General features: G+C 37.4%; 9 protein-coding genes, 1 long non-coding RNA gene, 3 other non-coding genes and 2 pseudogenes across 26 annotated transcripts; 7 read left to right on the top strand and 8 right to left on the bottom strand.

Annotated features, from left to right (window-relative positions):
- Positions 1-5763: 5763 nt before the first annotated feature.
- On the bottom strand, positions 5764-5837 carry Trnam-cau (transfer RNA methionine (anticodon CAU)). Its single transcript has one exon. It is a non-coding gene; the product is annotated as a tRNA-Met (tRNA).
- A 60480-nt stretch (positions 5838-66317) lies between these two features.
- Arf6 (ADP ribosylation factor 6) lies at positions 66318-67733 on the bottom strand. The gene is made up of 2 exons (XM_047540929.1): positions 67589-67733; positions 66318-67488 (listed from the first exon to the last, which is right to left on the bottom strand). The coding sequence occupies exon 2, from the start codon at positions 66990-66992 to the stop codon at positions 66465-66467; it is 528 nt and encodes a 175-aa protein (XP_047396885.1). The 5' UTR covers positions 66993-67488; positions 67589-67733; the 3' UTR covers positions 66318-66464.
- A 3277-nt stretch (positions 67734-71010) lies between these two features.
- On the top strand, positions 71011-71164 carry LOC124978427 (uncharacterized; annotated as a pseudogene).
- Positions 71165-91778: 20614 nt separating this feature from the next.
- Positions 91779-139103, top strand: Nemf (nuclear export mediator factor). Of its 4 annotated transcripts, XM_047540203.1 has the most exons (33): positions 91779-91906; positions 92686-92754; positions 92888-92990; positions 96546-96671; positions 100559-100707; positions 101644-101711; positions 102432-102518; positions 104085-104158; positions 104889-104959; positions 105040-105115; positions 105583-105645; positions 108665-108742; positions 108825-109033; positions 109266-109457; positions 109817-109880; positions 112276-112364; positions 113245-113348; positions 113896-113958; positions 120252-120364; positions 121729-121786; positions 122266-122324; positions 122410-122530; positions 124187-124466; positions 125122-125164; positions 125315-125364; positions 127384-127531; positions 128916-128993; positions 129353-129550; positions 131078-131110; positions 132517-132617; positions 132806-132849; positions 132926-133005; positions 133241-139103. In XM_047540203.1, exons 1-33 carry the CDS (start codon positions 91848-91850, stop codon positions 133316-133318), a joined length of 3228 nt encoding a protein of 1075 aa, XP_047396159.1. In that variant the 5' UTR covers positions 91779-91847; the 3' UTR covers positions 133319-139103. The 4 variants fall into 4 exon arrangements, with proteins under 4 accessions (XP_047396159.1, XP_047396161.1, XP_047396160.1 ...); XM_047540205.1 differs by lacking the exon at positions 96546-96671; XM_047540204.1 differs by lacking the exon at positions 102432-102518.
- On the top strand, positions 100067-100139 carry Trnaa-agc (transfer RNA alanine (anticodon AGC)). Its single transcript has one exon. It is a non-coding gene; the product is annotated as a tRNA-Ala (tRNA).
- Trnaa-agc (transfer RNA alanine (anticodon AGC)) lies at positions 102793-102865 on the bottom strand. Its single transcript has one exon. It is a non-coding gene; the product is annotated as a tRNA-Ala (tRNA).
- Positions 134593-147392, bottom strand: Klhdc2 (kelch domain containing 2). The gene is made up of 13 exons (XM_047540207.1): positions 146888-147392; positions 143675-143754; positions 141181-141298; positions 138885-139000; positions 138272-138353; positions 138054-138137; positions 137430-137510; positions 137294-137352; positions 136776-136885; positions 136352-136424; positions 135239-135326; positions 135106-135158; positions 134593-134902 (listed from the first exon to the last, which is right to left on the bottom strand). The coding sequence occupies exons 1-13, from the start codon at positions 147038-147040 to the stop codon at positions 134779-134781; spliced, it is 1221 nt and encodes a 406-aa protein (XP_047396163.1). The 5' UTR covers positions 147041-147392; the 3' UTR covers positions 134593-134778.
- Positions 146794-154756, top strand: LOC124977035 (uncharacterized). Its single transcript, XR_007107100.1, has 3 exons — positions 146794-147702; positions 149607-149667; positions 154503-154756. It is a non-coding gene; the product is annotated as an uncharacterized LOC124977035 (long non-coding RNA).
- A 5949-nt stretch (positions 154757-160705) lies between these two features.
- Positions 160706-206114, bottom strand: Klhdc1 (kelch domain containing 1). The gene is given in 14 exon segments (XM_047542182.1): positions 160706-162545; positions 166685-166737; positions 167919-168003; positions 172993-173065; positions 174525-174614; positions 174617-174639; positions 176822-176880; positions 177556-177639; positions 180500-180583; positions 183132-183210; positions 191229-191347; positions 193808-193925; positions 194381-194451; positions 205872-206114. Coding segments are annotated over 14 exon segments (1221 nt in total). The 5' UTR covers positions 205968-206114; the 3' UTR covers positions 160706-162358.
- Positions 206115-220916: 14802 nt separating this feature from the next.
- Positions 220917-255220, top strand: Pole2 (DNA polymerase epsilon 2, accessory subunit). Of its 2 annotated transcripts, XM_047533831.1 has the most exons (19): positions 220917-221014; positions 223897-223997; positions 225855-225930; positions 228736-228813; positions 228963-229056; positions 234997-235071; positions 238007-238090; positions 238834-238890; positions 239931-239979; positions 240996-241068; positions 243190-243362; positions 245045-245134; positions 245534-245588; positions 246156-246215; positions 246307-246384; positions 248067-248175; positions 249224-249400; positions 251249-251316; positions 255100-255220. In XM_047533831.1, the coding sequence occupies exons 1-19, from the start codon at positions 220947-220949 to the stop codon at positions 255116-255118; spliced, it is 1584 nt and encodes a 527-aa protein (XP_047389787.1). In that variant the 5' UTR covers positions 220917-220946; the 3' UTR covers positions 255119-255220. The 2 variants fall into 2 exon arrangements, with proteins under 2 accessions (XP_047389787.1, XP_047389793.1); XM_047533837.1 differs by lacking the exon at positions 228736-228813.
- Positions 255221-256168: 948 nt separating this feature from the next.
- Positions 256169-258161, bottom strand: LOC124977715 (28S ribosomal protein S17, mitochondrial-like; annotated as a pseudogene).
- Positions 258162-259816: 1655 nt separating this feature from the next.
- Dnaaf2 (dynein axonemal assembly factor 2) lies at positions 259817-269146 on the top strand. Its single transcript, XM_047539192.1, is given in 6 exon segments — positions 259817-260714; positions 260717-261534; positions 261536-261890; positions 261893-262008; positions 265508-265651; positions 267078-269146. Coding segments are annotated over 6 exon segments (2505 nt in total). The 5' UTR covers positions 259817-260146; the 3' UTR covers positions 267582-269146.
- A 348-nt stretch (positions 269147-269494) lies between these two features.
- Positions 269495-272120, bottom strand: Mgat2 (alpha-1,6-mannosyl-glycoprotein 2-beta-N-acetylglucosaminyltransferase). The gene has a single exon (XM_047539193.1). It carries the CDS (start codon positions 271623-271625, stop codon positions 270282-270284), a length of 1344 nt encoding a protein of 447 aa, XP_047395149.1. The 5' UTR covers positions 271626-272120; the 3' UTR covers positions 269495-270281.
- A 30-nt stretch (positions 272121-272150) lies between these two features.
- Rpl36al (ribosomal protein L36a like) lies at positions 272151-273553 on the top strand. 4 transcript variants are annotated; one of them, XM_047539195.1, is made up of 2 exons: positions 272151-272307; positions 273108-273553. In XM_047539195.1, exon 2 carries the CDS (start codon positions 273139-273141, stop codon positions 273457-273459), a length of 321 nt encoding a protein of 106 aa, XP_047395151.1. In that variant the 5' UTR covers positions 272151-272307; positions 273108-273138; the 3' UTR covers positions 273460-273553. The 4 variants fall into 4 exon arrangements, with proteins under 4 accessions (XP_047395151.1, XP_047395152.1, XP_047395150.1 ...); XM_047539196.1 differs by having other exon boundaries at positions 272240-272391; XM_047539194.1 differs by having other exon boundaries at positions 272258-272415.
- Positions 273554-276767: 3214 nt separating this feature from the next.
- Positions 276768-287337, bottom strand: Lrr1 (leucine rich repeat protein 1). 7 transcript variants are annotated; one of them, XM_047542498.1, is made up of 5 exons: positions 286720-287337; positions 282687-282788; positions 280597-281318; positions 279428-279476; positions 278078-278213 (listed from the first exon to the last, which is right to left on the bottom strand). In XM_047542498.1, the coding sequence occupies exons 1-4, from the start codon at positions 286930-286932 to the stop codon at positions 279464-279466; spliced, it is 1050 nt and encodes a 349-aa protein (XP_047398454.1). In that variant the 5' UTR covers positions 286933-287337; the 3' UTR covers positions 278078-278213; positions 279428-279463. The 7 variants fall into 7 exon arrangements, with proteins under 7 accessions (XP_047398450.1, XP_047398452.1, XP_047398451.1 ...); XM_047542494.1 differs by lacking the exon at positions 279428-279476 and having other exon boundaries at positions 276768-278213; XM_047542496.1 differs by lacking the exon at positions 279428-279476 and having other exon boundaries at positions 276768-278213; positions 280597-281120.
- Between the last annotated feature and the right edge of the window lie 1021 nt (positions 287338-288358).

Raw genomic sequence — 288358 nt, 5'->3', positions numbered from 1 at the left:
GGAAGCTTGCTGGGTGCAGTGGTTCACGCCTGTAATCCCATCGGCTCTGGAGGCTGAAGCAGGAGGATCCCAAGTTCTAAGCCAGCCTCAGCAACTTAGTGAGGCCCTAAGCAACCCAGTGAGACCCTGTCTCTAAATAAAATATAAAAATATACCAAACCCTGATATAAAAAAAAAAAAGATGGAAGCTCGGTACATTCATTACAATGAACCAGGAATTCCTGTGTGTTGCTTTTAGTGGTTGTTAGAGTACAATGCCCTCATTTTGAGCTTGAAAATAATCAAAGCCTCCCCCAAACCCTTCATCCCCCCCGCCCCCCCGCCCCCCCCCCCACACACACACCAGGCTGCTCAGATTGGGAAGTATCTTGGGAAAGGCAGCAAAAAATCAAGTCACAGTCTATCAACCAACAGGAAGTGAGCCATTTTATCTACAAGGCAGACAGAAGGAGGAGCTTAGAAGCACCCTTTCTTCTATGATAGAGCCCAGATACAATTACCAGAAATCTGAGCCTCACCAGAAGTTCTTAGTGCAGTAAATACTTAGCAAGACAAAACACACACTGCTCAAAACTCATTCTGTGACTGTGGTAGAATGAAAGGCTTTGGCTTTGAGTGCTCATCACTCAAATAAAAATAACTGCCTCTGATGGCTTCAGACTTGTCTTCCTCAAAGCTTTGGTCTTCACTTCCTCCCATGCAGGGTCATATACACCTGTTCCTCAAAAAAACAGCACCCTGACTTGTAAGTAAATTATCTTCAGATAATTTACTCTGAGGCAGAGTCCTGAAATAAGGCAAAATCACTACACCCAACAGATTGCTGCACTTTTATGTAAAATTCTCCATTACACTTCTCCAAAGACAGTAAACCACAAATTCAAATATGTAATTCTTGAATTGAAAGAAAATCTGCCATACACTGTGATCTCTTATCACAGTCCCCCTGCAGGTATAAACAGTTCAGCTGTATGACATGTCTATGCAGACAATCCTGTGTGCTGCGCATGCGCACACATGGGGGGGGGGGAGAGAGAGAGAGAGAGAGAGAGAGAGAGACACTCACACACGCATGAATGCACTCCATATCATGTGTAATAAACAATAGAGAATTTCATGCTTTCAGAACAAGCAGCAGCAACCAAATTTTTAAAATTTGAAGCTAAGAATGCAAGAAGCAAAACTTGTGATTTCAGGCCATTTTGATTCTATTTCTGGAGCTCAGCCAACAGAGAAATTTCCAAGAAAAGCAGTCAGACAGTTGTACATTCAGCTAACCAGCCTTAGCCACGTTGTTTGTCAAGCTAGGGGAACTTTTTTTTCTCCTCCTCTGCGTAAGCTGTAGTCCTACAACCTGTTAACTAAAATAACAAGAAATCAGCCTTCACCAAAAGTGTGCACAGAAGGGGACCACCTCCCACCGTGAGCAACCAGAGTACAAGCATGACCAAACACTGACAGGCTGAGCGCTGCCCATTAAACAGTTCCCTGTTCAAAACTAGATTTTTTATTATTGTTTATTATACATGATATGGACTGGATTCAAACACGCTTCTTCATTTTGTGACCCAGACATCAGTCACCTAGGCTGCCAAGAAAATAGTTCTCCTCCAGTGGGCAACCTGCCTGAGGAAGTTATGTCTATGAGCAATGTGGACCCAGAGGATTTGTAAGTTCATACTGGACTTTTACCTGTCCTGGAAATGGGGTCAGAGCTCATTTTGGGACCTTCTGCTTAGATTGGGAGCAGCTGGAGCCTTGAGAGGGAAAAAGTCACTGTAGTTCACTGAAGAGAGATCCTTGTGAGTCAGGTTAGCTTGAGATTCTCAAAATGGAGTATTTCTTCCTATTGGACACACAAGTCCATGAGAACTGCAATTCAAATTCTACAAGTACATAGTAAATAATAAGTACCACTTAGCATTTAAATGTGCAGCATTTGGGTTAGCAACCACCAACATAGAACATTGCCTCACTTAGAATTGAGCTCAAGCTTAACTTAGGGGATACTATTCTGAAATTAAAAAAAAAAAAAAAAAAAAAAAAACTTTTAAATGTTTTGATGGTTTCTTAACTCTTTGTTGTTATTGTCTGCTTTGAGATTTTTTTTTAGACAAATATTAAAAGATCTAGGCAGTGTTGGATGCAGGAGTGCATGCCTATAATCCCAGCAACTCAGGAGGCTAACTAAAGCAGGAGAACTGCAAGTTCGAGGTCAGCCTCAGCAATTTAGTGAGGACCTAAGCAACTTGGGAAGATCCTGTCTCAAAAAAAAAAAAAAAAAAGAGCTGGGGATGTAGCTCAGTTGTAAAATGCCCCTGAGTTCAATCCAAAAAAAAAAAAAAAAAGATCTACCATAAAATGGTTTAATTTTATTCATCTCCTGGCTATTAGATAATTAGCCTCTACCTCTCATTCTTACAAATGAAGTTCAGACTGATTAGAATGTGAAAATGAAAATAAAATGCATCTTAGAAGAAAACATAGAGAATATTTTACAATGTGCAATAGGGAAAGATTGTCTAAGCAAGCTATAAAACCCAGGAACCCTAAAGAAAAAGAATTACAGATTTAACTATATAAAAATTTTAAACTGCAAAATACAAGGTACTATAAACAAAAATGAGCAGTAAATATTTATAACAGATATAACAGAAAATTAACATCCAGAATAAATAGAACACATGCAAATCAATAGTAAAACACAAACCACCTAAAAATAAACATGCAAAGAATACTCATAGGAAATTCAGAAATACAATTGATCTGTTTAGGGGATGGGGATACAGCTCAGTGGTAGAGCACTTGCCTAGTATGCAAAAGGCCTTAAGTTCTATTCCCAATACCAAAACAAACAAACAAACAAAAACATTGGTCAAGTTAAGCAGAGCATTGCTCCTGACCCTGAAATTTCATTTCTAGATACATACCCAGTAGAACTGTATGCATGTGTGTGCTAAAAAAACATGCACAAGAATGCTCATAGCAACATTATCTGTCAATTTCTAAAAGTTGGAAAAAACCCAGATGTTCATCAATCAATAAATTGTTGTATAGTCACATAATAGCATATAATAAGTAATGTAAGTGAACATATTACAACTGCACACAAGTATGTGAATGACTCATAAATACAATGTCAGGTGAAGGAAGCCAGATGCAAAAGAGTGCATGCATGTTTATACGATTCCACTTGTATGAAGGTCAAAACCAGACATGACTAATCTATAGGAGTTAGAGGTCAGGATAGTGATTAATTCAGAGAAGGTGGGAGAAGGTCTGATAATATTCTATTTCTTGGCTTGTGGTTATAAGGAGGAATTTAGCTAGTGTTAATTCATTGAGCAGTACCTTTAATGATTTGTATATTTTTTTCTGTATTTTCTTCAAGAAAAATGTTCCAAAAGATCCAAATGACCAATAGGCATGCACAGCCCCACTGGTTAGTCAGAACAATACAATTTAAAATGACATTTTTTCCTGTGCATAATACTGGGATATATATTATACACATTATATATATATATATACATATACATACACACATTTATATATTATATATATATATATATATATATTTTTTTTTGGAACCAGGGATTGAATCCAAGGTCACTTAATCACTGAGCCACATCCCCAGTTCTTTTTATCATTTTTTTTTTTTTTTGGGTGCTGGGGATCGAACCCAGGGCCTTGTGCTTGCAAGGCAAGCACTCTACCGACTGAGCTATCTCCCCAGCCCCAACATTTTATTTAGAGATCGGATCTTGCTTAGTTGCTTAGGGCCTTGCTAAGTTGCTGAGGCTGGCTTTGAACTTGCCATCCTCCTGCTTCAGGTTCCCAAGCCACTGGAATTACAGGCATGAACTACTGCACCTGGCTAATGTATATTTTTTTTAAATGATAATGTCCAGTGTTGGTAAGAATAATGGTGGCTGTATAAATCAGAACAGAATTTTCAGAGAGAAACTAGACACTGTTATCTATCAAAAATTTAAATGTGCGTAGGGCATGGTGGTGTACATCTGTAATCCCAGCTACTGTGGAGGTTGAGGTAGGAGAATCACAAGTTGGAAGACAGACTGGGGTAACGTAGACTATTTCTCAAAATAAAAAATAAAAAGGAATGGGGATGAAACTCAGTAGTAGTGTGCTCTTGGATTCAATCCCCAGGACCAAAAAAATAAACTAATTAAGTGAGCATGCCCTTTGATGTATAAATTCCCCTTCTAGAAACATCCCTCAGAAACACCCAGACCTATGCACACAAATTTGCATATAAGCATGATTGCGCTGTAGCATTATCTGTAATGGTGAAAAATGGGAAACTATTTGTGTCCTTTGCTAGAATAGTAGATAAAGAAACCACAATACATCCACACTAACTGGAATGTGTTCCTTAAAGGAAATGGGAGAAGCCTACCCCTATGGACAAAGAAAGAGATCCCAAGTGCATTAAGTTTAAAAAATGTCAGTTTGAGAACAGAACATGTTGTGTGATCTTGTTTATGTATAAATGACCTAACTGTAAACATTAAAACCTACAAAAAAAATTAACACAGGAGAACAAAAATAAAATCTGTTGCAGGTCATTTATCTAAAGACCTTACAAATCTGATTACAAAATAAATTTTCCTTCTCTCTTGAGACGTTACATGCACTATAGAGGAACCCCTGAAACTGTCTACCTACCCTACAGGACTGCACCACATCAGGAGGGTGCTGTTTCTTGTCCTGCAGCCTCTTTTTTGTGTGTGCCTCCTTGGAAATGCCAGCTCCCACACTGGCCGGAGAGAGAGCATGTGGTCTCTCCTGACCTTTGTGCTTCTGAAGCACTTTTCAATAATTAACTAATCCGCCTCAGGGTGGGGCAGGCTGTGACTCCCACAGACTCAGCACTCCCTTCTGCCAGCTGCTCTCCTCTGGAATGCAAAGGCATCCCCTAGAAATGGCTGCTGGTCAGCGCCTGCCCTTTCACAGCCTCCAAGCTCCAGAGTCTGAGAAGCCCGGGACAAGAGAGCAGCTTCCCGTCTCAGGATGTTCTCCAGGAAGTTATCCTAGTCTCCACCCCACTCCCGGCCTCCACCTGTCTCCTCTTTTATCTCCCTTCCCCAGTCTGAGCAAAATCTTTGCAACAAGCAGTAGGAGAAATCACATCTCCATGTCAGCTTCAACTTGGCCACTTTTTCCTTTTGGATTCTATGAACCATAGCAAAATGGATAGGTCCTTTCTATTATTTACGGTACAAACAAAAAGCAGGAACAGCTTCTTTTCTCCATATTTTTAAATGGCTGGCATCTGGCACAGTGGTTCACAGACTTTTGAATTTAAGAAACCACTAAAATATCAAGAACTTTTTGAGACCAACGTAAGATTGCTAATTTTCACTTTGCCAAGCACAGATGTTTAAAATGCAACCTGAACTGTTACTGCTATCATAAATGAGTAAGCACCAAAGCAATGCAATCATAACAATCTCAGATTTTGAAACAGCACTTCAAGTTTAATACACTTAGATCTGTGAATAGTACACATGTATTTCATGTGGCCTGGTGAACATTTCCTCACAGACAGGCACCATCTCTATGGAAAGACTGGCAGAGACTAAATCATAAATTTCCAAACCTGGCTAGGCCTGAGAAAGGTAGGAAAGCTTTTTTTTTTTTGCAATTACAGATTCCAGGTTCCCGCTCCGTATTTATTGCATCAACTTCTCAGATTTTCTAAGGGTGGGGCCCCAGAAGAATTTTTTTTTTTTTTTTTTTTTGCGGTGCTGGGGATTGAACCCAGGGCCTTGTGCTTATGAGGCAAGCACTCTACCAACTGAGCTATATCCCCAGCCCAGAATGAATGTTTTTTGAAAAATTTTATTGTTGTACAATATACATCATTTAAAATTTACCACTGTAACCAGTTTTAAGTGTGTAATTCAGTGGCAGTTAAATATATTCCCACTGTTTTGCATTTATCACCATTATTCCATTTCCAGAACTTTTCCATCGCCCCAAACAGAAAAACTGTACCTGTTATTCTAGAACTCCCCATTCCACCTCCCCCCAGGTCTTGGTAATCTCTATTCTGCTTTTTGTTTCTATGAATTAATTTGAGGTACCTCACAGAAGTGAAATCATGCCCTATTTATCCTTCGACTGACTTATTTCACCAATGGAAAGCTGAAAACACTTAGCACAATGTTTTCAACATTCATTGCATTTCCTCTTATGACTGAGTAATACTCCATTGTATGTATATGCCACATTTTTTAAAAACCATTTGCCTGTTGGCAGTCAAGTGCATTGTTTCTACTTTTTGACTATTGTGAAGAATGCTGCTATGAACAAATATCTATTTAAGTCCTTATTTTCAACTTCTTTTCTTTTTATATATATACCTAGGAGTAGAATGGCTGAATTATACAGTAATTCTATGTTTAACTTTTTGAAAAAATACCAAACTCTTTTTCATAGCAGCTGCATTTTTACATTACTACCAGCAAGATACAACTTCTCCACATCCTTATTTTCTGTTTTTGTTTTTATAAGCCATTCTAATGACTTTGTAGTGAGTTTTCAAATCAAAAGTGTGGTTTGAACTTTATTCTTTTTCAAGATTATCTTAGCTATTTAGGCTAAGAGATTCTATCTGAATTTTGGAATGTGTTTTTCTGCTTCTGTGATAAAAAAGAAAACCTTTGGGATTTTGATAGGGATTATATTGAATATACAGATTGATTTGGGTAGTATTTTCATTGTAGCAGTGTTAAATATTCCAATCCACAGAGAATGACTTCCATTTATTTATATCCCCTTTCATTTCTTTTGGCAATGTTTTGCAGTTTTTAGAATAGAAGTCTTTAGTCATTTTGGTTAAATTTATTCTTGGATATTTTACACCTTATGATGGCATTGTAAATGGAACTATTTTCTTAATTCTCCTTTCAGAGTTTTCATTGAAAAATGTATTTTGTGTGTCTATTTTATAATTTGCGAGTTGGCTGAACTTATGTAGCTCCAGCTATTTTTTTAGAACTTTCTAGAGTTTTCTACAGATAAGATCATGTCATCTGCAAACAAAGATAATTCTTATTTTTCCAATTTGAATATCTTTTATTTCTTTTCATTACCCACTTGTGATACATCCAATACTTATGTTGAATAACAATGGTGAAAGCAGTCACCTTTGTCTTATTTCTGATGATAGGAGAAAAAGTTTTCAGTTTTTTACTGCTGAGTAATATTGACTTTTTTATTTTAGTGACCTTTATCATATTTAGAATGTTTCTTTCTATTCCTAGTTTACTGGGTGGTTTGCATCATGAATGGGTGTTGAATTTTGCTGAATGCTTTTTCTGTATCAATTGAGATGGTCACATGATTTTTTCCTTCATTTGATTAATGTGGTATTTTACATTAATTCATCTTCATATGTTGAACCCACATGCCCTCCAGGCAACAAATCCCACTTGGTCATGGTTTATAATCCTTTTAACATGCTGCTGAGTTCGATTCGCTGGTATTGTGTTGAAAAGTTTTACATCTATATTCCCAAAAGATATTGGTCTATAGTTTGCTTTTCTTGTAACACCTTTTTTTTTTTTTTTAAATTTCAGGTGTTGATAGCCCTTTATTTTATTGGTGTATTTACATGTGGTGCTGAGTCTCAAACCCAGGGTCCCACACATGCCAGGCAAGTACTCTATCGCTGAGCCACCACCCCAGTCCCTCTTGTAACATCTTTTTGTGGCTTTAGTAACAGGAAGGTTGGCCTCATAGAATGAGTTAGGAAGTATCCCTCTTCTTCAGTGAAGTCATCTGGTCCTACAATGTGTTTTTTTAAGCAATTCCCTGCTCCCTATGTGGTTCTCATATACAACTGACTTTGGAAGCAACTACCCAAAATGCCTGACTTAGGTATAACCTTTGGGGCTGGGGATATAGCTCAGTTGGTAGAGTGCTTGCCTTGTGAGTACAAGGCCCTGGGTTCAATCCCCAGCACTGCAAAAAAAAAAAAAAAAAAAAAAAGGTATAACCTTTGATAGACTAGTTTAAAAAAAAAAAAAAAAAAAGACCAAGGTGAGTAAATGAGAGAATCAGCAGCCTCAGGAGCAAAAGTGGTTCCCTGGTGTTTGACCTCCACCTGTCATCTGACTGCAGCCGCCTATTCAGCCAGATCCCTCCACCCCCTCAGTACTTAGTCTACACACCTGAGTGCTGGGCGGGTCCTTAGTCTGTAGGAGGGAGAGGGCAGGCGGTGTTCTGTGCAGAACATGATTCACAGGAGTTGGATAGCCTGGGTCAAAAGCTCTCTGAGTTTTAATAGGCCAAGCAGACCCAGCCACAGCAGTAAAAAAAAAAAAAAAAAAAAAAAAAAACTTCTTCCTGGCACAAATAGATTAATTCAAGGTTATTCTCATTAAAATTTTTTCTTGTTCTATTCATGCACAAAGGCACAAAGATCATGGACAATGGAAAAGTATCAGGAAACTCATACTTGGACAGAAAAACTCTTTCCCACAGTTTCCTTTCAAACTTAGTCTCTCTTCTCCCCACCCCAACTTTTCCTCAGGCACCAACGTATGTTTCTAGTAAAAACTTGTTTGGTTGCTTATGCAGAAAGAGGAATTAATTTAATATTTGAATACTCAACGGACTGGTTCTCCTTGGGAACGAGTAGCCAAGTAAATATCCAAAAGAGAACAAGAAAGGAAGAAAATGGCACTTAGCCCGAATGAAGAAGTCCTCAGTCATCCTGCAACACCCTGGATATGCACACAGGATAATATCCTCTCTCCGGGTGAGTCACTACCACCCACACCCAGCGGGGTGTAGAAACATTTGACTGAAACCTGAATAAAATAGTAAGAACTAGTCAAGCAGGTAAAACATTCCCCTGCTGTTGACTTGATAAAATGTTCAATCCTGCATCAGCATGGAAGGAACACAGAAAGGGAGTTTTCAGCAATACACATAGCATGACATAACCTGTGGAAGTGAGGGATCTGCAGTAGGGCCTAAAGATTTTTAGTCCCACAGATTATTTCCATCTGTGAACATGAAATACCATGAAAACTCTGCAGTCAAGCAGTTTATGTTTTGTCTTGAGAAGATGGGCATTTCTCCAGAGCTCAAGACCTTGGGTAGGTGAAGTTTGGAAAAGCTATTTAATCTTCAAAATCAAAGATACAGATAAATACATAAATATTCATACTATTCTAATTTCTACTTTTTCCCCTTCGGCCCCACACCCACAGAATGGAAGGGAGGAAAGTGATAGCATCATTGCAAGTCAGAACTGGCTCAGAGACCAAAGGCCTAAAAGAGATCGCACCATCAGCAAGAAAGTCTATGACTAAAAATCCCAAATTTAAAGCAACTATACATAGACCCGATGCTCAAATATTCTAAGCCACTGTTACATCAGAAACATTTTTTTATCAAGACTGAGAAGAGCCAGTAAAATACCTTTTAGGGTTGCAGAGGTGCAATAACCCTAGCTCCGATCCTGAAGAACACTGGGGTTTCTCTGCCTCTTTATATAAATAGAAAATGTCTCAGATAAACTTGAGCTATGTCATTATCATTGCCAATATACACTTATTAGGCACCTGCCTGGCCTGCACTAACCCTACCAGGCCTATTTCAACTTCTCTGAACCACCACCTGGACAGTAAAGCACATCTAAAAGTATTGCTTCATCACATTAGAAATTATACCCTTTTACATTTTTCTATAGGTATGTGCTGCTTTTGACACAAGTGTTCATTGTAAGGAGGCACTAAAATAGAGGCTTATAATTAGCTCTCTGGGGAGGCAAATGTGTGGTAGAGCAGAGCTCAGCAAGAGAAAAGTCGAGGCTGGTACTGGGGGAACACTCCATGACAGCTGTGTTATTCAAGGGCGTTTTGAATTATGGGCCCTACCACTAAAGTAGGGGGAGAAAAGGGAGTCACTACAGACCTTCCTAGTTAAAACACCTGTACATATTAGCATGTCATTCTGGAAACGTACTTCCAATTTATCTAACCCCTTCAATCTTGGAAACCTGTAGTGGCCTTGAGTGTAAGATACCTGATCCCAGACAGATTCATCACTACCTGAGAACAGCACTGTGTCTGCTCACGTCCAGATCTCCAGACCCACGGTCAGCACCTGGCCCCATGGTGGGCTCTCAATTTGTGTTTTGAATCATATTTCTTTGGTTGTTACTGTCTTAATCTTTTGACATCTAAGTCTAAGACCTGAAGTCAACTTTAACCCCTCATGTCTCTAACTTTCAAACTCCCTGCTGTTGTGTTTAGATCTAGCCTGGACATAGAAAGGATGATCATTGACTGCTGCAATCTCCTCTGAGTGGCTAAACTCCATGAAGTTCTGGCTGCTTTGTTTTCAAAGTATCACTACCTTCCTTGAGAATTTACAGAGGTAACATACAGCACCAGGGCTGAAGCCCTGGGTCCACACCTGTCCACTCTTCCAGATCTCTTTTCTCACTTTGTACCAATTCTTCTTGCTATTTTCCTTCACATATTTGGAGACTATTTTTTTTTGCCAGTTTACACTAAGCCCAGATGACCTACTGAACTATTTTCTTTGCCCAGATTATTACAATTAGAAATTACAGTGGACTTGAGTCTTTGTTCAACGTTAAGGGTTTTGCCCCCTCCTTTCTAAGAGTCTGACCTGCACTGTGGCCTAGAGGGTGAACATAGATGTGCCCTTGGAGTACCTAATGACTGCCCTGAGAAATAATACACTTTCCAGGACCATTCTTCCTCCCAAGGGCACAAGGCTGTGTTTTTGCAAGTCTCGAGTAGGGTTTTCAGGGTACAGATCAAAAGGAAGAACGATGCTCAGCAAAACCATTTTCAGAGTAAAGTAACAATTTCTAGGTGGTTCTCTTTACATCCCATTGAGAAAAATTCAAGGCAAACTTTAGTAGCTGCAGGTTTTCAGCAATTACACAATGTTTTATACTGCAATGTGTGTCATGATATTATTTCTGAATTAAATTGAAAAATGTTTTATTCCCCACAGAACCTGGGAGCATCCACAGCACTCCCAGACTTCAAGCAGGCTCTACTCTGAAAAGGGATTTTTTTTTTTTTTTTTTTTTTTTTTTTGTAAAATGTGTAAATAAACTACTAGGTATAGAATACTCAGGAATAAAATAGAAGAGAAACTAAGCCTGTTCCAAGGATTTTAACATACAGCCCACCTTTTCGAAGCAACATAGATTTAGCAATCCAGTCCACCAGTGAATTGTCCAGGGCCTAATCCAATGGCAATGCTCAGTAGGAGGAGCCTTCCAGAAGTCACCTGAGGTGGTGGGGGACAGCGGGGGGTGTTCAGTGGGAGAGCACTTCCTATCATGCTGGGTTCAATCCTCAACACTGAAGGAAAAAAAAAGTCACCTGGTACAAAAAGAAAAAAAGAAGTTTCCTGGTGGTGCTGTGCATTTTCTTTATTTTGACTTCAAGATCCCTACCCCAAGAAGAGTTCTCAAAGGGTTTTATATAATGTACCCTGAAGCAATTGCTGCCCTCATCATTAATCCAATCTGAAAAAAAAAAATATATATATATATATATACATACATATATATATATATATTTATGTTTCCGGTAATTCAGTGTCAGGAAAGAAAATACTCATCCTCCCCTGTCATTCCCGGAAGGAGTGCTAGAGAAAACATAATCAGTCAGGCGTGAAGTTACTACACTGGGTACACTCACAGGTGAAGAGGATTTTGCAGCAGGGCGTAGGAGGTGCCAGCAAAGCCCCAGGTTTGCAGGGAACCGTAAATCACGAACTGTTGTACTTTAGAACTACCATATTGTTACCAAAGAGCTTGTAATTATGTCAATGAACATTCTGCCTTCTTTCAACGACAACGATCTGTTCACTTACAAAACTAAAACTTCTGGGTTTTCTCCCCAAAGGCCACATCTTTCTGAAAACTGTGAAAAGTTTCAATAAAAAGAAAACACTGGGTTGAAGAAAGCATTTGGTTTTCATGATTTTTAAATTAGTAGATGTTCATTCATCATCTTAGCATGAGGCAGATTATTCAGTTATTTTTGTGAAATTAAAAAGAAATATTTGAGAGAAATTGTCACAAAGAAAGCAAAAACTACAGATTTGAGAAAAATAGCTGGTGATGATGGTAAATTTCTGCACACTAGAAAAATCTCAGTTGAGTCCATTTCAGCCAGTCTTTATGGAGCAACCATATCTGCCAAATAAACACCATGCTAAAGGCTTTAAAGAATCCAGAAAGGCAGTGTGATGGTGTTTGCCCTCAAAGCATTTGTTTTAATTGGAAAGAGTAGTGATAAGTAGATAAAGACATAGGTATGAAAATCCAATCATACTAGGTCTTGAGTATTGCAATGCGCATGGTCTGGTGGCGCGCTCCTGCAATCCATGGGGCTTGGGATGAGGCAGGAGGATCACAAATTCGAGGCCAGTCTAGGCAATTTAGGAGAGAGTTTGTCTCTCCAAATAAAGGGCTACAGATGTAGCTCAGTATTAGAGCACCCGTAGGTTCAATCACTAATACCACAAAAAAACAAAAAAGATCTGGAGCCAGATTGCCTGGGTTTGAACCTGGCTCCACCTCTCAAAGCCAGGATTAGAATGAGGCCTCTATCTCAGACACAAAATTTAAAGGGGTAACAAAAAAAATTGAGGGGCTGGAGTTGTAACTCAGTGGTAGAGCACTTTCCTAGCACATGTGAGGCCCTGGGTTTGATCCAGGCACCACATATAAATAAGTAAAATAAAGGTCCATTGACAACTAAAAAGATACTTTAAAAAATCTGAGTAATCAAGATAAATAATATTTTAATGCAATGTGTTATAAAAATAGATTAAATCCAAGCCAGGTGTGCAATAGTACATACTTGTCACAGCAACTCAAGAGGTTGAGGCAGGAAGATCTCAAGTTTGAGGCCAGCCTCTGCAGGTTAGGTACACCCTGTCTCAGAATAAAAAAGTAAATAGAGCTGTACATGTAGCTTAGTGGTAGAGCAACCCTGGGTTCAATCCCTAGTACCTTACAAGGAAAAAAAAAAAAGGATGAAATCTATCACGCACAAAATAGCAAAAGTTTAAATAAAGATAATGCCAAACCATATGCCAAACCATATGAGAATCAGAGGTGGAAGGGGAAATATGTGTCCTTCTGTAAATGTTTTAGTGCAATTTTAATTTTTAATTATTTTATTTATTTATTTGTTTTGTGGTACTGGGGATTGAAGGGCTTTCTACCACTGAGCTATATTCCCAACACTTTTTGATTTGGGGCTTTTTTTAAAAAATATTTTTAGTTGCAGATGGACACAATACCTTTAAATTATTTAGTTTTATGTGGTGCTGGGGAACAAACCCAGTGCCTCACATGTGCTAGGCAAACACTACCACTGAGCCACAACCCCAGCCTCCACTTTTTGTTTTTTGAGACAAGGTTAAGTTGCTCAGGTTGGCCTTGAACTTGTGATTCTCTTGCCTCAGCCCCTGAGAATCCTAGTAGCTGGGATTATAGGCATGAACCATTGTGCCTGGCCTGTTTTTGTGTATTTTTTAATCATTAATATTTTTCTGGGTCATTATTGTTGTTGGGAAAATTTCAACATTGAGAAGTAGGTGTATTAAAACTCATGACACCACTTTAAACTTAAATTATTTATGTTTACACTATCAGAATTTGGTTTGGAGTTTTGTTTTGTTTTGTTTTGTTTTGTTTTGTTTTGGTACTGGGGATTGATATCAGTGAGTGCTGAACCATACCCCAACTCTTCTTTTTACTCTTTATCTATTTATTTTTGTGGTGCCGGGGGTTAAACCCAGGGCCTGTGCATATGAGGCAAGCACTCTACCAACTGAGCTATATCCCCAGTCCTTATGCTTTATTTTGAGACAGGATCTTGCTAAGTTGCTTAGGACCTCCCTAAATTGCTGGGGCTCTTCTGGAACTTGTGATCCTCCTGTCTTAGTCTTCAGTGCTTGGGATAACAGGTGTGCACCACTGTGTCTGGCTCACAATTTCTAATGTTTTTACATCCCTGGCTTTAATGAAAGTAAACTTACCAATTTCTAGTTATGTAACCCCAGGTGAGTTTTTGGTTTTGTTTTTAAGAATCTGAACTCTCAATCCTCCTGCCTCAGCCTCCAGAGTAGTTGGGATTACAGGTATGGGCCACGTGCCTGACCAAATTATTTAACCCCTGTGGGTCTTGGTTTCCTCTTCTTAAAAAGTTTGGTTGGGGGAGGAGTGCTACCTCACAGGGTGGGTATAAAGATGAAGCTATTGTGTTAAGCACTTAGAATAGCAGCAGCCATAGCAAATTCGCTTCAAGATTAGCTACTGGACTGTGACTCTTTATTATATAGGCAATTAAGTTCCAGGATTTCAGAGATGCAAGAGGTTGGATTCAGCCAATCTGAGTTCCTCCCTAGCACTTGTCACTCAACACCTGGCATTTCACTCCTCAGGAATGTATGTGTGTTGGGAGAGGAGACAAGGTTTCCTGCTGGTCACTGTGCATTCTGGCCTGTAATAGGTCAAGTCTCATAACAGGCATTCAGTAAATATCAAGAGATAGGATTTGAGGGGGCCTTGAATAAATATTAAGAACAAAGTGGGAAGGAAGAAAGGGGACAATGAGGGAGGGTTTGATGAGGGATTGAGTTATTAGCACTATGTCCAGTTGGAAATAGCCATCCATCATGCGGAAATGTGAGATTAGCACTTGGAAGAGAGACAGGAGAAATTGTAAATTTGGGCATAACTTGCATGGTTGTGATAGAAACATCGCATAAGCTGAGCCTCTCTGGAGAGAGTGGATATGCTCAGAGAAGTAAAGATCAAAGGTCAAACAATGGAGCCAATGAAGGGAGCTAGAGAAGATATCTGGGAATGCAGGCTCCAAGTGATCCGTTAGCTCCTGACTCCTACAACAGCTCTAAAAAAAGTGACAATAATCTTGAGGAAAAGAGACCCATCAGGGAGTTCTTCCATAAATATTTTGTCTCTTTTGGAATTTAATAAAAGTTTAAATGAAACATTCAGCAGTTTTGATATGTTTATTCTAACTCAACCCCACAAGATATTTCTAATAATACCAAAGTATTTACTAATACTTTGAAAAGCAAAACAATCCAGAACCTAACCACGTCTTCCTTTTAATATGGAGCACTTTATTATATTACTCCTAATTCACAAATTGATTATTCTTCAAAAATTCATTTATTAAGCCAGCTATTTGGAAACGTCAGAAATATGTCTTGGGTCTAGTGTGGTTACCCTTGCCTATAATCCTAGCTACTGGAGAGGCTGAGGGAGGAGGATTTCAAGTTTGAGGTCAGTCTGTGCAATTTAGCAAAACTCTGTCTCAAAATAAAATTTTAAAAAGGGGCTAGGGATGTGACTCTGTGGTAGAGACTTGCCTAGCATGTGTGCGCTTCTTAATTCAATCTCCCATTCTAACAACGAAAAAAAAAAAAAAGCAAAACAAATGTGCTTCAGTTCCCAATCTTGCAAAAGCTTGTTTTCCCCAGTGTCCCTAGTCTGAATCACCCATAGTTCTCTAATCCCCAACTATATAACAGCCATCACACTGGTTTCCTCTATAAGCTCCTTGAGGACAGAAGCTGTGCCTTAATTTCTTTTGTATCTGCAGCACCCTGCCAAGTTGGCAGATAGCAGATACTGAATAAATGTCTATTAGGTGAATGAATGAATGGAGTTCTAAGCTCTCTTTCAGTCTTGTGGGGAGAAGGGAGTCTCTCCACATCCTTCCATAGGAGGCTACTGGGACATGCAGTGGGAGGTGGGAGGCATCTGATGGGGTATGGGTTGGAGAGAGAAGATACCTAAGGCTGTTAGAGTGGGGATGGTGGCTGTTGAGGAACATCTGGAGTCCAAGGAATGTGGAGAAGAGCTCAAGACGCAAGAATAAAAATGTATAAAGCACATTTACAGGCTATTTATAAGCTCATGGAGGAGATAAGCTGGCAGTATATACATTGCTGGTTGTCTGCCTAAGTCTGTCCCTTTCCTCTTTGGGAAAGCCTGGATTTGGTCTTCAAGGGCCATGTGCTCTGGTAAGGCCACCCAAGCAAGGTCACGTCCTGAGGGAGTGGTCTCAATTCAATTCTGGCCAATGAGACATGAGAGGAAATCTGCTGGAGTGGAGGCACAGCTCCGGGAGAAATTTTCTTGCTACTAAGAGACAGGCAAGAAGAAACCATTCCTTTCTTCTGACTTGTGGAAATCTGCTGTGATTTGATTCCTGCAAATGCCTCAACCATAAGGAGTCACCTAAGATGGTGGCAGAGAGGAAAGTTGAACAGGATTTGGGTCTTCCGTGATATCACTAAGCCCTGAATCAGCCTACCTCTGCCCTGTTAATGGGAAAATGAGTCCCTCTCTTCTTTAAGCCCATTTGAATCAGTCTCTGAGTGGAGGGAAGTTGTGGAGTTGTGAAGACCTCTTGCCCCTGCCTTGTCTAGTGACACACCAACCATAACAGGATCAGTCCTTCACATGTATGGAATGAATGAGGGTTGTAAATTCTCCAAATGTGAATTCTTTGCTCCTGAGAATCAGCATTTATAATAAATTTTAAAATGTTAGCATATGCTTATTTTAAACGTGGCTGTGAATTAATCATTATGCTCACCTGCCAGCACAGACATCTCACCTAAGCGACTCTGCTGTCTCCAATCATAGAAAGTGGATTCTGTTCAAAGAACCAGCTGGACATGGGACTCATGTAGCAAGCAGGACTGTGGATTATATGCGATTTCATTTGTTAACACAAATATTTGTTTTCAGTTAGACTGGAAGTTCCATATTAATTAGAGATAGAACTGCTGACCTGACTTATGGAATGTCGACAAGAAACACTCCTCATTCCTGACTCCAAAAAGTTAGGGAGAGAAAGGAGGGAGTGACATTCATACCAGAGCAGTTTAGAGATCAGATGGCATCTCTGATGAAACTTCAAGAAATCACAGAAGATGGTGACATCAAATATAAATCCAATTAACCCTTCTATTTGGCAGCTTGTAACATCTCAGAACTTCTATTTTATTTTTTCCTTCTTTAATTTTAGATGTTGTTGACAAGACTTTAAAAATCTATTAATTTTTAAATTTCCCTCCCACCCCACGGAATGACCCACCTCCCTCTGTGCTTCCTCAAAGGAGGTTGTGGAAAGGTAGAAAACACAAGTGCCTATAGGGACATCTTCCTCCAAAACTTAAGCCAAAGCCAGGCATGGTGGTGCACACCTGCAATCCCAGCAACTCAGGAGGCTGAGGCAGGAGAAACATAAGTTCAAGACCAGTCTCAGCAACTTCGTGAGACCCTATCTCAAAATAAAAAGGGCTGGGGATGTGGCTCAGTGGTAAAGCACCTCTGAGTTCAATCCCCAGTACCCCAGTACAAACAAACAAACAAACAAAAAAACCCTTAAGCTATTGATTAATTTATTAGATGCAGGTAGGGAACCCTTTAAGGGAAATACGGAGAAAGTGGAATATTCATCAGGAGATGATTCATCCTGGAGATGGGAAGGAAGGTCAGAGGTCCATGGATTCCTCAAACAACAGGGGCTGAAGTTCTCCCCATAGTAAGTGATCAAATCTTCAAATCTTAGCTTTGTGGTACATGCCTGGACATCTAGGACATCTAGGTAGTAGCCTTGCTAAAGATCCCCATGCTTCAGACGCTGCAGGGAGAAAACAGAGTCACCAGGTTTGAAGGGACTGCTGAGGCCAAAACATTGGGTGTCTCAGCAGTCACCAATGCAGCTCAGTGACCGATGACCAGGGGACGTCCCCTTGTATTGGCACTGTGAGAAGCTGGGCTTCCAAATGACCCTTGGGAGAGGTGGCTCTGAAGGAAATCTAGCATGCCTGAGATACATTTCCTTCCTGCTAGGTAGGAAAGGATAAACTTGAAGTTAAGTTGATTTAAATACATGAAAAACAACATTTCTTGCCACATAGGCTTAAGGCTCAGGATTCATACCTATAAACATTGGCTATTTACAGCCCATTCCCAATGGAATTCCTCTCTACATTTTGTTAGTTGTATTCACTTGTTTGGAAGCTGTAGTGGGGAGTGCAGCTATTCACATGCCCTTGACCAAAGAACAGTCCTCTTCTATTGGGAAAAGTCATCCTCTTCAATGTGCAGCTTCAGTTGGGACACACACAGAGCAGTGTGGGAGGAACAGGACAACCCACCTAGCCAGTCAGATCAGCTGTATCAACCCTGGCAATCAATGGGTGACAGATGCTGCAGCCAGATTGTCCTTACATCCAGTTGTGTCCACTTGAAACAAATCAGAACTCCTTGACCCTAGATTGACCTTAAAATATCTCAGTACAGCTACTCTCTCATGGAGGGTACACCATGCCTGCTGCAATCTGTGCTAAAATAGCACCCAAGTAGCAGCACTAGAAACACCTCTTTAGATTTGACGACAGGAACATCAGACCACCCAATACAATTCTTGTTGCAAGCAACTGAATCTGCCCTGACTAATTTTATCTAAGCTGAAGTTTAGATAGTGAATGGTTCACAGAAAGGATGGGAGGGCTAGAGAATGAGGCTTAGGAAATGGGCTGGAAACCAAGTTGAGCAGCAAGGCCCTGGTCATCCCACTGGACTTTTCCTTGCTAGTGCCCCACTGCTGCCACAGGATGGCATCAATACCTGATAGTATTGATAGTGGTTTCTGAGCCATCCTTGAACCTCCTGCCTCCCTGTTATTCAAAGTCCCAGAGAAGGGACTGACTGACTGAATCTGTCTCCTGCACCATACCCTGGACTTCTGGGGTAGGGAGAGGCAGATCACCCCTGAATAGAGTGCAGAACACTGCACTGTACTACCCCAAAACTATGTCCACTGAGGTATCCCCTCCAGAATGGAAGAGGGGATGCTGAGCAGAGAATAAACCCAAGGGCTGGGGTATAGCTCAGTAGTAGGACACTTGCCTAGCACTTGCAAGGTCCTGGGTGCAATCCCCAACACAAAGAAAAGAGTCAGGGGAGAAGAAAAGAAAAACTTGACAAATGTCCACTACATCCCCAACCACCGAGGAAGAATAGAAGAGTGTCACAGCTTTGAAATCCACAGCTTTCATTTCACTGCCTTGGAAATGTACACACCCTCTTTCCCATAATCAAGGTTCTGTAAAAGCTTTATGCAGGCCCATAATTTCACTCTCCTATCAGTTTGTAACCTGTGACCCTGATTCCTGCCTTGTACTTGGCCCTGTGCATTGGCCCCGTGCTGCTTCCTGTTGAGTTTACACTCCTGCAGGAATTCCCTGGCCCAGGGACTGAAAGGCTTGACAGGCACCTAAGTTCAAACAATCTTTTGTACTTCATCTCTCACCTCCCACCTCCACCTGATGCACATGTGTCCTGTTGGCTTCCTGATGAAGCTAGGAGGGAGGATAAACTTCAGAACCACAGATACAGAGAGCTATTTTCATTTCTCTACTTACAGATGGAACTCTAATCTCAGAAAAACAGGAATATGACCTATTTTTAAGCTCTTCAAATGCAAGAAAATACTATTCTTGATACGTCCAACAGTAAATAAGACATAAGCTGTGTTTGATTATTCAGTAGAAAACAAAGAAAACTTGACAAAAAAAATGGGGCCAGGGGAGATGTCCATAGACTTATCTTCAAATCTGTTCAAGCACACAAGAGGAAGAGGCTGATCATAGGGTCCCGATGGTGACTGGGGACACATCTTCCCCACCACCGTGACTGCTTCTTGCTGTTTCTCCAGCATAGTGAGGAGACAGAGCCTGTGGCATAGGTTCAGGCAGGAAAGGGGTCCTCTCTTAGATCTGGATACCCCAGAAAGAAACAGCCTCAGGATCCATGTTTAACAAAGAATCTTCCTTTTACAGAGGTTTATAGGATCCAGGTCACAACAGAGGAGAGGAATGCTCTGGAAATGATAAAACCAGAGGAGGTCTGAGGCACATCCAAACCTACCTCTTGAGTGGCAGGGAGTCACAATGTCTTAGAAAAGACTTTGAAGCTATAAGCAGCCAATAAATGCTTAATAAATGCTTATTAGTTAATTTTCTTTAAAAGGAAAAAGTTGGAAAATTTCAAGTAAAGCCAAGATCTTTTCAATGCTTGTTGTTTTAACTTTCCCTAACTTTTTGCTCAGTTCATTCTATATTCAAGGGTCTTATATTGTTAGTTCGGCCAAAGGAAGAGCCAAGTCCCTCTGACTGTTCTACCCTCCACCATCCCCAGCCCATGTGTGACTGAACATGCCAATTAGCAGAATCTTGAGTCACAGCATCAGTGGCCTCAAAGTTGGCCATTGACCAATAATAAACAAGTTCTAGCTGGTCATACCTGAGGTTTGGAAATCTGCTTTGTGCCCAACCCTGTAGTGGGGTGAGGAGCCTGGACAAGAATGGGCAAGCTTCCGCTGAGCTCTGTAGATGTGTGAATGAGCCTGCTCTGGGCTCCAATTTATGCTCTGAAATGGAGACCTCAGCAAAGGTACAAAGTCCCAGGAGAAAAATAGAGCAAATTTTAAGATTCTGAGAGCTCTCTTGAGAGACAGAAACATATATGCTGACTGGGGATATAGCTCAGTTGGTTGAGTGCTTGCCCAGCATGCACTGGGTTCAATCCCCAGTACCACCCAAAAAAAATAAATAAAAGAAGTTTATATCCCATCCATTGTCCCTCCCCTCATCACTGTTCACTCTGCCAAAGAAGTTTCTGCCTCATGTAGCAGCAGGTACGTTAAAACAGAGAAGGAAACTGCAACTACACCTATGTCATATTTTTCAAACAGAGGTGAACCCAAAGTACTCAGCATTTATAAATACTATATAAAATATAAAGTATATCGTATTTTCCATTCAAGATTATCCTGAATATGATTGACAATGGCTGAAGGACATGGAATGAAGATTTTGTATGATTCATTTTTATTTCTTTCCATTTCTTAGCTGTCACCCTCGCCCCATAATAAAAGGCTTTCTAACCTGTTATTACATCAGGAACACTACCATTTCTCAAGGGACCTCCCTACCCCCAGGAGCTTTTACTTTCTCTCTGAAGAAGACATAGCATTCTTGAAGAACGAGTTGATTTATTAGGTTAGTTAAGGCATAAATTACTCAGTCATCCATCTTTATATCAGTTAGTTCTGCATAGGCTTATACTGTATCAGACCAAATCGCACATTTGAAGACAAGTCATCAACTGATCAGAAACTCCCAGGTTTTGTTGTTTGCATTAGCTCTCATTAAATTGCTGAGATTGGACTTGAACTTGAGATCCTCCTGCCTCGGCCTCCCAACTCACTGGGATTATAGATGTGCACTACTGCACCAGGCTTCCAGAATGAGTTCTGTAAGCAGGGTTGAGACCTTAGCTCTCCTGTGGCTTTCAGTATAAACTTTTGGCTCTTAAATGATGTTTTTGGGTTCAGAAGAAAATTAAAAAGAACTTAGACTCCAAAATTGAAATGAATTTTTTTTATATATGAGGTCCACAAAAGCTAGATGCACCATATATTTTAATTTATAATTCCTCCTGCACTCAGCAGATGACCTAGCCTCCTGTTTCAACAGAAGGAAGAGAACATCAGGATTGATAAGTCCCTTTCTTCTTTCTTTTCTACTCCCTCAATTACATTTGCATTTCCTTCCTTCCAGCTGAAGGATGGGTACCTTCCTCCACCACTCACCACTGGGCTCCTGAGGCTGCCCCTCCCCCCCCCCGAAATCTCAAGATACCAGGGAGGTAGCTTGAGGTCCCACTCCCTTCTTTCTGCACTCTCTCCCTTGCTACTGTGCCCCCCTCCTACTGTTCTTCCAAAGAAGCATGGTTCACACTTCACCCTGGAAAACCTCTCAGTTCTACTCACCTTCTCACTGTCCATCCCTGTGAATAGACAGACCAGCCTCCTGTCTCACCAGTCATTCATGCCTGAACCCGTGAGTTTCTTTCTTTCAGTTGCTCCACTCCACAAACATGCTGTTTAAGACCAGAGACTGACCAGTGGCCATACTCATACCGTGGCCTTAACTTCCAAAAACAGGACTCTCCCAAACCCCAGTACTAAACTTTAAAATTCATGCATACTCCTTTGAATATTTACATCTACTCTGATGGTTTCACTTAATACTTAAAAACTGATAATTTCTAATATCCATCTCTAACCTTGAACTCTCTTCTGAGTTTCAGACCATTTCCAAGTGCATTTTGGCAATATACACCTGGGGGTCCCAGAGGTCTTTAAATGAACAAGTCTGAAGCCAATTTATAATTAGCATTACAAAGCATAAATTGGCTTTATAATGATGCTCATTATAAATTCTCTCATCTCTTCTCTAATCCTCCCCACCTGAAGAAAAATGCCTAGATTTTAATCCACTTAAGTGTTATCTTTAAATATCAGAAATTTTATTATCAAGAAACTACTATAAACTTGATGTAGTGGTAGTACACACCTGTAATCTCAGTGACTCGGGAGGCTGAGGCAGGAGGATTGCAAATTCGATGCCAGCCTCAGCAAGTTAGTAAGACCCTGTCTCAAAATAAAAAATAAAAAGTAAAGCATGTTCAATCCTCAATACTGTAGAAAAAAGGATGAAGGAGGAGGAGGAGAAGAAGAGGAGAAGGAGGAGGAGGAGGAAAAGAAGGAGGAGGAAAAAAAAGAAAAAAAACTGCAGTTACAGTAAATTATCCCAAAGATATAGAGTAATACCAGGGGCATCTGTCACACCCATGAAAACAATGAAAAACACTGAAGAATGGCATGAAAGATTATTGAATAGAGAAACTCCAAAACAGTATAGAAAAACATGTTAAAATAGTAAATTTAAGTGGTGTCTTGGAGACAACTGGTGAAGACCAGACATGTCTGGCAATTAAGAAATAATTGACTGATGGTACTTGCTCGGACTTAATTTGCTCAGGTCTACTATTTCCCATTGAAAAGATCAAAGTACATCATTACCTGGAATATAGTATTTATCATTGGCTAAGTGGAGTTGCCTGTTGAATCTGCCCAACATAGCCAGAAAAGGTGCTTCCAGAAGAGTATTCCTGATCCACAGTTTTCCATGCTTGCTTTGGTAAGGGCCCTAGCAAGGGCAGACACCACAGTGAACCAAAAGGGAAAACCAGGAGAAGAGGGGTATTAAGAAGCTTCACTTTTCTCCATGTGCTAAATAAATTACATCACAAATAATAGTTGTTTTTTCCAAGTGACTCCAAGGAATGAAAGAACTGGATTCTAATCAATATTCTTCCATTTCTAGCCCTAGTGTGCATATTATTCATTGGTCTTTGGCAAAAGACTGATGTTTTCTGAGACCATTTCCAGATCTAAAAATGGACCGTCTCACGGTTAAAAATCACTTGACAAAAATCAAGCTCAAGAGAGATGGCTAAGCGTTCAAAATTCCCAGTCTTGCCAACTGACTTGTGGAATGTTCCGATCTGATTTTCCAGTTGCCAAAAAAGTGGAATAATGTTAGCTTACATTTCTAGGAAATGTCAGATGAAGCAATTTGGAAAATCCACCTGCTGTGCCTAAGCCTGAATCTAAAACAAGATATGGTCCATTTTTCTCTGGAATTTGAGTTGCCTGAATTAATCTTTTTACAAGACAAAAGCTTGAAAGTAAACATGATGAGTCACGGCTCCTGGCACACCTGCTCATCCTGGTGCTAGCAGTGGCCCCTGCTTTCTCCCCAACACTGCTCTAGTAAAGAGCTGGCAGCTGAAGCAGTGTGATCCACAGATGCTCATTCCATTCCTGGCACTTCTCCAGTTGCCGACCCCAAATTTAATTATTCACTTATCTGAAGCATAAAAGGATTTCTGAAGCATTCTAGTAATCCATGCTAGTTGGCCCCACTGGCTCATGCTCCTGTCCCATGGGCCTGCTTACTCAGAAGTCTTTGAAGGTCGTATGTTCCAGCACAGGCTGTGTGTCTCTTCTTACTATAAACAAACCATTCTCTAAAAATGCTCCTGAGTATTCTACTAGGGATAAAGCCCAGCACTCCACTAAACTACCCACGATTCAGGAGAGAAAGGCTGCAAATCAAGCTGCACACGTAGCTAGATACTAGCCAGAGAGTCTTTGGGCTGGGGCAACTCACAACTCTTCTACCATCACCTCCCCCAGATTGAGGTAATCTTCAACCAGCAACTGGATCTGAAGAGGTCCAGGGGCCACATTCATTTAATACTGCCCATGCAATACCCTTACCCAGTCTTCACTCTGCTGAGCCTATATTCAGTGAATTCTGCCTCAGCTTCAGACCCCTTGGAACAAAGGGACTGCCTGGGCTTGGTCCTCTGGACTGCTATACAATGGGGTTTCCAGGAACTGGTCTGATCACATGACCCTGTAGCCACCTCAGGGGTCCTGTTGGCTCAGGGGCTGGTGTCAGGCTGAAGCAGAAGGTATATTTGTCCATGGGTTTGGGGGAGGGGGTGGCAGATGGTGTGGGGAGGTTCAGCAGAGTGCTCACTACCTGCTGCAGGTCTGTTCCTTGCATCGGCTGGCATCCTTTGCACTGTCTTCCGGAGCAGAACTCCTCTTGTGGATGATGAGCCAGTTCCATGTGGTTTAGTTGGTGGGCTCTTCCCAGGGTACTCCAGTCCCAGCAAGGCCACAGTGTCTGGGAGAAGGTCATACTTGTGACTCAGGATAGGTCAGAGACCTCCAAAATTGACAGGGGTCTTCAGAAACCCAGGTTCTCTGGTCACTGTGCAGAAAGATGTGTGTCTTGCTCACAACTTGGAGACAGCCCATCTATCCGGTTGTGGGGTGGGGGATAGAAAGGGGCCCTTTCCACCACCTAAGTCCTGCACCCAGCCCTGCCTGAAGCCAAATTTAGCGTGGGTTTCATTTTTGTGAGTTCATCAAGTCTCATTTTGCTTAAACGACACGGGTTGTGTGTTCTTTCCCTGAAATCTTCCCCACAAATGGACACCTAACTTCATCCTCTCCCAGTTTCTGCCTAACTTATTTAGATGAGTATCTTCCTTCTTTTTGTGGTCTTTGCCTAAAATCTCCTGTCATTCCAGACCCTCCATTCCTGAACTTTAAACTCAGATCAACTCTCACTCTTAAAGGGATATGTCCTGGATGAACCCACACATTCCAAAGCCTCAGAGTCGTCAAGGTATGAACACATTAATGCATTACATCCTGTGACCACATCCTAAGTGCTATTTCACAGCGCTAATCTCATTCTTGCTGTAACATGGTTCTTCAACCATAAGGCTTTTAACATCTTGCTGAAAAAAGTGAAAATTCTCATTTAACATCCCTTAATGATTTAAAAAGAAAAAAGAGGAGGCATCCAATGTGACATACAGTGAAGATCCAACTCATGCATACGAGTTTTTATTTTTAATTTATTTTATTTGCTGTTGTTGTTGTTACAGGGAATTAAACCCAGAGGTACTTAACCACTGAGCCACATTCCCAGCCCTTTTTAACTTTATTTAGAGACAGGGTCTCACTAAGTTGCTGAGGCTGGCTTTGAACTCATGATCCTCTTGCCTCAGCCTCCCAGGCCACTGTAATTATAGGCATGCACCAATGCGTCCGGCCATGCACACATGTTTTTAAACAAATGCTAATATTTGAATGCTTATTGTGTGCCAGTCAGTGGGTTGAGCAACTTATACACATTCTTCATTAATTCTTAGTACAACCTTGTGTGCTGGGTACTGTTATCTCCTATCTTATTTTAGATTGCTTATTTTGGTACCAGGGATTAAGCCCAGGAGCACTTCAGCACTGAGCCACATCCCAAGCCCTTTTTATTTTATTTTATTTTTTATTTTAAGACAGGGTCTTGCTAGTTTTCTGAGGCTGGCCTCAAATTTATCATCCTACTAACTCAGCCTCCCAGTCACTGGGATTACAGGCATGCACCACCACAGCTGACTTGTTATCTCCTGTTTGACACACGATGTATTAAGACTTTGAAAGGTGAGATAATCCACTCAAGGTCACACAGCTGGTGAAATGCAGAAACTGCACTTTCTGAGTCCTGGGGCCACTCTTATCACCTCCCACTCTGCCCCCACGCTGGGAGCAGGCGGCTGCCTTCTTAGAATGCCCAGTGCAGCTTCCCTTAGAGTTACTCTGCACCTGTAACTCGGTACTAACAGGTCATTGTTTTAGCAAGTGGGCTCACAGCTCTTCTATCGTCACCAACCTGTCATGGGACTCCCTTCAGTTGGATCCCAGATGGCTTCAGTGACTGTGTCTATCTAACACTTCTACAGCAACATTATTCACTTTATTAATACATCAGCATCTATTTTAGACCTATAGAAAATATGCTCCATTATTTTGTTTCTTGGTTCATAGCTATTTTAAATAAATAAAACTTAGGAGGCAGAGCTGGATATATCCCTCAGTGGTAGAGCCCTTGCTTAGCATGCACAAGGCTCTGGGTTCAACTCCTAACACCACCAAAACCAATTTTAAATTAAAATAAATAAAAACAGCTTAAGAGTGACTGTGAGGTGAGGGCTAACCCTAGAAAACAATCACAAAGGGCTGATAGAACTGAAGGGAGCTAATCTGTTAAAAGAAGACATGGGAACGTGAGACATGGCCAGAGTCCACCCATTCTATGCCTCTTCACTACCAGATTCGCAGACAGCCCTCAGAGCAAGGCCCTCCCTAGTTCTCAAGGATAGCATTATCACAAGAGGTGTGACCTCCCGGGCACAGGGCAGAGAGGCAGCATACTGCTCTGTACGTAGGGTTGGCAAACATTTCAGTAGCAGGTTTACATAGAGTTTTAGTAGGTTTTTTTTTTTTTATGACTATTCAATCATCAAACTGTCTTTACAAATATCTACATTCATTCTGTCTCTTCTGTAATTGGTGGCTAATAAATTTGACTAATAAATCATATCCAATAAATCTGACTTCATAGTGTTTCACATAGCACTTGAGGCCCACATGTCTTTATTACATAGATAATAAATTCTAGTTCTTTCTGTGATAAACCAATTGGACGGCATTACTTTGAACACTTTCCAGTTTTGTAAATGTTTTGTTTTGGCTATCACTACAGAGGAATCCATTCCTGAAACTAAAGTCTTTGATTCATAGAAAGGAATCAAGTCCCTTCATTAGCACCCATTACTCTTATTGACACACAAACTCAATAAATCCAATCATATTAGAATGCGAATAAGAAGAATAGGGAAAGAATTTTTAGGAAGAAGCACACTAGAACAATAAGTGAGAAAGATTAAAGGAGAGAGAAAAATGTCTATCAAAAATGGATATACCAAGTCAGGCACAGTGGCACACGACTGTAATCCCTGCAGTTCAGGAGGCTGAGACAGGAGGATTGTGAGTTCAGCCTCAGCAACCTAGTGAGGCCCTAAGCAACTCAGTGAGACCCTGTCTCTAAATAAAATACAAAATAGAGCTGGGGATGTGGCTCAGGAGTTGAATACCCCTGGGTTCAGTCCCCCATACCAAAAAAAAAAGGGGGGGCATACTCAAAGAATCAGCTAAAGTTGAAATGATGATCTCAGAAGAGAAAGGAATCTCCCCCAAGGGACCTTCAACACACACATATGTATCTCTACTCTACTGGTGTGAAAGAGTGATGATTTTGTATCAAACTTTGGAGGACTCCTGCAGTCTCCCAGGTGGCCCCTCAGATGATTCTTGCCTGTGGCATTCACACTCTTGGTAGGCCTATCCCACAATGAATAGGCCTGACTTGTGTGACCAGTCAAATGCTGTGGAAATGATGGAGGGCAAATTCTGAAGCTGGGTCATAAAGCACATTGCTGCTCTGCCCTCAGATGGGAAGGAAGCCAGTTGCCATGCTCTGAAGACCCAAGGGAGAGGCCCACATAAGAGGAACCATACCTCCTGTTGACATCCCCGACTTGCCAGCCATAAGAGTGAGCCACTATGGAAGTGGATCCTGCAGCCCAGCCAAGCCTTCGGGTATTAGCAGTTCTGGTCAATATTTTGACCACAATCTCATGAAAGACATTGAGAGACCCCAGAACCACCCAGATAAACTTATTTCAAATTCTTGACCCATAGACTATGAAATAACAAATGCTTATCACTTTTTGAAGCCACTGAATTTTTAGGGTAACTTGTTATGCATCAGAGATAATCAATACAAAGACCATTTGACTCTATACTGTATGCTTATGTAACTTTTGATTTTTAAAATCCCAAATCTGTTTCATACTAATATTTTCACACGCTTTCTGGGATCTTTAACAAATATCGAAGTTAAAGACTATGGACACAGTAGGTTCCATGGTCAGTTTGTATATCCATAGGATACAAGAACCACACCTCTTCAGGCCTTTTTCTAACACATAACCACTCGAGTCTCAAGAGGACCTTCTCGTTCAGTCCATTTGTTCCACGTTCACTGTTTTAGTTTAATCTCAGCCTTGTAAAGAGTAAGAGTTTGTGTGTGCGTGTGCACATGTGTGCATGTCCATACATTACAGACCTTAGGAAAGAAATTAGGGTTTAAAGTATAAAAGTAATGTGTTTTTTAAGGAAAATTAGGAGATAACTAGGAAAAAATAAAAACATAAAAAACAAAGCATATGTTGGGGAAAAAAACAACAGAACCACAGTTCACATTGTTATTTACTTCCTTCCCATCTCTGTGCCTACCCAGGCGTTCTTGTTTTGCAAGCATAATGAAGAATGAAGCAATGTTCAAAACTAACCTTGACAATTAGAGCAAAAGCTTTGCTTGACCACACTGTTTTCTTTTAAGATTCATTCTCAAAGATACAGAAATGACAATCATAAAAATGTATGACTGTATAAATATGCACTAAGTGAGCTTTAGTAAAACACTTAACAAGCATTTTCAGCATTTCCTGTGCACACGAGACCAGAGCAGCTGTTTCCGGGAGTCCTAAAGAAAAGAGTTTCCACCATTAGATCATACTTTGTACTACTTATTCAGATAACATCAAAATGCATTTGTTTTGTTGTGAGCAAAATATTCTAATCATTTGATATTATTGATGATTCCCTAAAAATTTAGATCCTTCATTCTTTTATGATCCATGGAATATACATACACACACACATATATATATGCATTGCTATATACATATATATGTGTATACATACACACACACACATATATATGTTCTTAAAATTTTATATATATATACATATATATATATATATATATATATATATATATATATATATTCTTAATAATTTTAGTTTTCGCCTCACTGGAGACAGGAAATACCAAGCTAGCTAAAATAGAATCAGGTCAGGTAATAATGAGAAAAGCTATTAAAAGCTGAGGGTCTACTTTGTACTTAGCATTTTACTTAGACCATATCTGATCCTTACAACAGTTCCAAAAGGTAATGTTAGCCCATTGTACAAAGGAGGAAAATGAGGTATGAAGGGAATAAGCCACTTGCCTAATATCACCCAGCTCAGAAATTCGGTCTGTAACTCCAGAGCACTTTTTCTTTTCATAGAACCATCTTACCTATTAAATAGGGCTCTTATTTTACACCTGATCCCCAGACCTCCTGTTACCCACATCAAAATGGCTTTACAGGTCATTTTCCTTCTACAAGAAAATGGCAGCATCCTCCTCATATGAACAGTTGAGGTCCACGGGAAGGGGTTGGGGATACCGAGGATTGATCAAACACCACCACTAAACCTCAGCCTTGCAACACAGAGGTGGAAGTCAAACACCTCTTGTTAAAAATTCACTTGCAACTCTTCCTAGGGAAAACTTCTTGCTCACAAGAGTTAAAATATTTGCAGAACTCAACACATGCAGTAACGTCATCCTATTATTTAATCTAGTTCATTTTTCTCTGAAAACTTATTTTCTGGGTCATCAATTTTTATTTACTTGCACAGACACAAGTCGATTTCTTTCTATCAGAAACTATCCACTCCTTTATGTGTAGTACCTCACTCTTGCTTCTCCATAGTTGGAATGAGAGGTTTAAACATGCCCACTCTGAAATGGTGTCATTAGCTATTCACGTTCAACCGACAACCATGGAGCAACCATGTGCCAGACTCAGTACTTAGAGGACTGGGTGCACTGTTTCTTGAATGAAATTTCTTGTCTGATAAATGCTGAAGTTCAAGCTTGGACTCCCTTCTTCACACAAGTTCTCCAGTCACTGACTCATTTCAACAGTGGTTTCTGAACACCAACTAATGACTAAGTTAGTAATTCTCAGTGTGGTCGGTCAACAGTCACCCTGCTGGTTTTGCTGTAGGTCCAGGAAGTAAAAGAAAAAAATAAAGTTGTTGTGATGGTTAGTGCTCACACAGTGCTTACTGTGAACCAGGCACAGGTCAAAGTGCTATACATACAGTAACCCATTTAATCCAGCACCAATTCCTTTCTCCTCTTCCTCCTTGTTTTTCTGTTTTGTTTTGTTTTGTTTGTTTGTTTTTGTTTTGTTTTGTTTTTGCATTGTTGTTTTTTCTTGAAGTACTGGGGATTGAATGCAGGGCCTCATACATACTTGGCAAGCACTTTATTCTGAGCTACATCTCCAGCTTTTTTATTTTATTTTGAGACAAAGTCTTACTAAATAGCTCAGGTTGGCCTCAAACTCATGATCCTCCTATCTCTGCTGATTATATCCCAAGTTGCTGATTATAGATGTGCACCACTGTGCTCTTCATTTTCCAGATGAAGGAACTGGATCACAGAGGTTAAGAACTTACCTAAGCTCATGCAGCTTTTAGAGCCAACATTTGAACCCAGGCAGTTGGACTCCAAAGTCCACATTCTTAAACACTGCAAAATTGGCTCTCACATGTTGAAGTTAATGGTAGTGCAGGGATGTTCAAAAAGTAGACAACTGCTTTTCCCCAAATGCCAGGCCCAGAAAAAATCATGTATATAGTTACATTTTCCTCATGTAATCCTGAGCAAAGATATGGTTACACAGAGACATTCCCAAGTGTCCTCTGATTCTGAGCAGTTCTGTGTGTGAAGTGCATTCACTAATCAGCATAATGTAACCACTGATTCTGCAGTTCCAAAGAAGCACACTAAGGCTGAAGTGGTAGTAGTCCAAAACTGACAAGTTTTGCGAGACTTAAAAAGTCAGACCTGTTATTGGCACTTAATGGAATCAAATATTTAGTACACTATAGTAGAAAGTACAAGAATAAATCTCAATAAATGTGCAGATTCCAGGAAACTTTGGGGACTAAGAATTTTTAAAGTGTTCTATATCAGTAATAGCTATTCTTGGAAATGAGTTCCTTAAGCTGATGGAATAGATTTAGATTTTTTTTTAAATGTCTATTTTTAGAAATATCCAACTAGAGTTATTAAGTGACCTAAGCAAAACAAAACAAAAAATTAACTATCAAAAACCTTTTTGATTACACACAGTGGTACAACTACAACACAGATTGTTATATATGGAGAAAAATAAATAGCAGTTTTTGAATTATCATAAGTTACAACAATGTGATAATAATTATTACCTGAAAGTAATAATTATTACCTGAAAGTAATAATAAGGGCATACCTCACACCCATTGAGATGACATTTATCAAATAAAATGGTGCAGTTGTTATGGGAAACAATGTAGAGTTTCCTCAAATAATTAACAGAATTACCATATGATCAAGCAATTCCAATTTGGATATATATATAAAAAAATGAAAGCAGATTCTCAGAGAGATATTTGCACATCTTTTAGGATGGATAATTTTACATGCCAAATGACAGGGTTAAAGACAAATTCTAATCAGACCAACTATAGGGAAGAAATTGAGAAAGTTCTCCACTGGAAAATATGGGACCTAGATGATTTCACCAGGGAGTATACTAAACCAATGGCTCCCTGCTTTGGCTGCGTATGGCAATCACCTGCAACCTCTTTAAAATTCTAAGAGCCCAGCCAGTGCGGTGACACTCACCTGTAATCCCAGTGGCTCAGGAGGCTGAGGCAGGAGGATCTCGAGTTCAAAGCCAGCCTCAGCAAAAGTGAGGCACTAAGCAACTCAGTGAGACCCTGTCTCTAAATAAAATACAAAACAGGGCTGAGGATGTGGCTCAGTGATCAAGTGCCACTGAGTTCAATCCCCCGTACCTACACCCTGAAAAAAAAAAAAAAAAAAAAAAAAAATTCTACAAGCCCAGCTTGTGCCTCAGACCAATTAAATCAACATCTCTGAGAGTTATCAGTAGTTTTAAAACTTCCTAGATGATTTCAGTATGTAACCAAGGCTGAGAACTACAATTCCAAACTGCTAAAGACATTTATGATGGTGATTAAAATTCTCCCTGGCATGAGGAAGTAAAGGAAAATTTCCAAATTATTAATGATTTGCAAAGTAAGTTCTTACTTTGTGCTATGATCTGAATGTTTATGACCCTTCAAATTCATATGTTGAAAACAAATTCCCAAAGCAATAGTAGTAAGAGATGAGGGCTTTAAGCATTGATTAGGTCATGAGGTGGAGCCCTCCTGAATGGGAGTAGGGTCCTTATAGACCTGAGAGGCTGGGGTTGTGGCTCAGTGGTAGAGTGCTTGCCTAGCGTGTGTGAGACACTGACTTTGGTTCTCAGCACCACAAAAATGAATAAAATAAAGGTCTATCAACATCTAAAAAAATTAAAAAAAAAAAAACAACCTGAGATACTAGCCAGTTCCTCCCACCATGCTAAAAAATATAGACATCTTAGAGGAACATATGCTCACCAGACGTCAGATGTGCCAGTGCCTTGATGTTGGACTTCCCAGACTTCAAAACTGTGGGCAATAAATTTTTGTTGTTTAAAAATTACCCAGGCTATACTGAGCGTGGTGGCCCATGCATGTAATCCCAGTGACTCAGGAGGTTGAAACAGGAGGATTGTGAGTTCAAAGTCAGCCTCAACAATTTAGCGAAGCCCTAAGAAATTTAGTGAGACTCTGGGTCAAAATAAAAAAGCACCGAGGATGTGGTTAAGTGGTTAAGCACCCTTGGGTTCAATCCCCAGTATCAAAAAAAAAAAAAAAAAAAAAGTATTACCCAGGATAGGATCAGGGATGTAGGGATGTAGCTCAGTGATACAGAACTTGCCTGGCATGCGCAAGGCCCTGGGTTCCATCCTAGGTACTGCAAATCATTATCAGCACTACCATCACCAGCACCACCACCATCCAGTCTAAGCAGTAAGAACGGACTAAGATACTTTGTAATATTACTATTAATAGTATTACTTTGTATTAATTTATAATATTACTATTAATAGTATTACTTTGTAATAATATCAAGGAATGTAACCCTAATTCTAAAACTTAAGAAACAGCACAGGCACAAACCCAGCAACCTGGGAGGCTGAGGCATGAGGATGGCAAGTTCAAGTCCAGTCTCAGCAATTTAGTGAGGCCCTAGATAATTTAGTGAGAACCTGTCTCAAAATAAAAAATAAAAAAAGACTGTGGATATAGCTCAGAGGTAAAGCATCCCTGGGTTCAATTCCCATTACCAAAAAAAGGAAGAAGAAACTACAGACAAATGTCACTAATAATTATCAGTGCAAAAAAAAGCCTAAAATTAGAGTCATCAGAATTCAGCAAGACTTTAAAAGAATAATACACCAGTGTGTTTCATTCTAGGAATACAAATATTAGAAAAACCTACTAATATAAAACACCATATTAATCAATTTGGGAGAAAAATCATCTATATGATCTCTAATTGCTACGAAGAATTTGATAAAAATTCAGTGTTATAGGCAGCATATGGTGATACACATCTGTAGTCTCAGCTACTCAGGAGGCTGAAGCGAGAGAATTGCTTGAGTTTATGAATTTGAGACTCTTCTTAAAATTTAAAAAAAAAAAAATCAATATCACTTCTTGACTAAAAACTCTCACTAAAATAGTAATTGATGGTGGTAGAGAGAAATGATCTCTCTCCCAATCCCAAACCTAGAATACTGCATGAGAACACGCTATCTCTTCTCCCTACTCAGAGTCCTTCTATGTGTGCCCTCATTAAGCTTTTTGTTCCCAGACATCCCCAAAACCAGTTTCCCAATGTTTGGTCTCAGCTTACATGTCACCTTCTCTGAGAGGCCTCCTGTGACCAATCAATGGAAACATCTCACTCTCTCAAATTCTCTGGTTTGTTCATTTCCTTATTCACTGCTTTCCCATCTGTTGGATGATAAACTCCAGATAAGCAAGTTCTGATCTGTTTGAGCCACTACATTCCTGCACCTGACTTTATAGTAGGTACTCAATAAATGAGTGTGGGGTGAGGTGAGAGAGAGAGAGGGAAGAAGAGAAAAGAGGAGAGATAGTGTCTCACTAAATTGCCCAGGTTGAACTTGCTATCCTACTGCCTCAGCCTCCCCAAGTAGTGGGCATTACAGGTGTGTGCCGCAAGACCCAGCTGCCTGGTTTTTATAATTTAAAATCCAACAATGCAGTGCCTGCAACTTCAGTATCCCTTTATGCTGTATTATATCTCCACTTGAGGAGTGTGTGGTGTGTGTGTGTGTGTGTGTGCACACGCATGTGTATCTCTTGGCCTAGCCATCTGCATATGATTTTCATCATCTACTTTTCTTCTTGGAAGTAGCCATAACAACAGTTCAAATTTGATCTAGGAAAGAGTCCGCCTTACACAGGCCTCAGCTGGTTTCCCTTCCCCACCCTCCACTTCCTTCCAGATCTAGTCAATAGGCCCCTCAGCAACCCCAAACCCAACCCCAGAGACGCATCTTTGTCTTCAGACCTTGGTGGACAGTTTATGTGCAAGATTAACACAAAGCCTTGGACAAGGAAAAGACTAGAATGGTCCTAGCATAACTTAGTTGTTTTTGGGAAAAAAAGATATCCCACAACCACACTCTTGGTCTGCTAGGCTGTTGAATATGAAACTACTAAAGTGCAAAGAGGACAAACCTAATGACGAAATGTGTGTCCACACCAGTATTATCGATGCACCGCATCTTCTGCTAGCATAACCAAAACTTTCCTCAAACCTTTTACTTTGCGTGTGGTGGGGGTTGGGGATTGAACACAGGACCTAGCTCACATATGCTAGGCAAGCACTCTGCCTCTGAGCTACATCCCCAGCCCCTGATCTATATTTTTAAAAGTGAGTTGGAGGGTTGGAATCGTGGCTCAGTGTTGGAACGCTTTCCTCACATGAGGGCAACACTGGGTTCAATCCTCAGCACCACATAAAATGAATAAATAAAATAAAGGTATTGTGTGTCCCTCTACAACTAAAAAAAAAAAAAAATTTAATGTGAATTGGATTTTACTCTAGATTCAGAATGAAGGCTGTCAATTCATTACACCTTAGATTCGGAATGAAGTCCATCAATTCATTAACTGGGAAATAGCCCAAGTTAGACATCATATAAATTCTAAAAGTGTAACACAAATTCCTCCTGAGAGGAAAAGATTGAACATATATGTGAGATATTACCAGAAAAATATACAGTTAACCAGAACAGATGAAAAAAAATGTCTGCCTGGAGTGGTGGCACACACCTATAATCCCAGCGGCTCTGGAGGCTGAGGCAGGAAAATCTCAAGTTCAAAGCCAGCCTCAGCAATTTAGAGAGGCCCTAAGCAACTTAGCAAGATCCTGTTTCAAAATAAAAACTAAAATAAAAAAGGGCTGGGGACATGGTTCAGTGGTTAAGTGTCCCTGGATTAAATCCCCGGTAATAAATAAATAAATGATCTGGAATTAAGCTGAGTAGCAGAGTACCCCTGGGTTCAATCCGAAGGAAGGAAGGAAGGAAGGAAGGAAGGAAGGAAGGAAAAATAAAAAACAAAAGAAAAGAAGAGGAGGAGGAGGAGAAGGAGAAAGAGAAGAAGAAATATAAGGGCATATTCCCCCAATATTGTACTATGAAATTTTTGAAATAGAAATTAAAAGAATTTTAGAGTGAACACCTGTGTATTTGCTGCCTACATTCAACCATTACCATTCTGCTTTGCTTGCTATGTCATTCCATCCAACCCTGTACCAATCATTAATCCATTTTCATTCTTGATACAGTTTAGAGAAAATTAGACTTCAGTGTACTTTCCCTAAATACTTTAGGATGCATATTATTGACTAGAATTCAATATTTGCCTACAGTGTTATGTCAAATTTACATACAATGAAATACATACTTTGAGTGTATATTTGCTGAGTCTTAACAAATGTACACAGATAACTTGAGCCCCTCTCAAAATATAGAACATAACAATTACCCCAAAAGTTCCCTCATGCCTCTTACCAGTTATCGCGTCCCCTGCCCGCAGAGAAACACGAAACCGGATCAGGGCAAGTTCTTTATTTTCCGCAGTCTGCTTCTTCTGGCTGGCCAGCAGCGGCGGGCCGCTCTTGCAAGCGCCTTACATTACATACAACAACCAATCAGCTTATAGATCACAAGGGGAAAGCATGGACAGTAATGGAGCACAATAGTGTGGATATAGCAATCATGCAGTGTCCACGAGGACCCATGGCCAATCACATTAACTTCCTCAAAATACGCCACTTGTTGGCAGAGAGTATTAGTCTGCTGGAGGTACCTGGTTTTGTTCTCAGCACTTCCTTGGCACCTTGCCAGGCGCCATCTTGGCCACGCCAAAGGGCTGGGGGTCTGCAGTACCCCAACAGCTCCCCCTTTTTTATTTATTAAAAGAATGCTGGCTTGGGATCGTGCCTGTCTTAGGCGGAGTGGTCAACCATCGTCCTTACCCGTCATCGGATAACTGCAGAGCATGCTACAGCTCCTGTCTTAGGTCGGTACGCGGTTACCTCCTTCCTTACCCGTCGTTGACTACCGATCCAGCATGCTCAGCCAGACTTGAGGAGAGCTGCCAGCCCCTAAGGCCATCATGGCTTGATGGAAAATGATGCGATCTCTGGCATGAACTTGGCGTATACGCATGATAAAGCGTGTGAGGAAGATAATTGTAATAATCATTAACACACACAATGCTCCCATTCCTGCCCATTGCTTTACAAAACTGAAGGAAGAAGATAACCAATTTTGCATTTCAGATATAGGGGCTACATTAACTCTAGTAGAATTAAGGCTAACAATTTGTGATCTAAGAATGGCAGTAAGATTATCAAATTTATAAGACCAATTGGCACGTAGCTGAGTAGATATGATTTTAGACAAATTTGCTGCATAACTAAGATTATGATAAGCTACAGGTGTAATGCACAGTCCCGGCAGATGATAAATACACCCCACGCTTAACAGTTCTTGTAAAAGGTCCATTTGTTCTTGAAGTAAGTCCACACGCTGGTTCACCAAAAGTAGTCCTGCTTTTAGGTGTTGATGCACTGTTTGTTGAGTAGACAGAGCAGTAGCTGTCTGCTGGACCACTTCATTAAGCTTAGTTGCTGACTGTACTGATGTCGTCAAGGCTACAGCTGCTGCGGCGACTGCTGCTGCTGATGCAACTATGGTGGTAATGACTGCTACGGTGATTCCAAAGTCCCTCTTATATCTGGAAAGCAATACTGGCAATTCATCATCTGTAACAGAGACTGGGACTGGTAGGAAGGTAGGAACACACATTAAGTCTGCCAGCAGGAACCTAGAAGCATTTTAACATTGAGAGATAGCACAAATCTGAAGTACAATTGAGAGAAGCAGTTGTTTTGTTACATAGTTGAACTGTTCCTCCTAAGAGACTAAAAAGAGGTTGTAAGTTAGTTTATTCCGTGGAAACACACAAACTGAGCCGCAGCTCCAGTAAAGCACCGGTTACCCTTATTACCCAGAGTTAAAAAAAAAAAAACCCAAACAAAGAGACAAAGAGAAAGTTTATCTTTAGGGGACCTGAAGGTCTCCTCTATTCCCCCTTTTTGTTTATCATGGATAGAATCTTATATCCATTTGTCCATCCTGTCTCGGTTATCAGTTTGCTTAATCATTTGGTACTGTTGAGTAAGGACCATAGTTTGGATTGTTTAAAGGGAATAATACAGACTTCTCCCGGCTGATATTTTGAAAGTCCCGAGAAGTGAGCGCACCCTACATCCCCTATAGGCAGGTAAATTTGGTAATCAATGGGCTCCGGAGATCCTTGACATTTGCAAAGGCAGATGGCTTCATGGCTTCATTTCCTCGAATTGACCCGATTCCCTATTTCTACACTAACTACCTGTCCTTAATTCTGGCTTCATTCTCCGCTTTAGCTATAGGAACTCCCAACTGCTTTAAGGAAAAGGGGGCGTCGGTCGTTCTGGCTGCTTCGAAGCTGAAAGGGGGCAGTGAGGGGCAAGCAGTTTGGAGTTCCTTTTTTAAAAATCGGGTCAATCGAGGGGTCCAAGGTAGAAGTCTGGTTGGGGAGGAGCAGGTTGTAAAGTCATCTGGGGGTGGGTGCTTCTATGATAGAAGAACAAAAAGACATGAGTACTGAAATGAAATTAGTACAAAGTAAATGTTGCAGCATCTGGACACTGAGTATCATGAAAATGACAGAAGTCAATCTTTCACCAGGAGGTGGAAGAACTGAGAAATTGTTCCCATAACTAGACCTAGCAAAGGCTGGAAAGGACAAGGCCTTTATTTGGGAACTTTAACATAGTCCAGGTTATCAGGAATGTAAACACAACATTTAACTCTTAATGTCATAGATATCCCAAAAAATATAGTTAAGCTACTTAAGTCATCTGATTGTGTAAAATATCCTTTTATTGGTATAACCTGTGTTTAGTAGAGAGCTCTATATTTCTGTTACTTAGGGCTAGGTAATCATACGAGCAAACATAGATTAAGTCTACCTGTGTAGCTTAGGAAGATCTGCAGGCCTTAAACTGACTAAAAACTTCTGACTCTGGCAGTTTCTCTTGATTGTTATCAGGCACATTTGCTGAAGAATCTTTTTTTTATTTGTAGCTTCCAGTCTTTATTCTAGTGGACTAACATAAGTGTACATCTTAAGTTACATTTAATTATTATTTCTCTTAAATGCCCAAGAATGGCTATATTTTGGTTTTTACTGTTTTGCTGGGTGTCCAGGATCCTCTAATCTCAACAATCTCCTTGATCAGGAGGTTGTGTGACCCAGAGTTGTAGCACTCCTTAGAGAAGTCCTCTTATTCCCTGGGTTCAGGCTGACTGAGGGCAAAAGATCCAAATACTGGCCTATCTTGCCTTCTGTATTTAATTCCAATCTCTAAGTTTGATCTTAATCATCCAGCAAGCCAGTTTTACCAGTCATAGAGTGAGAGTACTGGGCTTTAACTTTAATGTTCATAACTTTACAGTTATTTACCCTTTTATCTAACTGGAGTCTGTATTAGTTCTGGAAGTTACCACTATCTGTTCTATAGGTGATGGCTTATTATCATAAGTTACCTAGGTTGCGTGTTTTTGAAGCAGCTACTTTTGTAAAACATTAACAGGTAACAGTTTTACAAAATGAAATTAGCAAGAGTAAAAATATATTCTGCTTGTATAATAGCTATCTTGAATTTTGACTGAGAACCACATTATATTTCCTATTTGAGATCATAGTAATTTTACAACAAGAACCAATCTTTTGATTATAACTTTAAATAGGCTGAAGTCTGACTTATTTTGGAGTCACTCTAACATGTAGTAAGGTGAGAGGGAGAGCCTTATCTCAGGTAAGGCGTGACTCTTTATAGATCTTAAGTGTTCTAATTCTGATGTTGATCTTTGCTTCTTCCTTAAATATCATTAAGTAGTTTACATATACTGTTTCCTGAGTCTATACAAACTTTATAATTAACACAATTTAACATTGTATCTAAAACATGAATCAAAGAAAGGCTGAGAGAGCTTTTAACTTTCCTTTTGTGTGTCAAAGTGTCAAAATATTTTCATGTTTCACAAAATTAACCTTTAAACAAGTCAGGCTCTAATGTTTAGAAATACATTTACATTTGAAATTTTTTATCTCAATGTAAAATATAACCAATTTTACATATACCCTATTGATAACAGGTCCTCTAGTAGAACACTAAATGATAGAAATTAATCCCCAATGAAATTTACTCTTTATAAGCTTAAAATTACCATTACAGACAAGTTTATCTGGAGAATAGCAGCTTGATAAATTTCCTGCTTTAAAACTTGTATACCTGAAAAATATGAACACATTTAATATACAACTAGAAACCATTTCACAATTACCTTGACACCTTTTTTTCTTACCAAATTTAGTTTTTAAAGAAAAATTTAGACTCTGTAACACAGTACAATACTTTAACAGTTGTTTAACCATAATTGTATACACCCCAATTTTTAAGACTAATTGTTCTAAAGAATAAAACTTAAGAGACTTGTTGAAACTTGTCCTTTACTTACACACAGACTTTCTTACTCAGAAACATTTCCTTTTTCTTTTTATTTACCAACCTATGAAAACACCAAGAATGTTTAAGTATGATACCCCATGTAATTTAAGAAGTTAAAAGTACTTGATGTTATTTAACAATTAGCATTTTAACTTTGTAAATTAACCAGACGTCTCTACAAACACATTTGAGTAATCCCATACATGTTAACTCCAATTTATTTATTTTATAAAACCAAGATATCAGACAAGTGTCCTGAACAGGATCCGTTGCCTCTTTCCTGCTGAAGAAAAGTCCTAGAAGCAATTGATATTAGACATTGTTTAACAATAACATTTCATTAGTTTGACCACCTGGAGACTTGTAAGTTATTTTCAAAGATATTTTACTTTTATTAGTTTACCCAATATAAATTGAACCTTTTTAAATCACGTGAATAAAAGTATTTGGATCCATTTTTAAATTTTAATTTTAAGAGCACTCAGTTTTGACAAAACATGACATTAGACAGCACGACATACAGATAACATAAAATTAAAGGCCTTGTAACTTTATAGGTAAATGTTCATTGCAATGAAACAGATGTTTAAAAACTTCAGTTGAATAAAAAATAGAACTGATCAAAAAGAAAAAAATCATTAACCTAGGTATGTAGGATCAAAATTATGAGCTCAAAAATACAGCATTAAAGAAAAACAAAACAAACAAAGAATCCTAGAAAATAAGTTAGTTAAGTTTAAAACGGACACCCCTTTTTTTTTTTTTTTTCTTTTCTTTAGGTTACCCCTCCTCCTTCCCGCTGAGACTGCTGTAATTTATAATCCATTGTAGGCTTTGACAAGGCCAGGCAGTGGGGAGGGAGGATCACCCAGGACTTTTTAACCCTTTTTTTACCTGGTTGAGAAATCAGATTAGGTTTGAATGTAGAAAATCATGAAACAATTATCTCCCAATACTTGTGGGGACTATGGCTACTATATTATGTTCCCATTCTTTCTGAAGTCTGAGAACATGATCGTTCCTCTTTAATTTTTTCTAAGATCTGACTTCCTTCTTCTAAAGGCCCCTTTAAATCCCTAAAAGGGTTTTTTGATTTACCTTGCTGTATCAAACAAGATTTAACAAGTGACCATATTGCCAGAGTTCCCATTGGCAAAGGCTCGCGTCTCTCCGCGTCGCGCAAATCCTCTCCTAGCTGTTCCCACTGAGGAAGATTTAATAATCCCTCGTCTAAAAACCACGGAGAGACTTTCTCTACAGTATCTAGGAACTTGAAGGCCGTGTTTGCCTTCAATGGTGTTCCGTGATTTTTTTAAAAGTTCTCTAAGAGGCCGCTGCATTCTAATCTTAGACAGATCCGTTCCCATGACTACGAGGTAGTTTACTAGTTTAAACACACAAACAAAAGACAGGCGCGCGCACGCACACACGCTCACTCACACACGCACACAGTTTGGTACCACTTGAATCGTCCCTCCCACGGGGAACCTTTATGATGAATCGTCCCTCCTCTGGGGAACCTCTTATGATGAATTGTCCCTCCGCTGGGGAACCTCCTGTGATGAATTGTCCCTCTGCTGGGGAACCTCCTGTAATGAATTGTCCCTCTGCTGGGGAACCTCCTGTAATGAATTGTCCCTCTGCTGGGGAACCTCCTGTAATGAATTGTCCCTCTGCTGGGGAACCTCCTGTAATGAATTGTCGCTGCTTCCGCGAACCTCGAGACGTCTCACCTTTTGAACTCTCAAACTAATTTTTCTTGATTTGAAAACTTATGTGAACTTACCCTTATATTTTTTCTCGTTCCGGGTGTTTCGGCACCATCTATCGCGTCCCCTGCCCGCAGAGAAACACGAAACCGGATCAGGGCAAGTTCTTTATTTTCCGCAGTCTGCTTCTTCTGGCTGGCCAGCAGCGGCGGGCCGCTCTTGCAAGCGCCTTACATTACATACAACAACCAATCAGCTTATAGATCACAAGGGGAAAGCATGGACAGTAATGGAGCACAATAGTGTGGATATAGCAATCATGCAGTGTCCACGAGGACCCATGGCCAATCACATTAACTTCCTCAAAATACGCCACTTGTTGGCAGAGAGTATTAGTCTGCTGGAGGTACCTGGTTTTGTTCTCAGCACTTCCTTGGCACCTTGCCAGGAGCCATCTTGGCCACGCCAAAGGGCTGGGGGTCTGCAGTACCCCGACAACCAGTTAGTCCTCACTTCCATGCCCTTCAGCTATTACTGTTGCTCTAATTGTTTCATCATAGATTAGTTTTGCTTCTTCTGGAATTTCATATAAATGAGATTATAAAATATGCATTCCTTTGTGTAAGGTTTCTTTTGTTCAGACGTTTTTTGAGATTTGCTCATATCATTTTATGTGTCAGTAGTTGTTAGTTTTTATTGGTGAGTATGGTCTACTGTGTAAAATATATCACAGTGTATTTATCTGCTCTCATATCTATGGACACAGGTTATTTCTAGTTTTGGGCTTATTATGAATAAAGCTGTTGTGAACATTTTGTATAAGTGTTTTCATTAATGTGTTTTCATTAGCATGTATTCATTTTTCAGACAAGTAGGTATGCTTAATTTTATAAGAAACTGCCAGACTTTACCCAACAGAGGTAGCACATTTAATGGTTCTACCCTACAATATTTAAAGGTTCCAATTGTTCCATATCATCACCATGTAGGTATTTTCAGTCTTTTTAGTGTTAGCCATTTTGGTGAGCATGTAAGCAGTTTTATTTTTGAACTAAAATATTTTTCCTGGCTCTCTCTCCCTCTGGAGATGGCCTACATTCTCCTTTAAATGACATTCCTTGCTTTACCCACCCCACACAAAGCTTCTCACTCTCAAGATGGCTGGTATTCCCCCTTACATTTGTATTTCTTACTTTACCTTTCAAAAAAGTCTTTTTCCTGAGATAGACCACATTCTCCCTTGAATATGTATCTGTTTTCCAAAATAAATCTGTCTCTTAAACACACACACACACACACACACACACACACACAAATCTTCCTTATTTGAAAAAAAGTGTTTGCAGAAGACTACAAAAATTCATGTAGCATGAAAACCAAACACAAAAATCAGAGTGAAGAAAAAACAAAGGTGCCTATGTATGATGAACCCAGGAAGTTTTTTGTTTTTTGTTTTTTGTTTTTAATGTAGAGGAATAAATGCATGAAGTGTTTCAGAATGATTAAAGTTAGTTCATTTAACTAGACTCTGAACTTTCAGTGGCCTAGACAAAAAGGAAACATGAACAGTTGCAGGACATATGCTGTCCTTAAGGTAAAAACAGTTCTTACCTTCCTGGGTCTTGAGGGATCTCCCTTGCTGGTTCTCAGATAGAAGATTCTGAGTGATACAGCGGCCCATACTTTAAACAGTTCTATGGTATTAGAACACTAAGAATCAAATTGCCTCTTCAATATAACATCCCTCCATGCAATCCAGAGCTATGTGAGAATTTGCCATTCCAGAATAATAGCATGGGATAAAGTACAACAGAAAATACAAGCCTCCCCTTTTATATTGGAGGAAAGGTCATGCAAATCACCTTTTTTAGTTCTTCTGTGCCTCATAATCTCTGCCTTATCTGACTTGATTCCTTTAATTCAAACTGATTTGAATTGTTAATTTCAAATTGTTCACATTTCTGTGTTGAAGTTTACTATCCTTTTTTAAATTTTTTTTTAGTTATAGGTGGACACAATACCTTTATTTATTTATTTATATGTGGTTCTGAGGATTGAACCTAGTACCCCACACGTGCTAGGCAAGCTCTCTACCACATAGCTACAACCCCAGTCTCCATTCTCTACTTTGTTCCAAAAAAAATTATGTGTGACATTTCTTTTGCTTATGTATTTTTACAAGTGACCTTAAACTTTCTGTGAATCTAAATATTACCTCTCCAACTAGATTATAAATTCCTTAAGGGCAATGATGACTCCTATGTTTCAGTCAATAGTAAATGTTGACTAAGAAATTGCTGGTAGAAGCCAGGCATGGAGGCGCAGGCCTATAATCCCAGCAACTTGGAAGGCTGAGGCATGAGGATTGCAATTACTGAGACCCCATCTCAAAATAAAAATAAAAAGGACTGGGGTAAAGTGCTCCTGGATTCAACCTCCAGTTCTAAAAAAAAAGAAAGAGAAGAAAACAAGTCATAAATTTAAGTAAGGTGCCATATTTATAATGCTTATTTACATTTAACTAGGAATGGTAGAATGGCAAGATTAGAGAAAATCCAGGTCCATGATAACATACCTAAGTCTCCATGTCAGCTGTGGATTCCCTATGGTTGTGGCCAGCATCTAAGTTGGTCCCCAGGGATCCTCAACTGCTTTGAGTAGTCCCCTTCCTTAGTGAATCAGGGCTGGGCTGTGTGATGAGTAGAACAGAGCAGGAGTGAGGGTGTGTGTCCTCTGATGTTGGATTATTAAAGGCATTGCAACTGCTGCTTTGCTCTCTTGACTTGCTCCCTCTGGGGAAAGCTAGCTGCATCCAGAGAGGACAGTATGGAAAGAAACCCAGGCTTCCTGCCAACACCCAATGCCTCCTTGCCAATCATGAAAGTGAGGCCTCCTGGAAGTGTTGCTTCCAGCCCCTTTCAAGCCTTCAAATGTCTATAGCCCTGACAGCTGACAGCAACCTTGCCAGAGACCCTGAGACAAGAATCACCTAGCTGAACCACTGCTGAATTCTTGAACTACACAAAACATGAGAGAGAATGAATTATTATTGTTGTTTATTCCATTCAGTTTTGGGGGTGATTTGTTATGCAACATTCAAGATACATGAATTCTTATTATATAAAATAAGCTTATGCCAGTGTTATTTGGGTAATATTTTATTTACAGCCAGACATTCCTAACTGATAAACTACTCTTGGATTTTTTTTTTTTTTTTAAGTATAGAATTCATGTGTTTGGCAATTTACCCTAAAAACTGTACCTAAATTAGCGGTAGAGTATGCATGTAGCACACACAAGACTCCAGGTTCAATCCCCAACCTGATAAAAGCAAAAACAAAAACAAAACAATAGTTAAGGTAATATACAACATGAGGTTTAATTTCAATACTAATTTAAGAAACAAAAATGGAAAAATGAACCTCATCTCATGAAACCTAAGCTCCAGCCCCACCTCTACCACTTGCTTCTAACACTGGGCAAATCAACTTGTGGGCAATCTTTTTTTTTTTTCATTTGAATGAAGAGAGAATTAGACTAGACAAATGTTATAACTTCCTTTTACTCCTAAATTCTGACCTTATGTGCTGTCTGAGTTCTTTGATATGTTTTTTAGGGATATTGATGATCTTTAAGAAGAAAACACTACTTATACAATTTACCATAGTACTGGATTTCTGATACTGGAAAAATGCCAGGAGATTGGCACTCACCACTGCTGTTGGCTGCATATATTGGTTTAATTTTCTTAGAAAGAAAATTGGTATTATAGCAATTATATCAATAGTCTTCATTTTTAAATGTCAATATTCTAATAGAAAATAATAGCATCATAATCTTAAAGGTAAAATATATACTATCATTACAAATTATGTTTATAAAGAATTCATAGCGAAATATATTTTCACGCTAAGAGAAAATTGAAGAATAGAAATATCTATGATAATCATTTTCTTTTGGGTGGCAGATGTAGAGATTATTTTTCTTCCCCATCCCATTTGTCTTCGTATCTTCCCAATTTTTCATAAAAATCATGATTCTCTTTCATAATTTTAAAGCCCTACCTAAAACAAAGTTAGAGAAGGTAAAATTCAAAGAGGAAAATTCAAGAGAATGGAAAAAATTAAGAAAGTATTCAAGAGGTTGACTTTGGGTAGGCTAGGTAAGCCCAAAGATCTATTGCATCTTGGGGGTTGGGCAAAAGAAGATGCTGGCAGTACAATTATCGAAAGAGGAGGCAGTTGGTGAAGCTATGACTCAGAAAATTGGATTAGGAAATCATCAAACGTGTATGGCACAAATCCAAGTGGGACAGAGTTTATAGAGTCTGAGGAGTCAAGGCCAATGAGAAGTTAAAAAAAAAATGAAACATTCAACAGAATATAGGAACAGAATAATCACCTAAATAATAGGTAGAATGAGAAGACTAAATGCTATTGTGTTGTGTAGTCAGTAGATAAAGTCACAAAATCACACAAGAAAATCAAGGATTTATTTTCTTTTTACTCGGAGTGTCAGCATTAGGTTATACACAATTAGATAATAATATTTAGAGCATAATATTGTTAGCTTTTGGCTTATAATTAGAATTACTATTATAATGTCACTTCCGGGGCTGGGATTGTGGCTCAGTGGTAGAGCACTTGCCTAGCACGCATGAGACATTGGATTCAATCCTCAGCACCACATAAAAAATTAATAAGTAAAATAAAGGTATTGTGTTCATTATTAAAAAATTTTTTTCATAATGTCACTTCTGTGTTTGGGAAGTGTAAGAAAGGACTGAACACTATGTCTAGTACTTGGTTTCTCTCTCTGGAAACTATTTATAGGCAGGAGACCAAGAGTGAGTATGGACACCCCCTATCAGGAAGTGTCTATGATTTCTACACAAAATGAAAGGACCATGTGAACTGGTAAGTATCTAAGAGGAAATGCTCCTGGGTATTCTAGATTTAGGCATTTTTTTTCTTTGTGTAGCTTCTTATCAAATTGAAATTAATTTATACTTTACTACAAAAACCTACAGATTGGGCTGGGATTGTGGCTCAGTGGTAGAGCATTCACCTACCATGTGTGAGGCACTGAGTTTGATCCGCAGCACCACATAAAAATAAATAAATAAAATAAAGGCATCGTGTCCATCTACAACTAAAATAATAATAATAATAATAAAACCTACAGATTGAGAACCTTTAAGAAATCTGACAGCCAGACATGGAGGTACACACACCTGTAATCCCAGTGACTTGGGAAGCTGATGCAGGAGAATTGTAAGTTTTAAGCCAGGTTTGGCAATTTAGTGAGACACCATTTCTAAATAAACAAATAGCTCAGTGGTAAGGCACCTCTGGGTTTCATCCTCAGCACTGAAAAAGAAAAAGAAAAGAAACGTGACAGTACTTAGAATAATGGTTTTGAAAAGTTCTACTTTAGATATCTGTGCTGGTTATAAGTTGGAGACAAGCTAAACCAACACAAACATATTGGACTGGGGCTGTAGTTAGTTGTAGAGTGCTTGCCTGGCATGTGTGAGGCACTGGGTCCAATTCTCAACACCACATGTAAATCAAGGTCCATCAACAACTAAAAAAACAATTTTTTTTAAAAAAACATATTAGCATACTACTTTATACCCAGTAAAGTGATCCATGACATGGAATGATTCTTGTCCAAACTCACTGGTTGTGGTTTCTTTCCTCTGTCTTCTAATTATAAGCATTCTTTGGGTCACTCTTTGCCCCCACCCCTTGTCCATCATCCTTTTGGGGGATGACTTACAACTTATCACATTCATGGCAATATACCAAGCAAATATATATTGAGCATGACCATGTTCTCCTTTTTTGGCTTTTTGGTACTGTGGTACTGAGCACCGAACCCAGGGATGCTCTACTGCATCCCTAGCCTCTTCCCCTCTGCCCCCCCGCTTTTTTTTAACACAGGGTCTCAGTTGCCCAGGCTAGCCTTGAACTTGGTATCTACCTACCTCATCCTCCCAAGTGGCAAGTGCCGCCACACCCAGCCACATGCCAGCTATGAACCAAACACTGTTCTAAACACCAGAATACACCAAGAACACATTTTCCATGATTCAAAGGAAAATACTTGAGTAACAACAATATATTGTGGTCAGTTCTCTAGAAAAGGTTCATTTGAATTATTATGGGAACAGAAGAAATGGAATGACAAATTCGAGAAGGTTTCACAAAAGGAGACACGGCTAACGGACCAAAATGTTCAAAGGTAGAAATGATCATTTCAGGCAAAGGGAATGATAGGCACAAAGCCTAGAATCATGACACAGCATAATATGTCTAGAAGTTTGGGGTGGAGGAAATGAGGGGACTCATATTTGAACTCTTTAATGATCCCTACAGAGCAGTTTGGTTTAAGACTTAAGCAGGTAAATGAAATTTCAATAAATCAGTGAACCTGGTTCCTGGAAACCATTTGTCCAACCAGGTAGGTGATGAAAGAAAAAAAAAAAAAAAAAAAAAAAAACCAGAGAAAGGAGTTGGGGTCCACTTCAAGAATCAAGACCATCAGAAAATCTGAATAGGATAGAGGCAAAGAAAGGGGTAGAGACAATCAAGATCATGAGGGCAACATCTTGGACTCTGAAAGAGAAAGGGACAGAGAGAGATGGAGACGGTGAGGATTGCTTCAGAAGACCTAGGGATGTAGGTGCCTGGAGAAGAGGACCAGTCAAGGAATATTTTAGTGGGAGATATCCAAGTTACTATGATGACAGGGACACAAAGACCATCATTGGGTGAGAGATTATCAAAGTGATCTAAGAGAAAGGTGAGATCTGAGAGATGACAGAGGATGACTGGAGAGGACCTCCTCTCAGATTGGAATGTGAAGAAGCAAGTTCTGGGAGACATACTGATGATAAGAAAGATGACCAGGCAGAAGAACGGGATTCTCCTCATGTTCCTTCCCGCCGCCCCCCTTTCAAGAGATGGAGAAAGAGACAGACCAAGCAATGGAAGGTGAAAAAGAGAAGCCCTCATGGAGAGTTGAGCTGAGAAAGGTAGGGAATCTCTCCATGTACTAAAAATGAGACTGACCACAGTATGATGATAAATCCCTAGATAATGGATTCAAATTGTTTTATTTAGGATTTTTTCACATGAAGTATCATTATACTTGTGCTTCAACCAATCTAAGTCAAATTCCTTAGTGTTGTTTCAGCATAACACAAAAAACAACTTGCATCAATCCTGTGTGATAGTGATAGATTGGTTGTGTACCATATCCACAGAAGAGTAGAAAAACATGTGCTTTTCTGGAATTTAAGGTAGTGCATTATCTCATCAATTATTTGTTTACCAAAAAAAGAAAAACTAAAAAATTAATTTAAAAGGTGAACTCTTCACATATTAAATAACACACGTATCTTGATATAAAACTGATTTTTCCCTTTGGATTTTAAAATATCTGATATTAATTTGGAATGAGATATGGTTCTATAGAAGGAAATGTTTTGGAGGACCTTTTAAACCAGTGGATTTGAAACAATTTTCACACCATTAGTGTTGAAACATGCTTCTTTAGGTATTTTATTTACTAGTAAATAAATTTAGGAAGTTTTTAGATTTACTACAAGCATAGTAAATATTACAAGTGTTGGGTACTGTAGGATTTTGTATACTTTTGACTTCAGAGTAGGTGAGTTTAAAGTAATTTGCAGTCATTATTGTAATGACAATTGTGCTCAAGTGTGAATCCAAAACAGCACAGCTTTTAAATCTTAAAGCATTTTAAACTATTGCTGAGCTTTTTTCTGAAAGATAGCAAACTGTTTTTCCATTAAATGGAGAATTTGTGCCTCTCGTGCATTTTAAATATGACATTTATAAATGTGTGGTTTGGAGAAATTGTTTAAATTCTTTTTCCTAACTGTCTTTCTCTTCAGGGCAGATTCTTTCAACAAATAATTTATAGTAATGACTGTTGATTTCAGTTTTGGAGTAGTAGCTATGTTAAAGATTAACTCTTGGGCTGGGTTTGTGGCTCAGTGGTAATGCACCTACCTAGCACGCATGAGGCCCTGGGTTCAATCCTCAGCACCACATAAAAATAAAATAAAGGTAATGTGTCCACCCACAACTAAAATATATATATATATATTATATATAAATATATATAATATATATATATGTAAAATATGTCTGGTTCATGGAGACCATATCTTATATATATAGATTTTTATATATAGATAGATAGATAGATAGATAGATATAGATATAGATATAGATATATATAAATAAAAGATTAAATCTTTGGAGTTGGGTGCAATTACACACACCTATAATCCCAGTGACTCAGGAGGTTGGGGCAGGAGAATCATAAGTTTGAGACCAGCCTCAGCACCTTAGCGAGGCTCTAAGAAACTTAGTAAGACCCTGTCTCAAAATAAAAATTTAAAAAAGAGCTGGGTATATGACTCAGTGGCAAAGGGTCCCTGGGTTCAATCGCCAGTACCAAAACAAAGCAAAACAAAAAAATTAACTATTTGTTCATGTTGAAACCAACAGAGAACTTGCTATGTTTTTTCTTCGGGGATAAATAAAATATTGACAGAAAAAAATAATACAGGTGAGAAGTGCTGGGAGCCTAAATTAAGAAAGTTGCAGTGGGAGATGGAGGATGGAGTATAGAGGCAGCATTGATCAAATCCATGAGCAAAAGCATGTATCAATATGAGGCAAGAAAGAGAGGTATGAGGCAAGGGAAAGGAAGAAAATGCGACCTATTTTAGATATGCAGAATTAGAAGAATGCATTGAACTGTTCCTGGGCAGATGCCCCATGAACACACTTGAATACAAAAACACAGAACTTAGAAATAAATATGGGGGCTAAAACCATCAACAGGAAAGTTTGAGCGCTGAAAGGAAATGAAATCATCCAGGGAATATAGGATAGAAAGCAAATAATTTTATCTAAAAATTCAAAATGTTCTCAATATTCAACTCTCAAAAACTCTTGTTTTCTCTTTCTTCATCTACTTACCAATCTTCCACTTGGACATCCTACCATAACTTCAAATATGAATGAATCTAATGACATTGTAGGTCAAAATGGCTGAATGTTGGAATATCTACATTTTAACCTTAATAATTGGCATTTCACAAGTGCATCATCAGAGCAGTATCCTGATTTCCTTGCCCCCCAGTCCATCTCATAATTCACATTGCCAAATGAAGTATTTCTCAAACACTTCTTACAGTATTGCCTTATTAAAAGCCCTTTAGAAATGTCCTGTTAATTACTACAGCCAAACTATGTCCTGCCCTCATTTTCCTACACTTCTCAACATTATTCTGCACCTAATAGGACTGGGCCTCTCAATGTCCAGTAAACCAACCTACAGGGTTCATTCCATCCTTGGTTCATGTTGTATTTCTTACCTGGAACTTTTCTTGACTTGTTCAAATTCTGATTCAAAAAGAAAAAAAAAAGACAAACCTTTAAAGTAATGTCTCTCACCTCCTTGATCATGATTCCATTTGATAAAGCAAAATCAAAAGCCATCCTCAGTTGGTTGTGGTGGCATATGCCTACAGGTACTCAGGAGGCTGAGGCAGGTGGATTGCTCCAGTTCAAGTTTGAGACCAGTCTGGGCAACACAGTGAGACTCCCATCTCAAAATAAAACAAAGTAGATCTTTAACTTTCTGCAATAATCAATTGTGCCTTTAAATAATCACTAAAACACAGGAAAGTCATACAATATTTTCTTCTACATCTCAATGTTGAATAGCCACTTCCCTACAAGTAAGTGGCCCACATTGGTTTACACTGTGGAGTTTTTCCAATTGTTTGTAACTCAATATACATTTTTAGGAAATCAATATGGTGTAGAAGAGGAAACGCTGTACTTGTTCATGATTATTCCTGAGATAATGGAAACTGGTTCCAATGTCAGTATATTTGTTTTGGTTAAAGCAGTTTCTTGACCCAACTGCTCTCTTTCTCTGGTTGAAAATTATGTTGGCAGGAGCCATGCCACAGAAACTCCACCCTGAGGAGTGACTCAGATAATTAGGCAAAAGCATTTGAACCTCTTCAGGGTATTTTCAGGCTTCTCTCTTGGCACTCCTTCCTTCTTCTTAGTTCAAGCATTGGTGACTACACATTGTGTAGTTGAAGGAAAAGCACTATCACCATTCTTGAATCAATATTACCTGATTTCAACTATGATCGTTTTCATTTTTATTATCATTATTTTATTTCTTTATGGTACCAGAGATTGAACCCAGGGACACTCTATCACTGAGCTACATCCCCAAAACTTTTTTGGGTTTTTTTTGTTTTTTTATTTTTTTGGTATCAGGGATTGAACCCAGGGGTGCTTAACCACTGAGCTACATCCCCAATCTTTTTTTGTATTTTATTTAGAGACAGAGTCTCACAGGCTTTGAACTTGAGGTCCTTCTACCTCCTCTCCCTGGCCACTGGGATTTCAGGGATGTGCCATTACACCCAACTCCATCCCCAGGACTTTTTATGCTTTATTTTGAGACAGGGTCTCACTAAGTTGCTGAAGCTATCCTCAAACTTGATTTCCTCCTGCCTCAGCCTCATGAGTCACTGGAATTATAGGCCACCACACCCAACTATCATCTTTCAAAAAGTACAACAAATAGTTGGTTTCTTATCATTTTGACATCTTTATTCACTTAATATTTTAAAGTATAGCCTAATTTTAAAAATTTTTATGGACAATTTTAAACATACAAATAATGAACACCCATGCACCCTTTTGCTTAGCTTCAATAATTACCAGCTCATGGTCAATACTGTTTCACCTATAATCTACTCCCCAACCCCAGATTATTTTATTACAAATCCTATACATAAAATTTCACCTTTAAATATTTCAATAAGAACTAGCATAAATATTGAATTTATTTCTTCTTTAATATTTTAATATTAAACTAGAAGAAAGAATTTTAATTTTGATTGATGGTTTACCATGCCAAATGCTATGCTAGGAACATTCTCATAAATTACCACTTTAAGTGATAAAACCTTGCTGAGTGAATATTATCATTCCCACTTTTTTTTCTTTTGGTGCTGGAACTCAAACTCAGAGCCTCACACAGCCTAAACACGTGCTCTACTACTGAGTTACATCCCTAACCCCTTACCATTCACATTTTCAGATGAGAAAACTGAAACAAAGACAAACTTTCTAATGTCACTTGGCTATTGAATGTCAGGGTTGGGATTCAACCCTAAATCTAACTCAAAACTCGGGCAGGAAATGAAAAATTTCTGAGAAAGGGTAGGAAATGTCTTATATGACCTATCTGAGGAAAACAGGTTTTTCAATCATCTTCCCATCCTCTGAGTACTCTTCATAGCATCATACATGAATGTTTCCAGATCCTAATTTCTCTAGTATTTGATACTATAATCCATAATCCAGAAGTAATACAGTTTAAATCACCGTCACCTTTTTTTTTTTTTTTATATATCTTTTTTGGTACCAGGGATTGAACCCAGGGCACTTAACCACTCACTGAGCCACATTCCAAGCGTTTTTTGTATCTTTTGAGATGGGGTCTTGCTAAATTACTTAGGGCCTTGCTAAATTGCTGAGGCTGGCTTTGAATTCATGATCCTCCAGTTTCAGCACCCCCCCCCCACCCCTAGACAGTCACTGGGATTATAGACCCGCGCCACCGTGATCAGCCTCAAATCATTTTTCTGATGCTTAGCAAAGCAACATGGACCCTGAGGTTTACCGATAGGACACATACTTTAGGTTTTTAAGATAGGACATGCAGCCAGGAAAACCACCTAGAAATTATGAGAGGCTTGAAAGGAGAAAAGTTAACTTGTGTAAGCGTGGAACCAATAGCTCTGCCAACCATACTAATATGAAGATTAGTTGCCCAGGATGCAATTTAGAAATCTTTTCATGCTAGTTTAAAATCCATACTCTTTCAACAAGATGCTCAACAAATAAGAGTATCTATTAGTGTTTTTAAAGCATTTTCTCTAAGATACAATTATCATATTGCTACACTAAGTAAAAAAAATAAAAATAAAAAGAATCAAATTTAATATTTCATTCCCTAATTCAAGTTTTTTTAGGCCTGGTAATAGGAAATATTTAGCGCACTTAACCCAAGATTTTGTTTCTTTTTCCTCTTTGTGGTACTTTGAACCCAGGGGCACTCTACCACTGAGCTATATCACCATCCCCTTTTATGTTTTATTTTATTATTTATTTATTTTGCAGCACTGGAGGTTGAATCCAGGGGTTCATGCATGTTAGGCAAGCACTCTACCACTGAGCTACATCCCCAGCCCTATGTTACATTTTGAGACAGTCTAAGTTGCTGAGAGTAGTCTCCAACATGCAGCTTTCCTGCTTCAAGCTCCCAAGTAGCTGGAATTGGAGACATGTGTCACCACACCTGGCTTTCAAGTTTTCTTGATAACAAAAGTAGGATTTAAGACATCTCAAGCCAGGTGCAGTGGTGCATGCCTGCAATCCTAGCAGCTCCCCAGACTGAGGCAAGAGGCCAATTTATATTGTTATATTGTGTGCATGTATGAGTATGTAACAAGAAATCCCACCAATACATATAACTGTAATGCACCAATAAAAAATGTGGAAAAGGGGCTGGGGCTGTAGCTCAGTGGCAGAGTGCTTACCTAGCATGTGTGACACTGTTCCTCTACAATTACAAAAAAGCTTTTTTTTTTTTTAATGTGGAAAAATAAGTTTAAAAGGATAATGAACAACAACAACAAAAATATCTTTAGGTTTCTAAAGCCTAGGTTCTTAAATTAAGCATTCATGAACTGGAGAAAAAAAAATGTGAAAGCTAGTCTTATAAAGAGTCAAAATAATAAAGAGTTTTTGTAAGGAATCAACCATAAAAGGCTGAGAATTTTTTATATATTACCAGTGTTACTTGAGCTACCTATCTATCCATAGACCTGATCTTTAGTTGCATTTCAGATTTTTAAAATTTCAAAATTAAGCATAATTTAATGTGTTCTTTTAGTTATGAGCTCCAGGTTTCTAAGAAATAATTCATGTCTCATGAAAAAACTCCAGTGTATCAAATAGAAATATGATGTGTCAATAGCTATCAATGTTCCAGATTTATCCTGTTAAGTTCATAAGCGAGTCATCAGTTATTAACCTCAAAACTTGTTTTCAAAGCTGATTAAGAATCACTATTGGTTACCCAAAGCTAAATATATATACGAACATACTGATATGATATTCCTGTATTTTAATTACTATTTTTTTTTTTAGTTTGAAGAATATATCTACTACTCTTGGTACCGTTGTATTTCTACTAAATATTTGAAAGAATGAATGAATGAATCCAAGTAGTAAAAGATTTCTAAAAACAAAACAAAATAAAAAGTTCCACTTTTATATTCTTAATAGCAAGGAAGATTTTTTCAGTCACTCAAGGTTAAGCTCTCAAAGTCAAAGCTCAGAAAAAGGAAAGTTATGGTTCATAGTCAATGACTCATTTCCTTAGATGATTCAACCTTGTGGCCTTAACATTGACTTGTCTTCCCCTCCCCCTTCCGATTTTAATTCAGAATGGTGGGGGGAGGGGGGACATTTGATACTTTAGAGCTGGTTTTCCTGTGCTACAATATCACGGTCTTTTAAATAAACCAAGTCTTTCTACAAGTCTTTGTACACTTTTGAAACTGAAACCCTATTACACAATTCACTCAACAGTGGATCAAACTCAGAACATGCTACACAGATTTCTCTAAAAGTGACTTTTAAAATTCAGGGACTTTTTCCCTACCTCTTTAAAATGAATAGTCAAATTGTCACTGGCACAAAGATGATTTCATTAAAATATGTATTTTTCTGCTACCCTGCATAAACCCTTCAAAGTAAATTTGTGCTTCATCTTGTTTTTTGCATGTATTCTTTAAATATTTATACACCTTAAATGTTGAGTTCCTTATGAATAAGTTCATGATTTTAACCAAACATAAAATCCAATCCACTAAGAAAAATGAAGAAAATCAAACACCACCACACCAGAGGCATGTCTAGACATGCAGATGACTTCTGGCCAAGTGCACAACAGAAACAATACATCTGGTTCCTCTCTAAGGGCAACACAAGTTATTAAGGGTTCACAATTTGTGTAGAGATGCTGTTGTTGAAAAAAGTGCACCTTGCAGAACATTCTTCACAGAGGACATATTGAGGAATAGTATAAAGGAGTATGTCACTTTTTCTCACAACACAGGATAGAAAAGAGCAACGAAGTTTGCTCACCACCAGTGCCCCATTCCCTACCCCAAAGCCATTTTCTATAACCATGCCATCAGGTGCTTAATGAGTAGATAAAGAAGGATATCTAGGAGTTTCTTAAAATTGCCAACTCCCTCACCCATTGGAAGGAAATACTTCCTTTATTTACTTCAAATAAATGCCTGACCCTTCAAAATGTCCCTTTGTCTTCAGGAGCACACATAAACCACCTGATAAATTGAATTGATGATAGAGCTACTGGATTACAGCCACCACATCACACTGGATTCCATATTTAAACACAAACACACGCACACAGTATTTTGTTAGAAGTCTCCTTTAAGTTTATTTGCTTTGAAGTCAACATGACTTAGATTTGAGTATAGGCTCTGCCACTTAATAGCTGTGGTGTCATGAACAAATTACTTAATTTTCTTGCATTTTCTCTTATCTATAAAATGGGAGAAAACATCCCCTAGTATGCTGGTATGTTGTAAAGGTTACATTTAAAGTCCATAGCATACTGACAGGTACACAATTATCATTCAATAGCAAGTATTATTTAAGTCTATACTCCATTTTCTCCTTCTGCATATTTCTTCCTCTAACTCCTAACTCATTATGGAAGAAAATATCCTATAATTCAGAACTAATGCTGACAATGAAGTATTAAATACCAGTTTGCTGGATACACATATGCCTGTAATCCCAGCAGCTAGGGAGGCTGAGGCAGGAGGATCACAAATTCAAAGTCGGCCTCAGGGATTTAGCAAGGCCTTAAGCAACTTAAAAGGAAAAATAAAAAAAGCGCTAGGAATATGGCCCAGGGATTAAGGGTCTCTGGGTTCAAGCCCTGTAACTAAAAAATAAAATTAAAAAATAAAAATAAGGAATTGGGGTTGTGGCTCAGCAGTAAAGCACTCACCTAGTACATGTGAGGCACTGAGTTCAATCCTCAACACCACATAAAAATAAATAAATAAAATAAAGGTATTGTGACCACCTACAACTAAAAAAAATATTAAATAAAAAAATAAACCCCAGTTTGCAAATCTTAAATTTCGTAGTAAATTGGTAACTCTATATTTTAGAGATTAAGTTAATCATCATGATGCGCATAAATTAGAAATTCTTTTTAAAAAATTCTTTTAAATTTTACTCCATGACTATTTGAGTGATTGACACAAAGATATTTCAGGTTCAGTTTCAACCATATTACTAACTGCTAGGATTTACTGGACTAGTCTCCAGTCACCACTCCAGTAGCTTACTTTCTACTCTGAAGTGAGTCTACCAGCATCTGCATTTTTAATTACAGGGAAACTAGAATCACTTAGGCATAATCATCACAGCATTTCCAGAAGAACTTTATGCAAAATAAATAAATAAAGCTTAAGGAATTAACATTTTTTTGAACGGATTCATCCAATTTTCCTTAACTCTAGTAAACTGGTGGTAGGAAGCACATGTTCTTCTCCCACTCCACCCCTGGCCACCAATACCTACAATACTTCTAAAAATATTTCGAAAATTAAATGGCCCTGTATTCACACACAACTCCTCTGGCTATCACATCCTTAACATCTATCATTGCCCCTTCATCACCAGTCTTTTGGAACATTTCCATCAGCTTCTCTGCTGCCTTCTATCTCTTTCACTGCAAAATCCAAACTTATCAAAGGAATCTCCTGGTGACTGGAGCATCAATTGTAAAGAACTCTTTTTGAACTTCAACCTTCTTTTTTTTTAATAGTAGATGGACACAATACCTTTATTTTATATATGTACTTTTATGTGGTGCTGAGGATCAAACCCAGTGCCTCACACGTGCTAACCAAGCACTCTACCACTAAGCCACAACCCCAGTCCCTGAACTTCAACCTTCTTGATCTCTCTATAGAAATATCACTGATGTTCTCTCTAAATTTTCCCATTTCTTCTCAGATTTTTTGTTAACATTCACTCCTTCTTATCACCCTTTCCACCCATATTTTTATTGATGCATTATAATTTTACATAATGAAATTTCTATTACATATTTTTACATGCACACACTATAACAATATAATTTGGCCAACATCATTCCCCAATATTTTCCCTTTTCCTCCCATCCTCCCTCCCTCTGGTCCATTTCCTCTACTTTACTGATCTCCCTTATATTTTCATGAGACCCTCACCACCCACTTCCTTTCTTTTCCTTTTCCTCTCTAGCTTAACATGAGAAAACATACAACCCTTGACCTGATTTGGTGCATTTTGCTTAACATAATGGTCTCAAGTTCCATCAATTTTCCTGCAAATGACATTTTATTTTTCTTTATGGTTGAATAAAACTCCATTGTGTATATACACCACCTTTTCTTTATCCATTCAGCTGTTCATGGACACCTAGACTGGTTCCATAGTTTATTGTGAACTGTGCTACTATAAACTACTCACCCTTTAAACATCATATTCCCTCAGGCTTCCAGCCTCTGCCCTTTTGCTTTTCTCGATCCTAAGGAATCTCATTATTATCTACTATTTCATGTTAACTCCATTTGCAAGCTAACTCCTCACCTCTGTCTATAGCCTAGATGTCTTTGGAACCCCTGGCCTATCTACTAGATTACCTCTATCTAGATATCTATGCCATAGACACTTAAAATATGCTGTCAATACTAGCAGATAAATCAGGCATGGTGGTACATACCCAAAATACCAGCAACTGAGGAGGCTGAAGTGAGAGGATGGCAAGTTCAATGATAGCCTGGGCACTTGTGAGGCCCTGCCTCAAAATAAAAAGGGTTGGGGATGTAACTACATAGTAGAGTGCTTACCTAACATGTGTGAGGCCCTGGGTTCAATCCCCAGTACTTGGGGTGAAAAAAGTTCAGTGGCTCCATTACACATAAAACAATATCCAAATTACTTGGGCTAAGCTCTCCAAACCTTGTAAAACTCTTTTTTATGGAGGGGGGTGTAGTTTGGTCATGGAACCCAAGGGCCTCATGCAATACATACCAGGCATGCAAAAAATGATAACACAGTAATTCTCTTCGAGTACAATTCAATTCCCACTGGCATTCTGTAGCCCACTCCAGCCTGCAATATGACCTCTCTGCTCTGTCTAGTATTTGGTATAACACTTAACCTCTTTGAACATTTCATGTGTCTTACATAGCCTTAAATGTCTACTTCCTATAGAAATAACTGACAAATAGGAGCTGAGGGTATACTCAGCTCTCAGTGGTAGAGAGCATGGACCACTGGGTTCAACGCCCAACACTACACACACACACACACAAAGAATTCTTAAATAAAGTTTTTTTAAAAACCAAAGTTAATGATGTTTATTATAAGCCCTGCTCATGCTCCCAAGTATATGATTAAGGCAGTCTTGCTGACCCTAGAGTCCAGGTTATAGCTGTCATGAAGACATAGTGGTTGTTTTCTGACACAGTGTTCAGTAAATCTCACAAAAAGTGAACTCTAATGGTATCTGTAAAAAGAAATACATTTATTAAACAATACCTGAAATGTCAGTCATTGTAAAATTTTTGGGTATAAATGATACAAATTGCATACTATAAATTTTATTAAATTTTTTTCTTAAAAGGAGTTTATGTAAGCATGCAAATAAGCTCAGTGAAAATCAACTTTTCCTATGTTTTACAATAATCTGTAAAATTTATAATCAAGAAGTCATATTTAGCTGGGTGAAGTGGTACACACTTGCAATCCCTGCAACTCGAGAGGCTGAGGCAGGAGTGTCACAAGTTCAAAGCCAGTCTGGGCAACTTAACAAAACACTGTCTGAAAAAATTTTTTTCAAAAGGAGGGTGTAGCTCAGTGGCAGAGAGTCCCTGGGTTCAATCCCCAGTGCCTCCCAAAGTAGTAATATTTGATTTTACAGTGGTTTTTACAATATTTGATTTTTACATCATTTTACAGAAGATTCAAAATATAGATACTCAAAACCTGCTGATGGTCTGGGGTGATAGCCCCATGGTAGAGTCCTTGCCTAGCATGCAGGAGGCACTGGCTCAATCTCCAATACTGCAAAAATAAAAACCTACGGATGATCAAATAAGAACATGGTGGTAAATTACTATTTGTAAGAAAACACATTAGAGCAAGGCAATGCTCTCCTTCAGTCTCAGTGATGCAGGGACTTGAGGCAGGAAGATTGCAAGTTTGAGGCCAGTCTTAAAATTTAGTATGATCCTCAGCAAGTGAAACCCTGTGTCAAAATAAAAAATACAAAAAGAACTGGGGATGTACTTCAGTGGTGAAAGGCTCATAGATTCAATTCCCAGTACCACAAACCACACACCAAAAAAAAAAAAAAAAAAAAAAAAAAATTAAGTTCACCGCAGTCACATTCACAGTACAGATTACTTGAATTCATATTCTGACTTTACTACTCATTAACATGAAACTCCCTGTGCCTCAGTTTCCTCAACTATAATACTGAAGTCCCAAAGGGGGTTGTGAGGATTTAGAGAATTAAGATGCATGAATACTTAGAACTATGCCTGACACATGGCCAACATTCAATAAATATTAACTCTTTTTATTCTTAATATATTTCTAAATTGATCTCTTTAGGCCTAACTGCAATGTAGGACTTTTTCATAAAACTTTTTAAAATAAAGGGAGGAGAAAGCATTTTGTCATATTATAACAAACTTAAAAAGATTCAAATCCCCATTTCTATAACTCTTAACAATTTTTTGTTTGTTTTCCTCTCATATTTTATGAACTTCTCAGGCCAGTCGACTCTGTAATGGAAAACAGCTTTTATGGTCATGAATAACTAGTTTCACATTGCTTTTTCTATGAATGGCAAGTGTTTTCATTGTTTCAAAGCTCATTTTGTCAATGTCTCTCATAAACTACTTTCCTGCTAACTTGGTTTCTCTTTTTAAATGGTTAAAATGTCCTACAACATTAGTATAGAACAACTCTCCAGTCAAAAAAATTCATGTTTGGTAAAGTATTTTTCCCCAGTTTATACTGGTTACAGGAATAATATTGAAAGAACCAAATATCAAGCAACATATTAGTTTTCAAGTCAATAAAACACTTCCTCTTGCAAAGTTTAATAATATAAAATACCACTCAGGACTTGATTACAGTAATACCAAAAGCCACAATTGAATGTTATCTGACCCTATTCCCAACTAATCTAGGTTATCTGGAGGAAAGAGCCTATTAACAGAGAAGTACATTTAACTTAAATCTAAACACCAGTAAAACCACTAAAAGAAGGGAAACATTTAAAATGAAATTGTTCGCAAAATTTTAAAGAATTATGTTAAAAATCAAAACTGAGAAACTACTGATTTAAAATCAAAACTGAGAAACTACTGATTTCACACGAACTTAAGAAAAAAAAATTCAGGCTATTCACCAAAAGTCTCAGGGATCACTAAGGGTGAAATTGTGGTAAATAATATAAACTACCATTTCCTAAAAGATTGATTCAACTCATTTAACAGTGGTCTTTTGCTCTAAATTATTGAACTTTCTATATATTTTGATTGTTTGAAAAATTTGATTTTAGTCAACAATTTCCATAAAGGGCCATACTTTGCTTTTCAGGCCACATACTGTTACTGTCACATATACAATGTTTTCTTATAATCTTTAAAACCCTAAAAATATAAAAACATTCTTAGCACAGTTCCTATAAAAACAGGCCACAACCAGATTCGCCCTTGACTAAATTGTTTTCCCAGCCTGGCTTTACACTATACATATTATCTTTTTGTTACTATGTCAATTACACCAATCTTATTTTCTTCTTTCAAATATTTGCTCAAATGTCACCTTCTCAATGAAGGCTTCTCTGAGCATTTTCTTACCTGTTCCCCTGTACGTATCATCCTAAATATAGTGTTAGCTAACACACTTTCACTTGTCTTCTGATCTTTGTTCTCCCCCATTCACCCATCTAAGTTCCATAAAAGCAAATATTTTATTTTTTCCCACTGATATATCTCCTGCACCTGAACAGTTCCAGGAACATTAGTAGACTCTCCATAAATCTACCCTCACACTTAAAAAACAAATACTATGGAGGAAATGTATAATCTATGTGAAATAATTTAACAAGTGAGATGTTCAAAAACAAGTTAAAGTTCAAGTAATCATAAAACATTTTTAATAAAGGGGAAAAAGAAAGCATTTTCTTACCCCTACAGAGTGAGGTTTGTTCTTAGTCTAATTCTCTTGTAGCTGACCATTACTTTAGCTAATTTGATAACAAAATTCAATTATAATTCCTAAGTCCCACTATAGACCAGTTCTGCCTTCTTTGATCTCATCTAGTTCAACTAGTCTGGCAACTTAAAAGTTTGGCAAAGCAGGAAAGTTTCTTTGGTTTTTCAATGGCTCCATCTCCCAATATTCCATTTTTATAAATTTCTAAACACTGTAATCTCTCCTACTTAGTCTCTGCCATTTGATTAAACAGGCAAAATGCTGACTCTATTGAATATTCCAAATACATAATGCTCAGTGATTAGTCAGATTTGAAAGTTGTAATTGCTATTGTAGTTTTACATTTTTTAACCTGAGACAAGACTTGTCTAATTATTAGAGTCCTTTTGAATGAAGTATACTTAAAACTTTGGGAATTTAGTAAACTCCATCACCATTCAGATTATGGCTACTGTTCCCAAGCTTACATTAAAGGATAGCAAAACATTCAAGAGGAAAGTATTTCCTATTGCTATCAATGACAAATTGATCCTAGATATCCCCCTGAAAAAAATCACATTAACAAATATTAATGTGGGGTTTAAATCAAACAAGGTATCACATTAAGACCTATAAAATCAAATTACAAAAAGTTGCTGAGGGGAATGCTTACAAAAATGTGTATTAAAGAAGTTATTCCCTATAGTTGTACTAAGCAGCTTCATTTCTGCCCTTATCAGACAAGCAACTTTGATCCCTAAGAGAAACTTTAAAATCCAAGTCTTTTTTCAAAGGTTAAGTTAACTCTGAAGGCCAATTCTTTACAAACACAATTCCATACTTTTAAAAATGATTATAAATTTAAAACAGTAGAATAAAGACTGCTGTAGGATGTTAATTTTTTTAAAAAAAAATTTATTTTCAACTGTTCTTGTGTCCTAAGTTATCATAAAATAAGATTAGGTTAGGTGAAATTAGCACAGGGCAAACCCTCCTTAAACAACCAGCATTTACAAGGACTAAACTGATGCTCTTGTTGCTGTTCTTAAGTCAAGTGACTCCCAAATTAAATCACTTTTTACCACATATCCTTGGAAAACAACATGGCCCGACACACCAACACATCCCACTTATCTAGTTCGAGTAACGTAACGTGAGAAACTGCACTGTGTAATTCCTTTATTTTCTGCATATTAGTGCTTTATCAACACTACAACCATGAAGAACACAATTCCAAGTACTGTACTTTTTAGTTTGGGGAGATCACAGTCTACAGACTCATTTACTTATATTAGACAAGATTAACCTCATTCAAAACTTACTGCAGTTTATAAATTCACATAAATACAGAAAGTGATGCAATTAAACAAAAACTTGAGGATATTTTTAAAAATCTTAAAATTCTTAGATTATTACTTTTTTCTGCGGGCTGTAATTACCTGCTCCGTTAATAACCAATGGTTATGGTTCCATTTAACTTCATCAATTATAAACTTTTTAAACCCTCAAAGAAAACGTTAAGATTACAATTTTTCCGAGATTAAGGGTTTTCAAAATTTCAAATATTTGCTTCCCTCCCCCCACCTTTCAGACATTTCAAATAAACTAAAAATAAACCACATCTCACCTGCAACATTCAATAATAGTAATCACTTATATAAAATTTTAACTATGCCCCCAGTTATTTTAAGACACAAAAAAATGGCTGCCTACCAATCTGTCACAAGTTAGAAATACTACATTTAAGAATTAACATGAGGGTTTCAAGTTTCCTCCAGTTTAGGCATTTATATTTTTGTGCTTGTTTTGTTTCAGGATGTTACTATAGCATTGATATTTGTATAACCCATGTTTATGTACCTTAAAATGTAATCATTTTAAAACACTAAGATTTACATTTATGGTGGAGCTTTGGGAATTTTAAAAAGCAACCAAAATGTCCTTAGATGTGTTTTTCAGTCTCATTTCTAGAGATACTTCTACTAAAGTGAAACTGAAAACCTTATACTTTAGTTGCATCTTGAATTCAAAAATCCCTCTGCACCAGGAGCCTATAATATAGCACCTTTTCTCATCTGCTTTAAGTAGAATGTTTTGAGATTTACTTGATAGTTGATTTTTTTTTTTTATAGTCTTATCCTTTTCATATCTTTGGTAAAAGCTCCATTATATAATATGGCCAAAACATGAAGGACCAATACTGTCCAACTATACCATGATATCCCGCTCAATTTTAGTTTTCAGACACCCTCATAAACAAAACCCACTCTACCTTTTCCTGTATACTGCCTTTGCAGTCTACATTTCTGAAATTCCCTAAGTTTAATTCCTTGAGGATCACTAAAATTAATCCTTAAGGCTATGTAAGAACCAGATGCTGCTTCACAATTCTGAATCAAGCATTAACACTGGTTCAAAATATTACCATAGTGGTCTTAATCTAGTTACTGGTCCTAACCAGCTAATCTTGTTATGCTCTGGATATCACCAGAGAGCACACTGCTTACCCTAGAAGAAAAATGTTTACATTCATTGTCATCTGTAGGTTCTTTCTCTTATCCTACTTCCCCTTTAATTGTCCTCAGGCCTATACATCATTCATTCATCCATCACATTTCCTTCCTTAAAGGAGATGATGTACTACTGAACCAACAGGATAACTATTTGCATGAGTTAATCCTACAATCAAGCAAAATTAAATACCTCTTTTAATAAAAATTTTTTTCCAGTGTTCTAATTAATGGAGATGTGGATCACTCATCTATAAAAATGACTTACATCTTCAGCTTAATCAGTTGCTGTAATATGAAAACAGGAAGATGTATTTTTCCAGCTAGGTAAAAGGTGCATGTAATTTGAATTGTTAAATGCTTTATTATTGAACAAAGTCAACGTTTTAGTAATTTTAAAACTACTGGTCTTAAAGACATTTGAAACAAGATAAAAGCATATATTCCAGTTTTGCCCAAGAGTCACTTAAAATATCTACAAATATCTCATCTGTGTGTGGCATACACCATTATTGCTCCATTTTCTGGAAAGAGTCTATTTTTAAAATAAAGAGGGAAAACAGCAAAGTTGCTGACTTTGCAGTGAAAAAAATCTGCATCCTTGACAGGTTACACTTTCATACTTTTGTAGCATAAGTTAGTTATATTAGGGGAAACTTGGGTTTTATTCCTACTCATGCATGATGTATGTTTCAGAACTTAATAGCTGACATTTCAAAGAACTTCTTACATTACCTGTTTAACATACTGATGTGCAACTGGAACATATTACAATAATATTACTCATTTTGCCCCTGTGGGCTGTTTACCATACTGGTCTCAGATATAAAAGGTCACATTTGAAATTACTAAGTTAAAGTTAGAACTAATGGGGGGGGCTTAAATATAAAAGACAAAACGGCAGTTTGATTAAGCAATAATTTTCAGTTTACTAGATGAAACAGACTTGCAACATAGTCTGCATGAATGCAAAATAAGCCATCTACAGCAAGTGATGAGGAAATTGGGCAAAAAGGAAAAAAGCATACATTGGGGAAAAAAGATTCTCTCGAAATAAAAAAATCAAACCATTATTATAAAGGACTTTACCAAGAACTGCTATATTTCCCCCACCCCATTTGCTGGAAGTCAACAAGAGCATCTAGCATTATATTCATGTCAAATGTCGGATCAGAGCATCCTAACGCAAGGCAAAAAGAGGAGAAAAAAAAAAAAAAAGGAAAAAAAGAAAATCCCCAAACCGCCTCCCGCCCCCCCGCCCCGCAAAACCGTAGAACAGTAACTCCAGAGTTCAAATTCAAAAGAAGAGAAAGTGGCAATTGAAGGAGGTGAAGATGGTGGCGATAATCCTATGAATGGGTTTTTGATTTCTCTCCTTCCGGGGGATGGGTGGAGAATGCTCATTAGGATTTGTAGTTAGAGGTTAACCATGTGAGCCCCTCATAGAGTCCGTCCCCTGAGGTGGCACAGGAGGGCTGCACATACCAGTTCCTGTCCCGAATCCGGGTCAGGCCCAGTTTCTCCTGGATCTCGTGGGGTTTCATGGCATCAGGCAGGTCCTGCTTGTTGGCGAAGATGAGGATTATGGCGTCCCTCATCTCCCGGTCATTGATAATGCGGTGCAGCTCCTGGCGGGCCTCGTCGATGCGGTCTCGGTCGGCGCAGTCCACCACGAAGATCAGACCCTGGGTCCCGGTGTAGTAATGCCGCCAGAGCGGCCGGATCTTGTCCTGGCCGCCTACATCCCACACGTTGAACTTGACATTTTTGTAAGTCACCGTCTCCACGTTGAAACCCACGGTGGGAATGGTGGTCACCGACTGGCCCAGCTTCAACTTGTACAGGATTGTTGTCTTGCCCGCCGCGTCCAGGCCCAACATGAGGATCCGCATTTCCTTGTTCCCGAAGATTTTGGATAGCACCTTCCCCATCGCGTCGGAAGAGCCGGGGCCGGGGGCATTCAGGTGTCCCGGGTCCCTTCTGCCAACAACGCCAACGCCGCCGCCGCCGCCGCCGCGAAACCGAAAGGAAGACTCCCCGCCGCGAGGGCGCTCGAGCGGCCTGCGTGGAAGTTGCCTCCTAGGGGCAGGGCCCGGGCCTGCGGCTCACTCGGGCATCGCCGGCCGCACAACTTGAAGCCTCCAGTCACCGCCGCTGCCGGGGCCCTGAGTCTGCGTCGGGAGAGCCGCCGCCCTGCTGAGGCGCGGCCCAGCCCGGAACTGCCCTTCCCCCCGCAGGCGCCGCGCGAGCGCCGCCGCGGTTCCCGCTTCTCCGCCTTCTTCTCACCCGCCGCGGGAGACTGCGGCCCCCCGGCCCGCCCGCCGGTCCGCGAGCACCGGGCTCACCACCGGCCCAAGACACCCAACAGGGAGCGCGGCTCCGGCGCCCCGTCAGGTCATTGATCCTCGCGGGAACTCGGTGCACAGCCTGCAGAAACACAGAGAGGAAAAAGGGATTTACCGCCAGAGGTCCAAAGGGGAGCGGAGGCCAAGGCGAGCCGCCTTTCCACCTTGGCCCGGGAGTTTACCTCCAGCCGCCGCCCCGAGCGCGGGCTCCCTCCAACCTCCACCTCCTCCTCCCAGCTCTGCCGCCGCCGCTGCCGGAAAAGGCGCCGAGGAAACCGCCTCACTTCCCCTCCCGACCACGCAGGCGCAGCAGAGGCCGACCGTTCGGACAAGAGCGACCTCTGTAAGGAAAGCAGCTCGCGCGCCTAGCGTCACCGGCGCCACGCGCCGGAGTGGGCGGAGCTACGGCGTCTCGGAAGGCTTGCAGGTGCGGCCCTCGTGGAGCCTGGTATCTGGGACTCCGAGTCTGGGTCCGCGCTCACCTGTCGCTTTTCTGGCGTCTCTTTTTCTTTCTGTCTCCGGACTTCCTGACTCGACCCGGACCACAGTTGTAAATCCATTATGTTGAGGGCTCTACAGCGTGGGTCCCCAGGGAAGCCTGCTGCCACGAGAATGTCCCATCCGAGCTGCTTCCAGACTCATACCAGACCTCTGTGCGCGCCAGAAGCTGCGCCATTCCCTCCTAGTCTCCCCAGACTTCGCGCGCCCTATTTCCCATCGAAGCCCCGTTCTCTTCTTTTTCCTTTTCCCCAACCCCTCCTTGGTTTTCTTTATTCCTTGAGTTCTGGGTGTTTCCTGAAAGACACGTGGGAGACCAGTGTTCCGTGTGGAATCTGCGAAAGCAGCCAGCGCTTTTACTGGGCTTGGGTTTGCCTGAAGCTTCACTTCAGTGAACCCTGATGTCTCCCAAGAACGAGCTCACGTTCCTTAAAAATTAGGATATTCTCAAGAGTTCCCTTGATACAATACCTTACTATTTTCAACTTTGGGAAAAAAACGCGAGTACTTTTCATATTTAAATATCGCATTCTCTTAGAGTGGTCAGTAGTAGCTTCTCACACATCCACTCAATCTTAAGCCTTGACAGTATTGGTACACCATACAGAATCAGAATGACTACTTCTGCAGCCTGGATCTGGTCATTTAACCTTGCTGAGTTTATATCCTGTGTAAACTGACCTTAGTTACTCCACTCCACTTAAGGATTAACTAATGAAATGTTTGTGGAAGACTAGGAAAACTTTTAGTATTAAGTGGTTAGTGATAAAGTTAAAATAAGGTGAAAGCTTAAATATCAGAAGGAGAAAAAACAGGAAATAGGGCGTGTTTTGTTTTTTTTTTAAGAAATCTAGTTTTTTTTAACAGCATATGATAGCATACTATTTTTATTTCACAATTTAAGGAAACTTGATAATAGCAGATAATGTGAAATGGTACATAAGTTAGGCTTGTAAACTTCACCTTGAAATAAACATTAAATTTATTACCAATATTCTAATAACAACATGATTTACTTTCCATTGGCCCTAAAATGCACTGTCATAAAACTAAAAGAATGGAATTTAAGATTAAGGTTTAAGTGTTACTCCTTTATTTTCTAGATGTGAATCCTTATGTCTTCATCTTTGTATACTTCCATTTCTTGATTGTAAAATCAGATGAAGAATATCATCACTAATGATAGTCACCATTTATTTTGAGCATTACGACAAATACTGAACTAAATTGTTTTAAGTATTGTAATCTTTACAGCAACCATATGAAGTAGCTTCAAGTATTAACATTTACACGTGAGAAAACTGAGGGTTAGCCAATTTAAGTAACCTGAAGGTCATGGAGCTGGAATAAATCATCAGTCTATGATTTTAACCACAAAATATGCCATCTCCCATTTACCTCACAGTTGTTTTGAGGTTCATTTACAGTATTTCCTAAAATGTTTATAACTGTAAAGTGCCATTAGCAATTATTGTTATATTTGGGGGAATATTTTTTGGATAAATAGCAATAATAGTTTAATCAAGTTTTCATATGTGGCATATCTCGGGGGAGCCTGGAGACTAAAGTGACTCATCATATAATACATTAACACATTATTTTTAAGTACTAATCATAACACAAAACCAATACTAATGACCAGAAAATGGAGTAAAAATTTTAAACTTTCTGTACATAATCATACCAGTAAAAAAAGAAAGACAATTTTAATAAAATCGAAACACCTGAAAAAGATAACACATTAGGCAATTACTGACTAATACCACAGATGAAGCATTTTGTTTTCTTTATTCCTCCTTGAAACAATTTTTTAAAAAGTAGCTTTAGGGCTGTGGGTATGGTTCAGTGGTAGAGCAATTGCCTACCATGCGTGAGGGCCTGTGTTTGATCCCTAGCACCACAAAATAAAATAAAAATAAATTTCAACTTTAAAAATATTACCATTCAATGAAATATGTTACAGGTAAACTAAAATTGTGTTTGTGAAACAAAACGTATTTCTCAGTTGGCACCCTGTTTAACTGATTTTTTTTTTTAAACAAACGAAAGTTCCAAAAACCAACTATAGAAAAATTAGTTTCCGCTTTTTAACTAAAGCCTATAAATGAAGGAATTTCTCCAACTTGAAATCAAGATTCCCAAGAAAACACCATGTCATAATTTCTGCTCTGTTTAGTAACCACATATAAAATGCTTATGATATACATAGCTAAAATAATAGACAAGGTATTTTAAAAATGTTAGATTTTGTTTTTAAAATAAAATGAATGTCTTCCTTAACAGCAATGCCTACACTGTTTACCCCTATTTCTGCATTCTTTTGACTATTAGCAGCCACTCATTCTGTATGACCCTGTCATATATTTCTTTTTATCCTACCTAGTGACAAGAGCAAGCCTCAGTACATGGCAAGGGTGGTCTGCCCACATACTTGTTTGATGATGATTTTATTCCACTTATTATTTTGGGCCCCAAGGCCAGACTTACCCAGAATTGAACTCATCTAATTAAAGAAGGCATACCACCTCAGGAAATCCATTAGCAGTAGATATAAAGAATAAGTAAGAAGCAATAATAAAGTATACCTTTAGAAAATTTCCTGAAACTACTAATTGAGGCAGTTAGACCTGTTTTGGAGTTTAACCTATGTGTTTATAAGCTAAGGGAGGCTTCATGTCTTTTTCATTTTGAATTCTTAGTGTCTACCATAATTCCTGGTATATTTTATAATACACATTAAAGAGTGAAAGCCACACAAAATTGAACAATGAATTATTATAACAATTTATATTTGTAAGCATTCTTGATAACTTTAATGGATGTGATTTTTTTTTTTTTTTTTCTTCTCAGTACTGGAGTTTCAGGGCCTAGCACATGCTAGGCAAGTGCTCTATTACTGAACTACATTCCCAGCCCTTTTTATTTTATTTTGAATTAGGCTGGCCTCGAACTTGCAATCTTCTGCCTCTCAAATAGCTGGGATTAGGGGCATGTGCCACCATGCCTATACAGATATTTTAAAGGGACATGCTGTGAGAACCAAAATGTTAGTTCACTAACATCCTGTCCCTGTGTCACCAGAGGAGGCACTTTTTGTTCAGCCATTAAAAAAGAGGCTGATCATAAATGTGGTTTGCCCAGGGTGAGGCTTATCCATTCCTTGAACTCCATATGTGCTGACCCCCTGTGACTTCCCCAAATATGGGAAACTCAACTCCATAATTTGTGGTAGTAGGGGACTGTGTAAGTGCTCTCCCCTCTCTGTCTCTCTCAAAAAAAAAAGGTATCCTATTGAAAACCCTGATAATTACTTTCATTATGCCTCAGTATGAAGACTTTCATTTTTAGCAATTAAAATTGATGACAGAATTAAAAACAAAAGTTTGAATTAGAGTTGATACTTCACAAATTGTTTACTAGTTACAGCTTTAGACAGAAACATTGAGGCACATGGTCAAGAGAGTGGAAAAGGCTAAGTTATATCTTTACATTAACCTTCCAACACTTTCTGACTTACCGGAATAAAACTTGGGTAAACCATTGATCATCGATTTCTCTATTCCTGTAGGGGAACATCTATCTTCATTGATTAGGGCAGTACCTATTATTATTTCTCCTTATACTTGAAAGAGCTGAGGTACTGAAAAGGTCAGCAACTTTCCTTTAGGGTCAATAAATAGTACTGAGCAGATTCAAGTCAAGAATTTTTGATCCAAGTCTGGTGTTCGTCTCTCTTCCATACTGAATTATTGTGTTTATGTGTGAACTCAGAAAACTTTACTAGATCAGTGATTTTTATCCCTGGCTGCACATCAGAATTAGCTGGGGAGATTTTAAGCCACAAAAATGCTTGGGCCACATCCTACATCAATTAAGTCAAAAAAACTGGGATGGAGGGCCTATCCACCAGTTTTGTTTTAAGTTATCCAAGTCATCCTGTTGTGCAGCTAAGATTGAGAACAACGAACTAATTGCTAAATTCCTTTCACATTCGAAATTGTATGTATTCTGAATGCTTATTTATTATCCCTTATCTCCAAGATATGTATCCCCCCAAATATTGTTTACATAGTGTGGTGCAGTAATACTTTAACCACTGGTTTAAACTACCAAGACATTAGACTTGTCAGACCAAAGCATAAATCTTTGAGATTCTTGCAATAAGATATTTTGAAAACAAACCATAATTATAGTTAAAATTATTAAATTATTAGAACTAGTATTAAGTAGTCAATGGCATTAAATCAAGAGAGAGTAAAACAGAATTCTTGGCAACCATGAAAAGATGGAGCTCATAAGTGCTAAATTAAAACTTGCCCATGAAGATATGTCCATTTTGGCTACCCAGAATGCAAACACTGGGCTTAATTAGCAATTAGGGAGAAGGAAAAATGAAGGGGGAGTGGCAAACATATTCCCTTTCTTACTTCTTGATAGCTAGGATTTCCGTAAGTGAACTATGCTCATCTATTTACTATCAATGTCCTTTTCAGGTTTTGAATGTTGACAGACTCAAAATTCCAGAGTTGCTGGGTCAAGAATCCTGAGTGGTGAACTCGGCATCATGGTGGCAGTTATCCAGTGACAAAAAATGCCAATATCAACAAGTGTCATAGTGAGAGCAGTCGGGTATATCCAAAGCAAACTTTCTGTGGCATAGTCCTCCCACTACCCTTTCCCCCCTGTCTGTACAGCCTTCCTGACAATTCTGGAGTCCTCCCGATACACTTCAATAAAATTATTTTCAGTTAAAATTAACCAGAGTCAGTTTTTATTGATTGTAACTAAGATACCTGAATGGTACACATTTTAAAGACTACAAAATAAAATCATTTACCAGCATTATGCAAGTTGGATATCTAATTGTATTGATTTTTCCCGTTAGACAGACATTGGAAAATAGAGTCAGACAAGTAGAATTTGAGAATCACAATTTCCAATTTGATAAAATTATGTTTTCTCAAGCCTGCTGCAGTGATGCACTCCTGCAATCCCAGCAACTCAGGAGGCTAAGCAGGAGGATTGGAAGATTGAGGTAACAGCCTGGGCAATTTAGTGAGACTGTCTCAAAATAAAAAGGGTTGGGAATATAACTCAGTGATAGAGCACCCCTGGATTCAGTCCCCAGTACCATTATTTTTCTTCTCCTTTTAGTTAGTGAGTATATTTTTTTTTATAGCAACCATTTAAGTCACTAAAATTATTCAGAGGAAAAAACATAATTTCCTATCCTGGAGATGTCCATAACATCCCCAGTTAAGAAGCACATAAGCTCAGTAATTTGACTTACAATATCAGAAGAGTATTTTTAAGATAAATCAAGAATATTGTTTTGGGACTGGGGTTGTTGCTCAGTAGTAGAACACTTGCCTAGCATGTGTGAGGCACTGGGTTCAATCCTCAGCACTGCATGTAAATAAAGTAATAAAAATAAAGGTCTATCAACATCTAAAAAAAATTTTTTTTTAAATATTGTTTTATTATTTCAGGCTAAACTGACAAGAGTTTACAATACCAATGCTTTGGATTTTGGTGTTTTTTGGCTTTTTTTTCCCCTTTGGATTGAACCCAGGGGTGCTTTACCACCGAACTATGTCCCCAGCCCTTTTTATTTTTTACCTTGAGATATGGTCTTGCAAAGTTGCTTAGGGCCCTGCCTAAATTGCTGAGGCTGGCCTTGAACTTGTGATCCTCCTGTCTCAGTCTCCTCCTGAGTTGCTGATATTAAAGGCTTGTCCCACCATACCCCACTATTTATTTATTTATTTTTTAAAATTTTTATTTATTTAAAGACAGTGTCTCCTTTGGCTATGCTGCCCAGGTTGAACTCTTGATCCTCCTGCCTCAGTGTCCTGAGTTGCTGGGATTACTCCAAGTTTTGTCTTTTGAGAACAGAAAGGCTAAATCATTTAGACTGCTTAATTTACTGAATAGTCCAAACCTTATAATTAAGTAATAAAACAACAGAGCACGTGGTGTTTGCGATTGCAGTTGTTGGGTCTGTGCCAGCAGTTAGTTGTGCTGTTGTATACAGTAACGTACTGTCTAGCTGTGTCTTGGTGCAGATGGTATCCTGTTCAGGAAGAAAATCAAGGGATGCCAAAACTCTGAGGGTTAAAATCCTTGTTCTGCTTTTATAGAGATTCCAGCTTAAATTTTTCTAATTTATACATTTTGTCTTTGTTTTTACTTATTTTCCTCTGTAGATATTCAAAGAATGAAATGGCATATGAGCAAAACACTGACTTCTAGTTGGTACTTGGGGTCACAATGGCCCTAAACAAAGAAAATTAGTAATTTAAGTAATATTAGCTCTCTGTATTATCTTGTTTGTGTGTGTGTGTGTGTGTGTGTGTGTGTGTGTGTGTGTGCCTCTAGCCTAGTATTTTGCACTTTATCTAACTTGCTAGTTAGGGTCAGTTTTTCAAGGGAAAAAACTAGATTATAGGACTCAGACAAAAGGAATAATCTTTCAAATTAAAAAAAAAAGTAAACCAATAAATTCACTGTTCAACAAATTAGAAGCTATGTAATAAAATAAATGCTATATAGTGCTGTGTCAAAAATAATAGGTAAACAAACAAAAAAAAAACAAGTGGGAAAGAGGAAGAAAAGAAGAAAGGAAGGAAAGAAAAGCAGAGCTTGGTAATGTTGTAAATTGATTTGTTAACATAATCCAAAACCCAAGTTTGTGTTGGAGAGGAAAACTTCCTTAGAAAATCATTCTTAGGTAGACTCATCAGATTTCCTTCTCCATAACCTTTTTAAACTTTGTTTTATAAATACACATAGTGTATGTATCAAGAACAATGGAGCAGCTTTTATGTTGTTCAGAAACTTTGAACCATCAGTGTATAATTATCTGTAGTAACTCCTACTCTAAGATACAATTTTGAGCACAGTGACCAAGATTTATGAGTGTGGAAATGGTTATAAAAGCCTAGTTAAATGTTACACTATAACCAATTTAACAACAGCTTAGCTGGGACAATTTATGGGTTCGTTTCCATTTCAAGTAAGAAAGATTTATATTCCAATAGGCTTAGAAAGACACCTACTGGATCATATGTCCACAAATAATAGTCAAATCACATAAACCTGTAAGCTAAAGACTAGCTTCAGGGATATCATTACAATTTCTTAAACCAATTTCTTAAATCAATGGTGTTGTGACTCTGGTGATTTAGGGCACCAGTTTCCGGGCTCTCTTCACTATAGGAAAGAAGGCAACTACCATGTGTGTTGACATTCCAAATTAACTAGATTAATGCTAGAAAAGGAAAGTCCTAGAGTCTTTGAAGTGATTTCTAAGGTTTGACTTTATTTCCAAATGTAAAAAGTGATCTTTTTGCTGTGAATTATCTGTTTAACATTATAGAAAAAAAAATCTCATGAGTTCAATGTGCTTACAAGTAGTAACCTTGGATATGTAAGATCGATCTAGAACTTTATAACAATTTTGATATAAACAAATCTTTACCAGTGTATCAAAGATTCTAGGAGAACAAGTTCCTCAATGTATTTGACACCCTTGGATGTTTTAGGCAATTGCCATCCCCATCCACAGAACATAGGAATACACTCCTGATTTTACATGCAATCCCTTACACACATATCCATGGCCATACCATTTGTACATTCATTATCATAATTGGCTGACTTACTCATGAGAATTTAGAATTAGATCTGAAGACTATATCAGTCTGTCTCTTCTCAGTGTATCTACATCTTTCTAGTGACTGTGTCACAGACTATTTGAATACTGGGAGGCAACAGAAGTTAGTTTTCTGGGAAAAAGAAAGAAGCAGATGTGTGGGAAAGAGCAGAGACTATTCCCCCAGCTCCAGGTTCTTCTTTGGGTCTGTCTGCATGCCAATACTTGAGTTCATGAGACACACTATATTTTTATAGTATTACCTTTCTTTGTGATAAAGGAAGCTCTAGTAGGTTTCTGTTATATAAAAACAGAAGTTAAAAGTTTACAAAATGTATCAAGGAAAAGAAATGTGCAGGCAAAACAAATTTTAGCAATCAAAGTAAATGCATTAAAGTCATAGACTAATACCTCAAGAGAATTATAATGTATACAATATAATAAGACCTAATATATATAATCATATACTACCATTACTATTATATCATAAAATCACCACTAGAATCAGAAGGAAAGGAGTGGACTATTGACAAGTCTGTGACCTAGTCTCCCTGAATTGCTTTGTAGTGCTCTTAGAATAATTTAATTGCATTCCTTCATGCTACAGAAGTGGGTTCTCTTCCCACAAATCCCTGGAATTGAACCCAGGAGTGCTTTACCACTGAGCTATATCCCCAGTATTTTCAAAACAGGATTTTGCTAAATTGTTGAGGATCTCACTAAATTGCTCAGGCTGGTCTCTACCTTGCTTGCATCCCCCTTACATCAGACTCCGGAGTCATTGAGATTACAGGAATGCACCACTGCACCCAGCTCAAGTAGTTTTCTTTCTTTCTTTTATATCAGGGATTGAACCAAGGGGTGTTTAACCACTGAGCCACATCTCCAGTCTTTTTTTATATATTTTATTTTGAGACAGGGTCTAAGTTGCCCAGGCTGGCCTCCAATTTGCTATCCTCCTGCTTCAGCCTCTCCTGTTACTGGGATTGCAGACCTGTGCCACCATGCCTAGCTGGAGTTTTTCATAAAAATGAATACAGTAGATGTCTGCTTCCAGGAAGATGGAGAAGATATATGTATACCTAAAGATATAGATGTATTTTAATGTAATATATGTGTATATGTACACACACAACCTATAGATGTATTATATACATATATATCTTATATATCATGTATATATATTTCCCCCCCAATTCTTCCTTCTAGAGACAACTGAAAATTAAGCATTACGTACAAGACAAGTATATGACTCTGAAGGTAAAGAGAAGGAGGCTTAACTATTAGTGACTTAGAGACTCAAGGAATGGCAGAGTAGTGAATTCCCTGGGTTTCCCTCTTTCCTTTTATCGCCCAGACTTAGAGTTTAAGAAGCTGATAACCTGGAAATGCCCAAAATCAAAACCAAAACCAAAAAAAGAAAAGGAAAAAAGAAATGCCCCAAGGGAATTCTGCTTTTTTGAGCCAAAGGACAGGACAGGGACAAACTAGGAAAATAGAAAACCTCTAGAAAATAAAACTACTTTACTCCAGCCAACAACTAATAAAAATCTGTGGCCACACCTCTATCCGTGGTAGCAAAGGCCAGGTGGGTAGCCTAGGTTTTCATACTTGCAGGCTCTTAATGAGGTGTCTAACCTGCTTCACCCTCACCAGATGGAAGAGGGAAGAGAGAACTTCATCACTGCTAGGTGGTGATGAGCCCCACCAAATTCTGAGCGTCAATAGAAGCCAAGTGGGAACCTGGACTTCTACCTCCGACTGGCAGAGAGGGCACCCCTCCCCTTCCCTGCTGGGGTTGTGTCAGAGGAGGCCTAGTGGGGAGTCAGGACTTTTCCCATAAGGAGGCCAGCTTCCTTTGCCACCACTACATCCGTCAATATTATAAAATAATAATAAATATACATTTGGGTTTTGTCCCTGGTTCCTGACACAAAACTTCTAAAACCCCTGAAATTTGCAGTGAGAAGGATGACAGGAACATCTTTAGTTATTCATAAGAAGCCCCTTCTGACCACACAGGAATTTATGCTAATGAAGTGACTCTTGGAGGAGGGGTTTGGTTGCCAGAGGAATCAACCTTGTGATTAGAGGGTTGAAATTGTCAGCTTCACCTTCAGACCTCACAGAAAGGGAGAGGGTCTGGGGATTGAGAGAGTCATCAATGATGAATAGTTTAATCAATTATACCTTCATAATGGAAACTCCATAAAAACTATAAGTGTTTGGAGAGCTTGTGGGTTGGTGAACCTATGGAGGACATGAAAGGCTGGTAACCCTGGAAAGGGCATGGAAGCTCTGTGTATCCCATATTCTCATACCACACCCTCTTCCATTTAACTCTAGCTAAATTGTGTCTTTTATAATATAATAATGTATTAATAGTAAGTAAAGTTCTTTCTTAAACTGTGAGCCGTTTCAGCAAAATATAAAACCCAAGGAGGGATTTACAGGAGGTCCTATTGGTAGAAGTATAAGTTACCACCTGTGGCTTGAGACTGGTGTCTGAAGTGGAGACTGAATGCCAAATCTGAGAGGGCTGCACTAAGTCTGGTTACTTACTGTAATGAATTTCAGGACACCCAGCTGGGGTCCAGAAAGTTGCAGAATTGATTAACACGAGGGGGAAAATCCATACATTTGGGATCAGAAATGTTGGGAATATATAGGGAGACAGTTTCCTTTTACCCCTTCACCCCCAAAACCACCAGACTATGTGGTGTGGTATCAGTAAAACCACATGGGGAGTGGTAACAAGGCATAACTACCCTTTCCAGCTAGGGAGGTATCACTAGAGGTTTTGGGGAGCTAGTACTTTCACTCCTTCCTATCACTAAGGAGTCACACATTTATTGCTCAATAGAGACCAATTGGATCTGGACTTCTGTCCCCACCTAGTAGTAACAAGGTGGTATTCCCCTTTCCTATTGGAGAGGTGTCAGAGGAAGCCAGCTAAATACGGGATAAAAAAGATGCAGTCTTATAATGCCCCAACTATTCAGATCTGAGCAAAAATCACTCATAATAGCAAAATCTCAAACTGAATGAAACAACAAAAATACAATTAAGAAATGCTAGCATATATCATATATCTTGGAGAAAATAAGGTAATAAATTAAAACAGGATAAACAAGAGCACATAAGTTTAATTTGCTAATATTTAGAGATAGATTTATAATTTAATATAAAAGTGAATATAGTATTATATCAAAATTAATAATCTGATCTTCACAATTTCCTGTACAAACATTTTGTAGACTTTGTTGTTTCATGAAGAACAATATTTTGGTATAAAGAAAAAGAAATAAAAATACCAGAAGTAAAAAAAAAAAAAAGAAATGCTAGCACCAAGATGAAAAAGATGTTAGACTGACAAAGATCTTACAGTAGCCAGCATAAAGATGTTTTAATGAGCAATTATTAACACAACTGAAACAAGTGAATATAAAGTCTTAGCAAATAAATAGGAAGTCCTAGCAGAGATAGAGAAGATGTAATAAGCAGGGTACAGTGGCACATTCCTGTAATCCCAGCACCTTGGAAAGCTGAGGCAGAGGATCACAAGTTTAAAGTCAGCCTCAGCAATTTAGCAAGGCCCTAAGTAATGTAATGACTTAAAATAAAAACTTAAAAGGGCTGGGGATGTAACTTAGTGGTTAAGTACACCTGGGTTCAATGCCCAGTACAAAACAAAATTTAAAATTAAAATTAAAAGAAGATATAAAGAAGAACCAAATGGAAACATTAAATGATTAAGTCAAAGGATATCTAAATATATAGTAAGATAGATAACCATGCTCACGGATTAGAAGATTCAACATGGTAAATATGCCCATTTTCTCCAGGTTTAATGCAATTCCCATCAAAATCCCAGCAAGAGTCTTTGTAGATGTTGACAAGATTATATAATTTATATGCAAAGACAAAAGAAGAATAACTAAAATGATTTTTCAAAAAGAAAAGTGGCAGGATCAGTCTTGCCCAATGTGAAGACTTATTACCCTCACCAGATAGCTATTGTAATCAAGACCATGTGATGTTGATGGAGGGACAGATGCATAGATCAGAGGAACACAATGGAGAACTCAGAAATAGAACCCACAAATATTATATATAATACACACATTTTTAATATATATGTACATGTATATAATTTGGCTTTTCAGTTATTTTCAAGTGTGCAAATCGGGAGCATTAGTTACTCATAAGTGTTGTGCATTCATTCCTACTATTTCCAAAACTTTTTATCACCCCAAATAGAAATTCTGTAGAAGTTAAGCAATAACTCTCCATTTCCCACTTTTCCCAACTTCTATTTTCTATCTCTATATATTTGCATATTCTAGATATTGCACATAAATGAAATTATACAATGGCTTTTTTTCTTATATCTGGCTTATATCACTTTACATGTTTTCAAGGTTCTTCCATGTTGCAGCATGTGTCAGTACTTCATTTTCTTTTATGATTGGATAATATTCTATAACATTAAATTTTGTTTACCCATTCATTTGTTGGTGGACACATGGGTTGCTTCCACCTGCTGACTTTATGAACAAGACTGCAACAAATATTGGTACAAATATCTGTTTGTCATTCCCCCCCTTTTTATTAATTTTTGGGTCTATATCTAAGATTGGATTTTATGGATCTTATGGTTATTGTATGTTTAATTTTTAAGGAACTACTGGAATTTTTTCACAGAAATTGCACCATTTTACATACCCACCAGTAATGTATGAGAATTTCAGTTTTTCCACAAATTTTTCAAATTTTGCCAAAACTCGTTATCTACTGTTTTGTTATTGTTGTTGCTATGATGATTCTAGTAGGCATGAAGTTACATCTCATTGTGGGTTTTTGTTTATTTGTTGTTGGGCTTGTTTGTTTTGGTAATGGGGATTGAACCTAACCGCACTTTACCACTGAGCTACATCCCCAGTACTCTTTATTTTATTTTGATACAGAGTCTCACTAAGTTGCTAAGGCTGGCCTTGAACTTTCCATCCTCCTGCCTCAGCCTCCTAAATATCTGGGATTACAGGTAGGTGCCACCATGCTTGGCTCATTGTGGTTTTGATTGTATTTCTCTAATGACTAATGATATAGAGCAAATGAATGAATGCACAAAGGGACTCACTATTTTAATAAATCTTACAATCAAAAGAACATAATTCTTATTATCTAGTTTATTTTATTATCCTACTAATATACAAGAGCAATATTAATTTTGAAAATGAGAATAAACCAGGATTTATATTTACTTTTTTGATTATACAAGTTCTCTTCTATAATATGTAACATTGTTTATTAATATATCATGGTGACTATAGATGGTCTTCTTTAACAGAATATTGTAACTTATACATAATGGTTTTCTCCTGATTTCTTTTCCCACCCAGGATGTTCCCCCTTAGGAAATGAGCTGACTTACAAAATATATTAGAGCTTTGTCATTGGGAGGGGGTTGTCAGTTAAGCAGAAACAGCAGCTTGTACTTTCAGTATTCTCTGTATAAATAGGGCTACTTTCAGGGTGCATTAGCCCTCAAAGCAACCCCTGAGGAAAGTTGTTATCCCATCAGTCATAAAATGTGATACACAGAAACCACAGTGTAACACAATATATTCTTAATTATTAACAATGTGAATTGTGATAACATATGGTATTTATAAAGCATCCCCTAGCAAGCAACATGACGTTGTATACTCAAGCATCACATCATACCATTGACACTAAATAATATTAAAAGTTGCCTAAACCACACACACAAAATTTAAAATTTCCTCCTCCAAAATAAAAGTGAAAGAAGGTTGTTGTCTGAACCATAAAAGGTTATTTACAGTATCAATATTCTTCCACCAATTAATGATGAGGGGAGATCATGGGAAACATATTAGTCTCCTCACCACCTCCACATAGGGAGAGCCTTAGAATTTTTGTATTTGCCACATCAGGACCAAAAGTCATGCAATAGTACACACGTTTCCAGTCATTCTTCTCCTCTCCTCAGGGTCCAGGGTGAATAGACATGAGCCTATGCAAATTGTTTCCTTCTTTACACTTTTATTCTCAAAATGTAAAACATCGCCAAAGTTAACACTTTTGGACACCTAGCACAAAGCAGATGCTCAATGTTTGTCAGATGAGTAAATGAATGGTTTGGGCAAGGATTACCCTGATTTTCTTATACCTTAGTTAGCAAAAGTTATATGCAATTTATTTCTTTTTCTTTTTTCCTTTTATTTATTTTTTTTTGGCATATGCAATTTAAATATTTTTTCCCTAACAAAATCTAGGATGTTCAAATATATTAACCATGGCAAATAATTATCCTTGGGAATAAAAATTCAGGAAAAAGAAACTTGCCAGTTATCCTGGCTGGGGGTGACATTAGCTCATCAACAGAGTCTTAGAAACATTCTTCAGACAAAGGAAGTATCCTTTGAGTGTTAGCTGAAGAAAAAGATACATTCCAATGGTTTTCAAAATAAATGTAATAGAGAACTTCTGCCACACTGGTGTGAAGAGATAGGATCATTTCTTTTGATAAAATATGCTAAATATTTGGATTTGAATATATGAAGTTTTGGTTTGGGAACATGATTTCTTACATTTCAGATCAGAATCAATGTAATAAATAGCCTCCTAAAATGAGTTCTACTAAATGAGTTCTAAAACGCCAAAACATTTCCTAAGAATTGTTAGACGGAAGTCAAAATATATATAAACAGGAGAAAGCAGTTAAATGTGCATATATATGTGTGTATATATATATATATTTATATATGCCTAAATGTATGTGTGTGCATGTCCGTATACATGTGTGTGTATATATATATATACACACTATTAAATATATAATATATATATTATATATATATATATATACCAAGTATGACATTGGATAAGTAACTTTGTCCAGTGTTAGGATTTACTGAGAGTTAAAAACCTGTCACAAGAAAATCAGTTTATGAATCGATAAGATATGTGTATTAATCACATTAAAGGCTCTTCCTTGAAGCAGTGTTGTCAGAAAGAAAACGTATGTGTGTGTCAAAGTGTAGTTCTAGTTAACTCATACCTCATTAAATGTAGAGGAATCTGGGTCAGCCCACAAGGGCATGGCCCTGAAATGCAAATAACTTGTCCTAATGAGAACCCTGTCGGCAGTAGCAGGTGATCCCACTGCGATGAACAGCAGAGAACAGGCTGTCTGTTCAGGGTGGGGAAAGGAAGGCTGTCTTAGGAGGGCACAAACCAGGGTGTAATCGCTAGACAGGAGAACTCGGGTCACGCACGGTAATTTGCCGGCTTCAATCTCCGACCCGGCCCCCGCCCCGCCCTCCCTCCGCCTCCGGCCCCGCCTCTCCCCGCCCCGCCCCTTCCTGTGCCTAAGGTCCCGCCTACTTTTTCAGGCGGTTCCACCTTCCCGGCTCCACGCTCTGCCTCGCCTCTTCTCTCGGGCCCCAGCGCATAGTGGTCCCAGGTCCTGGCTTATCTTCTGCTCTGCCCCGACTGCGATACCGGCCGGCAACTTCCCCGGGTTGCGCCCCTTTCACTTGTTTTTCCGGGACCGCTGCCCGGGTTCCCTCCTAGGGTGTTCTCTCAGGGCCCAGCAATCCCGGCCTTTGTCCAACTTCTGCCTTGCCCTGTGCCCCTCCCCTGGTGGCTGCTGAGGCCTCAAGTCCCAGGTCCTGCGTGGCCACAGGCCATCTCCCCCGACCAGGGGAGAAAGCCTTTTCGTCTGCCTTTGCTCTTGTTTCATGCTCCCAGAGAAATAATATGTAAAGGTCTTGGGTCTCATTTTTAGAGAGATTGAGACATTCCATCCCAGATGAAGGCATTATCCTAATATCTATTCTATTCTATTCTGTTTGGAGGCACAGAATTGACCGTCATACAGTTTACGTTTTGAAAGCGCAAACCCCTGCTACAGACCTACATTGCCTAGTTTTCTGCAGTGTTAAAAAGTCAAACTGCTGCTGCTCTCTACAGCGGTGACGCTGAAGCTTCAGCGTCTCGGAAGGCTACAGAAGGAGGGCGGCTTCAGTCCAGAAGTTTGGGGTTAGTCTGGGCAACATACCAAGACACTTAATCTCTTTTAAAACAAAACAGCCATACAAAATAAAAATCAAAAACTCAAATTTAAAAAAGCAAACAACTGATTGGAGCTTAGGCATAATTGACTTAGCACTGAATATTATATCTACCACTATTCATAAAGCAATGCAGGTGAAATTAATAGAATGGTGAAGTGGGGGGTGGTAGTGCAATTCATGGTGGTTCAACCTAAACCATCATGTCGATTCATAGAACAGGCGAATTAATGCCACTAAAAGAACAGTGACAACTGAGAAGGGAAGAAAATTTCATTTACAACATAAGAAAATGAGCAAAACTATAGAAAATGTAGGTAAATACAGGACTCTAAAAAAATCTTACAAAAGGTTAAGGATTATCCACCCACGAGAATGCCATGTAGATGCTGCAGATCTTTTGGTTCTCGCCCTTTAGAAATTCTAGTTATCAAGAATTTTTTTCTGTAAACTTCTCTAAATAGGTTAGAGTATGCTATCATAATAAACTGGCCCCAATATATACGGACTTAAAGGAGACAGAGGCTTATTACTCATGTAACAGTGCAGAGATAGAAATGGTCCTGACTGGCAGGGTGGTTCACTCTTCATTTATGCATCCTAATTTCCTTCCTCTGGATGTTTTTCCATCCTCTAGGTGGGGTATCTTTCCTTATTTGAGTGGTTAAAGTTGGAGCACCACAGCGGGTGTGCACTGGCGCCACCTAGCGCTGGAGTAGGGCAAAAGCAGAAGGGTGAGCAACGGTTTATTTTTAAGCAAGCGTGGCAGATCACCTGTAACTGTTCTTGTTCCACTGTTCTCATTCTTGTTCCACTGGCGAAAACTTAACTACATCTGGTTGTAAGGGCAACTGGGAAATGTGGTCTCTAACTGGAACTTCATGTGTCCAACTATAAATTTATCAGGGTAATAAAAGGTTGAAACAGACTTTGGGGAAAACTATCATTCTGCCACATTCCCATTTTCTTCCAATTTCTCAAGAAAGGTTAATTTATTTCGGTTTACATTGAGTTCTTTTTGCTTGCAATCAAAGTGCTTTAACGTATGCCTCATTCTTCAGCCCTCCCCCCTTTTTTTCCACTTGGAAAAAGGCAGAGTCAAAGGAGGATTGGAAAGGTTGTTTTTTAAGGTGAAAACTCAAGCTCTGAGAGAGAGAGACATACAGAGCCACAGGCAAAAATTCTGAACCATTGGGTTTAAGAAGGGACAACTGGGGGGTTGTTATTCCTTGACTCTGTAAAGATAAATTTAGAGGAGGGGGGAGTAGCAAGGAGTTGAAAGGAAAGAGTTCTAAGTTTTTTTCTGATGGTCTTTAAGTTAACTGCCACAAGGACCGAGTTGGTAGAAAAGCTCAGACCTTAAGGGAAAAGAAGGGAAGGGAAAATACTGCCCACAAAGACAAATGAAATGTCTGCCACAGCAGAACTACAACGGTCGTGTTTTTTTGTTTTTTTGTTTTTTTTCCTTTTTTCTTTCTTCCCTCCCTCCCGCTAAGCTTGTTCCAAAAAAGCTTCCAAGCTGTCAAATCCAAATTCTTCGCCCCAATCTACCCAGCTACCCAGCTACAGCTTTTTCTCCAACGTTAGGGGCAACGAACATGAGAAGGTGAAAGCTAACGACAGTTCCAGGTTTCCTTCGTTCCAATAATGAAGACTGAGTTGGCCTCTGACATTTTTGCGGACCCCCAACCTCGGCTACTATAATCTATTCCCCTGCGTACAGCGCAAATATCTCCTACATTCTTATTGGGGATAATGAAAGATTTAGATAAATGGTTCCCTCTTAAAATAACAGCTCCCAAAATAAGTCCTGCTGAAACAAGATAATGCTAGGGACCAGGCATTATGCACTTCCTTTACCCCCTCACGGCGTGTCTGCATACAACTAGGATCACTTAAGGGTGTACTGACCCGACCAGCTCCCGGTAAATACAGACACAGCGTTTGGAACAAAACTTAGCGAGCCCACGCCACAGAGGCACACTCTGGATTCCTCGCCGAATCTATTAAAGTAGAACTGTAACCCCGCCCGGGTGACGTCATATGGTCCCAGCCTCCAGACCGCCCCGCGCAGGGCGTGTTCAAGCTCTGGGCCGCCCAGGTTCGCCACTCCTCTAATGACGTCACCACACCTCAGCCTTTAGTAGCATTCTGCCGCGGCTCTGATCGCCGGGCGCGGTGGCGCGCGCCTGTAGTCCCAGCTACTCGGGAGGCTGAGGTGGGAGGATCGCTTGAGTCCAGGAGTTCTGGGCTGTAGTGCGCTATGCCGATCGGGTGTCCGCACTAAGTTCGGCATCAATATGGTGACCTCCCGGGAGCGGGGAGCCACCAGGTTGCCTAAGGAGGGGTGAACCGGCCCAGGTCGGAAACGGAGCAGGTCAAAACTCCCGTGCTGATCAGTAGTGGGATCGCGCCTGTGAATAGCCACTGCACTCCAGCCTGGGCAACATAGCGAGACCCCGTCTCTTTTGGACTATCCTACTGGGGGAACGTCGCCGGGGAAATCTCCAAACTCAAGAAAAGTTTTTTTTTTTTTTTGCTGTTTCAAAGCTTACAAATATGAAGAAATTTACTAATATGTGCATTGAGACCATATAATTCTAGGCCTGTAAGATTATTATCACCTCCCTCTTCCTGTTATTCTATGTTTATCTTCAGCTTTATGTGCCTTTAGGTTTAGAGCCCACCGTTGATTTGGCACCCTGGAAGACTAGTCGTTGCCTCATCGCTGACCCCTACTGGAGCATGGTCAAAACGTCTCAGCAAAAATCTGTTATTACCCTCGGAGCCAACAGGGGTTGCTCGTTTACTCACAATCCAACGGAGAAGATAGCAACCTAACAACATAGAAGAAATTCACTTCAAGAAGTTTTGGAATTGTGGGGTATGACTTAGTTATTCCTAATTATGCCCCAGGCTCAGGATTCAGGCCCCAACAACGAAAGAAGGGGAAAACTCTTCCTTGAATGAAGAAGAGTCTTCTCCACAGTCACTCCTTTTGAACAATCTTTAAAGAACTTGAAAAGCAACGGTAGTAAAGTATTGCCTATTTATATGCAAGGTCCTGGATTAGGTCCCTAGTACTGCAAAAAAACAAAAAACAAACACCCAAGCACACAACAGCAAACTACAAGTTTAAAAATTGCTTCCAAGTGAACGTGCTTTTACTAAGTGGAAACAGTGGAGAAACTATTTAAAAATATCTTTACCCTCTCTCCATCCCCACAATAGGAGGCAAAATAATTTTGGCATATCTCATTGGTTTTTCATTAAATTGATTCCTGAATTTGGCCCAGAATAAGTTACAGATATAAGGACTGCATTTGATTAGCTACCACTGTTAACCCTGGGTTTTTTACCCACCTCAATCTGTTCCAAGACCCATGTGAGAATTTTTCAGCCTTGTGTGATAGGCAGCATAATGACCCCCCTCCCAAAGATGTTTCTGTACTAACATCTGGAACCTGTAATGTGCTAACCTTACATGATAAAAGTACTTTACAGATGTGGTTAAATTAAGGAATTTGAGGTGGAGAGATTATGTATATGGGCCCCAAGGGTTGGTATAAGAGCAAGGCAGGTAAGTCAGAGTCAGAGAAAGGGATATGGCCTGCAAGCAGAGGTTGGAGTCATAAAGAATCACCAATCAAGGAATATGGACAGCCCTTAGAAGCTGGGAAAGGCCAGCAGAGGGAATACAGCTCTGTTGGCCCATTTGATACTCTGACCTCCAGAACTCTTAAGATAACCAATTTGTGTTGCTTAAGCCTCTACAGTTGTTACAACAGCAATAGGAAAGTAATTTGCAGAGGGAGTCTAACTTAACCTGTACCAGACAAAACTCTGTGAGAGAGGAAAGGAATCATTTTAGTAACTGTCTCCTATAACATTCTTGTACTTAAAAAAAAAAATTAAAATACATTTTTACATCAATTCCTTTATGTGTGTGTGTATATATTGGTCATGCTTTTATTTGAAACTTATAATTGTGTTTACATTGGAATGTTTTTGGTGTTTTTGTGTGTGTGTGTTGTTGTTGTTGTTGTTTGGTGTTTTTGTTGTTGTTTGTTTGTTTTGGTACCAGGAATTGAACCCAGGAGCACTAACCACCAAGTGACATCCCCAGCCCATTTTATTTTTTGTTTTGAGACAGTGTCTCACTAAGTTGCTCAGGGCCTCACTAAATTGCTGAGCTGACTTTGAACTTTCAATCCTCCTGCCTCAGCCTCCCAAGCTGCTGAGATTATAGGAGTATGCCACTGTGCCTGCCCTTTCTTTTTAAAATTTCTTCTCTTCTCTTTCTTTATTCTTTTATTCCTTTGTGTGTGTATGTGTTACGAGGGATCAACAAATACAGGTTCTTGTACATGCTAAGCTATATTAGGGTAGAATGTTTTTGAAATTTACTGCAGAATGCTATGGTTTGGGTGTGCTTTGAATGTGCTCCCCAAATGTTCATGTGTGGGAAGCTTGGTGCCCAATGTGGCAGCCTTAAAGTAGTAGTACTTTTAACAGGTGGGACCTAGTAGAAGTGTTGAGGTCATTGATGGTACCACCTCTTAGAAGGGACTAATATAGTTTTTGCAGGACCCAGTTACTTTAGCTTCTATGAAAGAAAGTTGTTATGAAATGAGCAAGCCCTGAATCTCTGTTGCTTCCTGTCTTGCCATATAACTGCCCTCTCCCTATCCAATGTTCCCCTTCTGTGAGTCTATCTACTATGTTGTGATACAGCCAGAAGACTCTCATCAGCAAACAGATCTTGGACTTTCAACCTCCAAAACTTTGAGGTAAATAAACTTACTTTCTTTATACATTATCTACCCTTTCTGTTGGTATTTTTTAATATCAACAGGAAACAAAGACATTCACCTACTTCAAAGTTTTATGTATTCAGATCTGTTAATCTGATCCTTTTCCTGTTTTTAGTGTTTTGTTTTGAAGGGTCTCACCCATGCCAAGAGCACATAAATATTCACATGAATGTATATGACTCATTTATCTTTTTGAGTCCACAGTTCACTGGTTTTAAAATAACACTTGTTCAAAATCTTACTTTTTGTTCTTCAGTCTAAATTTGTATATTAATATTAGCATTGTTAAAAGAAAAACATTAGACTAATTAAATTTATCATAGAGTAGTTAAGCAAAGAATGATTCATGAATTATGTAGCACTCAGAACTAGAAGAAGTTCAGAGAACTCTGGGATGTGAACAGGGAATATTCACAGACAGAAAAGGAGAGTGAGGTACAGATACAGCTGTGTTTTCCTTATTTGGACATGGACTAATGAGATAGTAGCTGCTAAAGGACTGGAGCTCAGCTACTAGGATTGGCTGAGACAGCTATTTGTTATAAAAATATATTCTTGAACTTTCAGTTTGTTCACATACTAAGTTAGGTTGCATTTGGCTACACAGGGACGCCAAGCTCTGGGCAGACTTCATGGCACTCATCTCTGCAGTCCTTTCTGGAATAAATTATTGCTTTTGGTTTATACCAAAAGGTGTATTCTTTGGATTCTCCCAGGGGAAAAAAAACTCCCTCAATTTTATGGATAATGGAGGCAGTTTCACAACACTGTGGATATTTCAGTAGTTACTGAATTGTACCCTTTAAAATGTGTAAGATCATGAATTATATGTTATGGAACTCACTTCAATTATAAAACATCTGAGATTAGGCAGTGAGTAGAAAGTGAGAATAATAAATGTCTTGTTTTTCATGAAACTGTGTTGGTCTCCAGTGGTCTCTAGTTGATTCTCTAGAGATTAGTGAGCCTCCAAGTGTGGGCCACAGGTTCCTTTCATCTTGGCAGTTAAAAATGCAGATACTCTGAGCCAAAGTTAAGAAATCAGAATCTCTGGGTATAATACCAGGAATTTTTGAATGAACACTTAAGTGTGAGAATCACAGTTTTAGGTGACTATAGCTGATCTATTAATAAGTCCTCCAGATTTTTTGTTGGGTCAAATAGGTAGTCGTTTGAAAATTAGAAGATGTTTGTCTTCTATTAGCTTTTTATCCCCCCACATGTCCTCAAGCATCCTTGGTTCAGAATTTTCTGAGGAAAAGGAAAAAAAAAAAAAAAAAAAGTAGAAAGAATGCAATTTGGCACTAAATAATGAAGTTTTCTTGTGATCTTTACATTTATCTTGATCTACCCTTATAAACAGTCTTGCATATACGTTTCAGTGCCAATTTTTCTCCACAGACATGGAAGTGATAAACAATGAATTGGTCAATTGTCCCATGTAAAATGTAAACAGATATCCTGCATCTGCCTTACTGTCTTGGGTCCTAAGGTGAGAGTTTTGTAATTAGGGCTTCAGTTTTGGGAGGCTTTTTTGGGTAGGGGGATTAAACCCAGGACTTTGTGCTGTGTTAGGCAAGCACTATACCACTGAGCTACATCCCAACCCCAGTTTTTGTTTTTAAAGAAGCACTTGAATGTGCAAATGTTGTCTCTTTTAATACTCTTTCATGGGTACTTTTATTCAAAAAAAACAAAAAACAAAAAAACAAAAAACATTCTTTTGGGAAGGACTTCCGACCAACAAACTTAGTAGTATCTTTTATGTATAATTAGACCCCTCACTTTAACACTTTGGACTGGGGTCATCTCCGTTTTGTCTTTCTTAAATACTCCAAGTGGTTTATTAAAACATTTGAGCTATTCTGTATGGTTCACTGTGCCAAGTGACAAAATAATCTTGTGCCATGTGTACTATTGCCCTTTTGCATCTATAATTCCCTGGTTATTCTGAATCCATACCGCGACCTTTCTGCTTAGAGTCACTTTCCACCGGTAGGGAGTCTAGTTGCTCAGACGCGTGGCCTTGAGGGTCAAGAATCCCTCCAGGTCCGGCCGGTAGTGCAGGCCTGGTCCCAGCTACTCCGGAGGCTGAGGCAGGAGAATCTCATGACCCCAGGAGTTGTGTGCTATGCCAATCAGTGTCGGTACTGAGCTCGACATCAATATGGTGACCGCCTGGGAGCTGGGGGCCTTCAAGTTGCCTAAGGAGGAGAACCAGCGCGGGTCCGAGGTAGAGCAGGTCAAAACACGGTGCTGCTGGGCTCGGTGGCCCACGCCTGTAACCTTGGAACCTCAGACAGTAGGATCCCAAGTTCAAAGTCAGCCTCAGCAACTCGGCGAGGCCCTAAGCAATTAAGGGACACCCTCTCTCAAAATAAAAAAATGCAACGGACTGGGAATGTGTCTCAGTGGTTAAATACCCCTGGGTTCAATAACAAGATAAACAAAAACTCCAGTGCTGATCAGTAGTGGTATTGCGACTGTGAACAGCTACTGCACCCCAACCTAGGCAACATAACGAGACCCGTCTCTTTTGAGTTCTAAATTAAAGTGACCTTTCTTCCCATGTATTTGCCTTAAGACAACCCAAACTTGCCTATTTACATTTTTGCATGACTATTAATTTCACCACAGTCATCCCATTCTCCGCTTTTCCCCCCTGCTAAGTGAGAAATCTTATTTTCATTTTTATCTTACTTCACAACTATCTAGTGAAACACTTGACTATTCAGGGTACCGAAAATTCATGAAACCCCAGCCGTATGCCAGATATTACACCGAGTTTCGGGGATAACGAGACCGGGGTTGGATGGTAATCCTATAGTAATGTGGCAAAATGCTCTTTCGGAAAATAGTAGCCATGAAAATAGGAGCTTCTTTTTGAGGGTTCTCCTCGATCGTGGCGGGCAATCTTAGGACCAATGAAACAGTTCTGCTTCGTTACATTTACAAATTCTACGCGTCCAAGAAATTCAGTGGACAGGGCCATTGCTCTTCCATACTGAGCCCTATCGCCCACCTGGGGAAATTCTCCCGATATGACCAACAGGAGTCACTAAGGAGGTTGGCTTGAGTACCAAAACACAAGGGGACAAGGTAACCAGAGTGGTCCGTTGATGTTCGAGGAAGGGATGCAGATTTATGAGAACAGTTTGGCTCTATTTATTTCCAATTGTTCTGGTGTAACGAAAATCGAGTGGACAGTAATTCAATAGTTAAATTCTTCAGACATACGCAAATGGGTTCGCTTCAATGAATATTGGGTCTTCAGGGCGACCGTAGAGCTCCTTCAAGTGCGCCTGCGCGGAAGAGTAGCGGCGTCGAGTCAGGCTGGCAGTGGAGGAAACTGCGGTAGCGACACTTACACCTCACCATGAAGACGCGCTTTAGCACCATTGACCTCCGCGCCGTATTGGCGGAGCTGAATGCTAGGTACGGTCCTGTAGGTGGCTAGGCTTCTACTAGAACTGCAGGAAGCAGATTAGGGGCCCCACGTTGAAAACGAGACCAGCCTGAGGTGTCCCCTTATTTCCTCCCAGTCTTCTGTGGACCTGGTTAGGCCTGGGTGGGCTAGCGCGTGGCGTCTTCGCTGCCGCCGGCAGAATACCCGGGAGGCCCCAGGGACCGCGGGCCTCTTCCCCCGCCCTCTGTGCCCTGGTTTGTCTCGCCGGGTCTCTTGTCCCGCTGTCGCGGCGCTCTTGTCGGCCTGAGCCACCTGGGTTTGGCAGCAAATGTTTGGTCAAACAGTAGACGCCGGATCGGCCCTGTTCCCTGGTTTCCAGACTGGAGGCCTGGTTTCCTCAACAGCTCTCACGCCAGAGAGAGGTAACATTGCTGTTTCAACCGGCTTTAGCAGATGGGGACTGAGACCTGGATTCCGGTTTTATTATTCAGCCGTGTGACCTTTCTCATACTTCCGGGGGCCTCGTTTGTCTTTTAGCTCTTCTTGTCATAAATTAATTGATTACATTTTACTGTATTTCCCTCCCAAAAGGAGTGAGTTATTTCAAAGACGAAAGGTGTTCCCAAGGCTGATAGACCACTTTGTGCTTAAGTGGTCACGCTTAAGTTTCGGACAGAATGCCTAATGGTCTCCGAACTTGCCTCCCACTTTTTTAGAGCTGTAGACTTCCCCTTTTTCAGCTTTAAACTGTGTGTAGTTTTATGTTTCAAACAGTAGATTTTGTTACATGTTTCTTTTGTCTTTGCAGCCTGCTAGGAATGAGAGTAAACAATGTTTATGATGTGGATAATAAGACATACCTTATTCGTCTTCAAAAGTAAGAACATTTTATAGATTTGTTTTCTCTTTGTTAATTATGAGATTATTGATTTTCTTATCCATGTTTAAAATCTTTTATAGAGTAAACTTTGGCAAATTCCCTTAAAAAATGACTTTTTTTCCTTCTATAGACCAGACTTTAAAGCAACACTTTTACTTGAATCTGGCATACGGATTCACACAACAGAATTTGAGTGGCCAAAGAATATGATGCCATCTAGTTTTGCCATGAAGGTAAATTTTAAGTTATACTGGAAGCTAAATTTTAAGCCCTTGATCACTGAAAATTGAGTTTTTAAGCTGTTTGGGTTTTCTATGTTGTTATGAATAAAACGCAGATAAGGGTAGAAGGAATAGTTGATAGGTGGTGGGATGAACAAAGTAGGTGTTTATTGACTTCTCCCGTTGTCTTCCAGGTCTTTTTTCGGTTCCCACACTCAAGTTGCAGTTCAGCCTTTATCCCAACCTTAACTGTAGTCCACTTCCCTCCCTCAAAACAATTCTCTATTAGACAAACATTAATTTTTTAAAGCATCATTTTCATTAGTCATCTCAACTGATATGATTCTCTAATTTCTGAATTCATATTCTGTAACCTAGCATTGTTGACTTTCCATGATTTGCCCCTCCTCCCCATTTTTCCCCCAGTCTTATCACCTAGAGTTCAACTTTGTGAACTGTATTCTTCTCCCTGTTCTGTATTTTGCTAGAATATTTAATGATGTTAATAACGTTACCAAGTCATTTTATCTTGTTATTTTTCACCTCTCTCTTTGCTTTTGTTTTTAATATTAAATTGAGATTTTTACATCTGTGGGCATGTGACCTTTTTGTATATGTGGGGAGAAGATGGGGAGCATTTTGGTTGAACCCTTGCACATGCTATGCAAGCACTGAGCTACATGCTTGCCCTTTTATTTTATTTTGGAACAGGGAGGGTCTTAACAAGTTGCCCAGACAGACCTGGAACTTGTGATCCTCCTGCCTAAGTTTCCTGAGTAACTGGGATTACAAGCATGCACCACCATGCCTGACATGTTATTGATACAACTATATGTTAAAAATTCATGTGATACTGAAAACTGACTTTTGAGTTAGATATACCTAACTTTTGAATTAATGAATTTGCCACTAAATAATTTTGTAACCAGGAAAACTTATTTAACCTTTTAGAACTTAGTTTCTTTAATGTAAAATGTGGTTAGTAACTCCCTCATAGAGTTATTGAGGAGAACTAATTAAAGTAACATGTAAAGTATCTAACACAATGCTTGACACATATTAAGAGTTCTATATGTTTAGAGTTCTATGTATGTTAATTTCCTTCTCCCCTGTTCTTTAGAAATTTGTTATGGCATTGTAGTATTTCAGTAGAGACTTTTTAGAGAAGAACTTTATCTCAGCAACTTAGAATCTGTTTTTGATTCAAACTTAGGTTTTTCCCATTTCATAAGAGCTGTTGCGAAGTTATTAAATTATTGAAGTTTATTTATTTTTTGGGAGGAGTACTGCTGGGGATGGAACCCCAGGACCAGCTACATCCTCAGCCCTTTTTATTTTATATTTTATTTTCGAGACAGTGTTTCACTAAGTTGCTGGCCTATAACTTTTAATCCTCCTGACAGCCTCCAAGTCTCCAGAATTAAAGGCATGTGTCAGCAGGCCCAATTATTGACATTTAGTTTACTTAATACTAACCCGAAGTAGTTCTTTCTTGGGTTGTCCTTGATAAATGACACTTTGAATTTTTTTTTTTTTCCCTGAGCACCAGGAAGAAAATTGAATCCAGAAGCACTCTACTTTTTTTTTTTTAATAATTTTTTTAGTTGTCAATGGATCTTTTATTTATTTATTTTTTATTTATACGGGTTGCTGAGTATTGAACCCATACTTTCCACATACCAGGCAAGCACTCTACCACTGAGCTACAACTCCAGTCCCAGAAGCACTCTACTTCTGAGCTACATCCCCAGCCCTTTGTATTTTTCATTTTGAAACAGAATCTCACTAAGTTGCCTCAGACTGGCCTCAAACTTGAGATCCTTCTTCCTCAGCCTCCCAGGTCCAAGTTGCTGGGATGCTGGGATTGTAGGCATGTACCAACCTCAACTGACACTTTGAATTTATATAGTACTTTTTTTTTTGATACCTGGGATTGAACTCAGGGGCACTCAACCACTGAGCCGCATCCCCAGCCCTATTTTGTATTTTATTTGGAGACAGGGTCTCACTCTGTGCTTAGTGAGCCTTGCTTTGCTGTGACTGGCTTTGAACTCATGATACTCCTGTCTCAGCCTCCTGAATTGCTGGGATTACAGGTGCATGCCTTGCCTGGCTTGTATAGTACTTTTAAAAATAGAAACATTTATATATATTTAAGTTGGTTAACAAGTCAGTGGAATATCAAGAACTAACATTATGATTTCAGTTTTACAGATGAGTTAATAGGATAGCTATTAGAGAGGTGATAGTAGATCATATGAACATTTCCAGATCAGGCCACATCCATAAGACCCAGTCACTCTGAAAAGAACAACAAAACTTTCTTAGAATTCTGAATCTGGTGTGTTTGTCATTAAATGTGTAGAAAGATTCCCTCCAATGGAGCAGACAGCGTTAAGCACTTTATAAATAAATAGCTGTTAACTGTTGTTTGGCATAGGCAGAGTCAGGGCTAGTATGTGATAAATCACAGTGATTGTTCCTGGTTTTTAAATTTGGAGTTGCCAACTACTGTGAGAAAATTGTTCTCACTGTGCTGTTGTAGGAAGAGAAAACAAGCTTTGTGCCTGCCTGTAATTCCAGCAGTTTGGAAGACTGAGACAATTTAGTGAGATCCCATCTCAAAACAAAGAATAAAAAGGCCAGGGATGTGACTCAGTGGTAAATTGCCCTTGGGTTCAATCCCCAGTACTACAAAAAAAAAAAAAAAAAATAGACCAAGCTGTATGGATGTATTATATATCAGTCTGTGCTTACCATGATCAAAAATATCTTTTTCTTTCCATGGTTTGAATTGCTGTCCTTTCTAGGATGACTTTTTATTTTAACCTTGTCTGTCTTTTTCTTTCTTTTCTTTTGACTATATCTTGCTAATTTTATTTCAGATGTTAATAAGAAAAAAAAGCTATGACTAGGAATATAAGAAATGGCATTTGATAAAGAATAGGAATTATTACATTTAGATATGAAATAGAGTAATCAAAAGTTGAATAGAAGGTAAATGGATGTAAGTAGGGGGATTAAATTTTGGCATACCATAAACTCATCAGCTAGAGTTTATATTTGAAGTGGAAGATCAGTGGAAAAAATTTGGAAAACAGTGAAGCACACAAAAGGAAATTTGGATTCTTACAGATTGGCATAGGAAAAGACTTTAAAAAAAATGAAGAGGTTGGGAATCTAGCTCAGTGGTAGAGTAATCTGCTTAGAGTCAGAGGCCCTGGGTTTGATGCGCAGCACCACACACACACAGTTATGTCTTTGAGTGAAATCATCAAGGTATCTATTAAGCAGTGGTATAAAGGAACAAAGAATGTTTTGCTATAGGTCTGTCATTTTTTAAAAACTGAATATGACATGCTATTTCAGAATTAGCAATCAGTTGTCTAGAATTTTTTCCTTTAATTATCATCAACAAGCTTTTGTTTTACAACTACACTGTTTTACTACCATTTAAATATTATTCCTAATGGTAATGAAAAGAAAAAGGTTTTTAATAAACCAGTACCAAATGATTAGGAATTTACTTTTACTACATGAATGCCTTTTTTTCCTCTTTCTTGCTAGTGCCGAAAACATTTGAAAAGTCGGAGGTTAGTCAGTGCAAAACAGCTTGGTGTGGATAGAATTGTAGATTTTCAGTTTGGAAGTGATGAAGCTGCTTATCATTTAATCATTGAACTTTATGATAGGGTAAGTAAAATATGAGGGATGGGGTAAAAGAATAGAATCAATATTCTGTTCATTTTGGGGGGGGTCTACCTTTTATTCAATGTTTGAGGTATTCATTATGTTCTACCCAATATTATTTTCACTGATGGTTTTGAGTTTTCTTAGCTCCATATTGTTTCCAACACTTGGCATTCTCTGTCTCTTAATTCAACAAAACTCTTTAAAAGGGCATTTTATGATGGTTACATGATGAAAAAATTAATTGTCCTTGGAAAAAATACCCATCATATAATCATCATAAGGTGCCCATCATAATTATATGTAAGTATTCTTTCCATAGCACACATTTGTGTAGTCATTATTAGTAGTAGTATTTAAAATCTAAATAATCTTTTTTATTAGAAATAGTTTTAGAGAAAAGTTGTAAACACAAAAAGTTCCTGTTATCCTTCGCCTAGTTTCTGTGAATGTTAACATCTTACAGAACATTTGTCACAACTAAAAACTTAACATTGGTACATAATTTTGTTTCTTCATTCTCATAGTTTTTCTGTTCTAGGATACCCAGTTGTATTTAGGGCTTTTCCATTTGAAGGCTCTGAGCAGTAGGCATGCATACTATCTAGGTTCCAAAAGTCAAATTAGTGATGGGTTTGGAGTAGATATTAAGGGTTTATATGAAAGAATGTGCTTGGGATTTTTCCATAGTCACTGTGCTACCTGTGAGAGATATGTTCGTCTGATGCTTAGAATAGATCATGATGGCTGGGGTTGTTGCTCAGTGGTAGAGTGCTTGCCTGACTTGTGTATGAGGCACTGGGTTCCATCCTCAGAACCACATAAAAATAAATAAATAAAATAAAGGTATTGTAACCATCTACAACTAAAAAAATTTTTTTAGAAAAAGAATAGATCAGTAAGATTGTTCTTTACTTTCTGTATATAAGCATTTGATCTTTGAGATTTTGTGCCTAGAGTTTTTCTTTTCTTTCTTTCTTTTTTTTGGTACCAGGAATTGAACCCAGGGACACTTAACCATTGAACCACATCCCTAGTCCTTTTTATTTTGAAACAGGGTCTCCCTAAATTGCTTAGGGTCTTGCTGAATTGCTGAGACTGACCTTGAACTTGCAATCCTCCTGCATCAGCCTCAATCCCCAGAGTTGCTGGAATTACAGGTGTATACTACCATGCCTGAAATGCCTGGAGTTTTGATGTGTGGTACATCTAGAGTTGGTCAGACTTTGAGGAAAGCTTATTGCTACTCACATGCATTTACGAAAGCAGATTTAGGCCAGGTGCAGTGGCACATGCCTGTAGTCCTAGCAGTTTGGGAGGCCGAGACCGGAGGATTCCAAGTTTAAAGCTAACCTCAGCAACTTAGTAAGACCCTGTCTCAAAATGAAAAATCAAAAGAACTGGGAGTAGCTCAGTGGTTAAGCACCTGGGGTTCAATTCACAGTGTCAAAAAAATTTAAAAAGTAGGTTTATTAAGTTAGCAGCAGGAAAGACTCTGGGAAACGTAAGATCAGAAAGTGACTTATTAAGTACATTAGAATCAAGTGCAGTATTTTCCAAACTATGTTTCTCAGATATTATATCCCATAAGATAATAGGTACGTCTAGAAAAATGGGTTCCATAGTCGTGAAAGTTTGAGGAACCCTGAGAATAAAGTAAGATTAATTTTTTTTCACTCTAGTGCTTATTAGTTAGTCCCTTTAATATGGTAATGTGATAGGTTACATTTCTTACAGAAGGAAATGTTAAGTAGATTCCAAAACTTACTTGATCACAGAATTGTTTTTAACAGAAGGTAAGAAACCCATTTTATAAAGTACTTTTAGGAAACTTTGGATTAAGGAAAACCCTTTCAGGGAAGTAATCTTCCTTATTGGAATCTTCTAGATGTTCCTGATAACTGTACAATTTGATCAGCAAAATCAAATTTTGACTACCTTTTATGTTCCAGGCTCTGTGGCCTTTTATTCTTTAAATCATGTCTTAACCAGACACCATCTGAATTTCTTTTTTTTTTTTTTTTTTTTTTTGTGGTGCTGGGGATATTGTACCCAGGGCCTTGTGCTTGCACTGAATTTCTTTATAAGCCCTTAACTTTCCTTTTCCAGTTAACTTTTTCTTTTTTTGGTACTGTGAATTGAACCCAGGGGTGCCTAACCACTGAGCAACATCTCCACCCCTTTTTTCTATTTTATTTAGAGACAGGGTCTCTCTAAGTTGCTTAGAGTCTCACCAAGTTGTTAAGGCTGGCTTTGAACTTGCAATCCTCCTGCCTCAGCCTCCCTAGCCACTGGGCTTACAGGCATGTGGCACTGCCCCCAGTTGCAGTTAATTTTATATTCTTTAATTTAAAATTAATGTTTAAAAATTTAAATGTATCTTCACTCTCTAATAAATTTGTAAGGTTGTATTTTGGGGGCAGTTTTCTTTTTAGGTCCCCCCCTTTTAATTGAAAAGATTATATTGTAATATTCATTCTAATATAGTAATTTTCATTCTAAATCTTCATTAGTTTGTTTGGTTTTTGTTTTCGTCTGTGCTAGGGATTGAACCCAGGGCCTCGTGCATGCTAGGATGCTGGTAGGCAAGTGTTCTACCACTGTCCCCAGCCCTAATAATTTCATGTTTTCCTCCCGGGGTGCTCTACCACTGAGCCACATCTCAGGCCCTTTTTCATTTTTTATTTTGAGACAGGTTTTCACTAAATTGCTCAGGGTGTCAGCCTCCTGAGTTGCTAGGATTCCAGGTGTGTACTACCATGTCCCACTATGATTTCATTTTTGAAATTAAGTCTTTAATTGTAAATCTTTAGTAAATAATTTCATTTTACCAACATGTACCTTCTCCTTCCACAGAATTTTTTTTGGTGTCTTGCTGACTTTTTCTTTTGGTGGTGCTAGGGACTGAATTCTGGGCCTTGTACAGACTAGGCAAGTGTTGTGTCACTGAACTATGTTTCCAGCCCATGTCTTGCTTTTTTTCTTTCCATATTTAAATGTTTTCCTTTTTTTTAACATAGCCTTCATAAGGTAATAACATTTTACTATTGTTATATTGATCTATCATAATGGATTTAACAATTTCCCAGATTTTTTACATTTAGACGGGTTCTTCTTCATTGTTGTCTTTTTTTTTTTTTTTTTTTTTTTTTTGGTTTTGTTTTGTTTGAGTTTGTTGAGTTAATTCATTAGGCCACATAACGATTTTTTAAAAATATTTTTAGTTGCAGATGGACATAATATCTTTATTTTATTTATTTTTATGTGGTGCTGAGGATCAAACCCAGTGCCTTATGTGTGTGAGGCAAGCACTCCACAGTTGAGCCACAGTCACAGTCCATTACGATTGTTATTAAAAGACAAATTGCAGGCAAAAGTATAGTAGAAGCCCTGGGACTGGGGATATAGCTCAGTTGGTAGAGCGCTTGCCTAGCATGCACAAGGCCCTGGGTTCAATCCCCAGCACCACCAAAAAAAAAAAAAAAAAAAAAAAAGCATAGTAGCCCTTTGCTTGGCTTCTAAAATAATATGTTTTGCTTTTTTTAATAAGCCAGTGTTTATATTCTGGCTCATGCAAATATAAACAAGAGCTCAGCTAGTATAGTTATCAAGGTGTTAATAAATGACTGTGCTTGTGTTAGCAATTTCTGTGGTAGCATCAGACAATGGATTTGATGTTGCTCTAGATATTGTTTCAAACTTGAGTCTTTAGAATTTGTTTCACAGTCTGCTGGGCAGGTTCAAGGAGGATTGTTGAGATGTGACTTTGGTGCATTTTGTTTTGTAACTTCTATAACCTCAGGTTGTTAAGAGACTACCTCCTTTTCAATTTTTAAGAAGTTTCATGACTATTTTGAAAAATCATTAAGTCGTATTTTACTCTGTTGCAGGGGAACATTGTTCTTACAGATTATGAGTACCTAATTTTAAATATTCTAAGGTTTCGAACTGATGAGGCAGATGATGTTAAATTTGCTGTTCGTGAACGCTATCCAGTTGATCATGCTAGAGCTGCTGAACCTTTGCTTACTTTGGAAAGGTAACATCTTTTGTTTTAAACTCATTTTGTATTGTATTAAGAGGTAAAAATAGGTTATATATAAGAATATGAAAAACTGTCAAAATTTTATTTTGTTTACTTTCTTAACTAAATTCAGGCTACTTGAACTACATAAATGTGTATATAAGCAATTAAACCTTATTTGGCGTAACAAATACATGTCTGTTTAAACTAAGTTTTGGGTTACTTCAGATGTTTATGATTTCTTGGTAGAGAGAGGGGACAACTTAGTTGTTCTGTGAGAAGAGAGACAGATATCCTGGGCAGAATGCAAAAAGAGATAGAAATTTTGGATTACTTAGGAAAAAGGGAAATATGGTAGTATAAAGTGATTATAGTTGTACTTTTCTGGCCTGAAGGCTTTTACTGACAAATAGTCTACAGTAGTGGTTCTAAAAGTTTAGCAAGCATCAGAGTCACCTGCAAGGCTTGTTATAACATAGATTGTCCTGTTTTGCTAATTCATACTAAGGCCCAGGAATCTGCATTTCTAACAGGTTCTCAGGTAATGCTGATACTGCTGATCTGGGAACCACATTGAACCACAGGATCCTTAAAAGTTCTTATTAAATGCTTAATTAGATAAAGCCATTTTAGACATTAAGATACGGTGTGATGATTTACAAAAAACATTTAACATATAAAAATGTCTCTTTCATGACGCTTATGAATGGGCAAATTGATGATAAGAAATGTGACTTAGTTGATTTCTCTTAGAAATGTCTCAGGCTGCTGATCATTTTAAAACACTTTTATGACCCATTTCTTCACCTATAAGAGAACTAATTTCTATTGTTTGCAGAGTATTATAAAGATTAGGTCAGTTGAATAAGACGAAAGTAGTATGAATGTGAACACGACTAGAAGATTTTTTAAATGTAAGATAGTAAGAGGTGTATCAATTTTGTTTCACAGATTGACTGAAGTAATAGCCAGTGCACCTAAAGGAGAACTACTGAAGAGAATTCTTAACCCATTACTTCGTGAGTAATGGAATGTTTGTAAGATAATGTGGTTTTCAGGACTCTATAATCTTTTATGGTTCTGGTTGAAAGTTTGAACAAGGAGTTTAAAATGATATTTTAAAAAATTATCTTTTAGTAATGATCTGTTTTATTGTTAGAGATTTTATTTTTTCTTTCCAGTATTGGGAGTTGAACCCAGGGGTGCTTTATCACTGAGCTACATCCCCAGTCCTTTCTTTTTTTCTTTTTTTTTTCTCTTTCTTTTTTTTGAGATAGGGTGTTGCTAAGTTGCTGAGGGTATCACTAAGTTGCTGAGGCTGGCATTGAACTTGCAACTCTCCTGCCTCAGCTTCCTGAGTCACTGGAATTACAATTGTGTGCCACCATTCCCAACTGTTGCCCAATTTTTAAAGGGGACTTTAAACCAGATTTAGATGCTAAACCAACCTTGCATTCTAGTGATAATCCCTCTGGTCATAGTTTGTAACCTTTTTTATATGTGGTTGAATACTATTTTTATTTCTATAACTTAACCTGATTTCTCTAAGCTTATTATAATTTTAAATTTAAGTACTTTAATTGTTATTTTGAATCATACTTCAAAAATAAGTAAACTTACTATTATTTTCACTGGCTGCTTTAATTGCATAGATCATTCTTATTTGGATATAAATTTGTGCTACGTTTTTATTTAATTTTATAGGAAAATAGTAAAAATAGTTCTATCTGCTTTTATAGCCTATGGGCCAGCTCTCATTGAGCACTGTCTTATAGAAAATGGATTCTCTGGCAATGTCAAAGTAGATGAAAAACTTGAAAGTAAAGGTATGTCTGCATGGTATAAGTTTTGAAGTTTTGTACATTTTCATTTGTTTCCTTTTTTTTCCCTCCTCCCCCAGTACTGGGAATTGAACCCAGGGTCTTGCACATACTAGGCAAGCACCTTACCACTTAGCTACACCCCTAAACCCCATTTGTTTCCTTTTTAAAAACTGAAAATTGGGGCTGAGGGTATAGCTGATTGGTAGAGCACTTGCCTAGCATGTCAGTCCTCAGCACTGCAAAAAAAGAAAACTGAAGATTATTTCTTTTCTTTTTTTGGTGGTGCTGGGGATTGAACCCAGGGCTTTGTGCTTGCTAGGCAAGCGCTCTACCAACTGAGCTATATCCCCAGCCCCTTGGAGATTATTTCTGATAAAGTAATAAATGAATAGGTAATTCTAGACTTAAAAACTTTGACTTATGAATATCATATGCATGTGGGGATTCCTGTCCTACTCCACTATGCAGCTTTATCCATAGTAATATGCAGTTCAATCTCATGCTCTTTTTTTTTTCCCTGATACTGGGGTTTGAGCCCAGAAATCTTTACTAATGAGTTACATCCCCATCCCTTTATTTTTTATTTTGAGACATTTTAGCCAAGTTGCCTGGGCCGACCTTGAGCATGATGTCCTTCTGCCTCAGTCTTCCGGGTAATTTGGATTATAAGTGTGCATTGCTCCTGGCCAGTTCAATCTTTTGACCTGCCTTGAAAACTTTTCACTTTAGAATATTTTCTCTTTATATCCCTTAAGTTTTGGGATTGGCTCAGCTTAGGACAGTTAGAGTCTGAAGGAGATGAATTTATTAGCCTTCTAACCTAGAACATACAATGCTTCTAGAAATAGCATTATTCAAATATTTGGATTTATGTAGTTCTATGCTGTGACTGTGTGATCAAACTAGGCTTTTGTAACTACTTAGGGAACCTAATTTAACTGCCATATTAGGAAAATAAAATAGAGGAAATATAAGGAAAATGGAAGATTTTGCATTTAACAAAATTTAACCTGTAGCTTATCTTATGTAATATTTTTTTCTTGTGCAATATTTAAAAAATTATTCTTGGTGTTTATATTATGGGGTTGTATATCATTTCTTAAGGTTTAGGAATAATTTGTGTTTAAAAAAATGCAAATTGATTATTTAAGTTTCTGAAATACACTAAATCAGCATATTCCCCCCCTCCAAAATGATAATAGGAGGTATTTTTGTTTTGTTTTGTTTTTTTAATAAAATGAATCTGATACTCATCTGGAACAGAAGCATGTGAAAACATAGGAAAGCTCTAAAATAGTGATTTATTACTCTTAATATCTGTATAACCTTTTCACAACTTAAAGTATATTATGAAGCCTTAGTAATTTAAACAGTAACTTTTTGGAGGAGGCATAGCCAGAATAAAGAATCTAGATACAGGCTCAAATATATATAGGAATTTAGTTTGAATAAAATGCCTTTCAGATCATGAAGGGAAAGATGAATTAAATATTTTTCTGCTTTTCTACATAGTTGTTAAAAATGGTTGACACTTGATTGGCACTCCTTTTTCTTTTTTTATCCTATTAGATGTTGAAAAAGTACTCATTTGTCTGCAAAAGGCAGAAGAATATATGAAAACAACATCCAATTTCAATGGAAAGGTAACACCATGTACTCTAATTGTATATTGGAGTGGTTACATTTATTTTGATTTTCCAGAAATTAAATGTTCATTAAAGGATCAATATATGTACATTTTATTGTTCTAGTATTTAAAAAATGATATTTGTGATATACTTATTCCAGGGTAAGATTTTTCTCCCCCCTGGTTGTTGTTTGTTTTGGGTGCTGGGAATTGAACAACCCAAGACCCTCACATGTGCTAAGTACATGCTATATCGCCGTTCCACTGAGCTATACTTCCAGTCCCAGGGTAGTTTTTAAAATTGGTTTGGGTTTGTAATTTTCGTTCTGCTCCTTTTTTAGAAAGTACTATGTCAAGTCAGTATTAGCACTCCAGAAAAGTTGAATTTGTAAACAGTTGGGGTTTTGTTTTGTTTTTTTGTTTTGTGGTGCTGGGAATTGAACCCAGAGCCTTACTCATGCCACATAAGCACTCTACCACTGAGCCACATCTCCAGCTCCTATAAATAGTTTTGAATTGATTTTCAATAGAGAAGCACATTTTAATTTGCTAAACTTTTTAAAAATTTGATGATTAACATCCCTGTAATAGTTAAACAGGTTTAAAATTACCTCATACCTTATAAGTATTTTTCTTCTCTAATCAAAGTGTATCTTTGCTTACAAAAATCAATAAAAATGTTAGTCATGGAAAGAAAATCTTTACTAATGATGAATAGAAATAACTTTACTATTGGATTTTTGTAGGGATATATCATTCAGAAAAGAGAAATAAAACCAAGCCTGGAAGTAGATAAACCAGTTGAAGACATACTCACGTAAGCATGTAGGCATGGGTCAATTTGCTTTGGATTTTCATTCATGTTCTTGAATGTGATATAATAAATATGTTTTACAGGTATGAGGAATTTCATCCTTTCTTGTTTTCTCAACATTCACAATGTCCATATATAGAATTTGAATCATTTGACAAGGTGGGTTTTCTAGTTCTGTTTTTTGACCAGAAAAAAACTTATCACTTTACATTATTTCACAAATACTTTTCTGAAAAAGTATTCCTCAGAAATACTGAAATGATATGAAGTGTTAATATCAGCTTGCTTTGACTGAGAATTGAATATGTTCTTGTCATTATGAAATGCTGAAATGATATGAGATCTTAATATCAGTTTGCTTTGGTTGAGAATTGAATATATTCTTTTGCTATGAATCTGGGTATTAAAGATCAATGGAGTCACATATACAGCTACTGAAAACAATTGTTGCCACTTTATTTAAAGGGGAAGGACCAAAGACTTGAATTTCATTTGATTCTTGATACTATTAAGCTCTTTAATACATTAACTGGAAATGTGGTCAAGTTCTTTGAGAAGTTCTGTGTATGCATTTGAAGTAGAGACCATGCTGTTTTTACAGCTAGTGTGTTTGTTTCTTTACTAAGGCCGTGGATGAATTTTATTCGAAGATAGAAGGTCAAAAAATTGATTTAAAAGCTTTACAACAGGTATGGTATTATTAAAAATATTCATATTAAATCAGTAGTCTCTGAGTGATTTGATGGGTAGGTGATACTTTCATTTAGCAACGAATAGCCTTTCAGAAGTAGTGTGTGAAATAGTATAGAAATTTCCTGATCTCTTGGTTTCTGATTAAGGACCAGGAGAGGTCTCATTGTTGAAAAGTATATTCCCATGATTTCATCCATTTGTCAGATACTCTCTTTAAAGGGAAATAAAGTGGGAAGGTAAGACTGTCACTTATGCCCTCATATGATTTCTTGTATTAAGGTAACCTAAAACTTCTCAAATTTTGCATTTATGAGAATACCATTCTAGGGAGATTTTAAATGGGCCAGAGAGGTGAAGATTGTTCTCTGTACAAATACGTTTATTTGTTTATCATATTTTTTTGTTTTGTTTTGGTGCTGGGGATTGAACCCAGGGCCTCCTGCATGCTGAGCACATAATCTACGACTAAGCTACAACCATCCCCTCCTATTTATCATAGACTCTGCCCCCCCTTTTTTTTTTTTTAAACTAGGCTTTAATAAAACGAGGTCTTTTTTTTCTTTCCTTTCTGTACTGGGTGCTCTACCATTAAGCTATATCCCCATCCCTTTTTATTTTATTTTTTTAATTTTGAGACAGGGTCTTGCTAAGTTGCTAAGGCTGACCACAAACTTAGGATCCTTTTGCCTCAGCTTCTGACGTAGCTGGGATTATAGGTGTGTGCCATCAAACCCAGCTAAAGCTAAATTTTTAGTTTTCTGTGTGTTGTGACTCCATGAGGAGGATTTAATATGCAGTATTTTTCCAACACATTTTACCATGTTTTTTATTTTTAAATTTTTAGTTGTAGATGGACACAATACCTTTATTTTACGTATTTTTATGTAGTGCTGATGATTGAACCCAGTGCCTTACATGTGCCAGGCAAGCCCTCTACCACTGAGCTACAACCCCATCCCCATTTGACCATATTTTTAGAATATGTGCTGCAGAACGTTTCATAAATTGGTAATAGTCATTCTTGATTTAGAAGAGACTTGATTTTTTTAAAAAATGCAAGTCTTAAAATGTATGTGCAAAAATTTCAGGTTATGCCAATCCTGTACCCTCTTCCCTTTTAATTTCAAAAAATTAGTTAATAGTACAATTTCAAAGCAGGTGGTAAAATGAATTACACAGTTACTACATGGTTATAGTACTTTGGCTAATGAACAGATGCATAACAGTAACACTGATACCCATGTTTTTGTGTGTGTCAAAATTCAGAATGAAAAAAAAATTTTTTTGTACTGGGAATTGAACCCGGGGATGCTTTACCACTGAGCTACATCCACAGCCCTTTTTATTTTTCATTTTGAGAAAGTGTCTTAAGTTACTTAGGGCCTTGTTGAGTTGCTGAGAATGGCCTCAAACTTGTGATCTTCCTGCCTCAGCCTTCAAGTGAGTGGATTATAGACAGGTGCCACTGTGCCTGGATTCAGATTAAAAATTAAAAGTACAGATTGAGCATCCCTAATCTGAAAACCTGAAATGCTCTAAAATCTGAAACTTTTTGAGCATCTTTGGTTCTCAGAAGTTTCAGATTTTCAGATTTTCAGGTTAAGGCTATACAGCTGATGAAATCTATGCAAATATTCAAAAATCCAGAAAACTCATCTGAAATACTTCTGGTCCCAAGCATTAATTTATTTTGGCAATCTTTGTGTGTTCTTTTAATAGTATTCTTGTAAATCTTTTTACTATTTCATCCCACATTTTAGTATTCATTAATTTTTGGTGCTGTTACTATTGTTAGAAAATTTTACCCCAAATCAACCTTGAAATGTAAATTAGATGTGATAAAATGCTATATAAAAGATCAAATAACCACCATAAAACTTTGTATTACTTATTTAGGATGAAAGTGCTTCGTAAAATATTGGCAATAATGTTGAGAAAATGTAAAGTATCAATAAAATAAAAAGGTGTTTGGTAATTTCTGCTCTTTAAGAATTTATTCTTAGCAACAATAGGTGTTGGCGAGGATGTGGGGAAAAGGTTCACTCATATATTGCTAGTGGGGCTGCAAATTAGTGCAGCCACTCTGGAAAGCAGTGTGGAGATTCCTTGGAACACTTGGAATGGAACCACCATTTGACCCAGCTATCCCACTCCTTGGCCTATACCCAAAGGACTTAAAATTAGCACACTACAGAGATACAGCCACAACAATGTTCATAACTACTCCATTCACAATAGCCAGACTGTGGAACCAACCTAGATGCCCTTCAATGGATGAATGGATAAAGAAACTGTGGTGTGTGTGTGTGTGTGTGTGTGTGTGTGTGTGTGTATACATGGATGGATGAAATGGATGAAATTGGAGAATATCATGCTAAGTGAGATAAGCCAATCTCAAAAAAACTAAAGGACGAACGATCTTGCTAAGAAGATGATGACATTATGATGACACATAATGGGGGGTTGGAGGGGGCAAGAATGGAGGAAGGAGGGACTGTATAGAGGGAAAAGAGGGGTGGGAGGGGTGGGGGGAAGAAAAAAAAAACAGAATGAATCAAAAACTATTACCCTAGGTAAATGTATGATTACACAAATGGTATGCCTCTACTTCATGTACAGAGAAACAAGATGTATCCCATTTGTTTACAGTAAAAATGAATTTTTTAAAAAAAGGAATTTATTCTGTCAGACTTTATTTTTATGCTATAGGAAAAGAATGTTTTGAATGCTTTTTGAATAATGCCAAGGGAAGTAGGGGCATATCTTACAATTTAATATGATCTTTATTCAGAACACCTTCCTTGTTTAGGGCAAGAGGTAGATGAGGAGAAGGAGAGAAGTAATTTGGGAGCATGGAACATTTTCTGGTGGGAGAATGATCAGGGGCAGGGGGAACTTGAGCTAGCATTAAGGGTGCAGAGGTGGGGCAAGAAATGTGAATTTTAGGAGTTGAGAGAAACAGCGATAAAGTAGAAGAAATCTAATTTTTTAAGAAGTGTGTTTTGTCACCAAAAGGAAAAGCAAGCACTGAAGAAATTAGATAATGTCCGAAAGGATCACGAAAACAGATTAGAAGCTCTTCAACAGGCTCAGGTATGTTTAGCTTTTTCATGTTTTTTCACAAATGATAACCTCAACTGGCATTATAGTACATGCGTTTGGTTTGTTTTTTAAGGAAATAGACAAACTGAAAGGAGAACTCATAGAAATGAACCTACAGATAGTTGACAGAGCCATTCAGGTAGTTCGAAGTGCTTTAGCCAACCAGATAGATTGGACAGAAATCGGGGTAATTGTGAAAGAAGCCCAAGCTCAAGGAGACCCTGTTGCAAGTGCAATCAAAGAATTAAAACTACAAACAAATCATGTTACAATGCTGCTAAGGTAAGTTTGATTCTTAATTAAGTGATCAGTGCTTATCTTTATTTTGTTATTTTAAATGTTCATTGTATTTGTTTAAATTTTTTCCTTTATATTTAGAAATTTATTCTCAGAGAAAATTAATTTACACTAAGTGATGAAACTTAAGCCATTTATGATTTCATTGAGGAAAAAACTGAAAATAAAAAAGTGATGTCATTGACATTAGTGAAATACTATTGAATATTTTTAATAGAAATCCATACTTATTATCAGAGGAGGAAGATGACGATGTTGATGGTGATGTCAGTGTTGAGAAAAATGAAACTGAACCACCCAAAGGAAAAAAGAAAAAGCAAAAGAACAAACAGCTACAGAAGCCTCAGAAAAATAAGCCATTGCTTGTTGATGTTGATCTCAGCTTGTCAGCATACGCCAATGCCAAAAAGTAAGTCATTTGAACACAAGTTTTAGGTAACATATTATCTCTAATAAGTCAGATAAGGGTATTAAGAATGTTAAGAACATTTGTTTTGGTGAAAATACTCTCCACCCTCCACCCCCCAGTATTAATACTTTATTTTAGTATAAAGATGGGAAACTGGAAGATACACTGTACTAAAATTTTCTTGATTCCCCTTCACATTGTGGGAACCCTCTCCCCCCTGAAAATGCCTTTTAAAAAATTTAATGTGGCGCATTATACAGCTTTGTTCTGTATGATTAGATAACCTGTAAAATTTTAGAAATAAGTAGAAAACTAAAGAATAAAGATTTTACTTAAAATTTAGAGGTATGTTTTTCTAGGTACTATGATCACAAGAGATATGCTGCCAAGAAAACACAAAAGACTGTTGAAGCTGCTGAGAAGGTACTTAATATTAGAGTGAATGTGAACTTTTTTGTCTGCTTTAATGGTCTTAATTATTTCTTCTATATAAATGAGTTTTGGTTTTGTTCGTTTGTATATTTGTTTTTGTTTTTGGTACTGGGGATTGAACTCAGGAACACTTAACCACTGAACCACATCCCCAACCCTTTTTAATTTTATTTAGAGACAGGGTCTTGCTGAATTACTTAGGGCCTTGCTAAGTTGCTGAGGCTGGCTTTGAACTCACAAACCTCCTGCCTCAGCCTCTCAAGCCACCGGGATTATAGGTGTGTGCCCCCACATCCAGTTAAATGAGATTTTAAAAAGATTTTTTTTTGTAGTTGTAGATGGACAGAATGGCTTTATTTTATTTGTTATTTTTATGTGGTACTAAGGATTGAACGCAGTGCTTCACACATGCTAGGCAACCCCTCTGCCACTGAGCTATAACCCCAGCCCTAAATGAGATTTTTTAATTCAGAAATATCTTTTAAATTTAATTGTGTATTTCCAGTATTTATTTTTTTCCCAAACCTCTTCCTCTCCCATTCTTCTCCACTTCAGCAAATAGCACTTTCATTCTTCTCTGCTCAGATGTTGGAGAGGTCCTGAACTTTTTGCTCATAAATCATACCCAATCTATCAGCAGATCTTTTTGGTTTTTACTTTGAAGTATTAACCAGAACATAGTCACTTATTATTTTCATGGGCCATCCCTTTATTATCTGTGTTCATATGGACTATTAACAGTAGTCTCTTAACTGGACCTGTCTCTCCTACCTTTTCCCCACTACAGCCTTTTTCTACATAGCAGTCATGGTGATGCTTTTAAATCACAAGTGAAGTCCATTCTCTCCTTTGCTTAAATCTTCTAGTTCTTAACCATTTTTATACAACTCAGAACCCTTCTCCTGGCCTCAGGGGCCTGTGTGATCTGCTTTCTTCTGACCTCTTCACCTGCATGCTTCCTCTTAAACATTCATTCTGGCTATATTGTAATCTTAGCTATTCCTAAAACCATGGTGAATTGCTGACCTCCCAGGGCCTTTGCATTTGCTACTCTACCTGGAATGCTCTTTTTTTTTTTCATGGTTTAATCACTTCATTCATTCACTTACCTCCTTAAATTGAGACTTTACCAGAGAAGACTTTGTTGACCATTAAAATTAGTACAACCCTGAACTCTCCTTTGTTAATTTTCTTCTTAAAAAACATCTTCCCAACTGATATGTGTCTGTTGGAATATTTATGTTTTTCCTCTAGAATATAGGTTGCATAAAAGTAGAATTCCCCGCCCCCCACCCCAGTACTGGATATTGAACCCAGGAGCACTCTGCATCCACCCTCACCCTCTTTTTTTTTTTTTTTTTTTAAGACAGGTCTCACTAAGTTGTGCAGGCTGCCCTTGAACTGCACCCTGTGTAAAATAGACTCTTTGTGTCTTTTATTGATTGCTGCATCCTAATCCCTGGAATACTGCCCGGAACAGAACAGTCATTTTAATGTATGTTATCTACTGCTCTGACCTCATTTCTTGATATTTTGTCCTGTGATCACTACTTGCCAATCTTTTCTTTCTCTTGATAGATCTCCTCTTCCTATTCTTAGTATGATAAATTCATTGATCCTTTAAATGCCATTTCCTCAGAGATACCTTCTTTGATCAAAATCTAGTTTAAATTGTGTTCCCTTGTTATACTTTGATAGCATTCTTAAAAGCACTTACCTTATGTTTATTGGAATGAGTACTGGTTTTATAGTTGCCTTTTTTCCTAGATCCCAGGGGGTGCGGGAGTAGGCTTTGTCCCCATCTTGTTCACTATTGTATCCACTTAGAACCAATGTGATAGGCACTTGGAATCTAGTAAGTGAACAAGGTAGTTCTTTATTTGTATGTCTTGAGCTAATATTTACATGTTAAAGCTTGGACTTAAATTATTTTAATATTTAAGGCAAAAATTGTTTGTTCTTCATTACTTTTGAATATGTTTATGTTAGTGTGTAAAAATTTTTCAGTCATTGGTAGGTAAAATGTGTGAATTACTATAATCATATTGCATTTTTTTGATACTTAATAAAAATGTGCATGTTTATGAAAAAAAAAAAACTATTTCGTGGCTGATGTGGGGCATGCTTGTAATCACAATAACTCAGGCTGTGGTAGGAGGCTGAGGCAGAAGGATTGTAAGTTCAAGACCAGCCTGGGCAACTTAGAGAGACCCTGTCTCAAAAAAAAAAGTGGCTGAGGATGTAGCTCAGTGGTAGAGTGTCCTTGGGCTTGGGTTCAGTCCTCAGTACTACAAAAACAAATCTATTTCTGGTCCCATTGTTACCTTGGTGTATTTAAATACATTCTAAATAAATTATTTTAAAAGTTTTTTTCCCCTATAAATAGGCATTCAAATCAGCAGAAAAGAAAACAAAGCAAACATTAAAGGAAGTTCAAACAGTCACCTCTATTCAGAAAGCAAGAAAAGTATATTGGTAAGTGTTCTCCCTTTTTAAAACTTAGTTTGTTTTATCAGCATTATACATGTACACTGTTTAGAAGATCCAGCAGTTCTATAAAGTTTATTACAAAACCAGTAGCTCTGCAATTCTTCACCTTATTCCCATTGCCTTCTCTTTTCTTTCATTTCTCTTTGTAATGTGCTTATATTAATGCTTACTTTTTTCTGTTTTACAGTCTTATTATTGACTTCTAACTGTGGAAGACAAGAATATCATTTATTTCTTACTCGTGCTCTGTTACATTCACACAGTTGTAGCATAATTTTGTTAAGACTGATATTCAGCTTTAACATTTGACTACTTAAACTGTAGTACTGGGAAGGGCTGGGGTTGTGACTCAGTGGTAGTTGGCCTGGCATGTGTGGGGCACTGGGTTCAATTCTTAGCACTGCACATAAATAAATAAAATAAAGGTCCATCAATAACTAAAATATATATTGAGGATAGAGCAGGAATATAATTTGCATTTTTACCAGTGGTCCAAGCCTATTCAGTGCCCCACTGAAAGAAAACTAAACCTAAGGACCATTTGATATCTAATACTTTGGGTTTGTGTAATTCATTGTTAAAAGTTATCCTTGACTTTTTAAGAAGGCTATCTTTAAAGAGTAAGGAGATAACTTTTTTTAAACATAGAATTTCTTCTAAGAATGCCTTAAGAATATCTTATGTTTCAAAAATTTAGTGAAATTCAACTTGATACTTTAAAAATAATTAAATCATCATGATGTCTTAACCTACATAGTCAGAATTGTTTTGTTTTTTGTTTTTGTTTGTTTTGTGAAAAGGGTGTGAATATAGGCAGCTATGAAGAAAAAAATACTAACTTTATTTTTTTTTTTCCATTTGGTAGGTTTGAGAAATTTTTGTGGTTCATTAGCTCAGAAAACTATCTAATTATAGGTGGACGAGATCAGCAACAGAATGAAATAATTGTGAAAAGATACTTAACACCAGGTAGGTAAGATTAAAATTCTAAAAAAATTCTCTCTTAAATGACTGGATCAGGCACTTGTACTCTTTTATTTGACAGAATTAATAAGTAGAAAGATTTGATACTTTATAGTTCTTTTTTGAAGATGTGCTTTGCCACTTAATTCTCATTTTAAGTGGATATTCCTGAAGTACTGCTGAGCTAATCTGTGGTGTTGGATTTTTGATCTATGACTATGTAAAATAATTTTTAATCCTCCAATGTCAGTGTAGTAGTTTTTTTGAAAGTTTAATTTTTAATTGTTAAATTTTGTAACCATTTTTCACATTTAGAAACAGGAGTTAAAGCCAGGTGCAATATCATATACCTATAGTTGTAATTACTTGGGAGGCTGAGGCAGGAAGATTGCTTGAACTCAGTTATTTGAGACCAGGATAGGCAACATATACCCTGTTTCACCAAAAAAAAAAAAAAAAAAAAAAAAAAGAAGAAGAAGAAGAAGAAGAAGAAGAAGAAAGGAAAAAAGAAATAGGACTTAAAGTATCATTTCTTATTTGTCTTTTTTTTAAGGGGACATCTATGTCCATGCTGATCTTCATGGAGCTACTAGCTGTGTAATTAAGAATCCAACAGGTAATAATATATTTGTTATTCAGAATTTAATTCTATTTCTTAAAATATATTTTGTATAAGGTTTAATAAAGAAGAATATAGTGATAAAAGGGTATCCCAGTGAAGAAGATAAAACAATTATAAACATATATGCATCTAACAATAGAACCCTATAAATTACATGAAGCAAAACCAGACAATATTAAAGGAAGAAATAGACAGATATATAATCATGTTTGGAGACTTCAACACCCAGGTTTTAGTCAGATATTAGAATAATTAGACACAAGATTAACAAGGAACTAGGAGTCGTAAATAGCACTATCAACTAATTAAATTCAACAGGCATCTCTAGACCATTCCATCTAATAGTAGAATATTCATTTTTCTCAAGTGCACATGGAAAGTACTTTGGGATAAACCATCGATAGTCTGTAAAATAATTCTCAATAAGTTTAAGATAATTGAAATCATACATAATAATTTTTCTAGGATGAAATTAGAAACCAGTTGTAGAAAATGTGGAAAATTCACAAATATATGGAAATTAAACAACATACTCAAATAAATAGTGGTTCAAGAGGAATTCACAGAGGATAGCAGAAAACACTTTAAGATGAATGAAATAAAAACCCAGTATATCAAAACTTATGAGATTGTTTAGAGGAAAATTTATACCTATAAAGGCTTATGCTAAAAAAGAGGAAAGAACTCAGATCAATAACTTCATACTTTGTCAGAAAAAGAAAAACTCAAAGCTAGAGAAGGAAGGAAATAATAAAGATTAGAGTAGAAATAATTGAAAATAATAGGAAAACTAAAAAATCAATTAAACCTTTTTTTTTTTTTTTTTTTCGGTGCTGGGGAGTGAACCCAGGGCCTTGTGCTTTTGAGGCAAGCACTGTACCAACTGAGCTATATCCCCAGCCCAAAAATTTGGTTTTTTTGAAAATAACAATAGCATTAATGAACCTTCAATTAAACCAACCAAGAAAATAAGATATAAAACTCAAATTCTTTAAAAATTAGGAATGAAAGAAGGGATAGACCAATGAATTTACAGAAATCAAAAGGATTATAAGGGAATATTAAGAACAATTGTATGTTAACAAGTTAGATAACCTAGATGAAATGGAGAAATTTCTCAGAACTATACAAACTACCATACTTTAGAACACTAACTCAAGAACTAGAAAATTTGGAAAAAACCCTTAACAAGTAAAGATATTGAGTTAATAATAAAGTGGTGGGATGGAGGAATCCCAGGCCCAAATGTCTTAATTATACTAAACTTTTATTATTGTTGAAGTATAAACTTCAATTATACTAAACTTTTAAAAAAAGTTTAAATACCAATCCTTCATAAACTCTCCCAAAAGAACAGAAGAGATGGGAACATTTTCTAATCAATTCTGTCAGGTCAGCATTATTATCCTGATAAAACCAGAAAAAGCCATCACTGTAGAACATTATCATTTAGGAATATAGATGCATATCTTTGACAGAATATTAGCAAACATGATCTAGCAGCATATTAAAAGGATTGTGTACTATGTGCTTATCCCAAGAAAGAATTGATGTTGAAAAACCACTTGACAAAATTCAGCACCCTTTTGTAATAAACACACTCAAAAAACTAGGACTAGAACAGAACCTCCTCAACTTGGTAAAAAACATTTATGCAAAACCCCCAACTGACAGTCATAATAGTGAAAGACTGAATGCTTTCCCTCTGAGATCAGGAAAAAGGTGAGCATATCTGTTCTTTCCACTTCTATTCAACATTGTAATAAAAGTTCTGTATAGGTCCTTAGGGCAGTAAAAAGAAATTTAAAATAAATTGGTGAAGAAGAGGTAAAATTTCTTTTTTACAGATGATAGGATCTTATTTATTTATTTATTTATTTTGGTGGTGCTGGGGATTGAACCCAGGACCTTGTATTTATTTAAAAAAAAAAAACCCTAAGAAGCCCACCAAAAATTATCAGAACTAATTAAGTTCAGCACCGTCCACACCTAATAAGTATACAAATATCAGTTGTATTTCTGTTCTATATTACTAACATTGAATAATCTGAAAAGGAAATTAAATATTTATAATAGCATTAAAGAGAATAAAATACTTAGGAATGAAATTTAACCAAATATATATGCATATATGTATACATATATGAATTATAGATCAAAAACTATAAAACATTATTGAAAGAAAGTAATAGACTTCAATATAGTAGTCTCCCTTTATCCATGGTTTTGCTTCCCATGGTTTTAGTTACTCATAATCAACTGCAACTTGAAAATAGTAAATGGAAAATCCCAGAAATAACCATGTTTTAAGTAACACTTATTACAGTATATTGTTAGCTATAATTGTTCTATTTTACTATTGTTATTAATCTTTGTGCTTAATTTATAAATCAGATTTTATGATATATGTGCATGAGGGGGAAAAAAACAGTATATAAAAGTTTGAGTACTATTAGGGATTTCAGACTTCTGAGTGATGTTTTGGAACATATACCCCCACCCATGTAAGAGAAAACTGGTAAATGGAAAATGTCCCATGTGTGTGGATTGGAAATCCTGACATCATTACTACCCATAGTAATTCATAGGCTCAATATAATCTCTCTCAAAATTCCAGCTGCCGTTTTCTTTTGTAACAAAGCCATACCTAAAATTCATATGGAAATGCAAGGAACCCAATTTAACCAAAGTATTCTTGAAAATATGGAGGTCTCACACTTCAGTCATCAGGGCAGTGTGGTGTTGGCATAAGGGCACACACATAGATTAACAAATAGAATTGAGTTTTCAGAAGTAAACCCTATAGTTTATGTTCAGTTGATTTTCATCAAGGGTGTCATGACCAATCTTTGGAGATAAAATATCATTTCTGTCTCCTTTTAAAATTTTAGTAGAGTTGATTTTAGAAGAGTTTTAGGTTTATAGCAAAATTGAGCAGCAGGTACAGAGCTTTAGTGTGTAACCTCTTCACACACATGCATAACCTGTTATCAGTATCCCTCACCAGAGTAATACAGTTGTTAAAATTGACAAGCCTATATTGATGCATTATTCTGACCCAGAGTTCATAGTTTATAGTAAGATTCAGTTTAGGTGTACATTTTATGGGTTGGAATACATATAATGGCATGTATCTACCATTATAGTATCATAACAGAGTCTTTATTGCTTTAAGTGCTCTGTGCTTCACTTGTTCATCCCTAACCCATGGCAACCACTGAATTTTTTTTTTTTTTTTTTTTTTTGGTACTGGCAATTGAACCCAGAGGTGCTTTACCACTGAGCTACATCCCTAGCCCTTTTTTTTTTTTTTCCCCATTTATTACTTTAAGACAGGGTCTTGCTAAATTGCTGAGGTTAGCCTTGAACTTGTGATCCTCCTGCCTCAGCCTCCCAAGTTGCTGGGATAATAGGCCTGCACCACTGTGCCTAGTACAACCACTGATCTTTATGTTCTCTTCATAATTTGCATTTTCCAGAATGTTGTATCTTGATTATAAGCTTGATAGTACATAGTTTTTTCAAATTGACTTCTTCCTTAGTAGCATTCATTAAAGTTTCCTCCATCTTGCTTCATGACTTGATAACTCATTTCTTTTTAGCACTGAATGATATTCCATTGTTGGAATTTATCAGAGTTTATTTATCTATTCACCTACCAAAGGTCAAGTTTGGCAGTTATGAATAATGCTACTGTAAACATCCAGATGCAGGTTTTCAGATAGATATACATTTTCATTTGGGAAAATACCAAGAAGCAGAATTGCTGAGTCATATGTTAAGAGTATATTTAGTTTTATGAGAAACCACCAAACTGTCTTTTCAAGTGACTGTACCCTTTTGGATTTCCAGTGATAATGAATGAGAGTTCTTGGCACTCTTACATCCCTGATAGCTTTTGATGTTGTCAGTGTTCTGGATTTGGCCATTCAAATAGATATATTTGGTATCTCATTTTAATTTGCATTCTCCTGATGACATATGACATGGAGCATCTTTCCACATGTATATCTATATATTTTCTTTTGTTAAGGTCTTTGAACTTTATTGTAGTACTGGAGAATGAGCCCATGAGTGCTTTACCATTGAACTACATCCCCAACCCTTGTTTCTTTTTTTCTTTTCTTTTCTTTTCTTTCTTTTTTTTTTCTTTTTTTTTTTTTTTTTAATTTTTGAGACAGTCTCCCTAAGTTGCCAACACTGGGCTTAAATTTGAGATCCTCTTACCTCAGTTTACAAGTTGTTGGGATTAAAGGCACCTCCATGCCTTACTTCTGGAGTGCATTCTTATTGTTAAGGTCTAAGCATTCTTTGTCTACAAACTTTGGGTAATAGTTTTTCATCTGCTATATATCTTTTGCAAATGTTTTCTCCCAATCTGTGGCCTGTCTTTTCATGTAATAATCTTTTTAACAGTGGTGCTGGGTAAACTAGATAGCCACATATAAAAGAATGAAGTTGGACCTTTTTCTTCACACCATTTACAAAAATTAACTCAAAGTGCATTCAAGACCTAAACTTAAGAGCTGAAACTATGAGACTGTTAAATAAAAACAAGGTATAAATCTCCATAATCTTGGATCATATATTAATTTCTTAGATATGATACCAAAATCATAAGGAACCAAAGAAAAACAAGTAAGTTGGACTTCATCAAAATTAAAAACCTTGGACTATGGTTGTAGCTCCTTGATAGAGTATTCCCCTAGCATGTGTGAGGCACTGGGTTTGATCCTCAGCACCACATAAAAATAATAAATAAATAAAGATATAAAAATTTTTTAAAAAATTAAAACCTTAATTCAAAAGATGCTATTAATAAAATCAGATACCCACAGAATAGCAGAAATATTTACAGATCATTTAATATGAGATGAATATTCAAAGAACATGTAAAACTCATCAGTAAAAGAACTGGAGATGTGCCGTAGTGGTTAAGTGCCCATGGGTTCAATCCCTGCTACAAGAAAAAAAAAAAGATTTAAACAGACATTTCTTCAGAGATAGACAAATGGCCAAGAAAAGATGGAGAAATGCAAATCAAAAGCACAATGGGGTGCCAATTCACACTAACTAGAATTGTCATGAAAAAATGGACAAATATTGGTTAGAATGTGAAGAGATTAGAACCCTTATATATATACTACTAGTACGACTAGAAAATGATGCAGCTTCTGTGGAAATGATTTGGCGGTTCTTCAGAAAGTTAAACAGTTGTGACCCAGTAATTCCTAGGTATATATATACCCAAGATAATTGAAGACTTGTATCCATTCAAAACTTACTTACAAATATTCATAATAGCATTATTTATAATAACCAAGAAATAGAAGCAACTCATGTTCATTAATTGATAGAAAAAATATGATGTATCCATACAGTGGAATATTGTAAATATATGTGCTCTAACATGGATGAACGTTTATTTTTTGTTTTTGCTACTGGGGAATAAACCTGCATCCCCTGCCCTTTTTATTTTGAGATATCTTGCTAAGTTGCTCAGGCTGGCCTGGAACATGTGATCCTTCTGCTTCACAGCCTCCCAAGTTGTTGGGATTATAAGCATGTGCCACTGTGCTGGGCTAACATGGATGAACCTTGAAAAAAACTAAACACAAAAGGGTACATATACTTTGATTTATATGAAATGCTCAAAATAAGCAAATCTATAGGGACAGAAAGTTAGTGATTGCCAGGGATTGCATATAGGAGGGAAAATGGCTGCTAATGGATGCAGGATTTCTTTTGGGGAAGGATGAAAGTGTTCTGGAGTTACATAATGGTAATGGTCACATTGCTTTATAAATAAAATCATCAAATTGCACACTATGAAAGGTGAATTTTGTGATAAATGAATTACATCCCAGTTAAAGAATATTTGAAATCTAAGGGATATTAATTCTAGAAGTCTTCAAACTTGAGATTTTTCTAAATTATACTTTCTGGAATGAAGTTAAAATGATTGATTTAGGTACATAGGTCTTTTAAAAGCCTTCCGTGGGGGCTAGGTTTGTGGCTCAGTGGTAGAGCACTCGCAGGCATGTGTGAGGTACTAGGTTCCATTCTCAGCACCACACATAAATAAATGAATAAAATAAAGGTCCATCAACATCTAAAAATTATTTTTAAAAAAAGCTTTCTGGGTAAATATATTTTAATAAAAATAGTAGTTTTTTAAAATCTTGAAATAAAGCATGGTATTAGTATTTAAGACAATTAAACCAGTTATGCTGCATCTTTGTAGAAAGTTTGTACTTGAGTATTGAAATGTGGCATCATTTTTATAGGAGAACCCATCCCTCCACGGACACTGACTGAAGCTGGCACAATGGCACTTTGCTACAGTGCTGCTTGGGATGCACGAGTTATCACTAGTGCTTGGTGGGTGTACCATCATCAGGTAATAAGGGCCATAGTCCTTTTTTCTTTATGAAGAGCTATACTGTGTGCCAAATTTGAGGGTATAAAAGTAAATAAGGAAGACAAACTACTTAATTTGCTTCTGCCTTGATAGTAGATGGTGGAGAAAAATACCTATCAGGTAAAAAGTACTATTAAGAAAAAAATTTGTAAAGCATATAATGGGATAGAGTGTGATAGTGGCTACCTATCATTATAAAGTACTGGGAGGCCTTTGTGGGAAGGTAAGATTTAACAAAGATCTAAATGGAAAGTGATCCATGCAGTCATAGGGATATATATTATCCCATATATAACATATAGTGGGAAATCAGTTATGACTAGTATACTGACCTAGAAGGTCTTTTCTCTTGTTCATCTTTATTGAAATTTTCTTTTGCCCTTTGAGAAAAGCAGCTATCCTGTCTTTTTTTTTTTTTTCTTTTATGGTTAATGCTGTTATTGGATGATACTTCATTCCATGTTTGACTTTACATTGCTATTGATTTCATTTTCAAGAATTGAGATTGGGGTCTGGGGATGTAGCTCAGTTGATAGAGTGCTTGCCTCTCAAGCACAAGGCCCTGGTTTCAATCCCCAGCACCACACACACACACACACACACACACACAAAGAATTGATGGATAATGATGTACTTTTACAAGATCTTAAAGCTGTATGGTAGGATAGAATTCATTTGTTATCTGCTATGTTATAATATTGTGTTTTTAGAAAATTAAAAATACTTGAGGGATTATATTTTCTGTCACAATACTGTTATAAAAGTAGTTTGGATTCTTTTACAAGGAGATATGTTCAGGTTTGGGTTTTTTTGTTTTTGGTTTTGTTTGTTTGTTTTTTGTAACTAAGGATTGAACCCAGGGCCCTCTACCACTGAGCTACACCCCCAACCCTTCCTATTTTTCTTATTTTGAGACAAGATCTTGGTGAGTTGCTCAAGCTGGTCTTGAACTTGGTGATCCTCCTGCCTCACCTTCCTATGTGTTTGTGATCACATGTGTATGCCACCATGACCACCCTCAGGAAAGGATTTTACTTATAAATATAGCTTTATTTTAGTATTTTGGAATAAGCTTATTAAACTGTACTTTTCTCATTACATCTCATGCTAGAAGAAAGGAGTGGGTGTTTTCCAGAGCATTTGAAAATATGGAATGTAATAGATCTTGGTTGTTGCCATAGGTGTATCTATCATTGAAGGGAAGTCTATCCCCTTCAGTGTTGAGAATTTTGCTAAATTAAGAATTTTATACTGTTGCTTATTTGAATATGACTACTTTCACTTCTTGACTAGAAAAACAAACAGTATTTCTTAAGGATGTGACATATTATTGTGTTTCTTAGGTGTCTAAAACAGCACCAACTGGGGAATATTTGACAACTGGAAGCTTTATGATAAGAGGTAATGACTTGACATGAAAAATGTCCCTAACTTGCCAGTGGATTATGGAGACAGGTTTGAGGATCATCTGTATTATTCTCAGAACAGAAATTGATAACTCATGTCACATATGATGTCTGTTATGAATAAGCAAATTTTTGCCTTGTCATGGCAAATTTAGCATCTGTCATGTCATTTCTTATGTTTTTATTGATGAGAATGTACTTTCACATAGTTTAGTTATAAGGATGAGAAAGTAAAACCTGACCTTTTTTATAAAAATACATTATTTAGGGTCTGACCCAAAACATAAAAACAAGCATGCATATTTTTTCTTAATTATTGTTACTATGCCTAATGCTAGATTCCATAAATGGGAAATGTTCTCCATGTTAGAGTAAGAGACAAAATGGATATGATCACTGGTATCAGATATTTTGCAGACAAAAAATGGAGAAAATTGATTTTTTTAAAACATCAATGTATATTGTCTTTTGTAGGAAAAAAGAATTTCCTTCCTCCCTCATATCTAATGATGGGGTTTAGCTTCCTCTTTAAGGTACTCTTCAACTTCTTCCTTTTTTTTTTTTTTTCCCATAAACCTTACCTAAAGTTCTATAAGTGAAAAAGAACTATTTCTATAGGTAGATGAGTCTTGTGTTTGGAGACATCGGGGTGAACGAAAAGTAAGAGTGCAAGATGAAGACATGGAGACACTGGCAAGTTGCACAAGTGAACTCATCTCAGAAGAAATGGAACAACTAGGTAGTTCACACATTTTAGTAAATTAACTTGTGATTTTTTTTTTATTTTCTAGTTTTATTTTGAAATCTTTAATTAAATGATTTTCTCTTTGGGGATAATTAAAATTTCAAAGAATCATAAAAATCTAGCTATCAGTTTTAATTACTTATGGTTTGGGACATGTTAAATATAGTTATTTTAGTGTGTTAAAAAGTATTTAATTGGATCCATAATTTACATAATTTAGTCTATGTTTGTATAATAAAACTTCAGTGTTTAATGGGTAATGTATAAATTTATTTAACTAAAATAGACTCAGGTATTTATGAATTATCACTTTTATTGGGGTCTAGGAATTAGAAATGATAGAAAAAGTACTTTGGCATGATGGCAGCTTATCTATAATCCTAGCAACTAGAAAGGCTGAGGCAGGAGGATAACAAATTCAAGGCCGGCCTTGGCAATTTAGCAAGATGCTGTCTCAAAATAAAAAATTAAAAGGACCAGGAGTATAACTCAGTGGTAGAGCACCCCTGGGTTCAATTTCCAGTATTACAGAAAAAAGAAAAGAAGTAATAGAAAGATGAGTTTATAACAATTTCTCATAAGAATTGATTTTATGTTTCTTTTTTTAAATTTTTTTTAGATGTTGTTAGACCATTATTTTATTCATTGATTTATATATAGTGCTGAGAATCAAACCCAGTTCCTCACACATGCTAGGCAAGTGCTTTACCACTGAGGCACAACCCCAACCCCTATAATATATGTTTCAAGCAGAAAGCAACTCTAGTTGCTGAAATAAATTTATCTAAGCGATCTAGGGAGAGTTGTTCTCTAAACTACTTTTGCAGCTATACTTTTTCCTAGAGTTGTTCATTTATAGGGGTAATACTGTACTGTTCATTTTTAACTGTCGTGTTATCAGATTCTGTTGACTGATGGTCACCATTTCCCTGGCACTGAATAAAGTGCTTCATATTTATTTAATTTTCTTTTTTTGTGGGGGCTAGACTAGGTATTGAACCCAGGGGTGTTTAACCACTGAGCCAAATCTCCAGCCTTTTTTTGTATTGTATTTAAGAGACAGGGTCCCATGGAGTTGCTTAGTGCCTTGCCAAGTTGCTGAGGCTGGCTTTGGACTCTTGATCCTCTTGCCTCAGCCTCTGAAGCCACTGGGATTACAGGTGTGCCACCACTCTGCCTGGCTTATTTAATTTTTATGTAATTTTCATGACCATCCATGACAGATATGTGGTGGCTTCTCATTTTATAGGTGGGACAGCTGGATCCTACTGTTAGCTGTGTGCCAGTTATATAACATATACGATTAATTCAGTTATATAACATGTATTATTAATTCAGTATTCAAATTATTAAAGCTTCAGAATTTATGCAACTGATTTTATTATCTTACTTTTTGGAAATACCCAAGAAAGACAGGTTATAGTTTTTTCATTGTAGAAATGGTAACAATGTCCATGAAATCCACTGTAGTAAAAGGTTTCTGGATTATACTTTTGTCTAAGAGTAGTGCCCTATGGGAATGATCAGGCATTTTTCTGGTGATCTTTTAAGAAAACAGGGAGTGAGTAGAAATATTCTTACGAAGTTTTTAAGAAAATTACATAAACTTGTCGGTAGTCCACATTGACTTTCCTTACGGTTATTTTATAGATGAAGGTGACACTAGCAGTGAAGAAGATAAAGAGGAATTACATGAACCTCCTGTAGAAGTAGAACTTGTAACTCAGGTTGATCAAGAGGATATTACTGTTCAGAGTGGTGCTGGTGAACTAAATGAGGAACTAATTCAAGAAGAAAGCTCTGAAGATGAAGGAGAATCTGAAGTGGTTAAAAAAGATCAGGAACCTATTGGTGAAATGAAGGATGAAGGGGAAGAGACATTAGAGTATCCTGATACTACCATCGACTTGTCCCACCTTCAGTCACAAAGGTAATTAAAAAGATAGCATTTTAAGTTTTATTTTGTTAGCTGGGAATGATGACAACTTAATTCTTTCAAAGAATGACTTCAGTACTTTTACCCTTCATTGTTCTGTTATTCAGTGCTACTTTTCTTTCCTTTTTTTTCACATTTAATTTCTCTAAAGAAATTCCCAGGACCAGGGTAAAGAAAAACATTAATATAAGAGTAACCAAAGTAGGTCAGAATAGAAACAAATATTCTAAAGGCTAATTAACATAATAAAGGCAAATCCATCCAAAAAAAGAGGTGCTTTAGTCATTAATATCTTATTGATCACCAACGGAACAACTATAGTTTAAAAAAAGTGTTTATATTGGGATAATACATAATGCCTTAGGAGTCAGACAGATCAAAATTGAGTCTTAGGATGTGCCTTTTGGCAAGATACTTATGTGTAAGTTTCACTTTCCTCCTTGGTGAAAAAATGTGGAGACAGGAATGATTCGACTGTACTTGTAGGATTTTAAGTAATCAGGAGCAAAATGAACTCCACTTATGTATAGTTAGAAAGCACTAAAAAATATATATATATATATATAAATATTTAGAGAATGATACAGGAATGTTTTCAGGCTTTGTAAACCAGTGTCGTCTTTGTTTATACTCTTCTTTGTTTTCATAGGTCCCTTCAGAAATTGGCTTCAAAAGAAGAATCTTCTAATTCAGTAAGCTATTTTAAGGTTTTATTTAAAAAAAAAAAACTTTTTTTCAATGAATAATTTTTAATTTTTCCTTTTGAAAAAGTCAGTGATATTTTTGTGGAATTTTCTTTCTTTCTTTCTTATTTTTTTTTTCTTTCATTCTCATTTTAATAGAATGACGGTAAATTACAGAGCCGGAGACATTTATCAGCCAAGGAAAGAAGGTAAATATATTTGTATTATGTAACTGAAAGGCATTATTTATTTAGCAAGTAAGAGTAAGTTTAAATACAGGTCTCGCACACACTGGGCAAGCGATCTGAGCTATCACTATAGCCTTTTTTAAAAAAATTTAATTTTGAGACAGGGTTTTGCTAAATTGCCCAGGCTACCCTGAAAGTTGTGATCCTGTTGCCTTAGTCTCCTTAGTAGCGGGGATTGCAGGGGTGCCCCCACTCTGTCTGACTTTCTGTATTTTTTTAAATGACAGCTGAGCTACCACAGAATACTTGACTATTTATTCTAAAGACTTTATTAAAATTACCAAGATAAGCACAAATCTTTAGTTTTAGATATTCAACTTGAATATGTTTTTCAGGTTTAGGCCCCTTATCTATCATCATGAGATTAAGTAATAAGACTAGCCTTTTGGGATGGGTGTGTAACTCAGTGGTAGAGCACTTGCTTAGCATGTGCTAAGCCCTGGGTTTAATATCTAGTATTGAAAAAAGAAAAACAAAGGACCTTTTATTATATGAACATGTATAATGATAATTGTTGTGTATTAAGTAGACAGGATGTTTATAGGGTAATATTGACAGGAATAAACAGGAATACTTGAAATTAATTAGGAAAAAATTTAAGCCTCTTTTTTTTTTTTTCCAACAGCAGGTCTTTGGAGGCACATAGAAAGAGAAAGGGAACAACTCCTACAGAATGAGAAAGACATAAAGAACTCTAGGAAGAATGGAATAGAAAATAAAGCCCTTTTGTTTTAGAAAGAAAATCATTAAAAACAATTACAGAGAACCCTCAGTACATCTCAGTACACAGCACTGTGCTTACACTGAATATACAAAAGATTTGAATATCAAATTCATGCTTTTGAGAAACTTTTGAGTCCTGGGTTCAGGAAATACTCATTAATACATTATATCGTCTGAAAGTGATAACAGTAGGAGTGAGAGATTGTTTTTGAGTTTAGATGTTTTAGGAAATACCATCAGAAGTATACTTTGAAGATATAGTAGCCATTAAGTATATGAAGATAAGATAGAAACTTCAAGGAAAATTAGCATTAACAAAGGGGAGAGGGATTTAGAAATAATACATATGATGCTTTCGAAAAATAATAAACTGAGGCAAAAGGAAGACAAAGTTTGTGTTAGTGAACTGATAATGGTAAGGTTGAAGGTTCAGTGGTAGCGTGCTTGCCTAGCATGTGTGAGACCCTGGGTTCCATCCTCAACACCACATAAAAATAAAATAAAGGTATCATGTTCATCTACAACTAAAATATATGTGTTTGAAAAAAAAAAAAAAAAGATTAAAGTGGTGAATTTAGACCAAAAGTGGAGAACTTGGAATGATAAGCTAAGTATTTGGGACTTTTTATCCTGAAAGTGATATGAAAATAACCTTTGTAAGATTTTGAATGGGAATGTGAGATAGGTAAACAAAGATTAATATAGAAGTTCAGGTAGATTACAGGGAACACATTGGAAGAAGTTTGGGAATTGGTGAGGCCCTAGACTGGGAATATGAAGAAAGATATCATAGTAATAGAATGTTTGCTTCTTCCTTAATCTGCTTATTTTTGGTATCCATTTATTCAACAACTAATCAGCAAATTTTTATTGAATGCTTAAGAACTGCCAAGGCCATTTTGATTCAAAGACTACAAATCCCAGTACCTAGCCAGCAAGGTTTTCAGTTAAGTGAGTGTGCCTACATGAAGGATACGTCATGGGTGACAGAATCTTGAGCCTGAATGACAGAAAGAATGATTAATTAATCCATTACAGATGAAAAATGTTCAGTTCTTTCTTATGTGATTCTTTCAAAAATAAAATTATATTTATTATTTATATAATAAATATATATATATTATAGTTTGGTGATTATCAGGTTAAGTAGAAATCATGATCTTTTATATATTGTACATGTTCTCCTTTGAATTTTTTTTAGGACACTAAGAATTTGAAGTTTTAAGAATTTGCTGTTTCCACTTCATTTGTATTTAGGGAAATGAAGAAGAAAAAACTTCTAAGTGACTCAGGGGATTTAGAAGCAATGGAGGGAAAGGACAAAGAAAGTTCTGTACATATTGAAACTCAACAGAACACAAACAGAAATGTTGCAGCTGCACAACCAATGAAACGAGGACAAAAGGTAATAAACTTTTTCTAGCGATCTGTTTGGTACAATATGGTTCACAAATGAAGTTGTGAGATTCCTCCCTCTTAATTTTTTTAAAGTTTAAATGAAATAGAAGATGAAGGGGAAAAAATAATTCTTGTTTGACTTCCTTTGATGGTTAGCTGAGGAGACATTGTTTAGGGAATATAGAAAATGTGATCATCTCCTCAGAAGCTCCCAGTTTATATAGAAGAGGAGTTGTCCTAGGGATTAGACCCAAGGTCTCATGCATACTAGGCAAGTGCTCAACCCCTGAGCTGTACTCCCAGCCCCAGAGCTGATCTTTATTGAGAACTTAGCTTCCTTTTCATTATCAATGTGATTTTGGTTAGAGTTTTTATGTATTTTATTAAATGGAAATGATGAATAAAAAATAATCTATAGAATATACTTTTAAAAATGCTATAGCAGTATTAAAAAGATTATGTATTAATATATTATTGTATCTTTTTAAAAATTAACTCAGGGCTGGGGATGTTGTAGCTCGGTGGTAAGAGCATTTGCTTACCATGCCCAAGGCCCTGGATTCAGTCCCCATTGCCTTAAAAAAAAAAAAAAAAAAAAAAAAAAAAAATTCACTGGTAAGTGCCTAGCCTACATTAGCTGATTTCCTATTTTTCCACTATGTGTACCATGATTCTAACTAAATATTATGATTGCTGTTACTACTCTCTGCTCTTCTTTTTATTCTTGCTTTTCCTTTATTCCCAGATACTATAAAATTTACTTCTTTTAAAAAAAACCTTTCAGGGGCTGGGATGTAGCTCAGTTGGTAGAGTGCTTGCCTTGCATGCACAAGGCCCTGGGTTCAATCTCCAGCACCACAAAAAAAAAAAAATCAGATTTTGCTTTATTTCTTTCCCATAATTTTTGCTGAAACTGAAAGTGTCTCCTTTCTAAAAATTATCTTAGAAAAATTTGTTTATACTTTTCCTAAAATTTTTAGATTTTAATTCTTATTTCTATATGTATCTTCCCTCCACCATATGGCAAATTCCTTGAATATGAGAACTATGGCTTTATCCTTCTTTGTATCTGCTACATTGTTTATAATGGTGCTTTGTTCCATAAGTTCTTTGTGTGTGTGTGTGTGTGTGTGTGTGTGTGTGTGTGTGTCTTGCCATGCTGGGGATTGAACCCAGGACCTTGTACTTGACAGGCAAGCACTCTGTGAACTGAGCTATATCCCCAGTCCTTTTGGTGGTACTAGGGATTGAACCCAGGGACTCACACATGCTAGGCAAATACTCTACTACTTAGCTATACCACAGCTCAGTAAGCATTTTGACAAGAGATTTAAAGAGGCACCTTTTCTTTACAAATATTTGTTGACCATTTTACTGCTGAATTTTTGTAGAGTAAAATGAAAAAAATGAAGGAAAAATACAAAGACCAGGATGAAGAAGATCGTGAACTTATTATGAAATTACTGGGGGTAAGTAACATTAAGAACATTTCTTTTGCTTTTCAGTGGACACCCAGCCCATGCTTAACCTGTGATAAACATTCAGTACATCTTTTTTTTTTTTTTTTTTTTTTTGTGATAGTGGGTATTTTGAACTCAGGGGTATTCTACCTCTGAGCTACATCTCCAACCCTGTTTATTTATTTTTGTTTTGAGACAGGGTGTTGCTAAGATGGCCATGCTGACCTTGAACTTGTGACTCTCCTGTCTCAGACTCCCATGTCATTGGAATTACAGGCGTGTGCCACCATACCCTGCTATCTTTGGGAAAATCTTGACAAATTAATAATATTGACAACATTAACTGAATTCTCCTCTATAAATTAAAGTCTGCAGGTTCAAACAAAGAAGAAAAAGGGAAGAAGGGGAAGAAAGGAAAAACAAAGGATGAACCTGTGAAGAAACAGCCCCAGAAACCTAGAGGTGGACCAAGAGTTTCAGAGAGCATTAAGAAAGATACTCCATCCCTTGAGGTTTTAACTCATGAGTTACAAGACTTAGCTGTAGATGACCCACATGATGACAAGGTAAGGCTTCCACACATGTGGGCTTTTGCTTTTCACTTAAGGTGGCCAACTAGTACAAGTGGCACCCCTCTTACTAATGGAAAGGCATCTTAGAAATACAATGTGAAAGACTAAAATCACAGTGTCTAGGTGCAAAAATGGTAAGTGTTCATTGCTAATAAAAAAATTTATCATAAACTATTACAGAATAATCAGTTTTGTGAAAAGGATTTGATTCTGAAAGTTACCTAATTCTTTTATCAACTGGATACAATAAGTCCAAATGTGTATAATCTCTTTCTTGAATATATACATCTTGATATTCTGAGCACTTGTTATTATAAATTTGTGTAAAATACAGGATGAATCAAATTCTTTTACTTTCCTGATCAGAATTGTTTTTATTTAAAGCTTGAGTATAAGTGTATGCTTAGTGTAGGTGATAGGGATTTTGTATTAAAATATTTTCTTTTTTTCCTCTGCTGAACAATGTTGTTTAGTAATTCTAAAATTCACTTTGAGTCTCAAATATTTTTTTAAAAATTTTTTTAGTTGTAAATGGACACAATATCTTTTTATGTATTTATTTTTATTTGATGCTGAGGATCGAACCCAGCACCCCACACGTATGAAGCAAGTGCTCTACCACTGAGTCCCAGCCCCAGCTCCTTTGGTCTCAAATTTTATACCATTACTGTATTCAGCAATTTATTCTATAAATCCTAAACTCAAATATATTCATGTTCTTTCATGGGTAGGTACTATGGTCTGAATGTCAGTAACCCCCCAAAATTTCTGTATTATAAACTAAATACCCAATTTAATAATATTAAGAGGTGAGGACTCTAGGAATGGGATTAGTGCCTTATTTAAAAAAAAAAAAAAAAAAAGGTTGAAGGGAGCACCTCCTTCTGCCATGTGAGCCAGCAACAAGGTGCCATTTTGAGTCATGCCCTTACTGGACACTGAATATGCTGGTGTCCTGATCTTGAACTTCCTAGAACTGTGAGAAGTGAATTGTTTTTGTTTTTGTTTTTGTTTTTGTTTTCTCCAGTCTAAGGTATTTCATTATAGCATCCTGGAATGACTGAGACAGGTTATCTCCAAATAGATTTTTCATATCAAAAGTATACAAAATTAAGTATATCTTAGTATTTGAAAAGCTTATCTTAAAACTATTCAGTAGAGATGTAAAAACAAAAGTTCTGTTCTCTAGAATTTTCCATTTTCTTTTCCCCTAACATACCAAACTTAGTTGTCATTTTAAATTGTCCCTATAATTTTCACAGCTGTAATGTGTACTTTATGTGAAAGTTTTTTTCTCTCCACTTTAAAGAACTGTCCTTTTTAAATAGTGTTGCTTTCTGAAATATTAAACACACACACCAATCCACTTCAGAGTATTGGTACACTGAAGAATACAACCTTGGTGACTCTACCCTGTGGGTTAGGTGTGATAGTCTTATTATTTCACTGTTTCTTTCTCCCAGTGGTTTTAATGGTTTTGAATTTCATTGATGACTTTTAACTTTCATATATTTGGAACAGGAAGAGCAGGATTTGGATCAACAGGGAACTGAGGTAGGTATGAGTTTTATATTGGTTCCTATTACAACACTTTTATTATAGTCCTATCCCAGATATCTGATGCAAAACTTCTGCATAATTAAAACTTAAGACTACATGATCTTGATTCAAACTTTCTGGGTTTGGATCCCAAATTTGCTAGATATAACTATGTAAACTTGGAAATACACTTTGTCCCTGAACTTCCTCAACCTTTGTGCCTTATTGGTGTGGTTAGTAATTGTCCCTACTAGGAGACTTGTTTTGAGAATATATGTAATGCATTTAGAAAAGTATATGACATAAAGCCAACACTCAAATATGGATTACAGTTCACCATCTTGTCCTAAATCTAAGTTTATTCATGTTGTTAAATACATAGGATCAGTCTCATAGGCAGCCCACCCACCAAATGAGAACTCTAAGAAGCCCTGGAATTTCTCCTGAAGAACAGGTGAAAAGGCTGTTCTAGCCCAGGGTTTCTCAACTTTGGTACTGTTTACAGTTTGGAATGGATAATTCTTTGTCATCAAGGTCTATTTTATTTATTATAAAATGGTAAGCAACATCCCTGGCCTCTTAAGTACTACAGTGCCAGTAGCACTCTCCTCCTTTCTCCCTTCCCCCATTGTAAAAACCAAAACTGTCTCCTGACATTGCCCAGTGTTCCCTGGGGCACAAAAATTATTGGTCAAGAATCACTGGTCTAGCTGAAGTCCCATTTCTCTGCAACAGACTTAAATCTATTTGTAGTTGAATGTGGTGGCACACACCTGTGGTCCCAGCTGCTTAGGAGAGTGAAGCAGGACAATTGCAAGGTAGAGGCTAGACTGCACAACTTAGCAAGACCCTGCTTCAAAATAAGGGTTGGGGGTAGTGTCACTCAGTGGTCAAACATCCCTGGATTCAATCCCCAGTACCAGAAAGGGGGAAAACAATCTAGCTGTGTTCATTACCATGCATCATCATACTCCACAGTATTGTTTTCTATCTCAGGTAACATCTGATAAAATTTTTCCCCCTTTCTCAAATAATGGATATGTGCGATATTTTGGAAATCCCAGTTCTCATTACTGAGATTACTGAGAATTTTTACTAAGCAAAATTATAAGTCATAAAACATATTTAAACATTATTCAACTCTAGAACTATAAAGCAGAGTTGAGATGATACTGTCATTATTTAGATTGTATCAGAAAAAGCTAAAAATATGTTAACAATTTCAATTTGACATTGACTTAGAATTTTCCCCATTCTTTGTTTATGTGGTGCTGGGGATGGAACCCAGGGCCTCACAAGTACTAAGCAAGTGCTCTCTACCCCCGAACTGTACCCCAGCCCCTAGTTTTCTCTTTTCTAGTTTTCTCTTTTTAAGGCTGGTGTAAATTACTTTTATAATTGTTTTTATTTTCCTCTTTTAGGAAAATCTCTTTGATTCTTTGACAGGCCAGCCACATCCTGAAGATGTAATACTATTTGCCATTCCAATATGTGCCCCTTACACCACCATGACAAACTATAAGTAAGTTACCATTAGTTTACTCAGTGACTTTTTTTTTTTTTTTTGTGGTGCTGGGGATTGTGGTGCAGGGCCTTGTGCTTGAGAGGCAAGCACTCTGCCAACTGAACTATATCCCCAGCCTGACTCAGTGACTTTTATGAGCTGTTTTGTAATCTCCATTTAGTAACTCATGCAATTTCTTTTTAAAGATACAAAGTGAAACTTACTCCGGGAGTTCAGAAAAAGGGAAAAGGTAAATTTTTTTTTTAATTATGATTTTAAACAGTTCAGTGACTGAACAGAGCCAGATTCTTGTTTTCTGTTTACAGCTGCAAAAACAGCCTTGAATAGTTTTATGCATTCCAAAGAAGCAACAGCAAGAGAAAAAGACTTATTCCGCAGTGTGAAGGTAAAGTTTTCCTTCAAAACTCTGTGGAGATTGGTGGTATAATTAAAAATGTTAGTTATTTTCTATTGTTCTATAGAAAATGCTGTCTTAACTTGAAACTTGAAGCAGTAAAATCATATCCATTAAAATTTTTGGATATGCCTTTCTTTTGAGAGCAGAGGATTCATAATTGTCATAAAAGAAACATGATTTACCATATAGAATGCGAAAATATTCAGCAATTTTCTTTTTTTAGGACACAGATTTATCAAGAAACATTCCTGGCAAAGTGAAAGTGTCTGCACCCAATCTTCTGAATGTAAAAAGGAAATAGCTGAAATGAAATCCTAAAATATTTGAGAAGAGTCAATTTTATAGCCTTTTGGAAGTTCAGAGACGAAAACACCATGTAACAGGACTTCCACATTTAAAAATGAACTAAACATTGCCTTGCTATATTCGCCAAACGGACTTAATTCTTGTTTTTTTTTGTTTTTTTTTTTTCCAGTTTTATATAGAGGAAACGCTGTCTGATAGGATTTCCTAAAATATTTGTGAAAAGTTAAATGCTAATTATATACATCTGTAGTTATTCTCCTACATTAATCTTGAAATTTGGGAGGTTAATGTTAAGTATTCATTTCATGATGTAAAGAAATTGAACAGTGACGTGGCTCAGTTGCTTAAACTACTGACTTGGTAGTCTACTGTATATAACATCTAACATATATATTTATATATATATACACGTATATATATATATACATATGTATTTGTGTGTATATATCTAGAAACAGCCCAATCATAAGGGTTTTTTGTTGTGGGAATGGGGGTGGTTTAATATTTAGGATTGTGTCTTGAAAACCTTATCAAAAAATATAGTAGAGCAGAGGTAAAAAATATTAATTCTCATGACTCAGAGCTTGAGAAATAACACCTAAAAGGAACTGGTGTTGATCATTTCTATGCATTTATACATCTTTGTTTTTCATCTTAATTTCTTCCTTTTAATCTCATTCAGTTCTGTACCATTTTCTTTTCCATGTCTACTAGTTATCAATAGCATGTTATAGAGTATCAACCTATAATATCAGAAGTGCACTTTAGGCTTACCACTAAAGACTCCTGACCCAGCTTTCTTCTTCTGTCTCCTATCAGAATGGAGAATAAAGTCATACATTATTTCCATTCATTTATGAGCTATAAAACGTACTTTTTAATTGATTGGACAACATTTGCCTATTGTCAACATGACCACTTGCCCCAGCCCTTTTACCAAAGTGTTACGGTCAAAGTATTGAATAGCTTTTGGTCCCTCTAACAATTCTTAGTCCCACTAAGAATAGTTTTCCATTTGAAATTAATGTTAAAAAAATCACTTTATTATATTTATGATGCTAGACTATGTAATTATGGCCTATTCTTGCTATTTAAAGAAAAACTAAAATTTCAGTGTTTTTTAAAAAGCTACCATTTTGATAATGGTAAGATTATTTAGTATGTTTATATAGATGTATATGCTGAAGTTACCAAAAAGAAATAGAATAACTATTCCTTGGGGTAAAAAGCCTAAGCATTACTATTTTTGCTTTAACAGAGGAAAGTTACTGGTGTTAAATACATTTATTGTAAACTTTAGACACAAAAATAGGTTCTCTAGGCCATTCACATGCACATTAAAATCAAAAAGCTGCAAACTACAACAATGCATATAATTATACAAATGATGCCACTCTGTGATGATTACAGGATTGTTGTCCATGCAAGGAGATCTGAGGCATTATCTATGAAGCCTTAAGATCCAGAAGTGTTGTTACTACCAAACCTCTGATTAACACTGTGAAGTAAGTGTTTTGGAAGACAGTTCCACGAGTTGGCTAACATTTCTTTAAAGCAAATGACTGCTTCTAAGCTTAGCCTGAAAGTGGACAAGAGAAAAATAAATTCACTTTGCTGTTTAAAGAACAATAACTTGAATTTAAAAAAAACAAACAAACAAGTCTTTCTTTAAAGATTTTCATAGGGACTGTTTACATCAATGATGATTCATTACTCTTAAACCATAAGCCTGTTTTTTGTAAGAACACGAAAGTGTCAAGTGCCAAGGAAAAGGTTACTTACCGTACAAGAGATTTTGGTTGAACTGAAAATATAAGTATTTCATTACTGTGTGCCTGAAAAATAGAGATGAACACATTAAAATGCAAGTGCATCACAGATAAGTTTCAATAGTAATACGAAGTAGTATACTTACAGCTCTGTGATGAACCAGCAGGTTGTTGGCACACCCACCAAAAACAATCACTTCTCCTTCATCGCTAGCACAAGCTGTATGCCATAGCCTGAATTTAAAACAAAAACTCGAATTTGAAGTCACCCAGAAGACCAAATTGATCATTCTCACCCAGAGCAAAACTGGTGAAATAAAGATTAGAGATCTTAAGATAGTTAAGTCCAAACCTCACCATGAGAAATAAAACCTTAAGGAAAAGTAGCAGAAGCTAGAAAAATCAATGTTGATTTTATATGGATATTGTTTGTCTCTATTTCATTTATGGAGTGAAGAGATTTGAACTGAATGATGTGTTTTGTACGTCTTTGTTGGCAATAAGTTAGCCTTACCCAGAATATCTGAGGGGTACTGAAGTTCTGCCCAGTAAGCTGAAAGTCTTAAAGCTTGATAGTTCTATGGACAGTTCACTTGAACCAAATGAAAATCTTAGTGGCATGACTGTACTTGGATTAGAGGATTGGGGGAAAAATGCAGGTAATATATCTAAATGTGCTTTGAACTCCTTTGCTCAGTATGTCATTGTCCTTAACAATTCATTTTGAGATTAACAAGAACTATCAATGTTCAATAGACTTTTTTTGACAATGATAATTTGATTTATCCTGTTGTACAGTGCTACTGTAAATCTAATCAGCAGTTGTTTCACCTTCCCATACAGTAAGATTTTAAAATTCTCTCCTTCCAAGTTCCTTTTGTTTTGTTTTAATGACAAACTTAGGTGCAGTTCAACTCAGGTAAATAACGTGCTTATAAATTTTAATTGTGTCAATACAAATCCAGCCCTATTCATATACACATGATCAAAAAGCATTTGATATTCAAATTAATATGGCTTTCCTGGGCTGGGAATATAACTCAGTGAGATAAAGTACTTGCCTAGCATGTGCATGGCTGGAAGTCCAATTTCCTGAATTACAAAAGAAAAATATTGGTCCTCTGAGACGTGTGATGTTAAACCTTAGTAAATACCAAGATTTTTTAATAAGAATGATGGGTAAAATATAGCCAGAACATCCTCAATTCTTACCAGTCTTGCAAATTCGGAATAAGAATTACCTTTTAAATAGTTCATACCTTGGTTTTTCAGTATAGGGATGATTAAACTGTATCCATTCATTTTTACTGATGCAGTAAGTCCAGGCATCACCTGATTGAAGCAAATTTTTAAAAAGCTATGAAATGTATTTATCTTGTCATTAAGACATTGATGTTTAAAGGGCACAACTTTTTCAAGAAAAGTAATTTCCTTTTTTTCCCTCTCAGTAATTAACCACCCTTCAAAGCTTTTAAATGTTCCAGGTCATTTCTTTACTGTAAGAATGGATTTATGTCATAATATGTACGATGGAGCACAATTTCAGTATTTATAGGATCAAAATTTACAAACCACCCAGCCAACCCTATACACTTCTGGTACATCCTAAAATAGAATGATTTTCAGGTATTTATTTATTATATGTGGGTGATATATAAATATTTATGTTTTTAAAAGACTCACTTAGTGGCTGTTTTTCAGTGGTAAATCCTCCAAAGAGAAAAAGATGATCTGAAGAAACTGGTGTTAGCGAGTGCCAGGATCGGCCAACAGGGCATATGCCTTGTGGAATTCTGAAAATAAGTTACATCATCAGTTCCAAAGCAGCTCTATTCTGAAAATAATAAGTTACAACATCAGTTTCAAAGCAGCTACTATATTTAATACACAGAAATATTTAAGTTTTCTTATTAAAATTTTTATGGGATTGTTAGGAAAAGAGACTTAAGAATTTTCTTAGTACTAACAACTACATGCTTTATACTTTTTGTTTGTTTTTTAAAAGATAAGGCATACATTGAGCACATACGTGCCATGCCAGGCACATAGTTATTGAAACTGGAAATAAAATTACATCCTTAAGGACCCTACTGATCATGTTTATTAAATTCACAAAGATAATTTAAGCAAGTTTATTATATACTAATAATAGGGTATAAGGAGAAAAGGGTTTTTTTTGAATTATCTAAAGTGATACTTGCAATTCATTCCACTCCCATGTATCCAGATTCAGATAGTGAAGATCATTCATTCTAGCATCCTAAAAAAGAATAATTTTAAGTAGTTACCATTTTGAAGAATTCAAAAGCAGGTTATTTAAACGGTTTATATACTTACTCGATATCTCCCTCCAAAAACAAAACCTTTGTTTCCAACAGTTGCACAGGCATGGGCAGCACGAGGTGAAGGTGCTTTACCCTATTAAAAAGTCATAAAAGCAGTTTAATAAATAAGTAAACTATTTAGAAGTGGAAAAATCCAGAGTCTTCTCTTGATATAGAATAAGAATATGCAAGATACTTGAGCTTTTAAAAGCCAAACACAGACTTCTAGACAATAGCAGTACTAAAACTGACTACTACAACCGGGAATTTTTATATTTTTGAGATGTGTTATTGAATGGACTGGTTAATAAAACTAATTATTTTTTAATCCTTTAAAATAAAGACTGATGGATTATTTAATGTGTCAGAGGGAAAAGAAACTTAATGTAAGTTCCCATTCAGAAGTAGATTATGTATTACCAGTAACAACTGCTATAGGTAATAAATGTTGGATAAGTCTCTTTATACATTTATTAAACTACTGTAGTTCTAAATTCCTTTGAGAATAATGAAAGCTACGGATCTTCTCTCCTGAAAACAAGAATGAACTGTCAGTTTCACATCATCTCCCAACTCTGGCATGTTCCCCTCTCTAATTAGCCTTGCTTTCATGATATAGTATTCCTTCTTAACTCACAGTAGTTAGAGGCTGGCTCCAGGTAAATGTTTCAGTGTCTAAAATATGTACATGATCATTCCATCCTCTTGGATGACTTGAATTCTACAGAAAAGAAAGAACCTCTTTGAGTTACTTTACAAATAATGTTTATAAAATTACACAGCCCCTGTCCAATATAAAATGTATTATGTCAACATAACTAAGTAGGCCATATGCAAATATGAAATGTTACTTACCCAAAAGGATGTTTCATCAAATTCAAAAGTTCCCAATACTTTATCTTCAGGTAAATACCCATACCCTCCAAAAAATATTAGCCTGTTTGATTAAAAAAAAAAAAAAAAAAAAAAAAAAAAAGATACTAAAAATTCAAACATTCACAGGATAGGACCCAAGGAATTTTTCTCCTTATTTTTTTATTATCTTGCAGTACTGTGGATTGAACCCAGAGCCTCGTGCATGCTAGGCAAGTGCTTCATCACTGAGCTGTATACCCAGCCCTTTTTATCTTATTTTAAAAAATTCTGAGACAGGGTTTCACTAAGTTGCCCAGACCTGCCTTGAACTTTTAATTCTCTTCCTCAGGCTCCTAAGTGATTTTTCTTAATTTGACATATAGTACAAATTGAAAAGGTACACTTAAGTATATGAATATACTTACTCAAATAGTAATGGCTAACACTTAACTATATCTTAAGTACTGTGTTATATACTTTTATGTGTTAATATAGTTAATGTTAATACTGGTCCTATGAGTTATGTTGTGTACTTACACTCTTTATTGGCTAGGATATTTGAATGGTAAACTACTTTCTGCATAAAAAATCCAAACCTACAGTACTAACTCACTTGTTTTTATATACCCAGACACCAAGTTTGTCCTTTGATGATGGAGGAATTCCTTGGCAATCAATTCTTTCCCACTGTAACACTCTGTCTGTAGACCTTGAATCCAGCATGTAGAACTGTCAGAAGCAAGAAATTCAGTTAGATTTCATTATGTGGAAAAAAATCAACTTTAGCAATTAATTTTACTGTTTATAATAATAAAGGTGCCATCTAATTCAGTGTTACTGAAATTGTGACTACAGACTGGTTGCCAGGTGGGTCTGAGTCAAGAATACTAAGAACTTGTGACAGAATGTAAATTTCTAAATCACTAAAAACACTGTTATTTCAACTAATTTTTTTCATAGCCACCCTTTTATGATGAAGGACTCAACAACGTGTTCATTTACCTTTTGGCATAAACTCCTTATCGTGCTGTAGATAGGCACTTTGAGTCGAACTGATTTAATTTATGCATATTAGGATGGTATTACCAAAAAACAAAATCAGGTCTGTCAATTTTACCTTCAAATTCAATTTAACATATCTTAAGTGCCTACCTGGAAGCTCCTACTTCTGGGAGCTAAAAATCAATCAGTACTTAAAAGGTTAAATGTTGTCTACCCTTCAGAGGGTTCACATCCAGGTAACTGGATATACTGACATATTATCAGTCACTTCTCTGAAATGCTTCAGCTTCCTTTTGATCAAACTTAGAACATTGAATCCTAGCCATCTGACATACTACCTACTGTTTCTGTGATCACTCTCTAAAAATCACAGCTTCTCTCCAAGCTTCTTCAGATTGTGTCAAAGTTATTTTTCTCCCCATGGGCTCTGAGAAATTCTTGGCCCAATTACAGCTCAGATCTCATAGGCATAGAACCATTTCTTCAAACTAAATCTTGAAAACCCAATATGTAAAAACAAAAGTGGAGTTACACTTGTTAAAATGGGGGAGGAAAGGGCAGTGTGGAGTCCACCTAACATCATATATCCATTCCTCCCATAGGTATCCCAGGGTATCTCAGAGAAATCCCTAGTTTCTAGAAGCACAGTTTGAAACCCATCTTAACCATATATCACACCTAAAAAAACCACATGGCAATTCCTTGAAGAAGACATACTTGATTATGTCTGTGTACCACTGACTACCCCTATTACTCAGTTTAAATATCACCTCTTGATTGACCAACTCTGGTTTCCTACCAGACCCAATATCAAGGACTCAGAGTTAATAATATTCACTGCATTATTACTGTGTGTCAAGCTCTGCATATAATCACTTCAGTCATTCACTTATGTGTGTCCCTTTCAGATTGTGAGCTCCTTGAGGTGGAGACTGTTATCATTCATCTCTGTCTGCCGTGTCTAACTCAGCATATAAGGTGCTTACTAAGTTGCCAAATAAATGAATTGATAGGAGTCTGCCAATATCATATGTGCCTTTCTGAACCTTCATCTGTCTCTTACTGGTCTGAAGAGAACAAATGACAATTTGGAAAAAAAATACATGAACAAAATCTGAGCAGCAGGGTCCTGGGGTATCATTATAGAAATGTTACTATCTAAATTTTTTTCAGGATTTTTTTTTTTTTTTTCCAGTGCTGGGGATTGAACCAGGGCCTTGTGCTTGTGAGGTACTTTACCAACTGAACTGTATCCCCAGCTCTCAGTATCAATTTTTAAACAGCTTTCTGAGTGGTGTTCTATTCATTTTTACCCTTCCTTCCATGATTATATCTTGTCTCCAATTTGTAAATTTTATTTACTAATTTTCATCTAACTCAGAGGTTCTAAGAGAACAAGTAGCTGCAAAGGACACAGAAAAACAATCTGGGAAGTTATTTGTGCACAGGTTATCAAAAGTTGATTTTACAAAAGGCCTAGGTAAATATAGACTGGTAGAAAAAATGCTAAAATGTACACTTGTACCCTAGTCAAAGTACATAATATTTTTTAAACTGGAACAAATATAAATATAGCCTGACTTGGGTAATTTGAGGTTGTCTAAAAGAAAAAAATGACTTTGAACCATAATTCTTTTTTTTCCCCCCTGTGGAAACTCTTTAATAAATACCAAAGACATTAATTAGACTAATCAACACAAGAAACCTATATCTGGCCACCATCATCTTATTATCTGCAAACCCAGACAGTTTATTTCCTAGCCAAAGCCCTGATCTTTCCAAATTCCTGTTTGTTATTTGTTGCTTTGCCTCTATAAAATGACTCATTTACCTAATGACTGGTATGGTAATCAAGTTTTTTTTTTTAAATTATTTTTTAATTTTTTACAGACATTTTGAACACTAACCTTATTTGTATTGCCTCTTGAATGGTGTCCTCCGAACAAGTACAGGACCCTGTCTACACATACAGCACAGCTTCCTGACATAGAAGGAGGAACATCACCTTCAGTATTAATTTTTTTCCTGAGGGGGGAAAATTGAATGTATATAAGTTTACCAAAAATTAAGAAATGCAAAACTATTCATTTTTCTTCTATTTATAGTCCCACAATAAAGGAGGAAAAATAAGAGGGCTGATGATGTCTAGGGTCTCTTCTAGATCAGAAATCAATTCAAGGGATGAACATTTCTTCTCTACCTACTTCATGAACAATGTCAGCTACATGGAGGCAAAATGAAAGATTCTGAAAACCTAAATGTTAAGTTTTATTCTGGGTACCTTTTATATTTCTAAAACTAAGCTCTGCTTTTTATTTGCATGGCCATAAGCAGCTGTTTTATTTTTGAGTCAGGACCACAAAAGGAAAACTTCAATATTCCCGTTCTTGACAGACTAATTCAGTGTTACTTATTCAGTCACCTTTTAGTCATTTGAATGAATCTGATTCAGATCCTTATGTAATACCACAAACACCTAGGTGGTGTTTCTTATTTACTTTGTGACAGACTCTTGTGAGTGTTTTTGTATGTATAGACTCATTCTGAATCTAAAAATGAATCTGAATCAAAAACCCTTAAAAAAGTCAAAGATTCACAATATTAATAGTACATTCAAGGTCTTCTGCTCACACAGATATATTTATCAATTTATCTTCGTTAACCTGGAAGTTTGGTAGGCTTATTTTTAATATGCTTTTTTGGTGGAGGGGTAACAGGGATTGAACTCAGAGGTACTCAACCACTGAGCCCTATTTTGCATTTTATTTAGAGACAGGGTCTCACTGAGTTGCTTAGCTAAGCCTCACTGTTGCTGAGGCTGGCTTTGAACTTGGAATCCTGACTCAGCCTACCCAGCCTCTGGGATTACAGGCATATAGCCCTGCTCCTGGCCTGGTAGGCTTATTTTTTTAGAAATTTTTGTGTATATGTGTGTGTACCACTGGGGATGGAACCCAGGGTAAATGAGCTACATTCCCAGCCTTTAAAATCTTGAGACAGGGTTGCTGTTGCCCAGGGTGGCCTTGAACTTGTAATCCTGCCCCAGCCTACTAAACTGGGAATTATAGGTGTGTGTGACTAGCCTTTAAAATTCTTAAATATGTAGAAGTTCCCTATTAGGGAATACTGTACTACTATAAGGTATCAGTTCTCTAGAAAAAATTTGCAAACAGCTCATATTAATGCTGATTTGCTGTATACAGAAATAATCCTGACTTTTAAATCAAGTGGAACTTTTTTTCCCCCCTTTGTCAGTGCTGGGACTTGAACCCACTGCCTCATGCTTACCAGGCAAGTGCTCTATCATTGAGCTATAGCCCCAGGCCTCAAGTGAGTCTACTATTGTAATATTCTTTTTTTTTTTTTATTTTTTTTTTGTTTGTTTGTTTGTTTGTTTTTTTGTAATATTCTTGTTCTTAGATTTAGAATAGGTAAAATATCCAAGTGCAAAGTTCTTATAAACCAAACCATGGGATAACCCTTTTATAAATCCCCAGGCATGGTTCACCCGTATTTTGAGAAACATTTTAATTCGAATGACATTTTCTTGACTTAACACTGTAATGGGATTGGCAAAAGATTCAGATTATTCCAGTTTTTATATAAAAGACAAATCTAAGTTCATTTTGTTTTTTAGAGAGGGCATACTTTTAAGTGCATGGAATCAAATCCAGGGTGATCTAACCACAGAGCTACATCACAGGGACAGAACATACTTTTTTTTTTTCCCTAAGTTGATGAACTTTTATTTTTTATACATTTCTTTATATGTGGTGCTGAAAATCAAACCCAGTGCCTTATACTTGTGAGGCAAGCACTTTACCATTGAGCCATAACCCCAGCCCAACATACTCATTTTTAAGAGATTTGTGTAGATCTTTTTTCTTAGCAGATAAAATTCTAAACCATCTAAAATAACAATTCAAACAAATTGCAGGCCATATAGCCCATCTCGTAGAATGCCTGCCTTTCATGCTGGAGGCCCAGGTTCGAGACCCCAGCACTCTGCGATTATGGAAATAACAAACAAATGAAACCAACCTTCCATCAAACAAATTAAAATCTTATTTAAGATGCCACATAACAGAAGACATCTCATATTAAGATGTCATATCTAAAAAAAAAAAAAGAGTATGTGGAACTTTTGTGATCTTTTCATTCCAGGATCTGAAGCTGCTACCTCTTGTTACTTTACGGAGCCCTGAATAGAAATTTAAGGTCATAGCTAGTAATTACTGAACTACTTCTGAAGAGACTATCATAAACAAAAATGAAAACATCTAAACTAGAACATTGTCTTCAGAATAGATAGGATCTTTAAAATATTTTTATTCATTGAAATTGTTTTAACCTTTTTGCTTTGCAATGTTCTTTTTTTAGTCCCCCATAATACCCAGTTACCATCTTCCAGTCTCCATGTTGTAGATCCATAGTTCTTCTCTAGGCAGATAAAAGTCGTATAATCCTCTGACTTGATTACTCTAAGAAGAACCAAAACAATAGCAAATAATAGTAATTGATATTTTAAGGAATCATTTTTATATCTATTTTAGATGCTAATTGTGAAATTAGTAATGAAAAATAAGCCTTAAACTTAGATTGAATGCACAATCCTCCTGGACTCCTGCCACATACTCAGGGTAAAGCTTAATGTAGATAGTCCTTAATGCACATTTTTGATATAGCATTGCAGTAGTGCAAAGAGTTGAAAGAACGCTGGGAACTTGCTAAGGCTGCTCTATCCTAAACAGACCATACACTGAATTTCAGTTGCATGACTTCAGGTGAGATTACCTGTGCTGTGACCAGCAGACTATACAAAGTGCCCAACCCATGCCAACATATGTGTTGTATACTAACCAAATTTTCCTTTCACCCACTCATTCTCTGATAAGAAATAGAGGGCAGAACTGCAAATATGTGAATATTGAGTCTTTATGCAAAAGTGTAAGTTCCTTGTTTTGCTCGATTTCCCTTCAGGTATTAACTCCTAACAAATAGCTTATCATATGCCAGAACCAAATGCTGTCCACAAATCACTTTATTTAATCCTCACAACAAAAAGTAGTTGATAATACAACAGGTTTTTTTGGAGAGGTTAACTAATTTGCCCACAGTTACTTAGGAAGTTATGGTGGAACCAGGAATCCTCATTTCCTGAACTTTGATGACTGCCTCACATTTTAAGCCTTTGATCTTCCCTGGCCACTTTTTCTTTTTCCTTTTCCTTTTTATTCACTTATTTATTTATTTGCACTTCTTAAATTATTCTTTTTACTTTGAGATAATTATTGATTCATATGCATTTGTAAGAAATAATACAAAGAAATCTTTTGTACCTTTTACCCACTTTTTCCCACTGGCAAAGTCTTACAAATCTAGAGTACAAGATTTGAACAGAATATTGCAATATTAATACAATTCACCAATCTTATTTAGATTTCCCATTTTATGTGTTCAAGGTACTCCCTGGCCACTTAAAACAGTGTCAACACAATAAACAGTAAGCTGAAAATGAGTGTCCAATAAATTTGGGTAGTAAACTACAGCAATAGGGCAGTTAACCCTGTAAATGTTTCTTTTTCTACTCTACCACTTAAGTGGTAGAGAAAAGAATGGGAAAGGTTTGGAAGTTAACTGGCTAACCTCAAGGAGACCAGCCTGGCCTGGGGAGGAAAACCCACTACTGTGAAGGAAGCCAAAGTTTACTACCTTTAAAACAATCCCTATGGGTTTCCTGTACCTGCTGTCAAGAGTTCCAGTTAAAAAAAAAAAAGAATGATGGCGTTTGGGAATCACCCAATTCAGTGACTCTGCTCTGATAGTCCTCTTCCTACCCACACCTGAAAGTTCCTTTCCCTCAATACTGATTTTTACAAATAAGAATTATAAAGTAGTTTAGGCTGAAGTGTGACGAATGATAGATTTTCCTCCAAAAGTATTTACATTTTAATAATCATCACTACATACTTGATCCCTCCCTCTTTATGATTCCATACGCCAACCCCGACCTCAAGGAGACCAGTCTGAGGTAGGGAGAAAAACACACTACTATGAAGGAAGTCAAAGTTTACTACCTTTCAAACAATCTCCAAGGGTTTCCTGTGCCTACTGTCTCCCTCTTCACAGTTGCATTCCCCAGCCTCCTACACACCTATTCATGGGAAGCTGGGGAAAACATGGCAGGTTAATTAAGATTGACAAAAGTACTTTTGCGGTTGAACCAAATGAAGGTATCAGGACAGCTGTCTTCGAGAGCTACCTCAAAATTGGTCAACTGTGATCAGATCAATTGTACCATGAGCTAAACTGTTACCAGAGTCACAAAGCAAGTCATTTAAGGCACATATGTAGTAAACTAGATTTCGAGTCTTCGGGAAGGGAAAAACCCCCCCCTTTTACTTGGGGGGGGGGTCTTCTCATGAGTCCCCCAACCCGTCTCAAGGCTCCACCGCGGTTGTCACGTCAACCTTAGCTTACAAAGCCAAGGAATCCAGAGTGCGAGACTAGGTTAGAGGTCTACCCCTGAAGTCATGCCCCCAGCCCCAGTCAAATGAACCCTTTGGGTAGGATTCCCCCCATCTCTGTGGTCCACGTGGTTGAACTTGGGGTCTCGGACATGTTAGTCAATGCTCCCTGTGACCACTTATAAGCTCAAAATGGAATAAAGGATTTTGTGGTTGAAATAGATCACAACCACCCCAGCAAATAAGAGAATTCTAGAATGTAGAGTGTAATTGGGAAACTAAAACCAATAAAAGAACAGAACGAAGGAGCGAGGTTTTACGCTGAGGACACGTGGGTAGGATTCCCCCGTGGGCGGGGCTGGAGAAGTGGTGCAACTGGCTCTAATCTGAATCGAGCACATTTATGATTAGGGTGTCGAAGAGCTGCGATCTAATGACATGTTGCTAGGGATTTATTGGTTGGTTGATTGGTTAGTGGTGGAAATTTTACATTAATTTTCTTAATGGATGTTTCTTCTCAAAGATTTCAACCCTTTCTCTGCTGAAACCAGAGAGGAAAATGGTTGTGTTCAAACAATAGTATGGTGTAGCTGGTGCAGCTTGCTGCACAGGCGGCGAGGTTAAAGAAGGCGATTCTGTGGCCTTGCAGAATTCCAGGGTGTTCCTACACCTGGGCCAAAGTGGGCAAGGGTACCTATGGCACAACTGGCCCCAGCTCCAGAAGCTAAAGTTCTCCTGGGGAGTCCGGACAAGGTCTGGGTGACCTCGTAGGCCGTCTCCTTACACACCCCAAACCCTTTTAAATAAAACATGTTCCGTCCTCGCCCACCACCCAACCCACATTAACAGTGACCTCTCCGGAATAACGCTCCAATGGCAACAATGCGGGGGGCGCGGCAAGCGGGCTTTGTAAGCTAAGATTGACGTGACAACCGCGGCGGAGCCTTGAGACCGGTTGGGGGACTCATGAGAAGACCCCCCCCCCCCCCAAGTAAAAGAACCAGCGGGTAGAGTCGCACGGCGAGAGGTGCATGGAGCGCCCTGGACAGCCCGCTCGGGCTACCCGCCTGACCACTGACCAGATTCCCGCCTCGCCGCTGACCGGCTCGCGCACCAGCCAAGCGACGCCCGCCGGCCCCCCACTGACCTTGTAGCCGCCCCAGACGAACATGTGGCGCCCGTCGCTGACGGCTACGTGGCCGCTGCGCTCGGCTGGGCAGGCGAGCTCCATGGATTCATAGCTCTCAAAAGCTGGCCCTGGCAAGTCATCCGCCCGCAGATCCTCGTTGCCATCAGCCATCTTGAGGCTGCACTTTCGTGCACCAAGAATGTCCACACTTGTGAGCGGTGAGGAGACAAAGAAAAAGGAAAGAAATGCACAGCGGCGCGTAGCCAGGAGAAGGCGGCGGCGATGACAGGCGCGGCGCGCGGGCCTGCTGGCCGCCAGTGCTGTGCCTCCCGCCCAGCTCTGCCGAGCTCAGCGCTCCACGGACGCGGCGCCCCTGCGGGCAGTGGGTCGGGGGCGAGGGACGGCGGCGGGGCCCAGGACCCGAGCAGCGCGGGGAGGGCTGCCCACTCGGCCGGCTAGCTCTCGCAGCCTTGCGCCCCGCCTCCAGCAGCCCAGGGCCCTTGTTTACGCCGCGGCCGGAAGCCGCCCGTTCCGCTGACGCGGCTCGCCGGGCTCCAGAATTGCGGCCGCGCTCAGCGCCCCCAGCGCCGAGTCCTCCCGCCGCCGCGATTGCCGCAGCCCGCCTTGCTGCCCCAGGCCTGGGCCTGGACGCCCGCGTGGCCCGGCGAGGTCCAGGCACGCTCCGAGTCCCCTACTTTGAAGCAACTGCAAAGATATGCTGAGGTTTAATCAGATTGGAGCATTCCTTTTTCTTTGGGGAAGTTTCTCCTTTCTGACTGAGGGATGTTTTCTAAGGGTTCACAGCCTGGACAAGGCACCGAAATTGCTCAACAGTAAGTTTCCAATCTTAGCTTCTCGGGTAGAGTAAATGCCCGCTCTCCTGCGGGCAAGAGAGTGGCGCCTGGGCCGGGTGACCCCAACACCAGTGACCCGCTGCTTCACTGAGTGATGCCCCCTGGGCTCCCTGCAGGCTCCGCGGGCGTTCTGATTTTTATTGCTGCAGCTGCCACCCAGTTTGAAGAATTGTATTAAAAGGCGCGTCTGAAACTGTAACCGCACAGGCCTCCAGAAGGAAAACATTTTTTATTTCTTATATGATACATTGAAGTTAGACCCAAAGGAAGTTACAAATTATCTATACTACCTAACGCACCTGTAAAGTAATAAGGGGTTGGAATAGAATACATCTTAAATTCCTAATCTAATGGTGCCTCTAGAATTTGCGCGGTGAAAGCGGAGTGCTTAATTGTCCCCTCTTTTCCCCATTTTTTAAAAATATTTTTTAGTTGTTGATGGACCTTTATTTTATTCATTCACTTATATGTAATGCTGGGAATCGAACCCAGTGTCTCACACATGCTAGGCAAATGCTCCACCACTGGGTCACAAAACTAGCCCTCCTTCCCCCATTTTAACCCTGGAACTCCTATGCAGAAGAGCAATACGTTGAACAACAAAACAATTTTTTCCCACTTAAATTTTCATAGTCTGAAACTTTCTCTGCTGCCCTTATGCTCACATGAACTCACAGAAGAGAGTTACTTAATGCGACTAATTTAAGCCTCCAACAAAGAAATCCCTTGGTAGCTGTTAAAACTTTCTTTGCTATATCCTCCTCGGTTTGTGCAAGGCTCACCAAGTGTGACTCACCAGGATTTCTAGGAGCAAAGTCCCTTTGCCGGTGTGATGGATTTGTGCTCAGTACATTTGGGGGTTAGAAAAGTTCGCCCTGAGTTCGATCCCCAGTACCGCCAAAAAAAAAAAAAAAGAAAAAAGAAAAGTTCCTTGTGAAGCAGCTGTGCAAATCTATATCAGTTCATTTTGACACGAGAGGAGTCTCTGAAGCAGAGTCCGAAGAGTTCCCGGAGAGAAAGGGGAACTCGACTCAGTACCAGCCGGGTTCTTTGCATAAGAGGAAAAGTAATTTCAATATGTGCCAGTCGGGGACTTAGGTCATTTAGGAAAGTAGGTACACATTCAAGGGAGAATGCAGACCATCTCTGAGAGTGAGAGACGGGTTTGAGTGGTTCCCTTGCACTTATTTTAAAGGAAACTTTTTGCGTGGTGGCGGTGGCGCACGTAATTCCAGCGACTTCGGAGGCTGAGGCAGGAGGATCTCAGGTTTGAAGCCAGCCTCCATAAGTTAGGCCCTAGGCAACTTAGTGAGACTTTCTCAAGATAAAAAGTACTGTGGATGTAGTACAGAGGTTCCTTTGGGGTCAATCCCCAGTGAGTATGTACATACATTCCTACGTAAAGGAAACTTGTGAGGGGTGACTGTGGAAAGGCATGCAGGAATGACACCAGTCTGGCGATCTCAAGATGGTTTATGGTGGTCTGGTCAGTCTCACGATCTTCAGGTTGGCATGGTCTTCCTTATCTAATCAGAGCGCTGGAAAAGTATCTTAAATTATCGTTTCCTCAAGACATCGTATTTGCTCTTGCTTAATCTGTTTATTGGGGGAGTTTAATTAACAATTCACAAGTAAACTCTCAGATTTCCCAGGAATTGGAGAGTAACAGGCTGGCAAGGGAGAATGACTTAGGGAGCAAAGGGCCTGGAAAAGTTTGAAGTACTTTTGAATTAAAATCATTAAAATCTCTTCATTCCTTCCTCCCTCCCTCCCTCCCTCCCTCCTTCCTTTCTTCCTTTCTGGTTTGGTATTGGGGATTGAACCCAGGGAGCTTAACCATTGAGCAAAATCCCCAGCCCCTTTTATTTTTTCTTTTGAAACAGGGTCTCATTAAATTGCTGAGGGATCCTTCTGCCACAGCTTCCTGAACTTCTGGGATTGCAGGTGTGCACCACCCCACCCTTTATGTCTCCTGTCTACCTATTTCTCAGTCCTTCTATCCAACCTCAACTTTACTAACAACTTTTGAGTTGGTTCTCACTGTTTTTGGTATAGAGTTCAAAATTCTTATCTTGGTGAGTACAGGACCCAGCATGGCCTGGCCCCAGATTATCTTCCAGTTCCAATTCACAGCTGTTCTTTGCTCCTTCCAGTTTAGATTAGCATTCTCTTGACTCTTGAAACACATTTAGCTCTTTGTAGCTCAGGGCCTTCACATTCGCTCTTCGCTATTCCTAGAAGTCTAAATCATCTGTCACCTCTCAAACTTAGTTTGAACTTTCTCAGGGAAACCCAGATTCTCCCAGGCAACTTTTAGTTTCCCTTTCAGAAACTGTTAGCTTCCTCTACTTCTCCATAGCACTAAATCACTAAGACCATCATATAATTATTGTTGGTTCCCCTTATTAGATTGTAAACTTGAAGTAGGAGCCTGCACTCCAAGTTATAAAACTACCTCCTATCACAAAAATATGAGAAGTTTGTTTTTCCTTTGAATAAAGTTAATTAACAGTTACCTTCAATACCAGGTGAATCTAGGATGAACTATGTGTGACAAATGGTACTGTTAAGTCTTATTTGAGAACTAGTTATTGTTTACCTTGACAGCATGTATATATTGAACTGTTTCTGCATGACTGTATAAAAAGGTGAGGTTTTTTTGACTTTGTGATCTCTTAGTAGATTGCCTGTGATAGATACCACATTTTGGTTTAATGTTTATTCAACAACCAAAACTGCATTACCTGCTTTTGTGGAGAGGTGTTCTGGGTTGAGAGATTTTCTTTTAAATTCTATTTCCCCAGCTTAAGCACTCAGAAAATATTTGTTACCATCTGTGTTACCATAGCAATGAGAGAGATGCGAAATCAGGAATCTACTGAAGAATACTTTCTAATAGCATACTTAACAAAATCCTTATGAAAGTATCCCTCTTTGAACTAGGTCATTGTTTGATTCCTATGGAATTGTAAGTTTCTACACTACATTCTATCCTCAGAATCTTAAGGGGTCACAGCATCTAGGAGATGGAATCCAGAACAATAAATAACATTTCTGAATGCATGAATTAATACATGTTTTACCTAGAGTCAAATATGTACAGATGCTCCTCAGTTTTGGATAGGGTTATATCCCAGTAAACCCACTGCAAGTTGAAATTGTCATAAATTAAAAATGCATTTAATGCATCTAATTACTGAATATCATAGCTTCAGCAGCAATAGTGCACCACAGAACATCAATTGTTTACCCTGGTGGTTACATGACTGACTAGTAGCAGATGCTCACTGCCACTGGTCAGCATTGCAAGAAAGTGTGAATCACATATCTAGAGCCCAGAAAAGTAAAATTAAGAATTTAAAGTATGATTTCTACTGAATGCAGATCACTTCTGTACCACTATAAAACAAAAATATCACTAGGTGGAACATTGTAAGTTGTGGACTGACAGTGTGCGTTTACCTTTTATAAAACACTATAATAACCACTTTTAATTTCTATACATGTATCAAGCCATACTCTTATTATACTTATGAGAATGAAAACAAAGTCAGTAAAACACATTAACTAGTTGTATTATGAGCAGAATATCTCAAAGTGGAAGCATAAACCCAGGCTCTACAGATATCCCAAAGATCTTTTCAGGAGTTGCTCAAAAAACTGTATATAGGGGTTGGGGCTTTGGCTCAGTGGTGGAGCATTTGCCTGGCACGTGTGAGGCACTGGGTTCAATCCTCAGCACCACATAAAAATAAATAAATAAAATATATTGTGTCAATGTACAACTAATTTTTTTAAAAAAAACTATATACACAGAGATGCAAGTTTGGTTCAACATACAGAAATCAATAAACATAATGTCACATCAATAGACTTAAAGATAAGAATCATATGATTATCTCAATAGATGCAGAAAAGGCATTTGACAAAAAACCGCACCTTTTCTTGTTCAAAACACTAGAAAAACTAGGGATAGCAGGAGCATACCTCAACTTTGTAAAAGCTATCTATGATAAGCCCAAGGCCAAAATCATTCTAAATGGGGAAAAATTGAAAGCATTCCCTCTAAAAACTAGAACAAGACAGGGATGCCCTCTTTTACCACTTCTGTTCTACATTGTCCTTGAAACTCTAGTCAGATCAATCAGACAGATGAAATAAATTAAAGGTATATGAATAGGAAAAGAACTCATTATCACCATTTGTCGTGGACATGGTTCTATATTTAGAAGATCCAGAAAATTCCACCAGGAAACTTCTAGAATTCATAAATGAATTCAGCAAAGTAGCAGGGTATAAAATCAATACCCATTCGTGCCCACCTAGAGATGCAAAAAAAAAAAAATCAATACCCATAAATCAAATGCATTCCTATACACAAGCAATGAATCTACTGCAAGAAAAATTAGGGAAACTACCCCATTCACAACAGTCTCCAAAAAAAAATTACTTGGAAATCAATCTAACAAAAGAAGTAGAAAACCTCTACAATGAAAATTACAGGACACTAAAGAAAGAAATTGAAGAAGACCTTAGAAGATGGAAAGATCTCCTATGCTCCTGGATAGACAGAATTAATATTGTCAAAATGGGCATACTGCCAAAAGTGTTATACTGATTTAATGCAATTCCTATTAACATTCAATGACATTCTTCCTAGAACTAGAAAAAGTAATCATGAAATTCATTTGGAAAAATAAGAGACCCAGAATAGCCAAAGCAATCCTTAGAAAGAAGAGTGAAGCAGGAGGCATCACAATACCAGACCTTAAACTATACTACAGAGCAATAATAACAAAAACAGCATGGTATTGACATCAAAATAGAGATGTAGACTAATGGTACAAAATAAAAGACACAGAGACAAACTCACATAAATACAGTTATCTGGGACTGGAGTTGTGGCTCAGTGGTAGAACACTTGCCTGGCACGCTTGAGGCCCTGGGTTTGATGCTCAGCACCACATGTAAATAAATAAAAGATTCACTGATAACTAAAAAATAATTTTAAAAAAATATAGTTATCTCTTACTAGACAAAGGCTCCAAAAGCATACATTGGAGAAAAGATAGCCTCTTCAACAATTGGTGCTGGGAAAACAGAAAATCCATATGTAACAAAATGAAATTAAACCTCTGTCTCTTACCCTGCACAAAAATCAACTCAAAGTAGACCAAAGACTTAGGCACTAGAATAGAGACCTTGCCCATAATAGAAGAAAAAGTAGGCTCAAATCTTCATCATGTCAGCTTAGGACGTGACTTCCTTAACAAGACCCTAAAGCACAAGAAGTAAAATTAAGAATCAATAAATGGGATGGATTCAAACTAAAAAGCTTCTCCTCAGCAAAGGAAACAATCAAGAACATGAAGAGAGAGCCCACAGAATGGGAGGAAATCTTTACCACATGCACCTCAGATAGAGCATTAATCTCCAGGATATATAAAGAACTCAAAAAACTTAACACCAAAAAAACAAATAACCCAGTCAATAAATGGTCTAAGAAACTGAACAGACACTTCACAGAAGAAATACAATTAATCAACAAACATACGAAAAAATGTTCATCATCTCTAGCAGTTAGAGAAATGCAAATCAAAGTTTATCAGATTTCATCTCACTCTAATCAGAATGCAATTATCAAGAATACAAGCAACAATAAGTGTTGGTGAGGATGTGGGGGAAAAGGTACACTCATACTATTGTTGGTGGGATTGTTGCAACCACTTTGGAAAGCAGTATGGAGATTGCCCAGAAAACTTGGAATGGAACCACCATTTGACCTAGCTACCCCACTCCTCAGTTTATACCCAGAGGACTTAAAATCAGCATACTATAGTGATATAGTCACATCAATGTTTATAGCAACTCAATTCACAATAGCTAAACATGGAACCAACCTCAATGCCCTTCAAAAGCTGAATGGATAAAGAAAATGTGGTACATATACACAATGGCACATTACTCAGCCTTACAGAAGAATGAAATTATGGCATTTGCAGGTAAATGAATGGAACTGGAGAATATCATGCTAAGTGAAATAAGCCAATCCCCCCAAAACAAAGGCAGAATATTTTCTCTGATAAGCAGATGTTGATCCATAGTAGGGGTGTGGGGGTAGGGAAAAACAAAGGAACTCTGCATTATGCAGAGGGGAGTGAGGGGAAGGGTGGGTTGGTGGGGATGGGAGGGACTATAGAATGAGACAGACATTATTACCCTGTGTACATGAATAATTACACTACTGGTGTGACTCAGCACCAAGAACAGAAAGAGTGAGAAGTTATGCTCCATTTGTATACAATGTGTAAAAATGCATTCTGTTGTCATGTATAACCAATTAGAACTAATAAAAAAAGAAAAAAATGTAAAAAAACTATATACAGACAAGTGTCATTTAACACTAAGGATATGCTCTGAAAAGTGTGTTGTCAAGTGACTCCGTGGTTGTACAAACATCACAGGGTATACTTACACAAACAAACACAGTCACACCAGTAGGTAATATAAACTTATGAGGCCACTGTCATATGCACAGTCCATTACCTATTGAAACATTGGTTTAAAATGTGCCTAATATGGTATCCCCCAACGCCAGGTGAGAGGAGGTGTCTCTGGAGAAGGGTCCAAGGAGTTCTCAGAGAGAAAGGGGAACTCAGACTCAGGACCAGCAGGGTTCTCAGTTTATGTGATGGAAAAGAATTTCAGCATGCATTAGTCATAGGCATGGACAGCGGGTTTTTATTTCGTTTTTTGTTTGTTTGTTTGTTTCATTTTAGGTACACAATCAAGGGACAAAGAGGATGATCTCAATAGAGACATGCTTTTGGAGAAAAGCATGGAAACTTCAAGGAAGAATGTGGGCCATCTCAAGAGTGAGAGATGTCTTTTTATAAAGATTCCCAGCCCTTAAGCGAAATAAGCCAATCCCAAAGAACCAAAGGCCAAATGTTTTCTCTGATATGTGGATGCTAATTCACAATAAAGCAGTTGTGTGGGTGTGTGCATGCATGTGTGAGTGTGTGTGTGGAAATAGAGGTATTTTGGATAAGACAGGGGAGTGAAGGGAGGGGAGGGGGTATAGGGGTAGGAATGGTAGTATGAATCAGACATTATTACCCTGTGTGCATTTATGATTACCTGACCTGTGTAAATCTACATCATGTACAACCAGAATAATGAGAAATTATAACTCCATTTATGTATAATGTGTCAAAATGCATTCTACTGTCATGTATAACTAATTAGAACAAATTAAAAAAAATATATATATATATATAAAATATTCCCAACTTTTCTTTTAAAGGAAACTTGTTTAAGTGTGGGCATTAAAAGGTATGTAAGTAGGAATTATAACAGTTGGTGATCTCAAGATGATTTGTGGTTGTCTGGTCAATCTCGGAATCCTCTTCCAACAGTTGTTGACTTAAATTTTAACCCTGTGCTCCTGCCTCAGTTAAAGAATATGTTTCTTGCTGGGTGTAGTGGTACACATCTATAATCCCAGTGACTTGGGAGGCCGAGGTACGAGGATCACAAGTTTGAGGCAGCCTTGGCAACTTAGCATGACCCTCAGCTACTTAATGAGACCCTGTCTTAGAAGAGAAAAACAAATGAGATGAAGCTCAGAGATCAAGTGCCCCTGGGTTCAATCCCCAGTACCAAAAATAGAAAAAAACAAACACAAAACAAACAAATATATACAGAAGCTGCCACTCCATCCTAACAATAAGTAAAAGCTAAACAACCTGAAAAATCAGCAGCTGCTCTTAGATCTATCAGAGAAGTGAAGTCACAGAGCGAATCACTGCTCTCCAAACTGAAGAGACAGGCAGATTCAGTGAATCACAATTTACCAAGGCAGACACCCTGGAGCAGAAACCGGCTCAGAAACCAGTGCTAGGACAGGAAAGCCTACATAGGAACTGAGGTACTGGAGGCTCAGCACGGACAAGACTGAAAATTAAAGACTCCAGGGGGTTTAGTCATAGAATGGTCCCACACTTCTGCAAGTTTTTTCTTCTAGAGTTCTACTAGTAAACATCATAGAAAAATAGGACCTAGTAAACATCATAGAAAAATCCCCTCATGCATTCAGCAGGGAGAGGGAAAAGGAACCATTCTGAAATAAACCACAGCAGTCTTCTTAACAAGGCCCACACCAGGAGAAACTTTTCTATCAGAGCTTAACCTACCTGGCAAAAGGAAAATAACTAATTCCAGCCCCCTCCAATCATCTTGTCCCACCTGACGGGAAAAAATGAGAAGCATTGTGCATGCACATTTCAATGGCAAAGGCTTATGACTAGAGGCTCCCCATTTCCCACTCCTTACTAACGGCCATTTACCACCCACTAATGGCCTGTTTAGCAGTTTCCTTCAGTCAACTCATCATGTCCAAAGTTCAATTTTAAAAATTACAAGACATACTGAGATGGAAATTTGGGGACACAGAGGGGAAAACAGCATATCAAGCCTCAAGAGAAAAGAACCCATAAACCACTGAAATGCAGGAAATGCCCAAGAACCACCGGAATGCAAAATGAGCCACTCCTGAACAATCCAGCCCAAAACCTTGGCCCACGGCATTGGCCCATGGCCTTGGCCCCAAAAGTAACAAGATGTGAGGGCAATGTGCAATTGCAGGGAAAACTGGCAGGAAATTGTGTACCTCTGTCCTAACTCTGCCTCTAGTACAGCCCTTATATCCCTCTATAAAGAGGGATAGCTGTTTCCACCAAGGGGTGGCTGCTTCTCACTCTGGAGATGATCTGCATTCTCCCTCGAATGTGTCCCTGCTTCCTAAATAAATCTCTGTACCTCTGACACATCCTTAAATTCATTTCTGCAATGTTTGTCAAGAACCCCACGCATGACAGTCATGGTGGCGTGGGACTGTAATCCCAGGGGTTCAGGAGGCTGAGGGAGGAGGATTGTGAATTCAAAGTCAGCCTCAGTAACTTAGCAAGGCCCTAAGCAACTCAGTGAGACATTGTCTCTAAATAAAATATTAAAAGGGACTGGGGATGTGGCTCAGTGATTAAGTACCCCTGGGTTCAATCCTCAGTAAAAAAAAAAAAAAAAAAAAAAAAGAACCGCACTCATCTTGAATTGAGAACCCTGCTCATCTCCAGGAACTCAGACCCTCCTGCAGTGCAAATACTAAAAGTAAAAAACCCAGTTTGAAGAAACAGCAGTCATTGAAAGTAGACTCAGATATGGCAAAGATGTTGGAGTAATCAGACTAGGAATTTAAAATAACTATGATTAATATGCTAAGTCCTCTAATGTACAAAGTAAACAACATGCAAAACCAGATGAGTAATGTAAGCAGAGAGTAAGAGAGAGAAATTTTAGGAAGCAACAAAAATAAATGTTAGTGAACAAAAATGAAGGAAGTCTTTGATAAACTAATTGCAGACTGGACATAGCTGAGGAAAGACTTTCTGGGCTTGAGAAGATGTCAATAAAACTTTCTAAACTGAAAAAACAAACAAAAAACAACAAACAAAATGAAGCAAAACAAAACACTCTACACCAAAACCTCCAGAATATCCAGTACCTTTGGCACAATTACAAAAGTGCAATGCATGTGGAATGGGAAGAACAGAAAGAAAAGAAAGAGATAAAGGAACAGAAGAAATGCTTGAAGCAATAAATACTAAGAAAGTCCCCAAATTAATGTTAGACACCAAATCACAGATCCAGGCAGCTTAGAGAATACCAAGGAAGATAAATGCAAACAAAACAAAATTACACCTAGGTATATTATATCCAAATTTCAGAAGGTCAAAAATCTTGAAAGCCAGAGAAGCAAAGGTAAGAAATCTGGGGCTGGAGGTATAGCTTAGTGGTTGAGTGCCTACCATGTACCATCATGCCCTGGGGTGTTCAATCCCCAGCATTAAAAAGAAAGAGAGAGAGAGGAGAGGAGAGGAGGGAAGGGGAGAGGAGGGAAGAAAGAGGAAGTAGCAGCAAGAGCCCCAGAAGCAGAAACAGCATTACATCATTACATTCAACTTCTCCTCAGAAACCAGGCAAACCTGAGGAGAATGGAGTGAAATATTTACAATATTGAAAGAACCAAAAATCCAAGTAGAGTTGTCTTGCACAAAATTATCCTTCAAAGGTAAAGGAGAAATAAAAATTTTCTCACAAACGAAAACTAAGGGTATTCATTGCCAGTAGACCTGCCTTGCAGGAAATGTTAGAAGTTCTCACAGTCTCAGGGACAGGAGTCCCCTGTGTTTCTCCTTTGCTAGCAAAGCAATAAAACAAATTTTTCCTTTTTCTCAAAACGATGTACTCATTATTAAATTGGCGTTAATTGGCATTGGGGGCAAGGACAGAGCTTTCGGAAACAGGAGAAATCAGGTAATTTTGGTTTGCAAAGTACTAGTATTTCTTAAAAGTGGTCTTAAGTTAGTTGTAAATATATAAGGACTAGGGCAACAAGGAAAAAAGCTGAAAAAACAAAGTGTAATTAATAGGCTAAGAAAGGAAAGAAAGCAGAATGAAGTGCTCAATTAAAACTACAAAATGCAGGAAAAGCATGGCAGACAAAAACAGAAACAACAAGGGCAACAGATAGAAAACAGTAACAAATAGTTGGGTGTGGTAGATTGCCCATGGCTGTAATCCCAGTGATTCAGGAAGTGGAGGCAGGAGGATTACAAATTTGAGGCCAGCCTCAGTAAATTAGCAAAACCCTGAGTCAGAAGAAGAAGAAAGAAGAAAGGAAGGAAGACAGTGACAAATATGGTAGTCAACTAACTAGATCAATAGTTGCTATAAATATCAATGGTCTAAAGGTACCCTTTAAAAGAGATTGTCAGAAAGGATCAAAAACAAGACAACTATATGTTATTAACAAGAAACTCACTTTAAATTTAAAGACACATATAGATTACAAGTAAAGGATGAAGACAGATATACCACACTAACAGAGAGTAGGGATAGCTTTATTATTTTCAGACAGAGCAGACTTCAAAGCAAAGAAAAGGGGATAAGGAAGGGTATTACATAATGATAAAGGATCAATCCAAGAAGATGTAACAATCCTTAATGTGCCTAATGACAAGACTGTTAAAATATGTGAGAAAAAAACTGAAAGAACCACAAAAAGAAATAGATAAATCCACTATTGTAGGTGGGGACTTTAATACCTCACTATCAGAACTAGATCTAGCAGACAGAAAACTCAGTGAGGACAGTTGAATTCAACAGCACCATCACTCAAATGGATGTAACAAATATCTATAGATCATTTCATCTAACAGCAGCAGAAAACATACTCTTCTCAGGTTCACTGGAACACTCGTGAAGATAAACACAGCTGGGCTATAAAACACGCCTTAACAAATTTAGAATAAGAGAATTCATATATTGTGATCATCTCAGATCACAATAGAATTAAACTAAAAATCAATAAAAGAAAGATAGCTGGAAAATACCAAAATATCTGAACATTAAACATGTTTGTAGGGCTGGCAGTTTAGCCCAGTAGAGAGTGCCTTGCCTAGCATGCATGAAACCCTGGGTCCTATCCCCACAGCACAACAATATAAAACAAAATGATTCTGCTCCCTCTGAAAGCATTCATTTTGCTAGAATTATTAGAACATTGAAATATGCTGTATTGAAAGAGGAGTATAGTTTAAAAATCCTTTGAACAAAGTGTGTGCATAACCAGTCATGAGATGAAACACCACAATGCATGTTGCCTTTTTAATGTAAATACCCTCAGATATAATTTAATAGTTGAAAAATATTGTGGTTTAGTAAAGTTGCTACTTGTTTATAAATATTATGCCTTTATTTTTGGCTAAAAGAAGAATTATTTTTAGCCTATATCTAACCATTTTTATACTCAACTGACTGAAACAGATTCAAAGAAATATCAAGTGCTATCCATTGAAACTTTTTAAAAAATGTTAATTGGCACTGTTATGACTTGGATGTGAGGTGTCCCCCCAAAAGCTCACATGTGAGACAATGCAAGGTTTAGAGGAGAAATGATTGAGTCAACCTAATCAGTGGATTAATCCCTGATGGGATTAACTGAATGGTAACTGGAAGGAGGAAGGGTGTGGCTGGAGGGAGTGGCTCACTGGGGGTGTGCTATGAGGTATATATTTTCTATCTGGAGAGTGGAGTCTCTCTCTCTCTGCTTCTTGATGATGCCAGCTGCTTCCCTGTGTCCCACTCTTCCACCATGATGTTCTGTCACCTAGAGCCCGAGGAATGGAGCCGCGGACTATGACCTCTGAAACTGTGAGCCCTCAAATAAACCTTTCTGCCTCGGGTCAGATCATTTAGTCGCAGCAGTGGAAAAAGCTGACTAAAACAGGCACTATGTATATTAATGTAAAACAATGTTAATTTACTCAAACTTTCAAATTTTGTACTACCTGGTATGTCTGTGTAAGAAACCAATTTTTGTGTTTTGTTACAATATCAGGTGATGTTTTGTAAAACTCAAATAATGAATATACTCTTCTTATGGACCAAATAAATGGCATCTGCAACTTGTTTTAAAAAAAAAAAAGTGAGGAATGAAATACCATTCAGTCTATGGAAATTCAAAACTTTCTAATAGCAGGGAAGCCCTGATTTAATCCAAAGTTCAGATTAAATTCTAGTCATTCCTACTTTGGATTACCTCAGGACACATAACTTTTTGAAGTGGCACAATATATCAAGTCAAATAAAAATAGTACTAGTTTGATATGCTATAGGTAATATATAGGTTTCATTCTCTTTAAAGCCCAAAAAAAAGTGCATTTTGAGGGGATTAATCCAACTTTTTATGTTCTTTTTTTTTTTTTTTTCACATAAGGGAATTTATTAAGCAGAGTGTCTCCCTGCAGGGTAAGAAAGAAAATGAGAGGAAAATAGAAAGGAAAAGAAAGGGTGCACGCTAGAGAGAGTGGAAAGCCAGGAGGATAGAAAAAAGTGAGTAGGACAGACAGAAGGAAGGGACAAAAGATCAACTTTTTATGTTCTGAATAAATCATTAAAAACAGAAGTGTTCTTATAAGGGACTGGAGAAAGCATTCATATAACCCAGAAGTCATTTTAAAAGGTTTTTGTTCCATTCAATGTCATCCATCACTATCCAATTAGGTTTTGGTATATTTTTGCCTTAAATATAAAATGCTGATACAGAAGGTCAAAGTAACAAGATAATTTCTCTTAGTATGTGCGTAACTTGTGAGATTCATTTTCTAAATCTGATATACTGACTAAACACAGTAAGAAAAAATTAAAACTCACACTAAATTTTTTTGCACAATCACCTCTAATAACTGGTTCATGTTGACAAAAATTATGAAACAGTAACTCCATAGTCTTTGTACAATAAATAAAAATGTAAACATAAAACATTTCAATACATAAATAGAAGCTTTATACATCCAAAATACAGTACATATATATAAAATATACTTTAAATTTAATGATACTACAAACTACAATTTTCACTATAAATTACATATTTCAATGTAGAAATATATTTTCCTAACATTTTAAACTTCAAAAACAACTTGTGAGGTGATAGTGTAGAGAATAGTTTTATATACAAAGCTTCTTAGTAATTAACTGGAAACTAATAAGCCAATGGAAGGGCATGACTATGATAAAATGAAGAAAAATGTTTCAATTATGGCAAAAGTACCATTTGAGGAATATAAAGATACAGGGTTCCATTTCTGGATAGATGGAAGTACTTTTATTTAAAAAGGGTTAACATTAGATTTTAAACCTCCTGGTGTTTTGAACATCAACTCTACAGAGCAGACTGAGTCAAACTGGGGGTTTTTTCACAAATTGCTAAATTACCACCCCATTTCATTACTTACAAAAATTACTTTTCCAAGGCAAAATGTATTTTAACATGTCTCAAAGTTAATAATATACCACATCTCAATATTCCAAAGCCTGTATGATAAAATAAACCTTCACTTTATATACATTAAAACTTGGTCTTACATATATAAAACTGAACAAACTAAATAACTTAGCTGGAGTCAGAATTGAAGACATGTATTTCCCCACACAAAGGTGAGGAAAAGTTACAGTGTTGCCTAAGAACACTTTACTGTGTAAGTGCTAAAAGGGCTGAAGTTCAATACTTAATAACCTACCGGTACCTGCCTGTTTTATAATTTTTGACCAGCTGAATTAGTTATTTAAGGGGAAGTTTTTAAATAACTAAGTTATTATACGACACAGGTAATTTTAAAGTGACTTGAGAAAATTTATCTTTCTGAAAGTTGATATGTAATGTTTTATATACACATTTACAGTTAGGTTGGGGGATTTCTGAAGTCCTTAGGGTAATTTCTTATTCTCAAATTTGCATAATCTTTCCAGTAAAGAGTACACATTGATTTAATATCTGTTATAACTGTACTTACTTTCAGAAAGCATATTTTCTGTAGATTATAAGGAAACTGGTTTACAAATATAATCTGAATTCACATCTCATTTCTGTGTATTCCATGCTATATAATCACTTTAACAGAGCATTTTTGTTTCATATTTTATCCTTTAAATAAAGCCTATTATTGGGGGGGAATGTATACTCTGATTAAAATGTTTAAGTGTATTAGGTATACATAGAGTATATAGCAATTCAATTGCTACTGATCCACTGATACTTATTTTCTGTTTCTTCTTTCTGGGCTCTTTGTTCTTCTCGGTGATTGGTTGCAGTCCAAAATGTTATTTTTTTGAGTACTTGTTGCAGAAGTTTAGGAGGTAATAGAGATATTTGACTTTTTAAGATGATAGCATTTTTACCAATGCAGTCTAGGCATGACCTGTAAATAAAACATAACAAAATCATTCGTTTTTAAACTTGAAATTATAGAATAAAAATATTTATAGTTAAGTTTTTTTTTTTTTTGGTGTGTGTGTGTGGGGTGGGGAGGCAAGCACTCTATCACTGAACTAAACCCCTAGCCTTATAGTTAAATATTCTTAAAAATAAAAATCAGGCTGGGGAGATAGCTCAGTTGGTAGAGTGCTTGCCTCAACAAGCACAAGGTCCTGGGTTCAATCCCCAGCACTGCAAAATAAAAATAAAAAAAATAAAATCATTATAAAAATTTTATGTGATGCTCTAATTCTTTTGTATTTTCTGGAATATGAGAGAATTTTTTTTCATAAAACATTATAATAGTCATGTATTTTATTGCAGAGATTGTATTTGATCCAAATCCAATGGAAACAGAAAATATATATATGTGTGTATGTGTTTTTTTTGGTACTGGGGATTGAACCCAGAGGTGCTAGACCACTTAGCTACATCCCCAGCCCTGTTTTAAATATAAATATATAAATATAAATAATGGGCTGATCCCATAGTCCATTAGATCATATGAGGTGAGAATAATTGTGTCTGTCCTACTATGTCTCAATATAGTAAGTGCTAAATGTCTCTTGACTTAAAATTTAAAATAAAATGATCACAGAAGCTGGGGCTGTAGCTCAGTGGCAGAGTGCTTGCCTAGCACGTGTGAGGCACTGGGTTCGATTCTCAGCACAGCATATAAATAAATGAATAAAATAAAGGCACTGTGTCCATCTACCACTAAAAATATTTTTTAAAAATAAAATAAAATGATCATGTTGACTGCACTGTGGACAAGCAGCTATAACAAGACAATTGGTTTCAAATAATAACTACAACTAAATTTTTGCTATATTTGAGTTTTGATGTATCCAACTATGTTCAGCAACAAAAGGGCATGTACCCATTCACAGACAGCACTGCACTCAGTACCATGGATGACATAAAGAAATCAAAGAACTGGTGGTCACCTTTAGTTCAGCCTTGATGCAAGCCCATCCAGTTGTCTGCCATTTTACTTTCTCTCATTTCTATACTGGTTCATCTATGTTACACCACCCTGGCCAAACTCAAGTCAGGGATAAATTGAGTAACTCATCTCCTTTCTGTACCTGTGATATGGCTGCTGAAGAAAACTATGTTTCTGCAGATATGGTACCTCTACATATTGGTTACAGTCTACCTCAGCTGAGCATTACTGTGTTAAATATCCTTGTTCAGCATCTTCTTAGTCATCTCAGTACCTTTTCAAATATCCCCTATCCTTCTTAAGTTCATATCCTCACCTCTCTTTTTTCTTATCAAATGACCTCACTTTAATAACTAAAACTTTCTCAGTACCCTGTCCCCAATCAATAAATTTTTCTGTCTTTATACCCATACCTTCTTATTTCTCCTCTATTTTAAAAGAAAAGTATCATTCCTCCAGTCAAGGACTAAATTGTTTGCTAAAATCTACTTTCTTAAGATGATGCCAATTTTTCTTTCATTGTCTTGTGTTTCCAATAACTTAGTTCCTACTGGTTTCTTCCCATCACTATATAAACAAACTCCTCCTCTCTCAGTCATGCCTTTTCATTTCATAGTACAGTTCCTTTCCAGATGGGCACTTAAATATTTCTTAATTTTTGTATATGAAGAACTTGCTGGGCTGGGGTTGTAGCTCAGTAGTAAAGCACTTGCGTGGCTTGTGTGAGGCACTGGGATCAATCCTCAGCACCACATAAAAATAAATAAATAAAGTAAAGGTATTGTGTCTAACTATAGCTAAAATATATTTAAAAAAAAAGAACTTGCAGTGTACAACCATAGAAACAAAAAGCCGTACCCCATTTGTGTACAATAAATCAAAATGCAGTCTATAAAAATAAAAATAAATGAAATTTTTTTAAAAATCTGGTAAAATTTGAGGAGAAAATTATGTAAACCACTTGAAATGAAGCTTGCCAGAAAGTAAAAAAAAAAAAAAAGAAAAAGAAAGAAAAACTTGCAAACTAGTTAGGGAGAGTAAAGGTCACAGTAAAAGTTGAGTAATAGTAATAGTATAAGCCATCTAGAAGTGGTTTGACACTTGTCTGCATATCAGAATTACCCTAAGATCTTTCAAAGTCTCTAAAGTATAGGCCACACGATAGACCAATTAAATCAAAATGCCTGGGGGTAGAAAGCAGGTACTAATAGTTTTTGAAGCTCCCCATGAGATTCTAATATGTAGACAAGTTTGAGAACTATCACACTAAAACAAGGAACAGTCAAGAAAGACTTCAGAAATTTTCAGTTTGAGCTAGTCCAGTGTTTTCTGAGTGGTTCAAGTTGAAGAACATTTGGAAGTTACAGTATACTCCTTGAAATACAGCATGTCATCTTTCTTCCTCTTTCTCCCCCTCATATGCCTTCACCCAAGGTGTTCTCACTGCATGAAATATCCACATCTATTCACTGGGCAACTTTAACTTCTTTGACTTCTTTCAAATCCTTCCTCCCAACTGTCAAAGGCCAAAAAAAAAAAAAAAAAAAACAAAAAACTTCCCAGTAAATTCTGTACATATATTTCGTGTGTGTGTGCTCTACCATTGAGCTAATATCCCCAGCCCTGTTTTGAGATTTTATTTTGAGATAGGATCTCACTAAATTACCTGGGCTGACCTTGAATTTTTAATCCTCCTGCCTCAGCCTTCCAAATAGCTGGATTACAACCTTGCATGTTGTTGTGCTTTAGATAGTAGGTGTCTTCCATAAGCTCATGTTGTGAGCTAATGCAAGAAGTTTAGAGGTGAAATGACTGGGATACGAGAGCCTTAACTTTATCAGTGCATTAATGCCCTGATAGGAATTAACTGTGTGGTAACTGTAAGCAGGTAGGATGTGGCTGGAGGAGGTGGGTCATTGGGGGATATCCCTTTGGGGTACATATTTTGTCCCTGGAGAGCAGAGCTGTTTCTATCTACTTCCTGGTGACCATGTCCTGAGCTGCTTTCCTCTACCACATTCTTCTGCCATGATGTTCTCCCTAAGCAGTGAAGCCAGCTATTTGTGGACAGAGACCTCTGAAACTGTGAGCCCCAAATAAAGCATTCCTCCTCTAAAATTGTTCTTGTCAGTTCTTTTGGTCATAACAGCAAAAAAGCTAACCAAAACATACATTATTTATTTATTTTTCTTTTTGAGCTACTAGTGCTTTACCCCTGAGTTACATTTCCAGACCTATTAACTAATAAACTAGTTAATTGTGACACAAGGTCTCAAGTTACCTAGACTGATTTTGAACTTAATTCTCCTGCCTCAGCCTCCTAAGCAGCTGAGATTTTAGGGCTGTGCCACCTTGCCTGCTGAATACTCCTTTTAGAGCAAGAGCGTAGGAGTCAAGAAAGTATAAGTCATACTACCAACTTAAAAATGGCTTTGAGGTTCAAAAAAGTTCTGCTATGTTAAATGTATGAATGTATATATGTGTGTGTGGTATTTAGAAATAGATCAATATGGCACATTCTGATTTTCAGAAGTTAAAATATTTTTAAAAGATTCAGAATTGAGGAAATACAGTAAGCTTAATATTACCATATGAAGTAAAAGCAATTTCATAAACAAAACAAAAATGTGACTGTTCTGTATATTTTAATTTTTTTCTTTTTCTTTCTTCTTTCTTTTTATTTTTCTTCTCTTCTTTTCTCTTCTTTTTCTTTTCTTTTCTTTTCTTTTTTTGGTACTGGAGATTTAACCCAGGGATGCTTTACTACTGAATTACATCCCCAGTCCTTTTTTTTATTTATTTATTTTTATTTTGAGACAGGGTTTCATTAAGTTGCTTAGGGCCTCATTAAATTGCTAAGGCTGTCCTTGAACTTATGATTCTCCTGTCTTCGGCTCCTGAGCTTCTGGGATTACAGGTCTGCACCATGACACCTGGCTGTGTGTTTTAATTTAAAAAACTCATGCTGGTATATGATTCACCAATATAAATTTGATTATACTACAAAAAGATATAACTATTTTCTTAAGTTCAAGTCATATAAACTACCTGAAAAATATAGCTCCTCCAAAAGAGAAGGAAGAAAAATGATATATTCATAGCATATATATATATATAAAAATACTGGATTTGCTTACCTTAGTAGTGAATAAGGCTGTGTCTGAAAGATCAATAAATCATTACAGTGACCCTAATAATAAAAGAGAAGTCTTATCAGGTATTTTTATAAAAATAACATTGAGATAATAATAGAATGATTTATTTTATTTTACACATGTAAAAGACATAAATCTCTCTGGTTAGTAACACACATACATATATATGCATGTACACAGACAAGGAGATATATATAATACACACACACACACACATACACAAATAAACATAAAAAAAGCAAAACTCTTCTTTATCCTATCTCCCTTTTCAAGGTAGCTCCTTTTGTGGTGCTAGAGATCAAAAACAGGGCCCTTGCATATGCTAGACAAGTGCTGTACCACTGAGTTACACCCCTTAGTTCCCTGGGAATTACTAATTTAAAAATTAGTAATCTAAAAATTAATATGGTACAAGGGTCTAACAGAAAATTTCTACAATCCTTTCAAATAGGTCTTTAGAATTTCATAACTTGTGATCAAGATTTTAGTTATTTTTTTAAATATAATTTTTAGTTGTAGGTGGACATAATACCTTTATTTTATTTTTTATGTGGTGCTGAGGATCGAACCCAGGGCCTCACTCTTGCTAGGCGAGCACACACCACTGAGGCACAGTATCCCAGCCCAAGATTTTAGTCATAATTTAAACTTTGTCATCTAAAAAAGATTTCTAGTGACAAAAAAGAGAAGACAAAACATAAATTTGCCACCACCCCCAACACCCCTGCTTTCTTATGTAGCCATGGGACTTTGTACAAAGTAGGCAAAAATTTTACTGTCTAAGTGCCAAATTGTGGTTTTTAATATTTTAATTAATTAATTTCTGGGGATTATATCTAAGGGTGTCCTACTCTGCTGACCTACATCCCCAGTCCTTTCTTTTATTTTTTATTTTGAGACAAGGTCTTGCTCAAAGAATAAAAAGAAAAGGATCAAGGGAAAACTTTTTGTAGTAACTTAACTAATGAAATAATAGCCCTATTTGGATTTGTAAATCCCAAAACTCCTGAAATGTTTTACAAAAGCCACTCCTTCTGAGGATTCATCATTCGACAGAGAAACATTTCATATTTTGCAGTATTAAAAAAGCAATATTCTTGTTGGGTAACATAATGTTTAGTTTGAGTAACTAAGTTGTTTAATTTGAGTAACTAAGTTGTTTAGTTTGAGTAACATAATTACCCAGAAAAAAACATTTAGATATAAGATTTCTTACTGTATCCAAGGAAAGTAAATCATCTTTGCTCCCACCAAATACCATTATTTCATTTTCTTTTCCCAAACAGGCTGTGTGCCACAACCTAAAATTGAAAATTATAAATCGAGTGAAATACTATCAAGGAAGAAACTGTACATTACATAAAGTCAGTTCTAAACTACATACTCTGAAGTTCAATCTATTTTAAAAGAGGCATGACTGAAGTGGAACCTTTGGCATATCTTCAAAGGGGTTAGATTTTAAAGATTCTTCTAGAATTCTTTAAATTGTATCATTTTGATTAAGGAGATGATTCCCAATAACTTTCTATTATAGCCCCCGACCTTTTTCTAACCCTTTTATCTCATACATATTATCTTTGAAATACAGTAAATTAAGAAGGAACTGATCCCCTTACTGCTGACAGAGGCATCTTTCCCAGTTCTCTTATATATCTGCCATGTTTCTGTTCTCATTACTTTTGCCTCTTTCTTTTCTGCTGTTTCACATCACCTGACAAATCCAACGTGGTACTCTCTTTGCATTTCTTTTTTTGGTACTGGGTATTGAACTCAGGGGCATTTGACCACTGAGCCACATCTCTAGCCATGTTTTGTGTTTTATTTAGAGACAGGGTCTCACTGAGTTGCTTAGCACCTTGCTGTTGCTGAAGCTGGCTTTGAACCCTTGATCCTCCTGCCTCAGGCTCCTGAGCTGCTGGGATTATAGGTGTTTGCCATGGCGACCAGCTTCTCTTCACATTTCTATTGTCAAAACACTCATCACTCTGGGTACAGAATAACATATATTCCTTATTTTTTAATCTCTAATCTCCCCAACTATATATAGCTAAAAAATAATACTTTTCAAATACTTTTTACTATCTGATCATTAAGAATTTTTAATTGACTCATTTGTATGTATTTATGAGGTACAGTACAATAATTCAATGTATGTACATAATATGTAATGATCAAATCAGGATAATTAATTTCAGGATAATTAATTTCTGTCTCCCAAACATTTATTATTTTTATGTGTTGGGAACCTTCAGACTCTTCTAGTTATTTTGAAATATCTTGTAAATTGTTATAAACTACATTTATTATGGGAATTTTCTGATCGGGAAGAATGTGCAATGCCAACTCTGTTTTTTCCTAGCCTAATATTTTATGAACTGTCATTATTTCTTTTTTTAAATTTTAGTAGATTTTTAAAAATTTGTTCTAATTGGTCAGTCATTATTTCTTTTTCCCCCAAATCTTAATTCCTGTCTCTTTCCAATGAGTCTTCTATTTAAACCAACTCTGTTTCCTTGCTTACCCTAAGGAAAAAGCTTACATCTACCTGTAGGTTTTTGTTTGCCCACCCCCCCCCTTTTTTTTAGGCCTAGAATAAGTTAATTCTCTCCAGGCCTTAAAAAAACAGGCTCAACAGAGAAACAACATGTATCCCATTTGTTTACAATAAAAAATAAATTTAAAAAAAAAAAAAAAAAAAAAAAAACAGGCTCAACACCAAGGAAGTGTTTCAAATAATCCATCTAACTGGTTTTGCTGCCATTTCTGTTCAGCACCTTTTGACATTTACTTGTTCCTTTTGTGCTCTACTAACTCACATTTGAAGATTAATTGCTCTATATACTACTTTAATTGTCTTCCAGCTACCTAAAAAGACCATGAGGTCTGTGAGGTCAGAAATTGTCACTGTAGTGTACTGGAACAGGCTCACTGGCTAGGTGAAACCAATTATGTGAATCTTCATTCAGCTCAAGTTTAGCGACACTGCATCATCTTAATAGCTTGAAATCAGTTATAAAGGGAGTATATTTATACCTGGGCAATCAGCAAAGGCTACATATTAAGTGCCTTAACCTCCAGAGTAGTTGTAACTGTATCCAGCAAACCACTGGAACTTGGGTGTCTAATTTTTTGCTTCTTAAAAACATCCAATATGGTATTCTGTACCCAGTTGGTGCTTAAAAAACCTCTTAATTAGCAAAAGCAAACACAAGATACTGATATAATTTATTCAATGATTAAATATGAAAATTATTTCATAACGGAATAGAGTGATTAATGTTCTTTTTGTAAATGGTATGATAGCTCATATCTATCTCCAATTTTATATTATTTATCAAGAAAAGTTTTATAAAGTTTAGAATTTCCAAAAGTTCTATCTCTCAAAGTACATGCAGAATTCTCAATTTCATATGAGAAACTAAGGATTTTACAAAGTCATTGCTTTGACTCTGAGAACACTCTAATTATTTTTCTTAACAGACCAAATTGCAAGAGTAAGAGATACCCCAATTATACATTGTCATTTCTTTTATTACCATATCACTTATGTTTAACACATTAATTCCTTTTACTTAAATTCTGCAAGTGCAAACAGTGGGAGTATGCACAAATTGTTAAACCACATATTTTCCTCAATCGAGCCACATCTAATGACAAATGCACTTGTGACCCAGGATAGAATCAAGTTATTAGATACATTGTTTGGGAAATGTTCATTTCTCCAAATCATGTTAGAATGTAAATTGGCATAAATTTTCAGCAAGAACCCAAATTATGTTGTGGGTTTGGATATGGGGATTAGAGGAGGGATTAGCTAAAAGAAATAAGAATATAATGAATGTCATCATATATGGGAAGGAATAGATTAATTTCCTGGAGAGAAGGTCATGTGTAGGTAACCTTGGCAATACTCATGGGATCTAATCGAACTTTTGGCTCTATATGCCAACACTTTATCTCAGATCTTTTACAGACACGTAAAAAAGTTTCCTTGCTGACAAACCTATATAGGTTATCAGATATGGATTTACAGATAGTGTCTGAACCAGGCATAGTTTTATCTAAGGTGAGGCCTGGAGAAGATAGTGTTATGCTATAGAACAGTGGTTCTCAACCAGGGGTAATCTGTCCCCCGAGGAGACTTTTGACAACATCTATAGATATTTTTAGTTGTCACCACCTGGGGAGAGGGAAGGCAGTCCTACTCACATCTTGTGGGAAAAGGCTAAGGATGCTGTTAAACATCTTGCAATGTACAGGACACCCCTAAGAACAAATAATTATTTGGTTTAAAATGTCAATAGTCTTAAGGTTGAGAAACCCAGCCTCAGAGTTCTAAGAGGAAAATTGGGCAGCTTACATTTCAAATTATATCTCGGAAAATTTTTCACAAAATGCATTTAGATGTTAATCGTCACTTTCATAAAAATTAGTAAACACACACACACACAAATATACACACACACACATATATATATATATGTTCTCCTTACACTCAACTGTATCCCACCTGTTCTCCTCCTCACCTCATACCTGAAGATAGATTTGCCTCTGTCTTATCTGCCTTATGGAAACTCTGGCCTGGATTTCATCATCGAAGAACACTGGAAAGCCTTTCCTGCCTTGATTTTGGTGACATCTAGCTTGGAACCTGATGTTTTTTCTATAGACTGATAGTTTATGTCCTCTCACAGCTGCTCTAAACTTATCACCTAAACATTCTAATAAAGCATATTATTTACATGACACATCAACTGAATCAAAAGAAATCTCTTTACATAGCTCTAGTTCTAACTAATATATTATTGATAATACTTGTGTTGCTCTAATTATTCATTAAGGATTGAAATATAAAATAGGAGCAAATTAAAAAATTAATTATATTTTTACTACCACTTTGGTCTATAATTAACGTATTCATATAATCAAAAACTAGAAGAAACTTAAGAGATTTTCTAGTCCAACCCCCTTATTTCACAGATGAAGAAACTGATGCTTGGCCTTTTTTTTTTTTTTTGAACTGGGGATTGAACCCCAGGGGAAACTCAAATACTGGGCCATATCCCCAGCCCTTTTTATATTTTTTATTTAGAGACAGGGTCTCACTAAGTTGCTTAGGGCCTCGCTAAGTTGCTGAGGCTAACTGAACTTGAGATCCTCCTGCCTCAGCCTCCCCAGCCGCTGGGATTACAGGCATGCGCCACCTTGCCCGGCTGATGCTCAGCTTCTTTAAGTGACTTTTTAAAGCCAAAAAACTAAGCAGTAGCTGAGTAAGGACTAGAAATCTAGGTCCCCATATCTTAATATAAAACTTTTTAAATTAAACATATTTCAAAAGAGCCACAACTGTTAAAATAATACATTCCAATGAATTTTATACACAAAAATAAAACAGATATGTAAATATATGTGATAGATTATAAATATATAGATTATGATAGATTATTATATAGAGACATATTAATATAGATATACATGCCAAAGTATATGTAAATATTTTACATCTTTTTCTCAGAAAGGTTACTTAATTATCATTTATTTATTAAATAACAAAAATACATATCCTTAAATTTGACTTCACACTAGTATAAATAATCTATAGTAAAAATCTGAAATACATGGCATAAAACTTGTTAGTGACTATAATGACGATTATGTGCTGAATCTGAATTTCCTATGAAGAATTTCCAATGGTATTTATTATACTATTCAACCAAATTTGAAAAAATAAAAAATATAACACTACTGTGGTTTTCTTTGTTATCTAATAATAATATAGTTTCTGTAATTTTTTATTATAATATACTGCAAATAGCTAATATTTTCTTTTTCAAAAAAAGTAATGTTAATGAATATATTAAACCAGTAATAAAAATAATAATTGCCATCTACTAGATCAATATGAAATAAAATTTCTTCATTAAATTGCTTTAAACTTCTAAAAACAAATTACTATTAAAGCCAACCCTATTCCTGTCTGATTAAAATATTAACATTAAAAAATTAAAATTATGAGATATTTTAAATCATCCTTTTCATATTTATCAGGTAAGATTATGCATTTACCTAAAAGAATAACATTTTCAAATATGCAAATATGGGTAAAAACTAGATAAATTATTTTTACCAATCAGATATAATGAAAATGATAAATTATATAACAAAGCTCCTGTGAAAGATATCTTTCCTAATGTTTTATGATTTCAATGGTAAACAGTATAAATTCAGGGCTTTACCTTAATACTTTAAAATTCTTAATTATTTTACTATTTGTCAAATACTAGACTTACCTGGGTCTTGTGTTAGGTAAATGTATAAGTTGTTTCCAACAATTTGTTATGATATTATGAATCCAACCATCACCTGCAATATTATGGCAGTTTAATTAGGTCCTTTGAATACAATTTTAATTTTTTTCCAAATTTATGTTATAATTATATGATTATCTTTTGTGTGTATGCATATCTTTTTCATAAACATTTCAAACATACACAAAAATAGAGTGATCCACCATCTAGATTCAATAACTATGAAGGTTTTGAGGTGATGGTGTAACTCAGTAGCAGTATATGCACTTTTTAGCACCTGCAAGACCCTGGGTTCAATCCCCCATACTAATCAATCAAAAATAATTTTGCCAAATGCGTTCCATTTATCTCTGTGTTATTGTTGAATTCATAAAAAACCAAAAGCCTCTATCTCCTATCATTTCCCCAGAATTTAACTAGACTATAAGTTAGGATATTTAATTTCCCATAGTCAATGACCAAAAATAGCAAACAGAAATTAAAAACTTAGATCTCATAAGGCTATGATGTTAAACAACCTCTAGCAAAATGTATATGTTAATTTTTATTAGATTCCAAATTTCTTTTAATTAAAAATCTCACAAATTGGAGAAGTAAAATAATCTGCAAGAATAATACCATCCCCTACCAGGAACTCGTATTTCTCCAACTAGGCTCTGGAATTTGGTGGTCAGTAGTCCTCCAAATACAACACTGATATGCGAAAAACTTGTTGAAAAATAGTCCTTTCCAGATTCTATTTAAATTATAAAATCATTTTAGTGTTATATAGGTTTCTTTTTGATATATTTTTGTAGTTGTAAGTGGACAGAATGCTTTTGTTTTATTTGCTTTTTTTTATGTAGTGCTAAGGATTGAACCCAGTGCCTCACACATGCAAGGCAGGCACACTGCCACTGAGCTACAGCCCCAGTCTATATAGGTTTCTTAATTAAAACATCTTTAGCCACAGGAAACTTCTGAGTTAAGAAAATACAATACATCCAACATGTCAAACCAAGAGGTGAATATTCCTGGTCTCTCATCTACCCTGATACCACAGTTTTACTGCTGAAAAGAAAAACTTCATTACAACCCATAGCTATTAGGATCAACAGTGACATGAGTTAACAAAATTCTGTTAAGTACTTTCCTTTACAGTTCTATAACAAACAGAAGCAACTGGTTTTCCACCTTATATTTCCAGAGCCTTCTAGGAAGGCTGATCTTCTAATCTTCATTCCAGCCTACAGTATAAGCATCTGGATCAAAACTCAGGAGGAAAGAACCACAGAATACTAAAGAGGTAAGGGGCTTTAATTCAGTTAGGTTCACCCGCTTCTTCTCTTCTATACCTAGGAAACTGAAAGACATGAAGATCCAAGGATACTGAAGCAGAGAATATCTTTCCAGTTCTTAATGCAAGCATATAGTTAAGAGGAGAAAAACAGGAAAAAAAGGGAAGACTTCATTTTAAGCACAAAATAAAAAAAAAAAAAGATTAAGAGGATATTATGTGCTTAACTTTAACTGACTTACTTATGGAATATTATCTGCACTTAGTCCTCCAAATAGGAAAAGCTTATCATCAGCTATTGGTGTTAAAGTGTGCCATGACCGATGTTTGGACTTTCTCCATTAATAGAAATCCTGTGGCAAGGGAAAATAATTAAAATTTAATTATTTCAATTAAAATCTAATTATTTTAATTAAATTTATTTTATTTTGACTGTATTCATCAAAGGTTTTGATCATCTCAGAATGTTTATAAAACATTCTTAAATTCTTAGATGAATTTGAACAATTTATTTCCACTTAATGTCCATTTCACTTGATCATAGAACAGAGTGAAAATAAATTTCAATTTCCAGTTAATTCATATGCATATTTAACATCCCTTTTGTTGATTAATAACATTGTTCCCCACTTTTTTTTTTTGTGGTACTGGGGATCGAACTCAGGGCCTTGTGCTTGTGAGGCAAGCACTTTACCAGCTGAGCTATCTCCCCAGCCCTGTTCCCCACTTTTTGACATGATTATTTTCACTTTTCTAAATTTTTTTTTTTACTATTGTTTCATGTTTAATTTTGTGTTTTTAGTGGTTTCCACAGGGTTATTATAAGTTTTGTTGTTATTGTTTTCACTTTGGTCTACCTGTTGAATAAGTTTCCAAAGCATTATCTTACCTTGAAAATGCTAGCTACTCTAACTTCAAAATCAAAGCACACATGCCATTGCAGATGCAGGATAAACCTCTAAAGTTGTCTAATCAATAAACTCTTCTTTAAAAAAAGAGAAACATAAATAAAAAACTTGTACAAAAATTAGAAGCAAAAAGTTAAATCCAGGAGATAAGGAGACACCATTCTTCAGCATTCTGTAATACCTCATAGTAACAGGGGCCAGTTTTGGAGGATGTAATTTATTTTTTCCAAAACAGAAATATTTTTATTGTTTTCATTATTATTAGAAACACTTTGGTTATAAACATTTAACAACCATAAAAATGCTTTTTAAAGAGGAGAATTCTCTTATAATCTTGTCTCCCACCATTAAGAAATAATACTAATTTGGTATATCTCTTTAAGGCTTTAATGCATATATATTTATTAAAAATACACACATGGGAGCATATACTCTGTTCTGTAACTTTTTTCACTCAAATAATATGCTGTAGAGTATTTCTGTAAAATATGGTTTCCTTTGGTAATGAAGCAAAACAGCCCACTTGGAAAATGTATCATGATTTAAACAATCTCCACTTACAGACATGAAGATTAATTTTAATTTTGGCTTTTATTAACAATGTTGCAACACCATTTAGCTATGTAGACACATTCACACACATGTACATACCCTTGCCATTGTTTTTGGAGAAATCCTGAATCAAAGAAATTATATACACACGTACACACATTTCCACATATATGTGTGTGTATGTATGTATATAAATGTATACACATTCACACATGTATGTATTTATATATGTGCAATTACGTGTGTATGTGTGTATTTTTTTTTCTGGTCCTGGGGATTGAACCTAGCACCTTGCACATGCTAGGAAAGCAATCTCTGAACACATCCCCAGCCTTTTTTATTTTGAGACAGAGTTTCACTATTGTCCACAGTAGCCTCAAATTTATGATTCTCCTGCCTCAGCCTCCCAAGCAGTTGAGATTTCCATTTTATATTTTAAACATATTGTGAGACTGCTGTCTGAAGAAATGTGCCAATTTGTACTACCAATTGTATTGTTACATTCTACCACACATTGGTCATTATAATTATTTTTATCTGGTAAGTAAGTGAAAACTTCTTTTTACTTCCATTTCTTTGATTATCTGTGAGGATTGAAGAATACTTAGTATAAAACCAGTACTTTCACAAAATTTATTTTCATCTGCTAGTTTTTTCTTTCTTTCTTTCTTTTTTTTTTTTTGTTGATACCAGAGATTGAACCCAGGGGCACTTAACCAATGAGCCACATCCCCAGGCCTTTTTAATTTTTCCTTTGAGACAGGGTCTCTGTTATGTTGTTTAGGGCCTCACTAAGTTTCTGAGGCTGGCTTTAAACTTGTGATCCTCCTGCCTCAGCCTCCCCAGCTGCTGGGATGATAGGCATGTGCTACTGTGCCCAGCTAAACTGTTAGTATTTTCATGTTTTAAATAGTCTGGTTAAAGAACAATTTCTGTTTACATCTGTATATTCCTTGCTTAGATATATATTCTGAAAAAACGTACCAGTTCAATTTTAGGGACACAAATTTGGATAACAGTCAGCCACATATACACACACCCTACAGATTAAAGTATACTTAAATTTCAAACTTACCTTCCAGACCAAGTCCAGGTGTCTAAGTTTAGATAGTGCAAGTCATTCATCCTAGTTTGCTAAAATGAAAGTGTTAAATTGGACAGTGTTTTACATCTTTTATGGGCTAAAATATTAGTTGTTGTTTTTCGTTTTTTTGTATCAGGGATTGAACCCAGGAGTGCTTAACCACTGAGCCACATCCCCAGACATTATTTATTTTTCCCTTTGAAACAGGGTTTTACTAAGTTGCTGAGGATAGCTTTGAATCTGTAATCCTCCTATCTCAGTCTCACAAAATGCTGGGATTACAGGCATGCATCACTGCACTTGGCTTAAAATGTTAGTTTTAAAGTAAGTTTAGATTAGAAAAAGACTATCTCGGTCCTACTCAACATCAGAAGTTTAAATATTGGGAAACAATGCAAAGCATTAATAAAATTAATATAGAGCTCCCAAATTAATGTGTCAAAGGGCAAAGGAAGACATGGTTTCAACTAATAGGGTTTAGATTATAAAAAATTTAAATTTTTCTGATACTGCACTGAAGTGAAGGATTTTCCTCATTAAAATATAATATAATAATCTGTGATTGCTTGTATATGGCCTGTTTTGAAAATAGAAGATAAATAAAATTATTAAATATCATTTAAATATCTAGATTATTGAATATTCAATTGTTCCACAAAATCAGTGGCTAAATTTTCATAACAAGCATCACACATAAAAATACCATTTCCATTAAAAACACTAACCAAAACACGTCCGCCAAAGAGATAACCCTTATTTCCAAGAACTGCACACGTATGCGCGGCTCGTGGCTGTGGTGGAACTCCACCCTGCAAGCAGAGATTAGAAGAGTACAAAGACTTAAATCATCTGTAGTACAGTCACATTCTTATGCTTAGTATGAGAAACACCTGATCAGTAAGCTGTTATTACCTATGTAATTCAATTAAAAACCCTACACAGAAGTTAATTCTAAACAATAATATAGACAAATACTATTCTTTAAGAATAGAATTTACTCTCCCTTATTTTAAAGTGTTCTTCTTAAATGTTAGACACTATTTAACAAAATAAAATTTTACATAAATTTTATATTGAAATATAAGAATATAAAAAATCAAATTAAAAAATTCTCCACACACACACAGAGTTAAAATTAGGAGTGAGCACTGTACAATGGGATGATCTCAGAGCCCAAAAAATTAAATATGCTTTCCAAACTTCAAAGTCACAAGAACTTCACTACTGCCTTGTCAAACAGTGCTTTATTGCCTCCTAAAGTTCTTAACATTAAATAACACTTCTCTATATTTTACTTTGAAAAAATAATAGTAAATCTTTTCTTTAGAGAAGTTCTTAATTGGTGGTAAAAGAGAGAATGAATAGATAGATGAATGAATAAAATTTGAAAAGGGGCTGGGGATGTAGTTCAGTGGTAGAGCCTATGCTTACTGTGTGAGGTTTTGGGCTCAATTCTCAGTATGAAGGACAGAAAGATAGAAGGAGAGAAGGAAGAGAGGGAGGGAGGGAGGGAGGGAAATTTGAAGGAAGAATCATTTGCATAAATCCATGTGTTCATGAATTTCCCCACTGTGCTAAAGCTTCTACTTATTTAATAGAAACAGGTATCAGTGATTAATGATGTAAGAAATTATCCTGCAACTCATGAAAGCAATAACCACTAGATAAGAGACCCTCCTCCAACTGAATCCGAATCTATAAGAGTGAAAATATATTTTTTTCATATGTCAATTTTGGCAAACTGGTAGCTCCTAAAATGAAAAAGATTAGATTCATTATTTCTAAGACTTATAGGCTATACTAAATTAAAGGCAAATGTAAGGAGTGATTACATTTTTATCCAAGATGCATTATGAACATTTTCAATTCTATGGCTACTGAATGTGGGCATGAAAATTTACGCTCTACATTCAACATCATAATTTACTATACTTTTTAGGATTAATTGAATAATTATATCAATTTGGTAAGAAATAATTCAGATTTTACCTATGTAACACTTAAATAAGTGAAAGAGTTTTAAGAGTTTTGGTTCCCAGCCCTTCTAGCAAAACAAAGCTTTTATTATTATCCCATCCCAGAAGCACCAGACTGGCTTATTTTCTAATAAGGAAGAAGAGAGTAAACTAAGGGGCCTCAAAGAGATCTAGGATTAGCTTCAGTAAACTCAGACTCAATATTTGTCTCCACCTACCTGGTGATAGGAAATTAAAGGTAAAGGTAAACCCTTCTTACTCCATTAATAAAAAACACAAATCTTGGGCTGGGGAGATAGCTCAGCTGGTAGAGTGCTTGTCTTGCAAGTGCAAGGCCCTGAGTTCGATCCCCAGTACCCAAAAAAAAAAAAAAAAAAAACACAAATCTTAAAATTCAAATGCTGATTGAAGCAAAATTCAATCTACAAGTATAAGTAACTGACAGCTGATCAGTTCTACAATTAGAAACGGGGTGAAGAGAAAAGAAACCTGAAATTTACTGCCTGGAAAGAGAGTGCAGAGAGGGTCAAACTGTAACACTTAATATTTTACAGAGAACTTTCCATCATTTTCATCAACAGAATTTGGATTGTATGGACTTTTAGTGTGTACACTAACAGACAATGTTAGTTTTGCCTGCTTAGCATTCCTTTTTGCTTAATCTAGGGAAGAGCAGGGTAATGAGCTTATCAATCACAATACCCTGTTCTGCCTGGAGTGGACACATTCACTTACCCCTTGGTAACAGACGTTCCATAAAGAGTAGGGACAATTCCAGGTAGAACCAGAGTTCTCTTCTAAGACTAATATACAGGTGATAAGAGAGTACAATACCCAAAACTGCCTGTGTAACCAGGGTCCTATTCCCTTCTAAATGGCTCAGCTGGTCTGTAGTAGCTGTAGCGAAGCAAGTACACAAAGAGGGAAAAGCAGACAAAGAGATGTGGAAAGTATTATGATGGTGTTGAGAAATGTATTCCAGTTCCTGGGTGCTGATCTGTGTAGCTCTTCCATTGTGTGAGCCACTCCAAATGCTTAAACTAATTAAAATCTGTGTTTGGTTACTAGCAAATGAAAAAATAAGGATAATGTATTTTTGTCATGCTACAATTTTATGTTGCTCTGATTTTAAGGGTTTATAAAAAATGGTGTTTAAAATCATGAACTTTGTTACACAAAGACTTTTTAAAAGAACTTCCATTAAATTAGGACAGATACTTGTGGGTAAAGAAAGATGATGGGGGAAAAAATGACAATGGCACCTCTTTCAAAGTTTTTTTTTCTAAAAAATCTTATCTGGAGAATTTTTTTTTTCCCTCTCTCTTTCCTTTTCTTTTTGGTGGCCCTAGGGATTGAACACATGATCATTCTACCTCTGAGTTACATCTCCAGTTCCACCATTTTTTTTTTTTTTTTATTTTAAATTTTGAGACAAGGTCTCACTGAGCTGCCCAGGTTGGCCTGGAACTTGGGATCCTTCTGCCTCAGCCTCCTGAGTTGCTAGGATTACCAATATGCACCACCACACCTGGTTATATATGATTTTTTTTTAAATGGTGTTGATGACAGTATTCAAGAGAACTACTTTGCATGTGATTACAAAACTGATTCATAAATCCAAACTACTGAATTTTAAAAAGACTTAAAATGTATCAATGAATATATGAACATAAAGGTAACTTGCAACACTTACTTTAATTTCTGGTTGAAACCAAGTCTGTGTTTTTGTGTCAAATACATGGACATCATTATGCCATCCCCAGAATATTTGTTCTTCCTAAAAGAGAAATTTAAAAAATATTTGAAAGCTTTTATAATCTTTACATTATTGTTAAAGTTTGCCACATATTTACTGGTAAAATTTAAAAAAAACTTTGCAAAACAGTTAAGTGTTATCAAAGTCATGAAGTTAATGCACACACCAGTGTCTCAAAAAATATGGTCTTCAGGCAAGCAGCAGCAGCAATTCTTCTCTTAGACTTGTTTGCTTGCAGTGAATCATAATTTTACTCACATTTTCTTAAAGGACTGTCTTTTTTAAAATTGCAAGGACAAGCTGACACAGTAGCACATGCCTGAGGTCCCAACCCTTGGGAGGTTGAAGCAGGAGGATCACTTGAGCCCAGGAGTTCAAAACCAGCCTGGGCAACATTGTGAGATCCCATCTCGGGGGACAAAAAAAAAAAAAAAAGAGACAGAGAGAGAGAGAGAGAGAGAGAGAAAGAAAAACAAAAAAGCCAACACAAATAATTGCAACAAACAATGATTATTTACATCTTGAAATCTTCTTTCCTTAAAACGCATGCTCAGAGCCTAATCTTTACCATAATAAATTATACATATGGGTTATACAGGGTTATGATTCCCTTTTTCAAAATACTTCAATCACTTGTACTCTACCAAACAATTTATCCTTGTAAGACAAACTTATGCTTTATGTCTACTGTCCTTCTAATCTTCTTTTTCTTTCTTTTTGGTGGTACTGGGGACTGAATCTAGGAGCACATTACCATTGAGCTATATCCCCAGTCCTTTATCTTTTTTATTTTGAGACAGGGTCTTGCTAAGTGGACCAGGCTGGCCTCAAACTTGCAATCCTCCTGCCTGATTCCCAAATAGCTGAGATTACAGGGATGCGGCACTATACATGTCTCATTTATCTTTGTTGTTGTTGTTGTTGTTTTGGTTTTTGGTATTAGGGATTGAACCACCCAGTGATGCTTAACCACTGAGCCACATCCACAGCTCTTTTAAATTTTTTAAAAATTTGTTTAAAAAAAAATAAAAGAGGATTGCACATAAAAAATTTTGTTTTGGTTGTAGATGGACACAGTAGTTTTATTTTATTTGTTAATTTTTATGTGGAGCTCAGGATCAAACCCAGTGCCTCACAGATGCTAGGCAAGCCCTCTACCACTGAGCCACAACCACAGCCCTTTTTTAAGATTTTGAGATACGGTCTTGCTAAGTTGCTTAGGGCCTCCCTAAGTTGCTAAGGCTGGCTTTGAACTTGTGATCCCCCTTCTTCAGCCTCCCAAATTGCTGGGATCACAGGCTGGTACCACCAAACCCAGTCTCATTTATCTTTGATAGGACTTATCAAGTGAGTCAAATAAATCAAACAATTTACTTAGTTTAGAATTCAAATTTAAAAATCTACTTGTTCTCCAGAAACTTCAGGACATGTTCATTAGGTTAACTGTACTAGGGGAGGAAAAAAAGACTTATTTCACTGATGAGTAAAGATAATTATGTATAAATAATGGTAAATTATCAATGATAGTTTGAATAGCAAAGTTTTAAAGATATTTCATTTTAAAAATTCAATTATGCAAAAACATGGAGAATTAAAAATACCTATATACAAAGTGATATATATGAAAAGTATATATACATTTACATTGAAAATGTACAATGATAATAAAAGTTAGAAGAAGGTAAAACTGAAGAGAGTTATTGTGTATCTTTTGGTGTGAGATCAAATTTTTTTTCTTTTGCAGTACTGGGGATTGAACCCAGGAACACTTTACCACTGGGTCACATACTCAGTTCTCTTTTATTTTTTCTTTTGATATAGGGTCTCACTAAGTAGCTTAGGGCCTTGCTAAATTGCTGAGGCTGGCTTTGAATTTGTGATCCTCCTTCCTAAGCCTGCAGAGATGCTGGGATTACAGGCATGTACCATCTCCCCCAGCTCATTTTTATGTAGAAGCCACTCTGAGCTATGAGTAATTCTGATGGACATGTCCAAAAGGAAGCACGTCAATAATAGCCATTGTGGTTAAATATAAACAAAACAAAATTTCCCCAATTTGTGCTAAAGTCTCTATTTACTTAACAGAAACAATTATAAGTGATTAATGATTTAAGAAAAGAAATTATTCTGCCGAACATGGTGACACATGTCGGATGGTCTCAGTAATTTGGGAAGCTGAGGCAGGAGTATAGAAAGTTACAGGCCAGTTAGAGTTAGTGAAACTCTGAATCAAAATAAGAAATAAAAAAAGGGCTGGGGGTGTGGTTCAGTGGTAAAGCACCCTGGGTTCAATCTCTAGTACTGAAAAAAAAAAAAAAAAAAAAAAAAAAAAAAAAAAGAAAGAAAGAAAGAAAGAAAGAAAAGAAATGAGAGGAACCATGAAAGCTATTATCAGATGACAGATCCTTCCTCGACTAAATCCAAATCTGTAAGAGTGAAAATACATTTTCCCCATACCAATTATGGCAAATTGGTAGCTCATAAAATGAGAAAAAATATGTTCATCATTTCTAAGATTTACAGACTATGCTAAATTAAAGGCAAATGTAAGGAGTGATTACTTTCTTACCCAAGATGCATCATGAACATCAAAACAGTCTTGAAGTTCATTGTGTCTCCTGCACCCATAACCACCAAAATATATTAATCTGAAAAACAATGCAGAGGGACACACTTTAAGTGCAGCTTCTAGTTTGTTCACAGAAGGTTGAAATAGATCTTTTCTCTCACCCCAACAACCTAAATAAACCAAATAAATGACAAAATCACTGAATTAAAAATAAAAAAGCTAAATCAAAGAGTTGAGAGAACAGAGATCCAAACGAAAATTTCAGAAAGTGAGAGCTTTCAGAAATTTCAGAAAGTGACAGAAGAGACCCACAGCTGCTTTCATCCCCTGTGTAACAACAGCAGGGAAAACAAACCAGTACATACAGAGTTTATAAAGAGAAACTGCTCAATTTATTAACAGGTACATTTAGGCTGGCATGGCAAATCAGTCTAAGAAACCCAGCTGCACAAGGAGTTTGAATGTTTTTTTCTCTTTCTTTCTTTTTAAAAAATTTTCCCTAACTCTTTGCAAATCTCTAGGGAAGGTCCAAGATCACTTATCAAAAGCTGGAAGTAGGGGGTGGGGGTGAGGGTATAGCTCAGTGGTAGAATGCTTGCCTGGCATTTGAAATGCCCTGAGTTCTAGCACCAGCATTGCAGTAGTGGGAGTGGGGGTGGGGGAGCCAAAAGGAGAGGAGGGCTGTGGAGCAAACCTGTTTGAGGCAATCTGAGCTTTCAACTACTGAAGTTTGGGATCAGGACAGGAGATCTGAAAGAAACACTTGAGAGGCATGCCAAGATTATACTACATAGGATGGCTTCACCCCAAAGATCAGAGGAGGAGATGAAAAGCTAAAAGATATCTCTCAAGGTGCAGAAAGCCTGAGGTGGGATACCAAAGCAAACAGAACCTCTTAGTGACCCAAGGATCTACCAACTGGTTTTAAAACATAGATCTTCCAGAGTTCTGAGAGGTGGGAATGCAGTTGAATGCAGCACAGCTGAAAATCTTCAGTGATTAAATATGGGTCCCTAATGAAAGACCTGCCCTGACTCAAAACAGTTGAAGCCAGTGGTAAAAATGAATAAAACTAAGGCTACAACAAAACCCAAACACAGACCAACTACAGATTAGCTGACTCATCTCCCATACTAGAAGTCTGAAAAAAAGAAGAAATGGCATATCCCTCTCTGGAGATAAAGAAAATTTATTCCAAACTTTACAGGTCTATCACATAAAATGTATGGCATATAATAAAAAATAACACGATACATGAAAAGGAAAAAAAAAGTGGCTCATGATCAAGAGAGAAGAGTCAACAAAAGTAGAAACAGAGTAGTCAGATAACCTGAATTATCAGAGGGTCTTTTAAAATAACTGTTAATTTTAAGAAGTGCTCATTCTCCAAAAAGGGTCTGAGGTGGCTAAATGTGCCTAAATTGCAGAGTTTGGTAGCCATTTGCTGACTGGGGGTCATATTCCAACTTTATGTTCCTGGAAGAACCACAAACTGAATTTTGGGGCCTTTGTCCAGGCATGTTCCTATTCAGCTGCCAAGATAAACAGTCTGAAAAGTTCTATTTTATCACCTGGATCAATAAACTATTATTTGTGGTCAAATTTAAATATAACCAATTAGGAGTGAAAATGCTTGCATCCTTCATTTGCATAGTAGACTATAGGGGGTACCTGGTCTGGAACTTTATCTGTATTAGCCAGTCCCTCTCTTTGTTCCTTTGGAACAAACTTTCTTTTTGTAAGGAAGACTGTGTCTACCTGGTGAGCAAACTGCTTATTGAAAATAAAGCTTCCATTTTTGTCTTAAGTTCTTTCCAACTGGATTTTTGTTGACAAAACTATGATGAAAATGCTAATAGGCCTGAGATAGAAATTTAGGAATATAGAGAGAAGACTAAATCTCTGAAGGAAAAATATCCCTGTTAAACTACAGAACAAATAATTTGTAATCAACTCATGAGTCAGACTAAGGAGTCTAAGGGACAAAAGAAGAATATAGTGATACAATGAACAGCCCATAAATTACTTTCCAGTTTCCTATAAGTTTTCGGGAATTCGGCAAAACAGAAAAAAGACCTCAACAGAAAGACATCATTAGCCGCATGAAAGTAAGAGCTAACATTTGATTGAACCATGACACTGTCCCAATTGCCTGACTGACTACCTGACTTCCTGGAGTCTTTGATGTAAGCTGAAAGTTACATTCCAAACCAGATCCCCTAATTGGAAACATGATCTTCCTCAATTCCAGCCATGAAAGAAGACCAGTCCTTTTGAATCATACAGAGTATGTATTCTAATAAAAACTTGACCTTAAACCCTGGTTTCTTGCTCTTGAGATTGCTGACATCCTGCCCTGAGAGTACAGACTCTGACTTTCTGTAATAAACTTCCTTCTTTGTTATTAAGACCTGACTTGTCCTTAAATTCTTTTCTGTGATGGAGTCAAAACCTGAAAAGTTTCCAACAGAGGTCTCCTGGGCCTTTGGAGACTTCCCTGGATCCCCACATGGTGACAGACCTAATAGGAAAAAAGATGGACAACACACACACACATGGGTAATATCAGCAGAGACATGGAGCCATGAAAAAGAACTAAATAGAAATGCTAAAAATGAAATATGTCAGAATTTAAAAATTCATTAGCTGGGCTTAATGGTAAACTGGATACAGCAATGGAAAAGATCAGTGAACCTGAAGACAAATCAGTAGGTCAATAAAAAAATATCCAAATTAAAACACAAAGAAAAGAAGGGGCACGAGGAAGAAACTGGAAATCCAAGCTCTGCGGACCATTATCAAATGGTTTAAATGCATGTAAAAGGAGTGCCAGAGGGAAGACAAAGAAATGTGTAAAACATTTGATAATTACTAGAAACTTGTTAAAACTCATATAAGACTCAACTTCATGTACAATCAGAGAAACAAGTTGTATCCCATTTGTTTACAATGAATCAAAATAAATAAATTATTAAAAAAAAAAAAACTCATATAAGATACCAACCTACCAACCCAAGAAGTTCAGCACATTTCAAATAGGATAAATAGAAAGGAAACTAAACTTGAGCTGGGTATTTTTTTTCCTTTTTTTTGGGGGGGGGTACCAGGGATTGAACCCAGGAGTGCTTAACCATTGAGTAACATCCCAAGCCCCTTTTATATTTTATTTAGAGACAGGGTCCACTAAGTTATTTAGGGCCTTGCTAAATTGCTAAGCTGGTTTTGAATTCCCAATCCTCCAGCCTCAAGTCTCCTGAGCCACTGGGATCACAGGCATGCATCACCATGCTTAGTGTATACAAGCATATTTAATCAAATCACTGAAGAGTAAAAATAAAGAACAGATAAAGAGGAAAAAAAGACATTTGTAGAGGAACAAAAATCACAAATGAGAGTGCATTTTTCATGAGAAAAATGGAAGCCGAAGAGCAGTGTAATAAAATCTTTAAAGTGCTAAAAGAAAGAAAAGAGTAAAAAACAAACAAAACAAAAAAACCCAAAACAACAAAAAACCCTGTCAACTTAATCAAAGAAAAAAATCACAACGAAAATTAGAGATTACTATAAAATGAATGAAAATGAAAACACATAACAAAATTTATGGTATGCATAACAAAGACAGGGTTCAGGGGGAAATTAATAGCTGTAAATAACTACATTAAAAGAAAAATCTCAGCCCAGTACAATGGCACATGCATGTAATCCCAGTAGCTCAGGAGGCTGAGGCAGGAAGATCCCAAGTTCAAAGTTAGCCTAAGCCAAAGGGAGGTGCTAAGCAACTCAGTGAGACCCTGTTTCTAAAAAAAATACAAAATAGGGCTGGGGATATGGCTCAGTGGTTGAGTGCTCCCGGTACCTGCCACCTCCTGCCAAAAAAATCTCAAATCAATAACATAACTGTATTCAATAAGGCTTTAGAAAGAGATGGGCAAACAAGGAAATGATTGAGATTGAAGGGGAGGGCTAAGGATGCAGTTCAGTGAAAGAGCACTTGCCTGGTATACATAAGGTTCTGGATTTAACCTTTAGCAATACACACACAAATGGAGAGAAGATGAAAAGGAAAAACAATCAAGAAAAACTATAAACCAAAAAAGCTGGTTCTTTGGAAAGATAAAAAAAATGGACAAATATTTATCTAAATTGACAAAGAAAAAAGAAAGAAGGGCTGGTGATATAGTTCAGTAGTAGAGTGTTTGCCTAGCATACACTGGGTCTTGGGATTTAGAGGCCAGCCAGATGACCTAGTGAGACCGATATCAAAAAAAAAAAAAAAAAAAAAAGGAAAATGAAAGAATATATTATTACTGACATTACAGAAATAAGAAAGATTACATAAGAATTCTATGAAAAACTATATGTCAACAAAATGGATAACCTAGATGAAAAATTCCTGGAAGGACACATACTACAAAAATATGGTTCAAGAAGAAATAGAAAATAGGAATAAATACAGCACATAAAGAAACTTAATCAGTAATCATAAACCTCCTCATAAAGAAAGGTCCAGGACTAGATGGCCTCCCTGGTGAATTCTACCAAATATTTAAAGAAGGATTAACACCAATCCTTTTCAAGCTATTCCAAAAAACTGAAGAGGAGGCAAACTTCCTAATTCATTCTATGAGGCCAGCATTGTTCCCAGTACCAAAGTCAGAGAAAGACACTACAATAAAACTATCTACATCTGATAAGGGATTAAGATGCAACAGCAACTCAACAACAAAAGAATAAATAACAATTCTAAAACTGGGCAAAGGACTTGAATAGTCATTTCTTCAAAGAAAATTTTTAAAATGCCAATAAGCACATAAAATGTTGGTCTACATCATTAGTTGTTATTAGGGAAATGTGAATCAAAACCGTGAGATACTATCTCAAACCCCCTAGAATGACTGTTATAAAAAAACCAAAAACAAGGGCTGGGGTTGTGGCACAGTGGCAGAGTACTTGCCTCCCATATGTAAGGCACTGGGTTCGATTCTCAGCACCATGTATAAATAAAAAAATAAATTAAGGTCCATCAACAACTGAAAAAATATTAAAAAAAAAAAAACAAAAAACAAAACAAAACCAAAAACAAACCTGAAGATAAACCAACAAACCTGTGGAGAAATAGGAACCTTTGTACATTACCATGGGAAACAGTTTGATAATTCCTTGAAACTTAAACAGAATTACAATATGACCCAGAAATTCTACTTTTAGGTATGTATTCCAAGGAAATGAAAATAAGGCCCAAAACAACATTTACATGTCCACGTTCATTGTAGCATTACTGACAATAACTGGAAAGTGAAAATAACCCAAGTGTTCATCAACATATGAATGTACAAACAAAAGAGTGTGTGTGTGTGAGCATGCATAGGTGTAATGAAATACTACTCAGCCATAAAAGGAAAGAAGTTCTGAAATATGCTATAACATAGTGAACTCTGAAAACATTATGTTAAATAAGACAGATACAGAAGAATAAATATGTGATTTTATTTATATGAAATATCTACAACAGGAAAACTCATAGGTATAGAAAGGAGATAAGAGGTTACCAGGGGTTGGGAAGAGAGGAGAATGGGGAGATATTGCTTAATGAGTACTGCAGAGTTTTTGTTTGAAGAAATGAAAAAGTCTGGAACCCTATAATGGTGACGATAGCACAAAATTGTGAATAATTAATGCCACAGATTTACATAATTAAATATGGTTAAAATGGAAAATTTTATGTTTCCTATATTTTATCACACCTTTTAAAATAAGTATAGTAAAGCTGGAGATCTAATGGCACAATTGATTAGTGCATGGTACTTATAAGAAAAGGTATAGGGCTGGGGAGATAGCTCAGCTGGTAGAGTGCTTGCCTCGCAAGCACAAGGCCCTGAGTCTGATCCCCAGTACCGCAAAAAAGAAAAAGTATAGTAAAAAGTAAATATCCTGCTCTCAGTTCCCCTGCATAGGGCAATCATTGTTACCAGCAGAACTTTAAAGGACCAAAAAGTATTTTGTGGGGCAGATTAAGTCCTAGGGAAATAAAACAGAAAACTCTGGGAGCTTAGAAAATGATTGTCACTGCCACAGATATTCACAAGGATAATCCTTTCTGCAAGCTTAGGTAAAGCTCAGAGATAGGGTTCAATCACAAGTTTACCCTTAGCCCTTATAATGCTTCTTGCAAACTGACATGACAAATGAGGAAAGCCTAACCAAAGAATAAATTGAGAAAGATGTCAATTACTCTTCTATAGTCAATTCTTTTTTTTTTTTTTTTTTTTTTTTTTTTTTTGGTACTGGGGATTGAAACACCTAGGGGTGTTTACAGTTTCTTCCTCGTGCCCCTTCTTTTCTTTGTGTTTTAACTTGGATATTTTTTTATTGACCTACTGATTTGTCTTCAGGTTCACTGATCTTTTCCATTGTTGTATCCAGTTTACCATTAAGCCCAGCTAATGAATTTTTAAATTCTGACATCTTATATTTCATTTTTAGCATTTCTATTTAGTTCTTTTTCATGGTTCCATGTCTCTGCTGATATTACTCGTGTGTGTGTCTTGCTAAATTGCTGAGGCTGACTCTGAACTTGTGATCCTTCTGTCCCAGCTTCCCAGTCACTAGGATTACAGGTGTGTGCCACTGCACCTGGTTCTGTAATCAATTCTTATTTTATGTTGCCTCAACATCGATTTTAAATGTAAGTTGGATTTTCTCATATCAAAAGCAGAACTCAGCTACCTGTGGCACAGTTTCCAGTTGTACATCTCCTCCCAGTTCCTCAATGTGGTTGACACAGATATATGCTTTAGATAACTGCCTTCTGCTGACCACTTCCCTATGGGATAGCTAGATATAACTTACTTGACTGGCTGGCTCCTTGAACTCACCACCACTACCCAGCATGTCCTGCATAGATATGCCATAATGACAGTCTTTCGGTCACAGTATATGACCTCCTGGAACTTTTTGTTTGTACTGGGGATTGAACCCAAGGGCACTTTACTACTGAACTACATCTCTAGTCTTTTTAAAATTTTTTTAAAATTCTTTTTTTAGTTGTAAAGGCCACAATACTTTCATTTTATTTTTATGTGGTGCCCAGGATCGAACCCAGTGCCTCATGCATGCTAGGCAAGCATTCTACCACTGAGCCACAATCACATTCCCTCTAGTCTTTTTTAAATTTTGAGACGGGTCTTGCTAAATTGCTGAAGCCCTGTGAAGCTGTTAAGGCTGGCCACGATATGGGATGCTGGGATTACAGACATATGCCACCATGCCTAGCATGTGCTTGTTTGCTTTAAACCTACCATTTAAAACTCCCCCTTGAGAAATCTGTTTGGATAAGGCCTTGTACCCATATAGGAAAATACTATGCAGCTATAAAAAACAAACAAGCTTTCTAACTAGGGATACAGAAAGTTGAACAATCTTCATGGTATACTGTTAACTAAAAGCAGCAGTGGAGTTCAGAGTGAATATGCTGATATTTGTGTGAGGAGAGAAGAAATAAGAATACATACATACATATGTATTTCCTTCTATTTTAAAGTAACAGTGATGCCAGTAGTTTCTAAACTTGTCTGTACTTTGGAATTACTTCAGGAACTTGAAAAAAAACCTATCCTAAAAGACTAGAATTTAATTAGTATCACATTGGTTTGGAAATTTTATAAATATGCCCAGATGATTCCAAAGACAGAAAAGTTTGGAAACCACTGCCATAAGAACACAAAAAATATTAATAAAATCAGTTTTTTTGGTGTGTATGTGGTGGGTGAGAATAGGGTAGAGGGGTATAGCTATAGAAAACATATTTTATTGTATTCTTTTTAATACGATTTTGATTTTTGAATAATAAAATCATATTAACTATTCAGAAAATTTATGAGTGGTATAAAGCACTCGAATAATTGGTTCCACCATGTTCATTTTTTATTATATGATTCTTACCCAGGGTTTAGAACTGCTATTGCCATCAACATCAAAAGAAGTGTGTAATTATGTCTTGGGGAAAAAAAATCATACTTTCAGGTTTTCTCTATTTTTTTCCAAAAGTTTACTTAAGTAAGGATTAAGGTAATGAACTAAGTGCAGTTGTTACATTACCTGTCTTTATATACCCAACAGGAAAGTTTATCACGTGGTGTGGGTGGCGTTCCTTCAAAGTTGGTGATTTTTTCCCAAACATAGGTGCCATCTCTTGTTCGCAAATTGACAAAATAAAGCTTTTAAAAAAATTTGAACATTATTAGCATATAGGACATTTAAAAATTAAATCTATACCAAGGGATGTATGATCCAAAAATTAATAATACTATTCTTTACATTTTTAATAGGTAAAATTTTTACCTACTAGGAATTATAGAATGAATGAAAATCAGTGTTCTAGAAGGAAATGACATATAATACTGAAAATGCCCTTTTCCCCATCTGCTTTTGCTCTTATAATAGATATCAATTAAGAGTGAAGCAGAAAAACATGGAAAGCAAGCATGCTGAATTTCCCATCTGTTTTTAAAACCTTACAAGCTTAAGATTTTCTATAGTTATCTTCTTTTAAACTATATGCAAATGTGGAAGATGAAATGATATATTAACAATTACATTTTGCTTCATTCTCTAATTAAAAGAAAGTATTACTCAAGGTTTTTTCAAGATGGAAGAATAGAGATGGTCGCTTTCCTGGCTGCTCTGTGGTGTGAAAAGGAGAAAACAGGAAGCTTCTCAGCAAGGAGGGTGAATAAAAAGGGGGGGGGGGACTCACAAATTCAGCAAAGTAGCAAGATATAAAATTAATACCTATAAATCAATTGTGTTCCTAGACACCAATGATGAATCAACTGAAAAGAGAAATTAGGAAAACTATTCCATTCACAACAGCCTCAAACAAACAAAACAAAACTTGTGAATCAATTTAATAAAAGAGGTGAAAGATTGCTACAATGAAAACTACAGAACACTGAAGAAATAAATTGAAGACCTTGGAAGATGGAAAGATCTCCCATGTTCTTGGATAGGCAGAATTAATATTATCAAAATGGCCATACTATCAAAAGTGCTGTACAGATTTAATGCAATTCCTATTAAAATCCCAATGACATTCTTCACAGAAATAGAAAAAGCAGTCATGAAATTCATTTGGAAAAATAAGAGGCTCAGAATAGCCAAAGACATCCTTAGCAAGAAAAGTGAAGCAGGAGGCATCACAATACCATACTACAAATATACTACAGAGCTATAGTAATAAAAACAGCATGGTTTTGGCATCAAAACAGACATGAAGACCAATGAAAGAGACTAGAAGACACAGAGACAAATCACATAAATACAGTTATCTCATACCAGACAAAGGAGAAAAGATAGCCTCTTCAACAAATGGTGCTGGAAAACTGGAAATCCATCTGTAATAGAATGAAATTGAACCCCTATCTTTCACCCTGTACAAAAATCAACTCAAAGTGAATCTAGGACATAGGCATTATACCAGAGACCCTGTGCCTACTAGAATAAAATGTAGGCCCCACTCTCCATCATGTTGGCTTAGTAATCAACTTCCACAACAAGACTCCTAAAGTGCAAGAAGTAAAATTTTAAAAAATTAATAAGTAGGATGGTATCAAACGAAAACACTTCTTCACAGCAAAGGAAACAATAAAGAATGTGAAGAGAGAGCCTACAGAATGGGAGAAAATCTTTGCCATCTGTACCTCAGATAGAGCATTAATCTCCAGGATACGTAAAGAACTCAAAAAACACCAAAAGAACAAATGACCCAATCAATAAATGGCCAAAGGAACTGAACAGAACTTCACAGAAAAAGAAATACCAATGGTCAACAAATATACGAAAAAATGTTCAGCAACTCTGGCAATTAGAAAAATGCAAATGAGATTCCATCTCTCTCCAGTCAGAATAGGGGCTGCCAGCATCCCGGTAGCAATTATCAAGAATACAAGTAACAATAAATGATGGTGAGGATATGGGGGAAAAAGGTATGCTCCATACATTGCTGGTGGGACTGCAAATTGGTGCAACCATTACAGAAAGCAGTATGGAGATTCCTCAGGCAACCTGGAATGGAACCAGTTATCCCACTCTTTGGTATATACCTAAAGGACTTAAAATCAGCAAACTACAGTGACAAGATCACATCAATGTTTACAGCAGCTCAGTTCACAATAGCTAAGTTATGGAAACAACCTATATGCCCTCAACAGATGAACGATAAAGAAAATGTGGTATATATACACAATGGGATATTACTCAGCCATAAAGAAGAATGAAATTATGACATTTGCAGGTAAATGGATGGAACTAGAGACTATCATGCCAAGTGAAACAAGTCCCCCCCAAAACAAAGGCCGAATGTTCTCTGGTATGTGGATGCTAACACACAATAAGGGGGAGGGGACGGAAGAATAGAAGTGCATTGCATTAGATGAAGGAGAATAAAGGGAAGGAAGAGAGGATGGGAATAGGAAAGACAGTAGAATGAATCAGATATAACTTTTCTATGTTCATATATGAATACGTGACCAGTGTAACTCCACATCATGTTTAACCACAAAAATGGGATCCTAATTAGAATAAGTTATACTCCATGTATGCATAATATGTCAAAGTACTTTCTACTGTCATATCTAAAGAGAATAAATAAAAAATAAATAAGTAAAAGAAAGTATTACTCGATTGCTGTATCCTTTGTCATCATATCCTCCAAAAACATACAGCTTCCCATTAATGCAAGCACCACAGCTTCCCGACATGGAGGTAGGGAGTTCTCCTTCCATTAGATGCATTCTCCTGCAGCAAAATTGACATGGAATCCCTCAATGTTTTAAAAAGGCAAATAAAAATTCCCCTTAAACTTCCTGAGTATCTTTTCAGTGAAAATTTCCACTGCTAATTACAATTAGAATTTAATAGTGGTCAATACTGTAAAAACTTTAAGAAGATTCAAGACAGACCTTTCAACCTGCTTGAAGAACAACCACAAAATATACATATCACTAGAATAGGGAATCAGTAAGATAAAACAAGGTCTTCAGAGCATTGGTCTTGAGAGGAATAGTAAAGGACAAAGAATGGAGGGGGAAAGGGAGTGGGGAAAAAGAGTCACAGAGAATAAAATATTGAAAGAAAAGGAGAGGGAGACTTCATAAATGCTGCAGTATGACCTAAGTATGGTCTCAGATTCCCTGTAGTCTCTGAAAACATTTATCACAAAGATTGGACACTCTGCAATTTAAATTACTTACCACAATCCACTATCAATATCATAGGTCCAAATTTCATCATTAGGCAAATATACTTCATTGTCTTCAATAGACTAAAAATACAGAATACATAAAATTGTTTATCAATCAGATAGTAACAATTCAAAAGTTCCTCAGGATGAGAAAAACTGTGATTAAAATACAACAAAACATAAATATCAGTCTCAAAGACTTTTTAAATATAAAATAAGATCAAAAGGGAAGATTTTCTAAGAGAAAATGGGGAAAATAAATGTTTATAATACAAAATATAATACATGAGTCTCAAGAATAAGATTCAAGGCAATTAAACTTTCCAAAGGGATTCTGAATAGGGGAAAAGAGCAAAACAGTAAAATTTATGCAGAATATCAAAGATTATAAAGGCAGGAAAAAAGGATATCTAAAGGGCTGGGGTTGTGGCTCAGTGGTAGAGCATTTGCCTAGCACATATGAGGCCCTGGGTTCCATCCTCAGCACCACATAAATAAATAAATAAAATAAAGGTACTATGTCCATCTACAACAAAAAAAAAATTTTAAAGGATATCAAAAAAGGGCAATATATTTTGAACAAAAAGAAGAAATTAAGGAAGGAAATTTTTTCAAGATAAAATTATAAGAGTACTGCATCAGATACCTTAACTCATTGAACATACTTGTTGAGTGCCTACTATATGCAAGGCATAGTGTTAGGTCTTTAAATCTAGAATCTAAAGATCAAGGTAAATTAAACTAGTCAAAATGATAACTCAAAATTTGAAAAATCTCTAAAGAAGCTGATATATCACGTAAGTATTGCATTCTAACACTTACAATGAAAAAAGAAATGAGAATAGCACAGCAATCTCATTTAAGTTAAAAAAAAAAAAAAAAAAAACAGTTAGGACTTAAGAGCTGGGGATATAGCTCAGTGGTAGAGTGCTTGCCTAGCCTGCATAAGTCCCTAGATTCAAATCCCAGCACCAGGTAAAAAACCAACCAACCAAACAAACAAAAAACAAACTCAGGAGTTAAAATAAATCCTTGACTGGGTGTAACTACTCTGGAAGCTGAGGCAGGAGGTTCACAAGTTTGAGGTCAGTAACTTTGTGAGACTCTCAGCAACTTAGTAAGACCTTGTCTCAAAATAAAAAAAGGACTGTGGATGTAGCTCAGTGGTATAATGCCTCTGGGTTCAATTCCCTAATACAGAGGAAACAAACACAAAAACAAATTCCTTACATAAATCTGACATGATTTCTTAGACTCGCTAGAATAACTTAAAAATAGCCCTATTTTAAAGTGGCAGCTTAAGAATTTCTAAAACTATGATGCAAAAATTATTAATGTGCTAGGTAGATTCAGCTGTTTCTCCTTGCTATGATAATTAAATTTTAAAACTATTATCTTTGACTATCAATTCTGTGTTGGCCTCTCCTTTCTCTCACTCATTCTCTTTCTGCCTCCCTCATTTTTTCCCTTCCTCTCCCTCCTCCCCATAGAAAATCTTTTTGTTAATTCCAAGGAAACTTCCATTCGTGTCTAACTGAGGAATCCATATTAGATGGCTAAGTAAGTAAACAGTTGTCAGAAGGTAAATTAATTGTATGAGTCTAAGGTTTAATGGCATCAGGCTCCAGTAGCCTCATATGTACCTGTTTACAAAAGAAATACTGCAGAAATGAATTTCTCTTCATGGTTTGACTAAGTCCCCTCAATGATTCCCTACTGCTCTTAGTATAGTCTGAAATTCTTATAATTCTGCACTACATTGGTACCTGCCATCCTTCCAAACCTCAATTTGCCTTTTACTTATTATGCTTCAGCCTTCTTTCAGTTCGTATGCCTCTCAGAGACCCTTAGTGGTTCTAGAGATCAAACCCAGGGCTTTATGCATTCAAGGCAAGCACTTTAGCAATGAGCCACATTCCCAGTCCCTCTTTTCTTGAAATGCTCTTTCCAAATTTGCTTAACTACTCATTATTTGGGAATCAATTCATATGTGACTTCTCTAATCACCCACAATTAGTTAAGGGATTAAGGTCCCTATTTAAATGCTCTCATACAGTCCTGCACTTCTTCTTTCTCTGTGTCACACCAATCCACCACCATTAATACCACTAAACTTTAAGCTTCATGAGTACAGAGATCATGTCTGTCTTGTTACAGTTAATTTCCCAGAGGCACAGATCTCACACATAAAAGGCAAATGGAATATTTGTTGATTCAGTGAATGGGTCAGCCAATAACAAAGTCAATAACTCTTAAATTGACTTTTAGCCAATAAGTATTAAATTGACATACTAACTTTAGCCTAATAAGACAATTTTCACTAAACTTTCAAAGACGTAATGAAAAGTACAAATGAAACAGAATTGAACAGTCTGGAACCAGTTCCTTGTACTTTCTCAGAGGCTTCACTCCTACATTATCCCTTCTTTCTACATCATCATCAATTCTTTCTCTACTGGATCATTCCTACAAATATCCAAACATGCCTTAATATTTACTTATCTTTAAAACACAAAAACAAAAACTTTTCCTTGATTTCTTCTTTTTATCTGCTCCCTTCACCACCATGATTACCACCACAACAAAACACCTTCCATGCTGAGTTTCTTTCATACATAGTATATGTCTCCACTGTATCACCTTTCATTCTCTCATCAGCCCATTCTAATCTGGCTTCTGATCCTGTCATTCCACTGAGACTGTTCTTGCCTGGTCATTCTATATTTTAAAAAGAGACATGGAGCAAGAGGAGAACTAAGTCTAACAAGAAATACATTACAACAAAATAGAAGGGGGAAGAGGCAATATTTGAAGAGACAAAAGCTAAAAGTTTTTAAAATTGTTGAAGTCATCAATTCTGAGATCTAGGAAGTCCTAACAAGTTCAAAACAGGATAAACAAAAAATCCATACCAAGACAAATCAGGACTGAAGAACATTATAGAAAAGGGGATAGTCTTAAAAACAACTCAAGAAAAGACAGATCACCTTCAAATGAATGGAAACTACTATAATTTGAATCTTAAGTGTCCCCCAAATGCTTGGTTCCCAACTTGGTGCTTTTGGGAGGCGGTACAAATTTTAAGAGGTGGGGCCTAGCAGGAGGACTTAGGTCATTGAGAGCATAAATTTAAAGGTGTTTGCAACCCCTGTCTGATTGTCTGATTCTGTCAGCTCTGGAGATTGAACCCAATGGTTCTACCACTGATATACAACCCCAGTCCTTTTTACTTTTTTTACTTTCAGATAAGGTTTCACTAAGTTGCAGAGGCTGGCTTTGAAAGTGTGATCCAGGAGATCTGGACAATGCAATTGACAAACTGATAAAATTTACATATATAAAACACTTCATCTAATAATTAGAATGCATATTCCTCATAAGAAATAGCATATTTATGAATACTGGCCTTCTTTTAAAGGAAGTCTAAATATATTCACATTTTCTGAAATTAAGACAATTAAGAAAACAGTTAATTATAAAAACACCATATGTTTAAAAATCTAGGATTTTCCCCCCAAAACTTATGGGTCAAATAAAAAATAATGAAAAATATAAAATATGTAGAACTGTAAAGTGACAAAATACTGCTTACCAAAACTTGAGAGATGCAACTAAAGAGATACTTAGAGGAAAATAGATAGTCTTAAATACTTACACTAATAAGTTAAAAATTTTAAAAAAGAATGATTTGAACATTCAATTTCAGAAGCTCAAGAAATAATAGAATAAATCTTGAATATTAAATTGAAAGCAGGAATCTTAAATAGAAAGCAGAAGAAAGAAAAAGAAACAGATTTTTAATAACATAGAAAAATGTGAGAGAAGAGTAAGTAAATCAAAAGTTGGTTTTTCAGAAGGCTAACAAACCTTTTGCAAGATTATTCAAGGTGGGGAGGAAAGTTACCAATAAGCAATGTTAGGAATGGAAAAAGGGGACATGCCCTGTCTCAAAATAAAAAATATAAAAAAGAGGTGGGGATGTAGCAAAATGGTAGAGTGCCCCTGGGTTCACTCTCTAGTAGCACAATAAATCAATAAATAAAATAAAATGAAAAATAAAAAGGATTGGGGATATAGCTCAGTGGTAAAGCACCCTGGGTGTTTGTTTCCCAGTTGTACAAAAACAAACAAACAAAACTGATTAAACAGAATAAAATGTCTAGAAACAGATCACATATCTATGAAAATTTGATGTATGACAGATTAGTCTTGGAGGTTGGCAGGAATGGGGGTACTTTTTAACATATGACATGAGATCAAGTGGTGACTCATAGGAAAATATTATGAAACTGGATCTCTGTTTTAAACTAACCAAACAAGCAAACAAAAATCCATGTTAAAAAATGATTTAGGGGCTGGGGAGGTAGCTCATCTGGTAGAGTGCGAGGCAAGCACAAGGCCCTGAGTTCGATCTCCAGTACCGCAAAAAAAAAAAAAAAAAAAAAAGATTTAAACAGAAGACAAAACTAAAAAAAAGTTTAGAAGACAATATTGGACACTTTATGACCTTTACATGGGGAAAAATCTCTTAAACAAAATGCAGAAAATGCAAAGCATTAAGAAAAATATTGAAATTACATTATTATTTTTTAAAAGATATACACCTTTTTTTTTCAGTTGTAGATGGACACAATACCTTTATTTATTTATTTTTATGTGGTGCTGAGGATTGAACCCAGTGCCTCACACCTGCCAGGCAAGTGCTCTACCACTAAGCCACAACCCCAGCCCCTATTATTATTTTTTTTTAAATTATTTATTTTTTTTTTTACTGTGGATTGAAACCAGGGCCTTGTGCATGCCAGGCAACTACTCTACCATTGAGCTACACCCCTACCTTGAAATTACATTAAAACCAGGGGTGGTGGTACATACCTGTAATCCCAGAAATTTGGGAGAATGAGGCAGGAGAACTGCAAGTTCCAGGCCAGCCTCAGTGACTCAGTGAGACTGTCAACAACTTAGTGAGGCCTTACCTCAAAATTAAGAATAAAAAGGACTGGGAATATAGCTCAGAGGTAAAGCACTCTTGAGTTGAATCCCCAGTATCAAAACAAAACAAATAAAAAGAAAAAAAATTCAATTACATTAAAGTTAATAATTTCTGCTCAACAAAGAATTATCAAGAAATATAAACGACTGAAAAGACAGTTCAGCTCATTCAACTATATGTTTAAAGTATTTGTACACTCAGACACAGTGGTGCCCACCAGTAATCCCAGGGGCTCCGGAGGCTGAGGCAGGGGGATTGCCAGCCTCAGCAATTTAGTGAGGCCCTAAGTAACTTAGTGAGACCCTATCTCAAAAAATAAAAAAGGATGGGGGATGTGGTTCAGTGGTTGAATGCCCCTGGGTTCAATCCCTGATACCAAAATAAATAAATAAATAAATAAAAAGTATTTGTACAAATCAGTTAAAAAAAAAAAGAAATAGACCAACAAAAATGAACAAAAGACCATGTGCCAGCAATTTCACAGAAAACACAGTCCCTAAAGCTAGGAAAAAATACATTTATCAGTAATCCATGATAGAAGAACAAAACACACAATGAAATATAATATTATACTCACTGGAATGACAAAAATGTAAGGGCAGATGGTATCAAATGTTGTCAAGGATGTGGAACAAGGGGGAGAATGGGGTTGGTATAAATTGATACAATTATTTTGGCCATGGTCTGAAATCTCCAAGTAAATTTGCAAACTCAGTGGCCCAGCTTTCCATTTCTTGGTATATGTCTTAGAGAATGTACATGCCTGTATGCATGTACAATAGGAGGCTTGCTATAAGAATGCTCACTGCAGCATTGCTCATAATAGCAAACCAAAACAAAAATACAGAAACACTCGAATCAAATACTTTCCAACAGTGAAGTGGATACATAAATTGCTGTAAATTATACAGGATACACACCAAATTAATGGATCTAAGGATGGTTTCAAAGTATTTAACAACTGGGCAGAATGGGCATGATAATTAGAAAGGATGACAAACAGCAATAGGTATAACCCTAGAAGTGCTCACACACTGATTAAGCAATATATAAATCCAAAAACTATAAAAAGTCCCAAAAGAAAATATGCTATGATTCAAAACCACGTTTTGTTTAGAGATACATGTGCAGTAAAACTTTAGAGTGATTAACACAAAATTCAAGATAGTGGTAAGCTATGGGAATAGGGGTGGAGGGAGAAGTGTGATTAGTGAAGGATAAACAGGAAGCTTCCAAATCACTGGTGGTAGTTCATATTTTAACCTTCAAGATAAATGGATGCTTACCTTTAAAAAATACTTATGTATTCTTTTGTACATCTACTACAAATTTCAAATTTTAATTTTGAGAAATGAATAGTAAGCCAGGTGCAGTGGCACATGTGTGTAATCCCAGAGGTTTGGGATGCTGAAACAGGAGGATTGCAAATTCAAGAATAACCTCGGCAATTTATAAAGGCCCTAAACAACTCAGTGAGACCTTGTCTTAAAATAAAAAGCAGCCAGGTGTGGTGGCACATGCCTCTAATCCCAGCAACTTGGGTTGAGGAGAAAGATAATAAGTTCAAACCCAGCCTCAACAGTTTAGTGAGATCCTGAAAGAAAAGAAAAGAAAAGAAAAGAAAAGAAAGGATGGAAGGAAGGAAGGAAGGAAGGAAGGAAGGAAGGAAGGAAGGAAGGAAGGAAGGAAGGAAAGAAAAGAAAGAAAAGAAAGAAAAGAAAGAAAGAAAAGAAAGAAAGAAAGAAAGAAAGAAAGAAAGAAAGAAAGAGAAAGAAAGAAAGAAAGAAAGAGAAAAGAAAAAAAAAAAAAAAAGAAAGGACTGGGGATGTGGCTCAGTGGTAAAGTGCCCCTGGGTTAAATCTCCAGTACAAAAAAAAAAAAAAAAAATTAAGCAACTCACAGAATCATCAAAAAGGCTGGAGAACTGGCATCTGATTTTTGTAAAGAACAAAGTCTGAAACCATGCCACAGGAATTGGTATGCAGTCACTGGAAGCATCACACTGCAACTGTTAACAGTGCCTTTTACACCAGGAATCTTGAACTTCTGAAACTGTATTGCCTGGGTCCTGGATTTTTACCTCTTTATTTTTAAATCCAAACCTAGCACAGATTAACCAACAGGGTTCAACACACTTGTCCACAGTTTAGCTGCAACTGAGGCTGGAAGAGTTCATGGCATTCGAGTTCTTTTTATTGGATACCTAATACAGGCTATAACCAGTTCTAGACATGAGATAAAATAGGTAATGAACTATCTTTGTAGAACTTATATTCTAAGGCCAAAGATAGGGGTGGTCAGACAATGAATACCACAAATAGAGAAAGGAGGTTCATATTCTGATCACTTAAAAAGAATGTCTTCTACAATTACATAGATAGCCTATCTGACCACTCATGAATACATAAAGTGGAACTATTCAGTTAAAGAAAACATACATTTAAGGCTTTTAATACACCTTGCTAAACTTCCCCTCAAAAAGATTACACAAATTTATATTCCTATTAATAGTATATTAGTAATTTCCATCCACATGCTTTTCCCCGGAATTATTTTCCTCCTTCTCCTCCTCTTCCCCCACCTCTCCTTCCTTTTCTTTGGGTACTGGAGATTGAACCCAAGGATGCTGTACAAGGATGGGGTTACATCCCAGTTCTTTTTAATTTTTGAGACAAGGTCTTGCTAAATTGTTTGGGGCCCAAGTTGCTAGGCTAACTTGAATTGCCCTCCTTCTGCATCAGCCTCCCAAGTGCCAGAATTACAGGCATGTGCCACCACACCCAGCTCCCCAAATTTCTTTTAAATCTCTGAAAATCAGAGATGAAAAAACCTTATTATTTTCAGTTGGGTTTCACTGATTCATTTTTTTCTTCAGCATTAGTTCATAGTATATATGTACTTTTTTGTTAAATTATGCTTATCCATTGCTCATTTTTTCAATGGGGACATTGCTCTTTATTTTTTATAGAACTTTTGTCTAGCACACATGTTGCAAATACTTTTCCATTTGTCATTTGCCTTATTTTGTGGTGCTTATAAAACAATTTTAAAGCTGGGCATGGTGGAGAACACATATAATCCAAGGGGCTCAGAAGGTTGAGGTAGGAGGATTGCCAAGTTCAAAACCAGCCTCAGCAACTTAGTGAAGCCCTGAGCAATTTAGTGAGACTCTGTCTCAAAATAAAAGAAAAAGGACTGGGGATGTGGCTCAGTGTTAAAATGTCCCTGTGTTCAATCCCCTGTCCCAGAAAACAAAACAAAACAAAACAAAACAAAAAATTTAAAAAAATTTTTTTAAAGTTTGATCTGCCAACATTTTTCTTTGTAGTTTTTTTCCCCAACTCAGATTTTTTTTTTTTTCCAACTCAGGATTTTGTGATAGTCATACATTCCTTTCACTTTTTGTGGTTTAATTTTTCTATATTTAACTGGTCAATTCTAAGGCTCAAATATCATTCTTCTTCAGTTATCGTAGGATCATTTGTTATACAAGTGATTGTTTTCCAGATCTGAAATGCTACTTCTTTTTAAAAATATTTTTAGTTGTACAAGGACACAATATCTTTATTTAACTTTATGTGGTGCTGAGGATCGAACCCAGTGCCTCACATGTGTGAGGCAAGTGCTCTACCACTGACCTACAGCTCCAGCCCCTGAAATGCTACCTTTTAAATACAAAATAAGTCCTATATGCTTGGCTATTTATGTAATTTGTTTCCCATCCTATGGTGCTCTACTGTATCAGGACCACTAATTTAATTACTATAGTATTTCCTACCTTCAATCTTTTCAAACATTTTCTAAATTGATTCTCCTTTAAAGCCATATCCAAAACAGAAACCTGTAATCAATCATATTTCAGATTTTTCTATAAGGAAAGTTCGGAGCAAAATGTATTAATATCAATTGTGAGGGAAACAGAACTGTTTAAATGATTAAGGTCATAAGAGGATTGCAGCTTACAAAATGTATAGACACAGCTTTTCTTTCAAAATTTGGGGAAAAAGGGCTGCAGTTGTGGCTCAGGGGTAAAGCGCTTGCCAGGCATGTGTGAGGCCCTGGGTTCGATACTCAGCACCACATATAAGTAAAATAAAAGATCCACTGACAATTAAAAATTTTTTTAAAAAATTTGGGAGAAACTACACACTTTTAATGTTCCTAGTAATAGCAATCAAGTTTGTAAGATTTCAGTAATGTGAAAGATCTAGAACTAAGCAAAAGAATGTGCTGGCACCAATTACTTTTTTTGGCATTTCTACTCTTACCTCCAGAGGTGTTTTCAGATACAGTGTTCTTTAAGACCTGTTCTTAATAGAACAATAAGTAATTTAGATATATACCTGGGAATTTTAAGATATATGTTTGATTTTAACATTTGTTTGTGTTAATGAGGAGGAAAACTGTGACTCTCACACACAAATGTAGACTCATTTGATCAAAAAACTACTTACTACTGGAATACTTCCAGATTCAGGGCCTTTTAGCTCTCTGTGCAGAAGGCTTTACTAAAATAATTTTTGAAGGATCCTTTTCTTGTGATAAGCTGTCTTCTTTTTTGCCTCCTACCCTCTTTTCCTTCCACTTACAACTCCAAATGGTTTAACTGTTGATGATATCTGGAATTTAAAAAGTAGTACACTGTGGATTTCAATTTGTATTATATTTTCCAGGACAGTTCTGACAGCATCTCTGCTGACTAGATCAATAAAAGCACAAAAGTAAGTATTTCAATTCAGGAACCAAAACAGAAGAACTGGAATCTTATCAATCACACAATTTTCAAGATGAAACATGTAAAAAATTCACATGTCATTATGGGCATCAAAGAGTTCTACATAGGAGACATTTCATTCATGAGTTTAAAGCAAATCTATATAGACATTTTACAAGATTATGTGAAATTTTACTTATTACAATATCAAGAGTATAGCAGATGAAATTTGACACCTCTACAAGTGGCAGAGCTCAACCAAAATATTTCTTGTGCACACAACCATCATTGTATCTTGACAATTTTTTCACCAAGAACAAATGGTGGGGTTGGGGCTGGGGCTCAGTGGTAGAGCACTTGCCTAGCAAGTGTGAGGCACTGGGTTTGATTCTCAGCACTGCATATAAATAGATTAATAAAATAAAGATCCATCAACAACTAAAAATATATTAGGGAGAAAAAAAAAAAAAAAAGAACAAGTGGTGGATGCCTGCAATCCCAGTGGCTCAGGAGGCTGAGGCAGGAGGATCACAAGTTCAAAGCCAGCCTCCGTAACTTAGAGATGCTGTCTCAAAATAAAATAAAATAAAATGGGCTGGGGATGTGATTCGGTGGTTAAGTGACCACGGGTTCAATTCCTGGTACCAAAAAAAATATGTATATATGGAAATATTAAACACTTAAGTCATAATCTCTTAAATTTATATTAGCTTATTAAAAAAGTCTGGGTATTTTTATATCCCTAGGTTGTAATCTGTCGTCCTTGAGGTCAAAAGACCACTAAAGTGACTTATTTTCATTGACTCACTGTCCCTATTTATAAAATGGAGATATTAGCTACTTTACAGGGTTATAGTGAGGATCATGGGAGATTAGGAATATAAAAGTTCCTAGCACATGCCAGATACAGTAGGCACTCAAAGATTAGTTCTAATTTTTCTGCACTAAAGAAAACACACAAACAATAAAAACCCACTTGGGTGTGAGAATTATTAATATACATAGCGTGTACTTTATTTCAGTGCTACTAGTTACAGGTCTGTCACATAATGATATTCTGTTAGGAAATGTAGGTTCTATATTCAGTAGAGCGTCCAGATGGCTTTTTTTTTTTAATCTGTGACCTAAGGGGATTGGCATATATTCCTGAATTGTTTTCCAGCTTTACAATTCTTGCTATAATCCTACAGATTATTGAAACAAAACAAACATAGACATTCCAACCTCCATGGTAATACGAATTTTCAACCAAAATACTTCAGCATATTGTTGCTAATACGAGTCTATTTTGAGAATCCAGAAAAAAATATATGTACATACATTCGTAATTGCCCCTTGGCAGAGAAACGCCGCTAAAATAACCTAGAAATATTTAACTGCTTCAGTGATTCCGACATTTTATTTCGAAACGCACCGTGGAAATTGGACACATAAAACAATACAGCACGGCGCCCACGGTCCTTTCAATTCTGCGCGGGTATCTAAGTATCTAATCGCGCTGTAACTGTATTGGACAAACCGGGGGTTACTGGACAGCTGGGGGAGGGGAGGAAGGGCGGGGAGGAAGGGCGGGGACCTAGGTTTGAAGGTTTTGGCAGAGGAGGCGACAGCGGGCCGGCGTCGCTGGGCGGGCGGCGGAGGGGGGCGGGCGCGGGGGCGCCGGGCGCGCTGGGCCCGGGCCCGGGACGCGCCCCACCTAGGGAGCGGTGGGGGCGGGCGCTCGGCGTCCCCTCGGCCCGAGCGGCCGGGCGGGCTCCGGGCGCGAGTCCGCCCCGTCCCGCCTCTTCCCCTTACCACGTAGCCCCCCCACACGTAGAGGAAGTTTCCGTCCACCACGGCGCAGTGGCCGCTGCGCTCCTCGGCCACGCAGAAGAGCTGCGAGTCCGCCATCCACGCCGTCGCTGGCCCACTACTCGGAGCGCCGCAGCCCTTGCCCACCGCGTTGCCTCTCCTCGGGTCCCGACTGCTGCACGCACGAACGGAACGCGTCGAGGGTCGAGATTGGTGGGAAGGCGAACCAGTGCGTCTGCGCCGTCCCGCGGCAGACTCGCTCGCGAGGCCGCGCCAAGTGTGGCGTGGCCAGTGAGCGATACTTCGGTTCTTAGCAGCGACGAAGAGGCCTTAGACTCCCTGGGGAAAGAACAGGCAGATTTCTTTTCACTTCAGGTGTTTGGGCAGTACAAGCCCCAGTCAAACTTCTTGATTTTTCTCGAAATGTCTTTGTACACTTGGTTTGGTCGTCATGTCTCAAGATTTTTGACATGTCTTTGTTAATCTTGTATACTTTCCATCTCTTCTCTCTTGTGGCATTTATTTGTGGAATGGGTTAGTTTTCCTATACCTGTGATTGCTTCCTCAGCGTGCTTTCTCTTTAACTTGTGCCTTCGTCCCGCTTATTTTTCTTAGACAGGAAGGTGGATCTGAAAGCTTTAGCGTCTGGGTCTGTTTTTTTTTTTTTTCCTTCCAATCCATCGTTTCTTTTAACAGTATAAGTAAACTGCGCAGGGACGCAAATATCCCCCTTTTTCTTACACGAAAGGAAGCATATTATATATACAATTCGGTAACCTGTTTTCCATTTAACGTTTTATTGTGCCATATTGGTGTATAGCGATCTTCTCCAATCCTTTTGACAGCTTCACAGCACTCCATTGAGTGGCTGTGTCATGATTTTTTTTTTCAGTCAAGTCTTTATTGATGTACGTCAGTTATTTCCAGTTTTTTGTTATCACAAATAATTCTGCAATGTGCAACGTTATGCACGTGTGATTTTGTAGTTTTTTGCGAGTATGTTTTTGGAATAGAGTTCTAGAAGTGGAATTGCTGGTTCAGAGTAAAAGCATATATAATTTTGCTAGATGTTGCTAAATTTCCCTCGGAGGAATTTTACCTTCACCAGCAATATATGACAGTGATTGTTTCTCATAGCCTTTCCAACACAGTATGCTGTTAAACTTGTGGGGCTTTACTAAAATGATGTGTTAGAAGTAGTAGCTCAGTGAAGCCCTTGGATTTTCAGCTTTCTGCAAGAACTTTTCTATTACGTTTCATACCTTGAGTAATCTTTTTTTTTTTCCTTGAGTACTCTTTAATCCTTTGTTTCCTGTCATCTGTGCTTCTTGAGGTAGTGTAATATAAATGAATGCAGTTTCAGTGTTTGGGTCTATGATATCAAGGGAAAAGCCAGTTTTTATACATTGCTTACCTTCTGATTTCCCGTTTTTAATAAGATTTTTTGTTTCCTTTTTTTCAGGGTATTCTACATTTTTGTTAGCCTATTGATAGTGTGTGTGTGTGTGTGTGTGTGTGTAAAATAAAAATAAAAAGGAAGAAAATAAAAAGGAAGAATAAAATAAAAAGGAAGAAAATCTACTGATGTAACAACAGGGATGAATAATACATATTATGTTAGTGAAAGAAACCAGACACAAAAGAGTATTTGCTATGTGATTGCATTTATATGAAATCTAAAGTACATAAAATTAGTCTAAGGTAATAGCAGAAAAGTGGTTATTTGGGGGATAGGAACTTCAAATTGATGGAAGAGTACAAGGGACATTCTGGAGTGATGGAAATGTTCTATATCTTATTGAGATGGTGATAGTTACATAGGTATTTACATTTGTCAAAATGCATTGAACTTCATACATTTTTTTTCTTTTTCTTTTTTTTTTTTTGGCTGTCAAGGATTGAACTCAAGGACACTCAACCACTGAACTCTCCCCAGCCTTTTTCTTTCTCTCTCTGTCTCTCTCTCTGTCTCTCTCTCTGTCTCTCTCTCTCTCTCTCTCTCTCTCTCTCTCTCTCTCTCTCTCTCTCTCTCTCTCAGTTGTAGTTGGACACAATACCTTTATTTATTTATTTTTTTAATGTGGTGCTGAGGATCAAACCCAGTGCCTCACACATGCTAGGCAAGCACTCTGCCACTGAGCTACAGTGCCAGCTCCCCAGCCTTTTTTTGTATTTTATTTAGACACAGGGTCTCACTGAGTTGCTTAGCGCCTCACTTTTGTTGAGGCTGGCTTTGAACTTTGTGATCCTCCTGCCTCAGCCGCTCCTGAGCTGTTGGGATTACAAGTGTGTGCCACCACACCCAGCTGTACATTGTTCTTAATGTCAACTATTCCTCAGATATATACATATATATATGTAACATATGTATATGTATCTCCTCATTCCATCATTTATTGTTACTAGTTATATTGGTTTTGCATTCTTTTTTCTTAAGTAGCAGGTTCTTGCTTATGTTTCTGATCCTGAACCCCTGGGCTCAAGCAGTCCTACCTCAGCCTCCTGAGTAGCTGGGACTACATGCACATACCACTGTCCCCAGCCTAAGTATTGCATTTTTGAAATGGAGTACTCATTCTCCTGGACCTTAAAGTCTGGTGAAGCTTATAAATTATAAACAGACAAACTATACTGTGTATTAAGTACAAAACTCCAAGAGTCCAGAGTGGTTGGGGATTACAGTGGGAGACCCTTAACTCAGATTTTTGGGAGTTCCTGAGAGGAAATAAAGTCTAAGCTAAGAAGTAAAGAATGAGTGGAAGTTGTTCAGTCAAGTGGAGGGAAGAGGGAGAGAAGTGTTCCTGGAAGAAGGAACAGGAGAGGAAGCGAGAAAGGACTTATTCGACTTAATTCCAGTGAACTTTGAAAACATTTAAAGCTGGGAAGTGACATGGTAAAAATAGTTTTAGAAATGTATTCTAATGGCAAGATTGCACGCAAAGAGATAAGTTAGTGAGTCAAGTGTATCTGGCTAGAGAGGTCAGTGTCCCAAGTGAAGGCCCTCACTGTGGAAAAAGAGACATGGATGGGTTTGAGAGATACTTAAAAGGTAGAACCACAGGAACTTGGCCACTGATTGGCTTATGAAGGAAGAACAGGGAGGAGTGAAAAATGCTACCTTATATACTAGCTTCGTCACTGGGTAGAAGGTGGGTGGAACCCTTCACTAGGCTACTGAACATGGAGGAGGAACAGGTTTGGGAGTGATGAAAGCCAATGAGTTCATGGGGGCCTAAAGTGTTGGTTTTGAAGTCAGAGAGGTGGGGATGACATGGGGATTTTGAAAACTTCAGCGTAGGGGCTGGAATTGTGGCTCAGTGGTAGAGCACTTGCTAGCATTTGTAAGGCACTAAGTTTGATTCTCAGCACTGCCTATAAATAATAAATAAGGTGAAGGTCCATTGACAACTAAAAAATTTAAAAAAAAAAGAAATCAGTATATAGTTGTTCATTGAAGTATTTGGACTTTATGAACTAGCATGTGAAGAAACCATAGGGAAGGAGTTGAATCTAACAATGAAATCATTGTTAGATTGTGATAAGAAGCAGGGCAATTGTGATCATTTTTTTCTCTCTTCAATTTCTTATATGAAATCTGTCATCCAGGCGTGGTGGCACATGTCTGTAACTCCAGCTACTAAGAAGGCCGAGGCAGAAAGATCTTCAGTTCAAGGTCAATCTGAGCAACACAGGAATATCTCCATCTAAACAAACAAGACCCATGAAATCTATCAAACATACAGAATAGTTGAAAAAACTGTTCAAGGAATACCTATGTATCCTCCACTGAAATAATTGCTAATATTGCCATACTAGCTTTAGGTATGTCCATATTTTTCATTTTACTGAATTATTTGAGAGTGATAGGTATGATGTTACACTTCAATATGCACTTTCTAAAAACAGGCACATTCACCTACATATCACAGTTAACAAAATTAAGTTGTTCCATAATATAATCTGATGTCCAGTTCATAGTCAAATTTCCTGAATTGCCCTGTAAAATAACTTTCAGATTTTTTTCTTCCAAACTGGGTTCCAGTCATAGTTTATATTGCACTTGGTTGTTAAGTCTTTTTAAAATCATGTATTATCTATTGCTGTGTTACACATTAGCCTAAAATTTAGAGGTTTAAACAATAAACATTTATTATCTCACACAATTTCTGTGGGTCAGGAATTTGGAAACAGGGTGACTGGTTTCAGCCTCTGGTCTCCTACAAGATTATGGTCAAAATTTTGGCAAGGGTTGTCGTGGTCTATCATGACCTGCATGGTGTTTACTCAGTTTCCCCGAACTAGGGTGGTGAGTTGGATTAGAAATATTAAAGGTATGAGAAACTTAAGAAATAAAGACAGACACAGAAATAAGTGAAAAGCAGGGTTCCCAGTAGGATGTCTCAGTTCTGATGGAGACGGGATCTAACCAAGGGAACAAAAACCCGTGCATTTATTTTATAAGTATGGGCATTAAAGGGTTTCAGTGTGAAAAACTTATTGAGGTAAACAGGATGAAGTTGAGACAAACAACATGGTGGGGACTTAGCAAGTTACACCCATCTCTTTTAACTCTGGGCAGCCGGGATTTGAGATCAAGGTTTTAAACCAGTGAATTCCATAACAAGCAAACTTTCCTATCAACCTGAGTCATACTGCAAATGGGTGTTCCCCTGGCACCCTCGCACCGCAGCATTACCAAAAGCAGTTCTCACTGTCCAGGTTTCACATAGGTCAAACCAATGATTTATTAACTGCCTGTGACAGTGGTCATCTGAAAATTTCGCTCAGGCTGGAAGATAAGCTTCCAAAATTGCTCATGCACACTGGCATACAGATGACTAGTTGGTGCTGGCTGTTGACCATGGAGAGAGAGAGACATGGACTAGTTTAGAGATACTTAAAAGGTATCTCTTTTGATTTCTTAACATGGATCTTGACTGTCAGGCGTCTATCATCTGCCATTTGCCTGCCTCTCGCCTGTCCATCGCCTGCCTTTCACCTATCCATCACCCAATGCACGAGGTTCACACCCGATCGTCCGACAACAGTCAGCAAACTGATCTCCGACCACCAGTGGACCACCAGCTGCCTGCTGTCGCCTGGAAGTTCACTGATACAGTACCAGCAGGATACCTCAGCCCAACCGATCGCTCCCTGCCTCTGGGCCCCTCACATCGACTGACTGCTCCCTGCTGCCAGGACCCCCAGACCAACTGACTGCACCCTATCACCGGGACCCCAGACCGACTGATTGCACCCAGCCTCCAGGATTCCACAACCACACCAAACACACCGGACCTCCAGGACCCCTGCTGGACCAACCACATCCTATCTCCAGGACCTCTAGCTGACCACGTCCACCCCTGAGCTGCAGATCCCCATTTGCCAACACATTTCGAAGCCAGAGTGGCCATCTTGGATAATCCTGGAAGCCGTAGCTCCCATCTTTGGGTGGGGCAAATCCCATCCTGAGACGCCTGCTGGAGGCTTGAAGCTCATTGTCAGGTACCTCTCATGCATCAGGCTATTGAACACTGGGAGGTTTCATCAGTATATGACTGTTATACAGTAGATTTTCTTTTTTCTCCTTTTTAAAAAATTTAAGTTTTTATTTCTTTACTTTTCTTGCTCTCTTTTCCTTTTCTTTACCTGTTCCCTCAGAGTCTCTTTCTCCCTTTTTTGCATGCTAACATCCAATTTCTTTTGATTACACTCTCACCCTTTCTATTTTCTAGAACTTCTGTTTATTCTTTTCTTATCCCATTAACAGCCACATTCTACATCCCTCTGCATCCTCTTTGTCCTCCATTAGAAACTGCAGACCTTATTGCAAACCTATTTGTTATACCAAAGATAATATTTGAACTCATTTTGTTTACTATGACAATTTTGTTATTGTCCCCATAGGGGCTATTTGGTCTAGGATTGCATAGTGTCTGATTTGGGCACTGCTAATATTGATCTCCCCTTAAAGAAAAGGTTTGGAAACCTATAGGGCCACTATAAGCCTAGAGGGGGAAATCTGCAACACCCCAGATCTGCACTGCTAGAGGGAAAGATACATGAACAACATGAAAAAACAAGGGAAGAAAATGATCCAAACAAATCTAGATTCTATAGTAATAGAATCCAATGACAGTATGTTAGAAGAAATGTGAGAAAAGGACTTCAGATTATACATGATTAAGATGATTAGCAAAGCAAAGGATGAGATAAGAGAGCAAATGCAGGCAATGAATGATAATACCAATAAGCTGAAAGAGCATCCGCAGGAAGCAAAAGATCATTTCAACAAAGAGATAGAGATTCTCAAAAAAAAAACCAAATGGAAATCCTTGAAATGAAGGAGACAATAAACCAAATAAAAAACTCAATGGAAAGCATCACCAAAAGACTAGAACACTTGGAAGACAGAACCTCAGATAATGAAGACAAAATATTTAATCTTGAAAATAAAGTTGCCCAAACAGAGAAGATGGTAAGAAATCATGAACAGAATCTCCAAGAACTATGGGACATCATGAAAAGACCAAATTTAAGAATTATTGGGATTGAGGAAGGCACAGAGATACAAACCAAAGAAATGAACAACCTATTCAATGAAATAATATCCGAAAATCTCCCAAACCTGAAGAATGAAATGGAAAATCAAATACAAGAGGCTTACAGAACACCAAATGCACAGAATCACAACAGATCCACACCAAGTTACATTATAATGAAAATGCCTAACATTCAAAATAAAAATAGGATTTTGAAGGCTGCGAGAGAAAAGCATCAGAATACATATAGGGGGAGACCAATACGGATAGCAGCCAACTTCTCAACCCAGCTTCTAAAAGCTATAAGGGCCCGGACCAACATATTTCAAGCTCTGAAAGAACATGGTTGCCAACCAAGAATTCTATACCCAGCAAAACTAACCTTCAGATTTGAAGATGAAATAAAATCCTTCCATGATAAACAAAAGTTAAAAGAATTTACAAATAGAAAGCCTGCGCTACAGAATGTTCTCAACAAAATATTCCATGAGGAGGAAATGAAAACCAACAATGTAGGTCAGCAAAGGGAGGAACTACCTTAGAGAAAAACCACTCAAAGGAGAAACCAAGCCAACTTAAAAATCAAAAATAAGCCAAATGACTGGGAATACAAATCATATCTCAATAATAACCCTGAACGTTAATGGCCTAAACTCATCAATCAAAAGACATAGACTGGCAGAATGGATTAAAAAGAAAGACCCAACAATATGCTGCCTGCAAGAGACTCATCTCATCGAAAAAGACATCCACAGACTAAAGGTGAAAGGATGGGAAAAAACCTACCACGCACATGGACTCAGTAAAAAAGCGGGGATTTCCATCCTTATATCAGATAAAGTGGACTTCAAGCCAAAGTTAGTCAGAAGGGATAAAGAAGGACATTTCATACTGCTTAAGGGAACCATAAATCAGGAAGACATAATGATAGTAAATATTTATGCCCCAAACAATGGTGCATCCCTGTACATCAAACAAATCCTTCTCAATTTCAAGAATCACATAGACCACAACACAATAATTCTGGGTGACTTTAATGCACTGCTGTCACCACTAGATAGATCTTCCAAACAAAATCCAACCAAAGAAACCATAGAACTCAATAACACAATCAATAACCTAGACTTAATAGACATATATAGAATATTCCATCCATCAACGAGTGGATTCACTTTCTTCTCAGCAGCACATGAAATCTTCTCGAAAATCGACCATATGTTATGCCACAAAGCAGCCCTAAGGAAATGCAAAAAAATAGAGATACTGCCTTGTGTTCTATCAGATCATAATGGACTGAGAGTAGAAATCAATGACAAAATAAAAAAGAGAAATTACTCCAACACCTGGAGACTAAATAATATGCTATTGAATGAAACATGGATAACAAAAAGCATCAGGGGAGATTAAAAAATTCTTAGAGGTCAATGAGAACGATGATACAATATATCAAAATCTCTGGGACACTATGAAAACAGTACTAAGAGGAAAATTCATTGCATGGAGCGCATTCCAGAAAAGAATGAAAAGTCAACAACTAAATGACCTAACATTACAGCTCAAAGCCCTAGAAAAAGAAGAACAGAATAACAACAAAAGTAGTAGAAGACAGGAAATAATTAAAATCAGAGCTGAAATCAATGAAATTGAAACAAAAGAAACTATTCAAAAAATTGACAAAACTAAAAGTTGGTTCTTTGAGAAAGTAAACAAAATAGACAAACCCTTAGCCACACTAACAAAGAGAAGGAGAGAGAAGACTCAAATTACTAAAATACATGATGCAAAAGGAAATATCACGACAGACACCACTGAGATACAGAACATAATGAGAAGCTACTTTGAAAATCTGTATTCCAACAAAATAGAAACTACCAAAGACATTGACAAATTTCTGGAGACATATGCTCCTCCCAAACTGAACCAGGAGGACATACACAATTTAAGCAGATCAATATCAAGCAATGAAATAGAAGAAGCCATTAAAAATCTACCATCCAAGAAAAGCCCAGGACCAGATGGATTCTCAGCCGAGTTCTACAAGACCTTCAAAGAAGAACTCATTCCAATACTTCTCAAAGTATTCCAGGAAATAGAAAAGGAGGGTACCCTACCGAACTCATTCTATGAAGCTAATATCACCCTCATACCCAAACCAGGAAAAGACACATCAAGGAAAGAAAATTTTAGACCAATATCCTTGATGAATATAGATGCAAAGATCCTTAACAAAATATTGGCAAACCGTATCCAAAAACATATTAAGAAAATTGTGCACCACGATCAAGTGGGGTTCATCCCTAGAATGCAAGGATGGCTCAATGTTCGTAAATCAATAAACGTAATCCATCATGTCAATAGACTTAAGGATAAGAATCATATGGTTATTTCAATTGACGCAGAAAAAGCGTTTGACAAAATACAACACCATTCATGCTCAAAACACTAGAAAAAATAGGGATAGTAGGAACATACCTAAACATTGTAAAGGCTATTTATGCTAAGCCCATGGCCAACATCATTCTTAATGGAGAAAAACTGAAACCATTCCATTTAAAAATGGGAACAAGACAGGGATGTCCTCTTTCACCACTTCTATTCAACATTGTCCTCGAAACTCTAGCCAGAGCAATTAGGCAGACTAAAGAAATTAAAGGGATACAAATAGGAAAAGAGGAACTTAAGCTGTCACTATTTGCAGATGACATGATTCTATATTTAGAGGATTCAAAAACCTCCTCTAGAATACTTCTAGACCTCATCAATGAATTCAGCAAAATAGCAGGCTATAAAATCAACACGCATAAATCTAAAGCATTTTTATACGCAAGCGAAGAAACAGCTGAAAGGGAAATGAGGAAAACAACCCCATTTGCAATAGCCTCAAAAAAAATAAAATACTTGGGAATCAATCTAACCAAAGAGGTAAAAGATCTCTACAATGAAAACTACAAAACATTGAAGAAAGAAATTAAGGAAGACCTTAGAAGATGGAAAGATCTCCCATGTTCTTGGATAGGCAGAATTAATATTGTCAAAATGGCCATACTACCAAAAGTGCTATACAGATTCAATGCAATTCCAATTAAAATCCCAATGACATACCTTACAGAAATAGAGCAAGCAATCATGAAATTCATCTGGAAGAATAAGAAACCCAGAATAGCTAAAGCAATCCTTAGGAGGAAGAATGAAACAGGGGGTATTGCAATACCAGAACTTCAACTATACTACAAAGCAATAGTAACAAAAACAGCATGGTATTGGCACCAAAATAGACAGGTAGATCAATGGTACAGAATAGAGGACACGGACACAAACCCCAAATAAATACAATTTTCTAATACTAGACAAAGGGGCCAAAAATATGCAATGGAGAAAAGATAGCCTCTTCTACAAATGGTGCTGGGAAAACTGGAAATCCATACGCAACAGAATGAAATTAAACCCCTATCTCTCACCCTGCACAAAACTCAACTCACAATGAATCAAGACCTTGAAATCAGACCAGAGACCCTCCATCTTATAGAAGAAAAAGTAGGTCCAAATCTTCAACTTGTTGGCTTAGGATCAGACTTCCTTAACAGGACTCCCATAGCACAAGAAATAAAAGCAAGAATCAATAACTGGGATAGATTCAAACTAAATAGCTTTCTCCCAGCAAAGGAAACTATCAGCAATGCGAAGAGAGAGCCTACAGAGTGGGAGAATATCTTTGCCACTCATACTTCAGATAGTGCACTAATTTCCAGAATATATAAAGAACTCAAAAAACTCTACACCAAGAATACAAATAACCCAATCAACAAATGGGCTAAGGATATGAACAGACACTTCACAGAAGATCTACAAGCAATCAACAAACATATGAAAAAATGTTCACCATCTTTAGTAATAAGAGAAATGCAAATCAAAACTACACTAAGATTCCATCTCACCCCAGTTAGAATGGCGATTATCAAGAATATAAGTAACAATAGGTGTTGGAGAGGATGTGGGGAAATAGGTACACTCATACATTGCTGGTGGGGCTGCAAATTAGTGCAGACACTCTGGAAAGCAGTATGGAGATTCCTTAGAAAACTTGGAATGGACCTACCATTTGATCCAGCTATCCCACTCCAAAGGACTTAAAATCAGCATACTACAGAGATACAGCCACATCAATGTTCATAGCTGCTCAATTCACAATAGCCAGTGTGGAACCAACCTAGATGTCCTTCAATTGATGAATGGATAAAGAAACTGTGGCATATGTATACAATGGAATATTACTCAGCTATAAATAATAATAAAATTATGGCATTTGCAGGCAAATGGATGAAATTGGAGAATATCATGTTAAGTGAGATAAGCCAATCTCAAAAATCCAAAAGGTGAATGATCTCACTGATAAGCAGATGATGACACATAATGGGAGGTGGGAGGGGGGCAAGAATGGATGAAGGAGGGAGTGTATAGAGGGAAAAGAGAGGTGGGAGGGGTGGGGGGGAAGGAAAAAATAACGGAATGAATCAAACATCATTACTCTATGTAAATGTATGAATATGCAAATGGTATGCTGTTACTCCATGTACAAACAGAAACAACATGTATCACATTTATTTACAATAAAAATAAATTAAAAAAAAAACATGGATCTTTTCACAGACCTGCTCAAAGGCCACTGCTTCCCTGAGATAGCGATCCAGAGGGAGCAAAGCAGAAGTAGTTGCATCTTCTATGACATGGCTTTAGAAGTTTTTTCTATCTTGTCCACAAAATTCTATTGGTTGTACAGGTCAGGCCCCTGTGGAAGGGGAGTGCACAAGACATGAATACTAGGAAGCAAAAAATCATTGGGGGATATCTTAGAGGGAAGCTAGTACAGGCTGGGTCAGTTCTTCTTCCCGTTTTCCTCTATGACATTAACTTTTACAGGAGACCAGATCAGTTGGTATTTAGATTGTTCTACCTTCTGAATGTGTTTGATTGTTTCCTCCTGGTGTAATTTGGCTTGTTCTGTTCTTCTCTGTATTACCTTAAATTAGAAGTTAGCTCTGGGCTTGGTTACATTGAGGTTAACAGTTTTGGCAAGAATAATTCACAGGTGATGCTGTATATGTCATATTGCATTATAACAAGGGCATGATATCAAATTATTCCACTATTTGTGATGCCAAGTTTCACAGTTGGTTAAGGTGGTAACACCTTGATGAATGTCCCATTGTGATAACACTCTACCCATTGTGACTTTCAAGTAATCTATAGGGTGATACCTTGGGATTGTGCAAATATCCTGTTTCTGAAACACATAACCCAATGGTTTTATCTTTTATGCCCCTATTCCCTCCACCTTTCTTCCCATATGTAACCATGTAATTCTTGTTTACCCTTCTGTTGGTTAAGCAAGTAAAGTCGGGTTTCCTTACTTTTGCAAAATTCACCTGTTCTCTGAAATTCATTTGTAACTCTCAAATCATTTATTTTGATAAATACTATTTCATGGTCATTTGAGGACATTCTCAGAGCAGAAAACAAAATTTGAGTTGTCTATTATGCATGTTCTTAGCTGAGGCTAAACAGGCAGCATGGATTTTTTTTCTTTTTGGTAGTTGGAAAGAATGCCTTAAATTATATTTGTTATGTGGTGCTAAGGATTGAACCCAGTGCCTCATACATGGTAGGCAAGTCCTCTGCCACTGAGCCACACCCCAGCCCCGGGTTTCTTTTTTCATTTCTTTTACCATAAACAGCTGAACCTTTTAAGGTGTATTTAGTACCAGAGTTTCTGCATTTTTGTGATTTTTGTAGGTGATATTGCTGCCAAAACGTCCTTCCAGGATAGCATTGAAATGATGTCTAGTATTCCAAGTTACAAGAAGACTGTGATGTGCCTTATGGAAACAATGTATGGGATAGATAAACATCCTTAGGTATGAGTTATAATGTTGGCCCTGAGCTCAACATTAATAAATCAGAAATATACATTAACAATGTCTTCAAACCAAAACTCACATAAAACAAGGCCAGTGGATGAAAATGTCTCTAGAGGCTCAAAGAATCCTGTTTTTTTCCTAGTAGCAATGGGTCAGTATTCCCTAATTTATTGTTGATGACTACTTTTTGGAACATGATTTAATTATGGCAAGTAATACAAATTAACTTTGTTCTTCTATTCTCATTCTTTTTTAAATAAAAGTTTACATTGTTTTGCATTTTTTTCTTTGAAACTTTTTTATTATTTGTTATTATTATTTGTTACAAATACATAGATGTAGTGCAATGGAGCACATCTCTAATCCTAGTGACTAGGGACGCTGAGGTAGGAGGATCACAAGTTGGAGACCAGACTGGGCAACTGTTGTGGGGTCCAGTTATCAACACATAGTGAGCCCACCAGAAACTAAAGTAGGAAAAAAGTTTATTTTGAGAAAAGAGAAAAAAAAGAAAAAGAAAACAGACTGACATGTCAGGACCACTACTCCAAGTGGGGCAGTAGTAGGGAGTGACTTCAGCAAGCTTGCTTTTAAAGTGAGTCATTAAAAAAATCCTGGCAGGCTTACAATAGGGGCCTTTTCCTTTTTTTTTTTTTCCCAAGGAGTGCAAGCAGCCAACTTCAGCTTATCTATTTCAGGCTGCACCTGGCAGGTTAGCAGGGTGAGCTAGGTATGGGGAGCCAGACTACCCATATCTGAAACCAGGAGCTTCTGAGGCCTCTGATGGGATGGGTTGCTTCACAGAAATGGTCACAATGTCCTTAACTCATGGCTACATTATTTTATCTCAGGTACTGTCCTTGTATTTTCCAGAGTCAGCACAACTCAATGATTTTATTTGCACCCATTTTGGTTTGGTCAATCTTAACTAGATATATTTGTTTTATATCAGAGGGTTTCTACCTTTTTATAAGGGGGTCTCTACTCTTCCACACAACTTAATGAGAACCTGTCTTAAAATAAAAAAGGGCTGGTGATGTGGCTCAGCAGTGGAGCACTTCTCTAGCATAAGTGAGGCCCAATATTTTATCCCCAGTAGCTCACTCACGCACAAAAAATGCAGAGAATTCTGTGTCCAAAAATTACTTTTTCCAGGGCTTGGGGTTTAACTCAGTGGTGGAACACTTGTCTAGCATGGCTGAAGCCCTGGGTTCAATCTCCAACACACATGGAAGAAATTTTGGATGTATTGGTTTTAGTATGTTTTTTGTGGGGGTTATGGGGGATTGAACTCAGGGGCACTCAACCACTAAGCCACATCCCAGCCCTATTTTATATTTTTTATATATGTTTTTTAGTCATAGGCAGACACAATACCTTTATTTTATTTTCATGTGGTGCTAAGGCTCGAACCCAGAATCTCACGCGCTAGGTAAGCACTCTACCACTGAGCCCAAACACCAACCCCTTGTATTTTATTTAGAGACAGGGTCTCACTGAGTTGCTTAGCACCTCGCTTTTGCTGAGGATGACTTTGAACTCACCATCCTCCTGCCTTCACCTCCTGAGCTGCTGGGATTACAGACGTGTACCACCTCATCCAGGTTGTTTTCGATTTTGTTTACTTTTTCTTTTCTTGACTATATAAAATATACACATGGGTCAAAAGTCTCACTACAAAGAAAGGTTTCACTCTCATCCCTTTTCAGTTAATCTTTTATTTTGTGTCTAGTTTAACTTTAGAGATTTTGAAATGTAAAAAAACATATTTATATATATAAAAGTAAACACACACACACATACACAAACACATACATGCCCTGGAGATCACTGTATATAACTACTTAGAAACCATCCTCATATTTTGTTAGGTTGTATGTTCACTTATAAGCACTATGGTTTATTCAACTCATTGAAGCAAGCATTTTGAAGTGTGGTAGATTAGCAGTCCACTTGCTGGAATCATAATAGTCCAATGCTGGCTCCACCACTTGCTGGACATTGCATCTTGAACCAGCCAGTTATAATCTTTGTGTCTCAGTTTTCTCGTCCGTAAAACGAGGCTGTTGTGGGATAAATAACCCACAGCTCATTTGCTGCTGTCAGCAGCATATCAATTAATACACCTGAAGCGCTTATGAGAGCTCAAGGAATAGAGGAGGCCCATAACTAAAAAGTTGGGTGGTTGGAAGTGATGGAGGTTTGTAAGAACTTCGAGTATGTTGGGGGAAAAGGAATACACAGGCCTCCCCTGCAGTTCTCACTTGGAAGGGAGACCTGGATCCAGGAAGCTCCTCCAGAATCAACGGAGGTCGAGGGCACCAGAGAGTGCGCTGAGAGGCTCAAAGCTTGCACGACTTGGAACAGTGAAGCACATTCCCAACCAGACACCAGGAAAGACGCTGCCCTTTAGTCTCCCGGCAGCTGAGAGCGGAGTGGCTCCACTGCCAGTCCACGGATCCGAAGCTGCTGCCAGCCTCAACCATAAACTGTCTTGCAGTGGTTACGAAAAAATTACTCCAAGTGCGCAGGCGGCAGGGCGGGGGTGGAGCCGCGCGGGGTGCGCCCGGGAAGGGGCGGAGTCCCAGCGGTGGCGCCAAATCCCAAGCCAGATCCCAAGCATGGCGCCTGAGCGGGTTCGGAGCCGGGCGCTCTCCGCCTTCAAGCTGCGTGGCTTACTGCTCCGAGGGTGAGTCTGCTAGGACAACTGACCTAGTGGGAGGGGAGAGTCCGGGCCCGGCCGTCGCCCTAGGGAGCGAAACACGCCGCGGCGCCCCCAGCGCGCAAAAAGGAGGCTTGACCTTAAATGACAGACTCTTAAAAAGTTCTAAAGAGCTGGGTCCATCTGGCACGATCTTGAGGCTGCAGTCCTTCCTGTTTCCCCGACGTTCGTGGGCAGCCAAATGTTTCTTCTTGACGGGGCCAGGAGTTCCTGCACACTTGAGCTCGAGAAGCAGCGATCTGGACCATAGCAGCCCTTTAGCAGTGGAACTTGGGCACCTCTCAGCCTGCTGAAGTCTCCGCCTCTGCCGGAGGCGAATCATAGCAAAGCTACTTCACGCAGTTACTGAGACATCAGATTAAGAGACCTAGGATGATCTACCATGCATGTCAGGAGTTGCCAATTTATATTGTTGCAGAAACTGTGGGCCTCCCAACCCTCCCGGTTTTGGAGTTTTGGATTAGGTATTATTTCCTGGATAATTAAAATGTGTGTAGATTTAAGCACACTTGTTCACCTGGATTCTTTATAAGGTTTCCTTTACAACTGCTCAGAAAGTCAGGTTTCCTGGCCATGTTTTTTTAGAACATATTGAATGACTATATCCAAGATCTCTCATTAAATCGGTTTTGTATTTTTATAATACACTGTTTATACATATTTAAACGCTTGCTGAGTCAGTTTTTGATTGCTCTTATGTATGTAGAGTTTTGGGTTTCATTTTTGGATTTTATTTATTTATTTTTAGCGTTGCTGGCTATGGAATCCAGAGCCTCACGCATGCTAGGCAAGCACAGCCCAGTTTTGTGGAACTTATGACATTGTTTTGGGTTAGTGGTGAACAAGGGCCACTGTTGGATACACCCTTGGAGAAAATAATGAATTCTGTTCAGTTGATTTCTGTCATTTTTAAAATATGAACAATTGATCGATTAACTTTTCTTTCCTTTAACTTAGAATTAAGCTGCTGTTCATTCACTAAGTTAGACATATACTTAAATCTTTTAGCTGCAAAGCACTATACTGAGGCAACTGGGGTAAGATGTTGTGGAGCTTTAGGGTTGGGGAGAGAGTATATTATCTATTGCTGCATAACAAGTTACCTTAAAACTTAGAGGCTAAAACAAATGTGTGTTCTGTATTTCCTGTGATCCAGGAACACAGATATGTCAGGTATGACATAGTATTTAATTTTATTTGTGAAAACAATTCCAGGAAAGAAGTGCTATGAAAGTGTAGGACAAGGTATATAAATTGCTCTAGAATCAAGGATTCATTGAAGAAATGGTTTGGGTTGAGTGTGAAAGAATGGGCAGGATTTGACTAGGTGGAAAGAGGAAATGGCTATATAAAAAGAGGAAGCAGAAGAGCACCAGGAAGGCCAGAGATACTGCTGAGCTTGATGAGATATGGCAGGGGTCAGATCCTGTATAACTTTACAGGGTTTGGTCTACCTTTAGAGCTGTCACCTAAAATGTTTGTGATGTTAGGGATTCGGTCAGCAAATATTTATGAACCACTTTCAATTGTGCTTAGGACTTTAGTAAAGGATGACACAGTTACAGTTCTCAAGTTATCTATAATAACTCAATTATCTGTTATCTGTAATAAATTGGAGAGATGTGATATCCACATTTGAAACAATAAGCAATCCAACATATAGAACAATTAATGTTTTGATCATAACAATAATATTGATATAAGGTACTAAGTTGTATGCTACAAATACAGAATGGTTTGTAATTAGCTAATTGTTTAAGCAGGTGGTGCATATTCTGAGCATGTTGGTATTTAAATCAGGAATTCAATGATTTTAACATGAGAGTTACTTCCGTGATTATATTCAAATATAATTTTAAAAAATTTGTGTATATTTGCAGTGCTGGGGATCATCCCAAGGCCTGGCACATGCTATGCAAGTGCTCTACTACTGGGTTGCATCCCTGGCCTTGTCAAAGTTTTTTGAAACCTAATTTTTAAAATAATTTTATAATTAAAAACAATGATGGAATTATTGGAATTTACTTTAAAAATGCATTATCAATTTAATATATGAATGTTCATTATGTTCTGGATATTGTGTCTAATATTTGAATTGAGGCAAACAAATTCCTGCCTTAAAAGTAAGGTAAGAGCTGGGTGTGGTGGTGCACCCCTGTACTTCCAGCGGCTCAAAAGACTGAGGTGGGAAGATTACAAGTTCAAAGCCAGTCTCAGCAAAAGTGAGGTGCTAAGCAACTCAGTGAGACCCTCTCTCTAAATAAAGTACAAAATAGGGATGGGGATGTGGCTTAGTGTTGAGTGCCCCTGAGTTCAATCCCTGGTACCAAAAAAAAAAGGTAATAAATAACACAAGGCTATTGTGATGTATCAACTCAAATCTAAGGGGTATGTACATGTGATTTTTAACAATTGCAAAAGGAAGGGAAGATTGCAGCAGAGTGGGCTGATCTAGGAAGGCCTTAGAGGAAAGATGTGATTTGGGGCTTTAAGAACTGTTATGTTGCCAGGTTTGGTGGCACATGCTTATAATGTCAGTAACTTGGGAGGCTGATGCAGGAGGACTACAAATTCAAAACCAGCTTCAGCAACTTAGTGAGACCCTGTCTCAAAAGAAAAAGTAAGAAGCACTGGAGATGTGGCTCTGTGGATTCAATTCCTGGTACAAAAAAAAAAAGAGGATTATTGTGCTAGCAAGGGGTAGAAGGATGGTTTTGTTCAGAAAAGGTAAGTACTGCTTGAAGGGAAGTGGATCTTAATTTAATGCCACATTGATGAGTGTCTGCCACTCTTTGGCTTAACATATGCCTTTCATTACCAGTGACCTGCCTCTTCTTTCCTTCTCTTAGTGAAGCTATTAAGTACCTCACAGAAGCACTTCAGTCAACCAATGAATTAGAACTTGAAGATACCCTGGAAAAGATCATCGATGCAGTTGAAAAGCAGCCCTGTTAGTAACATTTTCTGATAACTCCTAAATTGTTCATTTAGCTATATATTGTCAGTTAATTTATAGATTGATTGATTTAGTTTTTTTCCAGTTCCTTTTTTAAAATTTTTTTTTATAGATTTAAATAGTTGAGGGTTCTGTATTAAGACTCTCCAGTGTTATGAGATATGCATGGTGGTATTTCTTACCAAATTAGTTCAGTTGTAACCTTAGAATATTCCCTAGGAATTCTTTACAGATTCCCTACTATCCTGGTGGAGTTATCATGGCCATCTTTCCTGTACTTGACTCCTGAATTTAATCTGGTTCTTTGTGGTCACTTGTCTCTCTGTATTCCTGTTACTGTATCTTTTAGCTTAGGTACTCTTAAATGGGGGAAAACAGAAAAGTGAACAGGGCTATCTCTCCCTTCTTGCTGTTTTCAGAGATCTTTGGTTGAATTTTTATCTGATACCATAAGCCTGGGCCTGTGTTTTAAATGCTCTTCTTGGAAAAAAAATGTTCAGTTTTCCCTAAAGGGTAGAAGTGAATGTGACTTTCTTTCATGTCCTGAAGAAGTGAGGATCTTTAAATTATGTGGCAAGTTACATATTCTATAATATAGGAGAAAGTGTTATTTTCTGCCTTTTCACTATTAAAAGCAGGATTTTAAATATACCTTTGCTTTAAAAATTTCTTTACAGCCAGCATGGTGGATTACAGAATCCCAGTGACTTGGGAGGCTGAGTCAGGATTGCAAGTTCAAAACCAGTGTCAGCAACTTAGTGAGGCCTAAGCAACTTAGCAAGACCCTGTCTCAAAATAAGAAATAAATAAGGCCATACATTAATTCATTAACTTAAGGTAGCACATGGTACTTTGTCTGAAGACATACCATAGTAGTTAAGGGTGCCCACTTTGGAATCAGGCCTGAGTTTGCACTGTTCTCTATCCCTCTAGCTGTATTCTTGGGTGTTACTCAACTTTTCAAAGTTGTATCTATAAGATGCAGGCATATTAACATTAGTACTGCAGAACATCTGTCTAATGGAATAATGCTTGTAAAATTCTATGCATAATATTACACATTTAGTAAATGTAATATTATTATTACTATTATACTTACTAAAATAGCAGTTGTGATACACTAATATAACCTTATTAAAGTTGGGGGCTTACAGAAATGGTTTTGTAACTAAGTTTGTATTACTAATCCAAAGTCAGAAATGCTCCAAAATCCAAGACTATTTGAGTTCAACCAGATACCCTAAATGGAAAATTTCATGCCTACATATGACAGGTTATGGTCAAAACACTGGTGCCCTAAAAATATTGTAGAAAATTACCTTCAGGCTATGTGTATAAGGTGTATATGAAACATAAAAGTTTATGTTTAGAAACATAAGTTTATGTTTGAACTTGGATCCCATGCCCAACGTAGTTCATTATGTGTATGCAGATATTTAAAAACCCCAAAACTTAGAAATCTGAAACATTTCTGGTTCTAAGTATTTTGGTTAAGGAATACTGAAGCTATAATGAGAATCCCTGTATTAGTATTTGCATGCTATTTTTAGCAAAACGGCTCTCTGAGAAAAACGACTTCTTGTCTCTTAAAATTTGATGTTGAAGCTGGGCATGGTGGCACATGCCTCTAATCCCAGCAACTTGGTAGGCTGAGGTAGGAGGATTGCAAGTTCCAGTTCCAGGCCAGTTTTGGTAACTTAATGAGACCCTTTCTCAAAATTAAAAAAAAAAAAAAAAGTGGGGCCTGAGCTTTTAGTTCAGTGGTGGAGCATCCCTGGGTTCAGAACTCAGTACCACCAAAAAAAAAAAAAAAGTGAAAAATAAAAATTGATTTTGAAATTCTCCTTTCAGTGTCCTCCAACATGATTGAACGATCTGTGGTGGAAGTCGCAGTCCAGGAATGCAGACAGTCGGTTGATGAAACTATGTATGTGGGTATAATGAAATTTGTTCCCCAATGGAAGTGTTTTTGAGTGCTTATTTTATTTTTAATTACTTTCTTGGAGAAATAATTAGTGACCAACATTTCTGCAGTGGTAGCTGCCGTTGTTTCTTGTTTCTTTTTAAGAGATAAGGCTGGACTGGGAGTGTGGCTCAGTGGTAGAGTGCTTGCCTAGCATGTGTGAGGCACTGGGTTCTGTCCTCAGAACCACATAAAAATAAATAAAAATAAAGGTTAAAAAAAAAAAAAAAAGGCTGAGGCAGGAAGATCATGAGTTCAAAGCCAGCCTCAGCAACTTAGCAAAGCCTTAAGCAACTCAGCCAGTCCCTATCTCTAAATAAAATATAAAAAGGGCTGCAGATGTTGTGCAGTGGTTAAGCACCCTGGGTTCAATCCCCAGTAGCCATTATTTTATTAAATGACTCATCTCTACTGGTTTTTCCTAGAGTGTGAAATTATAGTATCATTACTGACTTTTGCTACTTCACTCAGCCACTCTGACTTTACAGTCTGTATGGTGGGAATGAACTGAGGTGAATATCAGAAGTATAGTTTACTTTTGCTGTTAGTGCTGAGCGTGGAGAAGTTCAGCGATTTAACTTGGTTATGTGCTGGATGGCAAATGAAGGTAAAACCTCACTTTTATGAGGTTCTTTCCACTATCTCATGATTTTAGATTTAGGAACTTATATGGCAGGAATTTGGGAGGTTTCATTTTTCTGATTGTCCCTTTTTCCTTTCCTCCTTTTGAATATGATACTTCCAAATTCACATGATTTAACAGGTAAGAAAACAATCTGGGAGAATAGGCAGTTTTAACTTTAAAATTCTTTCCTATTTGGGTCAATGGAGATGATTGAAAGAAGTCAGGACCCTTTTTTGGTAGTAGTATTATCTTTTCCCATCAGAACTAATTAGACCTGCTAAAAAGGTAAAGAAATTGAGGAATTTTAATTGTACTTTTGCAAACTCATTAAAAATATTAGAGTACAATGATGTGACCCTGAAGCCATCAATAGAAATTTAAAATGGGCCAGGCATGGTGGTGCATACCTATAATCCCAGCTACTGGGGAGGCTTAAGTATTAGGGTCTCAAGTTTGAGACCAGCCTAGGCAATTTAGCAAGACCCTGTTTCAGGACAAACTAATAAAGACTGAGGATGCGGCTTAGTGGTAGAGTGTTTGCCTAGCATGCTTGAGGCTAAACAAGCTCATCCTGGGCTTATCACCAATGCCACAAAGAGAAAGAAAAAGAAATTCAAATGATTACACTCAAGTTCAAGAATTTCAATCTAAAATGGGTTTTACCCATTGTTTACCCATTACCATCTGTTGTTTCTGTCAGGCTGTTTGTGTACTGTAACCAGCCAGTATAGAAGTCCAGTGGGGACTGAATGGTGAAAGGTCTTCGCAGATGGAGTTGTCAGAAAGTCATTATATCATAGCACAAGAGAAAGGCTCTCAGTTGTATAGACAAAGAAACTGATGTGCTGAGAGTGATCACTAGAAAATAGTGGAACTGTTTCTGGAATTTAGATTTTCAGCTCTACCAATTCTTTGCTACTACTTGGGTAGTGTGAACCTTTTTTGACCATTTTCAACTTGGGAGATAAACATAATTTTTTAGATTGAGACATTTACGAAATGGTGGTCTAAATTTTTTTAACTTCATTTAAACATCATTATATTATTAACAGTGTCTGAAATTAAATTATTTTGTTGGTTTTCAAATCTCTTGGGTGTTCTTTTTCTATTATAAAACTTCCTGGGGCTGGGGTTGTGGTTCAGTGGTATAGCACTTGCCTGGCATGTGTGAGGCATGGAGTTCGATCCTCAGCACTGCATATAAATAAATGAGTAAAATAAAGGTTCAGCAACAACCAAAAAAAAAAAAAAAAAAAAAACTTCTTTAGACACTTTCCACATAATATTTTAGATTTAAAAATTTTTTGGAAGTGAATCATATGCTTCTTTTATGCTTCATATATTATAGCTTATAAAAGACATGGATTTGGGGAGAGATTTAAAATGCAACTATTATATACAAATGTTCTTTCAAGGGATGACATTATTTTTTTTGGTTCTGGGGTTTAAGCTCAGGGGCACTTGACCACTGAGCCACATCCCCAGCCCTATTTCGTATTTTATTTAGACACAGGGTCTCACCACGTTGCTTAGCACCTCACTTTTGCCGAGGCTGACTTTGAACTCACAGTTCTCCTGCCTCAGCCTCCTGAACCACTAGGATTACAGGTGTGTGCCACACCTGGCTTCAGTGGATGACATTCTTAATTAGAAATTAACTTGATAATTTTTTTTTTTTTTCTTGAGAGTATTGGGAATGCTTCCTTGTCTCTTGCAAGGAAAATGTACAAGTTAAAAACTTTACCCCCATGTTATCTTCTTCTTTTTTCTAAATATTTGTATTGGTCCATTTTAATAATACATAATGGTAGGATTCATTATGCCATATTTGTACATGCCATCCCCCATGTTATTTAAAAACATATTTTTTAGTCATAGATGGATACAAACCTTTATTTTATTTATTTATTTTTATATGGTGCCAAGGATCAAACTCAGTGCCTCACATGTACTAGGCAAGCACTCTACCACTGAGCTATAATCCCAGCCTCTGTTTTTTTTGACACTATAAGAAATTGTGTGCGTGTCCTGAGAAAATATGAAATGTCTGTTATATATGATACAGGATTATAATGCAAGTTATGTTTACCTAGAATATGTATGTTTTAGTAAATCAGATCTGTGTTTTGTGGGATGTTTTTCAGAGAGCATATTTTCAATATCATAGGAGCTTTTGATGTTCCACGTTTTCTGTACAATTCAGAAAGAAAAAAATTTCTTCCGTAAGTATACCATACATTGATTTTAAGTTAATTTAGGATGTACATTTTTTTTTCAAAAGATATGTAGTTTCATGTTTCACTTTGGCTTATCTTTGTGTATTTATGATGTAAAAATTAGGCATTCTTTTTTTTTTTTTTTTTTTTCCTAGTCTATTAATGACCAACCATCCTACACCAAATTTATTTGGAACAGCAAGAGATAAAGCAGAGTTATATCGTGAACGATACACCATTTTGCACCAGGTAAGTTGGAGGGGCAAAGCATTGGTCACCTTAGGAGAAAAGAGACCATTTCACCTTCAGAAAATCTCAGGGATTTTTTTAAGGATGGAATTTTGTGATGCAAAGTTGGTCATTCAATAGAATATTATTGGGCTTGCTGAAATTGAGACCATATTCCTCTTAATAATGATGATAAAAATAGTGACTTTTTAAATTTTTTCTTGACTCTGGATTTATTTGTACAAACAGCATAGGAGGACACCTATAGACAGGGGCTGAGGGGTCACACCAGTCTTTCTGTCCTCACATTCACAGAGGCTTTTACTATGGAGCCTTCACAGAGACCTGGGCACCCTGCGGGCCTGGGTACCTTTGGGAGCAGGACCTGGAGCTGGAGCCAGAACTGATACTGAAGCTGGAGTTGCAGCCTGGGTCTTGACTTGGGCTTGGGCTTGGTCTTTGGCCAGTAGAGCCTACAACCCCTGGTCCTGTGGGCATGAGCTTCCTGAGCTTGGGGTGGGCAAGGAAGGCAAGGTGATCAAGCTTTTGGCTGGCACCCTTTGGCATCTTGAGCTTAACCTCCTTAGGCTTTACCAGGTCTTGATAGCCTTGGCATGGGCACTCATGGCCTTGGCACTGTTTGCCTGCATCTTTTCTGGCCCTTCTTGTTGTGCTTCTTGGAAAAATGCATATTTCTCGGGAACCTGGGGTTTACCCACTTAAGAGATTCATGTCTTTGTGATCGGGGTTTCTTGAAGCCATTTCTGTGCCATTTTTGGAAATAGTTGTGTGTGGTATGGTTCTTGGACTTGACCATGTCTGCCCTATAAGCCACTGATCCCCAAGCAGTTGAGACCAGGAGAGGAAAAGCAGAACTCATTTTTTTTAATAATAAATTTTAGACTTATAATTAGATCCTGTCGTAATCAAGGATGTTCTTAATTTTCATATATTCCTGGACCCACAATTCTGCTGTTTTGTGTTATAGTTTGGAAACACCAACTCTTCTTAGAGGCCAGGCCTACAGTTGGTATTTAAGTCAAACTAAATAACACAACTCATCTACAGTGAAGAAATGTCTATAGTTGAGTGAACCTTATTTTACATTTTTACTTATACAAACAAAAACTGAGTTTCAGTGAAATTAAATAATCAAATACATAGTATAAGTACATAAGAAGATCATGGTAGAATGGGAGTAGAACCCCACATCCTAATTCAGTGCTCTTCCAGTCATGATATTGTTCAGAAAATAATATTCTTCTTGTTCTTTTATAATTCTACCCATTCTTCTCCACATGTAAACCCATATCAATACAAGTATATGGATTAAGAAATATAAAAATTTTATTTACAACAAAAATTGTGCTATACCTATGGTGTCAACAAGAGCCATAAGAATAATATAAACTATTAAGTAAGTAGTGGCTAACTTTAAAAAAATTTTGGGCTGGGGAGATAGCTCAGTTGGTAGTCTGATTGTGTTGTGAGCACAAGTCCCTGAGTTTGATCCCCAGCACCGCAAAAAAAGAAAAAGAAAAAGAACACTAAAAAAAATTTTTTTTAGTTGTAGACGGACATAATACCTTTATTTTATTTATTTGTTTTTTTGTGGTTCTGAGGATAGAACCCAGGGCCTCCCACATGCTAAGTGAGCACTCAGCCATTGAGCCACAATCCCAGCCCAGTGCTAACTTTATTTTATTCATTTATTTATATGTGGTGCTGAGAAATGAACCCAGTGCCTCACACCTCCTAGGCAAGCTATCTACCACTGAGCCACAACCCCCCAAGTACTAACTTTTAATAAATGATTTTGATAGGCTAGGCACTGTGTTTAGTACTTCACATACATTATTTACCTCATTTAATCCTCTAACACTAATAGGTATAGACATATGTTACCATTATCCCCTTTTTATAGATGAAGAAACAGGCCTAGAGAGGTTTAGTAACTTGTCCCCTTGTCTAGTCAGTAGAGATAGGATTTTAATACAATCTGCCTGACTTTGGAGCCCAATTTTTGCCTACTGTACTACACTACCTTCAAACAAAGTAGAATTTTTTGTGTTTTAAAAGAAGGTGCATTCAGTGGAAAAATCAGGGAAAACTTGAGGGGAGCGATGACATTTGACATGGACCATATGTAAAAGGAGAAAGGGTGGTCATAACAGTGAACAAAGGCACAGCAAAGCAAAAACAGATTCTATGCAGTAGATGTTGAGCAGTCAGGAGTAGCATAGGGTGTTCGGAAAGGCAAGTGGGAACAGAATCATGGGAGCACTTTGGATGCCACTCATGGAAGTTGGGACTCTGTTCTTTTGGTACAAAGAGCCCTGGAATACCAGACAGACTCAGTTGCAGCTGGGTCTTGTTGAGTGCTTCTTCTACCAGCAGATTTGAGAATGAATTTGAGTGTGAGAGAAGACATGGGAATTCGTGGTATTAGTCCTGGCATAAATTATTGTCTGGATAAAGGAAGTGGCAAGTGGGGTAGAAAGAGGTGACAGCTCTGGAGCAGCAGAAACCGTCATTCATGGTTACCTATTGAATGTGAAGGAGAAGGGAGAGGTGGAGAATCAAAAATAAATACAGTTTCAATTCTGAGAAGTAGAATGGTAGAATAATGTTAATATGTCATCAAACAATGGCAGTTTCTGTTTTAAGCAATTGAGTTAAGGTTGCCAGGAGATTATAGGAGAAATGTTACCTGGTGCTAAGGAAAGAGACTTGGGGTAGGGGAGAGAATGAGAGAGATCAAGTGACAAATGGAACTGCAAAGATTAGACCCTGACAGAAAGAAAGGAAAGAATATAGGGTTTGGGGCCAGGCTGGGATGGTGTTACAAGGCAGAAGCACTAGAAGGTTTCAGGGAAGAGAGGATGGTTAGCATAGCAAGCACTGAGAAAAGGTCGAGGGCATGAGTATTGAGACTGTCTGTCCTCTGCTGCTTCCACCTGCATGTAGCCAGATTAATCTTCCTGAGGCATAGCTTTGTGTCATGGTTTTACACAGAGGTCTTTCAAGGAGGTTTACTGTTATTGAACTAAACACAAATTGTCCTTAATATTTGAGATGTTCTATCACACTTTTTTTTTTCGTATTGGGGATTGAACCCAGGGTGTTTGACTACTGAGCCACATCCCCAGCCCTTTTCATTTTTTTATTTTGAGGCAGGATCTCTCTAATATTCTGAGGCTGGCTTTGTATTTGGCAATGCTCCTGCCTCAGCCTCCAAAGGATTACGGGCATGCACCACCACTCCCAGCTCTACCACACACACATACCCATATATATATATATATATATATATTTTTTTTTTTTTTTTAAATCTAATCTCTATTTTTCCTCCTGTCATACTCTGTTGGAGCCAAAACTGATATATAAAATGTTTGTTTCTTCTGCTTCTTCTGTGACTTTGCTTTTGCTGTTTGCTGCTCTTTCCTCTTAACTCCACTGTGAAACCTTCCTAATGTTGGAAAATCCTTCTCAAATTCCCCCTTCATTTTGAAGCCCTTCTTGATTTCCAGTTGGATGCAGTTTCTTCCTGCTGTAAGCCCATGAGAAGAATCTCTTTCCATGTGACTCCCTAGAGTTGCACTTGGGGTACTTATCCTTCTTAAGAGACTGCAAACTCTTTATTTCCTCTACCACACTTGGTGCAGTGCTTTTTACAGTAAACTCAGTAAATTCTGCATTTCTTTTTTTAAAACATGTGTTTTAAAGTCTGTTATTTTGGGCATGTCATTTGGTCCATCTGAGCTTCATTTTTCTCATCTGTGAAATAAAAGGGTTGAATTTCATTCCACTCATATTTTCATTGCAATTGTCTTCCTGAAAACAAGTCTGATTTTATCATTATTATATTTCAAAATCTTTGTTTCCATTGTCTATAATATAAATCCCTTGGCTTTTAAGAGCCTTTTTTTTTTTAAGGTTACTGGGGATTGAACCCAGGACCTCACACATGCTAGGCAGTTATTCTACTGCTAAACTATATCCCCAGCCCTTTTAACTTTTAATTTTTATTTTGGGACATAGGCTTGCTAAGTTGTCCAGGCTGGCTTTGAACTTGCCATCCGTCTGCTTTAGCCTTCCCAGTAACTGGGGTTATATGTTTTTGGCACTATGCCCAACCTTATAAGGCCTTTTTAAATTTGAGGTCACAGAAACTCAAACTGACTAAAACTATGAAAGGAATATATTAGCTTGACTTGCATTATCAAAAAGTCTAGGGTTAGGGTCTTGGCTCAGTGGTAGAGTACTTGCCTAGCACGTGTGAGGCACTGGGTTTGATCCTCAGCACCACATAAAAATAAATAAAATAAAGGTATGTGTCCATCTGCTACTTTAAAAAAAAAAAAAAAGTCTAGGTGAGCACAATAGCACATGTCTGTAATCCCAGTGGCTCAGGAGACTGAGATAGGAGGATCTCAATTTCAAAGCCAGCTTCAGCAACTTAGCGAGGCCCTGAGCAACTCAGTGAGACCCTGTTTCTAAATAAAATACAAAAAAAGGCTGAGATATGTCTCAGTGGTTAAGTGCCCCTGGGTTCAATCCCTGGTCCCCAAAACAAAGAAGTCTAGAGTCTGCTGGTTTCAAGCATGACTGGATCCAGGTGCTCACACGATGTCATGAGGCATCAGTCTTCTGTGTTTCCTCTCTTTCTAAAAACTGATTATACTTTCAAACAAGCTTTCCCTTTGGAGTGACAAAGATGACTGGCTACTAGTAGCCTTAGCACCTCTCAGAGAGACCTTCTTTTCCAAGAATCCTAACAAAAAATCATTAATATTTCTCCTGTTGGATTAGCTTGAAGCACTTGCTCATGCTTGGATCATTCACTAGTCAAGAAGATGGAGTACTTTGATTTTCTAGGTCTTGGTTGCTCATCCATAAAAGTGGAGAAGGCGCAGCAGCCCTACCTATGCTCCATGGATGGGGCGGGTGCTGATTCATCAGATAGTTGCTCTTACTAATCTCTTGCCTGTCTGACATTCTGCCTTGTGCACCTTGTGACAGGTTGTACCAAGCTCTGCGTAGCTTCCCACTCTCCTTTCTCTCTTATGCTTCTTTCTTTGGACATACCTGTCTCTCTGCCTACAGTGTTTCAGTCTGCTTTTGTACCTTACCAGCAAAGTTTTATTTAGCATTTAGGATCTTGTTTTTTTGTTTTTTTAATTTTTAGTTGTAGGTGGGCACAATACCCTTGTTTTATTTATGTGGTGCTGAGGATCAAACCCAGTGCCTCACTCATGTGAGGGAAGTGCTCTACCACTGAGCCACAACCCCAGCCCCTAGAATATTGTTAAATGGCCCCTTTGAACCATTGCACAGTCAGTTCTCACAGTGCTTTGTTGTATAATGGCATTTCTTTTTCACTAATTTCAGTGCTCAGCTTTTTAATATTTTTATTGTTTTAAAGTTACTAGATATTTGTATACTGATAAATTATATGGGTTTTCAAATTTGTTGAGAATAGATAACAGGCTGGGTGCGGTGGTACACACCTGTAATTCCAACAGCTTGGGAGGCTGAAGCAGGAGGATTCCAAGTTTGAGGCCAGCCTCAGCAACTTAGTGAGGCTCTTAGCAACTTAGCAAGACCCTATCTTAAAATAAAAAATAAAAGGACTGTGGTTAAATCCCCAGTACCAAAAAAAGAATAGGTAACAGTAACAGTTAAGTGACAGTGTTTCATCATCACACTACTTTAATGCATCTTAGATCCCTGTGTCCCAGTACTGGGGACTGAACCCCGGGGAGCTACACCCCCAGCCCTTTTTACATTTTGTTTTGAGACAGTGTCTCACTAACTTGCTGAGGCTGACCTCAGATGTGGAATCCTCCTGCCTCAGCCTCCCCAGTGGCTGGGATTATAGGTGTGCACTACTGTACCTGACCTGAATCTGAGTTTTGAATGTCTGCTTCTATAACTCATGGGAATCTTTCTTTTTTCTAGAGGACCCACAGACATGAATTGTTTACTCCTCCAGTGATAGGTTCTCAACCTGATGAAAGTGGAAGCAAATTCCAGGTTAGAACATTATTCTAATTTTTTAGGGAGGTGTAAGTATAAGAGTTTAATTGTGCTGCTCAATTTTAATTCATTGTATTTTATGTAAAAGTGAACTACAGTAAGTGTTTAACTAGCTAGCTGGCCTACCTGTGTGCCTGCTGTTGATAAAGTCCATGCCCAGTATCCTGAGTTCTCCAGATGTCCAGTGGAAGTTATACTTCTTTGGAGCAGGACTGAATACCAGCACAGCCCCCAAATACTCTCTGGCCTGAAAGACAGTTCTTAGCCTTCCCAGTTCAGTGCTGGATACTGCACTGACTTTCTGACCAACTTTTCAACATTACCCTTCCTGCCCTTACTCCTCTGGGAAATTCTGATCCCTGCTTATCCCTATCATGATCACCACACACTTGGTCAACTAAAACATGATGTGCTATGTCAGTTGGAGTGAATATTTAAGGAAATACTGGCTTCAGTCACTGTCACACACATAAAGATTCGAAGGAAGCAACACTTACAGAATGCATGAGAGAATACAGACTGGCTCTAGAGTTGTTGAAACTTGAAGAGAAAGAAGATGTTTTCGACTGATAAAAAGAAAGTAAAATTTGAGCTCCTTCCATTTTTATATTCTTGTACTTTGGAAAGCAATTACCAAACAGCACCATCATTTCATTCTAGCAACTTACCTGGCCACTGTCAATCTATCTGTAACTCTGTACCACCTCTCCAGCATGCAGGACCCTGCTGGGGACTAGTCCTTGGCTTCTATTTCCATCTAGGTTTCAACATTTGCATAAGTCCCTGAAAAGATTTTAATGTTCATATTAGATTAGAACTCATGATGAGTAGTCTGTTAGAATGAAAACAGTGATACTGGATAACATTCAAATTAATGTTCAGTGGCATCACTGCAAAGAAAAACAGTGTTTGACAGTTTCTGCTTTTAACTTTTATTAAGTATAAATTCTGTTAAGTTTTGGAAGTTGACACGACTTATATTTCCTTACTGAATGTTTTCCTCCTACATATTAGGTTTTCTATGACTACTCAGATGCTCACAACCCAGAAGCATTTTTAATTTTCTCCTCTTTGTCAGAGTACCTCTGAGGCTTAACCAAATACTTCATTGTTATTTTCAGTCTTTCTGTTTAATTCGATATCTGTGCTGGACCATTCCCTATTTAAACTGCATTTAATACCTGAACAGTAAACTACCTTTACAGACTACAAAAATGGTGTGCTCAGAAATATATGGTCGTATCTTTGTACTGCTGTGTTGTTTCAGTCTCTCTTTCTTTTTTTTGAGAGTGCTGGGAATTAAACCCAACCCAGGGCTTTCAGCACGGAAGGCAGGTGCTCTACCACTGAGCTACATCCCAACTCTCAGATCATATTTTTAAGTGAATTCAAGTAGTAAATTTTAATGATGGGATTATGTATGTCTATGTGTCTTCCTTATCTGTATTTTAAAAAATTTTAAATAGTAAACATGAATTATTTGAAATAAAAATATAATATGGCAGAGATAAAAACTGCACCACCTGGTAATTTCTATAGGAATGAGAAATTATATATCGCATTATCCAGTGATTCCATTTGGAATTTATAGAAGTCCTTTAAGAGTTACATCCATGCAGTGGGCCAAGGAGGGTACATAGAAATATTAAGCATTGTTTTCATTGTAGAAAACTGGGAACAACTGAACTGTTCTTTAATAGGCATTTGGTGAAATAAAATGTTGAATGTGCAGTAGTCTCTTGGTATCTGAGAGGGATTGTTTCTGGGACCCCTCCCTCGAGGACACTGAAATATGAGGATGCTCAAATTCCTTGTGTAGTAAGATGGCATAATATCTGCACATAACCAAGACAGATCCTCTTGTGTACTTCATATCATCTCTAGATTACTTATAACACCTAACACAATGTAAATGCTATATAAATAATTGCTATGCTATATTGTATAGGTACATGTTGAATGGAGACACGATTTTATTTCAAATAGTTTTGATCCAGAATTGGTTGAATCCACAGAAGTGGAATCCAAAAGCATGAAGGACTGTGTGTATTAATGTATATTTAATAGTATGTGCAGGGGTTGTGGCTCAGTGGTAGAGTGCTTGCCTAGCACGTGTGAGGCACTGGGTTCAATCCTCAGCACCACATAAAAATAAATAAAGTACTGTGTCCATCTAAAAGCAGCGGGGGGTTGGGGTCATGGCTCAGTGGTAGATCGCTTGCTTAGCATGTGTGAGGCACTGGGTTCGATTCTCAGCACTGCATATAAATAAATAAAGTCCATTGACAACTAAAACAAATTTTTTTTAAATATGTGTAGGGGCTGGGGTTGTAACTCGGTGGTAGTGGAGTGCTTGCCTAGCATGTGAGGCACTGGTTTTGATCCTCAGTACTACAGAAAAAGAAATAAAATAAAGGTTAAAGTCTTAAAAAAAAAAAAAAGAAAAAATTGTATAGAAAAAAATGGGAAAGAATGTTTTAAAAATAGTGCCTAAATTGTTACAATTTTAACTTTCTGATAAAATTATGGTCAGATTGAGAATATAAATAGTAACCTTTCAAAATACTAAATTGAATCAGAATATAACTTTAAAAAGCTAATTTTTGATAAGTACCAATCAAATAAAATCAGTATTCTTTTCTGTATTAAAAAATAAATGTATTTGTTATTCAGAATGAAATAGTCATGAGACTTCAATCATTGACCGGGACCTGAACTTATATATTTCTTTAGGCATAGTTTTTCCAGTCCATCATATACTTGATAGTTTACCTTTGTAAGATGAAATTTAACTTTCTAAGTTTTTAAAAAAATTTTCTACTGTAATGTACCTGTAAATAATAAAATGTGAACCTCAAGTTTACTTATTTATAAAATGATTTTTAAAAGAATGTGTTTTTAATCTTTAAGAATTTGTTTTGTTTTATTTTAGCTTAAAACAATAGAAACCTTATTGGGTAGTACAACCAAAATTGGAGATGTGATTGTTCTTGGAATGATAACCCAATTAAAGGAGGTAAGTTAAACATAGGCATCAGACTTATTTTCAGATGGATGATGAAATGGTACCATAGAGCATTTCTGTACAGATCATCTTCTTCACTGAAACGCACCTCAGTCACCAAGTCAAACTTTTTATCTGTGCTTGGTTTCCTGAGTAGACATCAGGAAGGAGTATTTAGTCCAGGTGCTCAATTTGCATAGTCTGAAATTAGGCCCCAGTGTCCTCTAGTTGAACTGAAGTTCTGGGTTTCTGAACAAACATATTACACACTACATCCTGGCCCCCTGGAGATGCTGGTGGCTGCCATGGGAGGTACCCAGTGAGGCTAGGGTCCCTCTTGTGACCTTCAGTCTGTAGCAGTCATTCCTCAGAGGACCTGTGAGGAGTCTGAGTCTGAGTCTGAGTGATTGGTCTGAGGTCACCAAACTAGTAAATGGAAAAGCCTGAACTAGGAATTGCCAATGTTTAAGAATCCACTGTTGGGCTGGGGTTGTGGCTCAGTGGTAGAGCACTTGCCTACCTTATGTGAGGCACTGGGTTCTGTCCTCAGCACCACATATAAATAAACAAAAAAGGTTCATCAACAACTAATAAAAATTTTAAAAAAAGAATCCACTGTTCTCTACTATATTCAGTTGTCAAACTTGTCAGTATTTTAATTATTTAGTTGTAGTATTCATTTTTGCATAAATAGGAATATATTTAATTTCATTTTTGCATAATTGTGAATATATTTCCATATAATTCTGTTTTAGGGAAAATTTTTTCTTGAAGATCCTACTGGAACAGTACAACTGGATCTTAGTAAAGCTATATCCTTCAAATATCTATGTTATGGGCCTGGGGTGGTGGCTCATGGTAGATCTCTTGCCTAGTAGGTGTGAGGCCCTTGATTTAATCCTCAGCACCATATAAAAATAAGTAAATAAAATAAAGGTATTAATGTCCATCTACCAAAAAAATCTACATTACAGGTCTGGAGTCATAGCTCAGTGATAAAACACTTGCCTAGCATGTGTGTTTAATCCCCGACACTGCAAAAAAAAAAAGAAAGAAAGAAAATCTGTTACATGAACCAGTGAAATTTATTCTTAAATTTATCTATTTGGGTTCCCAGTGTAACTTATTTTCAGATGGATGGTAAAATGTAACTAAGTGTAACTTATTTTCATATGGTGGTAGCATAGGAATATAGATGGAGAATTCTAAACACAAACAAGACTACTTTAATTCCTTTTTATTTGGAGTTCTGACAAATCACTGAAGAAGTTTATAACACATTAAGAATGATTTAAATTGTCAGTATTACCAGGCTTCTGTATCTTAAATTAAACGTGGGACATTTAAACGTGGGACATAAACCTAAAAAGCCTGAGATATGGTCTAAGCTATAGACTATATTCACAGTGTCAAATGTGATTTTTTTTTTTTAACTTGATCAACAGAAATTTATTTCTCACAGTTCTGGGCACTAGCTGATTTGGTTCCTTGTAAGGCCCTCTTCCTGGCTTCTAGACAGCTGTCTCATTGTTATGTCCTCACATGGCAGAAGGAGAGAGCTCTCTTCCATCCATTTTTTTTTTATCATTTTTAAATTTTTTATTTATTTTTCTCTTCCCACATTTTTTATTGGTGTTGTAGTTATACACAATGATGGGATTCGTTGTTACATATTCAGACATACACACAATATAGCAATATAACTTGGCCAATATAACTTTCCCCCTTCCCTCCTTGTCACATGCAATATTTTTGAATTTATTATTTAGAAGTCTTTTGGGGCTCAAAATGTATGTTGGCTTTATCACCACCTAAAGGGTAGAAACAGTTATTTTCCTTAACGGTCATGTACCAGTTCCATAGTGGTTTATACACAGAGGCATGCTTCGTCTTAGCAGAGGGTAAGTCAGTGTACTTTTTTCTTTTCTTCCTCTTTGTTCTACAGTAAAAACCATTTCTACATTGGGTAAGATAAGTTGAAGTTGATGTGATCTAATTTTTCATATGGTGGTAGCATAGGAATATAGACATTGATGATGAGTACTTCCTTTTTTGTTGTTAAATTTCCTGGTTTTGGTTTTTACTCAACAGTTTACCACTTTTTTTTTTTTTTTTTTTTTGAGAGCATAGTCTTTGTTTTTTTGGTACTGGGGGTTGAACCCAGGTACACATCTCTAGCTTTTCTTTTCTTTTTCTTTTTCTTTTCTTTTTTTTTTTTTTAAGATGGGGTCTCACCAAGTTGCTTAGGTCCTTGCTAAGTTGCTGAGACTGGCTTTGAACTCAAAATCCTCTAGTGTCAGCCTCCCAAGCCGCTGGGATTACAGGTGTATGCCACCACACCTGGTCTGGAGAGTATATTCTTGACAACATAAAGTAACTCTTAGACTGCTAACAGGCTAATAGAAACCTTTTTAGGGTGATAAATATTCTAAAATTAGTGGAGATAGTTGGGCAATGTTCAAATGCACTAAAAACTGCTGAATTGTATACTTTTAAGGGTGAATTGTATGGCATGTGAATTATATCTCAATAAAGTTGAAAAAAAAACCTTCAGATTTTACATAGGAGTCATAAAATGAAACATTTCCTCATCTATGTATCTAATCTCTGTACTTCAGCATGACTGTGAAATTTTAAAAAATATAATCCCCAGCACACACATACACAAAAGGGAACACTGTTATTTCTTAGTCTGTTTTTATTTAAGGTATTTTTATTTATTCAATTTAGACTTTCTGTGACTCTGAAGTTGTTATGCAGCTCAGTTGGGGCTCAGTTGGGTTGGCACCTTTTGTAGTTAGTTCACAGAACGTGAAGTAATAGCCTCACATTACTGCCTTGTATAACAATTATGTCCTTTCAAACAGGGAGAATTGGACAAGTAGAAGTGATTTGTTACCTTTTTTTTTTTTTTCAGGTTGGTTTGAAGATCAAGTATTTCATGTCAATGCCTTTGGATTTCCACCCACTGAGCCCTCTAGTACTACAAGGTATTCAAAATGTTTGATTTAAACTACAGGAATTTTATAATACTGGCAGCAGTAAATATAAGGTATATGTCATACCTCAGTTATTACAAGGCCTTAGGCTTTGTGTCAAGATGCAAAGAACAATGAAAATGCAAGAAAATTAGGTTTTATAATAATGTAACTGTCAAATTAGCATTTTGACTGGATATTAGTTGCTGTAGCATGTCTTTGTTGGCTTTAACTGGAAAAGATTTCCAGTCTGCTTTTGTTACCTGTCAATAAAAATTGATGAGAAGTTCAAGTGAGGTAAGAGAGATGGGAAAACACTTAGAATATAATTCCTATGTTAATATAAAGGTCTTTTTTTTTTTGTATTCTAATGAATGAAAGTTTCAAGAGGCAGATTATAGTACCTTAATATAAGCAAAAGCATCCTAGCATTGGAGCTACTCCAAAAGGCCTCTCCGAGGAGGGTGAGTTCCCTTTCACTCAAGGTATTTGAGCAGAGGCTGAATTATGGTAAAAGTTGTAGCTGGGACCTGAGAGTTGAATGTGATTTGTAGATCTCCTTTCTCTGTCCTGAGGTGTTAAATTTTTTTAAAGCTAATTTCCAAGGTATAAATATTAGATTTCTCATAAAAAGTTTTGGTTTTGTAGTTGTCTTGAACTTGGAGATCTGACAGTTATGGGACCTGAATTCTCACTGGGCAAAACTTATACTATAGTGACTGCCCACCTTGGGCAGGGCATATTTGAGTGTCCTAGTTAGCCTCAGCTGACTGATGCTTTGATATTTAGTATTACGTTCTTGGAGCCCATAAGCATTTGAATATTCCCTTTGCTCCCATTTTTACACCTTATATTTCATGAACCAACGAAGGAAGATATTCGTAAGGCTTTTTTTCACCTTCAATTTCTCAAGAATCATCTTAATTGGCTTCTATTTGTGATGCTCTGGTTTATGTCTGGGTGTATACTTAGTTCAAATGATCATACAATTATGTCTACTTACCACATTCCTCAAATAACTGCAAGATTATAACTAACATCAGACCTTTGAAAATGCCACGGCCAGTTGGTGGCTGTCGTTTAACAGCTATCATGTCTGAATGCTCATGTCACATTAAGCACTGCGTTCTAAGGGCTTTCTGTATATTATATCTTTTATTTCCTCCAGTAACTCTGGGCAGTAGGTATGAGTTTAGCCATATTGTATTTGAGGAATAGGGGCTGTGAAGGAATGAATCGTTTGTCCAATGTCACAAACTTGTTAGTAACAGAGATGTACTTTGATCCCAAAATTTCTGACTCCCAACTATATGCTACATTAGATAAGTAATTGAGTCATTAAAATGGTTTGGGGGCAGGGGGCTAAAGGTGTGCTCAGTGGTGAGTATGTGTCAGGCCCTGAATTCAATCCCCTGTACCCAGTTATCTTCAAATTATGAAGGAAGTACATGATTGCAAAAATTAATTAGAAAATATATAAAAGCACAAAAGATAAAAATATTACCTATAATTCTATTAAACTATTAAGATTACTTAATATATATGTCATATATTTTATATATAGTATATATATTTATAATGTATGTTATATGTGTATGTAATACTATATATAATGTATTATATATAATATAAATAGCACACATCAAATAAATTTTCATTATTCATGGGTTCTAGCTTTCTCTATAAAATCCGTCTGTGAACTCACACTACTGTAGCCATCATTCGTGGTGGTGCTTAGAACAATGGAAAATTTGAGTTGGCTGGGTATTCATGATCCCAAATGAGATGGAACAAGGTGACATTAGAAGATGACCAGAGTAAAGATGGGCAGTGCAGGGTAGTGTAAGAAGCTCCAGCCCCATGATCTGTCTGGTGGATTGTTTTTCTTTTTTTTTTTGGTGGTGCTGGGGATTGAACCCAGGGCCTCGTGCATGCAAGGCAAGCACTCTGCCAACTGAGCTATCTCCCCAGCCCTGGTTCCTTTTTTTGGCATTATAAATGGATGCTTACTGGGTGTTTCTTTGTAACCTGTTTTTTAATACTGTGCAGTCAACGTTTTCTGTTAAATGTGAAATATTGTATTATTGCATGATTTGTAACATTTAGCATATTTTTAATTTTATAATTTCATAGGGCATACTATGGAAATATTAATTTTTTTGGAGGGCCTTCTAATACATCTGTGAAGACTTCTACGAAACTAAAACAACTGGAAGATGAGAACAAAGATGCGATGTTTGTGTTTATATCTGATGTTTGGTTAGACCAAGCGGAAGTATTGGAAAAGCTTCACACAATGTTTTCTGGTAGGGTTTTTTTTTTTTTTTCTATTCTATTTTGAGCTGCTATGAGGGTTCATGTATTAAAACTAAATTCTTGCAGGGTCTGGTGGTACATGCCTGTAATCCCCTTGTCTCAGGAGGCTCAGGCATGAGGATTGAGAGTTCATAGCCAGCCTCAGCAATTTATCAAGGCCCTAAGCAACTCAGTGAGGCCCTGTCTCTAAATAAAAATAAAATACCAAAAAGGGCTGGGGATGTGGTTGAGCGCCTCTAGATTCACTCCCCATTACCTAAAAAACAAACAAACAAAAAATCAAAAAACTAAATTCTTGCCAGGTTCTATCTACTGAGAACCTGTGCCTGTAGTTCTAGCTACCTGAGAGGCTAAGGTGGGAAGATTGCTTGAGTCTGTCAGTTTAAGAGCAGCCTGGGCAACATAGTGAGATCTGGTCTCAAAAAGCAGAAAAACAAAAATAAAAACAAAATTATGAATTTTTAAAAAAAATGTACATTTTGAGTACTCTATTAAAAAAAACACTTCATCCAGAAGGAGATATTTAATCTTAAATAAAATTTTATTTTAAAGACTTAATTTTTTTTTTTTGGCACTCGACCACTGAACCACATCTCTTGCCCTATTTTGTATTTTATTTATAGACAGGGTCTCACAGAGTTGTTTAGCACCTTGCTATTGCTGAGGCTGGCTTTAAACCAGTGATCCTCCTGCCTCAGTCTCCTGCCTCAGCCTCCCTAGCCACTGGGATTATAGGTGTATACCACCATGCTCAGCCAAGATTGACATTTGTACATTGAAAAAAATAACTGTTTGCCAGGCATGTGCATGCCTGTAATCCCAGGAGACTCAGGCCAAAGGATTGCAAGTTTGAGGCCAACCTTGGCCATTGAGACCCTATCTTAAAATAAAAAGGGATAGGAATACAGTTTAGTGGTAAGTGCCCCTGTGTTCAATCCTCAGTACTAGATATTAAAAAAAAAAAAGAAAGAAATGAAAATAAAGGTATATGTGTGTGTGTTCATAATAAATTAGAATTAGTCATAGGTATAGTATAATTAAAGAAAATGGATAAAATCTAGGGCTTTGGAATCTAACAGAACTGGGTTTAAATGCCAGCCTAACATCTTGGGCAGATTATGTAATCTCTCCATAAGTCTCAGCTTGTGGGAATTTCTGAGGATTAAATAAGCCATCGTAGGGTGTGGCAAATACTGAGTTCTCAATAAATTGGCATTATTACTCTTGTTTGAATAAAATAATGTATTATTAAGATAGATTTTTCTTATTAAAAACTTGTGTTAAGGGCTGGGGAGATAGCTCAGTCGGTAGAGTGCTTGCACTGCAAGCACAACCCCCTGAGTTCGATCCCCAGCACTACAAAAAAACAAAACAAACAAACAAACAAAAAACCAAAAAAAACTCATGTTAAGGGGCTGGGTGTGTAGCTCAGTGGTAAAGCACTTACCTAGCACGTGTGAGGCCTTAGGTTTGTTTCCCAACATTGTTTAAAAAAAAAAAAAAAGAAAAGAAAAGAAAAAAGAAAAAAAAAAGAGTCTTGAAAAACCAGGTAGTGGCATGCTTATAGGCCCACTTACTTGGAAGACTGAGGCAGGAGGATTGCTTGCCCATGAGCTAAAGGGCCTTAAATTTGACTTTCAGACTAGAAAAATGATATTCTTTTATTCTCTAGGCTATTCACCAGCACCCCCAACCTGCTTTATTTTGTGTGGTAACTTTTCATCGGCCCCATACGGAAAAAATCAAGTTCAAGCTTTGAAAGGTAATGACAATATACTTAATAAGAGTGTTTCTATATAATGTAAACTAAATTGATGGAAAAATTATGTGTAATATTTTAATTTCACTCAAGATGTAGGGTTGTTTTTAATCAAAAATAATTTGAGCTGGGTGTGGTGGTGCATGCCTATTCCAGTGACTTGGGAAGCTGAGGCAGGAGGATTGAAACTTTGAAACCAACCTCAGCAATTTAGCAAGGCCCTAAGGACTTAGTGAGACCGTCTCAAAATAAAATATAAAAAAAGGACTGAGGATGTGGTTCTGGTTAAGCGATGCTGGGTCATTCCTGGTACACCTCCCCCCAGTATATATGTAATGTATATAATTTGATTTTTATTTATATTATATGAAAATTAAGTTTAATATCCTTTTAAAATTTTAGATTCTCTAAAAACTTTGGCAGACATAATATGTGAATACCCAAATATTCACCAAAGGTAATGATTTCTACTGCTATATTTTTTATCGAAATAATTTTAAGAAAATGAACCTTCATGTTTATACCAGTGATTATTAAGAAACTAAGAAAAAGTTGAAAACATTGAAGGAGTTAAGAGATAAAATTATCCTCATATCAAAATATATATTACACTTCTATAGATTCATAGTGAAAAGTATTGAAAAGGAGAGTGATAATTTTAGCCATATTTTTTGATGACATTACCGGTCCAGAACTCCACCTTTCAGTATGATAATCATTGGCCACAGGTGTCTCTTTAAATATAAAGTTAAATTAATTAAGGTTGGATAAGATCTGAAATTCATTCCACCAGTTACACTAGCCACAGTGCCACCACTTGATAATCGGACAGTTTAAATATTGGATATTCTGTAGTTGCTAGACAGTGTTAGGCTAGAGACATTTAGCAGTTTATTAAAATGCATAATATTTAAGAAATTCAAAACCCTATGAGTGAATTAAAGGCAGCAACTGTTTTTAGACTGCTGAATGGTGTTGCCACATTATTATTCTTTAAAATGAATTATGTTGAATTTTGCTGCAGTAGTCGTTTTGTGTTTGTACCTGGTCCAGAGGATCCTAGCTTTGGTTCCATCTTACCCAGGTAACTTTTATTCATATTTCTACAACATTCAAGAAAATTTTGTAAAACTTAAAAATATATACTCTATCACATCATTTTTTTTTTTTTGTAGGCCACCACTTTCTGAAAGCATCACTAATGAATTTAGACAAAGGGTACCATTTTCAGTTTTTACTACAAATCCTTGCAGGTAAATAATAGCAATTACTCTTATACATTTTTTCCTCTCATTAAAAATTAACTTCTTGGGGGCTGGGGTTGTGGCTTAGTTGTAGAGCATTTGCCTAGCACATGTGAGGTACTGGGTTCGATTCCCAGCACCACATTAAAAAAAATAAAGAAAAAAAAATAATTAAACAAAGGTAAAAAAATTATTTATTATGTATTTTGACTATTAAGGAATAATATGAAAAGAAATTTTGTTTTTATTGTAGCTTACTCAAAATATTGAAAATATTTTAATTACACTTAAATAATATTTTAATGTATCTCTAGCGCAGATCTTTCTCCCAGACGCATGAATCCAGTTTCCTACTCATTATTTCTCATTGGCTGTCCAGTAGGAAAAAGTGAACTCTGATCTTTCTCCCTGCCCCCACCCCTCACCTATTCGGCAGCCTTCCCTATCCTCATTCACAGCACATTTAACCTTTCAGTTGCTCAGACCCAAAACTGCAGTTTTTCAACTGGTCCTATGAACTTCGAAATACATCCAGAATCTTGTCACCTCTCTATCCTTCTTGTATGATGCTATACTATCTTCTCTAGCCTGGAGTACTGTAATAGCCTCCTAATTGGTCTCTGTTTTCTACTGCTTCTCCTCTATGGTCTTTTTTTTTTTGGTACTGGGGATTTAACCCTGCAATGCTTCATCACTGTTCCACATTTTATTTAGAGACAGGGCCTCACTGAGTTGCTAAGGGCCTTGATAAATTGCTGGCTTTGAACTCACCATCCTCCTATCTCAGCTTCTTGAGCCGCTGGGATTACGGGGGTGCGATGCCTCACCTGGCTCTGGCCTATTCTTAACACAGTCTCGAAGTGAGTAAGGCATATCATGTCCACCTTCCTGGTCCTGACAGATGAGACCCTCGTGTATCCTTATGGTGGTAATCAAAGTCCTGCAGGCATAATCTGACTCCCAGTTACTTCTCTGATTTCCTCTTTCCCCTTTACTCCCTTCATACCAGCCTTGCTCTGTTCTTCAAGCATGCCAGACATGCTCAAATCTTGGGGCCTGTGCTGTGCCTTCCCTCTGCCTGCAGTGTTGTTCTAGATGTCTGTTTCTTAGCCCCTATAAGCCTATGCACAGATCACACTTGTTTATCAGCTCTATGATTTCTGATCATATTTTACTCCAGTCTTCCAGATCTTCTCTTCCCATGTATGATCCCTTTTTCTTTTTCCTAATAAATAGTCTTCCAACATAATATATGATCATGTTTATTTTTTCTCTTTTCTTTTATTAGAATGTAGTTTTCATGAGGGTCACAAATCTCCAATAGTGCCCTGCACATATTAAGAACTCGATAAATAACCAAATGGATAAATAGACTGGTTGAATTTTTGCTGTGGTGATAGTGGAAAATAGTAATTGCTTTGTAGTTTGTCTTTAAAATTCTCTCTGTCTTTTTTTTTATTTGCGGTGCTGGGGATCAAACCCAGAGCCTTGCACAAGCTAGGCACGTGCTTTACCCCTATTATGAGCTCTACCCCCATTTTCTCCTTCTTGTAGCACATGCCTTTTTGAGGAAGTCAAATTCAACTTCTGTTTTTCATTTTTTATTTTTAAATGTTTTTGTTAGTGCATTATCCATACTACTGGGAATTATTTTGACATATAATTTGCTCCATTTCAATTTATTTTCTTAGAATTCAGTATTGTACACAAGAAATTATCATCTTTCGTGAAGACTTAGTGAATAAAATGTGTAGAAACTGTGTCCGTTTTCCTAGTAACAATTTGGATATTCCTAATCATGTAAGTAAGAGTCTTCTTTATTAAACTATCTTACGTTATATCATACAAAATTTTGGTAAGCCACTTAATAATTTGCCTTCACATGATGAAATTTACTCGTGGTTCAAATTAATTTGAATATACTTTAGTTGATAAGTTAATTTTTTTTTTAATATTTTTTTAAGATGTTGATAGGTCTTTTTTTTATTCATTTATGTATATGCGGTGCTGAGAATCGAACCCAGTGCCTCACACACGCTAGGCAAGCGCTCCACCACTGAGCCACAACTTCAGCCCTGATAAGTTAATTTTTTGTGTCATTATTTCTCAGTTCACTACTGAAGAATCCTCTGATGGGGACAGAGGAAAGCCCAGAAGAAGCAGGAGATTTCTTTGAAGCTTTCTGCTTTGCCTTTATGCTGTTAAATTGTGCTTCAAAACATATGTACATATTTATCATGCTTATTACACATTTCCTATGGTGTGTGCACATCAGAAGGATGAGTAGTTTTTAGTCTTGTAGTTTCAAGGTTCCCTGACATGTAGTTGTCAATGATTACATGCACCCCCCATATGAGAATTATGGCAGTGGATTCTACAGAACAAGTTTTTTTGTTTCTTTAGTTGTCTATAGATCTTTATTTTATTTATTTACATGTGGTCCTGAAGCTTGAACCCAGTGCCTCACACATGCTAGGCAAGCACTCTATCACTGAGCCACAACCCCAGCTCCTCTACAGAATAGTTTTAAAATTTATTTTGTAATATTTAATGTTGTGCAAACTAAATATTGGATCTTGGCTTTATTCAAGCTATGAAATATTTTTGGATGAACAGAATTAGTTTATATGGTTATAAGTACAATTACTCCAGTGTGACTATTTATGAAAGTTGCCATTACTTTGATTTTATGTCACTTTCCCTAAGTTCTGTGATTCAAAGCTTCCCTAAATGTTTCTCAAATTTTCTAGGTCCTTTTGGTAATTAGTATTTAATTTGTAATTATTTGTTTGGTATTTTCACTTTTATGAATGAACTGAAGTTTTCTTTGTGTTATGTTCTATTGTAGTTTATAAAGACTATCCTGTCCCAAGGACATCTGACTCCTCTACCTCTTTACATATGCCCAGTGTATTGGGCATATGATTATACCTTAAGAGTGTATCCTGTGCCCGATGTACTTGTCATTGCAGACAAATATGATCCTTTCACCGTGACCAATACTGAATGCCTCTGCATCAACCCTGTAAGCTTGTAGTTAACATTATATAGTCATTATTTGTCAAGATTAGAGCACATTTCTTTAAATTTAATATATTTAATAAAATTATAATTGGAGTAAAAATATAATATTAATGAAGCATTGAATTAATGTGATATACACCAAGTTCTTAAACATAAACTTTCAGTATAGAATGTAAGTATAAAGTAATGACATCTAAAAAAAAAAAAAAAAAAAAAGCACACCCAAACATGTAAATTCAAATGAATATTTTGCCTTCAAAGTAACTTACTGTGAGATTCTTTTCTGGGAATTGTTTTTAGAGCCTGTATGTTATTCTCTTTATATTAATGGTTCTTACCTTTGAGAAGGAGTGTGATTTTTGGAAATTGCCCAAGTGTCAAAAACCTAAGCCTAATAAATGAAATTTCATTGAAACACATTAGTTCAGAATGTTGAAATTATTATTTCATTAAGACATGTTAGTTCAAAATGTTGAAGTTGTTCATGTTAAGCAAAATATTAATTTCATTAGGGATTTTCAGTCTGCATGCTTCCTTGATTCTTGTGACTTTATTAATACTTTTTTGTTTAATCAATTCTAGAAATATTTTGTCCTTTTATCGGATACTACTTTTGTCACACACACAACAAAAAAAATACACATTTTGTCTGGTTTCCTCTGATAGGGCTTATAAACTTTGGCACTTTTGATGTTTTGGATCAAATAATGCTTTATCATGGGGGCTGTTCTATGTATTGTAGGATGTTTAGCAGCATCCTTGACCTCTAGCCACTAGATGCCAGTAGCATCCCCCAGTTGTGACCATCATAAATGTCCAGACATTTGCCAAAATGTCCCCTGAGGTTCAGAATCATCCCTGGTTGAGAATTGCTGCTCTAAGGATGAACACAGTTAACTCATTTGGCTGTATTGCTTGAAATTTCTGGCTTAATTTTTGTATAATCTTTATTCACAAATATCTTTTCATAATAAGACTGTTTCCTTATTTAAAGTGAACTTTTCCAGCAACTGGGACAGCTAAGGAAGGAGGATTGCAAATTCAAAGCTAGCCTCAGCAACTTAGCAAGATGCTGTCTCAAAATAAATTTTAAAAAGCAGGCTGGATGTGGCTCAGTAGTTGAGGCCCCCCACCCTGTTCAATCCCTGATACCAAAAAAAAAAAAAAAAAGATGAATTCTCATCGTTAATGTTCTATTTAAATGTACCTTGTGTCTGAATTTCCACTTTGTCATACTGTGAGAGAGTGAACAACTACCTCCTACACCATCATTTTATCTTTTTTTACCTTATTTATATCCTGAGATAGTTCACAACTTGCTTTTGACACTGATTCATCTCCTCTTGATACTTATTCACATTAATGAATCCCAACCACAGGCCAGCCATTGATTTAGGGGCGGGGACACAGAGACTGAAAAGGTAGAGCCTCTGCTCAGTAATCTTGAGTATTGCAGTAGGCAGTTATATGTGTGATTGCTGCTCAGTTGCCATGTGGGCACACTGATGGACATCAAACCCAGATTTTCACTGGGGAGAGAGGCAGGAAAGACGTCTTGATTATGAGTGTCCCATGAGCATCGCACAGTATCCTTTATTTCTTATACCAAGTAATCACTCCTGAGCATTTCCAGTCATGTCTTAGCATAAGATTGTCTAGTCAACTTGAAAGATTCGCTTTAAGTAGGTATAGTAATAACCTTCTCTCAACAAAGATCATGCTAAAATCTGTCTCTATTTTATAATCACATCTTGTAACTTTAAGACATGAGAAAGGAATTTGCTTTTAAAATAGAGGGATTATTTTATAAAATTCGAGTAGTCACTTACAGGCATTTTTCTCTCCAAAGGGCTCTTTTCCAAGAAGTGGATTTTCATTCAAAGTTTTTTACCCTTCCAGTAAAACAGTAGAAGACAGGTAAGTACTCACAAAAAACACCAAGGGACTTTCTCTTGGTATTGTATTGCTGGCAACCACATGTTCTGTAGATGTGCTGATATTTTTCAGTGCTTGCAGTCGGCCCATTGGAAATGTTCTAGGCTGAAATTATCATGGTCATGCTGGTGGCACAGAAGTCAATGTACCCGGTGGGATGTTTGTATTGCAATAGATCAAGAACTGTTTGCTGAGTGCAACTTGAGCCATCTGTCGAGCTGGGCTAGTTCTCTCGTGGGCCAACTTTCAAGGATGCTCTTCTTCCAGACGTCAGCCCTGCCCTCTGCATGGTTGATTCTCAAAGCCTTATCAGCTTAATTGATAGCAAATAAATAGTGAGGAGCTAGAAGTGAGTGTAGTGATGGTGAGGGGGTGGAGTTAAGGAAGGTCTTGGGAAAGAAGAAAGAATAGTCATCATTTGGTGAGTAGTGATTTAATCACTTGTATCAGAATCCTCTGGGGCCCTTGTTGAAAATGTTAAATTCCAGCCAGGTGCAGTGGCACATACCTATATTCCCAGCTACTTGAGAAGCTGAGGCAGGAGGATCACAAACCTCAACAATTTAGTGAGTTCCCATATAAAAATAAGCCTGGCAATGTAGCTCGTAGTAGAGTGCCCTGGGTTCAATGGTGGGGGAGTGGTTCAAAGATCTTTCTCCAAACTTATCAATGGCTCTATAGTTATAGGTCCTAGGAATATGCACTCCTAACAGTATTTTTGTGGATTTTCGGGTATCCTAATGTGTGATTTCTCAGATAACTATTTTGGTAAAGCAAATCACATATACATCTTCTGTTTAAGAACAAGTAACTAAATAACTGTCCTACAGGTTCTTAACAGAAGGTATAACCTTGAACACACAGCCCAATTGGGTTTTTTTAATAATTAACAAATTCATTTAAATAAAAATAAATACAAATACATAATAAAAAAATTCAAATTTTATACATCTTTACATTTTCCAAAAAATATAAAATTAAAAAGGAAGAATATCTGCTTCCCAACCCTAAAACTATGATTAAGTTTTTTATACAGTCATGCATTGCTTAACAGTGAGGCCATGTTCCAAGAAATGCATAGTTATGGGCTGGGGAGATAGCTCAGTTGGTAGAATGCTTGCCTTGCAAGCACAAGGCCCTGGGTTCAATTCCCACCACCGAGAGGGGAAAAAAAAAAAAAAGCATAGTTACATGCTTTCTTCTTTGCACAAACATCATACTGCTTACACAAACCAAGTCAGCTAAAATGTCACCAGGTGATACAGTCTTATGTAACATTGTCATGTGTGGTCTGTCCTTGGCCAAAAAATGTTGTTATGCTGCACATTGTATTTCCTAAATAATTTATGCATATATTCTTACTGCTTGGTACTCATGAAGAATATTCATTCTATGAAAGATTCTGAACTTTATTCTTGGATTCGCCTGTTTGATTCTTACTATATTCCTGAAACTGCTTAGTTCCTGGAATAAAGGCAGGAGATCCTCAAAAGATCACAGATATTCTAACCTCTATTTCTGTAGATCTAATATTTGTTGACTTCACGTAGCCCACATTGTATATGGAAAAAGAGTGATGAAATGCCTTTAGGTTAAGGACTTGTCCTCTTCTCTAGCTCTCTTGTCTATATCTGGCTACCCCTAAGGGCATTTGATTTCCTGACACCAAGATTAAGTCCCTACGGAAAGCTGTTAGTCTGGAGCATATTGCCTTACAACCGTTTTTTAGATTGACTTTAATTGAACTGAGATTTGGTATAAAAATTTTACATGTAAAAAATTTAGTCTATTATGAAAATCAATACTGGGAACTCTTCCTAGACAAATCTGTCTGTCCCAAGCACTATTTTTATTTTAGAAGACTGTAAATTTAATAACCTTCCTTTGTTGTAACTGTTACAACCACTAGCCAAATTTGTAGCCCACCTCTATAGTTGCAGACTTACTAGCATAAATGTTTAAGTCAGCCCTGGCTTCATATTTTCTGAACTTTATTTTTCTCTTTACCTAAATTTCTTCTATCTTTATATCTATTTCTGCAAACCATTTTATATATTTTTTAAAAATGAGTTGGGATATAAGCAACTACAGCTGGAAATTGATTTATTATGATGGCTTGACATTTCAGCTACATTTAATTGCCATGCAGAATTGTTTTCTTTTCTATGCACTTTATACAGATTTCTATTATTTTTTTAAAATTTTTTGTAGTTGTAGATGGACATTATTTTATTTTTATGGGGTGCTGAGGATTGAACTCAGTGCCACTGAGCTACAGCCCCAGCCCCATTACAGTTCATATATATATATATATATATCTATATATATACACACACACACACACACTTGTTTTTTTTTTTTTTTTAGTTGTAGATGGACACAGTGACTTTATAGTATTTATTTATTTTTATGTGATGCTGAGGATTGAACCCAGTGCCTCACACGTGCTAGGCAAGTGCTCTCCCACTGAGCTATAACCTCAGCTCCCTCTATTACAGTTCTTTTTATTAGAAGTCACTTAGATACCTGTTCCTCTTAAAAGTTTCTAGCAGAAGCTGGGTACTGTAGTGCATACCTGTAATCCCAGTGATTTGGGAGGCTGAGGCAGGAGGATCTCAAGTTCAGGGCCAGCCTGGGCAACTTAGTGAGACCCTGTCTTAAAATTAAATTTTAAAAAAATTAAAAAGAGAAGGACTGGGGATGTAGCTCAGTAGTCAGTGGTAGTGTTTGCCTAGCAAGTGCAAGGCTCTGGATTCTGTCTCTGTTGGGGAGAGGGTTGGGATTTCTAGCATAATACTTGGTTTGTGGTTGATGCTGTTTGTTGAATTGAAACAGTTGGTTCCTTTATCTTGTATGGCTTCAGATAATGAAAAGCCTTGACATAAAATTTCCAAACTATAACATTTGGTATTAGTAACTTGGGAACTCTTTTCAGTGTTGGATCAACAAATTGATGTATATTTATTTTTTGAGAACAGGAAAAAATCAACACACTGAAATACTTTGGTCTGGTCTGTTTGCTTCTTAATTTCTCCTAAGAAGGGACCTTTTGTTGGAATATTGGTGAAATCACATTGTGGAGTTAATCACAGAAAGTAGGCAAAGTAGATAAGATTAGCCTTGTTTCACCAGTATTGGTGACGTAGAAGGGAAATGCACATTCTTGCACATAGTTGGTCTGAGTGAAAAATGGTAAAAATCTGGTAGAGAGCAATTGACAAGATTTACTAAGATCTAAAACACAATTCTGTCATACAAGCACACTTGGGCTTGTGCATAAAAGTAAGGAAAGTTTTTAATTGTATCTTTTATTTATATGAAATGGTAATGGTTTAAATATACATTTATCAAAATGTGTACTTAGGACTTTTATTATTTAAATTTCAAACCCTAGAGGAATTACAGATAATGTATATGCCAATTGAAAAAGGCCTAGAATAGTATATGCATTATCATATGTACCACTATGCATTGTATCTATCACTATGTATGCATTTTGAAAGCACAAACCCATATATGCATGCTTATATATTATTAGACTTCCTTTTCCTTTTTATTAGAATACCTGTATAAGGTATACATTTGCTTTTGAGGAACAGAAATAGGGTACAAACACTAATTTTTTAGTGTTGCCTTCTCAATTTGGAATGATATTCACGTGTTGACCTATTTTTAAAACTAATTAGTTATAACTAAATATTAAGAAATGTACAATAACAGGTTTCTAAAATGTTTAACTTTATAATTTTTTTTTTCTATTTTCAGCAAACTTCAAGGCTTTTGAGAGTCTTGGAGACCATCTGAAAAAAAAATCCATCAGGTTTCTACTTGGTTTTATATCTTATGTGATTTTGATGTTATAATAAAATTATAGTAAACTTTAAAAATGTTCTGCTTAAACTTGTATTTTTGAAATTTTGATGTTATAACAAATATAATGATACATTGGAAAAGTTTTATAGGAAAAATATTTCCTGCAGTCTTTAAAAAATATGCTGATTGGGAGGCCCCAGGTTTGATCCCCTGCACTGCAAAACAACAAAATGTAGATATGCATAAAGATATATTCTAGCCAGATGTGGTAGCGCACACCTTTAATCCCAGCAATTTGGGAGGTTGAGGCAAGCTCAAAAGCAGTCCCAGCAACTTACTGAAGCCCTAAACAATTGGCCTGACCCTGGCTCCAAAAAGGGGGCGAGGGGGCAGTGCTGGCTCAGTGGTAAAGCACCCCTGGGCTCAATTCCTGGTACCAAAAACAAAAAACAAAAAACAAAAAAACCTTCTAATTAAACATGCATTTAAAAACTAAAGTTAGCTTATCAGTAGAATAAAGGCATTTTTAATTTACAAAAACAAAAACAAAAAAACCCTAATTTGTAAATTATTTACTATTTTTTTCTACATTTTTCTGTTGTAACCTTGATACCACTGAGCATACCCAAGAATTGCTTGTGAATATATTTTAAATCATCTTTGGAATATTAAAATTCTGGACAAGTTTGACCTTACTAAAGGTATTTCCAAACATAAGCATAACATACTATTCAGATGACATCAAATTACAACTGGCTGTTTGGAGATAATGGCCTTCAGAGTTTCTGATTCCTCCAAAGTTATATGTAAAATTATGTGTGGGATAAGCTGGTGTGTATGTGTTGGGGGGTGTTTCTTGATAGAGGGCCCATAATTCTCGTTAGATTCTCATTTCATTGACCTCCTTCCTTGCCAAATTCTTAATGTGGTTAAGTTTTTTTCTCTATGCATATTTTTTTCCTGAAGATATATTTATATAAATATGTATTTGTGTGTGTGTGTGTAGTGGTGCTGGGGATTGAACTCAGGGCCTTGTGTATGCACTCTACCAGCTAAGCTATATCCCCAGCCCTACTCTATACAGATTAAACTTGCTTTTTTCTTTATTGTGCTATATTCATTCATTAAATGAGTACCTAATATGTCCTAGGTCCTAGAGAATCCAGTGGTATATCAGAAAGGCAAAGTCCTAGATTTTACGTTGCTTACCTTCAAATAAGGAGAGTCAGACCCTATTTAAAAGGCTAAAAGATAATACCAAGTACAAACCATGGTGAAGATAAAGTGAGCAACTATAATTGAATGGCAGTACAGGATGAGGTTAAAGAAGAATCAAGGATTACTTACGTTTTAGGATTAAGTAGCTGGGGTAATAGTAGTTGCTGAGAATGGGGGAATAAAAGGTTTGAGAGGAGAAAAATCAAGATTTGTTTTGATCATGCTAATTTGAGATGCCTATTGAACATCCAGGTAGAGAAATCTGACAGGTATGAGTTTAAGGATCAGTGGTTAGTTGGGATTGAAGATTGTGTTGGTGTCATAGTCTCAACCTACTAAAGATCCAAGAGGGCAAACATTTTTGTTTTTATAAATAATTTGTTAACTTTTAAATGAATGTATAAGATACACAAAGTTCCCGATCATCATCATCAGCTCAATCAGTTTTTATACACAGCACACCCAATTTAATAATATACCAAGATTAAGAAACAGCCCTACTCCAGAAGTTCCCTTTTTTCCTCTTAGCACAACACTCCATCCCCCTCAAAAGGGCATTCACTAGATTTTTTTTTTAAATTTTCTACTAACGTCATTTTTGATTGACAATCATAGTTATATGGCCTGACTTCTAACAAAGAGATTTGTTTAGCCAAGTTTGTCTATTAGATAATGGAGTCAAACCATGTGTATTATTTCGTATTATTTCTTATACTTTGTGATACTCATCCAAGAGTACCAGTTGCTTGATATCCTTAGAGCACAATGATTTTTTTGTGTGTGCCAGTTCCTAGAACAGTGACTTACTTTCCTATGTAGTAGGTGCAATAACTGCATTAATAACCTGCCAAAAGGACTAGTCTGAACACAGATGCCATTTAAAACTATGAGCCTGCATTCAGGGCAGATTTCCAGAGTAGGAGTCTTACAAGATCTCAGGGAAAGAGGCTTTGGAAATAGATGAACAACCTGGATGGAATCCTCTCTTACTATCTGTATGGTATCGGGCAAGTTCCTAACACTCTGTGCCTCAGAGCCCTCATTTGTGAAATTGGGTTTAGTGCTAGTGTCTACCTTGTAGAGTTTCTGTGAGAATTAAAGGGGATGAAATATAGGTGGTAACTTGACCAATTTTTTTTTCACTTTGCAATGAAACTTTTTTTTTTTTTCCATAAATTTTTCCTTTGGCTCCTTCTTCCAATCTTCACAGTGATGAAGAAATATCGAGTTCTGGGGTTCTGGTTAGGTGAGTGGTTTCCAAACCAACAGAACCCTCCAGATAGGTGGTTCTTGCGCAGGGTTTTCCTGTTACTGGATCTATGATTTTGCCAACTTTGGAAACAATCTCAGCCTGTTCATGTTTCACATGCTTTGTTCGTAGAACAGGTAAGATTTGAGAAGCACAATATTCCCCAACCGTGCACTGCTGAAGGGCATCGTGAGCAAAGTATGTTTTGTGCTTATTAAAATACTTTTAACAAGTAGGGGTCCAGAACAAGCCTGGTCACCCTCACTTTAGCAGTTTTCTGCATTGCGGTCCCAATCGCCTTTCCCACGATCCATCTGACATGGACGGTCGTACGAGCTATTGACATGTGGCTCTGATCACCTCCAACAACTTGCACCCCGCGGGGGGGGGGGGACAGGCGGCGGCGTCATGCCGCACCTTGACCAATATTTCTTAATTTAGAGTCCTAGTACTTCTGAAGATCCTCTTTTGTTCAATGATATGTTGTATTTTTCAGTATGGAGAGTGTACATTCTAAATTGACCAACCTTTAGTAGTTTAAATTGACTTTATTAAGATAGCAAAATAATTATAATGGAACTGACTACAATTTAAATGATTGGCAATAACTTAAATACAAGGAAAACCTAATCATCCCCATACTAATATACTGAACATGAAGTTTAACTAAAATCTACTCTTTAAACTTAATTTGAATCTTATTGGCTGTAGTTTTATTTATATTAATTTGTAAATTTGTTTTATAATATATAACATCTAGTTTTGTAATTTTACATGTTCAAGGAATTTTAGAATAAAAAAATAGTATGAAAAAAAAACAACCATGAGCCTGGATAAGATCATCTTGGAAGAAATATGACTAGATAAGAGGGCTGATGAACAAGTTTGGGTGACTCCCACATTTAGAGAACTAGCAGAAGAGGAACAAATGAAGGAAAACAGAGAGTTTGGAGTTCTATAAACCAAGAGGAAAATGTGTTCCAAACGAGAATAGTAAGCTGCTTTCAATATTCCTGAGATCAAGGCCCAGGTTGGGAAAGGAAAGGAGTAAGGAATTCTATTTTTGGTCATTTCAAACCTGAGGGGTCTACGGATTACTTGTTCAAATGGAGACATCAAATTTGAGGAGCTGGACATAAGAATCTACAGAGTTTAGAAACTGAAATATAAGTTTTGATATCTGTAAGTGTACATATATTTGTGGAGTGAGTATAGATGGAGAAGGATGGGGTCCCAGCCTTGGAGCACTTCTACTTAAAACTGAACGGAATAAAGCTGCAAAACAGACTACTAAAGAATATGAGGTAGGAGAGAAATCTGGAAGGGTCTTATCATTGAGGTAATGCCAACTTCTGTTGTGTTAAATGTTGCTGAGAATAGTAAAATGATTGAACAGCTACCAATGATTAATAACTACCCCAGTCAATAAATATACTTTGAGGCTGGAGTGTAGCTTAGTGGTAAAGCTTATGCTAAAGGCATGAGACCCTAGGTTCAATCTCCAGTACCACAGGAAAAATAAATAACTTCTCTAAGATCACTTTCAATGGCCACATAAACTTCAATCTACTTCATCAGTTCTTTCTTGAACTCTTAGATTCTTCCCAAACCTTTAGAATCATACTTATTAAAATAGCATAATTAATATAATTAATACTTATTAAAAGAGTATTGGGTCAAATATTCCTGAGATCAAGGCCCAGGTTTGGGTTAAAAAAAAATGCACATTAAAAATGCTACTCCTGGGCTGGGGAGCAAGCACAAGGCCCTAGGTTTCGATCCCCAGCACCGCAAAAAAAAAAAAAAAAAAAAAAAAAAAAAAAAAAAAAAAGAAAAGAAAAGAAAAAGATTCTACTCCCACCCTGAGGAGATGATCATAAAAGCTTTGCCATTTTGATATGTGCCATCTTCGTTTTGCATTTTATTAATAAACTTTACATTTGTTTATTGGCATATTTGTTTATGATTACCCTGCTCTTATCTTTTGCTCCAAATGAGCTTTTACTGGATAAATCGTATGGCAGAATATCCAGAAAATAGGAGGAAAATTAAGATTGAAATGTTTTAGCAAAACGCAGATTAAGTTAGGTTAAAATCACAGCTTGTGAACACACCAGCTATTCAACCTTAATCAGGTTAACTTCTCAGGTCCCATCTTGATTGTGAAACAGAGATGAGTTTTTTTAACTTAAAAGTAGTGTAATCTTGTACCTAATGCTGGAAATTATGACATTTTACGACAGACCGCAGAAGTAAATGCATCATGGCACAAGCATCTAAAAACGGCAAGTAGTTCCTTGGTTTGAAGAAACAGTAAGACCATTTCTGGCATTTCCACCTTATTGCTGCTGCTCCTTCCGGTTGTCGGTGGGGTTACTGTGGCAACGAGCACGCGCTGCCCAGGGCTCATCCTGCGGCCGTTACCGACGCCGACCAGTTACTCTCAGCATACGGGAGGCTCCGCGGGGCGCCCTGCCCACCGGGTCTTGGACTTATCACCCCTGGAGTGAGGACGAGGAGCTGCGGGGCAGCATGGCCAAAGCGGCAGCCTCTTCACCGCTGGAGGACTTGGACCTGAGCGGAGAAGAGGTCCAGCGGCTCACCTCAGCCTTCCAGGACCCGGAGTTCCGGCGAATGTTCTCCGCTTACGCCGAGGAGCTCAATGACCCCGAGAACCTGCGGCGCTACGAGGAAGAGATCACCGCGCTGGAGCGTGAGCGCGGAGTGGAGGTGCGGTTCGTGCACCCGGAGCCAGGCCACGTGCTGCGTACCAGCTTGGACGGGGCTCGGCGCTGCTTCGTGAACGTGTGCAGCAACGCGCTGGTGGGCGCGCCCAGCAGCCGGCCAGTCCAGGGGGGCGGCGGCTGCGGCGCGGCGGCCGGTAGCCACTGGTCCCTGCCGTACAGCTTGGCGCCTGGCCGTGAGTACGCGGGCCGCAGCAGCACTCGCTACACCGTCTACGACGTGGTGTTCCACCCAGAAGCGCTTGCGCTCGCCCGGCGAAACAGGCGCTTCTGTCAGATGCTGGACGCCACGGCTCTGGAGGCAGTCGAGAAGCAGTTCGGCGTCAAGCTGGACCGCCGGAACGCCAAGACCCTGAGACCAAATATAAGGGGACCCCAGAGGCTGCCGTGCTGCGCACGCCCCTTCCGGGGAGCGTCCCCGCCCCACCCGACGGGAACGAAGACCCTCTCTCAGTTTTTCCCTATCCCTACCGGTACCCCGCGGCCGCCCAGAACTCCGTCGGCCCGGGGCCCCAGGCCCCCAAACCTCCCGAGGCGGTTCAGAAGCCCGCCCCCACCGAGCCCCGCTGCAGTGTGGTGCAGCGCCACCACGTGGACCTCCAGGATTACCGGTGCTCCCGGGATTCGGCCCCGAGCCCGGTGCCGCACGAGCTGGTTGTCACCATCGAGCTGCCGCTGCTGCGCTCGGCTGAACAGGCGGCGCTGGAGGTGACGGGAAAGCTGCTGTGCCTTGACTCGAGGAACCCCGACTACCGGCTGCGGTTATCCCTCCCCTACCCGGTGGACGACAGCCGCGGCAAGGCGCAGTTCAACAAGGCGCGGCGGCAGCTGGTGATCACGCTGCCGGTGGCGTTACCAGCCAAGCTCCCGGGCCCTCCCGCGGCGCCGGAAGAGTCGGTGGGCCAGTCCGGAACTGACGGCGCGGCCTGCGCTTCCGCTAGCGTAGGGGAAGAGGGGCCTGTGGGGGACCCCAGCCCGGATCCCAGCGGGGTAGGGACTGCAGAAGCCGGGATCGCCACCCCATTCGCCCCCGAAGTGGCGTCTCCGCCAACGCGGGCTGGGGAGGAGATAGACCTCCAGCCGGAAGAGCGGGACTTGGGCAGGCACTCGGTGTCCCCACCGGGCCTCGAGGAGGAGGAGCGGCCCCCAGGAGCTGAGAGCTCACCTGGGGGGTAGTGGTGGATGCTCTCCTAGAACTTCATCCCGAGGCCTTGACCTGGAGTCTCCTGTAGGAAGAGGGAGTGCGTGCGGAGATATCAGTGTAGAGACACGCGAGGACCTGGAGGGGCCGAGCACCGAGCCTTCTGATCCAGCAATGGGTGGCCCTGGCACCGAGAGCAGGGAACCTTTGTGTCCTCCTTTGCAGTGTAATCAGGATGAAGAATCCTTGGCTCTGCTAATTCAAGTGCCTCAGATTCAGCCGCAAAGTCTTCAATGGGATCTGAACCCCCTCCGGTACAAATTGTGTTTCTCCACACAAGACTTAGTTTATTCCTTCTTCTTGCAGTTTGCTCCAGAAAATAAATTAAGTACAAAGAACCCGTGATTAGCGTTTCTTCAAACAATGCAGTGATAGTACTGGCCAAATCTCCAGAGAGCCATGGATGTTGGCGAGAGTGGTACTGTGGTTTGAACAAAGATTCTTTGGAGGTAACAGTTCTGTCTAGAGTCTTAATATTTGAAACATTCCATCTCACTTCTAGAATTTGCTGTTACGGGCTCCCTCAGCTTATTCTAAAAAAAAAAACATTTTCTGTAACTTTTCACGTGATGCTGGTGCTTGTTCAACGTATTTTCAGGAAGGTTTACACATATCTTCCCTGGTGGATGGGTTGCACATCCTCAAAGTTGTCCGAAATAAAGTTGTTTTCTTGCGCTTCATTGACTCCGAAAAAGACCAAATGGATTTTCAGTGATTCCTGAACCGCTAGGATTATAGACAAAAACTTGACAGTGATGTTTCTTGGAGAAAAGGACTAACTTTGGTCCTATTCTCAAACGGGTTGTGACCCAAGTAAGTTTTAAGAGGCACTCCAAAGTGGCAAGTGGGAAAATCACATTTCCCAGGTTTATAAATTTGTTTCTGGAGAGGAAAAATAACTCGGCCAGTGCCACATAGTTCTTAGGTGAGAAAGCAAACTCAGATGTTAGATTAATCCAAATCCCATGCGCTTTTCTCCATAGGGTGCTGTTTAGTAATTTTAGTCACGGATTTTGGTGAGGTTGTCCTCTGGTGGGCGCTGCTTTTGTTTTAATCATCTTCAGGACCCTGTTAGTATTTGGCACAATGACTGGCATTTAATGAAGTGTAAAAAGTATTTGTTGAGCTGAATGGCACAGTACATCAGCTGCCCCACTTCTGGGCAAACACTAGAACTGGAGTGAGCATTATCTAGTTTATTTAGGATAGATTTTGATGAGTAACTTAATGTCCTGGTGTAGTTAGTTCTGCTAGACTTTTTAGGTTATTAAGTTCTTGAATTTCACATTTAATATTCTATTGTTATGGAAAATATTGAAAAAATACTTAAAATTCTTAAGACTTTAAACTCAAATGAGCAAATTGATGATTTTGAGTCAAGTTTTCAGAAATACTAGTTGCACAACTTATATGTTAAATATTAAGTTTTTGACCTTGGCCTTTAACCTATCAGAAATTTTCATTTCTTCCTGTTGTTTTTCTATAAATATGCTAATAAGTTAGCTCTGTATTTTATGAGTTGGGTGTCTAAGAAGTGGTTAATTTAAGCCCTCCAAAAATGGTAAAATAAATAGTTGGGTAAGATATTTTGTAAGAATATAAAATATAAAATTCAATATCTGCTTATGTTAGCAGAAGGGGGAAATTTAGGAAAGGGCAGTGGCTTTCCTGTAATTGTTTTAGTAAATAAAAATAATGTGGGAAGAAATTTATGGACAAGCTGTTAGAGACTATTCAAGAATGTATTTTAATCTGATTTTCTAGTATGCTAACATTTTAGCAAGGAAACTAAACCAAAATTGGATCTAAATCAAAATAGGATATATCTTTGAAGCCTGAAATAGATTTATTATAATTACTTCCATTAGTCATCACATTTGTTATGGCTGATGGGACCACAATGTCCAGTTCTTTTGCTTTGCTTTTACAGGACCAGGTTCTAAGTGTTAAAGTACAATTAATTTAACAAATGAGTAATGAGACATATATAAGGATATTGTATGCATTATATGTAATAACCATAATTTAGACACTTTGTATCTCAAGACCACCTTTGTTATTTTACACATAAAAAAATACTAATATGTTTGTATCTTAAATATTCACTGAGGATTTTCCTAGAGCTTCAGGGCTTGTGAAATCAGTACCTTTTTAATACAGTCATTGGAAGGCAAACTTGTGCAGTTAGTCTGCATTTTAATCATAAACATTTCTGTTATATTTTCCTTGGGTTAACTAAAAAATTTGGTGTATTTTTGCAGTGAAGCAAAGATGAATCCCCTCTTCAGAAGCGTGAACCTTAGAATGTGCTGGGGATGTAGGTCATTGGTAGAGTGCTTGCCCACCATGTAGAACCCAGGGTTTGGATCCCTAGTACCACAAAAAATAAGAATAAAAAAAAAAAAAAAAAAAGCATGAACCTTAGAAATGCTTTTGATGAGGGTGCTTCTATAATTAGTATTATTCTGGATCTTCAAATAATAGCAAGGCAAATTACTCTTAAAGGTAACATTTTCTGTTCCCAAGGTTCACTTTTTTTTTTGGTACTAGGGTTTGAACCTAGGGGGCGCTTAACCACTGAGCCACATCCCCAGTCCTTTTTAATTTTAAGTTAGGGTCTTGCTAAGTTAGTTAGGGCCTCACTAAATTGGTGAAACTGGCTTTGAACTTGTGATCCTTCTGCCTCAGTCTCCCAAGCTGCTGGAATTACAAATGTGTGTCACTGTGCCTGGTCCAATGTTCACTTTTGTATAGTAGGTGTTCACAGATTAAAATATTGTCTAATGTAGCCTGGCACGATGGCATACCCTTCTTGTCCCAGTGACTCTGAGGGCTAAGGCAGACCTCAGCAATTTGGCAAGACCCTATTTCAAAATAAAAAAAAACAAAAGGGTTGGGGATGCAGCCTGCTGGTAAAATGCCTCTGGGTTTAATTGTTAGGCACACACATTGTGTAATATAAGAAGACAGCTTAAGGTCTGTGGCTGTGGCTCAGTGGCAGAGCACTTGCCTAGCATGTGTGAGCACTGGGTTCGATCCTTAGCACCACATAAAAATAAACAAAGGCATTCTGTCCACTGCAACTACCAAAAAATTAGGAAAAAAAAAATGAGAACTTAAAACTTTCTTTCTTGATTTTTGTCCTCCTGTTTGGACCAAATAATGAACTGTGTTTATTTTGTAATTATAAATTTGTTCATATAAAAGAACAGGAAAATAATTTTATTTGGGGGTAACAACGAACTGATTTTAAGAATTTTATAAGTATGGTTAATATGGTTATTCCTCCCACACCTTAACATTTGACATGAATATGAATAGACTGCAAAACTGAATTGTGATTTATATTGGAGGTTGCATTTATAACCCTAGCAGTGAGGTTATTTTTAAGAAATATTAGGAGGAAAAAAAGTATAATGTATGGATAAATATTATCTAGAGGAGAGAAACATACTTCAGATTTAACAAACCTAGGAAAACTACCAAGGGTTTTATCCCCCAACCCCCCACTTTGTCAGGGTTTTAAAAAATAAATTATACATACACTTTTCGTACAGTTTGTATTGTTCTGTACAGCAGTAAATTTTTTTCTTCAAGAAATCACTTGAGAAGTAATGTGGGATGCATGCCTGTAATCCCAGTGCTTGGGAGGCTGAGGCAGGAGGATCACCAGTTCAAGCCAGCCCTCAGCAAAAGTGAGGGGCTAAGCAACTGAGTGAGACCCTGTCTCTAAAAAGAAAATACAAAATAGGGCTGATGATGTGGCTCAGTGGTCGAGTGTCCCTGAGTCCAATCCCTGGTAAACCCACCCCCCACCAAAAAAAAGAAGTAGTGTTAATCTTTAGTATAATGCTGAAATGTGTGATAATTTTTGTGAGCTGCTTTCCTGAGTATAAGTGTATCAACTGTGATCTATCTGTAAGGTGAATTTTTTCCTTTTTCCTTTAGGAAAGGTTGTTTGTCAGTGAAGAAAATGTTAGTGAGTTTCTTGAAGAGGTCCTGTGCTCTCCATTCACACAGAAAATGCCCTTGTCCCCACCATTAATTGAAGTTCTTCAGGTTACTGATGAGAAGATTCAAATTCATGCAGAGGTAAGATTTTAGTGGGCTTGCTAGAGGAGTGACTACTGGCAAGGTGAAAGCCTAACGAATTCTTATTTCTTAAATGTCATAACTGTGAACAAAATGTACATATAATGACTGGGCAGAGTGAGAATAAGAGATTTGTTTGTATATTTATCATGTGCTAAACCTTCTTTAATCCCCAAATAATCCTCCAATTAGAATCAAATATTTAGGAAGCTTGAGTTTGTCCACGGATGAACACAAGTCTTTTTTTTCCCAAGTTGTGGAAATTATGTCATAGAATTTGTTCATTCTTTTCAGTTGAACCCAGTCTTTAATATTGTATGCAAAAATAAGTGATGCCACTGACTGATGCGTGAATTGGGAGAAGGTTGATGAATACAGAAATTAAAGCACTCAAGAAATTCAACAATTCCCATATAAGAATGACTGTTAGAAAGTTTTGTAGGCAGTGTTAAAAGCTTGGATCATTTTGTCCTGAAGGAGGAGTGATTGAAAGGATTTAATCAGAAAGTTAAAGTCAGGTTTGTATTGTTAAAAAACTGGCAGTATTTGGAGAATGACTTAAACCTGGAAGCATATCTGCAGGTCTGCAAGGGTTATCACCATGAGATAGGGATTTAGGATAAAGAGAAATACTGAATCTTTAAGGGAAACATCCAGAAGCCACTGAGATGCAGAGAACACAGTCGTAAATCTTGGCCCAGGCCCTTGTAATATGAGGAAAATATGCAAGTGCAGGGCAAACTGACACAAAAGTGTGCAGCTCCACCCTGGACCTCCAGTCCAGCCCCTGATACAGCCCTTCTATAAATATTGGACCTCCAAACCAAGGCAGGCTTCTCACTCTTGAGATAGCCTGCATGCTCCCTTGAATGTGTATCTTTCTTCCTAAATAAACCTCTGTCTATGCCTTTGTCTGGCTCATGCTGAATTATTTTCTGTCACGAAATTCTTTGCTGTCATGTATGCCAAGAACCCTGCTGGACCTGAGTTGCGTTCCCCCTATCCTCTGGGAACTCCTTGGATCCTTCAGAGACATTTCTTTTGTGACAACCACACAACTTTTTTAAAAATATGATTTTCAGACCTGGGGATGTAGCTCAGTGGTAGAGTGCTTGCCTAGCATGTGTGAAGCCCTGAGTTCAATCCCTACACACATAAAAAGTTATATTTTCTCCAGTATGGTGGCACACCTGTGATCCCAACTATTGGGGAGGATGAGGCAGAAGGATTGCAAGTTCGAGTCCGGCCTCAGCAATTCAGTGAGACCCTGTCTCAAAATACAAAATAAAAAGGGCTGTGGGTGTAGCTCAGTGGTAAAGTGACCCTAGTTCAATCCTTACAACAACAAAAAAATCTGACTTTCAGGTTACTGTAATTTAATCGCTGTTGTTTCAAATAATTATTAATTTGTTGTTTCTCCACACAGTTACAAGAATGTAGTAATCCTGATCAGCTTCAAGGAAAGGAAAAAATCAATGAAGAATGTCATCTAACTGAAAAAGAAAATTTAGACCATTTTACCACCTCTACAACTGATTCTGATTTATCTGTAGCAGTTAATGCACTAGAAATAGATACTTGTGGTTCAGTTGAAGGATTTCAACAAGAGTCTCTTGATGTTTCTCAAGTGCTATCTGGAAAATCACAGCAAACTGAAGCAAAAATGGAACCTGCTGTTATGAAAGAAAAAGGTTCTACTTACTCAAATGAGGACAAAGATAATTTAAAAGAACCAGTAATAACCAAAGAAAAAGAATTGGATGGAGATCACATATCTTCATTACCGAACAAAACTATAGTTCACAATATACCTGATTTTGAAAGCATAAAAGAAACCAATATGCAGGATGGCAGTGTGCAGATTATTACAGATCATGTGACTCACTGTGCATTCACTTTTCAGAATTCTTTGCTATATGATTTAGATTAATTCTAATTTTGGAATTTAAATGTTGAGTAAAAAAAATTTATACCTAAAATAGTTTCTTTCTGTTAAATATTAGTCAACAAAGTATACAATTAAAATTTGGAATTTTAATTTTAATTCCAATGGGTAAACTGTAAGGTTTTTTTTTTTTTTTTTTTTCTTTTTTTGTCTTTAGAGTTTAAACAAAGTTTAATTTTGGAGATAAGTTTTGTAATTCCTCTGGTATATAACACTTTTTGAAGTAGAGATGTAACACTTTTAATGCAGCCTGTATATAATGACTCTGTTAATTTTTACTTCTTTATACTTACTTTAAAATTTCAAAATAAATATTTACCAATTTGTGGTCATCACACAAAATAATTCTCAAGAATGCAATTAACTTGAAATATCAATCTGTGTATGGGAGTAGAATCCCAAGGCTATTGGTTTATAAGTCTCACTATATGGTGTATTTATGCTGAAACTAGAGGCTTAGAGGGGAAAGAACTTCCCAATATTAATGATCTAAGTAATTATCATACAAATAAACAAATGGAATTTAGCATTTTTGTATGAACACTATATTTTACTAATATCTGTTGTACAAAGGTATAAGGTTAGTTTTTAATGATTTTCAAAATTCAATATTTAAAATATCTTGCAAGTTAAGTATTAAAACAACTTATGGTTTTATAGAATACATTTGAGAATTTTAGAACAGGTATTTTTAAAAAATCTGACAATTCACTTTGATAGAATTATTTTCCTTATCATATCAAAACAAAAACCACTCTTTTATAATCAATTTTTTAATAGCCCAACTAAAATATGAGGGAAGGTAAAAATCCTAACATATTTTTCTCAACCAAAAATTTTGGGATAGCATGAAACATAGAAAGGAGAACACTTGATCTAATCCCTAAGTACAAGGGTGATGTATTCCTGTTCTAGACATGGCTACTAATTCAGACTGGGGCCTTAGCTCAGTCCTGGAAATTGCCTAATTTCTTTAATCATTTAAACTGGAGATGGCAGGTGAGAGGATCAAAAACTGTTATAAAGGCTGGTAATTCATCCTGATTTACATTTATAATCCCTAGACAAAAACTGGCACTAGAGTGGGATGTGAAGTTAGCATAAAGGCAGCTCTTAAAGCAAGAGAACTGTCTCAGGTGAGCACATATATTTTTCAACCACACTCTTAAATTGATGCAGTAAAAGCTTGAGACTCAAGTTTTCTTAGGTTGAGGGCTGAGGATACAGCTCAGTGCTAGAGCACTTGCTTAGCATGCATGAGGCCCTGGTTTCAACCCCTAGTACTGACAACAAAACAGAAAAGTTTTCTTGGGTTGAAATGACCAATAGTAGAATCTACACAGAATATAGCCTTTTATGAGTAATTTTTTAAATTGAATATAGTAATAAGGAAACCTTCTATATAAAATATGGAGTAAATTTTAAGCCTGGTTTTCTATTACTGTATCTTTTTTAAAAAGTGATTTGCCAAATGGTGCACGCTTGTAACCTCAGCTACTCTGGAGGCTGATGCAAGATAATCACAAGTTCAAGGCCAGCCTGGGTGACTTCGGGAGACCCTGTCTAAAAATACAAAAATAAAAAGGATTGGGGATGCATGTAGCTCAGTAGTAGCTGCCTAATACTGTTGATAAAAAAAAAAAAGGTATGATCTCAGTTAAAGCTGGCACTAGAATGTGTTGCACTTTGGCACAACTGAACTTTGTATCATTTCTGGCCTTAAAAAACAATTTAGGCTTTATTTCTCTTACATAGCAGCTTTTATTGTTGTTATCTATGCCTGCCTAATTTGAAGCTAAATAGTTCTTCCAAAGCCAATGCACTGTCATGAGCAGGGTTTTATTTCAAACTTGGTATACAATGTATAGCTAGTAAATATTAAGATGCAATACTAATCGTCAAAGCTTTTAGAATGTTTACTAATTTTGGTGTAAGGAGTAAACAAACTTATTCTGCAAAAAGATTAGGAACCTTTTTATGCAAAAATGAATATTTTATTTTGGTAGCACTAAAAGAAAAAAAAAATCAAATCCACTGTATTTCTACACTGAGGTGAAAACAATGTTTAAACTTTCTTATCAATCAATACATTCCAAAAGAAAGTGTGTTCTATGAAGGTTCCAAAGCACAGGCAAATCTTAACACAATATACAGGAATCAGTAATACTGAAAATGACTGTTCTGACAGGGTGTTTAAAAACATAACTTTTGAGTTATTTGACCAGTGAAGCAATCCCTTCCTAATAATTGTGTCAAGAGTGAAACTGGGCTTGTTCCATTAATACTCTAATGATTTCATTGTAACACTTTTTTTTTACTGCTATTAATTTTAAATTTGCTGTACTTAAAATAAGTTTTGAAAGTGGAAAAGTGTACAAAGTTTCAGATAAAAAGATTAACAGATGCAATTTAAATAAAACTTTCCCTCTTCCCTCATATCAATTAACAATAATCATTACTTTTAACAGAGACAGACTGAGCTTTAAAATTCAACTCCCAAAATGAAAACTTAAGTTTTACATCTTAATCAGACATACTGGAAAAGATTATTATATATTTGGACACCTCTTACAAGAAATTTTTTTTTTGTATTAAAGCAGAAACCAGTTCCTAAACCTTTTATTCAGTTGTATATCCTGTTTAGACAAATATCAAAAATAGAAGACTGTCACTTTTGCAATTTTTTCACTGCAGCCTTCTATAACTTTTACAGAGTTCATGGTCCCTAATATCTCCCCACCCTCCATTTTTCCTAGGTGGGGAAATGGCTACCACAGTAAACTTTTCACTGATAATTAAAGTTTCTGGAAACATGTACTGTTTGTTATTATTTAAGAGTAACTCAATTTGGGCACTCTGGGTGGATGGCCTACATGTTTTCTTGTGATGCATACCACAGTCTCCAGCATGAAAAATCCTAGGAGCTTGAGGAACCAGGACTTTCCAGAATTTTGGAAGACAAGATACAGTCAAATATTGAAGAGTCCAGTCCCAGTTATAATCATCATAAGTACAGAAAGTGTCTGTGCACTCAATCAGCTTCTGATATGCATCCCGGGTCAAGGCTAAACCCATATTGTGCTCTGTGGATTTCCAAGTTTTCACATCTACCTTGTCAGCAATGCCATAGAAATTACGACTGGCAGTATAGGTCCCCAGTGAGAGAACATCACAATCAGGGCACTCTTGCTCCTTCAATTTCCACATCTTTTTGAAGACATGGTAAAAATCTGGAGCTAAGTAGTGGTCCTCTTCTAGGAAAAGTATAAGGCCAGCATAATCTCGAAGAACTTTGACCCTTTCCCATACGAAATGCAGCTTCCACCACCAATGATGTTTGGTTTGGGAGAATTTGGCCTCTCTATAATGGCCGAAGGAGTCAGGATACTCAGCATTAATACACCCCAATTTCAAAGCTGCATTCTTCTGCAAGTCTCTGGGGCAATCTCTGGGGTCACTCCCCGGAAACTCGTTGGGGTACAGCTGAATGCTGAAAGGAAAGAACACCTGAAGAACCGGACAGAAATCCACCCCAGCAATCAGCTGATTGATCTCTGTCGACCAGAAGTCGTGGCTAAAAATGACGAGGACGTTGTCGATGCCCTGGGCTTTTCGAAGTGAGTCCAGTAGCAGTCTGAGGTATTCCGGCCGGTTATGCACCTGGACCACCAGCACCAGCTCCCGGGGGGTCCAGGTGCCAGCCTTATCTACATTCCTCAGCGTCTGATCAAAGTTCAGCTGGTACACGAGGGACCGGTATCGCAGTGTAAGGTTGTCCGCCTCCGGCAGTGGGGCCGCGGGGACCAGTGGAACCGCCGACTCGTTGGAAACCCTGCGGATGCCCACCGACACCGCGGGATGGTCCCCGCCCCGGCCTCCCGCGCCCCGCGCGGGATCGACGTCCAGCAACGGCGGAGCAAGGGCTTCGTTCTTCCTTTGTCGCCCATTGCTGCTCCAGAGGACGAAGCAGCAGGCGGCCACCACAAGCGTCAGAATTAGCACCTTCCGTTTGTAGATGCGGAACCTCATGGTCTCCGGAGCCGAGGACACAAGCGGGCGGGCGCGGAAAGGAGCTGGCGGCCTCTGCGAGGAAGGGGCGGGCGGGCGATCGCCCCGGCCTGTGGCGGTAGGAACTGGCCCCCGGGGCTGCCCTCGCTAACTCATCCCTGGCCTCGGGGGTCCTGGGGCCCGAAGGCTCTCAACTGCCCCAAGCCACCCGGGATCCGCACATCTTCGCCCGGCAGCTGCAGCGGCCCCGCCGCTAGGAGCCGTGGCTCGGCGTTTTCTCGGTCCTCTCCATTCAGCACCACAGGTCCCGGAAGAAGCCCAGCCGCTAGCCCACCGCACCCCAGCTTCGTTACCTGCGGCTCCAGAGGCCCTGTGTCCTCTGAGCTCTCATCCTTACTCGGGTCCCTGACGGCCAAGACCGAGGGACGACGCAGCCTCGCCCCACTACAGCGGCGACCGTTCTGACAACCCGCTACTGGCCCGCGGAGCGCCGCGGCCCTCGGGCCCACACCCCTTGGCCCCGCCCCATAGGCCGTTGGTTGGAGCTTCCCAGGCGCGTCCGGAGGCGCCTGGCCGTGGTAGGCAGCTGCCTATTGGCTCTCGGTACTGTCGCTCAAGTTCAGTTCCTACTTCCGCTCCATTCCTCCCTTTCCTGTTAGGCGCGAGCGTGGCGAGGCTAAGGCTGCGGCCGCGACACCTCCGGGTAAGTCAGGATTTGGACTGTAGCGGTTTAAACAGGAGTCTCCATTGCTCAGAACCAGTGGAAGGACCTTGTAAGAAAGGGAAGGTGAGACCCGCTACCTTGGCTTGGGTGAGTTTAAGAACTGTTTTCTCCGGTCAGGAAAGGAGCGTACGCATGGCGGCTTCCGGGCCGCGAGGCAGGCCGGCTGGTTAAGGACACGTCAGCCCTGAAGGATGCTGACGGGTGATGGTGCTTGGGAGGTAAAAAGTGAAATCAGACCGATGTGGTTCTTGGAGAAAGAACAGGGCGGATCGTAGCAGAAGCTACTGTATCCCGCGCTGCATCAGTCACCCAGGAGCTAGAAAATGGAGGATGTGGGTGGGGGAAGGGAGTCGTAAAGAAATTCTTGTCTTTATCCTCTTTGGAAGAAAATCAGGTAAACATTGCATTTTTCTTTCTGGGCAGCCCAATTTCTATAGAAAACTCTCTGTACTGGTTACTCCCAGTGCCGATGCTCGTGTTTTTAGTGAGTAACTCTATAAATGGCCCAATTATTTAATTATGCATGAGATGTTGGGCATTGAACCCAGGGTCTCGCACAGTTTTGGCAAGCGCTTTTCCGGCGAACTACATTCCCAACCCTATCCAATAGTTTTTAAACGTAAGTGTGCACTTGTGTGTACATATTCATGCAGGAAATGAGTAATACTTTATGTATTACTGATTTATGTAATGACTTTTTTTTTGTAAATATCTTATTTGTATAAAACATTCACTTGGCAAAATATTTAATGTCTGGTACTTTAAATATTTTATTATAGTTTTCATCGCATAGACACCTCTACTGTAAAGATGGTTAATGTACCTAAAACCCGAAGGACTTTTTGTAAAAAGTGTGGCAAGCACCAGCCTCACAAAGTGACCCAGTATAAGAAGGGCAAGGATTCCCTTTACGCCCAAGGAAAGAGGCGCTATGATCGGAAACAGAGCGGCTACGGTGGGCAGACGAAGCCAATTTTCCGCAAGAAGGCTAAGACCACGAAGAAGATTGTGCTAAGACTTGAATGCGTTGAGCCAAACTGCAGATCCAAGAGGATGCTGGCCATCAAGAGATGCAAGCATTTTGAACTGGGAGGAGACAAGAAGAGAAAGGGCCAAGTGATCCAGTTTTAAAGTTTTTGATTTTTTTTTTCCCTTTAATTTGAGGGGGGAAATATTGAAGCTAGAAAAATTATCTGTTGAGAAATAAATAAGTGATATAATCATACCCAAACCTTTCCGTTTCGTTTTTGTTTTTTTACTCAGAATTGTATGCTTAACTTTTTTTTTTTTTTTACAGTGTGGTTCTTGAAGAAATAATAGTAAATTCTTTGAAAGTGAATTATGGTTTATCCTTTCTGGAAGTTTAGTTCTGAGAATTGGAGTTTTGTGTTTATAAGAAAGATAGGAGTCCTGCCTTGAACTTTACAACCAGGTATATACAGTCATGTCCTAGGGAAAACATACAGAGTACTATTTCCTTCTTTTTCTTTCTGATCAATTTAACATGTATAGTAGCCATCCATTATCAACTGTGGTTAGTTCCAAGATGTCCAGTACTATCTCAGTACTGAGCCCTAAGTGTTTTTTCATTCACTCATATATATACACACATCTGTGACGAAGCTTAATTCATAAATTTGGCATGAGTAATAAATAATGATTATGTTACAGGGCTGGGGGCTACCAGATAACTGAGGCAGCAAGAAGAACCTCTTTCAAACTCTTGATTCTTGTGATCAAGTCAGAAAGATTTCAGACATGTTGCTTGGAGTAACAGGAATGATTTTATTAGAAGGGATAGGAAGAGTGCAAGGGGACACTCAAGGGAAAAAGTGGGTCCTCTCAAAGAGGGACTGTGCTTCTCCTACACTCCAGTTTTATGGGGGATCCCAGAGAAATTTCCAGAGTCCTGCCCAAGTCTACCTGATCACTTTTGACTGGCATCAGGATGACATCAGACTTATAAGTCCCCACTACCATGACAATTAGGTCACTTTGGCCCATGCTGACTGGCTGTAATTGAATTTTTTTTTTTTTTTTTTACAGACTGCATTTTAATTTTTTTCTTTTTTTCTTTTTATAGACTGCAACTAATTGGATTTTTAATTATAAATCCCTACAAATTTTATGATTAGGAGGAATTCTTATCTTCCCAGGTTTCAGAAGCTGGTCTGTGAAAAGGGTCACAAGTCTCCCCCTTCAGGGTAGCTTGGATTCCTCTTATGGACATTATTTTGGACTTGCATTTTCTTCTGCCAGGTAATAGGTACTTTGCTGAGGTATATCACATATTCTGTCCACTTAAGCCAGGTAGGGCTGCAGGCAAATTGTTTCTTGGAAGAGAAAGCATGTGGGGTCAGAACAGTGGGCCCATTTTATAGAATTATTCCCTTAACTTCCTGTTTGCCACTGGCATCTGTCCCCTCAGTTACACTAATAAAATTGCCAGCATTTACTCCTGCACTCTGGGGTCACTGAGTAAAATAAGGGTTATTTGGACACAAGCATCGTAATAGTTGATAGAACAGATGGCTACAAGTAATAGGCAGGTAGCATTTATACATTGTGGATACATTGGACACAGCATGGCAAGATGGCATAAGATCTCATTACTACTCAGAATAACTACTACTAAGAATAACTTGTGATTTAAAACAATGTAAATTATTTCTGGTATTTTCCATTTAATGTTTTCAGACTGCAGTTGACATGGTAACATACCATGTGAAAGGAAACTACTGTGTATATTGGGTGAATTCATAATAAATAGCATTTCTTTTTTCTTTTTGCTAGGTAGCAATACAGGCTTGCTTACATTTTAACCAAAGAATTATTTCTCATCCAATACCTAGCCTGAGTCAGGCTCTAAAACATTAGAAATGTTTTAATGGTCACATATGAATCAAGTTTTTTAATAAGAAAGTGTCCTAACAGTCAGGTACAGTAGTGCATGCCTGTATAGGTGAGGTGGGAAGCTGGGGTAGGAGGATTGCAAGTTCAAGACCAGTCTCAGAAACAGTGAGAACCTGAGACCCTCTCAAAAAAGACTAGGGATGTAGCTCAGGGGTGAAGTGCCCTTTGATACCTCCAAAAAAGAAAAAGTGTTTAACATTTGAAACAGTATTAAAAAATGCCTAAAGAAACATTTTAGGAAAATGAAAGTTATTTTGTCTTCTAGAGCTGGGTGTGGTACTACACACCTGTAAATTCAGTGACTGAGGTAAGTCAGCAAATTTGAGGCCAGCCGGCCTAATTTTCCAAGACCCTGCTTCAAAATAAAAAGGGCTGGGGGTGACATCCCTGGGTTATATCCCCATTACCCCTCCTCCCCACACACATACATATACACAAAGCAAAACTTGCAATAAGAACAGTAAGAAATAGATCCTGCCTACAAACCCAAATAATATGTGAACACTAGAGAGGGTTTTCTCCAGCAGTATTTTTCCTTTATTCCCCAAAACCAGTTACAAGGTTATTGCAGTGGTCTAATGGAGAGTGTGATTTGAGTAGGACAGTGGGAATGAACAGGATGGAAGTAAGCACTGATTCTATTTTCCAGGATTGAGTCAGTTCCTTTTCTATGCCCTAGATCAAATCATTTTTTAGCTGGTGTATTGCCACCACTTTTTAAAATTAAAAACTTACACAAACTTAGTGGCCAAAAAAAAAAAAAAAAAAAACAGTCCAAAGACAGAAAAACTTTCTAAGTACAGAATGCAATCAGTAAAGGAAGCAAGTTTCTGCTACCTCTCATTCAATCCCAAAAGTAAAAGTTACAGATTAAAAAAAAGATTATGTGAAGGACATTCTAAAACTTGTAAAAGTCAAATTCTATTTACACTAAAGCAATTCCTACGTAATGCATGAATATAAATTCCATGTGTAGAAAAACACACAAAAATGGTGTGCTTAATAACTTATAAAGCTGAGATCCCTTATCTGAAATGCTTGGAACCAGAAGAGCTTTGGATCTTGATTTTTTGCAAGATTTTGAAATATTTGTATATACAAAATGAGGTATCTTGGGGATTGGTCCAAGACTAACACAGTTCATTTGTTTGATATGCATATATGCCTTAAACACATCCTGAAGGTAGTTCCACATTTTTAGTGTACTGGCATTATTAGAACGTTACAGTTATATACAGTTGGGTTCATCTTGACAAAATCATACATGCATGGAACTCTATTTCAGTTCATATTTCCCACCTTTGCTCTACTCTCCTCCCTACCCCCATTCTCCTTCCTCTATTCTGATCTTCCTTTTGCTCATCCATTTTTGATTGGTTCTTCCTACTGATCAAGGTGAAATTCCCTATGCTACATTTATATATGCACATAGTATAATTTTTAAAAATTCATTCCCCATTTCCTCCCCTTTCCCATCAATTCTTCCCCCCTTTCCCTCTCCCTTTTCTCTGATTTTCTCTGTATGATTTCTGATCCTCCTCTCTACCTTTATTTTGCTCTAGCTTCTACATGAGAAAATATTTGACCCTTGATTTTCTGAGACTGAATTATTTCACTTAGTATGATGTTCTACATTTCCATCCATTCGCCAAATGCCATTTCATTTTCCTTTATGGCTAGGTAAAAACCATTGTGTACATATACCACAATTTCTTAATCCATTCATCTACTGATGGGCATCTCACTTGATTCCATAATTTGACTACTGTGAATTATGCTGCTATAAACACTGAGGTGGCTGTATTGCTAGACTATGCTTTTAATTCTGTTGGAATAATACTAAGGAGTAGGATAGCTGGGTCATATGGTGGGTTCCATTTGTAATATTTTGAGGAATCTCCATACTGCTTTCCAGGGTGTTGTACTAGTCTGCAATCTCACCAACAATAGTGTACCTGCATTTGAATATAACCTGTCATAAGGTCAGGTGTGAAATTTTCCACTTGAGGCATGTCAGTGCTCAAAATATTTGGGGTTTTAGAGCAGTTTGGATTTTGGATTAGGGATATTTAGTATGTACATAGTTTAATACCAAATAATTCTTCACTATTATTTGGAATATTAGTCCTCCACAAGTATATTTCATGCATTATGAAACTCCTTTAATTGATATGCAAGAAGAAAGTTGATAAGAACATTCTTATGATCAGAGTGACTGGGATCAGTATCTATTTAACATTAAAACTCAACCTTACAACTCTGGAAACTTTAGGTGAAATCAATACTGCAATAAATGAATAAAAAGTTAACCCCACAATAAAATTCAGCTTTAATGAAATTAAAGTTTTAGAGTCAAATGACTTAAAATGTTGGCATAACACATATTCCTCTTCTTGAGTAAGTATACAAAAGACTTCCCTTGGATCAGACATGGTGGCACACCCTATAATCCCAGTGGCTTGGGAGGCTGAGGCAGGAGGATTATGAGTTCAAAGTCAGCCTTACCAAATTAGCAACACCCTAAGAAATTCAGCGAGACCCTGTCTCTAAATAAAATAAAAAAAAGGGCTGGGGATGTGGCTTAGTGGCTAAGTGCCCCTGGTTTAATCCCTGGTACCTAAAAAAAAAAAAAGGCTTCCTTTTTTCCAATTTGGCACTATAAAATCATAGGTCACAAAGGAATCCCAAGCTTATCTAAACTAAATGAAATTTCTTTTTGTGGCATCACCTATTACTTTAACATATCAGAGGAATTTACATAGCAGGTTAGAGAACAGAAGTAAGAGCTAACAGGTGCTTCTGTACCACCCATATTATCTACTAAGACCACAGTGTGAGCAACAGAGTGGAGATTCATTGTAGTAGTTCCTTGAATGAAAGAGTTCAGACAATATCTCCCACAAACACAGGTTTTTGCAGCATCCAAATCTTGGCAAAGATGGAAAGGAATGATATGCGGACCATATGGAATCCTAATGTGAAAAAAAAGTTAAAGACATATTTTATGTGAACTAGATTCAGACCTTCATGTATTAGAAATTATTTGTACATTGAATTATAGTGCTGAAAAAATAAAATTATAATTTAAGGGGACTTAGTATATTGTTTTATTTTCCTAAATAGCATGAACAGGACAAATATACTAACTATCGAAGTATCTTTTGGCATGACCACTTATTAGCACTATCACACCCGTCTGTATGAATTTATATATATAAATTTCCCCTTATACCCTCATACTGGGGATCAAATCCAGGATCTTAAGCATGCAAAGCACTCTAACACTGAGTTACATTCCCCAGTCCTTTTAATATTTATTTGCAGACAGGGTCATGCGAAGTTGCCCAGCCTCAAATTGCAATCCTCATGTCTCAGCCTAAATGTTTGAATGTAGGACCCAGTTTTGTTTTCTTAAATGTCTCAGGAGATTCCAATGTATAGGTAGCTATAATTAAAAACTTCAGGTCGGGTGCAATGGGGCACACCTGTAATCCCAGCTATTTCAGAGACTGAGGAAGGATGATTCCAAGTTTAAGGTGAGAATGGGCAACTTAGCAAGACCTTGTATCAAAATAAAAACTAAAAAGGGTTAGGGGTATAGCTCAGTAATAGAGCACTGAGTTCCATCCCCAGTACAAAAGAAAAATTCAGCCAGGCATGGTGGTACACACTTGTAATCCCAGTGGCTTAGGAGGCTGAGGCAGGAGGATCTCAAGTTCAAAGCCAGTCTGAGCAATGGTGAAGTGCTAAGCAACTCAGTGAGACCCTGCCTTTAAATAAAATACAAAATAGGGCTGGGGATGTGGCTGAGTGGTCGAGTGCCCCTGAGTTCAATCCCTAGTACCAAAAAAAAAAAAAAAAAGAGAGAGAGAGAGAAAGGAAAAAAAAAATTGAGACATTTGATTTTATTAGTCTAGAGTGGCAACTAGTCATCATAAGTTTTAAAAGCTCCTTAGGTTATTCTAAATGCAAAGTAAAGTTTGAGAACCACTGCTTTGTAATAACAGTTCTTATTGGTGGAGATGGCACTGGAAGGGTAGTAAATTTGATTTTAGTGGGGTCTGTGTGAATAACAAAGTATGTAAGATTCTGTGTACTCATTTGGGTATTTTTCTGAATTCTTAACTTTGGTCAGTTTTTAAAAGGCTCCCCAAATCCTTAATAAGGGGATATATGATCTTCCTACCATTTTACAGGCACTCAAAATACTTCGGTTATCATCTTAACTTCCACACCTGTATGAAAGAAGCATGAGCAAAGTGAATAACTGGAGTTCAGTCTCATGAAACGAGCTGCAGTTAGTGTTCAAAGTCAAGAGGAAGAGAACCAACAGCTACTGAGTTATTCTATTATGCCAAGTGCTTTGGCATTACATTTGCTCATTTATTTTCACAACTCTATAAAGCTGGTATTATCCCTATTTCACAGATGAGAAAATTTAATCAAGAGGTTTAAGTTGCTAACGTCACATAAATGGGTAAAGCCAGGAATCCAACACAAGTCTAGCTCTAAAGACCACACTTCACCATTATGCCAGATTGAAGTTCTCAAACTTAAGGGTGCATCAAAATCACCTTGAGGAATCAAAAAAAAAACAGATGGATCCCAGTATGTTTGGGGCATAGTCTAAGAACTTGCATAATTAACAAGTTTCTAGGTGGCTGCTACTGCTCAGGGGACCATACTTTGAGTAACAATGACATTCATTCTATTTATTAAGGGCCTATTATGTGCCAGGAGCAGGGCATCCTATTTTAGACCCTAAGGAAATAGTGGAGAACAAAATCAAACTCATGCCCTCATAGATCTTACATGTTTGTTAGAAAAACTGACAACAAAGAAAAACATGTTAAAAAATGCAGTGTCAGGGGCTGGGGTTGTAGCTCAGTGGTAGAGCATTTGCCTAGCATTTGTGAGGCACTGGGTTCAATCCTTAGCACCACATAAAAATAATAAAATAAAGGTATTGTGTCCATCTACAACTAAAACAAAATATTAAAAAATCGTGTCACATAATAAATGACACCCCCCCAACAAACAAACAAACAAAAACAAAACAAACAAACAAACAAACAAGTCATATAAGGAAGTAGGGAATAAAACTTTTGATAAGGTGGACAGGTAAGAACTTTCGTGCTTGGGCAGAAAATTCAATGAAGTGAGGGAGTGACTATGAGAATTTCCTGAAGGAAAACCATTCCAAGTAGAGGTAAGGAACATCAAAAAGGCCATCGTAGCAAGGGTACAGGTTATATACAGCACTAGAAGCTATGCTAGACTTTGACTATTATTCTGAATGATGAGAATACTAGAATGCTACCAAAGATCCACGTTTAATTATTACGGAAGTCTTACCTATTATATAGTATGGCTCGTGCAGAAGATTCCAATAACGTTACTGGCACTTGCAGTTTTATAACTGGAAAGACTTTTGGCTGTTCGAAAGGATTTCCAAAAAGATCCAAGTATTCAAGGGACAGATTTTTAAATTCACTAGGCAAATATGGAAGCTTATTTCGAGTTGCTGACAAAAAACGAAGGTTTGCTAATTGTCCTATCTTGAAAGGAAACTGAATCAATTCATTATCATCAAGTTTTAAATCTGTAAGTTCTCGTAGCTGGCAAAACTGTACAGGGAGTGCCTTGATTTTGTTTTTGCTGAGATCCAAACTGCGAAGTGATTTCTGGAGTGTAGACTGACACAAGGCCACACTAAAAGACTCCAAATGATTGTCATTCAGGTAAAGTTCTTGAAGGTGAATGAGATCTCCAATTGTAGCTGGAAGCTTTTTTATGTGGTTATGACTCAAGTCCAATTTCTTAAGGTTTTTTAAACAAAGCATACGCATGTCAACTCGGAGAAGCCCACAATAAGAAACCTGAAGATGTTCGAGAGAATATGGAAAGTTCTTGCTTAGGGGATAGTCCTTTTTGGATGTGATAACCATTTTAATTTTAAATTTTTCAAATTCTGATGTTTTCACTGATGTGAGCGTTGAAAGTGGTGCGTTGATATCACAGCCTTTATGAGCCAGTCTCATAGCTGAAAGGAAACTCTTTAAATTGCCAGAATTGGCCTGAATAAATAAAAAGTTATATGATCATAAATTCCTTTGTAGATAATGCATATGCTAGTTATTCCCATAACAAATTCTGTAGTTATGTATGAAAGTCACACAATATTTTACTGAATTGGCTGTACAAAATAATTTTTTTTTTTTAGTATTTTATTTGGTCTAAATTTCAATTTTAAAAGTTTCTGAAAAAAGTTGAGAAATATGGTTAGCATAAACAGTCTAAATAAAACTATTCAAGGGGAAAATCACTAAAAGTATAAAAATGAGATAGGCCAAGCTTGCTGTGTAATGCAAAATGCTCCGGGTGCCATTCACAAATACGAGCAGCTGAGCAAAGTGATGGCCTTTCTCAAAAGCAACAAGATAGCTGGGCTCGGTGGTGTATGCCTGTTTACCCAGCGGCTTGGGAGACTGAGTCAGGAGGGTCACAAGTTTGAGTTGCCTGGACAACTTTGCAAGACCCGGTCTCAAAAAACAAAAAGAGCTGGGGCTGTAGCTTAGTGATAAAGTGCCTCTGGGTTCAATCTCCAGAATTAATCATTCAATCAATGCATCAATCTATCCATTCATCAATCAACTGGCCTGGGGCTAAGATCAGTGGTAGAGCATATACTTAGTATGCAAGTATGCAGCGGGTCCTGCGTTTCATCCCTAGTACTGTGCAAAAAAAAAAAAAAAAAAAAAAAAAAAAAAAAAAAAAAAAAAGGAAAAAACAAGGTTGAACATAATGCTCAGGTTTTAAAAGATTTTTAATTTTAATTGTTTATGTACTTTAAAAATAGTAAATAAAATATAAAGAGATGGCTCTCATTGCATTTTATCCCCCTTTTAAAATCAAATTTGTTTGATGGTACTGGGAATTGAACCCAGGGTCCCTCTACCACTGAGCTACATCCTCAGTTCTTTTTAAAATTTTAAAAAATTTTCAGATAGGGTGGTGCTGACCTCAAATTTGCAATCTTTCTGCCTCAGTCTCCCAAGTCATGAGTCACTGGAATTATAGGCATGTGCCACAATGTTCAACTTAAAATGAAATCTGTAACATGAGTTTAGGTGGCAAAAATGCAGACCTGTGCTACTTGCCATATACAGTTCCAATTTAGGAAAACTATCTGTCCTGGGCATGGAAGCAAACCTAGCTTTTCTCCCTGTCCTGGGAGCCTCCCTAAGGCAGCTTTTGCCCTCTTGTAAGGCAAAAAAGACACACAAGCATATCTGGGAAACTGCCTCTGTGCCACTGCCTCTTCAACAAACCTGCCAGAGTCCTCCTCTATTCAGCTATGTGAAATATCAGAATGGTAGAACAATTTTCTTCTTTAAAGAAAACACAGTCAAGCAACTTAACCATTACTGTTTTTAAAACCATACCTTACTTAGACAGATGTCCACAGGAGGCTCCTTTAACCGGACAGTGGCTTTCCCTTCATCTGCAAATTTGGTGAAGAACTGCTCAATATTTTCCTTTAGCTGCTTAAAATCAATGAGAAAATAAGGACAAAAGTAGGTATTGTTATTCAATAGTTCTTACTACAACTAGAATGTGCCAATTACTTTACCATGCTTTGATTTGGCTTTTAGTCCTTACATCTAGGTGTTTTATAGTTGCCTCCTACTAGGTTTTATACAAATTCCATGAGAGGTGAAATCTTGAAGTCTTTTTTATTTCTGTATTCAAGAGTTAGAACAGTGACTGACATAATGAGTACTCAACAGTTTTTCACGAATGCTGTTGCTTTTGCTTTAGACTTCAACAACTATTTATTGAGAAGTCACTATGTACCACATACTATGATAGAGGCTGAGACATAGTAGTGAATAAGACTGACATGGGCCGAGTGTGGTGGAGCACGCCTATAATCCCAGTAGCTCAGGAAGCTGAGGCAGAAGGATCAGGAGTTCAAAGCCAGTCTCAGCAATATGGAGGTGCTAAGCAACTCAGTGAGACCCTGTCTGTAAATAAAATATAAAAATAGAGCTGGAATGTGGCTCAGAGGTTGGGTGCCCTTGAGTTCAATCCCCGGTATTCCCCGTTCCCCAAAAAAGCCTGACATGGTAACTACACTTAGAGCTGACCGTATGATAAGACAGTTTAAACAAGTAATTATAAGCATGAAAAATATATAGTGCAGGCTGCTATAATCTAGGCAAGGAAATCTTAATTACTCTATAGTAAGATTTGAAGGATTAGGGTGATGTTGAGCAAGAGATGGAAGGAAGATGGATGGGACAGCATTCCAGTAGGAGGAAACACATGTAAAGCCATGAGAGAAGGAGAGCTTGGCATCTATGAGGAAATGGAAGAAGTTAATTCAGGATGGTGAAGAGGTTTAGAGAAAAGGCAGATGAGTATGGAAAAGTAAGAAGAAATTAGACAATGAAAGATTTTGTAATATATATTAAGAATTTTAGAGGATGTGGGGAAAAAGTATACTCATACATTGTTGGTGGGACTGCAGATTGGTGCAACCACTTTGGAAAGCAATATGGAGATTCTTAAGAAAACTTGGAATGGAACCACCATTTGACCCAGTTATCCCACTCAGTTTATACCCAAAGGACTTAAAATAAGCATACTATAGTCATACAGTCACATCAATGTTTATAGCAGCTCAATTCACAAGAGCTAAACTAAGGAACCAACCTAGATGCCCTTCAACAGCTGAATGGATAAAGAAAATGTGATACATATATGCAATGGCATATTACTTAGCCTTAAAGAATGAAATTATGGCATTTGCAGGTAAATGGATGGAACTGGAGAATATCATGCTATGATATAAGTCAATCCCAAAAAACCAAAGGCCAAACATTTTCTCTGATAAGGGGATGCTGATCCATAGTGGGGGGTGGGTAAGGGAAGAATGAAGGAACTTTGGATTATGCAGAGGGGAGTGAGGAGAGGGGTGGGGCGGTGGGGATGAGAAGGAAAGTAGAATGAGATAGTCATTATTACCCTATACACATGTATGAAAAAAACCCCAAGATAACAGACAAGCCTTAAAAAAAAAAAAAAAAGAATTTTAGATTTCACCCTAAGAATAATGAAATCCACTGAAGTTACTTAAGTTTTTTGTTGTTCTTTTTTTTTTTTTGGAGGGGGGGATGAGATACCACAGATTGAACCCAGAGGTACTTAACCACTGAACCACACCCCCAGCCCTTTTTATTTTGAGATAGGGTCTTGCTACATTGCTGAGGCTGGCTTTGAACTGGTGATCTTCCTGCCTCAGCCTCACCAGCTGCTGGGATTACAGGTGTGCACCATCATGTCCACTGAAGGATTTTAAACTAGAAAATATGATCAAATCTCTATTTTAAAAAAATTTCTCTTTAACTGCAATGTAAAGCCTGAACTCTGAGGGAGAAGAGAATGGATTGGGGAGGGACAATGGAAGAAGGTAGGAGATCCTTTAAGAGACTAGCTGGGAAAGTGATAGTTTAGACTATAGCTGGGATGGATGAAAAATGCTTAGGAGGTAGAATTCAAAAGATTCAATTACATATATTGGATATGGGGAGGCAAAAGCTTTAAGGTTCTGGATGGTGGTGCTATTTAATGAGTTGCAGAACACTGTCAGAAAGGCAGGTTTGGGGTGGCAAGGAAAATTAATTTCTAGATATTTTGAATTTGAAAATTTACAAAGATTTCCAGTAGGTAGTTGATTTGAGCCCAAAGTTAAGGAAAGAACTGGCTAAGATACAGATTTAGGGGTCATAGTCACATGGATGGTTGCTTGTTCCCAGGCAGGAAAGTAAAAGTATTTCCCACACTTAGTACTAATACCTATTATTCATGGCTCAGGTCTGGCATCAGCTTAATTCACCTAGTCAATGTTTATTGAACCCCTATTATGTTCTGAGTACTGTGGTACCATATCTGCCAAACTTTATCAAGTTCCTGTAATCAGAATTCATCTCTATTTTTTATAGTCTACTAATAGCACTTATACCATCTTGTATTATAAGTAGTGGCTTCTGTTTCTCCCCGTGACTAAACCAAGTTTCTTATCTCACACAGAATCTAGCGTTGCACCTTGCACACAATGTCTTCAACTGGAGATTTACAACAAAACTTGATTAGGATTCTGAACAGGTGTCTATTAATGCAGCAAAAGTTTAAGAAGGGAGAGTGCAAGGGTTTGGGTTGTGGCTGAGTGGTAGAGTGTTTGCCTGGCATGTGTGAGGAACTGGGTTCAATTCTCAGCACCACATACAAATAAATAAATAAAATAAAATAAAGGCCCATCAATGACTTAAAAAAAAAAAGGTACATTATGAGCTTTTTAAAGAGGCAAAGGCTGAGCCTGAACTGGGTATGAAAGAAGTCAGTTTTAGGAAAGATAATTGTGGAGAAAAGAGAGGTCCAATTCTAGTTACAAGTTTGCTTCTGACACTTAATGGTTCTCTGAACTATAAAATGTTGAGTAATTTCTAAATTCAATTTTTAAAAAATGGCATGAATTTGTTCCATTAAAAGAGAAAAATTTAGACTTTCAGCTACTTACATCAAACATTAGGTGGTTCTGAATGATAGTAACACCCTTCCCTCAGCTAAGTATTCACTGTGGAATATAATATGTAAGGAAAATAATCCCAATAATTGTATGATACCCAATCAAAAGTCAGAAGCAAGGTGGGTGATTAATTGTTTGCTTGGTTTTATTTATAGTAGATATGAAGGTATTCTGTTTTCAAAAAATAACATAGTGTCTGATAATGGAAGAAAAGGAATTTTTATAAATTTTGTTTTGAAAACTTCATTTCAACTTAGCTTCTAGAGTTTGCCACAGCTCTACATATACAGATAATGTTTGGCCTAAGAAATCAGGCCAAACATTAAAAAAGAGATATTGTAACCAATAACTTTGATAAAAATATGAAAATGCAACCCAAAGCACTACTGTAAAATTTTACTACTGTACTAATTGGGCCTACTGACTATGGATACTATTCATCACCTCTTAAAGGCGCTGTTTAAAAAAAAGGAAAAAATTCTGTGGGAAAAACAATTTACTATAGGAAAGTGCAGTTACTTCACTGTTTCCTCAAATTAGCTGCTTCACCTGCAGTTATTTCACGCAGGCTGAAATTTCAGAGGCTTTAAAAGGGCGGGGTTGCTTTCTACCACCGAATAACGACGACGTAAATTCAGAGTCGCGGAAATGGGCAGGAAAAACAACGAAAAGGTGCATTCTCAGAAGTTTTCCGGCGGATAGGCAGCATCACAAGACTGTAGGCCTCGGGTGGTGGTGGGATAAAGGGGCCGGGCCGAGTTCGCCAAGGCGGAGTCGGGTTCGGGAACCTCCGAGCGCGCGAGTCCCCAGGGCGACCGGCCCCTAGATCTGAGAAACAGCGCGTAGCCGACTCCCCTGGCACGCCTGCCTGCTCCAAGTGCACTGACCTCATAGCGGGTCCCGCGCTTGTCCTTCATGGTGGAGATGAGCAGGCAGGCGGGGCGCGGGCCGCCCGGTTCGTCCCTTGCGCGGGGCCGCAGCTGACTCCCGGGCGCCTGCTGACAAAGGCTCAATACGGCTCGGACGCCCTTGCCTCGGTTCCTCAGCCCCAAAGCCGGCAAGTGCCGGCTGATCACCTCCACCTCGCAGTGCAGCTTCATCTCGCCTGGGCGGCAACAATTGAGCCACTCGGCTTTGAAACTTCCTTCTTCCCGCCACACCGCGCCCGCCGGGGTCCTAGAGCGCCTAGGCTGTCCGCGGATCCGCCTGTCGTTGGACGTACCGACGGCACGGGGTTTAAGCGTCCCGCGCTGGCCGGGTCCACTCTCTTCGCCCCACCGAGCCCTTCCTATAGCCGCCGGCCAGGGGAAAGCCGGTACCGACCTTCTGGAGACCCGGCTCGCGTCTTTCGAAACCGGCGACCGGCGAGGGACGCAATGTCCTCTCTCCCGAGCGTGTGCACCTGGCGGCCGTGGCTGCTTTTGTTTGGTTCAGATTCTTACTGTCTCCGCGGTTGGCCACTGAGTTTCCCTGGGGTAGGCAGACAGCCTTCTGTTTATGGGGAATTCACGAGCTGCCCCACAAGCCAGCGAGGGTGCGGCATTTCCTGGGGAGGACGGGCTGGCGTTTTGGTGGCCCTCCTTACTCAGGATCCGACATCTGTTAATTCAGAGCGGAACTTTAAGCGACAGTATTTGACTTGGCAATTCCTGTGGAACAAATCTTGCTTTGCCACGGAGGGTGGGTTGGATGCAGTGACTGGCTTAGCTGCATCCGATACTTGGAAAGACCGTCCAGACCCGGTGTACCCTTCCGACTCTTATTCCTTTTATTGAGCCACCGGAAGGGCGCGGGCTGGGCTGAGGAAGGCGCCTGGTTCACTCTCAGGGTCGTAATCTGGTCACTTTAAAATTTGCGCCCGGGCTCCTCCCTCCTGGCCCTGTATTAAACTTCTATTTTGTCTAAGTTGTATTTTGTTAATTGTGAGTTTCCGTTCTGAAATATCAATTTTCTGTTAAACTGACGAATTCGCGATTCGTCCTTAAATGAGCATTTCTGTTTATATACAGTGGTTGGGCCTAAACTGTTATCTGTGGACTCCGCATTCTAAAAATAGTACCTGATTCAGGAAAAATAGTGATTAAGACAATAAATTACTGCTTCCCTCCCTTCAGTATTTTTGCATGTACATCGAGTAGAGCATTGAAACTATTCATTGTTTAGCAACATTAGTCCCATAGCTACGGAGAAAATTAAAATGATATCATAGAATATTCAAAGACAGACTGTGGGAGTTGTCTATTTTGGTTTTTGAATGGATAATAACAGAAGAAAAATAATAAAACACCAGCCTTAAGTGAGTATTACTTTAAATATTCACTGAACTGTAGGTACAGTTGGGAGCCAGGAACATCTTAAAACTTGTAAAAACCATTGTAATTTTAATTCAATAGAGTAGAAATGCACAAAAATCAAGAGATTAAAAAAAGTCCCAGTGTTTTATTTGGTGTTACTTAGGTTGCCAAAGCATGAATTCAGTAAATAAATGTTAAAAAGTTTAAATATATGAAAATTCCATAACAGTTC

Source organism: Sciurus carolinensis, chromosome 2, assembly GCF_902686445.1.
Source record: "Sciurus carolinensis chromosome 2, mSciCar1.2, whole genome shotgun sequence".
In the NCBI taxonomy this organism is placed as follows: domain Eukaryota; kingdom Metazoa; phylum Chordata; class Mammalia; order Rodentia; family Sciuridae; genus Sciurus; species Sciurus carolinensis.
Note: the sequence above shows the minus strand (reverse complement) of the source record. Positions and strands in the feature narration are given on the sequence as shown.

Bases quoted from the DNA above. Each gene is read 5' to 3' on its own strand.
- Rpl36al (XM_047539195.1), top strand. From the start codon at position 273,139: ATGGTTAATGTACCTAAAACCCGAAGGACTTTTTGTAAAAAGTGTGGC.
- Klhdc2 (XM_047540207.1), bottom strand. From the start codon at position 147,040: ATGGCTGATGGCAACGAGGATCTGCGGGCGGATGACTTGCCAGGGCCA. The intron at 136,886-137,293 runs GCAAGTATCACT...ACTTATTTTCAG, and splicing joins ACATGGGAGTGGAATGAATT to AATTCCACAAGGCATATGCC. The intron at 134,903-135,105 runs GTAAGTAACCTT...GTCCACTTTCAG, and splicing joins CAACCAAAATCTCTTGTACG to GCTAAGCTTAGAAGCAGTCA.
- Mgat2 (XM_047539193.1), bottom strand. From the start codon at position 271,625: ATGAGGTTCCGCATCTACAAACGGAAGGTGCTAATTCTGACGCTTGTG.
- Pole2 (XM_047533831.1), top strand. From the start codon at position 220,947: ATGGCGCCTGAGCGGGTTCGGAGCCGGGCGCTCTCCGCCTTCAAGCTG. The intron at 223,998-225,854 runs GTTAGTAACATT...TTCTCCTTTCAG, and splicing joins TGCAGTTGAAAAGCAGCCCT to TGTCCTCCAACATGATTGAA. The intron at 239,980-240,995 runs GTAAGTCAGTGT...TTTTTTTTTCAG, and splicing joins ATGCTTCGTCTTAGCAGAGG to GTTGGTTTGAAGATCAAGTA.
- Lrr1 (XM_047542494.1), bottom strand. From the start codon at position 286,932: ATGAAGCTGCACTGCGAGGTGGAGGTGATCAGCCGGCACTTGCCGGCT. The intron at 282,789-286,719 runs GTCAGTGCACTT...ATTGATTTTAAG, and splicing joins AGCGCGGGACCCGCTATGAG to CAGCTAAAGGAAAATATTGA. The intron at 278,214-280,596 runs GTAAGACTTCCG...TTTTCACATTAG, and splicing joins CGAGCCATACTATATAATAG to GATTCCATATGGTCCGCATA.
- Arf6 (XM_047540929.1), bottom strand. From the start codon at position 66,992: ATGGGGAAGGTGCTATCCAAAATCTTCGGGAACAAGGAAATGCGGATC.
- Nemf (XM_047540203.1), top strand. From the start codon at position 91,848: ATGAAGACGCGCTTTAGCACCATTGACCTCCGCGCCGTATTGGCGGAG. The intron at 125,365-127,383 runs GTAAATATATTT...ATTTGTATTTAG, and splicing joins TTATCAGCCAAGGAAAGAAG to GGAAATGAAGAAGAAAAAAC. The intron at 128,994-129,352 runs GTAAGTAACATT...TATAAATTAAAG, and splicing joins TTATTATGAAATTACTGGGG to TCTGCAGGTTCAAACAAAGA.